This window comes from Mytilus galloprovincialis, chromosome 2 (genome assembly GCF_965363235.1).
Source record: "Mytilus galloprovincialis chromosome 2, xbMytGall1.hap1.1, whole genome shotgun sequence".
In the NCBI taxonomy this organism is placed as follows: Eukaryota; Metazoa; Mollusca; class Bivalvia; order Mytilida; family Mytilidae; genus Mytilus; species Mytilus galloprovincialis.
Genome location: NC_134839.1, coordinates 19900570 through 20136970, shown reverse-complemented (window position 1 = coordinate 20136970; position 236401 = coordinate 19900570). Strand labels below are relative to the sequence as shown.

The 236401-nt window shown below is 32.0% G+C and overlaps 6 protein-coding genes across 15 annotated transcripts; 2 read left to right on the top strand and 4 right to left on the bottom strand.

Annotated features, from left to right (window-relative positions):
- Positions 1–8751: 8751 nt before the first annotated feature.
- LOC143063073 (fibrinogen C domain-containing protein 1-B-like) lies at positions 8752–13009 on the top strand. Its single transcript, XM_076235004.1, has 6 exons — positions 8752–8903; positions 9219–9302; positions 9809–9945; positions 11743–11839; positions 12356–12520; positions 12727–13009. The coding sequence occupies exons 1-6, from the start codon at positions 8831–8833 to the stop codon at positions 12972–12974; spliced, it is 804 nt and encodes a 267-aa protein (XP_076091119.1). The 5' UTR covers positions 8752–8830; the 3' UTR covers positions 12975–13009.
- An 18039-nt stretch (positions 13010–31048) lies between these two features.
- On the bottom strand, positions 31049–182429 carry LOC143063079 (uncharacterized). Of its 3 annotated transcripts, XR_012974934.1 has the most exons (8): positions 182263–182407; positions 170728–171041; positions 169717–169873; positions 167438–167661; positions 166070–166284; positions 163659–164079; positions 155765–159299; positions 31049–31089 (listed from the first exon to the last, which is right to left on the bottom strand). XR_012974934.1 is itself a non-coding variant. In XM_076235015.1 (7 exons), exons 2-7 carry the CDS (start codon positions 171023–171025, stop codon positions 158818–158820), a joined length of 1797 nt encoding a protein of 598 aa, XP_076091130.1. In that variant the 5' UTR covers positions 171026–171041; positions 182329–182429; the 3' UTR covers positions 154452–158817. The 3 variants fall into 3 exon arrangements, 2 of the variants coding, with proteins under 2 accessions (XP_076091130.1, XP_076091129.1); XM_076235015.1 differs by lacking the exon at positions 31049–31089 and having other exon boundaries at positions 154452–159299; positions 182329–182429; XM_076235014.1 differs by lacking the exon at positions 31049–31089 and having other exon boundaries at positions 154452–159299.
- On the bottom strand, positions 52375–61640 carry LOC143063072 (L-proline trans-4-hydroxylase-like). Its single transcript, XM_076235003.1, has 10 exons — positions 61484–61640; positions 60080–60161; positions 59454–59535; positions 58073–58183; positions 57518–57609; positions 56871–56961; positions 56565–56694; positions 56012–56163; positions 55040–55154; positions 52375–52522 (listed from the first exon to the last, which is right to left on the bottom strand). The coding sequence occupies exons 1-10, from the start codon at positions 61494–61496 to the stop codon at positions 52515–52517; spliced, it is 876 nt and encodes a 291-aa protein (XP_076091118.1). The 5' UTR covers positions 61497–61640; the 3' UTR covers positions 52375–52514.
- Positions 65680–97670, bottom strand: LOC143063080 (band 7 protein AGAP004871-like). 5 transcript variants are annotated; one of them, XM_076235021.1, is made up of 8 exons: positions 97521–97670; positions 84348–84466; positions 82334–82406; positions 81263–81345; positions 79808–80011; positions 72193–72248; positions 70053–70131; positions 65680–69166 (listed from the first exon to the last, which is right to left on the bottom strand). In XM_076235021.1, exons 1-8 carry the CDS (start codon positions 97576–97578, stop codon positions 68942–68944), a joined length of 897 nt encoding a protein of 298 aa, XP_076091136.1. In that variant the 5' UTR covers positions 97579–97670; the 3' UTR covers positions 65680–68941. The 5 variants fall into 5 exon arrangements, with proteins under 5 accessions (XP_076091136.1, XP_076091135.1, XP_076091137.1 ...); XM_076235020.1 differs by lacking the exon at positions 97521–97670 and adding an exon at positions 95911–95982; XM_076235022.1 differs by lacking the exon at positions 97521–97670 and adding an exon at positions 93717–93814.
- Positions 100881–130750, top strand: LOC143063081 (band 7 protein AGAP004871-like). 4 transcript variants are annotated; one of them, XM_076235025.1, is made up of 8 exons: positions 100881–101006; positions 112452–112570; positions 114512–114584; positions 115573–115655; positions 116907–117110; positions 124670–124725; positions 126788–126866; positions 127753–130750. In XM_076235025.1, exons 1-8 carry the CDS (start codon positions 100928–100930, stop codon positions 127975–127977), a joined length of 918 nt encoding a protein of 305 aa, XP_076091140.1. In that variant the 5' UTR covers positions 100881–100927; the 3' UTR covers positions 127978–130750. The 4 variants fall into 4 exon arrangements, with proteins under 4 accessions (XP_076091140.1, XP_076091141.1, XP_076091139.1 ...); XM_076235026.1 differs by lacking the exon at positions 100881–101006 and adding an exon at positions 103094–103200; XM_076235024.1 differs by lacking the exons at positions 100881–101006; positions 124670–124725 and adding exons at positions 106795–107766; positions 120759–120814.
- Positions 182430–205141: 22712 nt separating the features above from the next.
- LOC143063067 (uncharacterized) lies at positions 205142–236072 on the bottom strand. Its single transcript, XM_076234995.1, has 7 exons — positions 235947–236072; positions 226730–227037; positions 222247–222382; positions 218604–218827; positions 209118–209416; positions 208410–208683; positions 205142–205503 (listed from the first exon to the last, which is right to left on the bottom strand). Exons 2-7 carry the CDS (start codon positions 227007–227009, stop codon positions 205241–205243), a joined length of 1476 nt encoding a protein of 491 aa, XP_076091110.1. The 5' UTR covers positions 227010–227037; positions 235947–236072; the 3' UTR covers positions 205142–205240.
- Positions 236073–236401: the final 329 nt, after the last annotated feature.

The window sequence follows — 236401 nt, the reverse complement described above, 5'->3', positions numbered from 1 at the left end:
TTGTTGACGATCAATTCATTTGGATAGGGATATCAGTTGGAACTGACCCTTTATCCTGGGTTAGGATTCCCTTTTAAAAATGGCTGAATATGTCTTAGCTAGTCAAGTCAGAACCGAAACACATCAGTGGCAGATCTAGCCATTTTGAAAGGGGGGTCCAACCATGTCCCCATTCAAATGCATTGATCACCCCACAAAAGGGGCGATTCCAACCGGGAACCCTCCTGCTGGATCCGCCACTGCACACTACTCGGACCTATGTTATTTTAGTGAGTGATGCGAAAAACTCAATTTACATTAGGTCCCCCTTTTTGAAAACTTACTAAATTCGCCTCTGCTTATCCTGGGTGAGGTCCCCCTTTTAAAAAATGGTTGGATCTGTCTCAGTTACTCTAATCTAAACTGAAACACATCAAGGGCGGATCCAGCCATTTTGTGAAAAGGGGGGTCCAACCATGTACCCATTCAAATGCATTGATCACCCCAAAAAGGGGGGTCCAACCATGTACCCATTTAAATGCATTGATCACCCCAAAAAGGGGCGGTTCCAACTGAAAACCCTCCCCTGGATCAGCCACTGCACATTACTTGGACCTATGTTAGTTCGTTGCATGTAATTACTTAAGTGATGTGAAAACAACTCAATTTACTACTAAACTCCCTTATTAATAAAAATCAACTTTATATAAAAGTAAACATGTTCATTATATTTTGCTGTGTGAAATTGCTTATGCGGGAAAGACCCATTACAACCCGACCATAGAGGAGACTACAGCTGAAGGCCACCAATGGATCTTCAATGCAGCGAGAAGCTCCCACACCCGGAGGCGTCACAACAAACCTGTTCTAGAAATAATTTGTGAATGAAATTGGTAAATACAGTTATTCTTGATCTTCATACAATTTAAGGGCATTTCCAAATGTTCCTAAATATAATGCTTTATGCATCTGAAAAGGGTTGAAAATAACACTGAAAAATCATCGTTTTTCCTCTAGCATAGTTTGTACGTGCAGTATAGGTGTATTTTAAAGGCACAACAGTAAAGCCGCCGTATAATACTTCAATCGAACCGATTTACTTTTTGAAGTTTAATTACTATACTATATATAAAAATATTAATTTTCGCGAACCATTTAGGTCACGGAAATTCCAAAATATGGCATCAGTAAGGAGAGTTGTACATATAATGTGAATACACAGAACCCCCATCCAATTCATCTTTCACTAAAAGTATTCATCATTTTCTATTTTATATGTACTAACAATTATCCATTTTTCTATAATTTGGATTAAAATGTGCAAAAATCTGAGTTAGAATAGGTCGAATGCCCCAAAAAAACATTCCCTGATTGGTTGAAGCACTGTGGCGTCGATGTAAAGCATAGCAAGCCTCGATGTAAAGCACACGCTTCACAGGAATAATTAAGGAGAGTTTTACAAATAATGTGAATACACAGACCCTCAATTCAATTTATGTATTGCTAAAAATAATCAAGTGTTCATCATTTTCTGTTTTGATTCTGCTAACAACATTCTATTTTTTCTATAATTCCATTTGAAATATGTGAAACCCGGCAATGAAAATAGATGGCCTCAATGATGTAAAAGCAACCCAAAAAATTTCCGTTAATATGTTAACATCTTGAACTTCGACCCTGGGTTCAAAGGGTTAATAAACCGATTCACAAATAGAGATATTCTTTCGCTCAAGTGAAGTATACAGGCAACTTCGTTTACAGAAATATATACAGACTTTATCAGTAATATATTGTCATGCTTCTGCATATCCACGTTTTTTTGTATGCTGAACTTCAGTCAAATTCAATTCTATACAAACTTTATTACGTAAAGCAATAGGAGTAAGAATATTTTTTGCGCCAATTTAACCGTGACCAGCATCAATGTCAATATCAAAATTGTTTATCGTAATCATTGTGAAATTTCACTGACATATATGGGTCATATATCATGTATATAGGGTTTATTAATATAGAGTAATTTTGGTTAGTATGGCTTATTTATGTTAAAGTTCTCCAGATGTGCTTCTCTAGACATCTTTGACGGTCAGTTTAATCCCATTTATCTCAATATTATCCCAGATGACAGAAATGTCAACCCGACCTATTCGTGTCAAAAGTGAAAATCTAATCTATTTGATGAACTAATTTCTTCTAAAACTGTACATGCATTATTTCTGTATTATTTGATAACCAATCACATTTGCTTTGCATGATAATGGGTACTGTTTGAGCGAACTGTCTAGTGTACTGCAAGATCGATGCAAATTGTGACGTCAGTGAGTGATCACGTGACATTATTATTTGTAAACAAACCAGCTCTTCATATAACACGTGTCTCAGTCTGAACTATACATTCAAAGTGCAATCAACATGATCAATCTTTCAATCGCTATTTTATGATATTTTTGTGTCTGTTTTTTGGTTTGCATATCAGTATTCGAAGTAAACTCAAGGTTATTATATAAAATTATTTGTCTCTTTTCGTCTGTAGTACATGCGTTTGAGGTCCGGTTTAATTTGTACGCATGAAATCTCTAGTCTAAGAAAAGCTGGTGATAGAACCTTAACCAGATAAGCAACTGTCTAGGGCCAAGTAAGGAAGGTGAAAAAAACAGTATTGGTACTATTACGCAGAACCATAAACAGATGCATAGACAGACCCAGGGGGTGGCAGTGGCAGATCCAGAACTTTTCATAAGGTTGGGCCCGCTCCAGTCATGCTTCAGTGATTCCCTATATAATCAACAAAATTTTTCCAACGAAAAGGGGGGAGGGGGTCTGCCCCCTAGAACCTCCTATTGGTGGGAAAAATTTAGTTGATTATATAGGAAATTGTCAAAGCTTGACAGGAGTGGGCAGCCCTTTGGAAAGTCAGAGGCCACCCCTTTATGAAAAGTGCTGAATTGCCACTGAGATTTGCAGGTTTTCTTTGTAAAGATACCTTAAAATATCAACAACTCTGACTGAGTACACAATTTGATTCATTTTAGCTCATTAGCTGGGCTCACTCGCTAAAAATATTCATTGCGGCTCACTAGCAAATATCTCACGATACTCATGTGTAGAAAAACTGATAATCTATACATGTGTGTGAGGAGTAGTTAGCTTAAATATAGCTAAATTTGGAAAATTTGAAAATGACTTGGGGAATGAAGATGTAGTAAAGACCGAATATGAGTTTTGGTCTTATATATGTGTACAAACATATCACTGTTTCAGTGGCAATGGTAAATAGACACTGAAAAGTCTTGGATAACATTTTATAGTTTTGAATGTTTCTTCATCAGTTGACTTAAATTAGGTGTAGCCAGGAGGTGTGTTCTTATTTCCAACAGAGGAGCGCTCAACCTATATCAATTTGTGCATGAAGCAAATTGATAGTTGCTAGATACTGAATGATTATACCACAAGAAAGTTTTAACCTGTGCATACTTAAAATACGATAAAAAAAAAACATGTCTTTTTCAGGACTTCTGATCCAACCATGTAGTATTGGATTTTATTGAGATATGGTTTTGGTCAATGGATGTTCATGAAGAACCTGCAGTACAAAGTATATCACTGGATTTAGCTCTTTGTCTAAGTGTATTATTAAAGTACTTTGCTTTGAGCTCAGTTCATTGTTATGCAATTCATTCTTTGTGAAATAAAGATTTGACAGACAACTCTCATGTACAAGGATTTGTCAAAGTAGTATCACCTCTTTCTTCAATGTAAGTAATAGGGAGATAAAAAGCATATATCGATTTGAACCAAACATTATATGTCCTTTGACCAAATTTTATAAAAAGAACAAATTTACCCGACAATGCTACTCCCGCTACTAGCAATATGATGCTAGGTTGTTTTAATACATCTGTACTGCCAACTGATGACTTGGTCCTGAGTGTAAATGGTCATTCGATTATGTTTAAAAAAAATTATAAGGCCTATCTGGCCTAATTGATTTCTAAAACTATGTTTCATTGTACATGTTCAACATTTTTTATTCAATTATTTATTTCTAATAAATTTGTGTGAATTAACATTATAACAGTACATGTTAATTACTACACTTTCATACCACAACAAATACTGTATTTGTGGTACATGTATCACTTATATTTGTATCTATATAACAAACAAAAATGAAAAGAGAATAATTTTGCAATACCTTTTGAATACTATAACTTTTTAGATATTTAGACATATTAAGACTAATTAAGTAGATGTTGATAATATCCACTTGACATGCTTGAGATTCTTTTAGATTACTTTTGGAGCAGTTTTGAGTCTTTGAAGCATGCTAAAAAAAGTTCTTTTGGTGAAATCATTTTCATATTTGTCAATTTTTTTTTGCCTCGACCAGCTTTGGAGGAAATATTATCAAAGGATTGATAAAAATCCGCACAGAAGTTTACTTCCTAGCTCATCTAGCCCCTATCATCTTGTCAGGCAGTGTCATTACTAAAAACCAATAAATGTATTCTAATCCGAGGAACAATTCGACCTTTTAACAATTTTGTTTACTAATGATACTGACGATTCTCCACAAAGTAATATAAATAGAACCATACAAATAGTAAGCAAATACATATAAAAAAAGATATGGTATGATTGCCAATGAGATAATTCTCCACAAGAGACCAAAATGACACAGAAATTAACAACTACAGGTCACTGTAAGGCCATCAACAATGAGCAAAGCCAATTCCGCATAATCATCTATAAAAGGCCCTGAAATGACATAAAAACTAGATAATAAATAAACAACACTCCTAATGCTCAGATTGTTTGTCATCGTTTAACACAACTAATAACACCATATAGGAAAAACATAGAACTCCTTTTGTCATAAGACACTGTCAAACATCCAAACATACTATCCACACTCATATGTGTCCACACTTGTTTAATATATAAAAATATATCAACCGAAAAGGGGGTTTCAACCCCGGAATCTCCTTCTGGGTCCGAAATTGAAACACTATTTGTTATTGTAATGTGACAATAAATTGCGCAACTTTTACAATACATAGGGAATGAATATTTGAACAAACTAACAGAATAAGGACATTACATATTGCGCATAGATATGTGGGATTTTGATAATAACCATCGATATGCTATCTACAATACATTTTTGTTAACAACGAGATGTCAGGATACAAACTGGAAGTAGCTAATTACACAGGCAATGCAGGTACATGTAATGTACATATGTATTTCATGATAATTTAAATAGAATATCATAATAATAATTATAACAACTATATGGATACTGAAAATCTAATTAACAATACAAAAAAAAAATATATTCAGCACGGATAAGGAATAATTATATTTTTGATTGAGATATTCAGCTTTGAAAATTGGGGGGGGGGGGGAATCGCTAATTGCGTGATACGAACAACATATTTGGAATGAGGAGTAAACGATACCCCTACCCAACCCAAATTTAAATGATCATTCCCTACATTAAAACACTACATTCTCGATTGTCCCAATTTGCTCTTTACTTTCATTTTTAAATGTATTAAACGAACTACATTATGGCCCTCAATGACCTTCTTATTTCTTTTTTTTTTATTTTCTTCGTTATTAACATTTAAACAGCAATTCTTTCCTATTGCTCACATATTGTAATCTTGTATATGTTCAAAAGAGGATAATAGTGATAATAATTGTAATTATAGTGTACACTACAATTTTTACCTGTAACGACCTTAACGTTATATTGTCAGTTAGAAAATATTCAGCAGGAATACGGTACAGGTTTGTATAATTACATAATATATTTTTTATTTTCTTCGTTATTAACATTTAAACAGCAATTCTTTTCTATTGCTCACATATTGAAATCTTGTATATGCTTTTTAAGGGGATAGTATTGATAATGATAGTAATACATATAGTGATCGCGACAATGTGTACTTCATTAACGTTATATTATCAGTTAAAACTATTCAACAGAAATACGGTATAGGTTTGTATAAATGCATAATATATTTGTTTGAAAATCATTTTTCAGACACCAACTAGGTAGTAAAGGTGGTACCAAACACTTTGACGAAAAGTAAGTTGGCTCGTTTTAATTTCATAAAATTTAAAATTATTACTTTGACCAACTCTAACGGAAAAAATTCATTGGATGTATTGCAGTTTGATAAATACTAATTTAAATAATTTGGAAGCTTAATACTTCCTTATCAATAGAACATAGTTAAAACATTCAGCTGACTTTTACAGAGTTATCTCCCTGTAATGTAATATACAAGCTATGGCATCAACATTTTATTTTATGCAGGTGATTCATTCGGTGTTCATAATGGATATAAATTTACTACAAGGGATAGAGATAATGATTCTTACCGCCATAACTGTGCTGAGATGTATAAGGGAGGATCGTGGTATAGTAAGTGTCATAGCTCGAATATTAACGGGAAGAACCTAAAGGGAAAACACAGTGATCATGCTATTGGTGTCAATTGGAGTCATTGGAAGGGATATAACTATTCATTGAAGGCAACACGTATGATGATTCGGAGCGCGAGGCATAGCAAAAATTAATCAATAAAAAAACTAATACAAATGTACCTTGATTTCAGTTTTTCACTAAAATAATGGCGAAATTTATTCTCTTAAAGAATAAAAGCTACACACTACGAACCCTATTTGTCTGGAGCACGTTCTGTCCAACACTTTTGTAATGGATATTTTTCGACTTCTACGGCTTTTTTATTTTTTGAATGGTTTTCATTTATCTTGCTGTTTGTTTTCGTACTCTTTTGATGATGCGACTGTCATACAAGTGACTAGTTTAGCTAGCTAGAAAACCAGGTTCAATTCACCATTTCCTACATGGGAAAAGGCCTGTACCAAGTCAGGAATATGACAGTTGTTATCCTTTCCTTTGAAGTGTTTGAGCTTTTGATTTTGCCATTTGGTCAGGGACTTTCCGTTTTGAATTTTCCTCGAAGTTCATTATTTTTGTGATTTTACTTTTTCCCCTCATGAATTTTATACGAGTCAAGTTTCTTGTAATTATAATGTAATCGACATTACTGAACCAATGCATACATGAATGTTAAACTAAACCCTGTAAGTTTGTTGCCGAATGCCACGGATCGTGATATTGACAAATAATCAAAAATTCACTTGCATACAAAAAAAAATGTGGTATGATTGCCAATAAGACACAAACAACTCTCCACATGTGACCAAACGAGACAGATATTAACAACTTAAGGTCAACGTACGCCTGCAACAAAATGTTAAACCATTACCGCATTGTCGGGGATAAAACTCACCGAATATGACTTTTTTTTTAAACAATTCAAACGAACGTTTCTAACGGCCTGATTTATTTACAAAACAATAAACCGAAAAAAAATATGATATACAGCAACAAACGACTACCAATTACAGGCTCTTTATTTGGACAGACAAATACAAAATGTGGTGAATTTAAATGATTTTGAAGGCGCTCCAGCCCTCCCCTAGCCTGTGACAATGGTGTAACAGTACTACATAAGAAGAAAAAATAAACATTACATGAAAATGGTTTAACTCATCAGATCGATACATAGCAGTACGTTTATACAGAATTTGGTTATACGAAGGATGATTTTCTAGAATTATTAAAATATTCACTCAAAAAAGGAGGGTCCTCAATATGTTAAAACTATGTCCGTTATAAAGATTGATATATAAAGGGCCCCAAAGGTCTTATATATATAAAATGAGAAACGAGTATCATCTGTTCAATACACCAACAAACGACAATCACTGAACAACAGGCTCCTGAATTAGAACATGTGCATACAATTACTTCAGATTTAAACGTAAAACTTTTAAGTCGAAAATAAAATGACAGCACCATAACAAGACCCAAAGACGAAAAACATTACACAAAACAATGTTATTAACATAGAAAACAAAAACCTGAACAACACAAAGCCACCAAAAGAGGGCCGACGGAGGGGTGATATCAATGGCTCTAAAAGAGAACAATATGGTGTTGATTTGAGTGAGCACAAGATGTGATAGTGCATTCCTAGTGGTTGCACCAATGGGTGCAAGCTTTCATAAACGTTGCCTGTTCGATTCACAGAAAATTACAACACAAAGATCTAATTTATGGGGTTAAAATCGACTGTAATCTTATCATTTATCAAACATAATTCAAACTGATAAGAATTGAATTTCAAGAACAAAAGACCATGCTTATTATCACATTACCGGGTTAATAAAAGGCGCAATTGTTTTTATTAAATAGAAAATTGTGTGGACTTTAATGGAGCTTATTTTGTAGACTTAAGCGGAAAGTTATTGGACTTTTAAATTAGCAGAAAATTGTTGTGAACTTTATCGGTGTTGTGGACCTTAGATGAATTGTCGACTTTAACGGTGCCACATGGATTATTTTCCTTTCGTACTTATTTTTTACTTACATTTGAAGTGCTAAAATACGAATAAATATTACAACCAATTTTGTTGAAGGTTATTTTGTTTTCGGATTTTTAGTCCGACTTTTCATTTCCAAACTCATCTTTTTTTCATTGGTACATGTATCGAATTAACCTAGTTCTATGAAGAGTCAATGACATGTAAAACATATAAGAATGTTTTAGAATGCCAAACCTGTTTTGAGAAAGACTGATTTCAGTCGATTTAATGATCAGGAAAACGATGCCTCTCGTATTACATACATCACGCAGCAACATTTGTAAAAGTCTATAATATAATTACATGGCAGTATATGTAGTCAAAATAGTAGTAGTGATATTCACATGTATTTGTTAAGTTTTGCAATCAATATCGGAATAGAATGCATATGGACTTATTGTTAACTGCCTTTCTTCTCTCTTTTGTTCAAAGCTATGGCAAGGAAATAAACAAAGGTAGGAAATTGCACTATAATGTTTGATTTGATGATCAAATTGATTTGAAATCAACGAACATATTTACAAAGAAAACAAAATTAAAAAAAGTACCAAGTTATTATTCCATATTCGTATATGATGTAAAAAACCATTACACATTCTAAAAAACACGTTTGAAATTTTATTTTTCTATGACAATTTTATTGAAAATTTTCTGCAACGAAAACATTGTTTTGCAGCTTTACATCAATATTGTTTAAAGTTTTCGAGTTCATTTCTAACATATCTATTTTGTTGAAATTGAAATAAGATGTCTTCATATATTTATTATAGAGAAATGTGTCAGGGACGTAGCCGACAAAGTTGCTAATCTTATCACAGAAACTACGAATCAGTGCTTAGTGTCTTCTTCCACAGGTAATGTACTACAATTAAAACGAATCTTGCACATGTGTTTATTTGGGTCGGTTCTGTCAAGGTTCTGTCAAACATTATAAAAAAAATATTCTTGCTTGAACCATAGGTATTAAAAAAAAGATAAATTGAACTTTACGGATAAAAAATGTTCTCCGTCTTCAAAAATAGTTTACTTTAAATCAACAGTTTTGGCAAGCTGTTAAAAAACAAAATTATTTGTCATTTGAAAATGAACTAAACGCATAATACATTTCGTGCCTCTAAATAGCTTTTTTTTTTCTTTCTTTTTTTTTCATCAGGAACCGGCGAACTTAAAAATTTGTTTCGTCAGGTAAGCGTAACTATATTATATGACCAATAAGGAAGTAAGCAGAATAACAAACTGCATTCATGTTCAACTTTGCTAGAGCGGATTGAAACCTTTGTTTCTTAATTATGAAATTGATAAAATATGACATATTTAAGAGTACTATCATCTTTATTTTTAATTTTTATATACTATATAGGTTTTGGCGCTCGACCTTCCGACTGTGGTGAATTGAGAAAGTCAGAAAATAAAAGTGGAGTATATAAAATATATCCAGATGGAACTTCCGGTTTCAATGTCTATTGTGATATGAAGAGTTTCGGGGGTGGTTGGACGGTTCGTAAATATATATATATATAGAAAGTTGTGCCGTATACGAAATTCCGTTTTAAAATTGAAAATATATTGATTATGTTTATGTTTATGTAATTAATTCAAAAAAATTATAGACTGTAATAGTTTTATCTTATTTAAACCAGAGATGTATAATAAAAAAATCCCGATATAAGTACAATTGTACGGTGATAACATGATTCATTTTAATATGCAACAACAATGCCATAGAATCGTGAAGAAAGAGAGAAAGAAGACAGCAATCCAAAAAATAAGAACTGCTTTGGATCATGTCACAAACATCCACATATTCAAAGGAAACAGACCATAAATTTATGAACTAAGCCTAAGATATTCATTAGCAAGCATAAGGGAAAGATATCTGGTGTTTTGAGAACACAGCCCTTCTCTGTCTCCTATTGTTTGTCTGTTTATCATTTAATTTTTAGCCATGGCGTTGTCAGTTTATTTTCGGTATCTTTCGTCCCTCTCTGAAGTTTTGATGAATGGTTTAGAAAGGATACAAAAGAAAATGAAAATTATTTCCGAAAATCATTAAATTAATTATATCAGTATGATATATGGCAATTGTTATCTACAGTTTGTTTCTATCAATGCGTTTGTTTCTGTTACAGTTCAGTGTTTCTATTGTTCCGTTGTTTCCCTCGGTTTTAGTTTGTTACCCAGATTTTTTTTTTATTTTGACTATTGAACAGCGGTAAACTACTGTTGCCCTTATGATAAACAACAACCAATGTCCGGGAACAGCGTACGATACAGTTTTGATTCGATGGTGATATTTTTCGATGATTTGCATACAAACAAGTTTCAAATGTTATTTTTTAAAGGGGGGTCAATGCAATCGTTTTTAATCTAATGATAAAAATTAGCCTTGAAGTGCATGTTCTCTAAAAAGTTTGACATCGCGAATAATTGAATGATGCATATACGTTAGCAACGTCTTTATCTTCCCTGTAACTATATTTTTAGCCCTTGATTCGTAAACAGAGTGTTTTGTGTGTAAAAATAATTTCATCAACACAAACACACTACGAGTTTGTTCAGCTGTTTTTAGACATGAAAGTAGAAGCATAATTTATTGTTGAACACACAGTAGATGTAACAAGTATCCCCTGAGTAATAGAACTTCTCTCATTCATTTAACGAAGACAAAGGAGTAGGTCCGGTAAGGGCCGATTTTGGCCTCAAATTTCAGGTTCATCTAACGAAAGTTTTTGGACACTTTTTAAACACTTAAGTGTCTATTTCAATTGATTCGATTAGTTTATGTGAAAGATTTTAAGTGATTTAGTCATTAAAAACGCTCTGATTCAAGCTTAAATATGAAAAATCTATCAAATATGCCAAAAAACGTCACTTTTCAGACGGTTTTTGTCAAAAATGAAGGTGGCCGCATCCGTGTTCATCCTCAACCTTTATATATGATTTGTATTATCATCAAATACAACTTACATTTCAATATTATGAATGAACACGAATGCGGCCACTTTCATTTTAGACGGAAACCGTCTAAAAATTAACCAAAATGCTAAAATTTTGAAGATTTCAGAAATCTATCATGACTTAATGATGCTAGAACGCGATATTTATCCATTGTATGTGGTAAAAACAGCTCATATTTATGTAGCAGAAGCATTTTACTTTCCAAAATATAGCTTAAAGATTACATTTTCACAATTTTCTAAAACTGCTATATTTTGGGACCAAAAAGGGGTCTTACTGAACCTACTCCTTTCATTCATTGCTGAAATAATATTTAAAAGGCATGCTCTTCCACAGTTATTCCAGCGAAGAACAAATGGTTTTGTTGGATTCTACAGAGACTGGCCGTCGTATAAAAATGGCTTTGGGAATTTAAAAGAAGATTTCTGGTTGGGTAAGCTTAATATAAATTGATGACAGCCTATTTGACAGAATAAAATATATAAAATTAATTTTCAGACATTTAAAACAAATCCAAAACCGCTTCAAAGATTCCAGGCTCATATTTGAGAACACCAAATGCACGTTTTGTCAACATGAGACCCATTAATTGGCGCTAAAATTAAAAAAAACAAATGTTAGCATTCCAAATCAGTTACAATGTTGAAACAAAATTGAAAAACAAAAATAAACTAAACTTAGCTCCGACTATTGTAATGTATGCATATAGAGGAAAACATCTAAGGGCTTCGAATGATTAAAATATTCTAAACTTCTTACACTTCTATAACAGTATTTTTCTTTCTTTTTAAAGATATGCGTAATAAGAGAGTGTGTGCGGTATATTTACACTGTTGCACTATTGTTATTAATAATTTATGAAAAACATGCATTTTTTTTCAAAAATACTGACACATGTTTTTTTTTATAATGGCAAATGTGATGGTTAGTTGTGCAATTAAAATTTTAGGGAATGAATATTTGAACAAACTGACAGAACAAGGATATTACAAATTGAGGATAGATATGTGGGACTTTGATAATAACCATCGATATGCCATCTATAATACATTTGTTGTTAAAAACGAGATGTCAGGATATAAGCTGGAGGTAACTGGTTACACCGGAAACGCAGGTAATGTACTTCATAATGAGTGTAGTAGAATATTATAATAATAATTATAACAACTATATAGATACCAAAATCTAATTAACAATACAAAATAATTTATAATTCATATATAAAATTATGCTCTTCCGACTTAAAGTATCAATTTTACATTCTTGATTTTTTTAATTTCGCCTAAGTACATCCTTAAAGCATACACATTTTTTTTGCAGGTGATTCATTCGGCGCTCATAATGGATATAGATTTAGTACAAGGGATAGAGATAATGATACTTATGGCCATAACTGTGCTGAGATGTATAAAGGCGGATGGTGGTATAGAAGATGTCATAGCTCAAATCTTAACGGGAAGTATCTAAAGGGAAAACACAGTGATTATGCTAATGGTGTCAATTGGAGTCATTGGAAGGGATATTACTATTCATTGAAGGCAACACGTATGATGATTCGGAGGGCCTAGCAAAAAATAATCAATAAAAAACTAATACAAATGTACCTTGATTTCAGTTTTTCACTAAAATAATGGCTGACTTTGTTTTCATAAAGAATTAAAGCTACACACAGGGGTTATCTTGTTCTTTCATAATACAAACATGTTTTTCGTGTTCTTTCGACCTTTTAATATGAATGCTGCAGTATATTTCCATTGAGCATCTAACTACCAACCCTAATTGTTTGGAGCACGTTTTGTCCAAAACGTTTGTTATAGATATTTTCGACTCCTATGGGTTTTTACTTTTGCATGTTTTTCACTGTTTGGTGTCTGATTTTATCGACATTACTGAACCAATGCATACGTGAATATTGAACTAAGCCCCGAATGCAAGTTTTATATATTTATTTCGAATATATAACGTATTATTAACAAATAATATTTTAAGCACTGATTTGTTGATTGAAAGCTAATCAACTTTTAAGTTTGTTGCCGAAGATTACCGGATCGCGACATTGAATAACAATCAAAACAATGCAAGTGGAACACTTGAAGAACAAGTGAAACGATACAGCCAATTGCAAGATGAACAAGATAGTTTCCATGCCTAATAATTCGGTATTTTTAAAAACTTTCCCATTCCTTACCTTTCCATAATTCTCTCCGCTCCAGAAGTCTCATAAGGCCTCCACGCTGCTATTTCCCCAATTTCTATCTGTTGCCGCTGTTCTTGCTACGTTCCAACTTGTCCATACTTGTTGGTTTCTTTCTTTCTCTGTTGTTCTTCTCCATGTAGTTTTTGGCTTCCCTCTAGTTATTTTCCCTTCTGGTGTCCATTGTAGTGCTACATAATTGTTCTTGTCTCTTTCAAGCCTTAATTTGTGTCCTATCCATGTCCACCGTCTTTTTCTTATTTCACAACTGATGTTTTCTGGTGTAAGCAATTGTTTCTGGTTTCTGTAAAAAGCTCTTTTTAACAGAGCTAGGTTGTTTGCCCAACGTCTAAGGTCCGCTCCGGTGGACCGGATTTTCTATCTAGATAGTCCTTCCCGTAGATTATTGCATTACCCTGCTAACGGTTACATCTGTCCGGATCTTTTTCTGGGTTGTCTTCCATAACATTTACTTCCACAGTCACCCACAAGGCAGTGGGGCTATTTACTTATAGCTGGGGATTTAGTTTCAGACACCAGGGTATATTCAATCACCGATGAGCCTAGCATGCCTTGCATCTAGGGGCCAAACCTCCTCCGAGACCTTGTGGTCTTGCCTTGGGCCTGTTAGGTGCCCAGTTTCCATTTATCCTCTCGTGGGGGATCTTATCTGGGCCATGTAGGTCTTACTGCATGAGAGGCTGTAACTGTCAGGAAAGACTGACGCACTCGGCTCTCCTTTCACAGCAAGCTACTAGCCAGTGATAAATGCTAAAAGCAAGAGTGATAAGCACAGACACAACAACACACATACAGGTGCGCATCACACAGTCATAACATTAGCTAAATGATATTTTGTAAAACACTTGTTCTCTAAAAATAAGTTGTTACTATTTACCTGGCAGTTCACTTTTATTTACATTTTTTCGTCACGATTTTTCTTACGATTTTTCTTTTGCACTTGCTCTATGTGTTGGCCGATTTCTCACTAGAGGTTTCGCCGTTAAGGTCACTGCATACGGGAAAATAACAGCAAATTAGTGTTCGGGAAGATAAAAAAAAATCACTTGCATACATAAAAGAAGATGTATGATTGTCAATGAGATTTACAGAGACAACACTCCCCATTTGAACAAATGAGACAGAAAAAAAATAAAGGCCGCTGTACGCCTTCAACAAAGAGTAAAACCGATAACGGAAAGTCAGTTATAACACTCCTTGAAATGACGATTTTTAAATAATTCAAACTAGAATTCTAACGGCCTGGTTTATTTAAAAAAATGAACCTAAAACAAATATGATATACAGCAACAAATGACAACCAATGAATTGCAGGTTCCTTATTAGAGACAGGCACATACAGAATGTGGTGGGTTGAAACAATTTTGAAAGCGCCAGCCCTCCCTCTCACATGGAACATTGATATAACAGTACAACATAAGACGACAATATAAAAATTAGATGAAAAGGGTTTAACTCATCAGATCGATACAAAGCAGAAATACAGTTAAAACAGTACATTTATACAGATTTTGGTAGTACGAAGGATTTTCTTGAATTATTTAAATACTGGTCCTAGATATGTTATATCCGTTATAAATATTGATATATAAAGAGCCCTTAAACAATTCAAACAGGTAAACCAACGGTCTAATCCATATAAAAATGAGAAAAGAGTATTACCTGTTAACTACACAAACACACGACAACCATTGAACAATAGGCTCCTGAATAGAACAGGTGCATACAAATGCAGCAGGTGAAACCGTTTAAAACTCATAAGTCGAAAAAAAAGTGACAACGCCATGGCAAATGAAAAAAAAAGACCAAAAGACGAACAACATTACACAAAACCTTATTGAAAAGTAAAGACACGAACCCCTCAAAAGGGGGCCGAGGGAGGGTGATATCAAGTGCTCTAAAAGGGAACACTTTGAAGTTAATTGAGTGAGCACGACATACGATTGGGCGATACCCTCTTTTGACCATCCCTAGTTTTTGCACCAATTGGGTTTTCAAAGAAAATAGTTTTTCAGTCTTTTCTTTTTTATGACAAATTTATGGAAACAGATTGTTCCTTTACAGTATTGTAAAAAAAAATACTACATGACATACTATCAACTGTTCTTCTGAAGTGGAGATTAACGCGTGTTTTTCGGTGTAAGAATGGTAGCAGTGATGGGAAGATATGAGGCGGTTAAATGAAACTTAAATTTCAAGTCAATGTGGCTTTGTGGAACCGTTAAAGTCTACAACACGGCTTATGTCTACAACTAATTTCTTCTTAAGTCCATAATGCCGCTGAAGTCCACAAACTGTCCACTAAAGTGCACAATCGGATTTCTGCTAAAGTCCACAAAAAAAAAACGGTTCAAAGTCCACACATTTTTTTTAATTAAAAAAATCAATTCGTCTTTTTTTTTTTTTTTATCCCGGTAGTCCAACAAAAAGCATGGTATTTTGTTCTGGGTTATATTTTTCTACCAGTTTTAATTATATGTTTAATAAATGAAAAGATAACAGTATCTGTAGGATATTTCGTTCCATTAATTTGATCTGTGAATCCTTATGACCAGATCCGTTAATCAAAAACATACTTAAAAGAGGGACGAAAGATACCAGAGTCAAACTCATAAATCGAAAATAAACTGACAACGCCTGAATAAAAAATGAAAGAAGACAAACAGACAAACAATATAAAACATGACACAACATAGAAAACTAAAGAATAAGCAACACGAACCCCACCAAAACCTAGGGGGTAATCTCTGGTGCTCCAGAAGGGTAAGCAGATCCTGCTCCACATGGGGAACCCTTCGTGTTGCTTATGTTATAACAAATCCGATAAATAGTCTAATTCGGTAGGTCACATTCATGAAAGGGAAGGGGATTGTAGTTACGACGTAAGGAACATATCCGATATCATTTGTGAAACGGTTATTCCATAACGGTCAACCAACCCATGATGGCGTATCTAAAATTTACGAAGGGATGATTTCAACTTTACCATTTGGAACTCTTCGTTTAATAGCTTCCTTGTGAGCAGCAACCCTCTATCAAGAAAATCATGATAGGAAATGCACGCATGAAAATATTGTCTCAATTGGGAGATATATACCCCGTATGCAGGTGCTGCTGGAATGTTGCTACTTAGAAAAGGAAAGTTCACAATTGGCAAGCTGAACTCATCTCTTATTGTAAATTTTAGTTTTCAACCGACCCTCAGAAACATACACAACAAAAGTATCGTGAAATGTTATTAATAATGTTTTAAAGTTGATGTTAAAAGACATGATTTGTGACATATGAAGAGATTTTTCTATCAAATATCCCCGCGAACCTACCCAGATGGTCGTCATTGCTGAAACAAGGACTTCTCGTCAAAAGATCATTTAAATATTATATGTTTCCTTTAAATCAGCAATGAGCTTATTTAGGTCAAGTGAGTGAAACAAGATTATCCTCTTGTTTAAATAATATTTAGATATGTAAATGTTGTAATATATTTCCTGTCATTTATTAAATTTTGATGTTCATTTTTTTACTTTTTGTGTATTATCAATTCCCATAAAACCTTAATAAAAACTAGAATAATGTTGACCGTCTTTCCCATCCTTGAATCAAACAAATCAATGGATATTGCTAAGACACGCGTGAGAGTAGCCATTTTATTTAGTCTTTCCTGAAATCAGGATTAAATGTTTAATTAAGTTTTTTCAGTAGAATAGTTTTGTCTACCAGTTACTGGGATCATTTTTCGATTTATTAGCCGCTTAGCCGGATGTACCGAAGTAAAGTTGGTGTTCAAAATTCCTGTGTATACAATGTAGTACTCTACAAATACATATTATCTCATCTCTATATTACTGAAAAATTGTTACATCAGCGTTTTCGATATCACAAACTAGTCAAAATATTTACTAAATTTTATAATCGGTACAAGGTATCTTAGGTATTTCACATCCCATCTTTTATGATAATATTTTGTACCAAGTCAGGAATATGTTAGTTGTTTTCCATCCGTTTGATGTGTTTTATCATTTGATTTTTTCCGTTTGATTAGGGACTTTCCGTTTTGAATTTTCTTCGAAGTTCAGTATTTTTATGATGATTTTTTTTAACATAGCAAAACAATTTCGGCATTCACCTACACCTCAAAAGTAACCAAACCTTTAAACAAACTAATTCAGAGGGAAATTCAATATAGTTACGATACTGTTGTCAAGTCAATAAAAATAGAATATTAAGGTATTGATATTGATTCACTCATAAGGTCTTTGCATAGTTAATAAACACATTTATTCTCAAATCAGTTGTTGACATGACACGAGTAGAGTAATTCTCACATATTGTATGATGGTACTATGATACTCAACCAAAAGCTGGAGGGATTGTGCCTAATTTTTATATTTTGACAACATAATCTTTAATTAGTTTAAATAAGGTCTGGAGCTGGCATGGAAGTAACTGATAGTAGTCCTTTTGTGCACCATTGTCATTTTGCTTTGTTTCTTTTTAGTTTAACTGTTTGGTTTTCTGTGTGTTTATTTATTCCACATTGGCGAATGGTATTAGGGGAAGGGGTGATATTTAAACTATCCTCTGGCCTTTGTTAGTCTCTTTTTTAATATTTAGTTCATTCATATAGGATTTGAGTTCAATGTGACGTCAATTTTTTTCTCTGAATATGTACATGTAAACATTTTTTTACATATTGGTCAGCTGAAGTCCGCCTCTGAGTGCAGGATATTCTTGCCGTGTTGAAGACCCATTGGTGACCTTTGGCAGTTTCTGTTCTGTGTGGTCGGGTTGTTGCCTTTTTGACACATTCCACATTTCCATTCTCAACTTTCTTGTATTATTTCTCATCTAAATCTTAAACATAGTTTATGCAAGTTCAACCAATTTCTGTTAGTAGTGTTTTGGTCAAGTTTGCATCTTCAACTTCTTTAGACATTGACCTTCAACATTTACGTTTAGCATTGTTGAAATGAAATCTTAAATACTAGTTCTCATCAGTGGTAAAACATTTCAGAGCAACATCTGCGTATATTTATTTTTTTCAATTCATCTTCAACATTCTGAAACAAATACCTTTTCCTTGTTGAAAACCAAACATACATGCAATCAAATGCGTGGTCGAAATCTGCCTAGCACCACAAATGATTGAGTGGAATTTTTTTTATTTATCAGTTTTTGATTTCATAGAAGAACATTATGATAAAAAGTCTATTTTTGAGATATATGGAAAAGTCTATTTTTGAGATATATGGAAAAGTCTATTTTTGAGATAGATGGAAAAGTATATTTAACAAAGCGAATTTGACCAACAGGTTGAACAACTGATGTTCTTAAACCTTGCTAACTGCAATTGGCGAATGCCAAATAAATGGATCATAAGTTGTAACAAGATTGATTTTAATATCAAACAGAGAACAAAAAAATTGCGGAAAAGATGGTATACCACAAACATGAGGTGCAAAATTCAGTACACCATATCCGGACTTAGACAATTAATGTGTCTTCAGTGATGTTAGGGATCGAAACAGTATTTGGAAGGCCATGCAATTTACATCAATTTATAACAGCCTCTTGTAAAGAGTCGAAATAGGATAAACGGATCATATAAACCCAACTGAAAACATAATACAGGCCCAATATATATATATATATATAATTGGATGCTTTTATCAGACATGCAAACAACGCCCACCAGTCAATTAAATTTACATATGAAATATCCGACTCTAAGATATCTTTCTTAGACACAACTACAACTATAAAGGACGGTGTCATATCAACAGTCCTCTACTGTAAACCTACAGATAAACATCAGTATCTTTCTTCCCAAAGCTGTCACCCCAAACACTGTACAAAAAGTATCCCGCACAGTCAAGCTCTCAGAGTAAAGCGGATTTGCTCCTCTGAGGAGGCTGTCCGCAGCGGTTACAGAAACTTCGCGGATTTTTTAAGAAATGTGACATAGATAAGGGGGTTTGCGCGTGCTAACAATAACAGCCGCAATGAACTGTTACAGTACAAAAAGAAGAGGCGCAGCAAAATAGTTCCATTTGTTTTAACATACAATCCCGCCTTTACTAACCTTTCACGTTTGATCCGTGCTAATTGGCAAAGTATCGCCAATCACCCAAAATTATCCAAAATCTTTCCCGATCCTCCATGACTTAAAATGAAAAAGACGAACAGACAAACAATAGTACACATGACACATAATATAAAACTAAAGCAACACGAATCCCACCAAAAACTGGGGGTGACCTCAGGTGCTCCAGGAGGGTAAGCAGATCCTGCTCCACATGTGCTCATGTTATAACAAAGCTGGTAAATAGTCTTCGGTATGTCACATTTATGAAAGGGAAGGGGATTGTAGTTACGAAGTAAGAAAAACATACGATACCATCTGTGAAACGGTTATTCCCTAACGGTCAACCAACTCGTTGTCTGAATTAAAATATCAAGGAGCCAGGGTTTTGTCAAAGAACGTATCGCCCGTTTTTCAAAAAACAAAGTTCATCGGAAAACACCAAGTCCAAATTGATAAATATTGTGTTTCTGCTTCACAAATAGTACAAGGTTCTTCCAAAAATGGGTTATTCTTTTTTTATAACTTTACTGTTTACATTTATTTGTCTTTGTGCTATCATATTTCTGTTGGTCTTATTATTTTTGAAGTGACTCGGTATTTGTACAACCCAAATTTGAATTTGAGAGATCCTTTTTCAGGTGGGTAATATTTGATTTGGACGCAAGATGATTTTACTATCAGTTCGGTACCGACATGATTTAAAACAAACCTTTCTTTAATTGTCTATTTAACGTTTAACTTTTTAAAGTTTAAACTTCCAGTGCTGAACACATTGTGCCACAAGCAGAGCTCGAACTCACAACATTGGTGAGAACATGATACATGTAGTAAGCACTTTAGATGTATCAATTCGATCCCCTGGTCCACAAAGTCTGCATCCCCTTTCCTCTTGACAATTATACTGTATTCTAATGTAAGATACTTATTTCATAATAAATTAGAACTTGGTATTCACTCAATTTATTTAATTTTAATATAATAATAATCAAATATTCTAAAAAAATACTGTTATTATAGAAATTAAAAAATAAGAATTGGTATAATACGATTTCCAATGATCAAAGGAAGGAAAAGCTAGTTCTCGTATGGTACAATTCCTTTTGTGGTCTTTCCTATTGTAATATTTCATCACCTGAAACATGGACTGATATGAGAAATTCAGTTGAGGGAAAACCTTGACAGGGACAAAGTATAGTTCTGAAACAAATAGTAATTGGGTTATTGTAATATCATATCCCATTGTAGGATATAACATCTGAATTAGTGCATTAATGGTCTTGCTTGTTAGTATTGCACTCTGCATTTGTTCATACAGAAAAGTAGATAACAAGCCAATTTGCAATAGAAATAAACAATATGATTGCCAGTGTAATGAATTCATTATATGTATTTTCAATAACTTGTTTTGCTACGCATCGAACACAGTCATTAAAGAGAATACCAACTTTATTTATATTTATAGATGGGATTTATTTTATTTGAATCCTATATCAAAGACAAAACAATCGAATTGAAGTCAAAAGAACGTGAAACAAATTAAAATTCTGAAAATTTTCATCAACATTATCAACATTATCAAATTCATGTGGTCTTTGAAAAATCTAAAAACAAACAATTTAGATATTTTTTACTATTTTAAGATTGATTTGATTTTTTGTGTTTTGACTTTTAAACACCGCATTTGAGTGGCAAGTTTGTATTGGTGGAGGAAGCCGTAGTGTCCGGAGAAAACCACCGACCTTTGATAGGAAAACTGACAATCCTAGTAAAGTAAGATTGAAGTCGAGTGCATCCGAATGAGTGGGGTTCGAACTCACAATCTCAGTGTTGACTGGCTAGTGATTACAGTAGTAACTACTTCGACCACTTGGCAATCGATGCCCCCACCATTTTAAGTTATTGTATTGTAATTTTTCAAAATGTTAAATATTATGTTTAGATATCTCATAATAAGATACGACAAGATTTTATTTGTTTCAATACATATGGTTTTTATGCATCTCTTAACTTCTATGTTCCAACGTACTTAATGGTTCTCTTTATCAAATCAAAAACTGTGCTTTTTTGAATTTTGAAAATCTTTGAATGTATTATTTTTTGTTGTTGTGACATGTACAATTCCAATAAAAAAAAATAAGCACCTTGATATTTTCAAGAGAAGAAGTCATGCTTAGTGCGGGAAAAACTACAGCAAGTATATTAAAGTAGAGGAAATAAGGCTAAATATAAACCTACATTGCATATAGCATGATTGTGCTATAAAGGGCACTTGCTTAAAACTAAATAATGCAATAGAGTATGTTTTTATTGCAAAAAAAATATTACTAGAAAATCTATCTACCTTTATATTTTTACATTCTTCTTTATAGTATTTTAAATTTAATGTATTGAGTTATATTCCCATGATGGTATATTAACCATAATGACTATTTTATAAATAAACTCATCATAGATACCAGGACTAAATTTAGTATATACGCCAGACTCGCGTTCCGTCCACAAAAGACCCATCAGTGACGCTCGAATCCAAAAGAGTTTAAAATGCCAAATAAAGTACGAAGTTGAAGAGCATTGAGAACCAAAATTCCTAAAAGTTTTGCCAAATACAGCTAAGGTAATCTATGCCTGAGGTAGAAAAGCCTTAGTATTTCAAAAAATTCAAAAACAGTTAATTTAATTTATGAATAAAACCATATCAATGACAATTCATGTCAGCACAATAAATGCTGACTACTGGGCTTGTGATACCCTCGGGGAAATAAATATCCACCAGCAGTGGCATCGACCCAGTGACTATTAATTAATAACCTAGTGTTTGTCAAAAAATTGTGATGAATAAAGAGGTTTCTTTATTTCTTTTTTGCAGTAAAATTATTTTTTAAGAGTTTTATCACTTTGACTTTTCAAGTGAATTTCCTCATCTCATGCAGAAGAAACAAATTATAAGGATAATTAATAATATATGACAAGTGGAATCTGATTTGCATTTAATATTTTATAACAATGGGATGTTTAACGACCTTGACTACCAATAATTGTCTCCAATAGTCGGTGATTTATTTTATCTTCATGACCTACATTGTACGTTAATGACATGGTTAACTATGCTGAGTTTGCATTTCGGTGGTTTTCCTTAAAAACCAAAGACCTCTTAAATAAAAGAAATCACCAATACAACAACTTGAATACGTAACATGCAGTTCAAGGTTGAGTGACTTTGGAAATACTTTAAAATGTATTTATTGTTGCTACTTAACTTGAAGAAAACTGTTCATCTTGTAATAAAGCTTATAAGATGAAATAGTGATGCGTCATAACTCATACCATACAAAAAATGGTTGAAAAAATATTTCCTTTAATTTGACAATAGTAGCAAATTAATTCTACTTTTCATTGCAGTAAAACTATTCTGAGTCAAAAACATGTATATCATATTTCAATGCACAACTCATTTTTTATTTCATGTATCTATGGAATATTTTGGATACTTAGGTTACATTGTTTACTAAAACTTGTACAAAGGAACAGAAAGGTGTGAAAATGTGGTTAACTTCCAGTGATTGTTATTATCTAATATACAATGTAATGTCATGTGAAATTTTATCTTTAATGATGGACAGGATAAAACTTTACTCATGCCATACAAGGATAAATTCTGCACCAAGTTTTAAAAAGTGCAAATGTAACAAAGACTAATAGCGAAAGAAAACATTTGTTGAATTACACCTTTTCAAATGTGTTTATCTTTTTTCAAATCAACTATGAATTTACTAAAAACTCTTCAGCTGTCTCAATTTTATATTGATCTTACAAAACACACTGTAATTTGGTAGTTGCTATATTGCGGTTAATGTGAGGTTTTAATTGATTGGTGAAGAACGCTAGAATTTTCAAGTCAAATTAAATTCAGATGATCACCTTTAAAAATTTGTAAAACTAGATCGGAAAAATGAAAAGTTTAGTTTAGCTTTGCAGTAAAATATCTTTTATATATTTCAAACAATTCTCTTTTTGGCAGAACATATGCGTTCTAGTGTGAATGTTTATTTAAAGATATCAAGTATGAGGATAATACAATTATATATGTGTTGCAACTGTCCCTGTACAAGTTATGTGTGTGTGGTGTTTAATAAAACGCGCTATCAGCATAGTGACAATACACCTGACAATAATAAACAGAAAATATAAAATAATTATGTCCAAGAATAATTTCACTATTTGTAAACGTTTACATCATGATATTTTGTATTTCCATCAGAGCCTGCATTTATGTAAGGAGGCAAAATGAAAATTATAACAAAAACAACATATTTCTGTTAAAAGCATGTCAGTACCATGTGAGGGTAGAATATTTAATTAAATTTCTTAACTATAGTTTAATAAAATAGTTACATATTTTCATGTTATTCATGTTTCTTTATCATTATGAGACTGACTTCATACAGAACTTCTTAGGAATTTTACGTAAATGATGTTCTTTCACTAAATAATACAAAATTTGGTGAATATGTTAAACGAATCTTTTGAAAATAAAATTATACGACAAAAGAGATTATTTCAACTTCCCAATTGTGAACTTTCCATTTCTATGTAGCAATATTCCAGCAGCGCCTCCATACGGAGTATCTATCTCCCAAATGATACAATATTCCAGGGCTTGTTTTTCTTAGCATGATTTTCTTGATAGATGATTGCTACTCATAAGGAAGCTATTAAACCAAGAGTTCAAAATAGTGAAGTTGAAATCATCCCTTCGTCATTTTAATGGACGTCATCACGAGTTGGTTGACCGTTATGGAATAACCGTTTCACAGATGATATCGGATATGTTACGTATGTCGTAACTATAATACCCTTCCCTTTTCACGAATGTGACCTACCAAATTAGAGTATTTACCGGATTTGTAATAACATTATCTACACGACGAGTGCCACATGTCGAGCAGGATCTGCTTATCCTTCCGGAGCACCTGAGATCACCCCAGTTTTTTGTAGGGGTTCGTATTGCTTAGTCTTTAGTTTTTTATGTTGTCTTCTGTACTATTATTTGTCTGTTTGTCTTTTTATTTTCAGCCATGGCGTTGTCAGTTTATTTTCAATCTATGAATTTGACTGTCCCTCTGCTATCATTTGTCCTTGTTTTATAGTGTATCTTAGTTCTTTTACTTTGTATTACACTTTGTTTACACTGTCTTCATTTGACAACACTATTCATAAGTGTACAATCAAACCACTTTGAGTAGGTAGTTTGACATTTGAATTCAACTGACATCATATTTGAGCCTAGAATAAACATACTTGAGTATTTACCGGATTTGTATAGTGATAATGCAAATGCATATTCTCATCCAAAATATCTGTTCATTTGCTTTCCATTTGCTATTTATTGCAAGAAAATCATATGCATGCATCAATATCAATTTCACATACGAAGTGAACAAAACAAACAGACATACTAGGTAAAAATGAAAAAAAAAGGATAAAGCGATAAACCTTGTGTTATAATCTTAACCGTTAAAATATATACGTCAACACAAGAAACGATACACAAGTTTGAACTAGCATACATTTGTTTTTCAAAACTGCTGTCTGTGCTATTGTCAATGAAGATTCAGTGATGGTGATTCTTTAATAACTTCCTCAAGTGACTAAATTTCTATTATCTTGATGACGCTAGTAGTGTTTATACATAGTTCCCCCCCCCCCCGAAATATGAGGCTTATTGTGAACGAACATTTATATCCAAACCAATGATCGTAATAAACTATTATGTGAAGCATAATAACAATGACAGTATGATGTTGCTTGTCGTCAATGAAGGCAACAGAAGTAAACCGCTGTTTAAAAGTAACAAATCGATTAACAGAAAATAATTTGGGTATAACAAACTGAACATAGGGAAACACATCAACTAGCAGAGAAATAAAACGAAGCAACACAAACACTCAGGTCAAAACTCATAAAGATTGATTAAATGTTTATTTTATCCTAAAATGAAAAGCTGTTATGATTGTTGTCAGTTTTATGTTTCATATTGGAGTCTATAGGTTGATTAGTACTTTCGTCAATAGTAATCAAAGGTACCAGGATTATAATTTAATACACCGTACCCGCGTTTCGTCTACATAAGACTCATCAGTGACCCTCGGATCCAAATAGTCATAAAGCCAAACAAGTACAAATTTGAAAAGCAAAAAAGTAAAATATTCTTTTAAAACCAATTCCATTTGAAAATCATAAAAGTGTGTTAAAAAAATCACAACGACCAATAAATATTTCATTTTAAACACTAGACATTCTGTAAGAATAAATCAACCAATGTATGCTATTCATTCAAATGCATCATAGGAAACTTGAATATGGTTGTCAAGATATCGATATTTATCTATTTACCTTATCAATCTTTCTTTATTGGCATTTAGGTGCTGCCGACATGTCTTCGATACAACATATAGTTTATTCAATTTTCCTTACGATTTCTGTATGTCATGGATACCCAGAAAACGAAAACAGAATGAATTTTAAAACGGACAATGGCAAAAGAATTGTACTAGGGGTATTATCAACTAACATCAGCACAGAATCTTATTTAGCATGCGCCAGTTTATGTTTATTGGATGAGGATTGTTGTTTGTCAAGTTACGATAAGACCTACAAACAATGCCGACTTGTAGCTGAATGCAACCCTGACACTGAAACATGGCAAAATGGAATTGTCACGAGAAAAATAGGTAAGTCTGAGACCTCTTCATAATTCTAAGTCGGATTATTGAAGTCTTCATAACTTCCACTTAATAGCTTTTTTAAGTTTTGACATTACTAGGTGTCCCTAAAATTGGGTATGTAAAATGCTTGATGAATGACTTTCTCATAGCCAATCATTCGTCGAATAGCCAGTGTTAAGTTATTTACATGTTTCAAATAATATATTGTTGATGTAAACTTTCGAAACACAAGTTATATGAATAGTCTTTAACTGAAGGTCAAACGGAAATCGTATTTTACGCCACTTTTCTTCGTCAAAAGATTTTAAAGTTTTGATGTCTAAAAATATTTTATGTATTTTATACAATCATTTGGTCTCGAGCGTAATGATATAGCTCAAAATATGAAACACTTTACTGACGGATCATTGACTATGTTTCCATTTTTGTGGAGTATTGGAACAGGGGTAATCATTTTGAGTATATATAATCATTTCATGAATATTTCAATCAAAAAAATGTATATTCCATTTTCACAGTGAAACGTAATGCAAGAAAAAACTTGATTATTTGAACTAACATTTCAAAGTTGTGATCATTTATTGGCATTTACTGATGTAATAGAAAATAAATGTTATTTCAATCGTGTAATAGAACTGGGTTGGATTGAAGTAAATTAATTTAATTGTTTCCTCATATACCGTATTATTCCGCGCTTCATGGGAAATTACCGTTCACAACTACAGGTCCGATTCATGCACTTGTAGTCCGACCCGTTGATGTGTATTATAGAAATAGGGACATGACCTTAGAGGAAATATTATTGTATACAGTTTTTGTTGCTTCAAACCCTCGAAATCAGGATATCGAAGTCGTTACATGTATTCTAATATGATTTCCATATCTATAAAAACTTGAAACGGATTGGTTAATTATAATTATTTTCTCTTGGTTTACAACTCGATAAACCATGTTTTCGAAACTACTTTAGTAACCGTCACTGTGATTTATTTAGACGCGATACTCATGCATGCAGGGATTTCGCGATTTTCACCAAAATTGAGATTGAAAAACAAAAATTTAACATTTGTTTCTATTTAATATAAATAAATTGAGAATGGAAATGGGGAATGTGTCAAAGATACAACAACCTGACCATAGAACAGACAACAGCAGAAAGTCACCAATAGGTCTTCAATGTAGCGAGAAATCCCGCACCTGGAGGCGTCCTTCATCTGGCCCCTAAAAATATATATATACTAGTTCAGTGATAATGGACGTCATACTAAACTACAAATTATACACAAGAAACTAAAATTGAAAATCACAATCATACAAGACTAACAAAGGCCAGAGGCTTCTGACTTAGGACAGGCGCAAAAATACGACAGGGTTTAACATGTCAAACTTCCCCCTATACCTCTAACCAATGACGAAAAGAAAAGTTGGTGAGATCCCAACCCTCCCCCTATACCTCTAACTAATGACGAAAAGAAAACGCATAACAATACGTACAGTAAAATTCAGTTCAAGAGAAGTCTGAGTCCGATGTCAGAAGAGGGAACAAAAGAAAATAAAAAAATTACAATAATTCATAAATGACAACAGGCTACTAGCAGTTACTGACATGCCAGCTCCAGACCTCAATTAAACTGATCGAAAGATTATGTCTTCATCATATGAATATCAGGGATAATCCCTCCCGTTAGGGGTTTATTATTATACCATCATAAATTATATGAGAAGAATATAACCCGTGTCATGCCAACAACTGGTTTTTGAATAAATGTGTTTAATTTCGATGCACAGACCCTATAAGGGAATCAATATTAAAGCCAATATATGCAATCTTTAATGACCTGACAATAGTATCGTAACTATATCCCTTCTAAATAAGTCTGTTTAAAGGTTTTGTTAGCTTCTGAGTTGAATATTTTTGTGCTTTGTAAAGAATATTACCATAAAAGATTGGATGTGAAATATCTGAACTTTTAGTTTGTATGTTGAGTTATATTTACGAATGATATCCTTGTACCGATGATAAAACTTAGTAAATGTTTTGACTAGTTTGTGATATGTAAAACCCTGGTGTAATAATTTTTCAGTGATACATAAATTTATTTCGTTAAAATCTAAAACATGTTACATACACAAGGGAATCGTACAAGTTATGATATATAAACACCGTAAGATGGTGACAAGGGAACATCACTATCTAAAAATAGATAATTAACGATAGCAAATGAAAAATCATGTCTTTTTGTATTAAGCTTCCCGTTAATGATATAGATATCACGATTGAGGAAAGGGCAGTGATCATTGTTAGTATTAGCTTTATTTAAAGTAAATTCAACAGGATAAATTTATTTAGTATACATACTGAAGTCGTCGTTATTGAGAGCCAATATATCATCCAAATATCTAAAATTATCATTATTTTTTTGTATCAGATGTTGTTTCGATTGGTCTTTGCTGATTTAAGTCATAAATTGTAACTCATAGCAATACAAAAACAGGTCCGCAATAAATGGTGCACAGTTAGTCCCTATTGGAGTTCCGATAACTTGACGATATACGGAATATCCAAAGCGAAGAAAAATGTTATCTAGTAAAAATTCAAGGGCAGATATAGTATCAAAGCATGTTTAATTGACATAGTTCTGTTGTATACATGTATAATAAAAAGAGATAATGCATTCTTTTGACCTATAATGGTTTACTTTTACAAATTGTGACTTGGATGGAGAATTGTCTCATTGGCTCCTATACCACTTCATCTTATATATATTTAAAGTTTGAAAATAAATGTATTAAATGAAAATTTATATAATATTCCGTGAAATTTCATGAAGGATATAACGAATTTACTATTAGTCCCCGAGGGTATCACCAGCTCAGTAGCCAGTACTTCGGTACTGGCATGAACATACGGATTTTTTGTGTTATTAAAATTTGCTGTTACAAAATATTAGAAATTATTATAAATTAAGGAATGTATCTCCCTCATGCAAAGCTCTGATTCCTTTCACGGATTTGGCTATACGTTTTGGACCTTTTGGATTATAGCTCTTCATCTTTTATATAAGCTTTGGATTTCAAATATTTTGGCCACGAGCATCACTGAAGAGACATGTATTGTCGAAATGCGCATCTGGTGCAAGAGAATTGGTACCGTTAATTTTATTACTACCACTGGGTCGATGCCTCTGCTGGTGGACTATTAGTCCCCGAGGGTATCACCAGCTCAGTAGCCAGTACTTCGGTACTGGCATGAACATACGGATTTTTTGTGTTATTAAAATTTGCTGTTACAAAATATTAGAAATTATTATAAATTAAGGAATGTATCTCCCTCATGCAAAGCTCTGATTCCTTTCACGGATTTGGCTATACTTTTTGGACCTTTTGGATTATATCTCTTCATCTTTTATATAAGCTTTGGATTTCAAATATTTTGGCCACGAGCATCACTGAAGAGACATGTATTGTCGAAATGCGCATCTGGTGCAAGAGAATTGGTACCGTTAATTTTATTACGTCATGACCAAACACGACGTCATACAAATGAAAATTTTCAAGCGAAAGATTATTCCGTTACTTTTACGCTTCAACTTAGGATAATATCTCATTAAAATGAAATTTTTAAGGTAGGAACTATTTCATTTAAGATTCTGTTGCGTTTATCGAACATTTGTGGATTTTAGAAAGCCATTATTGCTCTTACTCAATATCTTAACATTAAAATCCTGTGGACTTTTATTCAGTTTGTGAGTTAATCGCCCCGGTTTACACATAAATAACCTCTAGACAAAATGTGTTTAATGTACGTAGGTGAATATAAAAAAAAATATAAAGTGGATTTAAGCAAATCATCAATATGTATTCATTGATTATTCAGGTATAGACAAAAACAAAAGGACATAAGACTTAAGGATGTACGTGATGTATTTTAAATACCAAGAATTAAAAATTGATAAGATAAGTCGGAAGAGCGTCATTAAGGAAAATGTTTAAGGTAGCAATACACAGTTAGGAAAAAAACTTAAAATTGACACTCAAAATTTTTAAACACCCTCTTTCCCCTCCTGTCTAACAAAGAAGGCTTTATATGTGTGTTATGCATGTATATACTTATAGAAAGAGAATCTTCCATAGAATTGATTTCTAATGGTCATAAGGGTGAAATATAATCCCTCTTGGGTGTAACCATGGCAACAATCTGCATTTCTTAGATACAAAATATAGCAAAAAAGGGGGGTGAACATGTCACAAAAGTCTCCAAAATTTGGTCTAAAGGAAAATTTCAATTAATTACAGTGATACCTTTCCTGAATCCATAGGTTTATATCTATCAAGTGGTCCCAAAAAAATCATATGCTTATCTGCTCGTTTTTCCATAAAATTGAATTGAAAAGATCGAGCGCAAAATCTTTGTTGATAAACACTACAATAATGTATGGACCTGTGAACGGTACGGATAGGGAAAATACGGACTGTCAATCATATAAATGGCCTATAAAACATGTTAAAAACAATCTTAAAGTTCATATAAACCCACTAAGAAGGCTATATTATTCTTCAATTATCTTAAAATCAATTTTATTGTACAAAAACTTTCATATTTAAAAAATTCACAGGGGCCATAATGCGAAACTAAACTTCTAACTGTGTATTGCTACCTAAGTGTGTGATTATGTTTGTTTATAGAAACCCACTTGTGGTAAGTCAATGGCATTAGCCAGGCCGTTTTATTAGCGTCTGCAAATCTCATTTCCTAGATTATTTGGCCCCGCCTCTTCAGTCATACTTTTGCTTAATATGAATTGTTTTATAAAAAAAAGAAGATGTGGTATGATTGCCAACGAGACAGCTCTCCACAGGAGATCAAATACACATAAATTAAGAACTATAGGTCACCTTATGGCCTTCAACAATGAGCAAAGCCCATACCACATAGTCAACTATGATAGGCCCCGAAATGACAAATGTAAAACAATTCAAACGGGAAAACTAACGGCGTCATGTACAGAAAATGAACGAAAAACAAATATGTAACACATTAACAAACGACAACCACTGAACTGCAGGCTCCTGACTTGGGACAGACACATTCATACAAAATGTGGCGGGGTTAAACATTTAAGTGGGAATCCAACCCTACCCTAACCTTGGACAGTGGTATAACAGTACAACATAAGAACGAACTATACAAATCAGTTGAAAAAGGCTTTACTTACCTGATGGATACAAATAGAAATACATGGTTTTAGTTTGTAACTAGGCCAGTTTTTGAGGAACCACTGGTTCTAGAACAAAGATATTTGATATTTGATATGCAGTTGTATTAGCAATGGTTCATTTCAGTTCAATGGAGATTGTTTGACCGTGTATCTTCAGTCATGGTAATTGACTTTGAATATTTTGCATAGCTTGCATGTTAAAGTATTGCTATTTCAAATTCAGCATTGGCATTGTGATAACAAGTTACATAAAAGGCGAGACATGTTTCTGTATTAACAGTTTATGAAATAAATGTTCATGAAAAACAATGTTTTATATAGATTAGACCGTTGGTCTCCCAGTTTGAATGGTTTTACACTTATAATTTTTGGAGTCCTTTATAGCTTGCTGTTCAAAGTGAGCAAAGGCTCCGTGTTTAACGTCGTACCTTGACCTATAATGGTTTACTTTTATAAATTGTTACTTGGATGGAGAGTTTTCTCATTGGTACTCATACAACGTCATCCTATATCTGTTTATATTGAAATAGCTTTCGTAGACTAAATTATCTGGTTTTTTTTTTAACGCAACGGTTTTGGATATTTCAATTCTTGTTTCCCCGTAGTATAATATTTGACCTATTTTTCTTTAACGGTAAATATTGAATGTTTTGAATTTATAAAGGGATATCGTACTGTTATAAAAATGTAGGTACTTTAATCTGGGAGTATTTAACTCTTAATCACAGGAAATCAAAGCAAACTGTTTCGGTTGACCTATGTTAATGCGAGAAAAAGGAAAAACACCAATAGGTTTCATTGATATAAGTATATATAGATATAAGAAGATGGGGTATGCGTGCCAATGAAACAACTCTTCGTATGCATATTTTATATAATGACTTTACACACAATAAGACTAAGCTAAGCTAAATCATGCATACTCTGAAATGTGACTTTATTGGTATTTTATTTCAAATTTTTTACTCATTTTTGGTATCCGTTAATGCTTGATTGGAGTCTAATACCACTTGCAATACTATTGATCATGTCGTGGCCGTCAATTTGTAATGACTGAATAGCCGGATTGTCTGGAGGTGACTACCTACCAGCAATCTTTGTTCAATAAAATTGGAATCAAACGCACTTGCTACATTCGAGGTTTGAACTGAAGACCACTGTGCTGACAGGAGACTGAACCAGAATTTTAACTTGTAAAACCTCTTGGCCACTAAGTCATTAAGTTTGGTGACATGATTGTAGCATAATGTCTAGACTTCCAATATTTTTTTAAACCGATGATATAGTGGTATTGATAAAGGCACTGATACTGCTCGAGTGGTAGGAACGATCATGTTGATGTCACGCTGATTAGTTTTATGAAATGAAAACTTTACATTTAACATGTTTAAATTAATTTTATTTGAATCTCTACTACGTATATATAAGCACTGATACTAAACATAGGAGATGTGGTATTATTGGTAATTAGACAACTATCCACCAGAGATCAAGTGACTGAATCGTTATGAGACTGAAAACAAATTTACAGTTTTCTTAGAATTTGATAGATTTCTTTTTCTTGTGTATCTCCCGTATACATATGATTTTATATATTTTGACAAGTTAAGTTTATTTTTCAATTATTTGGAAAAATGATAAAACAGAGGTGTGGGGTCTATGTCAATGAAATTGCAAACCCACATCGCTTCTCGCTATAGCAACTTCAACAATGTCTTAATTTGAAAGATAAGACGATGTCAATTAAACAATGATAACTTCCAATCAACAAAGAAAATCATATATAATCTAATATTAAAGATAGTTAATAAATTTTGTTTGAAAATACAAGAAAAATCGAAGAATGTTAATTTAATTCCAAATTATGTATTTCAATCGATTCCGAAACTGATACCAAGGATAATTGAGAATTTATCAAGTGTAAAATTTATGGTAGTGTAACTTAAATCTAGTTATCTCATTCCGAATATTCTTTTATGTTTATCTGATGATATCGCATCGACTATTATATGAAACATATATTTACATGAATCCTCTTAAACGAATAGAACATATTATTATTTAACCATTAATGATTACACTTATCAAGTAATATACAATTAAATATGACATGTTTACTTCATTTAATATTGATGTACAATTATGATGAAGAAAGTTTTGTAAAATCGATATACTATTGTTGCCTGCACATAGTAATCAAATAAGTGCAATATCAAAATTATTTTGATAAATTTTCGTTCGTCAAATGGTATTTCTACATAAATTCTTCTGTCTAAAGTATTTTCGTTGATAAATTTGCGTTGACCGTGCTAGATTTAGCTTGATAGTAATGACTCCTCTAACTATCATTTAAATAAACTTATTCTAAAATGTAACCAATTCAACACTTTAGCTAAATATAAGATATGAACAGGCAGGTGACAATCATTAGTGAAAGGTAATGACTCCTCTAACTATCATTTAAATAAAGTTATTCTAAAATGTAAACAATTCAACACTGTAATTAGATATTTGAATATTGTGTTCATCGGAATGTATATTGTTTCAGGACTTTCAAACCCAACGTGATAATACTTTGTGATAAATTAATTTTGTTTACATACTGGCTCCCAGTAATGCTCTCTGTGTTCCATCTCACAGATACATAACTTGACAATATTACCAGTAAATAAACATGTGCATATTTTTTACATTGAAATCTGTGGTAAACTTTCATTCGAGGTAGGGGTAGTTAAAAAAAATAGTGTTAGTTTAAACTCTGAGAAGTTTAGGGCATATAAAGGTTGAAAATATGCCGCACAGCCCTATATTTTGACCTTTGAAAAAATTGTGGTGCATATGAACAGTCAATTCTAGGATAAGATTTTTTTCAAAACTTCATAGTAAAAGTGGTACAGTTTTAGCCGTAAAAGGAGTTCCTATGGAAAACTGCATTGTCAATATTTACAGAAATGCAACCTATAATGACTCCTCATTTAGCTTTACCTTATTAAGCTGGAAGTCAAATGTGTATTGTTTGATATTTAAGACAAAAAGACATGATTTTCTTATTAGTTGTTATTAGCATTAAACTAGCACACAGAAGCGTCGAGTATGCTCAGCTCTGATAACTGTGTCTTGTGTTTTTGAATGTTTTATTTGTGCTTTGCAACGATTTATGCGTTATGTTCTTTTCATCAGATTTTCATAAGATGTACGTTAAGAAGGCAGTTACACAAATGTCACAGTTGAGATGATGTTCTTTCACTAAATAATTCACAATTGGTGACTATGTCGAATGCATCTATCCCATTGAACTAGAGACAAAGGATACAACAGATACAGTTAAGTCGCCTCATATCTTGACTTACATCTAGAAATTGACAATAAGGGTCAATTGGAAACAAAACTTTGCGAAAAAAGAGATGATTTCAGCTTTCCAATTGTGAACTTTCCATTTCTAAGTAGCAACACTCCAGCAGCACCTGCATACGGTGTATATATCTCCCAATTGATGCGATATTCCTGTGCTTGCATTTCCTATCATGATTTTATCTTGATAGAGGGTTGTTGCTTACAAGGAAGTCATTAAATCAAGAGTTCAAAATGGTGAAGTTGAAATCATCTCTTCGAAAAATTTACGGACGCCATCACGAGTTGGTTGACCGTTATGGAATAACCGTTTCACAAATGATATCGGATATGTTCCTTAAGTCGTAACTACAGTCCCCTTCCCTTTCATAGATGTGACCTACCGAATTAGACTATTTACCGGATTTGTTATCTCATAAGCAACACGATGGGTGCCACATGTGGAGCAGGATCTGCTTACCCTTTCAGAGCACCTGCGATCACCCCTATTTTTTTCGTGTTGTTTATTCTTTAGTTTTCTATGCTGTGTTATGTGTACTATTGTTTGTCTGTTTGTCCTTTTCATTTTTAGCCATGGCGTTGTCAGTTTATTGTCGATTTATGAGTTTGACTGTCCCTCTGGTATCTTTCGTCCCTCTTTTAGATACAGAGTTGGTGCACCCGAAAATATGTTTAATCCCGTCATATTTTGTATGAGCCTGTCCCATGTCATGTTAGTGGTTGTAGATTGGGAATGTTTTTATGCCCCACCTACGATAGTAGAGGGGCATTATGTTTTCTGGTCTGTGCGTCCGTCCGTCTGTCCGTTTGTTCGTCCGTCCGTCCGTCCGTCTGTCCCGCTTCAGGTTAAAGTTTTTGGTCAAGGTAGTTTTTGATGAAGTTTAAGTCCAATCGACTTCAAACTTAGTACACATGTCCCCTATGATATGATCTTTCTAATTTTAATGCCAAATTAGAGTTTTTACCTCAATTTCACGGTCCACTGAACATGGAAAATGATAGTGCGAGTGGGGCATTCGTGTACTGAGGACACATTCTTGTTCATAATGATTTTTCATTTATCAGTCATTAAGTGAAAATAAGAATGTATTACATGTAGTTGAAATTATTGATTAATTCTGAAATAAATCATAGTCTAATGCAAAATGTATGCATATGAATAAAATCTTCGATTTTTTTCAACTGTATTTTATATAAAAATAATAAAAGTTAAGAATATCATTGTATCATAAATCTGAGAATTATAGAATAACTAATCGAAGAACTCAAACAGAGAAAAATATTCATCGAGTGAGCGAACCTCTGGACAACCCATGAGGGTGGTAAAGGGGGTTCTGAACACGGCAACACGTGAAATAAAATCGCATTAACATTGCACTGGGGGAAAATAAATATAAAAAAATCACGAGAAATTAAATCCTAAATATTAATGAAAATGTTCTACAAGTTGTGACTCAGCCATCCAAGGTTATCTGGAAGTCATTATTAATAGAAATGAAGACCCTGTGGTCACTTTGGAGCGTCTGTTAGTTGCATCTGATTCTTTAAAAAAATATTCAAAGTAATTTCTTGGATTCATGAACTTTATGTCATACCATACATATACAATATCCGGACAGACTTTGAATTAATCTGGTTAACTTTTGAATCAAATGCGGGACAAGCACGAGAATTAAAGAGTACCGACATGGATCACGAAAATAAATAAGGGGGAAAACGAAGCACACACATTGAACTAACACAAGAAAACGAGAAATAAACGTCAAAACGAGAAAACTCATGAAATAAAAAGGCCTAAAACGTTTGCACGAAAATAACCCTTTATCCCCCTAACCCTAGAGTGTATGAGGTAATCGTCAGTGTTCGGTCACGAGTTGAATATTTAGAAAAATTTATTGAAACTACTGATGAGAAAACACCTTTTTTTTTACTCACTCAAAGACCACTGTCGTGAAAAAAAACTTATTTATACAAATAATATTGAATATACTTAGATTCAACTCATAAAATATTACACACCAACTCAATGTCCTTTATTATTTATTCTATTTTCAAACTTGAAGTGTGCATGTTGTGAAAATTGTCAAGTCTCCTGATCGAACTATTTTCGAGGAAACTAATATGATGGGGTGAATTTAAATTTATTAAGACAAACACTCGATCTCAATATCTAGCTAATAGAATTTTTGATACGCAAACGTCAAGTTATTTTCAACAGGAAGCTGTGTTTTTTCGCCGATTTGTGCAAGTGGTTATCTCCCATTGATATCCCGAGTCAGAAATATATGAACCCAGCAAAAGGAATGAAAAGGATTTGACTTTGAAAAATCAGAGGAAAAACAAATGAAATTCGATTTACAACCATGTTATTATAGTATTAAGAAGAAATACTTCCCTTATTTTCAGAGAAGGATTAGATGTAAAAAATTGAATGAAAAATATAAGTAAAAATTAAGAAATGTAAAGTATTATTTTTTTAGCTATATTGATGTAAATAATATTAGATCTGGCTGATGAAATTTACTTTGAAATTTTTATATTTTATATTGGTATATGAGTCACTCCTTGTAGAATTTAAACACTTCTAATAATGTTCAATGCAATAAAACATATTTTATAGAATTTGAATAATCAATTTGAAAATAATTAATAAATAGTACTGATCATTTATATTTCATATTCTTATATAAAGTGGGACCAAGAGTCACATAATAAGTTTTTTCAAAGTAAAAAAGCCTTTAAACGGAAGCCCATGTTTCTTAATTAAACATTACAGTACTGCCTAGAAAATATCCTACAAAAAAAAGTTTACCAAAAATATTCATTTGACAGAAATTCTGTAAAAAATAATACTTAAAGTTATAAGTGAAAGTGACATAATTTTGAATTTTAAAATAATTGTCATTATAAAATTCAATAATGAGGATAGCTAGCACAGCTTGAACTAATAGCCCTTGCCTAATTTCTCATGGTATTTTATAGATTATGATTGAGAAAAATGGGGTTCTACTATTCAGGTTGCTGTATCGGCTGGTATACATATTTATAAACAAAGTATTGTATATTTTACCTTAATAATGGGATATTTAATATCAAAAATGAAAGTTGTTGGAACAAATCTTGTTCCTTTTACTTAATGATCAATTGATTGTTTAATTTAACAAGAATTTGTCATTTGAATAAATCAGATTTTGTAAGAAAACATCTCTAGATCTTTCAATTAATTTCTTGTTTGAGTTGATAAGCTAGGTTTTGCTCTTATTAATGTAGCTTACTCAGTTAAGAGATAATTAAATAAGAAAGGTTTTTCACTAATATTTAATTAACTGACCTTAATTATCTTTTTTCATATGTGTTCTCCTCCAGAAATTTTCTAAACAAGACATTTTCTCATGCTATTTTTATGCTTTTGTCCACCCATAAGCTAGAATTAATTTGTCGGATTTTATTCTGGTATGAACGAAATTGTCTATAGTTTCAAAAGCAATTAAGATGATCTTTCACTATGCACATGACCCTGACACATATTTTGTTAACGTTATATGACGTATGATGAATCAAGAAAACAATGTCACCGTCCATTTGTGTAGGGAATCAAAAAGGGGTTTAATTACTTTGAAATAGAGGTATCGTATGGAATAGTGAAAAACAACAATTTTCAATAACAATTTCAGTCATATCTTTATTAAAATCAGTATAGAGTACTTTGGAAACAGTTACAATGAAAAGAAGTTGAACTTCACTGTTTTGAACTATAAACGCAGCCAAAACCAGGTACAAATTGACTTGACTGGTGGTCACTCAAATTGATGTATTACAATAGGAAGTGATGGCTTCGTAATTGTGTAGTTATATGAAATAGGATACCCGGTTTCATTTTTTAAAATACTATTACCGTTCTTTTCCGTATTTGGATATGCAAACGTCAAGTTATTAAAGTTCTGAAAATATTCAGAACGGACAGTGTAAAGAAATAGCAAATAAAAGCTATTTTGGATATTGTGTGTATGTTGTTTTGAAACTATCTTGGTCGCAAAGCCTACAAATTGATAAAATCAATTGAAATAAAGGCATGACAAGTTGAAAAAAAGGATAAACGTCAATTTTATTTCTGATTGATTTGGCGGACTTTTTGAAGTCACGGACGACTGTAGCGCCAACTGATTAATTCCCCCTGTTATTGTTGCTGATAGAGCTTGACGACAATGGACGTTTCCAAGGACTTTTTTCAACTGTATATCTTTTTCTACGTATCCACAAATTGTTTTGATGCGACGATATCGACAGCGTCTTGACAATGTATTGTTGTATGACGTCAGAAGAGTGAAATATCCATGTTTACTGCACATGTGAAATTATCGGTTTTTATTCAACTAGGGTATCGATGTTATTCATAGAAACCATTCCCATAGCTTCAAAAATAAAAAATAAACATTTAAATTGAATTTCCGTTTGAAATAATAGTCAGTCGAATTACAAAAATGTAAACAAAAGAGTTTTTAACTTGTCTTTCGCTCTCTTACAGCCAACAAATTACTATATTTTATATTTTTGTATCACCGGCAACACATTCCCTATAGTCCCAGTGCCGGTAAAATAGCTATTTATATAGAAAAATGTTATTTTGCGGTCTTGAATTGAGATATTTTCATCAGAGCAAAATAGGCACTGCCTTTTTTTTTTATATTAAATAGTTGTTGAAGCGGAGGTGAAGCATTTTAACAATATGCAATACATCATAATGATATAATTATCCTTTCTGCTTATTAAACTACAATATTTGAAGTAGGGATATATTTTATGTGGACATCATTACATATATAGATTTATACCCAAGTTATTTAAGATGCCTAAATGAATAGAATAGAATAGAATAGAATAGAATATATATCTCCCCTAGTGACAAAAATGATGTGATGACTAACAAATTGATGGAGCGTTTTCTAGTGGGTATTGTTTATAACTTGTTGACACCTCATATCTATATGAATTTCGCATTGTTACACCATTTACATTGAGGTAGTTCTTTGATAATTTGATAAAGACAGACTTTATAACATCGTCAGCATAATATTTATACAAGAAGAGTGCTTTTGTTTAAAATATCACCAATGTAATACTAAGATGTTCTGCAACTTGTACAACGCGTAAACTGTATTTTGATCTCCCCTTTCAAAATCATTGAAGAAGATTAACTATATGAAACACGTACAGTCCTTTCGCAGAAGCATGAACAAATAATGTTATATTTATATTTAAAGCTATATCGACAATCTTAAATTGTATAAGTGTTTTTAAATATGTTAAATTAATCCTTACTTATTAAAAGATTCATGTGAATTGTTGAGACAAGTAAAAAAAATGTTAGATTGATTGGTTGATTGGTGTTAAACTTCGCTTGCAGCACTATTGTGTTATTTCAGGACTGTCAATTTTTATTGGTGGAGAAAGCCAGGATAGTAAACATAATCATGAACGTTCTTAAGGGTATTCGATACAGTAGTTACATTTTGATAAAAAAAAATCCATATAGACTATTTTTTACCTGATTAAATCAAATATGTAATAACAAATATACCTTCATGTGCTACTTTTTGAGTAAAATGAAGTTAGAACTTTTGTATATTTGCTCAAAATTCAGATTTGTTGTCGTATTTTCCCTTTCGAAAGAAAGACGTAACTTTTTTGTTTAAAAGATAAATTTGTTAAATAATTTGTAATTTCTATAATTTATAAGTATCCTAAATGTTTCTACATTTTTTATTCAGAAATAACTCTAGTTTATCAAATGTTCCTGTATGTAGAAAAAAAACATAATTTTTTGCTGTATATTTATCAAATTTAAAAAAATTGCACTATTTACGTTTTCATGAAAATTGGCACGAACAATCTTCTCGCGTAATCAAAGCAAATGGCATTTTAAAAAAGAGGGGTCCATTAACTCGTTTTCAAGTTGAATAAATTTGAATGATAAAAATCAGTCGAAAACTGAATCTTTTCCCGATAAGTCATAGTTTGACGTCGCGAAAATAACAATGTACGCTATCAACGTCATTACATCCCCTGTAACTGTATCGTATGCCCTTAAATATGACATAGTTCCCAATCCATGAACCTTTTCATCATCTATTATACAATGCATCCTGTTTCAATACAACGGTAAACAGAAGTTTTTCGATTATTGACGTCGATATCACGCTAAGATATCATTGTATACATATCACGTGCTGTCGAGATTTCTATCTAATTTTGTCGTGCAAAATTCGCATGGACGTCATTCACTTACAAATAGAAGATTTGTGTATGTTAGTTTAGTCTGAACAGCAATAAAATTGTTTGATGGTCTTCACAAAAATGGTATATTTTGTTATTCGATCTGACAGGGCTTGAAAACATTGTTTCATATTGCGACATTCTAAGAAGAGAAGAGACATTACTGTAAGTTTCTTAAGAAATAACTGACCCAATAACCAGTGCTTCGTTCGAACATGAAAGTACGAATATTGTTTTATTATTATTATAATTGCCGAAAGAAGCCTTTTGAAATCATTTAAAAAAAAGGAAATACATCGAAATAATTGGTGTCAAAGTTGACAGATAAATTATAACTGTAGATCGACTGTTAAGACCACTCGGACATTAATTTACAAACGTTAAACAAGCATTAATACGTATCAAAGGTACCAGGATTACCTTAATTTATAAAATTGACCAAATAAATGATATTCATGTTAACACTGAAATGCTGACTACTGGGCTGGTGATACCCTCGGGGACGAAACGTCCAACAGCAGTGGCATCGACACAATGGTGTAAATAGTTATCAAAGGTACCAGGATTATAATTTAAAACGCCAGACGCGCGTTTCGTCTACATAAGACTCATCAGTGACGCTCAGATCAAAATAGTAATAAAGCCAAACAAGTATAAAGATGAAGAGCTTCCAAAAAAATTGTGCCAAATACGTTTAATCAGTTTTTTTAAATCACAATTTAAGACATGATTTCGAAATGCAAACAGGTGTTTTCTACTTATAACATCGTCTAACGCGTCTTTTAGTTATTGATAGGATATGTTGGATGTTATACAGACTGTAATGCAGACAGGTTTTTTCTACTTATAACATCGTCTAATGCGTCTTTTATTTATTGATAGGATATGTTGGATGTTATAAAGACTGTAATGGCGAACGCACACTGGGTGACAAGAAAACAAAGTGGAATTATGATCTAACCGTAGAAAAATGTAACAGTCTGTGCCAAGGTTTCCGATATCATGGAGTTCAGGTCAGTTAGTATTTTAAGTACACTTTTTTGTACTTATTGTGAACGGAGGGATGAAAGAAACCAGAGGGATAGTCAAACTCATAAATCGAAAATAAACTGATAACGCCTGGCTAAAAATGAAAGAAGACAAACAAACAATAGACCACATGACACAACATAGAAAACTAACGAATAAGCAACACGAACCGCACCAAAAACTAGTAATTAACTCAGGTGCTCCGGAAGGGTAATCAGATCCTGCTCCACAATTGGCACCCGTAGTGTTACTTATGGTATAACAACCCCGGTAAATAGTCTAATTCGATGGGTCACATTCATGAAAGGGAGGGTGATTGTAGTTGCGACGTAAGGAACATATCCGACATCATTTGTGAAACGGTTATTCCATAACGGTCAACATACTCGTGGTGGCGTCCTTAAAATTTACGAAGGGATGATTTCAACTTCGTTATGGAACTCTTTGTGTAATAGCTTCCTTGTGAGCAACAACCCTCTATCAAGAAAATCATGATAGGAAATGCAAGCACGGGAATATCGTACCAATTAAAAGATATATACCCGTATGCAGGTGCTGCTGGAATGTTGCTCCTTAGAAATGGACAGTTCACAATTGGAAAGCTGAAATCATCTCTTTTGTCGTAAAGTTTTGTTTTTACCAACCCTTATTGTCAATTTCTAAATTTAATTCAAGACAGTAACAATCAAAACCAAAGAGTAAACAAAGACTCACAAATTCAAAAGACATTCACATCAACTTTTATAACAATAAATAGGAAACAACACGAACTCCATTAAAAACCGGGAGTGTAATCAGGTGCTCCGAAAGGGTAATCATTTCCTGCACCGTATACGGCACCCGTCGTGTTATTTCTTTGTTCAGTTCGATAATGATGGAAGGTTATTATGACTGAGGAAGAATATATGAGGCCGACTTAACTGTATCTGTTGTATCCTTTATCTCTAGTTCGATGGGATAAATGCGTTCAGCATAGTCACCAAATTTTGAATTAGTTAGTGAAAGAACGTCATCTATAAAGCGGAAAGTAGAATAAAAGAATATTGCTAACGTTTTATCGTAATTTCTAAGAAGTTCCTGTATGAAGTCAGCCTCATAATAATAAAGAAACAAGTCGGCAAGAAGAGTGGCACAATTGGTTCCCATTGGAATGTCGACAGTCTGTTGAAAAACGCGTCCTCCGAACGTAACAAATATGTTGTCAATAAAAAAATCAAGCATCTTGATGTCAGTTTCAGAGAATTTTTTGTTTGAATCAGAGTGATACAAAGTAGGATTTATCCCTCCCTAAGACAAGATACTTGTATTTACGTTGGCCATTCTTTTTAATGAAACAAAGCAATACCAACTCTTTCAATGGTCTTTAAGTTGCTAGGATGAACTAATTTTGTAGTCTCATCGATCGAAAAGTAACATCAATTAACCCCGATGTCTCTATATTGGAAAGTGAGAAATTATAAAAAAAGCCGACTTAATGAATAATTTCAAATCCAATGTTTTTCTACTCATTTCCATAAGTGTGATAAACATATTTCACCTGATATAGAAACGAAACAGATTCAAACAAGCCAAGCCGAGATTAAATGAATCATTTGAATTAAAATTCATGAATGGGAGTGATGGAAAAGATTTAGGCAATTATGACAAATTCCCAATAATTGAATGGAAAGCAGACGAACCTCACCGGTAATCTGTCAGGACTTATTTAGTTCCGAAAGTGATTCCATAATTTATAGTGACTTACCTTTTATTTGTAATTTTTTTTTTATCTTCGCTTGAGTTTTTTATAATCAAAATGGACAAATAATATGGAACCTTAATACAACAATTTAAGATTTTTACATCAGAAAAGACATGATGTTCAACATATTTAGCCAACACTAATCTTATGTCGTATTTCATGCATTTAAAATATATTATGACGTAGAATAAATCGAACCTCTGAAAAGTCGAATGCTTTTGTCCGGTTCCTTCGACATCAACTTAACGAGGTTCTAACTGTGTTTGGCAAGACTTTTAAAAAATTGGGTCCTCAATGCTCTTCAACTTCGAACTTTATATAGCCTTTTTGACTTTTTTGAATTCGATCGTCACTGACGATCCTTTTGTAGACGAGTCGCCCGTCTGACGTAAATATAAAATTTAATCCTGGTATCTATGATGAGTTTATTTACAACCACTGGGTCGATGCAACTGCTGGTGTCACCATCCCTGTTGTCAGGACTTTTGTGCTGACATGAGTTATCATTGATATGGTCATATTTATAAATTAACTGTTTACCAAATGTTTGAATTTTTGAAATGCTAAGGCTTTTCTGCCTCAGGAATAGATTGCCTTAGCTATGTTTGGCAAGACTTTCAGGAATTTTGGTCCTCAATACTCTTCAACTTCGTACTTTATATGGCCTTTTTGACTTTTTGGATTCGAGCGTCACCAATGAGTCTTTTGTAGACGAAAAGCGCGTCTGGCGTAAATACCAAATTTGATCCTGGTAACTGATGAGTTTATTTCTATTCTACTGGATATACAGAACTTGCACCAATAGGTTTCACTATTTGTCTTATCAATGACTAAGTGATGACTTATCTATGATGAATGTGTAAAGCATTTCTAGAATAAATTATTGATATTGGCTGCATTGTGTTTGTAAAGGGTCTAATTTATTGGACCGTTAAGTATTAGTTACTAGGAAAATCGACCACGTTATTAATGATATGTAATAATTTGCAAAAAAAAATTAGAAGAAACAAATACGCATCGTTGTAAAAATAACGAAATTTGATGCGACTATCATAAAAGTGAGAGGTTTAGCGCTATAAACCAGGTTCAATCCACCATTTTCTACATTTGAAAATGCATGTACCAAGTCAGGAATATGACAGTTGTCGTACATTTGTTTGATGTGTTTTATCCTTTGATTTTGTCATTTGATTAGGGAATTTCCCTTTTGAATTTTCTTCGGACTTCAGTATTTTTGTGATTTTACTTTCATAATAAAAAGATAGATATGTTATCGTTAACGCTAAGGATAAAATTCGAAAATCACGGACCAGGCTATGTGTAAATATCTACCACAAATCTATAGGTTCAATGAATTATTTCTTTAAAATCATTTCAATATTTAGGTTAACGCCTAACTTGCAAACATATGTCATGCATCGTTTTATATTTTTCTTTTGAACGTCACATTAAATTAAATAAGGAATACTGCCTGAAATGACATGATTTGCATTGTCAGTCTTAAATACAGGTACAGGGAACATCGAATGAATGTTATTTATACCGTGGCTAGAAATAAGTTAAAACATAGAGCAAAACATTCGAGTCATCATTTGTTAACTGCATTAAGTAAATAAATGAGACATTTACAAAAGAAACTACATACGAGTAAATACACAAACTGTAAAAAATATAAAGTATATATCCCTTGCGCAATCTATCTCAATGTCAATTTGTCCATATAAATATTTTCATGATGCACCAAATGCTCCTTGTGAGGACCCCAAGTTTTCAAATGATAGTATGATGGTTCTTTGGATTGACGTAACAAATGATGTAAAACTATGAACACATTTATCATGAACATAATTTATTAGTGATTGAGTCTTCTGTATGCATTATATTGTATTGCTAAAAGCACAAAATGTGGATGAATTACGATCATTCTATTCTGAATAAGATTTAGTTTCATTGAATAAAAGCTGGAATAGTTTGGAAAAATGACAAATACTAGGTTAGCCTTTTCAAATTATTTGCCCAGACCTCTCAGGATCGTGTGGTCGTTTGAATATGAATAAATGATAACTGCCAAAATGTCATGAAAAAGATACAGATTATCTCTTCTCAGCGATATACTAGTATATATAAAACATATGCACAATATGCATTTCATAAACTGACAAAATATTTTGTTAATTTTGGTAAAATTAATTCAACTCGTTAAACCAGGTATACATATTGAAGTGTAGTTAATTGGAATTGAAAATGGGTTCCCAAATTCCTTGCTTCTTCAGTGAAAGTGGATGCATTCATAAATATACGAAATAGAAGAAAAAATATTTGGTTGAATGATGTATAATTATTTGCTCAACGTTTCATTGCTAACATTTAGCGTTTACTTGACGGGAACAAATTCCCCGGAAAATGAAGGTTTTGGAATTTTGGATCCTCTATGCTCTTCAACTTTGTATTGTTTGGCTTTATAACTATTTTGATATGAGCGTCACTGATGAGTCTTATGTAGACGAAACGCGCGTCTGGCGTACTAAATTATAATCCTGGTACTTTTGATAACTATTTGGGATCAGGACAGAATTTTTTCTTGAAACCAGCAATTCACGGAACCTTTCAAATATTGCTGCAAGTGCACATTAACATACAGAGGGTGAGCCACTGTCATTGAACAATTAATCCATTGCATCGACAGTATGGAGCTGTGTACTTAAACATCGCGCACACATAAACTCACACCAAACATGAGCAATAGTTTATTGGTGAAACGGGAAGTTTAGGTGACAATATTGTTATTTCCCAGGGAATACTTAGAGTTAATAAACTTTAGTATAATACTATACGTGCAAAATATTCACAGAATATAAGGTTGTTCTGCGACTTTCACTTTTGTAATCGATTTGCAATAAATCTTTCAGATTGTATACTTTAAGAGAGAAAGAGATTTGTTCAAAAGAATTGGTCCTTTTTGCACCTGTCACAAACACAAAACAGACAAAAGAATAAGTATTTTAAACAAGGTTTAATCCACCATTTTCTACAAACGAAAATGTCTGTACCAAGTCAGAACTATGACAGTTGTTTTCCATTTGCTTGAGCTTTTGATTTTGCTATTTGATTAAAGACTTTCCGTTTGGAATTTTCCTTGAAGTTCAGCTTTTTTGGATTTTTTACTTTTTACACATTTACCCTTCCATTATACATATTTATTATTCACAACTAATAAAACTAAAATAAAATAAGTAAACTTTATGACATTTTGTGTATTCAGTAACATGTTTATTTACTTTTGGCGAATGCAAATTGCATCACATTTCAAACATATCATGCGGGTTTTTTTTTATGTAGAATAATCATGAATGCTTTTGTGGACACAAAATGAAAACATTAAAAAATCCCAGAGCACCAGAAAATGAATGCAACCGGGCATGTTGGGGAGATTACACCCAAATCTGTGGTGGAAGATGCAGAATATCAGTATACTATGTACACGCATGAAGGTATGGTTCTGAATATAATTAGTTACTTGTGTGGTCTAAAAAGATTTGAAATATAGTAGAAGGTTTTAGATTTCAGCACATATACATGTAGAATTGAACACACAAGAACAGCCAAAACTTTATTCAACAAAATTATTAAAAACCAAATGAACGTCATGTCCTGCTTCTTTATTCTCTAGTAATGATCTTGTTACATATCGTTTACGTGCCAGCAATTATTACATATTAAAGATATATCTCTCTTTTGGAGGTACTTACTAATGAATAAACAAGATGTCGTTAATCCCTAGTGTCTTCTATGTTCCGATTTAGGCAGAAATGTAATTAGTAGAATAGGTAAATGTGTCAAAACTTGTGAAAATGATAAGACACCGCACCTAAGTAAACGACTGATAAAACCAGATTCAAATTACTAACGCCTGATATAAAGATATTGACAAATATGATGCCTACCTATGTTTTTTAAGGGCGTAGAGCATGGAATGAAAGAATTATTTCTAAAACACAAAACTTAATTATCTTTTTCTTATCATAATATAAGCTTCATAATTTCATAATATGCATAAGCTTCTAGCTATAGCGCTTTCAGTAGTTTTAATATATTGCATTCATACCTATAGCCATTAATATATTTCATGCCTATTTACATATTGTTTTATCTATTATTTTTATTGTAGGATACGGTAAAGATACGTACTAACCAATGAACGTGGAATCTATGTGGAAAACGTATTCTCCCTTTGCTTTAAACTAAATTTAAGGAATGTTTTGTGGTAGTAAGAGAGCATATTTCACTGTATAAACCATAGTTATACTGATGAATAATTTTAACAAACTACAAACACTTTAATGGGCTTGGTCATTTTCAAAAGAAAAGATGACCTAAAGCTACTTATAGCTAATGAATCACATTGCTAAACTTTACACTTTCATGAATATCGCGTATTTATAAACCAACCTTCCTTAAAACATGTAATGTAACATTCATGATGAAACAAGCTTCCACATTAACGTGCACATGTAAATAATAGAAAATTTAATAGCAATCGTGTTTTCGTGATCCTAACAAAAATTGTAAATATAAGTACTGAGTTCTTCTTTAAGCAATTTTATAATGTTGTAAAAGCGTTGACCGTGCGTACATTTTTAGAATAAAGCGTTCTGCGCCTCAGACAAAGTGTACTTCGGTCAACGCTTTTAAACCCTAATAAATTTACAAAAGGAAGCATTTAGTTTTTTAAAATTATTTTTTGCATTATTTGGGATCACACGATTTGCTGTTGTTTTCCAGCAAAGTGTGAGAATTTTTTTTTCCATAATCTGATAGCTGTAACTATTGGGTTATGTTTGAATTTTCCATAGTAATACAAATTGATATTACATATCATTTTGTGGATAAGTACAATGTGACATATATCCACATATATCATCAGACAGTTTATGACAAAACACTGAGGACAAGAACACTTATGATGTTAGAACTTGTGTCTAATCCATTCTGCTGTTTTTTGCAAATAAAATAAGCTTAAACTAGACAATGGCAAATACGCTGAAACAACAAGTTTCATTTTAATACGGGAATAATACAATGTTGGGATTGTTTTAAATGATAGAATGATGTGTATATTGTAATTTTCGTCTCGGCTTAAACAGTTACTTTGGTTTAATTTTTTGTATGTAGGTTTATCTACGGGGTACTTCTCAATTGAGTGTTACGGTAATTCTTTTGTTTGTTTTTATAACGATTAAGATTATGACACAATGTTGACTGCTGTATTCCTACTTTTCACATTTTAGCTACTATGTTTGTTTTGGTCACGCATTGTTTTTTATGTACAAGACTGTTAGGTAGAGACATTTTGCTGGCTTTAAAAATCAAATATTATCTACCATTTTCTACATAAGGAAATGCCTGTAGTAAATCAGGAATATGAGAGTTGTTTTCCATTCGTTTGATGTGATTGGACTTTTGGATTTGCCATTTCATAAAGGACTTTCCAATTTGACTTTTCCTTCGAGTTTTATATATTGATATTTTACTTTTTTCGTGTTTTGCGCACATGTCATAAATGATATTAGAAATACTGTTTGCGAACTCGACTGTAGAGTTGGTATGTTTTTTTTTCAGTAGTTTAACTCATTTTTATCTAAAATGCAAAAAAATAGAATTCAAAAACAGTATTTAATGTATGATTATCAAAAAGATGAAAACTAATTACAACATACCAATTTCACAATTTCAATTAATAAGCTCTACTTGTTAAACTAGTCGTCAATCAACTACATTATTTATAGTTGACATTATTTAATTCACAAATAAGGTCGTTTGTTCAACTATTGATATGATTTGGTATGTAATCAGTAATTTATTTTGATTTTTTAAAGATTTATTAAAGAGTGTGTTTTGATCACATATTGTTGTTTTCCTTTTGTCTAATTTTCTGTAAACGTATTTTTGTTTTTGTTTTATTGTTGATTTTTTGTCTTTTACTTTTACATGTTTTAGTCCTATTTCGTAATAAAGCTTTTATACTGTTATTATACATTCTTGGCTTTCAAATATTCGGAATTGAACGTTCCTGATGCAGAAAAATCCAGGAAAGAGATTCGGGCGCATCAATGTTATACGTGTTTGTTTCATATTTCACAGCTACCTCTGCTGGTGGACTATCAGTGTCCGAGAGTATCATCAATTTAGTAGTCGGTACTGACATGATTTAACGAAAGAGGGACGAAAGATACCAAAGGGACAGTCAAACTCATAAATCTAAAACAAACTGACAAAGCCATGGCTAAAAATGAAAAAGACAAACAGAAAAACAATACTAGTAGTACACATGACACAACATAGAAAACTAAACACGAACCCCACCAAAAACTAGGGGTGATCTCAGGTGCTCCGGAAGGGTGAGCAGATCCTGCTCCACATGTGGCACCCGTCGTGTTGCTTATGTGATTACAAATCCGGGAAATAGTATAATTCGGTAGGTCACATTCATGAAAGGGAAGGGGATTGTAGTTACGACATAAGGAACATATCCGATATCATTTGTGAAACGGTTATTTCATAACGGTCAACGAACTCGTGATGGCGTCCGTAAAATTTACGAAGGGATGATTTCAACTTCACCATTTGGAACTCTTGGTTTAATAGCTTCCTTGTGAGCAGTAACCCTCTATCAAGAAAATCATGATAGGAAATGCAAGCACGGGAATATCGTATCAATTGGGAGATATATACCCCGTATGCAGGTGCTGCTGGAATGTTGCTACTTAGAAATGGAAAGTTCACAATTGGAAAGCTGAAATCATCTCTTTTGTCGTAAAGTTTTGTTTTCAACCGACCCTTATTGTCAATTTCTAGATGTAAGTCAAGATATGAAGCCGACTTAACTGTATCTGTAGTATTCTTTATCTCCAATTCGATGGGATAGATGCGTTCCACATAGTCACTAAATTTTGAATTGTTTAGTGAAAGAACGTCATCTATATAGCGGAAAGTAGAGTTAAAGGATATTGCTAACTTCTTAACTTTCTGCCTAAGAAGTTCCTGCATAAAGTCAGCCTCATAATAATAAAGAAACAAGTCGGCAAGTAGAGGGGCACAGTTTGTTCCCATTGGGATGCCGACAGTCTGTTGAAAAAACACGTCCTCCGAACGTTACAAATATGTTTCTAAATTGTCCGAAAACAAATTTTGAAATAAGAATAAAAAAAGTTTTAAACTACTTCAAGCCAAAAGTAAAATCACAAAAATACTGAACTAAAAAAAAATACAAAACGCATCAAAAACCAATTGACTTTCGATGGATTTTGCTATTTTTTTGATAACTTTAACTCTTTAACTCTTTCGGACCTAATGCATCCTTAATCTTGGAATATTTGACCTTGGAATATTTGGTTTTGAGTGTTCATGATTAAAGTAAATCCAGACAGAAAAGCATGAAATTCAAAACGTGTCGTTATTGTATAGTTTACAAAATATCTAACATAGTTTGTGTTATATCTTATATACTGTATAGTTTGAGATATCTTATATAGTTTATGAGATATCTTATATAGGTATGAGATATCTTATATCGTTTATGAGATATCCTTTAAACTTTATATTGTGTTATATCTTAAGATATCTTTATCTTGATCAAAAAATATTAATAGAGAATATCATATGGCTTTTTCAATATCGCACCCGTATCATCCCGAGACACCAATATAATCCCAAGAGCTCTGCTCGAGGGATTATATTGGTTGTGGGTTGATACGGTGTGTGATACTGAAAAAGCCATATCATATACACTTTATTATATACACTACCTCAAGTAGATGTTTTTTATGTGACATGACGTCATACAGATAAGGAGGTTTGAAATTACGTCATACAGATTATAGGTTTGACATGACGTCATACAGATTAGGGATTTGATAAAGCCTTCGCAACAGTGACTGCAATCGATAACGTGAAGTCATACAGATTAAAGGTGTGATAAAGCTTTTGCAACCGTGCTGATATCGATATCATCACGGGTGGCTGATACAGCACGCTTACCATTGATTGTATTACACATACAATTTATCTGTATTTACTACTAAGTATATAATAATGCAAGATATTTTATATATTATAACCTGATGTTCTGTAGTTGTCGTTTGATGATGTGGTTCATAAGTGTTTCTCGTTTCTCGTTTTCATAAAGATTATACCGTTTTCACGTTTGAATGGTTTTACATTAGTAATATTCTTATATCTATATATATACATAAGGTATGTCAGATATTAAGACCGTTTTCTATTCAGTTTCATTGTCCAAGTTACCAGCAAAGTTATAAGAAAGACCCAGTAGCTCAATGGAGAATCTTTGCACTTAAGTGTTTACAACCACTTTGATTGATTTCATTAATTTCTCCTTTTAAAATAAATCTGTCTCCTGCTCAATATCCGGCTCTTCGCATTTACTAATATACATGAATTTCTGTGTATGCTATGTTCCTGAAATATTAATGTGAGTGTGGCTAAGTTACGGTCTTTTTTAAGTACCAATCTCATGACATAATTGTTAATATGGTAAGCTAAAATAGTCGGTTTATAATTGTTGGAATATTTTTTAAACTCAGAAAAAAGTTTAAGCTAACAGTAAAAGTAGATTTATAGAAGTAGGCCATTAGTTTGTTACAGTTTCCGTTCGTACTATAGTAAATTTAATTTGTAAAAAAATACAGCCTATAATTCATAGTCTCATTCCTTGCTATGTTAAATTCTGCAATTTTGACGGCTATTACCAATGTTATTTCAACTGATCGGGCGGAGCCTACGTTTAAATTTGCATAAGGACAGTCTATTTGAAGATGTGTGCGATAAAGATGATTGCCGTTATAATTATAATTGATTTCTAATCACCTATCAGTGTCACCTAACTGATGTACAAATGCTATGGGACGAATAACTGGTCGCTTCATTTATGAGTTTATCCCGAAACACTTGTATATAGATGGACTGGTCTTAAATAAGCAAACCGGTTAAACTCCGCCCAGTCAAGTGAAATTAATCAAGTTTAATACTTTAATCAAATAAGATGGCAGTCATTTCATGTCAAAACTATACCATATCCTCACTTGTGCTTAATATTCAACATTGTATATAATAGCGCACTGGTTACCATAATTTTTGGAGTACAACTACAAGTACTTCTGATCTGAACAACAGGGCAAAGATATCTTCCTGCTATAATTTCAAATATGTAATTTGTTTTAAAATTAAAAACAACAACAATCTTTCAACAAAGTGTCTACAAGTTCTTAATGTTCTTAAGCTTTAATTTGATACAAAAAATACCCAAATAATTGACCTTTTGACAAAGTAACAGATTTTCGTAGAGACAATAATGTACCTCTTTTGTGTGTTCTGTCTGCACAAGCCCGACTTTTTGTGTGTTCATAAATAGAACTGTAAGATAAAGACTTGTTTACCCTTAAAGTAACCTACTCTTCTGAAAGTATTAAGTGGCTTGCTAGAGACTAAATGATAAAATAATAGTGACCTTGGTGTCTTAGGAATACTGGTAATTAAGTGTTATATATATTAAGTATTATGTAGAGACTAAATAATAAAATAATAGTGACCTTGGTGTCTTAGGAATACTGGTAATAAAGTGTTATATATATTAATTGTTATGTAATAATGAACTTCTTTATATTGGTTTGTAAGATGAGATACAGATAATACTAGCATTGTGAGTTTTTATAAGGTGAATGTTCACGTGTCTAGTTTTAACATATTTTATATGCTTAAGCACAAATTGTAAATACAGGCAACAGTAGTACATGTATACCGCTGTTCGAAATTCATCAATCGATTGAGATAAAAAAACAAAAACAAATTCGGGTTACAAACTAAAACTGAGGGAAACACATCAAAGTTAGAGGAGAACTACGACACAACAGAAACACATCATTAAAATGTAACACACACAGAAACGAACTATAATATAACAATGGCCTTTTTCCTGACTTGGTACAGGACATTTAAAGAAAAATACAAAAAGGACTACAATACAAATAAATGGGAGAACATATAGAACAGAAAAACAATAATAATAGCTATCAAATGGTAAAAGGTTTATAATTTAATACGCCAGACGCGCGTTTCGTCTACACAAGACAAATCAAAGACGCTCAGATAAAAAAAGTTCGAAAGCCAAAACAAGTACAAAGTTGAAGAGCATTTAGGCCAAAAATTCCATAAAAATTGTGCCTAATACGGCTAAGGTTATCTGCCTGGGATAAGAACATCCTTACTATTTAGAATAATTCATACTTTTGCAAATAGTAAATATATATAAAAATGACTATATAATAGATATACATGATAACACCTAATTGTAAAAGACACAACTGACTTGCGAGGTCTTCTCCAGTTAGCGTGTTTCACAAAACAATACATAAGAGCATTTATGTTATTTGGATGGAGAGTTGTCTCATTGGCACTCACACCACATCTTCCTATATATATGCATTCATGACGTACAATTAATTCCAATATTTGTATAAATTGGAGGGGAAAATTAAGAGTTTACTTCACCAGGCGCAAGTTTCCTCTACATAAAAATCACAAGTTGCGCTCGAATTAAAACTGATTTACGAATGATAATAAAATTTTATGATCAGTAAATCTACAAAGATGACGTATTAAGGATATTTTATGTCATCATAAAAGGGCTAACTTCATGGTTGGTGAAAACCTCCTGGATGAAATGTCCTCTTGCAATTAAACCGCCCCGTGGTTGTTAAATTCCATAAAAACCAGGTCCTTGTATAGAATAGAAAGGAAAAGAGGCTAACTCAACATTACTTTAAGTATGTGATATGCTATAAAGCAATTGTAATATACATGTATGAACAGACAAAAAAATCAAAACGTAATATTTTTCCTAAAACGTTATATACGAAATCACTATACGGTATATGACACATAACTACAAATCAAAATGTCAGATAACACTCAACTAACTAGATTTGTCTTTGTCTCCTGGTGTAGATTTAATGTTAACATCTTTTTCTGGGTCCATGAACTCTTTTCCTGAACAATCCAAACTGGTACATTCCCGAATTGCTGAATCTGGTACCTGTTAAAATCAAGAGAATTATAATAAGTACTGCTAAACAATATTATAATGGTCATAGAGACGCTAGAATTAAGGAGAAACATGTGTATATTTTGTATGTCCTCAGTATTGGTAACTACTGGAGGTTTTCTACTATAGTTATATTGATGTTTTACTGACTTACTGACTTGGAAACTTACCGCATACACTGGAGAGTTTGATGTTTTTCTTTCATCGAGGGTTGATGCTCACAAGGAAGATATTAAACCAAGAGTTCCAAGTTGCGAAATTGAACTCATTCCTTCATTAGATTACACACGTCATCATGAGTTGATTGACTGCTATGTAATATCCGTTTCACAGATGATGGCCTTGTTGCTCAGCCTTTAGTTTTATATGTTGTGTTTTGTGTACTATTGTTTGTCTATTTGTCTTTGCCTAGCTATGACGTTGATATTAATAAAGGCAACAGTAGTATACCGCTGTTCGAAATTCATAAAACGATTGAGAAAACAACAAATCCCGATTACAAACTAAAACTGAGGGAAACCCATCAAATGTAAGGGGAGAACTACGACACAACAGAAACACTAAAATGTAACACACACAGAAAAGAACTATAAAATAACAAGGGCCATTTTCCTGACTTGGTACAGAACATTTTAAGAAAAATATGGTGGGTTAAACCTGGTTTTGTAGCATGCCAATCTTCCCGCTTTTATGGCAATGTTAAATAAAACATTAAAATGACAACATTACATGCCAGGACTACAATACAAATAAATGGAAGAACATATACAACAGAGAAACACACGAATAATAGCTAACAAAAGGTAAAATGAATCATTTGTTCTTCTGTGTAACATTATCATCTTTACCTTTCTCAGTGGTGTATAACTTGGTAGACAGTGAGGTGTTACTGTGTCATTACTGGCTTTGCAGTAACATGAAAGTAATGTCCAACGTCGGAGATCACTGTTGTTAGCATTACTGGCATGTAATAAATTAGAGTGGAAAAATAAAGCATCACCTAAAAGGACAGATTTATTTTGCTTATTTAGACATAAAGCTTACCATTCACTTGTCTATAAAAACACCATTTTCTTAAGATATAGGATATTAGGAAGCTCAATATTTCAAATAAAAAAGAATGATTAGATTTTCTAGTTTGAAAATGAAGCTAACAATTACATTGTCTTTGCCAATCACATTTTTTTCTAATATGATATAAACTCAAAGTTTCCAATTTGTCTTATCCTTCTAAATGAATAACATCTTTCAATGCACTATTTCAACTTTAAGAATTTTTTATTCTAAATAAGTCATCGAAAAAATACCACTGAACACACTTTTTTTTCTAACAATGATGTTGAATGATTATTATCATAATAATATTATTTTCACGGCTAACAAGATATTTAAAATTCTAACCTGGATTCATTTCAACATGCTCAAGAGGAAATTTCTTTTTAATAAGCTCCACTCTCTCTATATCAGCACCAGTTTGACCTCCGACTTTTTTGTGTTCAATTCTGCCGCATTTGTGTGATCCTCTTATAATCTGAACATAGATAACAGTTTTGTCAATTTTTAGTTTGGAAATTTAATAAAAAATAGATATTTTTTTTGTCTTGTGAAATCATTAATCCGGAATGCATGGTGATATTAATGATACATAAAAGTTCCATTTCAAACTTTATCCTGTGATATGTTACAAAAATACTTTACAGGACTTACTTCTAGACAGCCATTTTCTTTAATACATTTATCTACTGCAATAAACACAGTCATCATATCAGGAGTCAGAAATCCATTATGATACCAGTATCTGCAGTAAAAACATTAGACAATCTTAGTAATAAACAAGGACGGTTATGTGTGTTTGTGTGTTCTTCGCACATTTTTGTACAACTATTCTTTGTTTATGTGTTACCATTGCTAAAACAAACACTATTGAAGAAAATATATTACACTAATTTGGCAAAAAGACATCTCAATAGTGGTTACAATAAAAATAAAAACCTCAACGTCAAGTATAGACAGAGCATTGAACAGAAAAAATAAATACCCAATTAAACCAGCAGTTATATTAGCTAAGGAAAGGTAAGTATATCCAAATTAATTTCTTGTTGTTTAAGTCTAAAGTCTTGTTATATAAAATAAAAAGAAAATACCAAAGGGGCATTCAACCTCTTTTGTCGAAAATAAACTGACAAATCAATGGCAAAAAGAAAATGATGAAAAAGACAAACTGTTAGTCAAAGACGTGGTATAATTTGTTCTGAAAAGAAGAAAATACTTTTCACCAATGATTTAATGACGTTTAAATTAGTTTGTTGTTGAAAAAATATGTAAAACGAAAAATACTCCAGTTGTGATATTACCCAGAGTCCTGATGCCAGATAAAACTTCCGCCAGAGAGAGGTTCTTTCATCATCAATTTAGTATGATAGTGGTATACTTCGCCACCTAAAAGCTAAAAAAAGAGATATGTTGTTACTTCTATCAATTAAATCAACGAGTATTTAAAGTAGATACTTTGACCATCAAATAGATGAGTATCTAGGATATTTTGATTGAGTCGAAGTCTTATTTTCCAAATTCCAAAAACAACCAATGCCATATTAGAATATTTTTCTCTCCATTTTATAATGTTTACTTCAATAGAAAACACAATTAAATATAATTATGCGTTACTAAAACAAGTGTCGTGTGCGAATACATCATCTTATTCATGTGAAAACCACATTTTAGTGATCTTACAAAATTCCCCAATGGAAAATCTCCATATTGCGTCTTACCATATCCGCGTTGTGTAAATAATGCTGTTTGCCCCTATTACCCACACGAATACGTTTCAAATCTTATTATTTAATATTCAAAAATGCTAACCAAATTTCTATACATATTTATAAACCAAACATTCAAACATATGTTACCTTTTCACATGTAGAGACTACTTTTTCACATCGCCCTAACATTCCCGTGACATCATTACCGGGGTGTTTCCATATAACAAGTTTGCTTGCTTTTCCGTTTTCATCGGCTACCTGTTTATATGATAACAACATTGTTTTCAATTTTTGTGTTTTACTTAATTTGTTGTGTGTCAAATAATGCTTAGAAGGACAAAAACTCTAGTAACAGATTTTGATCTTTAACAGTAATTTTGATCTGACTTATTAAGTCATTTACAGTCCTTCAGTCAATTTTCATATTTCTTCACTGCAGTTTATTCAGTCCTGTTAAGACAATTCGCTTGCCGCCAATTAAGATCTGGTAATCCTATGCTAAGAATGTTTGGTAGTTGTTATTTACTGTACACATTCAATGACCTGCTGAACTGTACTGAATTTTTCGTACAGTTCTGATTTTACCGTCGATAAGTCTGAAATTTTATCGTAATCTGAACTTTTTCATCTTATATAAATGTTGTTACGATCAAAATGACCATTGAAGACACGTTATGTTTCCCCATCGCACCAACTATATTGGTTACCTAATTTGTCAGAAAAATTCAGATTCATTGTTTATTTTGTCATAGCGTTTGTCAAAAGTGGATGGCCCAAAATATAACATTTTGTGAGTTTGATTGCCGATGAAAAAAGAATGTATATAGTAGTTAGAAAACGATCTAGAGCCAAAGGCAATGCAGCGTACACTACTTTCTAAAGATTATTTTTAAATGATAGGAGCTAAACATTATTTGTAAGGACTTTTATGATGACTGCATATTTCTACATTACAGCCACCTAAAACTGCATTGATTGTTCGCAGCTGGTTAATCCTAGACAAAATTCCAGTGGTCGAATATTTATATCGCATGGGTCTTACAACATAAAAACAAAACAGAGAAGGTTACCTTTAATAATTGAAAAAAAAACATCAAATGCAAAAAGAAAATGGATCACAGAAGATGTTTTGTTTTGTCAACCAGATAACATTACAAATTTTTTATATAGTAATGTATCATATGATCGATCACGGAATTTTGATACTTTCACATAAAGGTTAAGTTTTTTTCACATTGCATGTGTAATGAAAAGTATAGAGTTCAAATTTCAGTCGAATTTTCAGCATTCAGTTCAGGTTAGGAATTTAGGATATGTTTTTAAGTGAAGTAATTCGCCGTTGAAAAAGAAAAATTACTATATATTTTACCATATAGATTGTGAAAATAAATAATGCTGCATGTCCAAAATAAAGCAGTACAGATTTTGTTGTGAAGAATAATTTAAAAGATTATTTTTTTTTTTTATCTAAACAGCATAAAAGTAGATCTAGAATTACAATTGAAGTAAAACAATATCAATTATATACCCCGAATGCATTTTTCTGAAGATCTTCGCTGGTTTCTAAAGATTGTCTTATTTTGCTGACCTCTTCTTCGTCTAAAAGATTCCTGGTTTATATAATAGCAAATATTAGTACCATTTTTACAAAACCGTATTGAGAGTTTTTTTTAATGTAAGTTATTGTTTTGATTTATGTTGCTCCTTATTGTTGTTCAAAGTCTTATTTCTCTCTTTTTTCATGTTAGTCAGTTGATCGAGTATTGTTTATCGGTTATCATCTTACAAACCCACCCAGCACACTTCAAAACATAAAAACACAACAAAACAAAACAAAAATTATCTTAAAATTCCAAGACGATCCAACAGATACTATATACACTGTAGTATCTGCAATATATTATTTATGTTAGTGCATGACGAGTTCAACATGTTTCTGTTGTTTTGGTTTGACTAATTTCCTTTTATATTTAATTTATATTTAATTAAGTGTCATATGACTGTGATTTCATGGGTTAATTTGATATAGCATGCGTATTAACTTGTCCTTAGAATTTGTATTTCAAAGTGTGTTTAGATACCATCGAACAATTTGATCCCAATTAGGAACTCTGGAACGACGTCTTTTCTTAAGAATATATGAAATATAGTCACCTTATCATGATATATCCAGATTCCAAGAAGTCTTTCTTCATTCCTTCGTCAAAAACAAAGCCACTAGGGGAACAGCTATATTCTGTCATGAAATATAAAGTGAATGTTCGTGCAGTAATTGTATAGAAAGACCTAAAGACAGCGGATTTGTTCATTATGTCGTAACTATATATGTATTCTGTAACATATATATCACGTAGTGGGCATTAAAGTCATATGAAACCTCAAATTAAAAAAAATTAATGCATATGTTTTTTTATAACTAAATGGATAGTTTTCATTATGAAACTTACGTACATATACTTTTTTCTGAAGAAAATTCTTTAAAGTGTTCATATTTAGAAGAAGTTTACTTTATTTCAATTGCTTCCTGGAAAGGAAGCAATTCGCCGATATATTTTCAGTATGCAAAGTGACCTCAGCGTGACCCACTCGTAAAAATCCGGTGATCGCAATACGCATGGATCTGTCCTTAAAATAAACTATTATCTGATTGTACATGTTAAACACGTGCTCAATATCCACGTTTAATTGTTGATTGTTTCCTATAAGGTGTAAATCGGTAAACTTCGGCTTCTAAACACGACATTTAAGTAGCTGCCATATTTTCACTTCATAACAGACAGGAAGAGACAAAAATTGACGATTAAACGATATGGTTGCGTAAAAAATGATAAAATCGTGCACAGAAGACTAAGTTTATGATATATAGATATAGGAAGATGTGGTGTGAGTGCCAATGAGACAACTCTCCATGCATGTATACATGCATTGGTTCCAAGAATTGGATAAACATTATATTTTACCGGTAACTCGTTTCTTATGACTTTTAATAAGGAGGCTTTGTAAAAGGACAACTTACCGCCGCTTTAATTTTCTTATATTGTTAAAAGTGTGATTTATTAATACACTCTTGATTCATATCAGACTATTCTAAGCTTTTCAAAATTTTCTTTCACTGTTGATGGCTGCATTTTAGCACGTTTTCAAATAGTTACTGTCAAGTACTAGTATGTAATATTGACACTAATTCAACCATCTTGCACAGAAAATGTAAGAAGCATTATGTTTACATTTCGTATTTGTTTAAATGATTCAAATTGATTGTCTCTGGAAATTTTAAGTTTACCATTTCAAAAAGATTAGTTTCTGTTATGGTAAATGAAAGGAGCATTTGGTTTTAGTTAATGAGATACGATACAGAAATAATTTGGACTACTTTTAAAGAGGGAACTTTTGTAAAGAGGTTCACACTGGAGATGAGGAATTAATTATTATATTTAGTATTGAACTTTGATACTTACAAAATAAATGTATATTTAAGTAGTGGTTTTTGGTTTAGTGTCTTCGAAAAACCAATCAAGTTAAAACAAGACATTAGTTTTATAAAACAATTTATCTTACCACAAGAAGTCATAGTTGTAGCTGTCGTTGAGTGGTCTGTTGTAAATTGATGCACAATTGTACAACAAAATATATATAAATCTTTGTAAGGAAATTTCTCAATGAATAACAAAATAATCCTTTAACGAGGTTTATGAACTGTGTAAATATATCGTATATAACATTGTAGATATCGATTATCATCTGTGTTATCTATTTAGAGGGTCAACACTGTCCAAACCGGAAATAAGATTTAATGGCAAAGTAAGTCATGGCGTGTGTTACTAATAATTATGTTCGATAGATTTGACACAAGCATATGACGATTTTAGTTTTCGTATTACAATTTCAGAGTACATCCAATATAAGTATATCCTCTCTTGCAATAGTATAAAATGTATTTTAAACTTAAAGACAGATTAATTGAAAGAAATGGAATTAAAAAAATTAAAAATTCGTAAGGGTTCCACGGAACCCAGTGTCTCGCCTACTTTTGCTGTTAATCGCAGACTCAACAAAAATGAGGAAAAACATCAATAAAAATTTCCCTCTCGATACTGTCTTTTGATTGAAAGATGCTTCCAAGTTTGGTAAAAAATCCAGGATAGTTTATGGATCTAATAAATGTTTTATAAACTTTAACTGCAGACTGTATGTAATGTTAACTGGAAGAAAAACTAAGTCCATTTATATGTAAAATACGGAAAAAGTGAATTTTTTTTTACAAAATTTACTTCCGAATAATATCTTATGATCAGAAACAAGCTTTTGTCTAAGTTAGGTAGAAATCCAGGATAGTTTAAGAACATTATAAAAATTTTAAAAACTTAAACCACAGAGTGAATGTTTTGTTTCTGGCAAAAAAACTAAGTCCATTTATAAGTAAAATACGGAAAAGTGGAAATTTATTTTTACAAAATTTTCTTCTTGATACTATCTTATGATCATAAACAAGCTTCTGTCCAAGTTTGGTACAAATCAAGGATAGTTTATGAAAGTTATTAAAATTTTAAAAACTTTAACCACAGAGTGAATGTAATGTTTCCTCGCAGAAAAACTAAGTCCATTTAAAAGTAAAATACGGAAAAAATGGAATTTTATTTTTACAAAACTTACTTCTGGATACTTTCTTAAGATCATAAACAAGCTTCTGTTCAAGTTTGGTAGAAATTCAGTATAGTTTAAGAAAGTTATTAAAATTTCAAAAACTTTAACCAGAGTGAATATTTGTGGACGCCGCCGACGACGACGCCGACGACGACGGAATGTAGGATCGCTTAGTCTCGCTTTTTCGACTAAAGTCGAAGGCTCGACAAAAAGCAAAAGCTGATACAAATATCTGGTTTTAGAACAGAATAAATCATATCTTGCAAAAAGCTCTGATTAAAAAAATATATTATCAAAAACTTAAATCTGACATTTTGAATTTTGTAATTTTTTATCGACATATATTATTTATGTTTCGAGAACATATTTTTCAGCTGAAATCCGTATAACTATAAGAACCAATTGTTCCTTTTCTTGATGACTTGGTCCTTTATTTAGAGGAGACACGCTTAACACAAGAACTTCTAGGTACGAATAAAAATTCACTGAGGGCTATCAAATTGTGTCCTCTCACTAAATAATTCAAAGTTTTCTGACTGCTGAACGCATCTATTCCATTTAACTTGAAATAAAGGATATCACAAACACAGTTGAGTCCTTATCATAGCTTTACTTACATCTGGAAATTGACAATGATGATCGGTTGAGAAAAAAACTTTACAAGGTGATTTCAGTATTCCAGTTGCGAGCTTTACATTTTTAAATAGCAACATTCCAGCAGCGCCTATATGTATATAGAATTGATTTTCCAAAAACAAAGTTACTGCTAACAAGGAACCTATTCAACTAAAGGTTATATTGGTAAATTGGAAGTCATCCTTTCAAAAGGTAAATGGACGCCATCATAAGTTGGTTGACAATTAAAATAATATCTGTTCCACAGATGACATTTATTTAAGGTCATACAGATGTTTATAATTGCTTACATCCACTTCATATGAACTTTAGTGAATACTCGATTTGGCAATAATACCAGATTGCAAAGTTTTATATTGACTTTGTCCATCGTAGATATAATTTTATCTTCGTTTTCCAAAATGTGACTGGGTTCCAAATGTAGAGCTGAACAGGATCTGCTTACCCTTGTGTGAATGGATCTAGGATCATTCATTGAATTTTTTTAATTCGGTTCATTGTGATCCAGCCACATGTTTCTATGCCTTGTTTTGAAGACTTTCGAATTTTGATTTTCGTTTTTTTCCTTGCTTCGGTTATGATTTATGTTTGTTTCTTTAGTATCTTTTGCTGCTATTATTCAAATATTGTATTGATACTAAAGACTGTCGCCTTTTGAAATGGTATACTATACAACAAAACAGAGAATATCATGTTGATGAAATTCATATTGTGGTGTTCAAACATTTTTTGGAACAAACTCTTCAAAATTCTTAATTTAAGACATTGAACTGTTTTTTTACATTTTCTTTTCTACTAAACTATTAAACTCGTTACTATCAAGCTGTTGACCAAATATGAAATCTTTGTGATCAGTAGTACTTTAGAAAAATGTGACGAAACACCATGTTCATCTAACATATCGATAAATCATTCAATTATCAGCTATTAATATATGTAGGTGTCCAAAAGATACGAAATGTGCTCACAAGAAGATATTACTAGAAGTTTGGATTTCCTTTCATAAGGCGGATAATCCTAAAAATGAAAAGCCAGGGATGTTTTTGCCCTCTTAAAATTGATAACCAGATGCTCCGCAGGGCGCAGCTTTATACGACCGCAGAGGTTGAACCCTGAACAGTTGGGGCAAGTATGGACACAACATTTAAGCTTGATCAGCTCTGAATTTGGATTGTGATTAAATAGTTGACACAACATAGGTTTCTGACACAGAATGAATGTGGTCTAAGAACTTAAACTTAAAAACTTAAAAATTTTAAATTGGACATTTATTTATTATGGTCCAATATCCAAAATCTAAATACATGGTTAGATTCAGCATATCATAGAACCTCAAGAATTCAATTTTTGATGAAATCAAATAATGTTCAATTTTAGACCCTTTAGACCTCAATGTGGACCAAATTGAGAACCAAGCCCAAATATTAAAAATCTAAATACACGGTTGGATTCAGCATATTGAAGAACCCCATATATTCAATTTTTGTTGAAATCAAACAAAGTTTAATTTTGGACCTTAATTTAGACCAATTTGAAAACAGGACCAAAAATTAAGAATCTAAATACACGGTCAGATTTGGCATATCAAAGAACCCCAATAATTCATTTTTTGATGAAATCAAACAAAGTTTAATTTTGGACCCTGTTGGCCCCTTATTCCTAAACTGTTGGGACCAAAACTCCCAAAATCAATCCCAACCTTCCTTTTGTGGTCATAAACCTTGTGTTAAAATTTCATAGATTTCTATTCACTTTTACTAAAGTTATTGTGCAAAAACCAAGAAAAATGCTTATTTAGGACCTTTTTTTGGCCCCTAATTCCTAACCTGATGGGACCAAAACTCCCAAAATCAATCCTAACCTTCCTTTTGTGATCATGAACCTTATTTTAAAGTTTCATACATTTCTGTTTACTCATACTAAAGTTATTGTGCGAAAACCAAGAAAAATGCTTATTTGGGCCCTTTTTGACCCCTAATTCCTAAACTGTTGGGACCAAAACTCCTAAAATCAATCCCAACCTTCCTTTTATGGTCATAAACCTTGTGTTAAACTTTCATAGATTTCTATTTACTTATACTCAAGTTATAGTGTGAAAACCAAATGTCTTTGGACGACGATGACAACGACACCAACATCATACCAATACATGTATACGTACAAAACATTTTTCAATTTTTGCGGTCATATAAAAAGTAACGTATCAAATTTGAATCCCTAAAACTTTCAAAAAAAGGCAACAAGGTATTTTTAGGAATAGGAATCCAATATATGTCAACAGTGGTTTTATGCTGGAAATAATGGTAAAGACATTGGCTTTTCTGAAACAACACACAAATGTACAGAAGTAGCAAATATTAGTTTAAAAGTCATCTGTTTGACCAATTAGAAATAAAACCCACTACGTTCATCGCTTAAGGTCAGGCAAATGTGCTCCCAGAAGACATATTTGAAACATTAAAACAAAACGTAGATACAATACAATAATTTATATATAATACCATATAAACAAATACAAACAATAACAAAAATATGAATAAGGCATTTTGATGAAGTATCAAAATATGTTGATTATGCAATGCACTAAGAGTGATCCAGTGAAAAATCACTGTGGCTGGTGATCTTGAGTAAATAGTTAGACATATATTTTACTCATCAAGTTTGGTTAACCAGGTCATAAACTGAATATTGCTCTATAATTCCCCAAAATCACCATTTTACATGCAGGTTTTAATACAAATCATGAGACAACTGCAGTATAGTAATAGTTTAAATATAACCTTTCAACTGAGTAATTTTCTATAACATCCAAGCTTTTGATTTTACATTATACATGTCTGATTGCACAAGAAATTACACAGTTTATAAATGACAATACCTTACACATCTTTAGCCTATCCTGTATATAAACTGAACACTGCTTTAAGCACTATAAACCCTCTCACATATAAATAACAAGAATAACTGATGCAGAAACTAAGTTTTAATGAAATTATACTTTTGAACACATTGAGCTTAATTATTTTGATCTGACAAAAAAAATGACACTATTTTGATGATTCTGCAGTGAAATTTCTTTAAGTCTACTTAATTGTAAGATGATAAAATCAAATATTTATTGCATTTTTAATTATCATTTGACAAATCATCATAAAAAAAACACAGACAAAATTTATATTCCCAAATGAAGATAATGTAATATTTAAATGTTTTTAAGATGTCTTAGTTGTAAGATGATACAATAAAATATCTATTATGATTTCAATCATCAAGACCGAAAATAGGCATTGCAAATGAGGGTCAGTATTGGGTACTTCATTTCTTGCTCTTTATTTTTTTTAAAAATATCTTTTACCTTTCTATATTTGTTTCTTCCATTAATATCTTTCTTTTTTTATATATTTTTCACCCCATTATTCTCTATTCTTTAATACTTTTATGCATTTATCTCGTCTTTTTTTTTTAATTAATTCTGCATTATTTGTCTATAATTCCCTATTCTGTAAACCCCATCCAGACCCTAATATATTTCTTACTACTGAAATAAGATATAACTTTTCTTGTGGTATGAAATGTTTGCCCTAGTTCATCAAAATTTGCCCACCTTATTTGTGTCCACACTTGCTTTTCATGAAAAAAGTCTAAGAATGATATTTAAAATCCCAAGGTTGATCATTATTAATAAGTAGTTTATCATAATATAGGTGGACTTTCTGTACCAGCTTTTAAATATAAGTGTACACAAGTAAAAAAAAAGACATATCACCCTGTTCATAATCAAACTAACACATGTAAAAGAATTATTATCTACAAAATAATAGTATTTATATGTATATATATATATATCTATCTGATCACAGTTTTATGTAAACAATTATATTTAATCAAAATGTTCTTATTTTTATAAATGAAATATATAAATGAAAATTGAAGATGCTAAAATAAAAAATTTAAAATCCAGCTAATATATCATCAAAAAAGTGAAGATTACCTTAGCCGTATTTGGCCCAACTTTTTGGAATTTTGAATCATCAATGCTGTTCAACTTTGTACTTGTTTGGCTTTATAAATATTTTGATTTGAGCGTCATTGATGAGTTTTATGTAGACAAAACGCGCATCTGGCGTACTAAATTATAATCCTGGTACCGTTGATATCTATTAAGAAAAGACAATTGATTTGCAGTAGAAAAATCAAACTAATATTTTTGCAACCAATCTTAATGATAAATCTACATAATCAGCTGCAATAATTTTGTATTTCTTGTTCCATTTTTATGTTGATAAAAATCTGTGAATTCAGGGAAAATGTGATAACCGAAAAGGACAAAATAGGAAAAACATTTCAGTAATCTGTTTAAGAGGATGCCTGACATCAAATTTTTTAAATCTAATAATTAAAAAAAATATCTCAAACATTAACTGAAAAATTGTCATGATAACATTGTGACATATTTTCAGAAATATTAAAGACACTCTTCACTGATGCCACTGAACATGTAGCAAGATAAACATTTTAATTATTAGGACCTCCTATTCTTCTTTAGAACTTAACTATTCCTATTATATATTGTCCTTTTTTTTAAATAAAATATTGCACATAACATGAAAAGAATATCAGGCAGTTGACATTAAATAAGAGACAAAAAATAACTTTTCACATGTTTTATGATTGATGTAAGTATTGCAAATAATATGACACATGATTAAAAATGTTTAGTAGATGTTTTTGTTAATAAAAAAAATTATTATTGTCTTTGCAAAATTATAATATGTAACTTAATATCTGTACACCTTGAAACTGATTGGGAAATGCAATACAACTCTAATTTCCTTTTTCTAAGCTTCTCTTCTCAGATAGTTGCAGGTTATGGGATAGCTTTGTATTAATTTTTCACTACAATATTCTGACAAATTGAAGAACTTAACCATTTTTATGTTGATAACATGCATATTCTTGTTTTATTGATTCACAGTTTTCAAGTCAGGGATTTTAATAACTTACAATAAGGTATTTTTTTCATTGTAAAAAGCCATGCTGTGACTTATAATTGCTAATTTCCACTTTTTTTGAACGCTTGTGGATAGTTGTCTTATTGTCAATCATACCACATCTCTTAATTTTTATATTAACAACATGCATCAAGGATTTCTGATAAAAAAAAATCCTACATCATATATAAACATGAACATATATATAAATGTTAAATATTGCTAGTTATTTTCTTTCTATATATAACTGCATATATTTAAAGTAATATATGCAGTTATAGATATATATTAAAATGGCATGCTTAAAAAATCAATTCTTGAAAACTTCAATTGACTACATATTTTATAAAAGAGCTTCAGAATAATACTTTTAAAGAATAAATTGTATGAAAAAAATATTTGTTAGTTAAATAGGAGGAAGATGTTAACTATGTTTCTATCCTGATGTTTATCTTGTTGCTCCTTTCATAACAAAAACGTATAATAATTTATATTTATATTGATATTTTAACTTTTGTTATGGTGTATACCTTTCTGTCACCAATTATAAACATCAGATACAAAACTTCAATAAATCTTGGTTACCTATGGTTTTTTTTTAAATGTACAATATAAATTTAAACCATTAAATGTACAAATTAGTTTTCTCGCAAGTGTCCTATGTTGTCTACCTTGGACACTTATGGGTATCCCAAATCAACTGGCAAGTTGAAATAAAATTTAATTTTGTACATATTTAGTTTCTTTAGAAGTGAGCTTGGGTTGTCTCCTTTGCACCTCCAGTGTATCTCATAAAGCTTTGCATCAAATCAATAGGTAGAGGGAAAATAATGGTGGAGTTCTTTTCTGCCGAAATTGTATTGAGTGTCTGCAAGTATCTGAGTTGTATAGCAGCTGGAGACTCTGCCATAACATCTGCTGCTTCTTTCAGGGCACGAGAAGCTTTCTGTTCACCTTCGGCAGCAATCACCTAAAACATTAACACACAAATTATTAAATCAATAACTTTTTCATTTTTCCACATCATTACTAAAAGCCAACAGAATTTCTAATGTCATCACTTGATGTCTCTGTTTTGTACCATGTGTTACTTGATTGCTGTTTAAACTAATATGATTATCGTCTATAGCTAGTCCCCTTCAAGTTTGGGAATCACTGGACATTGAATAAACAACAATCAACTTTTGGTTTTTTGATTGGCCAGTATACTGTAAATTCAGAAATTATTGCGTGCATTTATTATTGCTATTTTGTTATTTTGGACTAAAATGTGCTTATAACTTTTGGCAGATTGAGGAAAATGTCATGATAATGAAGTATCGTACTTCAAATTAGAGTATCAATTTTCTTCAAACAAAACAAACATTTCATATAATACTTATTTTTACTATGGTCCCTTTAAGCAATGATAGAAGCATCAAATAAAAGGAGAATGTGTCCATGGGACACAGATGATGCTCCTGCTTCTAATGTTTTAAAGGTACATAACTAGAGAATTGTAAAAGTGATGCTACCCAAGTCCAAACTTAACTTGTGTTTTTATGGTAACAAGCATTGTGTATATGTTTCATAACGGTTTAAGCAAACTAAAGTTGGAGAACTGAAACCTGGAACATACGTTTGGACGGCAAAAAGTATGTTCTAAATAACTTTGTTCAATTTTTTCACAGAGTACATGTTTTTCCATATATTTGTAACTGAAACTAGTCCTCCTCAAATAAAGAAGAAAAATGGGTACAAGTTACAAATAGATATTTCTTTTTATCATGTTTATATTTTATCATGTTCATCTTGACCTTAATAGTGATGCATGTTACCACATATTTGACTGTATGTGTCTATGGTTACATCATTACCTTAGCTCTGGCTTCTCTTGCAGCTTCTGCTTCAGCAGCCATTGCTCTCTGTAACTGTACTGGCAGACGGACATCTTTACTATAAGTATAAAATTTAAGTTACATGACATGATCCGCAAGTGAACACTTTTAAGTTCTTTGCAGAAAAATACACTTGTGAGTTGTGAGCTTTTGTTAAAAAAAAAGAAGAAATGAAATTTTGCTTTTAAACAAAAAGCAGACAACATCAAACCTAGGTTTCTCCTGATGATAGCTGAAATATATAAATTTATAAAGTTTCTTAACAATTTAAACTTTGTATTCCAAGGATGAGAATTGCACTATATGCATATATGTAATTGAAAACTTCTATTTGTTCTAATTTGAACAATCTACTCTTCAAATCATACATGTTATTATGTTTATTTCCATCCAAACTATTTCAGATTTGTAGGTAAGGAAACATTAGATTAATACTGTCTTGAATTATTTTCTTTCACTTTCATCAAACCACATGCAAAATTCCACACAGGATCAGATATAAGTAACACATAATTATTTAAATCTAAATTTAGGAGACAGTCATTTTAAAGTTTTAAACTCAAAAGTTACCATATCTACACATATATTCCAATAACATATTAATCAATGAACCAAAAATGAATTCATGGTCTGACGAGGCCCTTTCATATCCACATCTCAACTTTCAATAATTCTATCAACAAAGTATAGTTGATCTATTTCTTAAGAGTTATAGGCAATATAGGAATGTTGTACATGTACTGACATGAGATCCCTTAACACATAAGCTCAAAATGGAGCTTTCATTAGTAGAAACCATATTAACTATGTGTATCATCAGGGCAAAATGTGAAAGCAAAAAAATATAGTATATGCCAATACACATTATTAACAGTTCCTGGTAATAAACCTGTTCATGTTTTTACAGATAAATGGTGGTATTTATTTTTAAGGGGCAAAACATTCTACAACTACAGCGAACCAGGTGCTCCGCAGGGCGCAGCTTTATATGACCCCAGTGGTTGAACCCTGAACAGTTGGGCAAATTTGGTCACAATATTCAAGCTTTATTCTGTCTGAATTTGGATTGTGATCAAATTTTTGACATTTATATAGTTTTTTGTCACAATATTAATGTGGTCAAAGATCTAACAAATCTATTGCACAATACTTTGCAACTGAAGATTTCTTCTTGAAACTTTTCAAAATTCGAAATTTGAAAAATTAAAAAAAAAAGAACCCCTTCAAAAAATGGTAAACAAACCCCCCCTCCCCCCCCCCAACTTTTTGAAACCCCCTTTGAGCAATAACCCTTAAACTCAATCCCATGCAGTATTGAACCTTGTAGTACAATTTCAGAGAGATCCATACACTTAAACACAAGTTATTGTCTTGATTGTTTGGAAACTAGAAACATGCTTCTTATTGGCCCTTTTTTGGCCCCTAATAATACCTACATATTTTGGGCAATTAACCCAAAACTTAATCCCAGCCTCCCCTTTGTTATATGGTACATTGTGGTACAATTTCAGAGAGATCCATACAATTACACATAAGTTATTGTCTTGAAACTAGAAAAATGCTTGTTTTGACCCCTTTTTGGCCCTTAATTCCTAAACTTTGACCCCATAACCCCTAAAATGAATCCAAACCTTCTACTTGTGGTTTTAAACATTGCGGTATGATTTTAGAGCAATTGAAATACTTCTACACATGTTATTATCCTGAAACTAGAAAAATGCTTGTTCTGGCCCCTTTTGGCCCCTAATTCCTAATCGGTTGGGACCATCATCCCTAAAATCAATCCCAACCTTCTTTTTGTGGTATTGAACCTGCAAGATCTATTCACTTAAACTAAAGTTATTATCCGGAAACCAATGTGTCTTCGGACGACGACGACGCAGACGACGACATCATACCATTACACGATCCCAAAATTTTTTTTAGGGTCGTATAAAAATCAAACGTTAACTGAAAACATTAAATGTAGATTGATTGATTGATGTTTAACACTTTATATGTTAATCAGTAGTTTCAATTATCTACAATTAAAGTGTCAAAACTGCATCTTAATTGATAATACTCTGTAACAAAATTATAATCAAGACAATAGTATTGTATATATTTTCCCTATACTCACACTTCAACACGTTCAACTCTCACACCCCAAGGATCAGTGGCTTCATCCAAAGAGGTCTAAAAAGGAACAAAAGAAACTAAAATATCACACGCACAACAAAAACCCATGCAATGGATTTAAAGCAAGGACAATTATTATTATTACCTACCTGTTCAGGAGTTCCCTTCCAATGATCTTCTACATGTATGTGTTTTTTTAAATAGACTTATACTTGTAAAAATATTTTTTCTTCTTAGAAAGGTTAGGGATCCAATTTAATCAATTTAAATTTCCAAAAAAGTTCCAAAACACCTTTTTCATTCAGATACTGTGCATCTATTTATCATTGGGACTACCAATTTACATGACTTTTTTTTATAATTGATTATAATTAATTTTCTAGTTCTAAATATTTCTTCATGAAAGACCATATAAAATTTGTATTTTCTTGAACTCTTTTATAGACAAATTCCCATAAAATGAGTAACCCACCAATAATTATGAATCCACAGATCTGGTAGCTAGGATTTACACATGTAAAAGATTCACTGTGTACATCTGTTTAAAGAAACTGAAACCATCAGAAAATAAAACAAAAGTATCATGCATGTTTAGTTATCCAATTCTCCATTCATGCACTCTACCTGCACCACATATGCCTTGGTTTAGGAGGTCAAAATCTTTATGACATCAAATCAGCTGAAAACACTGGTTTTTTCAACAAATTGGGACATTTACATGATTTACATTTTGAAATAGGAAAAAAAAACATTTTTTAATCAAAACTTGTTACATTTACATTGTGTAAGAATTACTTTCCATTGTCAACAGGTGGTTTGTTGTTTAACGTGACGGTACCCAAATTGCACCTATTTTGACAGTTTTTTCATCTACGTTTTTTTATGATGAAAACAAAAATGTCCATTCTGTGTTTATTTTGTAGCCCTATCCTTCTTTATTATAAAGGTACACCAATTTGATTTTTATTCCATATGGAATCATAGAAAAATTGGTCTAAACTGACCTCCAAACCATCAATGATTCTGAAATGAGGAGTACCCAAATTGCTTCCATGCTTAAATTCACATAGTCAAAAGTCTAATAACAGAGCTTTTGTTTAATTTCTTTTAATATTTTGAACAATTGGATATTAGTCCATGCTTACTCTTCATTATTTTTTAAATGGATACTTGTAACATATTGTATTTGCTCATTTTAAAAAGATGACGTTTTGATGACGTCGCATGGCGACGTTTCAGTACATTTTGCTTTTTCAGTAAATACTTCATCTGTTGATAGATACTGTGAACGTTTTGTGCATTTAAATAGTTTTACCTATGTTGAAAGATGTGCTTAGTATCAAATCATAAAAAAACAAATTGTTTAGTCTCTAGAAAATCTTGTAGGATTTTCGCTGCTAGTTTTGCTAAATAGGTGCAATTTGGGTACCGTTACGTTAATTGTCATTAGATTAGAAGAGTTGTTATTTCTTTTATAAAAATTGACTATAAAGGGCCATTACTCCTTAAGGGGTCAACTGACCATTTTGGTCATGTTGACTTATTTGTAGATCTTGCTTTGCTGAACATTATTGCTGTTTACAGTTTATCTCTATCTATAATAGTATTCAAGGTAAAAACCAAAAACGGCAATTTTTTTTTTAAATTACCAATTGGGGGCAGCAACCCAACAACCAGTTGTCCAATTCATCTGAAAATTTCACAGCAGATAGATATTGACTTTATAAACAATTTAACCCTTTGACAGACTTGCTTTAAATGCTTTGGATTCAGAGTTATAAGCCAAAATCAACATTTTCCCCCTATGTTCTTTTTTTGGCCATCTTGGTTGGTTGGCTGGGTCACCGCACACATTTTTAAAACTAAATACCCTAATTAAGATTGTCCCTAAGTTTGGTTAAATTTGGCCCAGCAGTTTCAGAAGAGAAGATTTTTGTAAAGATTACAAAAATTTACGAAAAATTGGTAAAAAATGACTATAAAGGTCAATAACTCCTTAAGGGGTCAACTGACCATTTTGGTCATGTTGACATATTTGTAGATCTTACTTTGCTGAACATTATTGCTGTTTACAGTTTATCTCTATCTATAATAATATTCAAGATAATAACCAAAAACAGCATAATTTCCAAAAAATTACCAATTCAGGGACAGCAACCCCACAAATAGTCTGAAAATTTATTTCTCCATGTTTTGTGTCTCATATAGCAAGTTGAGGGGTTAAATGACACTGCCAAAAAAATTGGGTCATAAATATTAATGTAAAGTAGTGCTTAGGCCCAGCTGAAAAAGGTACGAAATTAGCACTTTGGAAGCTGTCAAAAGATTTCAAGACCCCCTATACATAAAATTGTCCATATTTTGAGTTAGAGCTGATGAAGTTTTCTTTAATTTTGATATAATTTGTCCCAAAAGTAGTACAACACACTGTAAAAATATAATTGATAAAGCGCAGGTGGGATTTTTTTAATTTTCTTTAATTGTTTTAAAGAAATGCACTACGGAATAACTAGATAGATCTTCACTTAGTAAACAATTTTACCCCACATAAGATTTGCTCTAAATGCTTTGGTTTCAGAGTTATAAGCCAAAATCTACATTTTACCCCTATGTTCTATTTTAGCCATGGCAGCCATCTTGGTTGGTTGGTTTTAAACTAGATACCCCAATGATGATTGTGGCCAAGTTTGGTTAAATTTGGCCCAGTAGTTTCAGAGGAGAAGATTTTTGTAAAAGTTAATGACGATGACGGACAACGACAGACACCGGACGCCAAGCTCACTTTTAATTTTAGTATCTTGGGTACAATTTGGAGTTTAGTATGGCATTCATAATCACTGAACTAGTATATATATTTGTTTAGGGGCCACCTGAAGGACGCCTCCGGGTGCAAGAGTTTCTCGCTGCATTGAAGATCTGTTAGTGACCTTCTGCTGTTTTCTGTTCCATGCATGGTTGGGTTGTTGTCTCTTTGACACATTCCCCATTTCCATTCTCAATTTTATCACTTGGCCCTTTGGGCCAGGTGAGCTAAAAAATTTGTAAGGGCGTGGAACCCAGTGTCTCGCCTACTCTTTCTGTTAATCGCAGGCTCAACAAAAATGAGGAAATAAATCAATAGAATATTCCTGTTGATATTATCTTTAAATTGTAAGAAGCTTCTGTCCACGTTTGGTAAAAATCCAGGATAGTTTATGAATCTAATACTGTTTAAAAACTGCAGACTAAATGTAATGTTAACTGGAAGAAAACTAAATTTCCTTCTAGATACTAGCTTTTGATCATTAACAAGCTTCTGTTCAAGTTTGGTACAAATCCAAAATAGTATAAGAAAGTTATTTAAATTTTAAAAAGTTTAACCACAGAGTGAATGTGTTGTTTCCTGGCAGAAAATCTAAGTCCATTTAAAAGTAAAATACTGAAAAAACAGAATTTTATTTTTACAAAATATACTTCTGGATACTATCTTATGATCATAAACAAGCTTCTGTCCAAGTTTGGTACCAATCCAGGATAGTTTAAGAAAGTTGTTAAAAATTTTAAAACTTTAACCACAGAGTGAATATTTGTGGATGCCGCCGCTGCCGTCGACGGAATGTAGGATCGCTTAGTCTTTTTCGACTAAAGTCGAAGGCTCGACAAAAAAGGATGTAATTTATATGAGTTAAGAACTTGATATATTCTAATTTATGATTTGCATATTTCCAAACACCAAAATATAATGAAATTTTCTTAATTTTCATAATCCATGCCATAAAACTCTGAAAATGTTAAAAGATAAACACATCAAACTGTTAGATAAAAATCAGCTGTTTTCAGTATAATTAGAATTTGACCAACTACACAGAGACACACTTTATATATTACATATCTATTAGCAGAAAACACCCATTGCTTGTGTATTACACTTACATCTCAACTCGTTCAACACGGATACCCCATGGATCCGTGCATTCATCTAAATTACCCTGTAAAAACATTTCATTATACGCACATAAAAGGGACCCATGTTTTGTACATATGTGATATTTTACATAGAATATTAAACATTAAATCCTTAAAAATACTTACAAAGGAGTAGGTCCGGTAAGGGCAGATTTTGGCCTCAAATTTCAGGTTCATCTAACGATAGTTAAACACTTAAGTGTCTATTTCAATTGATTCGATTAGTGTATGTGAAAGATTTTAACTGATTTAGTCATTAAAATCGCTCTGATTCAATCTTAAATATGAAAAATCTATCAAATATGCCAAAAAACGTCACTTTTCAGATGGTTTTTGTCAAAAATGAAAGTGGCCGCATCCGTGTTCATCCTCAACCTTTATATATGTTTTGTATTTTCATCAAATACAACTTACATTTCAATATTATGAATGAACACGAATGCGGCCACTTTCATTTTAGACAGAAACCGTCTAAAAATTAACCAAAATGCTAAAATTACACTTAAGTGTCTATTTCAATTGATTCGATTAGTGTATGTGAAAGATTTTAACTGATTTAGTCATTAAAATTGCTCTGATTCAATCTTAAATATGAAAAATCTATCAAATATGCCAAAAAACGTCACTTTTCAGATGGTTTTTGTCAAAAATGAAAGTGGCCGCATCCGTGTTCATCCTCAACCTTTATATATGTTTTGTATTTTCATCAAATACAACTTACATTTCAATATTATGAATGAACACGAATGCGGCCACTTTCATTTTAGACAGAAACCGTCTAAAAATTAACTAAAATGCTAAAATTTTGAAGATTTCAGTCATTTAGCATGACTTAATGATGCTAGAACGCGATACTTGTGCATTGTATTGTCAAAAACAGCTCACATTTATGTAGCAGAAGCATTTTACTTTCCAAAATATAGCTTAAAGATTACATTTTCACAATTTTCTAAAACTGCTATATTTTGGGGCCAAAAAGGGGTCTTACTGAACCTTCTCCTTTCTGATAAAAGATCAAAATTTTCAAAACAAATATGAACTAGGATGTGAGAATACTGAGGAGTAAAAATATCTGGCTTAAAGGAATTAATATTCACTGTTAATTAAAAGAATTTCTATTTTACTTTACATGACATAAGGAAATTGATATATAACAAGAACACATCCACGAAATCGCGGGCATTTGAAGCAAGGTTGAAAGTATGTATTATAAACTGTTGTGGGATGAATTTTTATAAAAACATATTATGCCTGGGGAATTTTAGGAAAGGTATCAAAAGTTATTGGTACTTGGAGACAGGACAATTCTTATAACCCATATCTTTTTTTTTCATATCCGCAATTTTTTTCTATTATTTTTGTGTTTTTCTGTATAATATGAACAGACATATACTATAATCTCATAATATATGAGCATTGTATGCAAATAAAGCGAAAATAAATGTCCTGTCCCCAAGCCAAGTAATTTTAACAGTCCTAAACTAAAGTCGTGTCTATGACTAAAAATTCTGTCCGATGACAGAAACAATATCCAGACGCTTATTTTTGTTTTCCTCCCATAATAACCAAAACAGAATCAAAGCCTTAAAGCTGTAAAAGCAATTGCTGCCATGTTAATGTTTGGGGACTTTTATTTTTCATCCACATATATACAAGAATTAAACCTGACATGAGTGTTGTCTAGTTAAAAGTAAGAAGGTTTTAACTTTATATAAATAAAAGACTTTAGCAGAAAGTCATTTTTAATATGTTTTATATTTCACAAGGAGACAACACATTTACCAGGCTAAAGTTTGGGTCAAATATACATGTGCTGAAACATATAACTCAAAAAGAAATCATCATGGATTATCCCCTGGTAGTGTTTGTAACTTCCTTGGCAATAATTTCCTTTATTGATTTAATTTTAACAATTTTCATTATTAATTTATATTTAACCATTAACACAAATGATTAAGATCGATTAAGTTAAAACATTTCAACTTTCCAGACGCAAATGTTAAAAAACGGGAAAGAAATAAAATATCTTACAAGACATAAACATGTAAAGAATAAATGTATATTTCAGCTTAATAAAAATATTTTCATAATGTTACTTTGTCATCATTTTTAAAACTAAGTTCCAAACATTATTGCTCAGTTGATATGTGTCCTTCTGATGCGGTACGAGCACAGGCACTTGTTTCTATCCATAGGAAGGTCGATTATCCATATAAATAGTTTTATATGGATAGTCGACCTTCCTATGAATAGAAACAAGTGCATGTGGGTACGAGATAACTACAATTCTCATGCAATCCTGAAAAGGGGGGTCATCACAGACAAACATGACATTAAATCGTTATCACTGAACTAGTATATATATTGTATAGGGGCCAGCTGAAGGACGCCTCCGGGTGCGGTAATTTTTCCCTGCATTGAAGACCTGTTGGTGACCTTAATTCTGCTGTTGTATGTTTTTCTATGGTCGGGTTGTTGTCTCTTTGACAAATTCCCCATTTCCATTCTCAATTTTATTATACGAACAAGAACAAACAGCTCTATGTTGCTTTGATATTTATCAATTTTCAGGAAACATTGCGAAAAATGATCTTCAATATTTCGAAAACATGTGAAATAAAATTGCTAACACGGTGGACCGTCGAGTGTCAACAAACGTAGTAGACTTGTTCACTGAAAAGACGAGGATAATGGTTTCATCTGACATTTGTTATGCAAACCCAGTTTTGATCATGATATTTAAAAAGACGTACTTTTTTTCAATCTATGTATTAATAAACTATTAATTCCAAATTGTAAATATCTCTTCATCTGGACCGACTTGGCATCTACTACGTTTGGACGGGTCCATTTCATTAGTAAGGTGATCGATAAATATTACAGAGTTTTGACAGAAAAGGAAAACGAACTTATTGTTATGTGTTTTCAACAAGGGTTTCGTTCCGCTAAATTATTTGCGCAAATAAAGTTTGTCTATTTTTAGATTACAAGTAATAATTTGACACTACGCATTAACCTGTGTAGTGATTTTGATTTTACGATAAATGTATGAATGAACAAGAGCATCTGACCTCTTAAAGAAACACAAATTAAACATAAAAAACCGTATTTATTAGGAGATAATTCAGTTAAATTTTCAATACTAAATCAACAACTGAAATGAATCCATATTTTGTTGAAACATCGTACGAACGGCGGAAAACGGAATCGCATTTATAAAAATGTACTTTTTTTCACTCGGACTTCTATGTTATTTGATAGTCAAACGGTTGACCCTTTAAATACAAAAATACATCTACAAGAACATATTCTGAAACTTCTTAAATCCACTAACGTTTTTTTTAAAGTTTCAAGCTATGTATTGAATTAGAAAACATACATAGGTGTTAAAGAATGACTGACCAGGAGCCTGTTTAACAAAATACTATGGCTTGATCTGGGCGGAGTCTCTGATCTGGGTCACAAAGATGGCCATACGCGACGGCATAAAAGCAATTGCTTTAAAAATCATAAGTGAGGATGACAAATGTGACTATGCATTGTACCTACATGTATAGGACACAAAGACCTGATGATGAATTTATTGTGGAAGGAAGAGAAGTGACACACAAAATGAGGTCTTCTCATTAAATAGTATAGATGTATCCACATTTTGCTGTTGTATGTTTTACCTGCATAACGTGACTGATGGTTTCCCTGTCTGACAAAATTTCACTGAGATTCTTTGTTCCAAGAACATTTCTGAGGGTAGTAGCGGCAAGAAGACGAGTTGACCTGTTAGAATCCTCCACGTTTGTTATTGACATGGCGGCATTCTGTATCCTATAATACACAACAGCATCAACTGCCACTGTTACAGAATCTTTCGTCAAAATCTAAATAACAAAAATTTAAGCTTTAAAATTTAGTGTGTTATACATGTTTGATGAGCATGCAAATATTATACACTTAAATTATACATTAATTATTAAATATATTCTAGGGTTTTTACTGATTTTACAGTACCAGTTATTAAAACATTCCAATATCATATCTTTTTTTTTTACTAAATCATGCAAAAGGACAAAAAATTTAGAAATAATTTTTCTCCATAGACCATTGTTTTCAAGAATAGTAATAAAAAGAGTCTTGGGTCTTTGTTTTATTTTCTTTAAATCTTTAGACCTTTTTTTTTTTAATTCTTTATCTATTTGGCCCATTATTCTCTAATCTTCATATGACCCCATTATTGTCTATTCTATATCTTTTTTAACTATTTTTCTCTATTTTTAATTTTTGTTTTGCACATAAGTCTGTGTTTATTGCTAATTATTCTACATTTTTTGGCCATTATTTTCTATTTTGTAAATTCCATCCAACATGTCCAATCCTCAAAGATCATCTTGCCAAGTTCAATCAACTATTAGAAGGCACTTGAAGAGTTCTGACTAGGGCTGTATTTATCAGCCAACTTTAGTGATACATACTTTACTCACATTGTGCATAATACATGTAACATTGTGTAATACTATATAAGAAATCTTTCATTTCATTTTTTTTTTTTTAAATAATTGTACAGCGTCACAGTATTTATTTATTCTATTGAAGATATCTTTAAATTTACAAGTCTTACACTTAACCCTTACAATGCAGAGGCTGTAACTGACGTATACAAAATACCGTTATTTGGCTCCAATGGCTTTCCATACTTTTGGAAGACATTTATTTCGAAGTATATGCATGTTATCTCATTCTTACACCTTTTATTTGCATTTTTCTTTCTTTAAATGTTCACTTTGACAACATGGAACAAAGGGAAATAACTATTTACTTCTTCTTGATTGATGAAGAAATTGTATAATTTGTCAACATGTAGAAAAGGGAAATAACTCTTTGCTTTTTCTTGATTAACGATTGAATTAATCAAGTTGCCAACATCGAGCAAAGGGAAATAATTATAATTCTAAACACAGCAATAGCAAACTATTGAAATAATCTATCTTATTAAAGAAAGGACGTAAAACATTGAAAGACTGCAGTGTTTGAAACTATCCATAATGCAGACAATCCAATTTAATGCTGTTTATTGTTATATCATCAGGAAATTGTGGTGAGGAATGTAGTAGATCTTAATATTATAATGTTACCTCTTGTGGGGGGACATCAAAAGATACTGTCCTCATGTCCACCTTCGTATAGGAATCAATACAGGGTATGATAAAAAATAGACCTATAAAGATAAAATAATCAGATATTAAAATAGTATTCCCTTACATGGGAGAACAGCAATATACATTGTTAACAATTCCACCATGTTTTTTTATGAAACTAAAATTACCAAGTATGCTATGAGTAGGAAACTATTTTTTTCAAAATAGCACTGTAGTGTAGATGTAGCCCAACATAACAAGGTGTTAATATGAAAAATACTAAAAAGTAAATGATTTTTGTCTGTTTAAGAATAAAAGTCTAAGATATATTCTTACACAGACCATGAACTAGTGGGCAAGACCTCAAAATGGTTAACAAACTAAGATGTACAAACAGAAATATAATTATATAGAAAAATTTGTGGTCTTTTGTAAGTAGTTCCTGTCAAACTAACTTAAGAAAACTAACCACTGAAAATTTATATTTAATTGTGAGTGGCTTGACCATGACCTAGGTGGCAGGGCCTTGAAACAGTCCTCAAACTGATATAAACCAATAGTAATTAAAGCAACTTTTTAGAATATATCATTGATCTATCACAAATAGTTCTTAACAAACTGAATTGAAAAATACAATTAAATCAACATCTCCCTACTTATCTATAACCAGATACAAAAAACTCTCTACTCAAAACTTTAATTGTTCTTTTTCAATTAAAATTATATTCTAAATTGTCAATACACAAGCACTTAAATTAGTGATCAGTAGTTTTTTTTCCAAATATCCTGAACTATAACTCCATGGTGAAAACATTAAAAATTAATTATCTTATAGGCAAAACAATTTCTTTTTGGTGTGGGTTAAAATTTCAGTACAAATGATATCTACTTTATCACAGATGCTTTAAAAGTGAGCTAGAACAAAACACTACTTTTGTTTTTAAACTAAAGAATTTGTTGGAATAAAAATTCTAAAATTATCTTTTAATGTCTTTTCTGAGGAGTTTAATCTCCCCGACCCCTTTTTTGTGTCATATTGGCTCCATTGGCAGTGTATTTCTATTTTACCTGGTCCCTTAGCACCACCAGAAACAAGTCTACCAAGTCGGAATATCACTGCTCTTTCATATTCTTGAACAACCTGAAACAAAAAAAATGTATGTTATAAAAAGGCTAACACTGTAATTTATTTTTCTCTGTTCATATATCCATATGAAAATGTACATATATGCATGATATGTTAATATAAAATTGAGAATGGAAATGGGGAATGTGTCAAAGAGACAACAACTCAACCAAAGAGCAGAAAACAGCCCAAGGCCACCAATGGGTCTTCAACACAGAGAGAAAATCCTGCACTATAGAGACTGGCTTCAAATGTCTAAAGATGCTGTATCAGATATTTTTTTATCCAAAATAAATACCAGTGAACTGGTTTGCATTCTATATTGTAAAGAACACAGATCAGCTTACTGGCATACATGTTTGACCTAAAACATCTATGACATATTTATGGTGACATATCCTGAAAACTACTTTAAAGCTGACATTCTTAAATACTACCAAATATACATTAACCATCATATAATTTAAGTGAACAATGAATTTTTTTACACCTTAAGCTTCTTCAAATTCAAAAAGAAAAACAGAAAACTGAAGACAAAGCAATGTTTGAAATGTTGTTATCATTCCAAAAATGGCAATGAGATGTGATTTGCAAAATTTAAATTAATAATGTAAATTTTCTTTCTACAAATGTACTTAACCTTGTAACAAATCATTCTTTTTTTTTTTTGGCCTTATTTGCAAAATATTTCATTATATCCCAAATGTTGACACAATTCTTCATTTCTGATTATTTCTACCAGAATCAATACATTCCATATACAAATTAATTTGTTAAGAATAAATGCTAACTACCATCAGTCAGTGGACATTCATTTCACCTTTATATATTAAAGTACAATGTCATATTAATTCATCATAGATTAGCTTACTAAAATCAATAACATATACATTCAATACATGCCTTTATTATATCTGATAAACACTGTCAAAAATATTCTCAGCAAAATGCAATTTAATTGAAATTTGAATAAGTTAAGTCCATAATCAACATTTCAATATCCATAGTATACTAGAAATCTGATGATCAGTAGTACATGTAGTTGTTTGTTAATGTGGTTCATAAGTTTTTTTTCTATTCTTGTTTTTATATAGATTACGACCATTGGTTTTTCCTTTTGAATGGTCTAAAACTAGTCCTTTTTGAGGCCCTTTATAGCTTGCTATTTAGTGTGAGCCAAGGGTCCTTATTGAAGACTGTACTTGGACCTATAACGGTTTACTTTAGGAATTGTGACTTGAATGGAGAGTTGTCTCATTAGCACACAACCAACATATTCTTATATCTACTGTTCAGTAACATATGCTGCATTTGCTTAGCTTTTCGATTCCCCTACATATGTTTGATGTCAGTCCTATAAATCAACTAGACTAAAAACAATTAGCCAATAAACTACTAGCACAAAGGACTAGCCACATGTTTGATTGACATAGACTTAGATCTTTATACTTTAAGAATGTTTCCTTATCTAAAAACTTGGGACTAACATGTCAACAAAATAATTTTCAAACAATTAGTAGTCTATCAGATACTTAAATTAGTTAAGACTTCCAGATCTTATTTTGTTCTAAACAGACATGACAGAATCATGTATATCAATTGAGTAATGCATGTACTAGTATATCCCCTTTCATGCAAAAAGTAGGATTTCTTTTCAACAAAAATTGAATATTTTGATTATATTTTTCCCAAAAGGAAATAAATCACTGAGTAGATCTAAAGCAAACCAAAAAGTAATTTTGCTTCCAAAAAAAGGTTTCAAATTTCACACCAACATTTACACTTTTGATGTATAAGAGTGCCTACAAGTAGTTATACATCTTGGATAGCCAAACTGATGGCCCCTTGGTATGACACTTAATGCCAAAGAGAATTCAAAGAAAATCAATAACGATACCTCATTAAATCTTTAGGGTAGAGTGTTTGGGTATAGTTCCTTATTGTTGAAGTACATACCTTTATACTTAAACACATAGAGAATGGAAACGTACAAATGATAAGTAGGATGGACAGACACCATAAGATATATCCACAACAACCAACACTTCCTCCTTCTGATCTGTCTGCTGATCCCACTGTAAAATAAACAATTATATTATAATATATATATATAAAACGTCTGAATAGTAGTCAACCATTTTACCACCAGGGCGCTGGATAGTTACGAGTAACGATACATGTAAACAATATACATAAATTATATAAAGGCCTAAAAACTGTACAAAACAACACCAATAACAGAAACAGGGAACATTAAATGTAATTATCTATAAATATTTTGAAAAACAGATTACATTAGATTCATCATTATAGTTACAGAATCGTAAAGAAAGGCCACAATTGTAACACTGCAACATAATACAAAATCTATCGATTCTTATATATTACTTAATTGAGTTTTCAAGTAGATTTACAATTCTGGAAGAGGTACAAGAGGGCTAGATTTTACAGAAATACCAAAATGTTATACTTTTTTTATTCTGCCTGAAAAAGTTATTAGGAGATCGAGTGCAGGCAATGATCACAATGATGAGGTGGTAGTGGATATATGTATAGATTATCGGGTTTTCTACACATTGATATTGTAAAATATCAGCTACGAGCCACAATGTGAACCTTTTTGCCGAGTGAGTGCAACGAAGAAGCTCAAAAGTTTCACATTGTGTCGAGCAGCTGATATTTTACAATTAATCTATACAAAGAAGTCCTGATTTTCTGTTTATCGTTCTATTACTGGTCATTTCCCTTTCCCTAAGACGGTTTTACGCTTGACGAAAGCAAGCTTGATAACGTCTCCTCTCGCATTGTGACGTCTCTGATAACTTCTCTCACATTGTGACGTCACTGATAATGTCTGGTCTCGTTTTGAAGCCTTGATACTTAAGAATTATGGAGTGACATAGCAGGGTGATATAGGCATAGGTAAGGATGATAATGTAAGTTATTATGAATTAATCTTGACATATTTATGTTAAAGACAGGACATTGTACAATGTTGTATTACAGTCAGTGATATGAAAAATGTCAATATTGTGTTCCTGGTGATTTTTTGTGTACAGTAAATAATGACAATTATAGGGGATCCACTATAAAACTATATCTCTCTGTTTGTGTAATTGGGTCATCAACTGGAGGGATATCACTCTATATCATCAGCAATCACCCTGATCGGCAGTTAATCACCATCGGCAAACACACTGTTTAGTAGCAATTTACCATTTGGTAGTAATTCATTAACAGCCAACAGCACCCTGTTTGGTAGTAATTCACCACCAGCAATCAATCTGTTTGGGGTTCCAACCATATGCCCATTCAAATCCATTGATAGTCAAAATAAAAGGGGGGTCCAACATCCAGAACCTCCCTCTGGATCCGCCAATGTGTGAAATGTATATGGACTGGAGTTTTAGAAATAAAGGGAACAATTGATGAACCCCTTTCCACTCTTAAAATTAAACAAAAATTGCAAGCTTTAAAGAAATTAGGATGAAATATGGTTGCATTGTCTATCCTTTGAACCCTCATCAAGAAAATACTGTTCCTTTTAATTTTCATTCATAACCGTTTAACATTTCTTTGTACTAAATCATTATATCATAAAATTTTAATTTGGAAATGGAAATTTCTATACTCCTTCCCTATCTCTATATATATCATTAATGGACTGACATCAACACAAATCCCTAGTGACCACACAAATGATTGAAATAATATATCAATAACATGGCATCATGAGGAATTATCATCTATTAACTGAGAACCAATTTCTAGACAATCAAGATAAAACAAAGTCTATTGACAGAACCAATGTCATAAATGGATAGTTCCTTTTAGATAGAAATGTCCTACTTTGCAATGTGGATTAAATACATCTCTAAACAATATTTAACATGGAAATTCTTTTTCTATCATGTATCTACATGTATCTAATGTTTTGTACTTTTTGGAAATCATTTACTGTTTATAAATTATAAAATAAATAGGTCACAGTCTTCTTTTCAAAAGATTGATGTTTGAGTTAAAAAAAAATGTATGCTGATGAAACAAGCTACTGCTCACTATTGATACCCCACCCCCAAACTAAAACTATTCAGTTAACAGGAAGTTGTTGAGTGATGAATCTGAAAACACATCACACAGTAAAGCTGACTTAATTATAAACCTTGAAACTAAATAAAGAAATCCTTGTATTGTAGTTCCTAACAAAAAAGTGATAAAAATTTTCAACTTCGGCTATCATGTGTAAAATGATACAAGTGTTCAGTAAACAGGAAGTTGTTGAGTGATGAATCTGAAAATGCATCAAAGGTAAAGCTGACTTATATAAAACCTGAAACCAAATTTCAGAAATCCTTATGATGTAGTTCCTGAGAAAGATGCAACTAAAAAAATACAAAGGATGGACAGGCCTAACTGACCAATGGATAGATGTACTGACGAAAGGAAGTACATGTATAGATGGATGGATGGACTGACGGACAGACAGATGGATGAACGGACGGACAGACAGAGGTTAAACAGTATACCCCCATTTTCTTAAAGTAGGGGTATAATAAATAGGTCAAAGATTAATTTTAAGGAATGATTCTGATGACCAATATTGTCACGCAAAAAAAAACACTTTATACCTGAGCTTTGTGACCTTAATATAATGACATATTAAGGCATCTATGTATTTTTTTCAAAGACAGGTGCCTGTGATAAACATTTGTCAGTTCATTTAGTAAACAATAAATGACCTACACCTTGTAACTGGGATTAATTTTATTATCTATTTAACCTGGGTCTGAATGAATTTTTTAATGGAAATTATTTTTCTGTTTTCATCTTTCATTTTGTACTTTTTCAAATTTCATTTACTTAAATTATACTTCCAAAGTATTGATCGAAAGTCACACAAATGTAACTATAAACACACTTAAAAACACATGTAGAATAATTGAAACAGCTTAATTTTGTTAAAAATCTCATGAAATTAACCAGCTGTCAAAATATGCAGTTTTCGCCAAAATGAAAGCAAACAGGTTAACAATTGTATTCTAAGTTTTACCATGATAATATAACTTAAGAGATTATAACAGTATGAAACTGAAAAGAATTTAGAAAAGTGGCAATTAACAAATCATAAGTCTGAAAAGAACAGACAATATACATTTGTAATATCACGTGCACTGATAGAGAAAAAAAATACAAAAACTTGTCTACAGTACACAATATAGAAGACTATATATATAAACATTTGAGCAACAAAATCCATTAAAAAACCAGGAGTAAATCTATTTTCTTACACATCATGCACATAGAGATAGATTTTGCTCCAAGTCATTTGAATATTAATTATTTGAACTATTCTCAAAATATATGTTTTATTTAAAAGTAATCATTTAATTTCTATTTATATGATTTGTTGATACTACTCAATGTCTCTTCTAGGTGTCAAAAGAAACCTGACATTTTCAAATATCACATCAACAAAAGTAAATTTTTGTAATAATACTTCACAGATCTAGAGTATCACTTAAATTTATAAAATCTTGGAAAGTAAAAACTAAACAATGCCATAAAGTTTACAAGATCACATTTGTAAGATTTCATTCTCTGTTAACTCAATATCCTATATTTTTTTTTAATTCTAATTTAAATTTGTCTAAAAACAATACTCACTTGTTTATCTATGAAAAATTGACACAACAAATATTGTCCTAAATCTTATTTCATCATCTACTTGAACAGAAATCAATTTGCAATAAAACAACAAATAGTGATATGAAATGGCATGGGATCAATTAATTCATAGAACTGTTGATATAAAGAGGCTCTACATCTGGTCATAGACAACAAGATTAAACTTAAGGGGGTCAATATGGGGCCTCAGACAGCAAAATGTTTGATCTTTCAGAATCGGGCAACAAACAAAGACTTTAAAGTCCCTCTATAATGTCTATTTCACTGAAGTGAAATAAAAAAAAAAAACTAAACAAGAAAGCAACATGCAGTTCTTCTTTAAATCTTGCATTTTTGCATATAATTTTTGTAGTATACTACTATTAGACACTGACCATTCATCTTTAGTGATAAGGATGTTTTTTTTCAATAAATTGTTTGATTCTTAATCTCTGGGGGAAAAAGATGTGTTTCATTTAATTGAAAATGAGAAGAAGAAAAATAATACAACAAAATTAAGATACCGTATTCAAAATCTATTCTTGTTCCTGAATGATATAGAAAATATATGTTGTTTGTTCAGTGAACACCAATAAATCTGTCCAAGCCCCCCCCCCTATTGTGATGACATGATCATAGTCTATAATTAACTAATCACTCATGCATACAGCTTCTGTTCATCCATGATATCTTGTTTCAATTTCAATATTGTATTGCATCTATCAATAACATATTTCTTTAGTAATTGTGAAGTCATCCAGAATAAATCTATTCTGTTCAGAAAATCCACTGACAATCACTTTATATACTAAAAGATATTTTTCAGATATCTTTCAAATGATGATACATTTTCATGTAACAAAAAACTATTTGTTCAAAATTACTGGAGAGAAAAATCTGTAGACTTACAAATTGTTTATATAATTACCAGCAGTTATATCTTAATCTCAGTTCATGAAATGTGTAACAGTTAAATCTTAATGATAATTGTGACTTCATAGGAAGAGTGAAGTGAGTTAAGTTCCAAAAATGAGAAAAAAGAATTACAAACAACTTTTTTCGGCATTTCTTCAATACTGAGTCACAATAACCTACCAGTTGAATGAAAGCCATGAGTTTCAAATCTTTTCACACCAAATCTGTTCCTTAAGTTGTAAGCTGATTCCACTGTCACATCAGCTGTGTCTATAGGTAGTTTCTCTTGTTCAAAATAACCTTGACCTTGTGAATTAGGCTGTGTCAAATCAGCAGAAGACTCATCTTTAACAAATGGAAATCTATCACTATTTCTATATCTACTCTGGTCAGTAGGAGTTTCTTTTTTCAAATTAGTAGTCCCTAAGATGTCTTGTTCCAAATAACCTTGACCTTTCATGACAGATTGTGTCCAATCAGATGTTGACTGGTTTGTTACAGATGGAATACTTGGTTCAGTATAAAAGGTATCTTCCATCTGTCTTGGTTTACTTTGAATTTTGTAAGTTTCCAAAGAAGAACTTTCCTGTCCTAAGTTTTCATGATCATGCATGGGTTGCCATGTCCAGTTATTAGACGGGTCAACCTGTACTGGAACAGGGGGAACTTTCTGTTCACTATAAAATGTTTCCTCTCGTTGTCTTGGTCTAGTTTGATGGTATTCAGTTGTTCTAACAGGTATGTTTTCTGAAGCATTTGTGTCAAATATTTCCTTAGTGGAAAATTCATCATCTAAATCCTCCCAATTGTTTTCAAATTTATTCACATTTACATAGGTCACATAAGGGTTATCACCATGGTTACCATTATGTTCCTTTGGTATCCCCACACTTTGTAAACCCTGAACTAGCCCACTGCCTTCACGAAAAACTGGAAGGGTTGACCCATGACCAGAGCGAACATTCAAAGCCATGTTGAATTCAAACTAAAATCCTCATCCACAATCCACAACATCAAAACTTGTATCTTTTTTAATCCACCAAAAGAAATAGTTTTGATGTGGTTCACTTACTCATTAACACAGTTCACTCTTGTTTACAACATATTCAGGTCATTTTCTATAGACAATGTTAAATATCTCCAAATATAAATGAAATAAGATATTACTTAGAGAATTTAAAATACCACTACTTATTTAAAATGTCACACATTTTGAACTTGAATGTATTTAAATGCAACCATTCATGACTTGGATAAATTCAACAACGGTGTCTGAGAGAGGAATCAATTCAACATCCTAAGATTTGTCTAAACACTTTCTCTCACTTACAATTATTGGTTTTCTATCTTTTGTTAGATAACCCTACATGTAATTATTTACTGTTTTATCCATAATTAATTACCTTACATGGTTTATTTTACTATAAAAAGAATGATTGTCATGGGTGGCTAGTTTTGTTTATATTTTCCATATACACACTACAGTATGTATTTTGTATTCTAATTAAGAAAATAAGGTTTCCAATACCTAAATCATGCATCCTTTTCTGCTGAACATAATATTCCCTTACAAATTTGCATAATGACTAATTTGATAGAATACAAAATAGTATTTATAAACAATTTGGCTTTATTAGGTTCATTCAGGTATTGACAAAAAACAAATGGACATGTACAGAAAGCTTACACCCCAGTTCTATTGTTATACTTCATAGTTTCTATTTTTGAAACAAGTGTAGATCTTAGTGTTACGAATTACAATAGATTTTGACCACAGGGTGTGACGAGCAGGGTTCCTGGAAAACCCAGCTTCTACATCCCGCAAACAAAGTCCATTGTTATTCGTAACAATAGAAATTGATCATTCTTAAATAGCATGAACATAAAAAATTACTAATAACATTCACTACAAATTGTTTCAAGATATTAAAAAAAAAATTATTTTAGGAAATTCCAATAGCGAAAAAAACTAGAGGCTCTAAAGAGCCTCTGTCGCTCACCTTGGTCTGTGTGAATATTAAACAAAGGAAGCAGATGGATTCATGACAAAATTGTGTTTTGGTGATGGTGATGTGTTTGTACATCTTACTTTACTGAACATTCTTGCTGCTTACAATTATCTCTATTTATAGTGAACTTGGCCCAGTAGTTTCAGTGGAAAATGTTAGTAAAAATCTACAAATTTTATGAAAATTGTTAAAAATTGACTATAAAGGAAATAAATAACTCCTTAGGGGGTCAATTGACCATTTCGGTCATGTTGACTTATTTGTCAATCTTACTTTGCTGAACATTATTGCTGTTGACAGTTTATCTCTATCTATAATAATATTCAAGATAATAACCCAAAACAGCAAAATTTCCTTAAAATTACCAATTCAGGTGCAGCAACCCAACAACGGGTTGTGATTTATCTGAAAATTTCAGGGCAGATAGATCTTGACCTGATAAACAATTTTAACCCATGTCAGGTTTGCTCTTAATGCTTTGGTTTTTGAGTTATAAGCCAAAAACTGCATTTTACCCCTATGTTATATTTTTAGCTATGGCGGCCATCTTGGTTGGATGGCCAGGTCACCGGACAATTTTTTTAAAGAAGATACCCCAAAGATGATTGTGGCCAAGTTTGGATTAATTTGGCCCAGTAGTTTCAGAGGAGAAGATTTTTGTAAAAGATAACTAAGATTTACGAAAAATGGTTAAAAATTGACTATAAAGGGCAACAACTCCTAAAGGGGTCAACTGACCATTTCGGTCATGTTGACCTATTTGTAAATCTTACTTTGCTGAACATTATAGCTGTTTACAGTTTATCTCTATCTATAATAATATTCAAGATAATAACCAAAAACAGCAAAATTTCCTTAAAATTACCAATTCAGGTGCAGCAACCCAACAACAGGTTGTCCGATTCATCTGAAAATTTCAGGGCTGATAGATCTTGACCTGATAAACAATTTTACCCCAGTCAGATTTGCTCTAAATGCTTTGCTTTTTGAGTTATAAGCCAAAAACTGCATTTTACCCTATGTTCTATTTTTAGTTGTGGCGGCCATCTTGGTTGGATGGCAGGGTCACGCCACACATTTTTTAAACTAAATACCCCAAAGATGATTGTGGCCAAGTTTGGATTAATTTGGCCCAGTAGTTTCAGAGGAGAAGATTTTTGTAAAAGATAACTAAGATTTACGAAAAATGGTTAAAAATTGACTATAAAGGGCAATAACTCCTAAAGGGGTCAACTGACCATTTAGGTCATGATGACTTATTTGTAAATCTTACTTTGCTGAACATTACTGCTGTTTACAGTTTATCTCTATCTATAATAATATTCAAGATAATAACCAAAAACAGCAAAATTTCCTTAAAAATACCAATTAAGGGGCAGCAACCCAACAACAGTTTGTCAGATTCATCTGAAAATTTCAGGACGGATAGATCTTGACCTGATAAACACTTTTAATCATGTAAGATTTGCTCTAAATGCTTTGGTTTTTAAGTTATAAGCCAAAAACTGCATTTTACCCCTATGTTCTATTTTTAGCCATGGCGGCCATCTTGGTTGGTTGGCCGGGTCACGCCACACATTTTTTAAACTAGATACGCCAAAGATGATTGTGGCCAAGTTTGGATTAATTTGGCCCAGTAGTTTCAGAGGAGAAGATTTTTGTAAAAGATTTCTAAGATTTACGAAAAATGGTTAAAAATTGACTATAAAGGTCAATAACTCCTAAAGGGGTCAACTGACCATTTTGGTCCTGTTGACTTATTTGTATATCTAACTTTGCTGAACATTATTGCTGTTTATAGTTTATCTCTATCTATAATAATATTCAAGATAATAACCAAAAACAGCAAAAAATCCCTAAAATTACCAATTCAGGGGCAGCAACCCAACAACAGGTTGTCGGATTCATTTGAAAATTTGAGGGCAGAAAGATCTTGACCTGATAAACAATTTTACCCCACGTCAGATTTGCTCTAAATGCTTTGGTTTTTGAGTTATAAGCCAAAAACTGCATTTTACCCCTATGTTCTATTTTTAGCCATGGCGGCCATCTTGGTTGGTTGGCCGGGTCACGCCACACACTTTTTAAACTAGATACCCCAATGATGATTTTGGCCAAGTTTGGTTTAATTTGGCCCAGTAGTTTCGGAGGAGAAGATTTTTGTAAAAGTGAACGACGACAGACGACGACGACGACGGATGACGGACGCCAAGTGATGGGAAAAGCTCACTTGGCCCTTCGGACCAGGTGAGCTAAAAATAAGCATCTATTTTGAAGACAAAAATAATTCTTTAATTACTCCTTTCTTGAAAGTAATATTTTTATTCCAGTCATTTGTCTCTATTCTAAAGCATTGATCTATTTGTTTTAAAAAGGGGGATTCTAACTCTCTTTATTTTCTTAGGTACCAATTTCCATGGTTTGAGGAAAACTTGCAAATTCGTGGATATTTAATTTTGTGGTTTTGGCAGACTCTTAATTTTTTTTTTTAGAGATTTGTAATTCGTTTAACAATTAAATTTGTGTTTTTCCTGTACCCACGAAATCCACGAAAATTGGTATCCAACGAAAATTAATGAATCCACAGTAATTTAGAATAATTGTGCAAGAAATGGATGATTAAAGTGATGAACATTTATGACAACCTTTAAATTCACAACTCTTTAACAATATGAATATAAATCTTATATTAAAATCCAAATATATATTGAGAATAAAACTTCTATGGTTGACTTACTTCCTAAACTATCCCCTTTAAGGATTAGTTGTCTACTAGATGTTAATTCAGCCATTTCAATTTTTAAATGTTACTAATGTTTACATCTTGTGACTGTTCTATAAATAGATATACATGTTCATGTATTGTTGATAATCAATATTTACCTAAATAAAGGCTAGATATATGTTTATTTATAAATAAGAAAATTGGCCAAACAAAAATACAGAAATATTAATAAGCATAATATATAAATGCAGAATTAATCTTATCATTCATGAACAAATAACTAAACATTGCTTAAAATATTCAAACAATTAAAGGCCCGAAGAAAAGCCTGTTACCCTTACATTTATACATGTACATGTATATATATTAAACCCAAAATAAAAAAATCTAGCATGAATTTGAGCCTAACCTTGAAGTAATTGCAACAGAATATCTTTATGTTTTAATCTATAGCATTATACCCCAAGTATACACAGAAATAGTCCCATAAATCTGACTTGAAGACAACTAAAAATTCATGATTTTAAAATTCCTATGGAGATTTGCATTGATATGGGAGATAACTCTGCAAAAAAGGCAAAAATATCAATAAAAATTGATACAAAATTATAATTTTATACCGCTTCTTTTCTTGATATTTTAGCCGTCTTTATAGTATAACAAAGAACTATAAAGGTGGTTTCATATCTTTTAACAAGCTACAACCTAGACTTCATAATTTATTAGTTAAAACCATTTATTAAATTTTGCAGCATGTCAAGGTAAAGAATCTTAAATTGAATAAAACTAATTAAGCATATATTCTTCTTTTTGTGGTTAAAAGTTTCTTTAAACAAGGTAGATGCTGAACAAATATAATTTACAGATATAAACATTTCTAAATATTCACATTATTTTTCAAAATGGTCACTAAGCCATAAATTTGCAATTTCTTTACTGAAATATGTGCTAAAAAAATAAAAATACCCGTAACACTTCGGTTTGGTACATTTCATGAGCAGAAGATTATATAATATAGACAAATATGAACTTATAACCCAATCAAAGTATCACTATCATGTTTTACATGAATTTTAAGTAATATAAGATCAACCAAAATCTGATAAAAAAGACTCATTTTGGCAGAGTTATCTCCCTTTCCAATGTTAATTACCATAAGAAATTAAAAATGCAAAATTTGAGTTTTCCTCAAGTTATAGATTTTATGGGACTTTTTTCGATGTATTTTTGGGACTAATGCTATAGATTAAAACTAAAACATTTTCCGTTGCAATTAGTTTGGGGTTCAAATTAGTTTGACTGGACTTAAGTATGACTATAAACTTCTTAATCAACCCAAGTCAATATAAAATTGAAAATAATCAGATCAAATAGATATATTTCCCTTTGAATTCCCAAAAATTAGTTCTTCATTCCTGCAGTCAGTTAACCATAGTTTGAAAGTAGTCGGTCGATATGATATTCTTCCATTGAGTTAAAATTAGACAACTTTTTAAGTTGACCCTTGATGTCTTGAGAGCCTTTTTTTCAGCAAACATTTCATTGAATATAACTGTCACTGTGTCATTTCATAACCATGTTCTCATTGACAAGTATTAAGCATGTTTAACAGAAAAGGCAAGATTAGATAGCTTGCTTGGTGAAATTCAATATTAACAACAAAAGATATCTGCCTCACATTAATTAAATCTTCCATAAAGGACATCTTGTGGCAAAATATGTTAAAGGTGAGTCTTATTCAAAGAGGAAATCTCAAGGTACAAAATAGTTAAAGAAATTTTTGCTATTTTTTTTTTTCACGATATGAATTTTGAAAGAATTCATGTAATATCGAATATATACTATATTTGAAATATATAACAACTACAACCTTTAGATTATTTAAAAAAATAAAAATGGAAAATGGAAACACAACAAAATTCAAACTTTTCCATTTCTTCAAACAACGTGAGCTTACTAAATGAGTTCAATTAAATTATCAATCAAATTATTTGATAGCCTAATTATACATACATGTATATAAACAAAACAATATTGCTTTGGAAGAACTCTGCATGATTTATCTAAGCAAAGTTGCCAATTGTGTATTTTTTTTTTTAATTTCTTTAATTTTATAGAACTCGATCTGAATTGACAAATTGCAAATAAAAAAAAACATTAAAGTTCTGTGGTTTTCATTCACAATACATAAAACATGAAATATTACCTTTCAAATTCTCAATAACTGGATTGACATTAAATTCTCTAGCTTCTATAGGCTCAACAGTTGAAGCCATTTCTATCATGTTAAAATAAATTTATATACATTCACAAATATATATGTTTGTATATACCAATGATATTTCATAATGAAAAGACTCACTTTATAGTTGTGATAGCTATAGGTAATTATATATATACAAAAGATATTACCTTGGTAATAAGAAAATTCATAGAAAATCAATAAATTGGAAGACAGGTGCGGTTTTTATACATGATTATAATTTCACAAAAGGTTCTACTAATGATATACATGATATAGGGTAAACTAAAATTATTGGTGTACTTTCCTGCCAACTTATATGTCTGTTTATTAAATATGGTGCATGTATAATTAATTTGTCAAAAATTGAATGTATATCCTATAAGCTGTACTAATGCTTTTGAAATAAAGTATTATTATTATTATTATTATTATATACATATGTACCAGTACACAACAAAAAAATGTGGAGAGTTTCGCATTGGCAATCATATCAAATCTTCTCTTTTTATTTACCATGGACATTTTGGTTAGGCATTGTTAAACAATCATTTTTGACTATAGTCCAGAAATTGTTGGTTAAGGGCATACGATACAGTTACAGGGGAGGTAATGACATTGCTAAAGTAAAATGTTATTTTCAAGACATCAAACTGTGACATATCAGGGAAAATGCTTTTACGATTGATTTTTATGATTTATACAGATCTAACTTGAAAACAATAAAATGGCATTAGGTTTGATTACCTATGAAGATTATTTGTACCAATTTTAATTAAAAAGTCAACATTGCAATTTTTTTAAATTGGAAAAATACATGTATACCTAAAAAAAAAATGCTATTTTTTCCCTAAATTTCTGAAACCGTTAAAAATTTATTATTTTCAAAAAACTATTGTACATATTAAGAGCATATGTCTGCAAAGAAGATTTTTATAATGTATCTACAAAAATCCGCTTGTGTTTATCTGTTGAAATGAAAATAAAAGTTTGGCGTATCTACACATGTATATCCAAACTCCAAAGGATAAAAATGTCAAAAAAACTGAAATTTTAAGGAAATGTCTAAAATTTCGACCCCTTTTATACATGAAGGTATGTTTTTTAATTCATATTTGAATTGCTTAGGTGAAAAATAGCTTGTATTCAAATTTTCATTAAGAAAACATTTTGGGATTCAGAAACTGTACTTAAGCATGTTAAGCATTGCCAGGACTGAGGGTCTAGATAATTTCACAACATCTATGTAGTCTTTTGTTATTTATTAAAAACAAATATCATTCTACCTTACCTTACCTACCTACCCTTTTTTCTCGCTCAGGAGGCAGCGACATGTAGGAAACATAAGTATATATACATGTACATGTACATGTATATTCGATCTCAGTGTTCCAACAATCCTTCTATAACTGTCCATAGTAATTTTAATTTAATGCAATACATGTATATGCATTTTGGGATTTTTTCTTAGTACTTATCCTATAACTGTACAAGTACAGGCCCTTATAGAATAAACTCCCCCTTTTCAGAGATATATACCAGTATATGCAACAATTTTTTACACAAAAACTCACATGGTTGATAATCATCTATTTTTGTTTTTTTCCGAGTTGAACCATCAAAATCAGCCATGTTTTTTTCAAAGGTAAATCAGTCAATGATCAATGATGATAGCTAGACATATATAGATAAAGTAAACTGTACTATCCATGGTGAAGTACCTTTTATTTTACAAATTCTAGATCACATGAACACTTGGATATTTTAAAGGACGGTTGTTGTGTCCTATCATAGGATGTGGTCATATGAATATTAATATAGTGAATTATAGAATGTTAAATGATTTGCATACATTGTGTTATATCACTTATAATATTTGAACATGTATTGAACAGTCAGGGTAAGTGAAATGTTATTGTTTATGTACACTTATACAGTCAGGGGTGCTACTTAAACAAGTGATTTCAGTATCACCTATTTCAGTGATTTTTTATATTCAGTTATCACCTATTTAAGTGATTTTGGTGTTTTCTTTGATCTTCAAATGCTATTTTCATTGATTTTCCATATTTTCACAAACTTTTCTATAATTTTCCTACATAAATCAATTATCCCTTTATCTTTGGATATCAATTTCACCAGTGCGCTTGGGCAGTAAGTTAGTGCACTAAAGCTTTTAAAAGTACCCTTGGGAATTGTTCTGTTATCAAATATTCATTAACTACTCTTACTATCAGACAAAGGTCAACAATATTAGTTGACCTGATTGGTTTTCTTTAGAATTGGAATGATTTATTTTAAGGTTATGTCCTGATCTACAAATTATTTCAGTTTTTGCATATTCAAATAAACTGTAAAAACTGGCAGGCTTATCAAGCAAATGACAATTTCTGCATGTACATAGTTGTTTTTTCAATGGAATTCTGGTCTTTTTACCAATAAAAAAATCAAGCTTGTGGGAGAAATATCCAAAAAATGTTATAAACACTTATTGAAGTGCTTAAATTTTAACTTCTCAAATTACTTGTTTCAGTGATATTGAAAAGTCTGTGCGAAAATTTTTAGATATTTCACAGCCAAAATCACTCAAAGAAGTGATTTTGAAATCACTTGTTTAAGTACATGTACCACCCCTGACTGTTATATACTTATATCCTATTTTACAATTTTTCACCATCATTAAAGAAAAAAATATATGACATCAACATGTACAGCACAATCATGGATACATGTACAATGTATGCATGTCATTCATCAATTTCAACTATTCACAAATCTTTGAAATGTATCAACAACAACAAAAAAAAAAATGTAATTATTCCTTACAAAGCAAGCATATGATAATGCTACAACCATGACAACCTGTTTGTACTTTCTTCAATATTTACAATTTTCCTACATTATAAACATTGAAATTAAACATGTTTATTTCACTCTCAAAATTGTATTTAATTATTACTAAAAAATATTCCAAATCAATAATATACATTACAATTTATAACAGTTGCCTAGACTCAATTTCAACTATTGATCCATTTAAGCAAAACCCCTTTTTTACTAAAAAATTGTAATTAAAATTGAGAATGGAAATGGGGAATGTATCAAAGAGACAACAACCCGAACATAGAAAAAACAACAGCAGAAGGTCACTAACAGGTCTTCAATGTAGCGAGACATTCCCGCACCTGGAGGCGTCCTTCAGCTGGCCCCTAAACAAATATATACTATAGTTCAGTGATAATGAACGCCATACTAATTTCCGAATTGTACACAAGAAACTAAAATTAAAAAAATACAAAACTAACTAATTGTTAATTTAAATTTAAGCCTATCTATATGCTTTTACAAAATGTATAAACATGATAAAGTACACGGGTAACAGTTTCCTGCTTGAACAATTTTGAATATTTTCAAACATTATCTACAATGATCTATGTAGATTTGAATTTTGACTGAATGCATATTTTTAATAATTAAATATTAACAGCAAAATCATGTATTTACCAACTATTCATTACAGTCACTACATATACAATGTACATAAAATTGGTATTGAAATGGGGAATGAGTCAAAGAGACAACAACCCAACCAAAGAGAAAATACATGTATACATGTACATACTAAATACACAAATGTACCAATATAGATTCTTTGTGAGATAGGCTGACAGCAAATTAAAGATGTCCTACATGTCGCTGCCTCCTGAGCGAGAAAAAAGGGTAGGTAGGTAAGGTAAGGTAGAATGATATTTGTTTTTAATAAATAACAAAAGACTACATAGATGTTGTGAAATTATCTAGACCCTCAGTCCTGGCAATGCTTAACATGCTTAAGTACAGTTTCTGAATCCCAAAATGTTTTCTTAATGAAAATTTGAATACAAGCTATTTTTCACCTAAGCAATTCAAATATGAATTAAAAAACATACCTTCATGTATAAAAGGGGTCGAAATTTTAGACATTTCCTTAAAATTTCAGTTTTTTTGACATTTTTATCCTTTGGAGTTTGGATATACATGTGTAGATACGCCAAACTTTTATTTTCATTTCAACAGATAAACACAAGCGGATTTTTGTAGATACATTATAAAAATCTTCTTTGCAGACATATGCTCTTAATATGTACAATAGTTTTTTGAAAATAATAAATTTTTAACGGTTTCAGAAATTTAGGGAAAAAATAGCATTTTTTTTTTAGGTATACATGTATTTTTCCAATTTAAAAAAATTGCAATGTTGACTTTTTAATTAAAATTGGTACAAATAATCTTCATAGGTAATCAAACCTAATGCCATTTTATTGTTTTCAAGTTAGATCTGTATAAATCATAAAAATCAATCGTAAAAGCATTTTCCCTGATATGTCACAGTTTGATGTCTTGAAAATAACATTTTACTTTAGCAATGTCATTACCTCCCCTGTAACTGTATCGTATGCCCTTAACCAACAATTTCTGGACTATAGTCAAAAATGATTGTTTAACAATGCCTAACCAAAATGTCCATGGTAAATAAAAAGAGAAGATTTGATATGATTGCCAATGCGAAACTCTCCACATTTTTTTGTTGTGTACTGGTACATATGTATATAATAATAATAATAATAATAATACTTTATTTCAAAAGCATTAGTACAGCTTATAGGATATACATTCAATTTTTGACAAATTAATTATACATGCACCATATTTAATAAACAGACATATAAGTTGGCAGGAAAGTACACCAATAATTTTAGTTTACCCTATATCATGTATATCATTAGTAGAACCTTTTGTGAAATTATAATCATGTATAAAAACCGCACCTGTCTTCCAATTTATTGATTTTCTATGAATTTTCTTATTACCAAGGTAATATCTTTTGTATATATATAATTACCTATAGCTATCACAACTATAAAGTGAGTCTTTTCATTATGAAATATCATTGGTATATACAAACATATATATTTGTGAATGTATATAAATTTATTTTAACATGATAGAAATGGCTTCAACTGTTGAGCCTATAGAAGCTAGAGAATTTAATGTCAATCCAGTTATTGAGAATTTGAAAGGTAATATTTCATGTTTTATGTATTGTGAATGAAAACCACAGAACTTTAATGTTTTTTTTTATTTGCAATTTGTCAATTCAGATCGAGTTCTATAAAATTAAAGAAATTAAAAAAAAAAATACACAATTGGCAACTTTGCTTAGATAAATCATGCAGAGTTCTTCCAAAGCAATATTGTTTTGTTTATATACATGTATGTATAATTAGGCTATCAAATAATTTGATTGATAATTTAATTGAACTCATTTAGTAAGCTCACGTTGTTTGAAGAAATGGAAAAGTTTGAATTTTGTTGTGTTTCCATTTTCCATTTTTATTTTTTTAAATAATCTAAAGGTTGTAGTTGTTATATATTTCAAATATAGTATATATTCGATATTACATGAATTCTTTCAAAATTCATATCGTGAAAAAAAAAAATAGCAAAAATTTCTTTAACTATTTTGTACCTTGAGATTTCCTCTTTGAATAAGACTCACCTTTAACATATTTTGCCACAAGATGTCCTTTATGGAAGATTTAATTAATGTGAGGCAGATATCTTTTGTTGTTAATATTGAATTTCACCAAGCAAGCTATCTAATCTTGCCTTTTCTGTTAAACATGCTTAATACTTGTCAATGAGAACATGGTTATGAAATGACACAGTGACAGTTATATTCAATGAAATGTTTGCTGAAAAAAAGGCTCTCAAGACATCAAGGGTCAACTTAAAAAGTTGTCTAATTTTAACTCAATGGAAGAATATCATATCGACCGACTACTTTCAAACTATGGTTAACTGACTGCAGGAATGAAGAACTAATTTTTGGGAATTCAAAGGGAAATATATCTATTTGATCTGATTATTTTCAATTTTATATTGACTTGGGTTGATTAAGAAGTTTATAGTCATACTTAAGTCCAGTCAAACTAATTTGAACCCCAAACTAATTGCAACGGAAAATGTTTTAGTTTTAATCTATAGCATTAGTCCCAAAAATACATCGAAAAAAGTCCCATAAAATCTATAACTTGAGGAAAACTCAAATTTTGCATTTTTAATTTCTTATGGTAATTAACATTGGAAAGGGAGATAACTCTGCCAAAATGAGTCTTTTTTATCAGATTTTGGTTGATCTTATATTACTTAAAATTCATGTAAAACATGATAGTGATACTTTGATTGGGTTATAAGTTCATATTTGTCTATATTATATAATCTTCTGCTCATGAAATGTACCAAACCGAAGTGTTACGGGTATTTTTATTTTTTTAGCACATATTTCAGTAAAGAAATTGCAAATTTATGGCTTAGTGACCATTTTGAAAAATAATGTGAATATTTAGAAATGTTTATATCTGTAAATTATATTTGTTCAGCATCTACCTTGTTTAAAGAAACTTTTAACCACAAAAAGAAGAATATATGCTTAATTAGTTTTATTCAATTTAAGATTCTTTACCTTGACATGCTGCAAAATTTAATAAATGGTTTTAACTAATAAATTATGAAGTCTAGGTTGTAGCTTGTTAAAAGATATGAAACCACCTTTATAGTTCTTTGTTATACTATAAAGACGGCTAAAATATCAAGAAAAGAAGCGGTATAAAATTATAATTTTGTATCAATTTTTATTGATATTTTTGCCTTTTTTGCAGAGTTATCTCCCATATCAATGCAAATCTCCATAGGAATTTTAAAATCATGAATTTTTAGTTGTCTTCAAGTCAGATTTATGGGACTATTTCTGTGTATACTTGGGGTATAATGCTATAGATTAAAACATAAAGATATTCTGTTGCAATTACTTCAAGGTTAGGCTCAAATTCATGCTAGATTTTTTTATTTTGGGTTTAATATATATACATGTACATGTATAAATGTAAGGGTAACAGGCTTTTCTTCGGGCCTTTAATTGTTTGAATATTTTAAGCAATGTTTAGTTATTTGTTCATGAATGATAAGATTAATTCTGCATTTATATATTATGCTTATTAATATTTCTGTATTTTTGTTTGGCCAATTTTCTTATTTATAAATAAACATATATCTAGCCTTTATTTAGGTAAATATTGATTATCAACAATACATGAACATGTATATCTATTTATAGAACAGTCACAAGATGTAAACATTAGTAACATTTAAAAATTGAAATGGCTGAATTAACATCTAGTAGACAACTAATCCTTAAAGGGGATAGTTTAGGAAGTAAGTCAACCATAGAAGTTTTATTCTCAATATATATTTGGATTTTAATATAAGATTTATATTCATATTGTTAAAGAGTTGTGAATTTAAAGGTTGTCATAAATGTTCATCACTTTAATCATCCATTTCTTGCACAATTATTCTAAATTACTGTGGATTCATTAATTTTCGTTGGATACCAATTTTCGTGGATTTCGTGGGTACAGGAAAAACACAAATTTAATTGTTAAACGAATTACAAATCTCTAAAAAAAAAAATTAAGAGTCTGCCAAAACCACAAAATTAAATATCCACGAATTTGCAAGTTTTCCTCAAACCATGGAAATTGGTACCTAAGAAAATAAAGAGAGTTAGAATCCCCCTTTTTAAAACAAATAGATCAATGCTTTAGAATAGAGACAAATGACTGGAATAAAAATATTACTTTCAAGAAAGGAGTAATTAAAGAATTATTTTTGTCTTCAAAATAGATGCTTATTTTTAGCTCACCTGGTCCGAAGGGCCAAGTGAGCTTTTCCCATCACTTGGCGTCCGTCATCCGTCGTCGTCGTCGTCTGTCGTCGTTCACTTTTACAAAAATCTTCTCCTCCGAAACTACTGGGCCAAATTAAACCAAACTTGGCCAAAATCATCATTGGGGTATCTAGTTTAAAAAGTGTGTGGCGTGACCCGGCCAACCAACCAAGATGGCCGCCATGGCTAAAAATAGAACATAGGGGTAAAATGCAGTTTTTGGCTTATAACTCAAAAACCAAAGCATTTAGAGCAAATCTGACGTGGGGTAAAATTGTTTATCAGGTCAAGATCTTTCTGCCCTCAAATTTTCAAATGAATCCGACAACCTGTTGTTGGGTTGCTGCCCCTGAATTGGTAATTTTAGGGATTTTTTGCTGTTTTTGGTTATTATCTTGAATATTATTATAGATAGAGATAAACTATAAACAGCAATAATGTTCAGCAAAGTTAGATATACAAATAAGTCAACAGGACCAAAATGGTCAGTTGACCCCTTTAGGAGTTATTGACCTTTATAGTCAATTTTTAACCATTTTTCGTAAATCTTAGAAATCTTTTACAAAAATCTTCTCCTCTGAAACTACTGGGCCAAATTAATCCAAACTTGGCCACAATCATCTTTGGCGTATCTAGTTTAAAAAATGTGTGGCGTGACCCGGCCAACCAACCAAGATGGCCGCCATGGCTAAAAATAGAACATAGGGGTAAAATGCAGTTTTTGGCTTATAACTTAAAAACCAAAGCATTTAGAGCAAATCTTACATGATTAAAAGTGTTTATCAGGTCAAGATCTATCCGTCCTGAAATTTTCAGATGAATCTGACAAACTGTTGTTGGGTTGCTGCCCCTTAATTGGTATTTTTAAGGAAATTTTGCTGTTTTTGGTTATTATCTTGAATATTATTATAGATAGAGATAAACTGTAAACAGCAGTAATGTTCAGCAAAGTAAGATTTACAAATAAGTCATCATGACCTAAATGGTCAGTTGACCCCTTTAGGAGTTATTGCCCTTTATAGTCAATTTTTAACCATTTTTCGTAAATCTTAGTTATCTTTTACAAAAATCTTCTCCTCTGAAACTACTGGGCCAAATTAATCCAAACTTGGCCACAATCATCTTTGGGGTATTTAGTTTAAAAAATGTGTGGCGTGACCCTGCCATCCAACCAAGATGGCCGCCACAACTAAAAATAGAACATAGGGTAAAATGCAGTTTTTGGCTTATAACTCAAAAAGCAAAGCATTTAGAGCAAATCTGACTGGGGTAAAATTGTTTATCAGGTCAAGATCTATCAGCCCTGAAATTTTCAGATGAATCGGACAACCTGTTGTTGGGTTGCTGCACCTGAATTGGTAATTTTAAGGAAATTTTGCTGTTTTTGGTTATTATCTTGAATATTATTATAGATAGAGATAAACTGTAAACAGCTATAATGTTCAGCAAAGTAAGATTTACAAATAGGTCAACATGACCGAAATGGTCAGTTGACCCCTTTAGGAGTTGTTGCCCTTTATAGTCAATTTTTAACCATTTTTCGTAAATCTTAGTTATCTTTTACAAAAATCTTCTCCTCTGAAACTACTGGGCCAAATTAATCCAAACTTGGCCACAATCATCTTTGGGGTATCTTCTTTAAAAAAATTGTCCGGTGACCTGGCCATCCAACCAAGATGGCCGCCATAGCTAAAAATATAACATAGGGGTAAAATGCAGTTTTTGGCTTATAACTCAAAAACCAAAGCATTAAGAGCAAACCTGACATGGGTTAAAATTGTTTATCAGGTCAAGATCTATCTGCCCTGAAATTTTCAGATAAATCACAACCCGTTGTTGGGTTGCTGCACCTGAATTGGTAATTTTAAGGAAATTTTGCTGTTTTGGGTTATTATCTTGAATATTATTATAGATAGAGATAAACTGTCAACAGCAATAATGTTCAGCAAAGTAAGATTGACAAATAAGTCAACATGACCGAAATGGTCAATTGACCCCCTAAGGAGTTATTTATTTCCTTTATAGTCAATTTTTAACAATTTTCATAAAATTTGTAGATTTTTACTAACATTTTCCACTGAAACTACTGGGCCAAGTTCACTATAAATAGAGATAATTGTAAGCAGCAAGAATGTTCAGTAAAGTAAGATGTACAAACACATCACCATCACCAAAACACAATTTTGTCATGAATCCATCTGCTTCCTTTGTTTAATATTCACACAGACCAAGGTGAGCGACAGAGGCTCTTTAGAGCCTCTAGTTTTTTTCGCTATTGGAATTTCCTAAAATAATTTTTTTTTTAATATCTTGAAACAATTTGTAGTGAATGTTATTAGTAATTTTTTATGTTCATGCTATTTAAGAATGATCAATTTCTATTGTTACGAATAACAATGGACTTTGTTTGCGGGATGTAGAAGCTGGGTTTTCCAGGAACCCTGCTCGTCACACCCTGTGGTCAAAATCTATTGTAATTCGTAACACTAAGATCTACACTTGTTTCAAAAATAGAAACTATGAAGTATAACAATAGAACTGGGGTGTAAGCTTTCTGTACATGTCCATTTGTTTTTTGTCAATACCTGAATGAACCTAATAAAGCCAAATTGTTTATAAATACTATTTTGTATTCTATCAAATTAGTCATTATGCAAATTTGTAAGGGAATATTATGTTCAGCAGAAAAGGATGCATGATTTAGGTATTGGAAACCTTATTTTCTTAATTAGAATACAAAATACATACTGTAGTGTGTATATGGAAAATATAAACAAAACTAGCCACCCATGACAATCATTCTTTTTATAGTAAAATAAACCATGTAAGGTAATTAATTATGGATAAAACAGTAAATAATTACATGTAGGGTTATCTAACAAAAGATAGAAAACCAATAATTGTAAGTGAGAGAAAGTGTTTAGACAAATCTTAGGATGTTGAATTGATTCCTCTCTCAGACACCGTTGTTGAATTTATCCAAGTCATGAATGGTTGCATTTAAATACATTCAAGTTCAAAATGTGTGACATTTTAAATAAGTAGTGGTATTTTAAATTCTCTAAGTAATATCTTATTTCATTTATATTTGGAGATATTTAACATTGTCTATAGAAAATGACCTGAATATGTTGTAAACAAGAGTGAACTGTGTTAATGAGTAAGTGAACCACATCAAAACTATTTCTTTTGGTGGATTAAAAAAGATACAAGTTTTGATGTTGTGGATTGTGGATGAGGATTTTAGTTTGAATTCAACATGGCTTTGAATGTTCGCTCTGGTCATGGGTCAACCCTTCCAGTTTTTCGTGAAGGCAGTGGGCTAGTTCAGGGTTTACAAAGTGTGGGGATACCAAAGGAACATAATGGTAACCATGGTGATAACCCTTATGTGACCTATGTAAATGTGAATAAATTTGAAAACAATTGGGAGGATTTAGATGATGAATTTTCCACTAAGGAAATATTTGACACAAATGCTTCAGAAAACATACCTGTTAGAACAACTGAATACCATCAAACTAGACCAAGACAACGAGAGGAAACATTTTATAGTGAACAGAAAGTTCCCCCTGTTCCAGTACAGGTTGACCCGTCTAATAACTGGACATGGCAACCCATGCATGATCATGAAAACTTAGGACAGGAAAGTTCTTCTTTGGAAACTTACAAAATTCAAAGTAAACCAAGACAGATGGAAGATACCTTTTATACTGAACCAAGTATTCCATCTGTAACAAACCAGTCAACATCTGATTGGACACAATCTGTCATGAAAGGTCAAGGTTATTTGGAACAAGACATCTTAGGGACTACTAATTTGAAAAAAGAAACTCCTACTGACCAGAGTAGATATAGAAATAGTGATAGATTTCCATTTGTTAAAGATGAGTCTTCTGCTGATTTGACACAGCCTAATTCACAAGGTCAAGGTTATTTTGAACAAGAGAAACTACCTATAGACACAGCTGATGTGACAGTGGAATCAGCTTACAACTTAAGGAACAGATTTGGTGTGAAAAGATTTGAAACTCATGGCTTTCATTCAACTGGTAGGTTATTGTGACTCAGTATTGAAGAAATGCCGAAAAAAGTTGTTTGTAATTCTTTTTTCTCATTTTTGGAACTTAACTCACTTCACTCTTCCTATGAAGTCACAATTATCATTAAGATTTAACTGTTACACATTTCATGAACTGAGATTAAGATATAACTGCTGGTAATTATATAAACAATTTGTAAGTCTACAGATTTTTCTCTCCAGTAATTTTGAACAAATAGTTTTTTGTTACATGAAAATGTATCATCATTTGAAAGATATCTGAAAAATATCTTTTAGTATATAAAGTGATTGTCAGTGGATTTTCTGAACAGAATAGATTTATTCTGGATGACTTCACAATTACTAAAGAAATATGTTATTGATAGATGCAATACAATATTGAAATTGAAACAAGATATCATGGATGAACAGAAGCTGTATGCATGAGTGATTAGTTAATTATAGACTATGATCATGTCATCACAATAGGGGGGGGGGCTTGGACAGATTTATTGGTGTTCACTGAACAAACAACATATATTTTCTATATCATTCAGGAACAAGAATAGATTTTGAATACCGGTATCTTAATTTTGTTGTATTATTTTTCTTCTTCTCATTTTCAATTAAATGAAACACATCTTTTTCCCCCAGAGATTAAGAATCAAACAATTTATTGAAAAAAAACATCCTTATCACTAAAGATGAATGGTCAGTGTCTAATAGTAGTATACTACAAAAATTATATGCAAAAATGCAAGATTTAAAGAAGAACTGCATGTTGCTTTCTTGTTTAGTTTTTTTTTTTTATTTCACTTCAGTGAAATAGACATTATAGAGGGACTTTAAAGTCTTTGTTTGTTGCCCGATTCTGAAAGATCAAACATTTTGCTGTCTGAGGCCCCATATTGACCCCCTTAAGTTTAATCTTGTTGTCTATGACCAGATGTAGAGCCTCTTTATATCAACAGTTCTATGAATTAATTGATCCCATGCCATTTCATATCACTATTTGTTGTTTTATTGCAAATTGATTTCTGTTCAAGTAGATGATGAAATAAGATTTAGGACAATATTTGTTGTGTCAATTTTTCATAGATAAACAAGTGAGTATTGTTTTTAGACAAATTTAAATTAGAATTAAAAAAAAATATAGGATATTGAGTTAACAGAGAATGAAATCTTACAAATGTGATCTTGTAAACTTTATGGCATTGTTTAGTTTTTACTTTCCAAGATTTTATAAATTTAAGTGATACTCTAGATCTGTGAAGTATTATTACAAAAATTTACTTTTGTTGATGTGATATTTGAAAATGTCAGGTTTCTTTTGACACCTAGAAGAGACATTGAGTAGTATCAACAAATCATATAAATAGAAATTAAATGATTACTTTTAAATAAAACATATATTTTGAGAATAGTTCAAATAATTAATATTCAAATGACTTGGAGCAAAATCTATCTCTATGTGCATGATGTGTAAGAAAATAGATTTACTCCTGGTTTTTTAATGGATTTTGTTGCTCAAATGTTTATATATATAGTCTTCTATATTGTGTACTGTAGACAAGTTTTTGTATTTTTTTTCTCTATCAGTGCACGTGATATTACAAATGTATATTGTCTGTTCTTTTCAGACTTATGATTTGTTAATTGCCACTTTTCTAAATTCTTTTCAGTTTCATACTGTTATAATCTCTTAAGTTATATTATCATGGTAAAACTTAGAATACAATTGTTAACCTGTTTGCTTTCATTTTGGCGAAAACTGCATATTTTGACAGCTGGTTAATTTCATGAGATTTTTAACAAAATTAAGCTGTTTCAATTATTCTACATGTGTTTTTAAGTGTGTTTATAGTTACATTTGTGTGACTTTCGATCAATACTTTGGAAGTATAATTTAAGTAAATGAAATTTGAAAAAGTACAAAATGAAAGATGAAAACAGAAAAATAATTTCCATTAAAAAATTCATTCAGACCCAGGTTAAATAGATAATAAAATTAATCCCAGTTACAAGGTGTAGGTCATTTATTGTTTACTAAATGAACTGACAAATGTTTATCACAGGCACCTGTCTTTGAAAAAAATACATAGATGCCTTAATATGTCATTATATTAAGGTCACAAAGCTCAGGTATAAAGTGTTTTTTTTTGCGTGACAATATTGGTCATCAGAATCATTCCTTAAAATTAATCTTTGACCTATTTATTATACCCCTACTTTAAGAAAATGGGGGTATACTGTTTAACCTCTGTCTGTCCGTCCGTTCATCCATCTGTCTGTCCGTCAGTCCATCCATCCATCTATACATGTACTTCCTTTCGTCAGTACATCTATCCATTGGTCAGTTAGGCCTGTCCATCCTTTGTATTTTTTTAGTTGCATCTTTCTCAGGAACTACATCATAAGGATTTCTGAAATTTGGTTTCAGGTTTTATATAAGTCAGCTTTACCTTTGATGCATTTTCAGATTCATCACTCAACAACTTCCTGTTTACTGAACACTTGTATCATTTTACACATGATAGCCGAAGTTGAAAATTTTTATCACTTTTTTGTTAGGAACTACAATACAAGGATTTCTTTATTTAGTTTCAAGGTTTATAATTAAGTCAGCTTTACTGTGTGATGTGTTTTCAGATTCATCACTCAACAACTTCCTGTTAACTGAATAGTTTTAGTTTGGGGGTGGGGTATCAATAGTGAGCAGTAGCTTGTTTCATCAGCATACATTTTTTTTTAACTCAAACATCAATCTTTTGAAAAGAAGACTGTGACCTATTTATTTTATAATTTATAAACAGTAAATGATTTCCAAAAAGTACAAAACATTAGATACATGTAGATACATGATAGAAAAAGAATTTCCATGTTAAATATTGTTTAGAGATGTATTTAATCCACATTGCAAAGTAGGACATTTCTATCTAAAAGGAACTATCCATTTATGACATTGGTTCTGTCAATAGACTTTGTTTTATCTTGATTGTCTAGAAATTGGTTCTCAGTTAATAGATGATAATTCCTCATGATGCCATGTTATTGATATATTATTTCAATCATTTGTGTGGTCACTAGGGATTTGTGTTGATGTCAGTCCATTAATGATATATATAGAGATAGGGAAGGAGTATAGAAATTTCCATTTCCAAATTAAAATTTTATGATATAATGATTTAGTACAAAGAAATGTTAAACGGTTATGAATGAAAATTAAAAGGAACAGTATTTTCTTGATGAGGGTTCAAAGGATAGACAATGCAACCATATTTCATCCTAATTTCTTTAAAGCTTGCAATTTTTGTTTAATTTTAAGAGTGGAAAGGGGTTCATCAATTGTTCCCTTTATTTCTAAAACTCCAGTCCATATACATTTCACACATTGGCGGATCCAGAGGGAGGTTCTGGATGTTGGACCCCCCTTTTATTTTGACTATCAATGGATTTGAATGGGCATATGGTTGGAACCCCAAACAGATTGATTGCTGGTGGTGAATTACTACCAAACAGGGTGCTGTTGGCTGTTAATGAATTACTACCAAATGGTAAATTGCTACTAAACAGTGTGTTTGCCGATGGTGATTAACTGCCGATCAGGGTGATTGCTGATGATATAGAGTGATATCCCTCCAGTTGATGACCCAATTACACAAACAGAGAGATATAGTTTTATAGTGGATCCCCTATAATTGTCATTATTTACTGTACACAAAAAATCACCAGGAACACAATATTGACATTTTTCATATCACTGACTGTAATACAACATTGTACAATGTCCTGTCTTTAACATAAATATGTCAAGATTAATTCATAATAACTTACATTATCATCCTTACCTATGCCTATATCACCCTGCTATGTCACTCCATAATTCTTAAGTATCAAGGCTTCAAAACGAGACCAGACATTATCAGTGACGTCACAATGTGAGAGAAGTTATCAGAGACGTCACAATGCGAGAGGAGACGTTATCAAGCTTGCTTTCGTCAAGCGTAAAACCGTCTTAGGGAAAGGGAAATGACCAGTAATAGAACGATAAACAGAAAATCAGGACTTCTTTGTATAGATTAATTGTAAAATATCAGCTGCTCGACACAATGTGAAACTTTTGAGCTTCTTCGTTGCACTCACTCGGCAAAAAGGTTCACATTGTGGCTCGTAGCTGATATTTTACAATATCAATGTGTAGAAAACCCGATAATCTATACATATATCCACTACCACCTCATCATTGTGATCATTGCCTGCACTCGATCTCCTAATAACTTTTTCAGGCAGAATAAAAAAAGTATAACATTTTGGTATTTCTGTAAAATCTAGCCCTCTTGTACCTCTTCCAGAATTGTAAATCTACTTGAAAACTCAATTAAGTAATATATAAGAATCGATAGATTTTGTATTATGTTGCAGTGTTACAATTGTGGCCTTTCTTTACGATTCTGTAACTATAATGATGAATCTAATGTAATCTGTTTTTCAAAATATTTATAGATAATTACATTTAATGTTCCCTGTTTCTGTTATTGGTGTTGTTTTGTACAGTTTTTAGGCCTTTATATAATTTATGTATATTGTTTACATGTATCGTTACTCGTAACTATCCAGCGCCCTGGTGGTAAAATGGTTGACTACTATTCAGACGTTTTATATATATATATTATAATATAATTGTTTATTTTACAGTGGGATCAGCAGACAGATCAGAAGGAGGAAGTGTTGGTTGTTGTGGATATATCTTATGGTGTCTGTCCATCCTACTTATCATTTGTACGTTTCCATTCTCTATGTGTTTAAGTATAAAGGTATGTACTTCAACAATAAGGAACTATACCCAAACACTCTACCCTAAAGATTTAATGAGGTATCGTTATTGATTTTCTTTGAATTCTCTTTGGCATTAAGTGTCATACCAAGGGGCCATCAGTTTGGCTATCCAAGATGTATAACTACTTGTAGGCACTCTTATACATCAAAAGTGTAAATGTTGGTGTGAAATTTGAAACCTTTTTTTGGAAGCAAAATTACTTTTTGGTTTGCTTTAGATCTACTCAGTGATTTATTTCCTTTTGGGAAAAATATAATCAAAATATTCAATTTTTGTTGAAAAGAAATCCTACTTTTTGCATGAAAGGGGATATACTAGTACATGCATTACTCAATTGATATACATGATTCTGTCATGTCTGTTTAGAACAAAATAAGATCTGGAAGTCTTAACTAATTTAAGTATCTGATAGACTACTAATTGTTTGAAAATTATTTTGTTGACATGTTAGTCCCAAGTTTTTAGATAAGGAAACATTCTTAAAGTATAAAGATCTAAGTCTATGTCAATCAAACATGTGGCTAGTCCTTTGTGCTAGTAGTTTATTGGCTAATTGTTTTTAGTCTAGTTGATTTATAGGACTGACATCAAACATATGTAGGGGAATCGAAAAGCTAAGCAAATGCAGCATATGTTACTGAACAGTAGATATAAGAATATGTTGGTTGTGTGCTAATGAGACAACTCTCCATTCAAGTCACAATTCCTAAAGTAAACCGTTATAGGTCCAAGTACAGTCTTCAATAAGGACCCTTGGCTCACACTAAATAGCAAGCTATAAAGGGCCTCAAAAAGGACTAGTTTTAGACCATTCAAAAGGAAAAACCAATGGTCGTAATCTATATAAAAACAAGAATAGAAAAAAAACTTATGAACCACATTAACAAACAACTACATGTACTACTGATCATCAGATTTCTAGTATACTATGGATATTGAAATGTTGATTATGGACTTAACTTATTCAAATTTCAATTAAATTGCATTTTGCTGAGAATATTTTTGACAGTGTTTATCAGATATAATAAAGGCATGTATTGAATGTATATGTTATTGATTTTAGTAAGCTAATCTATGATGAATTAATATGACATTGTACTTTAATATATAAAGGTGAAATGAATGTCCACTGACTGATGGTAGTTAGCATTTATTCTTAACAAATTAATTTGTATATGGAATGTATTGATTCTGGTAGAAATAATCAGAAATGAAGAATTGTGTCAACATTTGGGATATAATGAAATATTTTGCAAATAAGGCCAAAAAAAAAAAAGAATGATTTGTTACAAGGTTAAGTACATTTGTAGAAAGAAAATTTACATTATTAATTTAAATTTTGCAAATCACATCTCATTGCCATTTTTGGAATGATAACAACATTTCAAACATTGCTTTGTCTTCAGTTTTCTGTTTTTCTTTTTGAATTTGAAGAAGCTTAAGGTGTAAAAAAATTCATTGTTCACTTAAATTATATGATGGTTAATGTATATTTGGTAGTATTTAAGAATGTCAGCTTTAAAGTAGTTTTCAGGATATGTCACCATAAATATGTCATAGATGTTTTAGGTCAAACATGTATGCCAGTAAGCTGATCTGTGTTCTTTACAATATAGAATGCAAACCAGTTCACTGGTATTTATTTTGGATAAAAAAATATCTGATACAGCATCTTTAGACATTTGAAGCCAGTCTCTATAGTGCAGGATTTTCTCTCTGTGTTGAAGACCCATTGGTGGCCTTGGGCTGTTTTCTGCTCTTTGGTTGAGTTGTTGTCTCTTTGACACATTCCCCATTTCCATTCTCAATTTTATATTAACATATCATGCATATATGTACATTTTCATATGGATATATGAACAGAGAAAAATAAATTACAGTGTTAGCCTTTTTATAACATACATTTTTTTTGTTTCAGGTTGTTCAAGAATATGAAAGAGCAGTGATATTCCGACTTGGTAGACTTGTTTCTGGTGGTGCTAAGGGACCAGGTAAAATAGAAATACACTGCCAATGGAGCCAATATGACACAAAAAAGGGGTCGGGGAGATTAAACTCCTCAGAAAAGACATTAAAAGATAATTTTAGAATTTTTATTCCAACAAATTCTTTAGTTTAAAAACAAAAGTAGTGTTTTGTTCTAGCTCACTTTTAAAGCATCTGTGATAAAGTAGATATCATTTGTACTGAAATTTTAACCCACACCAAAAAGAAATTGTTTTGCCTATAAGATAATTAATTTTTAATGTTTTCACCATGGAGTTATAGTTCAGGATATTTGGAAAAAAAACTACTGATCACTAATTTAAGTGCTTGTGTATTGACAATTTAGAATATAATTTTAATTGAAAAAGAACAATTAAAGTTTTGAGTAGAGAGTTTTTTGTATCTGGTTATAGATAAGTAGGGAGATGTTGATTTAATTGTATTTTTCAATTCAGTTTGTTAAGAACTATTTGTGATAGATCAATGATATATTCTAAAAAGTTGCTTTAATTACTATTGGTTTATATCAGTTTGAGGACTGTTTCAAGGCCCTGCCACCTAGGTCATGGTCAAGCCACTCACAATTAAATATAAATTTTCAGTGGTTAGTTTTCTTAAGTTAGTTTGACAGGAACTACTTACAAAAGACCACAAATTTTTCTATATAATTATATTTCTGTTTGTACATCTTAGTTTGTTAACCATTTTGAGGTCTTGCCCACTAGTTCATGGTCTGTGTAAGAATATATCTTAGACTTTTATTCTTAAACAGACAAAAATCATTTACTTTTTAGTATTTTTCATATTAACACCTTGTTATGTTGGGCTACATCTACACTACAGTGCTATTTTGAAAAAAATAGTTTCCTACTCATAGCATACTTGGTAATTTTAGTTTCATAAAAAAACATGGTGGAATTGTTAACAATGTATATTGCTGTTCTCCCATGTAAGGGAATACTATTTTAATATCTGATTATTTTATCTTTATAGGTCTATTTTTTATCATACCCTGTATTGATTCCTATACGAAGGTGGACATGAGGACAGTATCTTTTGATGTCCCCCCACAAGAGGTAACATTATAATATTAAGATCTACTACATTCCTCACCACAATTTCCTGATGATATAACAATAAACAGCATTAAATTGGATTGTCTGCATTATGGATAGTTTCAAACACTGCAGTCTTTCAATGTTTTACGTCCTTTCTTTAATAAGATAGATTATTTCAATAGTTTGCTATTGCTGTGTTTAGAATTATAATTATTTCCCTTTGCTCGATGTTGGCAACTTGATTAATTCAATCGTTAATCAAGAAAAAGCAAAGAGTTATTTCCCTTTTCTACATGTTGACAAATTATACAATTTCTTCATCAATCAAGAAGAAGTAAATAGTTATTTCCCTTTGTTCCATGTTGTCAAAGTGAACATTTAAAGAAAGAAAAATGCAAATAAAAGGTGTAAGAATGAGATAACATGCATATACTTCGAAATAAATGTCTTCCAAAAGTATGGAAAGCCATTGGAGCCAAATAACGGTATTTTGTATACGTCAGTTACAGCCTCTGCATTGTAAGGGTTAAGTGTAAGACTTGTAAATTTAAAGATATCTTCAATAGAATAAATAAATACTGTGACGCTGTACAATTATTTAAAAAAAAAAAAATGAAATGAAAGATTTCTTATATAGTATTACACAATGTTACATGTATTATGCACAATGTGAGTAAAGTATGTATCACTAAAGTTGGCTGATAAATACAGCCCTAGTCAGAACTCTTCAAGTGCCTTCTAATAGTTGATTGAACTTGGCAAGATGATCTTTGAGGATTGGACATGTTGGATGGAATTTACAAAATAGAAAATAATGGCCAAAAAATGTAGAATAATTAGCAATAAACACAGACTTATGTGCAAAACAAAAATTAAAAATAGAGAAAAATAGTTAAAAAAGATATAGAATAGACAATAATGGGGTCATATGAAGATTAGAGAATAATGGGCCAAATAGATAAAGAATTAAAAAAAAAAAGGTCTAAAGATTTAAAGAAAATAAAACAAAGACCCAAGACTCTTTTTATTACTATTCTTGAAAACAATGGTCTATGGAGAAAAATTATTTCTAAATTTTTTGTCCTTTTGCATGATTTAGTAAAAAAAAAAGATATGATATTGGAATGTTTTAATAACTGGTACTGTAAAATCAGTAAAAACCCTAGAATATATTTAATAATTAATGTATAATTTAAGTGTATAATATTTGCATGCTCATCAAACATGTATAACACACTAAATTTTAAAGCTTAAATTTTTGTTATTTAGATTTTGACGAAAGATTCTGTAACAGTGGCAGTTGATGCTGTTGTGTATTATAGGATACAGAATGCCGCCATGTCAATAACAAACGTGGAGGATTCTAACAGGTCAACTCGTCTTCTTGCCGCTACTACCCTCAGAAATGTTCTTGGAACAAAGAATCTCAGTGAAATTTTGTCAGACAGGGAAACCATCAGTCACGTTATGCAGGTAAAACATACAACAGCAAAATGTGGATACATCTATACTATTTAATGAGAAGACCTCATTTTGTGTGTCACTTCTCTTCCTTCCACAATAAATTCATCATCAGGTCTTTGTGTCCTATACATGTAGGTACAATGCATAGTCACATTTGTCATCCTCACTTATGATTTTTAAAGCAATTGCTTTTATGCCGTCGCGTATGGCCATCTTTGTGACCCAGATCAGAGACTCCGCCCAGATCAAGCCATAGTATTTTGTTAAACAGGCTCCTGGTCAGTCATTCTTTAACACCTATGTATGTTTTCTAATTCAATACATAGCTTGAAACTTTAAAAAAAACGTTAGTGGATTTAAGAAGTTTCAGAATATGTTCTTGTAGATGTATTTTTGTATTTAAAGGGTCAACCGTTTGACTATCAAATAACATAGAAGTCCGAGTGAAAAAAAGTACATTTTTATAAATGCGATTCCGTTTTCCGCCGTTCGTACGATGTTTCAACAAAATATGGATTCATTTCAGTTGTTGATTTAGTATTGAAAATTTAACTGAATTATCTCCTAATAAATACGGTTTTTTATGTTTAATTTGTGTTTCTTTAAGAGGTCAGATGCTCTTGTTCATTCATACATTTATCGTAAAATCAAAATCACTACACAGGTTAATGCGTAGTGTCAAATTATTACTTGTAATCTAAAAATAGACAAACTTTATTTGCGCAAATAATTTAGCGGAACGAAACCCTTGTTGAAAACACATAACAATAAGTTCGTTTTCCTTTTCTGTCAAAACTCTGTAATATTTATCGATCACCTTACTAATGAAATGGACCCGTCCAAACGTAGTAGATGCCAAGTCGGTCCAGATGAAGAGATATTTACAATTTGGAATTAATAGTTTATTAATACATAGATTGAAAAAAAGTACGTCTTTTTAAATATCATGATCAAAACTGGGTTTGCATAACAAATGTCAGATGAAACCATTATCCTCGTCTTTTCAGTGAACAAGTCTACTACGTTTGTTGACACTCGACGGTCCACCGTGTTAGCAATTTTATTTCACATGTTTTCGAAATATTGAAGATCATTTTTCGCAATGTTTCCTGAAAATTGATAAATATCAAAGCAACATAGAGCTGTTTGTTCTTGTTCGTATAATAAAATTGAGAATGGAAATGGGGAATTTGTCAAAGAGACAACAACCCGACCATAGAAAAACATACAACAGCAGAATTAAGGTCACCAACAGGTCTTCAATGCAGGGAAAAATTACCGCACCCGGAGGCGTCCTTCAGCTGGCCCCTATACAATATATATACTAGTTCAGTGATAACGATTTAATGTCATGTTTGTCTGTGATGACCCCCCTTTTCAGGATTGCATGAGAATTGTAGTTATCTCGTACCCACATGCACTTGTTTCTATTCATAGGAAGGTCGACTATCCATATAAAACTATTTATATGGATAATCGACCTTCCTATGGATAGAAACAAGTGCCTGTGCTCGTACCGCATCAGAAGGACACATATCAACTGAGCAATAATGTTTGGAACTTAGTTTTAAAAATGATGACAAAGTAACATTATGAAAATATTTTTATTAAGCTGAAATATACATTTATTCTTTACATGTTTATGTCTTGTAAGATATTTTATTTCTTTCCCGTTTTTTAACATTTGCGTCTGGAAAGTTGAAATGTTTTAACTTAATCGATCTTAATCATTTGTGTTAATGGTTAAATATAAATTAATAATGAAAATTGTTAAAATTAAATCAATAAAGGAAATTATTGCCAAGGAAGTTACAAACACTACCAGGGGATAATCCATGATGATTTCTTTTTGAGTTATATGTTTCAGCACATGTATATTTGACCCAAACTTTAGCCTGGTAAATGTGTTGTCTCCTTGTGAAATATAAAACATATTAAAAATGACTTTCTGCTAAAGTCTTTTATTTATATAAAGTTAAAACCTTCTTACTTTTAACTAGACAACACTCATGTCAGGTTTAATTCTTGTATATATGTGGATGAAAAATAAAAGTCCCCAAACATTAACATGGCAGCAATTGCTTTTACAGCTTTAAGGCTTTGATTCTGTTTTGGTTATTATGGGAGGAAAACAAAAATAAGCGTCTGGATATTGTTTCTGTCATCGAACAGAATTTTTAGTCATAGACACGACTTTAGTTTAGGACTGTTAAAATTACTTGGCTTGGGGACAGGACATTTATTTTCGCTTTATTTGCATACAATGCTCATATATTATGAGATTATAGTATATGTCTGTTCATATTATACAGAAAAACACAAAAATAATAGAAAAAAATTGCGGATATGAAAAAAAAAGATATGGGTTATAAGAATTGTCCTGTCTCCAAGTACCAATAACTTTTGATACCTTTCCTAAAATTCCCCAGGCATAATATGTTTTTATAAAAATTCATCCCACAACAGTTTATAATACATACTTTCAACCTTGCTTCAAATGCCCGCGATTTCGTGGATGTGTTCTTGTTATATATCAATTTCCTTATGTCATGTAAAGTAAAATAGAAATTCTTTTAATTAACAGTGAATATTAATTCCTTTAAGCCAGATATTTTTACTCCTCAGTATTCTCACATCCTAGTTCATATTTGTTTTGAAAATTTTGATCTTTTATCAGAAAGGAGAAGGTTCAGTAAGACCCCTTTTTGGCCCCAAAATATAGCAGTTTTAGAAAATTGTGAAAATGTAATCTTTAAGCTATATTTTGGAAAGTAAAATGCTTCTGCTACATAAATGTGAGCTGTTTTTGACAATACAATGCACAAGTATCGCGTTCTAGCATCATTAAGTCATGCTAAATGACTGAAATCTTCAAAATTTTAGCATTTTAGTTAATTTTTAGACGGTTTCTGTCTAAAATGAAAGTGGCCGCATTCGTGTTCATTCATAATATTGAAATGTAAGTTGTATTTGATGAAAATACAAAACATATATAAAGGTTGAGGATGAACACGGATGCGGCCACTTTCATTTTTGACAAAAACCATCTGAAAAGTGACGTTTTTTGGCATATTTGATAGATTTTTCATATTTAAGATTGAATCAGAGCAATTTTAATGACTAAATCAGTTAAAATCTTTCACATACACTAATCGAATCAATTGAAATAGACACTTAAGTGTAATTTTAGCATTTTGGTTAATTTTTAGACGGTTTCTGTCTAAAATGAAAGTGGCCGCATTCGTGTTCATTCATAATATTGAAATGTAAGTTGTATTTGATGAAAATACAAAACATATATAAAGGTTGAGGATGAACACGGATGCGGCCACTTTCATTTTTGACAAAAACCATCTGAAAAGTGACGTTTTTTGGCATATTTGATAGATTTTTCATATTTAAGATTGAATCAGAGCGATTTTAATGACTAAATCAGTTAAAATCTTTCACATACACTAATCGAATCAATTGAAATAGACACTTAAGTGTTTAACTATCGTTAGATGAACCTGAAATTTGAGGCCAAAATCTGCCCTTACCGGACCTACTCCTTTGTAAGTATTTTTAAGGATTTAATGTTTAATATTCTATGTAAAATATCACATATGTACAAAACATGGGTCCCTTTTATGTGCGTATAATGAAATGTTTTTACAGGGTAATTTAGATGAATGCACGGATCCATGGGGTATCCGTGTTGAACGAGTTGAGATGTAAGTGTAATACACAAGCAATGGGTGTTTTCTGCTAATAGATATGTAATATATAAAGTGTGTCTCTGTGTAGTTGGTCAAATTCTAATTATACTGAAAACAGCTGATTTTTATCTAACAGTTTGATGTGTTTATCTTTTAACATTTTCAGAGTTTTATGGCATGGATTATGAAAATTAAGAAAATTTCATTATATTTTGGTGTTTGGAAATATGCAAATCATAAATTAGAATATATCAAGTTCTTAACTCATATAAATTACATCCTTTTTTGTCGAGCCTTCGACTTTAGTCGAAAAAGACTAAGCGATCCTACATTCCGTCGACGGCAGCGGCGGCATCCACAAATATTCACTCTGTGGTTAAAGTTTTAAAATTTTTAACAACTTTCTTAAACTATCCTGGGTTGGTACCAAACTTGGACAGAAGCTTGTTTATGATCATAAGATAGTATCCAGAAGTATATTTTGTAAAAATAAAATTCTGTTTTTTCAGTATTTTACTTTTAAATGGACTTAGATTTTCTGCCAGGAAACAACACATTCACTCTGTGGTTAAACTTTTTAAAATTTAAATAACTTTCTTATACTATTTTGGATTTGTACCAAACTTGAACAGAAGCTTGTTAATGATCAAAAGCTAGTATCTAGAAGGAAATTTAGTTTTCTTCCAGTTAACATTACATTTAGTCTGCAGTTTTTAAACAGTATTAGATTCATAAACTATCCTGGATTTTTACCAAACGTGGACAGAAGCTTCTTACAATTTAAAGATAATATCAACAGGAATATTCTATTGATTTATTTCCTCATTTTTGTTGAGCCTGCGATTAACAGAAAGAGTAGGCGAGACACTGGGTTCCACGCCCTTACAAATTTTTTAGCTCACCTGGCCCAAAGGGCCAAGTGATAAAATTGAGAATGGAAATGGGGAATGTGTCAAAGAGACAACAACCCAACCATGCATGGAACAGAAAACAGCAGAAGGTCACTAACAGATCTTCAATGCAGCGAGAAACTCTTGCACCCGGAGGCGTCCTTCAGGTGGCCCCTAAACAAATATATATACTAGTTCAGTGATTATGAATGCCATACTAAACTCCAAATTGTACCCAAGATACTAAAATTAAAAGTGAGCTTGGCGTCCGGTGTCTGTCGTTGTCCGTCATCGTCATTAACTTTTACAAAAATCTTCTCCTCTGAAACTACTGGGCCAAATTTAACCAAACTTGGCCACAATCATCATTGGGGTATCTAGTTTAAAACCAACCAACCAAGATGGCTGCCATGGCTAAAATAGAACATAGGGGTAAAATGTAGATTTTGGCTTATAACTCTGAAACCAAAGCATTTAGAGCAAATCTTATGTGGGGTAAAATTGTTTACTAAGTGAAGATCTATCTAGTTATTCCGTAGTGCATTTCTTTAAAACAATTAAAGAAAATTAAAAAAATCCCACCTGCGCTTTATCAATTATATTTTTACAGTGTGTTGTACTACTTTTGGGACAAATTATATCAAAATTAAAGAAAACTTCATCAGCTCTAACTCAAAATATGGACAATTTTATGTATAGGGGGTCTTGAAATCTTTTGACAGCTTCCAAAGTGCTAATTTCGTACCTTTTTCAGCTGGGCCTAAGCACTACTTTACATTAATATTTATGACCCAATTTTTTTGGCAGTGTCATTTAACCCCTCAACTTGCTATATGAGACACAAAACATGGAGAAATAAATTTTCAGACTATTTGTGGGGTTGCTGTCCCTGAATTGGTAATTTTTTGGAAATTATGCTGTTTTTGGTTATTATCTTGAATATTATTATAGATAGAGATAAACTGTAAACAGCAATAATGTTCAGCAAAGTAAGATCTACAAATATGTCAACATGACCAAAATGGTCAGTTGACCCCTTAAGGAGTTATTGACCTTTATAGTCATTTTTTACCAATTTTTCGTAAATTTTTGTAATCTTTACAAAAATCTTCTCTTCTGAAACTGCTGGGCCAAATTTAACCAAACTTAGGGACAATCTTAATTAGGGTATTTAGTTTTAAAAATGTGTGCGGTGACCCAGCCAACCAACCAAGATGGCCAAAAAAAGAACATAGGGGGAAAATGTTGATTTTGGCTTATAACTCTGAATCCAAAGCATTTAAAGCAAGTCTGTCAAAGGGTTAAATTGTTTATAAAGTCAATATCTATCTGCTGTGAAATTTTCAGATGAATTGGACAACTGGTTGTTGGGTTGCTGCCCCCAATTGGTAATTTAAAAAAAAAATTGCCGTTTTTGGTTTTTACCTTGAATACTATTATAGATAGAGATAAACTGTAAACAGCAATAATGTTCAGCAAAGCAAGATCTACAAATAAGTCAACATGACCAAAATGGTCAGTTGACCCCTTAAGGAGTAATGGCCCTTTATAGTCAATTTTTATAAAAGAAATAACAACTCTTCTAATCTAATGACAATTAACGTAACGGTACCCAAATTGCACCTATTTAGCAAAACTAGCAGCGAAAATCCTACAAGATTTTCTAGAGACTAAACAATTTGTTTTTTTATGATTTGATACTAAGCACATCTTTCAACATAGGTAAAACTATTTAAATGCACAAAACGTTCACAGTATCTATCAACAGATGAAGTATTTACTGAAAAAGCAAAATGTACTGAAACGTCGCCATGCGACGTCATCAAAACGTCATCTTTTTAAAATGAGCAAATACAATATGTTACAAGTATCCATTTAAAAAATAATGAAGAGTAAGCATGGACTAATATCCAATTGTTCAAAATATTAAAAGAAATTAAACAAAAGCTCTGTTATTAGACTTTTGACTATGTGAATTTAAGCATGGAAGCAATTTGGGTACTCCTCATTTCAGAATCATTGATGGTTTGGAGGTCAGTTTAGACCAATTTTTCTATGATTCCATATGGAATAAAAATCAAATTGGTGTACCTTTATAATAAAGAAGGATAGGGCTACAAAATAAACACAGAATGGACATTTTTGTTTTCATCATAAAAAAACGTAGATGAAAAAACTGTCAAAATAGGTGCAATTTGGGTACCGTCACGTTAAACAACAAACCACCTGTTGACAATGGAAAGTAATTCTTACACAATGTAAATGTAACAAGTTTTGATTAAAAAATGTTTTTTTTTCCTATTTCAAAATGTAAATCATGTAAATGTCCCAATTTGTTGAAAAAACCAGTGTTTTCAGCTGATTTGATGTCATAAAGATTTTGACCTCCTAAACCAAGGCATATGTGGTGCAGGTAGAGTGCATGAATGGAGAATTGGATAACTAAACATGCATGATACTTTTGTTTTATTTTCTGATGGTTTCAGTTTCTTTAAACAGATGTACACAGTGAATCTTTTACATGTGTAAATCCTAGCTACCAGATCTGTGGATTCATAATTATTGGTGGGTTACTCATTTTATGGGAATTTGTCTATAAAAGAGTTCAAGAAAATACAAATTTTATATGGTCTTTCATGAAGAAATATTTAGAACTAGAAAATTAATTATAATCAATTATAAAAAAAAGTCATGTAAATTGGTAGTCCCAATGATAAATAGATGCACAGTATCTGAATGAAAAAGGTGTTTTGGAACTTTTTTGGAAATTTAAATTGATTAAATTGGATCCCTAACCTTTCTAAGAAGAAAAAATATTTTTACAAGTATAAGTCTATTTAAAAAAACACATACATGTAGAAGATCATTGGAAGGGAACTCCTGAACAGGTAGGTAATAATAATAATTGTCCTTGCTTTAAATCCATTGCATGGGTTTTTGTTGTGCGTGTGATATTTTAGTTTCTTTTGTTCCTTTTTAGACCTCTTTGGATGAAGCCACTGATCCTTGGGGTGTGAGAGTTGAACGTGTTGAAGTGTGAGTATAGGGAAAATATATACAATACTATTGTCTTGATTATAATTTTGTTACAGAGTATTATCAATTAAGATGCAGTTTTGACACTTTAATTGTAGATAATTGAAACTACTGATTAACATATAAAGTGTTAAACATCAATCAATCAATCTACATTTAATGTTTTCAGTTAACGTTTGATTTTTATACGACCCTAAAAAAAATTTTGGGATCGTGTAATGGTATGATGTCGTCGTCTGCGTCGTCGTCGTCCGAAGACACATTGGTTTCCGGATAATAACTTTAGTTTAAGTGAATAGATCTTGCAGGTTCAATACCACAAAAAGAAGGTTGGGATTGATTTTAGGGATGATGGTCCCAACCGATTAGGAATTAGGGGCCAAAAGGGGCCAGAACAAGCATTTTTCTAGTTTCAGGATAATAACATGTGTAGAAGTATTTCAATTGCTCTAAAATCATACCGCAATGTTTAAAACCACAAGTAGAAGGTTTGGATTCATTTTAGGGGTTATGGGGTCAAAGTTTAGGAATTAAGGGCCAAAAAGGGGTCAAAACAAGCATTTTTCTAGTTTCAAGACAATAACTTATGTGTAATTGTATGGATCTCTCTGAAATTGTACCACAATGTACCATATAACAAAGGGGAGGCTGGGATTAAGTTTTGGGTTAATTGCCCAAAATATGTAGGTATTATTAGGGGCCAAAAAAGGGCCAATAAGAAGCATGTTTCTAGTTTCCAAACAATCAAGACAATAACTTGTGTTTAAGTGTATGGATCTCTCTGAAATTGTACTACAAGGTTCAATACTGCATGGGATTGAGTTTAAGGGTTATTGCTCAAAGGGGGTTTCAAAAAGTTGGGGGGGGGGGAGGGGGGGTTTGTTTACCATTTTTTGAAGGGGTTCTTTTTTTTTTAATTTTTCAAATTTCGAATTTTGAAAAGTTTCAAGAAGAAATCTTCAGTTGCAAAGTATTGTGCAATAGATTTGTTAGATCTTTGACCACATTAATATTGTGACAAAAAACTATATAAATGTCAAAAATTTGATCACAATCCAAATTCAGACAGAATAAAGCTTGAATATTGTGACCAAATTTGCCCAACTGTTCAGGGTTCAACCACTGGGGTCATATAAAGCTGCGCCCTGCGGAGCACCTGGTTCGCTGTAGTTGTAGAATGTTTTGCCCCTTAAAAATAAATACCACCATTTATCTGTAAAAACATGAACAGGTTTATTACCAGGAACTGTTAATAATGTGTATTGGCATATACTATATTTTTTTGCTTTCACATTTTGCCCTGATGATACACATAGTTAATATGGTTTCTACTAATGAAAGCTCCATTTTGAGCTTATGTGTTAAGGGATCTCATGTCAGTACATGTACAACATTCCTATATTGCCTATAACTCTTAAGAAATAGATCAACTATACTTTGTTGATAGAATTATTGAAAGTTGAGATGTGGATATGAAAGGGCCTCGTCAGACCATGAATTCATTTTTGGTTCATTGATTAATATGTTATTGGAATATATGTGTAGATATGGTAACTTTTGAGTTTAAAACTTTAAAATGACTGTCTCCTAAATTTAGATTTAAATAATTATGTGTTACTTATATCTGATCCTGTGTGGAATTTTGCATGTGGTTTGATGAAAGTGAAAGAAAATAATTCAAGACAGTATTAATCTAATGTTTCCTTACCTACAAATCTGAAATAGTTTGGATGGAAATAAACATAATAACATGTATGATTTGAAGAGTAGATTGTTCAAATTAGAACAAATAGAAGTTTTCAATTACATATATGCATATAGTGCAATTCTCATCCTTGGAATACAAAGTTTAAATTGTTAAGAAACTTTATAAATTTATATATTTCAGCTATCATCAGGAGAAACCTAGGTTTGATGTTGTCTGCTTTTTGTTTAAAAGCAAAATTTCATTTCTTCTTTTTTTTTAACAAAAGCTCACAACTCACAAGTGTATTTTTCTGCAAAGAACTTAAAAGTGTTCACTTGCGGATCATGTCATGTAACTTAAATTTTATACTTATAGTAAAGATGTCCGTCTGCCAGTACAGTTACAGAGAGCAATGGCTGCTGAAGCAGAAGCTGCAAGAGAAGCCAGAGCTAAGGTAATGATGTAACCATAGACACATACAGTCAAATATGTGGTAACATGCATCACTATTAAGGTCAAGATGAACATGATAAAATATAAACATGATAAAAAGAAATATCTATTTGTAACTTGTACCCATTTTTCTTCTTTATTTGAGGAGGACTAGTTTCAGTTACAAATATATGGAAAAACATGTACTCTGTGAAAAAATTGAACAAAGTTATTTAGAACATACTTTTTGCCGTCCAAACGTATGTTCCAGGTTTCAGTTCTCCAACTTTAGTTTGCTTAAACCGTTATGAAACATATACACAATGCTTGTTACCATAAAAACACAAGTTAAGTTTGGACTTGGGTAGCATCACTTTTACAATTCTCTAGTTATGTACCTTTAAAACATTAGAAGCAGGAGCATCATCTGTGTCCCATGGACACATTCTCCTTTTATTTGATGCTTCTATCATTGCTTAAAGGGACCATAGTAAAAATAAGTATTATATGAAATGTTTGTTTTGTTTGAAGAAAATTGATACTCTAATTTGAAGTACGATACTTCATTATCATGACATTTTCCTCAATCTGCCAAAAGTTATAAGCACATTTTAGTCCAAAATAACAAAATAGCAATAATAAATGCACGCAATAATTTCTGAATTTACAGTATACTGGCCAATCAAAAAACCAAAAGTTGATTGTTGTTTATTCAATGTCCAGTGATTCCCAAACTTGAAGGGGACTAGCTATAGACGATAATCATATTAGTTTAAACAGCAATCAAGTAACACATGGTACAAAACAGAGACATCAAGTGATGACATTAGAAATTCTGTTGGCTTTTAGTAATGATGTGGAAAAATGAAAAAGTTATTGATTTAATAATTTGTGTGTTAATGTTTTAGGTGATTGCTGCCGAAGGTGAACAGAAAGCTTCTCGTGCCCTGAAAGAAGCAGCAGATGTTATGGCAGAGTCTCCAGCTGCTATACAACTCAGATACTTGCAGACACTCAATACAATTTCGGCAGAAAAGAACTCCACCATTATTTTCCCTCTACCTATTGATTTGATGCAAAGCTTTATGAGATACACTGGAGGTGCAAAGGAGACAACCCAAGCTCACTTCTAAAGAAACTAAATATGTACAAAATTAAATTTTATTTCAACTTGCCAGTTGATTTGGGATACCCATAAGTGTCCAAGGTAGACAACATAGGACACTTGCGAGAAAACTAATTTGTACATTTAATGGTTTAAATTTATATTGTACATTTAAAAAAAAACCATAGGTAACCAAGATTTATTGAAGTTTTGTATCTGATGTTTATAATTGGTGACAGAAAGGTATACACCATAACAAAAGTTAAAATATCAATATAAATATAAATTATTATACGTTTTTGTTATGAAAGGAGCAACAAGATAAACATCAGGATAGAAACATAGTTAACATCTTCCTCCTATTTAACTAACAAATATTTTTTTCATACAATTTATTCTTTAAAAGTATTATTCTGAAGCTCTTTTATAAAATATGTAGTCAATTGAAGTTTTCAAGAATTGATTTTTTAAGCATGCCATTTTAATATATATCTATAACTGCATATATTACTTTAAATATATGCAGTTATATATAGAAAGAAAATAACTAGCAATATTTAACATTTATATATATGTTCATGTTTATATATGATGTAGGATTTTTTTTTATCAGAAATCCTTGATGCATGTTGTTAATATAAAAATTAAGAGATGTGGTATGATTGACAATAAGACAACTATCCACAAGCGTTCAAAAAAAGTGGAAATTAGCAATTATAAGTCACAGCATGGCTTTTTACAATGAAAAAAATACCTTATTGTAAGTTATTAAAATCCCTGACTTGAAAACTGTGAATCAATAAAACAAGAATATGCATGTTATCAACATAAAAATGGTTAAGTTCTTCAATTTGTCAGAATATTGTAGTGAAAAATTAATACAAAGCTATCCCATAACCTGCAACTATCTGAGAAGAGAAGCTTAGAAAAAGGAAATTAGAGTTGTATTGCATTTCCCAATCAGTTTCAAGGTGTACAGATATTAAGTTACATATTATAATTTTGCAAAGACAATAATAATTTTTTTTATTAACAAAAACATCTACTAAACATTTTTAATCATGTGTCATATTATTTGCAATACTTACATCAATCATAAAACATGTGAAAAGTTATTTTTTGTCTCTTATTTAATGTCAACTGCCTGATATTCTTTTCATGTTATGTGCAATATTTTATTTAAAAAAAAGGACAATATATAATAGGAATAGTTAAGTTCTAAAGAAGAATAGGAGGTCCTAATAATTAAAATGTTTATCTTGCTACATGTTCAGTGGCATCAGTGAAGAGTGTCTTTAATATTTCTGAAAATATGTCACAATGTTATCATGACAATTTTTCAGTTAATGTTTGAGATATTTTTTTTAATTATTAGATTTAAAAAATTTGATGTCAGGCATCCTCTTAAACAGATTACTGAAATGTTTTTCCTATTTTGTCCTTTTCGGTTATCACATTTTCCCTGAATTCACAGATTTTTATCAACATAAAAATGGAACAAGAAATACAAAATTATTGCAGCTGATTATGTAGATTTATCATTAAGATTGGTTGCAAAAATATTAGTTTGATTTTTCTACTGCAAATCAATTGTCTTTTCTTAATAGATATCAACGGTACCAGGATTATAATTTAGTACGCCAGATGCGCGTTTTGTCTACATAAAACTCATCAATGACGCTCAAATCAAAATATTTATAAAGCCAAACAAGTACAAAGTTGAACAGCATTGATGATTCAAAATTCCAAAAAGTTGGGCCAAATACGGCTAAGGTAATCTTCACTTTTTTGATGATATATTAGCTGGATTTTAAATTTTTTATTTTAGCATCTTCAATTTTCATTTATATATTTCATTTATAAAAATAAGAACATTTTGATTAAATATAATTGTTTACATAAAACTGTGATCAGATAGATATATATATATATACATATAAATACTATTATTTTGTAGATAATAATTCTTTTACATGTGTTAGTTTGATTATGAACAGGGTGATATGTCTTTTTTTTTACTTGTGTACACTTATATTTAAAAGCTGGTACAGAAAGTCCACCTATATTATGATAAACTACTTATTAATAATGATCAACCTTGGGATTTTAAATATCATTCTTAGACTTTTTTCATGAAAAGCAAGTGTGGACACAAATAAGGTGGGCAAATTTTGATGAACTAGGGCAAACATTTCATACCACAAGAAAAGTTATATCTTATTTCAGTAGTAAGAAATATATTAGGGTCTGGATGGGGTTTACAGAATAGGGAATTATAGACAAATAATGCAGAATTAATTAAAAAAAAAAGACGAGATAAATGCATAAAAGTATTAAAGAATAGAGAATAATGGGGTGAAAAATATATAAAAAAAGAAAGATATTAATGGAAGAAACAAATATAGAAAGGTAAAAGATATTTTTAAAAAAAATAAAGAGCAAGAAATGAAGTACCCAATACTGACCCTCATTTGCAATGCCTATTTTCGGTCTTGATGATTGAAATCATAATAGATATTTTATTGTATCATCTTACAACTAAGACATCTTAAAAACATTTAAATATTACATTATCTTCATTTGGGAATATAAATTTTGTCTGTGTTTTTTTTATGATGATTTGTCAAATGATAATTAAAAATGCAATAAATATTTGATTTTATCATCTTACAATTAAGTAGACTTAAAGAAATTTCACTGCAGAATCATCAAAATAGTGTCATTTTTTTTGTCAGATCAAAATAATTAAGCTCAATGTGTTCAAAAGTATAATTTCATTAAAACTTAGTTTCTGCATCAGTTATTCTTGTTATTTATATGTGAGAGGGTTTATAGTGCTTAAAGCAGTGTTCAGTTTATATACAGGATAGGCTAAAGATGTGTAAGGTATTGTCATTTATAAACTGTGTAATTTCTTGTGCAATCAGACATGTATAATGTAAAATCAAAAGCTTGGATGTTATAGAAAATTACTCAGTTGAAAGGTTATATTTAAACTATTACTATACTGCAGTTGTCTCATGATTTGTATTAAAACCTGCATGTAAAATGGTGATTTTGGGGAATTATAGAGCAATATTCAGTTTATGACCTGGTTAACCAAACTTGATGAGTAAAATATATGTCTAACTATTTACTCAAGATCACCAGCCAATGGTGAAGTACCTTTTATTTTACAAATTCTAGATCACATGAACACTTGGATATTTTAAAGGACGGTTGTTGTGTCCTATCATAGGATGTGGTCATATGAATATTAATATAGTGAATTATAGAATGTTAAATGATTTGCATACATTGTGTTATATCACTTATAATATTTGAACATGTATTGAACAGTCAGGGTAAGTGAAATGTTATTGTTTATGTACACTTATACAGTCAGGGGTGCTACTTAAACAAGTGATTTCAGTATCACCTATTTCAGTGATTTTTTATATTCAGTTATCACCTATTTAAGTGATTTTGGTGTTTTCTTTGATCTTCAAATGCTATTTTCATTGATTTTCCATATTTTCACAAACTTTTCTATAATTTTCCTACATAAATCAATTATCCCTTTATCTTTGGATATCAATTTCACCAGTGCGCTTGGGCAGTAAGTTAGTGCACTAAAGCTTTTAAAAGTACCCTTGGGAATTGTTCTGTTATCAAATATTCATTAACTACTCTTACTATCAGACAAAGGTCAACAATATTAGTTGACCTGATTGGTTTTCTTTAGAATTGGAATGATTTATTTTAAGGTTATGTCCTGATCTACAAATTATTTCAGTTTTTGCATATTCAAATAAACTGTAAAAACTGGCAGGCTTATCAAGCAAATGACAATTTCTGCATGTACATAGTTGTTTTTTCAATGGAATTCTGGTCTTTTTACCAATAAAAAAATCAAGCTTGTGGGAGAAATATCCAAAAAATGTTATAAACACTTATTGAAGTGCTTAAATTTTAACTTCTCAAATTACTTGTTTCAGTGATATTGAAAAGTCTGTGCGAAAATTTTTAGATATTTCACAGCCAAAATCACTCAAAGAAGTGATTTTGAAATCACTTGTTTAAGTACATGTACCACCCCTGACTGTTATATACTTATATCCTATTTTACAATTTTTCACCATCATTAAAGAAAAAAATATATGACATCAACATGTACAGCACAATCATGGATACATGTACAATGTATGCATGTCATTCATCAATTTCAACTATTCACAAATCTTTGAAATGTATCAACAACAACAAAAAAAAAAATGTAATTATTCCTTACAAAGCAAGCATATGATAATGCTACAACCATGACAACCTGTTTGTACTTTCTTCAATATTTACAATTTTCCTACATTATAAACATTGAAATTAAACATGTTTATTTCACTCTCAAAATTGTATTTAATTATTACTAAAAAATATTCCAAATCAATAATATACATTACAATTTATAACAGTTGCCTAGACTCAATTTCAACTATTGATCCATTTAAGCAAAACCCCTTTTTTACTAAAAAATTGTAATTAAAATTGAGAATGGAAATGGGGAATGTATCAAAGAGACAACAACCCGAACATAGAAAAAACAACAGCAGAAGGTCACTAACAGGTCTTCAATGTAGCGAGACATTCCCGCACCTGGAGGCGTCCTTCAGCTGGCCCCTAAACAAATATATACTATAGTTCAGTGATAATGAACGCCATACTAATTTCCGAATTGTACACAAGAAACTAAAATTAAAAAAATACAAAACTAACTAATTGTTAATTTAAATTTAAGCCTATCTATATGCTTTTACAAAATGTATAAACATGATAAAGTACACGGGTAACAGTAACGACTTGCAAATATTTGTCGTCCGTTTGGCTGTGCAGGATGTATAAGTACGCAGTCACGTCTGGTCAGAATGGGGACTAAATCCGATGCTTAGTTGTAGAGAGAATGCAACTCTTTGAGGTCGTAGTTGGTCTACTGAAAGGCAAATTTTCTGCTCCTATCCAATAATCCCTCATTTTCCAATGCATGGCATTTTTAAATTTCCTGACCTTCGTCCTGGACGACACCTATTATAGGACCTAGCTCCAAATTGTATTTATTGGCAAAAAAAAAATTCAACGGTCCTGAACTTGCATATATATTTGACGCTGGTTGTAAAAAAATCAATCAATCAACTGGCTTCTAGTAATTTTGAGGACTCTCAAATCTGCGTTTAATGGTCACAATCAGTGGCTGATCCAGAAATTTTCATAAGTGGGGCCCACTGACTGACCTAAGAGGGGGCCTTCTCCAGTCACGCTTCAGTGATTCCCTATATAAGTAACCAAATTTTTTCCCAAAAAGGGGGGGCCGGGCCCCCTGCCCTCCCCCTAAATCCGCCTCTGACAATTATTCAAAATTCCTAAGCAGGTAGGGATTTTACAGTAGAGGATATAAAGAAATACGAATTTCTTGAATTTTGTTAGGCATCGACTATGTCTGTATGTGTTTGTGTGGCTAGGATGAAGGTTAAAGATTCAAAAGATTGGTGATTGATGTCTAGCCAAAAGGATAGTTCTATTATACAGTAGTATCATTGTTCACGTGCCTATTTTTTTTTTAAAGAAGGATCGTCAATATTTACTACTAGTATTAAATAAGTTAAACGTATATATCAATCAGAACGGAATAGATATGAAAATAGCAAACAGAGTGCACTGCTTAGTTTAAGGGATATGCTGATCTACGCTGGGCAATCAGGGGCGGATCCAGCCAATTTAAAAAGGGAGGTTCCCAACCCAGGACAAAAGGGGGGGGGGTCCAACCAAATGTCCCCATTCAAATGCATTGATCGGCCAAAAAAAGGGGGGTTCCAACCCCCGGAACCCCCCTCCCCCTGGATCTGCCAATGGCAATGCATATTGTATATTTTTATTATATATATATATTACGGATTGTACTGCGTTATTCAATTCACCAGTCAGATGAACATGGTACAATTCTTCGAGCTTTTCATCATGTATATTATAATTATTATGATTAAATAACCAGTAAATTTAATATTTTTGTACATAAAATTTTGCAGCTAAAACGCTGAAAACCGTTTTCCGTCGAGGGCTTCGACCCCTGAACCCCCTTCAAGGGCTCTGCCCTGGACCTGGTGGGGGCCTTTATCGGCCCCCAGACCCCCTGCCGATTGATGCCTACAGTTGACTGAATACCTAGCTACGCCCCTGGCAGAACGTAAACATCATTTTATAAGTTTCGTTTTTTTAAAATTGAATCTGAGAATCTAGAAAATTAAATCACCTCAATATTATTTTGACAATCGCAAAATCAATCTGTGCGGGTTTTACGAAAAGGATATTCTGCAACGATTATGTCGACGAAAGGGGACAATTTTAATTTGATGACTTCAAATGGAGACGGAGGAGGTAAGGTGCAAAAGAAAATACATTATGAAACGTTATAGGCGAGACTTAATTAATTACTGTGATTTTGACTATATTTGTCGTTTGACTTATAATTTTTATACCGATATTTTTTTTATTATGAAAAACATATAAATGGACAATTTAAAGAAGAGGATTCAAACGATGACATGCCTAACATCCCTAATTTCCATGAAAAAAACTTTAAAAAACATAGACAATTTTGTGCAATTTTGTCAAAATAAGGTCCTCATGGTCCTCTATCAGTCTACCGGTATCCTGATTTTCAGAAGACCCCCCCCCCTTTTTTTCCCCTTTTCTCCCCACATACAATAACACTCCTTGTAATATCAATTCCTGGATATGTGCTTTCTTTATGAGAAATCCATTTTGGATTTTGTGTCTAGATCTGGTCGAGAGCATATCATATAGTTCCTACAACTACACGTGCAACTACATATAAGAAGGTGTCACATCTCAAAATAAAGATTGTCTTTCAGGACATCATAATTATTTTGGCTTTTTAGATAAGAATACAATTTATGGCTATTAAGAAATCTGTACAGTCCCGCTTGTCCCGAAAATCTGTCCCACTTGAACTTTTAATGTCATAAAACAATGATCACCTCCATTGACTTTTCCAATGTGGAGTCAGATATTTACAGTTATTGTGTCAACATTTTACAGGAACTTTTGTGATGTCCAGTAATGGTGGACAAATAGCGATAATTTAAAAGGTGTATTGAGATGCCATGATGAAGGCGTCTCCATGCCCTAATTAGATTTCCTGTTCCCTGGTATTATATAGATAAAATTACAACCAAATTTTTTATTTAACTGTCAAAATATGGAGCATTGATGATCAACGAGAAAAACTTCTACTTCGCAGGAGCCTCCAGCCCCTCCCCTATCAAATCCTGTGTCCACATATTTATCAGGTATACAAACCTTTTTACACTCAAAAAATCCGACTTTCTTGATCATGACCATAAGTACAATCTGACTATTTTTGTGATCTTAAACTTTAGTGTACATGTATTTAATACATTGTAAGTACATGAATTATAAGTACTATTTGATCTCCATATTTTTGTCAAATAATGCCAATGATATAGAACTATAAACATATACATTGCAGTTCTAATCCCTTATATATATATTTATCATATATTTAGTACAAAATACAGCTATTTTGTATATCTAATAAAGGTGCGTTTTCCAGTCTGTATCACCTACCCTGTATCGCATACCCTGTATCGCAAAGCTAAACCCGTATCGCATACCCCGTATCGCATGGTAAAACCCGTATCGCATACCTTTTTTTTTTTTTTTTTTTTTTTAAGCATAAAGTCAGTTTTTTGTTTTTTTTGCTTCAGAAATTTTTTTCCTAAAAATAGGTCAATTTTTTGAATGACGTCATTGTTTGGTATGTAACTTCACAAACGTCAAGTTTTCAGATTGAATGTGACGTCACGAACATCAAGTTTTTACAACATATTTTTTGGCACACTAAATGCAACTATAAAAAATACAAAACACTCAAATAAATACAATAATAAACAAAATATTTTCAAAACAACAGATTGTAAGGTAACCTAGGTGCTTCGTAAAAATAATTGAGCAGTTATTTTAATGCTATGAAACAAGACAAAAGCAGAACTGAAGGTAACCCAGTGCTATGGATCAGAAAACAGTTCATATAATATATTATCATATACTTAGACTAAATAACATATAAATTTTACCGTATGATAATAGCATTAAATTGACGTAAATTCCATATTTTTCGAATTGGTGCTTAGCGGGCTGATATGAAAAGTTTATCACATGCTTCGATTGTTATCACATGCCTTTCCGTAACGTTATCACATGGCATTCCCGTAATGCTCGGCCAATTCCGGAAAATACACCTTTATGTTACGTTTTCAGTGAAAAACATTACAAAGTAGTGTACAAAATAATTTCTTGAATACTGGAAAGTATATTGTTTAAATTAATAAAAAAAAAAACAAAAAAAAAACAAACAAACAAATTATTTAATAAATGCATTTTTTAAGTTTTTCTGAAACATAATTTAGAAAATTTCTTTAAAAAGTTGACTTTTCCAAACAATGATCATTATGTATATTGTTGACTTATTTTTTTGTCGATTCGTCCATATTTATATGTTTTTTTTCTTTCTCTCTCTCTATTGAGGCATATAATAGAAAGATTTCAGATTGAATGTATCAAATTTTGGGTCCGACGGCCGTGAACTCATGTTTTTACTCTTTAAACTTCGTCGTCCTAAAGGCCCTCGGACTGATATTGATGTCTCGGGATGATACGACATATGATACGGATTTTGCCATGTATTATTCTCTATATATATACATCCTTGATCATGTCAAAAATGTTGACATAATTTCATGTTGATGTACTAAAAAAATTATGCATGATCTAAACCTTTTTTTTTGAAGTTTTTAAAAGCCATTGAAATTGGTGAATTTTATCTTATTTTATTTGTAGAAGCTAAATTTGCAACATTTTTGGCGTAACATTATTTAACTTGTTGTAGTAAAATTTTGTTTGAAATTAATAGGATTAAAGGAGCTCTGACTGATGATTATTGTTGAACTTTAATTACATTTATCATATTTATTGCCTGAATATTTGAATTAAATGTTACACCAAAGTTGGTGCAATAATCAATATTCATATTGGAGTATTGAGGGCTGGATTCCAAATTGGAAAGTGCATCAATTAGTTTTTATAACAGTAGATAACATACATGACATAGACAGAGATGATAGATAAAATTCTATTTTCACCAACAAAGATAAGAAAAATCGTTTAGAATTTGATTAAAAACTTTGGTAATCTCCCTTTCAATAGCAACAAAATGAAAATTTAATCATCTTGTATACATGTAGTGTATATTATACTTTTAAGTTTGAAAATGAAACTGTTTTTAGTGGAGAATTATAACAGACTCAATGCAGTTGTAGAATCTACATTGTATTTATGTATATGAACATGAATGACTTATGAAAAGGTACAATTTAGTTTATCTGACGTTCTCCCACTGATCAACCAACATAGCTGCAAGACTTGTCATGCCTGTAAATCTGTAAAAAAGCAAAATGGTGTTCTAATACCTTATAATGCATTTAATGTATTTATATATACCTATATATATAGGTATCTTGTATTTATTTACGGTGGTGATACAAAAATTTACAAATACAAGTAAAACTTGAGTTATCTAACTTTTTTAAATATGATAAGATAGAAATTCCCCTTCTTCCTGTCTGCATGTCCACTCCATTCTGTTCCATCAATTCCACTCCACCATTCACTGTATAGATTACTTCAGTTGTGCATGGTGAAAATGAAAATATAAATACTGGTTATCTTGAAGCCTTTGTACTTGTGAATTAATTAGTTGGAACAAGGATGTGTATATAGTTATAAATTTAACTTACTTGAACAAATCCTTGATTTGAATTTCTTTTGAATTTCTTTCATTTGACCTTGAATTGAATGTCAAAATGTGAAGACAAAGTGGAAAGATGGTTGAAAACTAACAACAACTAATTAAAAACTCATGTGTCTAAGTTTAGGTTCATTCAAGTTTTTCTTGGTAGAAGTGAAATGATCTGAACCAAAGTTCTAGTTTATAGTTTCAATATAAGGTAAAATCGTAATAACATTCAATTCTATCCAATATTCCATTCACTATAAGGACGAGAGACTAGTGTACACATGACATTCGATAATTAAAGAGTTTTGACAACTTCACCGGCTTTCATCTACAGATAAAGTTGTTTATTATTTTTTTTAACAAAAAAAAATATTTGTAAAAAAAATATGTGTAGGCACGTGCCTTAAGTACCTAACGGCAGCTACGCCCCTGTCTGCATTGCATTTATTGATGTTTTGGAGAACTTAAGCTCTTTAATAATACATATATACTGGGAACAGTCAATGATATGTTCCTGATATATAAGATACGGATAACTTTATTAGCACTATATAACACATTAAATTATAGTCATTAATGATCATATTAAAATGGTTACAGTGGCGGATCCAAGGGGGGGGGGGGGTCCGGGGGTTAGAACCCCCCTTTTTTTGGGCCGATCAATGCATTTGAATGGGAGCATATAGTTGGAACCCCCCCCCTTTACTCTGGGTTGAGAACCCCCCTTTTTAAAATGGCTGGATCCGCCACTGGGTTACTATTCACGGGCACTTGTCTCAGAAAACGGCACAAAAGGTATTTATATATGTAAGACTCAGATCGACGTCCGGTCTCTAATCGACGTCCGTTCCTAAAATCGACGTCCAAATCTGACGTCACAATGAAATAACATTCCAAATCGACCGCCAATTTTATGTCTATCTAATCGACGTCCATTTTTTTTGGCATTTTCTAATCGACGTACGATTTTGAGCTTCTCTAATCAACGTCCGTTTTTGACACAGAATACAAAACTGAAGTGAACCGATAGAAGCTGAAACATTTAAACCTTTAAACATATTAATTATGTGAGAAAAATAAAATCTATTTAAAAAGAAATGTGTGTTGTTTTTTTTCTTCCAAATTAATACATACTAGACTAAGGATGTAAAAAGGTTGTGATATCAACTTTTATATAAATTTTAGAGATTGGTATGATTTGCAGCGAGAATTTCGAAACTATACACAAGATTTCAAATAAAATGAAAGTGAGCAATTATTAACCATATGGCTTTCAACAATGATAAAAACCCATACAACAAAGGCTATTAAAGGCCACGACATAAATAATGTAAACAATTCAAAATAGAAAATTAACGGTCTTCTATATATAAAAAAATCCGAAAAACAAATATGACAGACATAAACCATCGAAAAACCAATGCACTGCAGGCCCATACAGAATATGTCGGGGTTAAACATGTGAGTGAGCACCGCATTTAATATAACACAGTGGTGTAACAGCAAAACATAATGCCAATTTCTTGCGTTTACGTTTCATTCCCCGTGTAAATTTCAAGAAATCTGTTTGAAAAAAAACTTACAGAGTCCGAATTATAATATTCTCAGAACAATTGGCTGTGTATCTTAACAATTTCTTGTCTATTGTTGAAAACTGAATAAAGATTCTAGATTTCGTTTGGTTTTCTTTGTCGTTGGGTTGCTTACTAATTGCCATACATTCACATGCATGCAATTTATTATTATGAATAGGAATCACACACTATAATGTGGATCAATTGTATTAACTTTTTATCAAGATAAACATTAATGTAGATAAAGGAAGATGTGGTATCAGTAACAATGAGACAACTCTCCATCCAAATAACAATTTATAAAAGTAAACCATTATGGTTCAATGTTACGCCTTCATCAAGGGAGCATGTATGTTCTCAGGTAACAGTTTGAAGAAATGTATATGGAAAGTATGTATAAATGTTTGAAAACTTAGTTGTCATAAGAAACCTACAAAACATGTATACGTATAAGTGTAAATCAAGTCCAGTATTTTATTATTTATTGATATTGAACATGAATTATAAAGACGACTACAATCAATCGGACGACGTTTTGGCAATACATTACGTCTGATTAGAGTATACAAATATTGGACGTCGATTTGAGAATGTGACGTCAGATTTGGACGTCGAATTAAGGAAGCTGGCTTGTCATGTTTTAGATTTTTTGTCAGATTTTCGGAATCCTCTGGTTTTATCCATTTGAATGCCTTGAAAAAAATTGCCCGGTGACCCCCATTTTTTTATTTGTAAATCTTTTACATGTATAATAATAAGCCATCTGGAAAAGTCTTATAAAATTTTAATTACTTTTTAACAGTTTTTTAGAACTTCAACCTGTTAATGATAAAGCTATGAAAAGTCAAGAGAGAATATTTTCCCGCCGAAATTTCAATTGCTTATATCTCGAAAACAATCACGGTGACCTATATATTTTTTTTGCTCTTTGAATCTCTTTACTTATTCCCTATCAATATAAACTAATGTTTTGAAAAGTTAATTACTCTAAAACTGATAAGCGAACTCCCTTAAGGAACGGACGTCGATTTGAGAAATGGACGTCGATTAGAGGCCGGACGTCGATCTGAGTCTTACATATATATATAGGTCATATAGGAAAAAATTTATGAGACCAGTGCCTGTGTTATATTAAGGTATATAGGGGATGGGACTATTATTAAAAAAGCATATCAAGATTATTTATAAAACCAAGGATTTGTATAGTACATGCATGTATGCCTTAGCCTACTATACAAATTATTGAAGAAACAAAGTTTTTGCCAAGGTAAAGGTAGTTTTTGATGAAGTTGAAGTCCAATCAACTTGAAACTTAGTACACATGTTCTCTATGAAATGATCTTTCTAACTTTTATGCCAAAAATAAGAGGTTTTACCCGAATTTCACGGTCCATTGATTGAACATAGAAAATGATAGTGCGAGTGGGGTATCGGCCGTGTACTGGGGGCACTGACATTCTTGGTTTTTTTTTTATTTTGCCGATTGATGCAAGTATCTTGCTTTTGAAAGGCTACATATTTGATTCTCTCTTGAATGTGTTTTAAATAAATTTTTCATAATAAAAGGATTTAGATTAATAAAATGAAATACAAGAATTGAAATAAGATTTTTCCATGAGGTAGTCAGCAAGACAAGAAATCTACCACAGTGGACGGTAGATTAATTTTTAATTTTAGTATAAGACAGGATAAGTTAAGGCAAAATTCGCGTCCCTAAACAATTTTTCACCATTGAAAGATACAAGGCGAAAGTTTTTGTTTTTCTTAATGCTCGGTGGCAAATATTTCATTGATATTTAATTCGAAATTGACAATAAATCCAGGTGGAAGAAAATTCAAGATTTGTCGACTGGGATGAAGATGGCAGTTGGTCTGCCACTGAAAAGATTTCTGATATGACTTATAAAACAGTACCGCTTGAACATGATACACTGCACTGTTGTTGTGGTTCTTTGTACATTGCACTTGTACAAAACTATTTATTTACAATGACGAGTTTGCTAAAACACTTATACATCGATCATGCATATACCTCGACAATAAATACAGTTGAAATCACAATTTCCATTCCTAAAATTTTACATGTCATGTTTCTTTGTTTTTTTCTCGAAATAAGTGCTATCAATTCTATAAACAGATTGAGTTTTATTTTTATGAATCTGTTTGTCATTTTAAATAAAGGAAGCTTTGCACCTGTTTTTCCCGTTGTGCTGAAGTTTAACTTTTAAAAAGATATTTATTATCTGTTTATACTGAAGTAAAGTACGTATATACATGACATATATATAATAGGAACAGGAGAAACCATTCTATATTACATATAATAAACTGTTATCACAGAGATAAGTCTAGCTTTTCTGTAATCTTGATTATGCAAATGTTAAAATAGCAATACTTAATTAACATGTAACATACCCGTAAGTTAGGCAAATATTCAGTCAATGAACCATGACTAAGGTACATTGCTTAACAACGAATTTCCATGTAAATGAGATGCGCCAAGACTAGTACAACTGCATTTCAAATACCATTTACTTATTATTTATAAGTCGTTCTCTTTAAACAAACATAAACACATATAACTTATATAAACTTTGTAGAAGTTTCAAAGTCAATGAACCATGAAGATGGGGTGGAGCTATATAATATCCACGGAAAAGATACGGGGCAGTGCCAAATAAACTCAATGGAAATGAGATGTGCCAATGCTAAAACAACTGCATATCAAATATGATGGACCTACAACTTGTGGTTCACCACAAACTAGACCTAATCAGAAACTAATACATTGCATGCATGTTGACGCCGCCACCCCCGCCGCCGGAAACAGCATACCTATATCACGCTTTTTGACTCCGTCAAGCCAGAAAAAGGGGGGGAAATACAAAAGTAGCAATCGAAAATCATAAGTCGACCTCGCAGAAGACTAGGTCCACGGTAGTCGAGTGGTCTAAAACATTGGACTACTGTATGATCCTGTATTAACAGCCTGTCGAAAACTGAGGTTGTAGGTTCGAGTCCTATACATGTGGCAGTTGCAATCGACTGCAGTCTTAATTGACTAGAAATGTTAGTTATCATACTGAAATTCTGTGGTCACAGTCTCTCCCGTCACTCCGGTTCCATCCACCAATATAAACTGACTATTGTTACTACAACGAATAAGTCCTATGGTGCTGCATGAACTGCAATAGCGTTAAGCTAGCTTTGAAGTATTGGTTTTGCTAATTGTTAAAGGGCGTAGGTACGTAACCTATAGTTGTAAAATGGTCTATGGCATTTGGTCTCTGGTAGGGAGTTGTCTCATAGGCAATCACATGACATCTTATTTTTAAATTAAGCACCAATCAATCAATCGATAGAAGAAGATATTAAGCAAATGCAACAAAAATGACAAGAAACATATAATTATCCACGAATCATTACAAGAAAAAGTAGATTTAGCAACAATAACCGCACCAAAAGAAAAACGGGAATCAAGCAGGGCATATGTAGGGTATGTTGTTCCTGCTGTACTGATGGTCCCAGCATGTCGCTCGTGGCAAGGAATATCCATTTACCATATAATTAGTGGTATATATTTTTGGGGATTTTCAAATATTTTGGCCTGGAGCATCACACAAATGCGCATCTATAATACAGTAAAGTTGGTACCGTTAATGTTACTGTTGATGTAATCACTGATAAACATGGAAAGGAGGACGGTATGACAAGTTAGCAATCTAAAGTCCAAATGAAAAGAATAGTCGGTCAATTGGAAATTACACCAATTAGATCTGTTAGTCATCATTATACACCAATGTTCCAAAATCTTTTCAATATTTTAGGTTGATTTAAAATACAAAAATAATTAAGTAATGAATGTCGTTATGCTTTTTGTGTTTCTTTTTTAAATATTTGTTTTTGTTCGATTGAGATTGTGACACGGTGATTACTGCTGTACCCCTATTTTGACAATTTTATGTCTGTTTTGTTCATGCATCGTTGTATTTTATGTAATGGAATTTGATGCGACTGTCATAAGTGAGAGTTTTAGCGGTTACACGCCATTATTCCGACAGCCCATTAGTCCGACAATCCATTAGTCCGACAACCTAATAGTCCGACAACCCATTGCTCCGACAGCCCGATACTCCGACAAACCATAAGTCCGACACTTATCAAGTCAAGTATCAGGGTATCAGGGTAAAATAAAATTTGTCTGTCTGTATTATTACGTTTATTTAATAACATATTTTAAGAAATAACTCCGTATACAGAGGCGGATTTAGGGGGGGGGGGCAGAGGACCCCCCCCCCCCCCTTTTGAGAAAAAAATTTGGTTGGCTATATAGAGAATCACTGAAGCGTGACGGAAGCAGGCCCCCTCTTATGCAGCCAGTGGGCCCCCACTTATGAAAATTTCTAGATCCGCCACTGGTATATATTACATAAGACTATAGGTAGTTCGAACACTTTCTATATACTCAATTCGAAATCTTTATATAGAATGATCAGAAAAGAATATTTCATTTTCCAAATTACAGGGTCTATATATAAAGAGCATATAAATGAAGACCAACCAGTGATGGTGCGAGCTAATGATGATACCCCCGACCAAATATTTCGGTAAACAGGAAGTTGTTGAGTTGTGAATCTGAAAAAGCATCACACGGTATAACTGACTTGTATAAACCTTGAAACAAAATTTCAGAAATCATTAGTAAATGTAGTTTCTGAGAAAAATATGACGAAAATTTTCAACTTTGCTCTCATGTGAAAAGTGTTCGGTAAACAGAAAGTTGTTGAGTTATGAATCTGAAACGTATCACACGATATAGCCGACTTCAATAAACCCTGAAACAAAATTTCAGAAATCCTTGTAATGTTGTTCATGAAAAAGATACAACGAACATATTCATGGGACGGACGGATGAACTGACGGACGGACTGACGGATGGACGGACGGTCAGACAGAGGTAAAACAGTATACTCCCCACTTTTTCGAAGCGGTGGTATAATGATTGGGTCAACATTAATAGTAAATACATAACAATACTAATATGATATAGTTATCTTTATTTCACCATAAGCCTCAGTCACAATCGGAGCCAAAACAAAGTAGGAAAAAAAGCAACTAACACATTGATATCAAACAACAGTCAGTATAACAAGACCTGTACTACATTATTCAAAAGAACTAACAATAAAATCATCATTTTCCCATAATAGTAAAGTTTTTTTGTGTTAACATCGAAGATTAATCATGTTTATCTATTTTTTTTTAAAGTTCTGACAAGTGCTAGAAATATGCTGAAAGAGTTCATCCCTCAAATTATTTATATGAAGGGAGTATTCGATTGAAAAATTACGCTCATCCCCAACTTTATCAGCTGTACAATACGATTTTTTTAGTATCTGGCATTTTCAATTCCTAAAGTAATGGGTGAGCACCGATTCTTAATTAACATGCATATGAACTGCCTTTCTTAAAATCAATAATATCTAAATATTTTTCTTCTTGAAACAATCTTTAAATGAAAAATAAGTGTCAAGTATGACACAAAACACATAATGTACTAGGTTTTTACAATTAGATCTAGATAATTTGACAAAGACACAAGCGGGACAAGAAAGTTACACATTGTCTTAGATTTTTTACTAGTTGTTATTGGCTTTTATACTTCACTCGTTCTATTTAAGCAGTCAAATTGCGTTGACTGTATATTTCTATGTCATATACAGTCACTGACCCCGTCACCCGATATCACTTTTCCTCATGAATATATTTAAATAGAAGTTGCCGAAATGTTCATGTCCGTCATATTTGTTTTTCGTAATAAGTTTTGTTGTAAATCATCAGTCCTGCACCTCCCCAACCATTATAAAAGAGGCATAATATTCTAGATTTTAAAATAAGCTCGGGATATAAAATTGGTATCCCTACAAATAATTATATTGAGTGTCATCTATCAGACTGATCGATTGCTATTGGAAGTGCTGTGTACGGTCTCCGTATTTCGTGGATTCACATACCGTATTCATTATTGGAATTGCTCATCTTTTCTGAGCACATATTTCGTCCTATTTGTCATCTTATTTTTTAGGATCTGGGTATGTATTTGTCTCTGTTTTTCTCATTTTGACTGACGCCACATTAGTCCCTAATTATTTCTGCGACAAAATCAATTTAAATAAATTTAAATTGATTTTGTCGCAGAAAATTTACCAATACACACAAGACAGATGCATTGTCGGAGTAATGGGCTGTCGGAGTAATGGGTTGTCGGATTACTGGGATGTCGGAGTAATGGGCTTTCAGAGTAATGGGCTGTCGGAATAATGGTTGTCGGAATAATGGGATGTCACCGTTTTAGCGCTATAAAACCAGGTTCAATTCAACATTTTCTACATTTGAAAATGCCTGTACCAAGTCAGCAATGATGACAGTTGTCCATTCGTTTGATGTGTTTTATCATTTGATTTTGCCATTTGACTTTCCGTTTCGAATTTTCTTCGGAGTTCAGTATTTTTGTGATTTTACTTTTATATGGACGGAAAGACATAGTTACCACCTTCTATGCTCTCAAAACTCAGCAATATAGGACATACAAGGGTAATTAACACCTACTTTGTTCTTTTTTTTAATTCATCAATTCTTTCCATTTGTCCTTGATTTAAAAATAAAAAATATTTGTTTAAAAGATGAATGATACCCGTGATGGATGTTTTTAACGTCTGAAGGTAATTTGTAATACAAATTCAAAGAACATGTTAATGTTATACTTCTTTGAATCCTCATTTGGACTAGACCCAGCCGACATGTCACCCTACAAAAAACAAATTCAAAGTCCATGCCCTGATTCATCTGCGCTAAGATATGGACTTCAAATGCATGTACTATCTCATATTTTAAAAACTCATTGTTTTTTTACAGTAGCACAGAAACCTAGTTTTGATTACTGATTGAAAACATAATCCTGCTTTTAGGGGAAAGAATACGGTGGAAAGATATAAAAATGTACATTTGTTTCTGTATTTTGTAGAAAGAAGGAGGTTCCATGTCTTCATTTTCTGTTGAAGTTCCAAAGAAAAACGAATCGATTGTCCAAGAGTTCCTCTTTATAAAGGACTTTGGTTTTTCAAACTAACCCCCTTATCAAGTAGTTTATTTTATATAATGTCATATGCAGGGGAACAGCATATTAGGAGTGTATACACAACTAGCTGTTTGACAAAAGTTTATAATAGATGTTAATAAATATCTTTTTGATCGACGCAAGAGGAATGTTCATAGAGCCATTACTGGTAGTTTTTTTTCTTGTTTCTGGGTTGTGTAAACGATCTCGGAAAACCCTAGTGCATGGCTACAAAGACAGTGTCTCATGTTTTATATCTACTATGATAGTCCAGTCAAAATTATTACGTGGACATGGTCATATTTATAAATGACCATGACAAAACTTGGAATCGTTCTCAATACTAAGAAACTTTTTCTACCACAGGAATATAATACCTTAACTGTATTTGGCAAACACTATTTTGGGAATTTTCGGTCCTCAATACTCTTCAACTTCATACTTTATCTTGTTATGATATTGTAATTATTATGTTTATTTATGTTGGCCTAATTTGTGTTGTATGGCCTGATAGTTGTTTACCAAATAATCTTATAACTGTGCAGTTTAGGAATCACTGGAACAATCACAGAATGATTGGAACTTTCTAGAATGATCCTTATAAAAGATGCGTAATTTAAACTTCTACGTTATTCCAGAAACTTCCGTTGTAACTTTCCAGGATTTTCCACAATGTTCCATTATAGAGTGTACTAGAATTTTCCATGACAACACTATATATACAGACACTAAAGTTAAACTCTCATAATTAAACTTGGACATAGACATTGATAGACATTAGTATTCACAGCATTTGGATTGACACTTTTATTCTACAAACAACATCATACTGGATTGTGACATTAGTAGTGAACGTAATATTCAAATTGGATTCCGAAAGATTTCCGGATACAGATAAAGATAACAGATTGGACTCATATTTTGACAGTTAAGTTAACAGTAATATTTGTGTAATACCTTTTGTAAACTTTTGTATATTAAATATTGTTAAATTTTACTATTGATTTGTGTCTTTTGTTGGCTACAATTTAAAGGCGATTTCTGGCCGTAACAGAAATTGGGGGCTCGTCCGGGATACTGAATTATATTATTCAAAATTTGTTTAGTAATTTTTATTATAACTAGCCAACAAAATTCTACAAAATGGCATTTGATGCCGGTAAATTTTTGAAAACGCCTGACCTGGAGGGGTTTGATAATTTAAAGAAAGAGGAATTAGTGTTGCTTGCTAAACATCTGAAATTAGATTTTAAAGTATCTATGAGAAAACAAATTATAAAAAAATTGGTTATAGACAAATTAGTTGACGCAGAAATTTTAGGTGAAGAGGCTCTTGAACTTAAGGTCGAAAATATTGACGCCTTTAAATTTAAACAGCTTGAATTAGAACATGAACTCAAATTAAAAGAACTTGAGATAAGAAAAGAAGATGAATTTAAATTAAAAGAAGATGAACTTAAATTAAAACAAGATGAATTAAAGTTAAAACAGGCAGAACTTGAAATGAGGGAAAGACTAGAGATGGAGAAACTAAAACTTGAAATGGTCAAAGAAGAAAGCAACACTAAAGTCCAGTCAAAATCAGAATATTTTGATGCAGCAAAAAATATACGTTTGGTTCCCAGATTTTGTGAAAAAACAGTCGATAAATATTTTCCACAGTTTGAGAAAATTGCTCATAATTTGAATTGGCCAAAGCCATATTGGACTACAATGCTACAAAGTGTTTTGGAGGGCAAGGCCGCTGAAATATACTCCGCACTTCCATCAGAAAAAAGTTCTGATTATGACACGGTGAAACAGGAAGTTTTGAAAGCTTATGAGCTAGTACCAGAAGCATATAGACAGAAATTTAGATCTTATAAAAAGTTTGATTCGCAAACCTATGTGGAATTTGCTCGGGAAAAAGAAGATCTATTTGATAAATGGCTTACTTCAAAGAAAACAGATAACAATTTTGATAACCTAAGACAATTGATGTTATTAGAAGAGTTCAAACAATGTGTTCATTTAGACTTAAAAACACATTTAGACGACAAAACTGTTGAGTCAATACATGATGCGGCGGTTATTTCAGATAATTATACTCTTTCACATAAAAGAAGTTTCAAGAGTCAAAATGTTAATACTTCCAGTGGAAATTACAAAAATCAAAGCACTGAGCGTACTGATAGTAAGCCTGTTCCACAGAATAAGAGTCAGTCCAGTTATAATATGTCTAGTCCAAAATTTGATACTTTTGAGAAGAAGTCACTGACTTGTGCTTATTGTAAGAAGGTTGGTCACCTGATGGCTGATTGTTTTAGACTCCAGAAGAAGAATGAACGAGATAATAAGCCGAAGACCAGTGCTTGTACGACACCTTATATTACCAGTACATTGGAATGTCCTGCGAGTCAGGCTTTTAAGTCCAGTTTTTGGGATTATATGGAGGAATATAAACCCTTTATGTCTGATGGGTTTGTTGCTATTGTTGATGATACCACTCTTCAGCCTATTAAAATTTTACGGGACACTGGAGCTTCTCAGTCTTTATTGTTAGAAGGTGTGTTGCCTTTGTCCGAGAAGACTTCTGTTGGTGCCTCCGTTTTGTTACAAGGTGTAGAGTTGGGTTGTATAGATGTTCCTCTCCATCGTATTTATCTGAAGTCAGATTTGATAACTGGACCAGTTGTTGTAGGTGTTCGTCCTAATCTCCCTGTTGAGGGTGTTACCTTATTGCTAGGAAATGATCTAGCTAGGAACAAAGTGGTTGCTGAACCAATTGTTACCAGTGAACCGGTGGTGGATGTTAAATCACCTGAAGATGATGCTGAATTGTATCCAGCTTGTGTTGTTACTAGGGCGATGGCTAGAAAACAACAAAATGAGAATTTGCAAGAAGACAAGTTTGATTACATGGACCTTTCTGACACTTTTATAGCTGATATTGAAGATCCTGGTAACTCAGAAAAGGCTATTATAAAACCACCTAGTGTTAACAAAAATGTTATTATGCCATGGCCAGATGTAAACAGCCATTCATTAGACCGAAATAATTTACTCGAAGAACAATATAAAGACCCTGAGGTTCTTCAGCTCAGCCAGAGGGCTCAACCACAGGAGGAAGCAGACAAAGTGGCCGAATGCTATTACCATCAGGACAGTATTTTAATGAGGAAGTGGAGGCCTCCTGATGCTACCCCAGAGGAGGAATGGAGAGTGCTATACCAAGTGGTGGTGCCTAAAGTTTATAGACAAGAAATTATTGGTCTTGCCCATGACACCCCCTTGGCTGGACACTTAGGTATAAGGAAGACTTGCCTTAAGATCTTGCAGCATTTTTACTGGCCTAAACTTAGAAATGATGTTGCAGAATACTGCAAATCATGTCATATATGCCAGGTTGTTGGTAAACCTAACCAGAAAATACCACCAGCACCACTTCTGCCTATTCCAGCCTTTGACGAACCTTTCAGCAGAGTTCTAATTGACTGTGTTGGACCTTTACCAAAGACCAAGACTGGAAATGCATATTTATTGACAATCATGTGTACATCTACCCGCTTTCCTGAAGCTATTCCGCTCAGAAATATCAAGACACCTACTATCGTCAAAGCTTTGATCAAATTTTTCACATTAGTAGGACTTCCTAAGTCTATACAGTCCGACCAGGGATCAAATTTCATGTCAGGTTTATTTCAGCAAGTCGTATACCAGTTAGGGATTGCTCAGTACAGATCAAGTGCTTATCATCCAGAATCTCAAGGTGCCTTAGAACGTTTTCATCAAACATTGAAGAACATGATTAGAACTTTTTGTCTTCAATTTGACCGAGACTGGGATGATGGAGTTCACTTTCTACTTTTTGCGGTTCGAGAGGCTGTTCAAGAATCCCTTGGATTTAGTCCCTTTGAGTTGGTATTTGGTCATACTGTAAGGGGACCGTTAAAATTGATTAAGGAAAAGTGGCTTACTGAACATACTGACTTGAATCTTTTAGACTATGTATCTAGATTTAAAGAAAAATTGTATACTGCTTGTCAAATTGCTCAGAAAAACTTAAAAAATGTACAGAACAAGATGAAAATATGGTATGATAAAGATGCCAGGGACAGAGTTTTTGAGCCTGGTGATAGCGTACTTGTATTTCTGCCTGTCCCTGGACATCCTTTATAGGCTAAATATTGTGGTCCTTATACAATAGAGAGTAAAATTAATGATTTGAATTATATTGTAAAAACTCCAGGTCGGCGCAAACAAAATAGAGTGTGTCATATTAATATGTTAAAACCATATTTTGAGCGTACTAATGTACTATGTGATAGTAAACCAGTTGCCACTTTAGGCATGGTTAAATTTGAGAACAATCATGACAAACCAGATGTAATTGAACCAACTTTTAGTTGTAAAACTATGGAAGAGACAGTTAGATTGAAAAATTCTGAAATTTTGTCAAATTTAGATTCAAAACTTGCACATCTGTCTTTTGATCGTAGAGAAGAAATAAAAACTTTGGTATTTTCTTTTAAAAATCTTTTTCCAGATGTGCCAAACAAAACCACTGCTGTTTGTCATGATGTTGATGTAGGAGATGCTTCTCCAATTAAGCAACATCCTTATCGGCTCAATCCACTCAAACTTGAAGTTATGAGAAAAGAAATTAAATATATGCTTGACAATGATATTATTGAGCCGAGTAACAGTGAATGGAGCTCTCCTTGTCTCCTTGTGCCAAAACCAGATAAAACCTTTCGTTTCGTGACTGATTTCAGAAAAGTAAATTCAGTCTCAAAATCTGATTCCTATCCGATTCCAAGGATAGACGATTGTATTGACAACATTGGTCAAGCAAAATTTGTGAGCAAATTTGATTTGTTGAAAGGTTATTGGCAAGTTCCACTGACACAGAGAGCTCGTGAAATATCAGCTTTTGTTACACCAGATGGCTTATTTCAATATACTGTAATGCCATTTGGCATGAAAAGTGCTCCAGCTACATTTCAAAGAATGATCAATAATGTTATAAAAGATTTAGACTGTTGTTATGCTTATATTGATGATCTTATTGTATGTAGTGATAGCTGGGAACAGCATTTAACACATTTGTATGATACTTTTGATAGATTGTCATATTCAAATTTGACTGTTAATCTTGGTAAAAGTGAATTTTGTCAGGCCACTGTTGATTATTTAGGGCATACAGTTGGCCAAGGTCAAGTAAAACCTATTATGGCTAAAGTGGAAGCTATTTCCAAATTTCCTCCTCCTACAAATAGAAAACAACTTATGAGATATTTAGGCATGATTGGATTTTACAGAAAATTTTGTTCAAATTTTGCTACTGTGGTTCAACCATTGACTCATCTTTTACGAAAAGATTCTAAATTTATCTGGAGTGAAAATTGTCAAAAAGCTTTTGAAAATAGCAAATCACTTTTAATTAATAGTCCAGTTCTGATTACTCCAGACTTTGAAAAACAATTTAAACTTGCCGTTGATGCAAGCGATGTAGGAATAGGAGCTGTTTTATATCAAGAGACAGATGATAATGTTGAAAAACCTATATCATATTTTTCTAAGAAATTAGATAAACATCAGAAAAATTATTCAACTATTGAAAAAGAGTGTTTTGCAATGTTGTCAGCACTTCAACATTTTGATGTATATTTGAATCCCACTGTATATCCTATTCTTGTTTATACTGATCATAATCCTCTCACCTTCATGCATAAAATGAGAAACAAGAATCAGAGGTTGACTAGGTGGAGTTTATTGTTACAGGAATATGATGTAATTGTAAAACATATTAAGGGTAAAGATAATGTAATAGCTGATGCTTTATCTAGAGCTTATTAAATCACTTTGTATATATAATGTATTTTTGTTCATATTATTCATGATAAGTTTTTGTTACACTAAAACTTCTTTTAAGGGGGGAGGTGTTATGATATTGTAATTATTATGTTTATTTATGTTGGCCTAATTTGTGTTGTATGGCCTGATAGTTGTTTACCAAATAATCTTATAACTGTGCAGTTTAGGAATCACTGGAACAATCACAGAATGATTGGAACTTTCTAGAATGATCCTTATAAAAGATGCGTAATTTAAACTTCTACGTTATTCCAGAAACTTCCGTTGTAACTTTCCAGGATTTTCCACAATGTTCCATTATAAAGTGTACTAGAATTTTCCATGACAACACTATATATACAGACACTAAAGTTAAACTCTCATAATTAAACTTGGACATAGACATTGATAGACATTAGTATTCACAGCATTTGGATTGACACTTTTATTCTACAAACAACATCATACTGGATTGTGACATTAGTAGTGAACGTAATATTCAAATTGGATTCCGAAAGATTTCCGGATACAGATAAAGATAACAGATTGGACTCATATTTTGACAGTTAAGTTAACAGTAATATTTGTGTAATACCTTTTGTAAACTTTTGTATATTAAATATTGTTAAATTTTACTATTGATTTGTGTCTTTTGTTGGCTACAATTTAAAGGCGATTTCTGGCCGTAACAATCTGGCCTTTTAATGCGTTTGGTTCTAGTATCACTGAGTGATGAGTTTTTTGTAGGCCATACATACGTCTTTAAACACTATTTTTTCTCTGTAAACATATATATTACTCTATTTACTTTATTTGTTTTCTCCTACTTTTATTAATTTTATCTGTTTTTATTTATTTATCTATTTTGGTTTAATATATTTTTTTATTTTATATTACTGTATCACATCTAATATTTTGTATGCATGCTTTTAACTTCTCTGACACCTTTGTACTTGCATGGTTTTATGAGAATAAAAGTATCTACCTATCTATCTGGCATTCAGAATTATAAGTTTGGTATCTTTGGTGAGTTTTTTGTTTTACATCTATCATACATACTTCTTCATGACAGTACTTATTCAATAAACTTGACATTTGACAATGTAAAAATTCCAATTGCTTATATCCCATCAATCTGAAGTAAATGGTTGATAATACTATATATGTTTTCTGTTTTACCAAATGAATACATGTTGCATGAACAAACCTTATCAGCTAGCTTTAAAACCCGGTTTACTCCACCATTTTCTACATAAGAAAATGCCTGTACCAAATCAGGAATATGACAGTTGACTTTATCCTTCTGTTTGAAGGGTTTGAGCATTTGATTTTGCCATTTGATTAGGGTTTCCTTTTTGAATTTTTCTTAGTTCAGTATTTTTGTGACTTACTTTCTGACATTCAAGTTTGAAGCCACTAGATGGTTGGTTATTAACACTACGAAAATGACATGAATATATGCTGGTGCATATTTAAACCAAATGTCAATGGTTTACCTAATTGAAAACCAAGGATGTACTAAACTTGAATACTTGAGGAGCTCAATTACCAAATGTGAAATATGTAAAAATCAAATACTGGCATGACTGTTGGTCATATATTCATTTTTCATAACGTGAGATAATGATGTCATCTTGATATTGGAGTTAGCAAGGAATTCAACCAAGTGGATGAAAACAAACTTATGTAAGGCAAAAACTTGTTGGCATACATTATCTTTGATATTGCCATATTTGGGAATTTTCAAAATTTAAATTGTTTGAAATGCTAAGGATTTTCTATCCCAGATAATAGATAAACTTAGCTATTTTTGGCAAAACCTTTTTTAACTTGTTGCCCTCAATGCCCTCCAACTTCATATTTATGTAGCTGTTGAACTTTTTTGAATCAAGTGTCACTGACAAAACAGGTGTCTGGCATACACAGTTATAAACCTGGTATCTTTGTTGAGTATATCTTTAAAAGAAGGGCGAAAGATACCAAAGGCAAGAGGGACATTCAAAATCATAGATAAAAAAAAACTTACAACGTCATTGCTAAAAATCAAAGACACACAAATAGTACACAACACACAACATAGAAAAGAGGACTCTAACAATAACAACACTTGAATTCTTCAATATATGAAAAATGATTTATTGGTTGTAAATAATGAAATGTGTTGTTATACAAATTATTCAGGATTATTTCTATTTTATAGAAGATTATTAAATAAAATGTATAAGGAATATAAAAATTAATTACCAATATATATAAAATGACACATAAAGTGATAAACTGACCAACAGAAATTGTCATAGTTTAATGCTGTTGCAAAAGTGTTTTATACATACTGAGTAATATGCCTTACAAATAAAGCTAAAGCCTTGGAGCCATTAAATAGTCTGGGAGAGAAAGATTTGAAAATAATTGAGTCCCCAATATTATGTTTTTGTGCAGAAAAATTGTGTTTTGACCAAATGTTTTTAAACACAATTTCTGAATACTACTCTCAAATAGCTATTTTTTTTATACTTGATTTCAGATGTTCTTTGGCAACAGACAGCATAGGCTAACATGAACAATTACTATAAACTATTCTAAGTGAAATTTTCATTCCATAATTGAAAACCAGTATGCATATGACGTATATATATATATTAACCTCCTAAATACAATGAAATATTGAGTACACAGATAAATAAAAACAATTAAAACAAGAAAGAACTGAGAAAAATACAGTATAATTGAGCTAACAAACAGATAAATGTATATATATATATAATGTTTAATGAAGGGATATTTAATAAATTACACCTGTACCGACTGACCATACTGACATAGTTTCTTCATTTGACACCTGAGAATTAAAAGTCTGGCCTGGAAATGATTTTTAATATACAGTGTCTCAGGTATCCATTTTATGCAATTAATCATATAGAATTGCTTTTACTAGTAATCATACATTTCAAGCACTTTTAATGCACATCACATAATTATTTTCAAAATACAATGGAATTAATCGCATAAAATTGCATTTACTAGTTATCATACATTTCATGCACTTTTAATGCACATCACATATTTTTTTCAAAAAACAATGGAATTAATCGCATAAAATTGCATTTACTAGTTATCATACATTTCATGCACTTTTAATGCACATCACATATTTTTTTCAAAAAACAATATCACACACTTTTTAATTCATAATTATGTCAAATGAATGTTTACAAATCTTGCTAAACTAATTATTAAAGTCGACATAATGAACCACAAGCCATACAGCCTTCATTAATAAAACTTTCAAAACAAGATGCCACACAAGATATTATGATTAAAAGAAACTCATTGAAAGACTGATTTCCTGCTTGTTACCAAGTCACTTTTTTAGGAAGACTGGATTACATTTTTTTATTTGAGCAATATGTCTTTTGCAACACAACACATTACCTGAGACAATCCCTTTCATGAGGCTGTATTTCTTCAAAGTAACAAAATAACTCAAAACAATATTTGTTGATAGACTCCCTAAGATAGGGCTTTGTCACTTAAAAATATTGAGATTATTCAAATATATTAAAAAAAAATAGGGACCTACTGTAATGTTATGTTTGGGACCCTGTTTTAATATGTACACTTTCTTTATACAAAATTTACCCTCCAAAAATGTAAGAATTGGAAATCGGTTTTGAAATGTTCAGAAAATCCCCCAACCCCCCCACCCCAAAAAAATAAAAACAAGAATGTGTCCACAGTACACGGATGCCCCACTTGCACTATCATTTTCTATGTTTAGTGGACTGTGAAATTGGAATAAATTCTCTAATTTGGCATTAAAATTAGAATGATCTTATCAAAGGGAACATGTATACTAAGTTTCAAGTTGATTGGACTTCTACTTTATCAAAAACTACCTTGACCAAAAACTTTAACCTGAAATTTGAACTATCATTCTATGTTCAGTGAACAATAAAATTAGGGTCAAAACTCTAATATGGCATTTAAATTAGAAAGATCATATCATAGAGCACATGTATACTAAGTTTCAAGTTGATTTGACTTCAACTTCATCAAAAACTACCTTGACCAAAAACTTTAACCTGAAGCGGGACAGACGGACGGACGAACGGACGAACAGACGAACGAACAGACGGACGGGCAGACGGACGAACGGAGGCACAGACCAGAAAACATAATGCCCCTCTACTATCGTAGATGGGGCATAAAAATAATTAAAATAAATATATAGACATAATTCAACAACTAATCTGTTAAATAATTGTACAACACCCTACAATACTATTAGTATAGTGCTGCTTTTATGTATACATTTACATAATCATACACTCCAAAAAATATCTTGAGGAATGAAAATATTCAAATCTGAGATCATCATATGATATAAATCACTTTTTCTATAAACATATATGTTTGATTATCTCCCCTTTAACATTTTGGACAGTGATCATATCCTTTATAATATGCAAATCATTAGAAAATTCTACAATTGTGTAAAATGCATTTGACATCTGTTCCGCCATATAAGGAGTTACCTTGACAAGACACACGGACAGACATTATGACTACCATAAACAAAAAGGTTTGCACAGGGTATATAGAAAAAGTGTCAATAATACATAAATTTATGAATGTTTGCATTTTCTTAGGAGTTCTGTACTTTTTACTATTCAACTTTTCCCCACATCTTAACCTAATTCCAAGTCAGAGTAATATTTTCTGAAAACAAATATTGGAGAAAAAATATGCAAATTAACATTATATCATGTTTCTTATAAAAAAAAATCACAAATTATAATGACACCATTGTTAATGCATGTATCATGAAATAATTAATTACTATATTTTATGATTTCTGATGTTAAGTTATGTATAATTTCCTTGTTATTTTAAATAAAACAATGTAAAACAAAACAAAAAAACATAAATTTTCTGGGCAAGATTACAAACCTTAATGTATTAACCCTTACCCTTTGTACAAATATTTGTCAGTACACAAATTATGCCTTTTTCCTTAACTTATGATCTACAATAGTCTTAAATTAAAACTAAGAAATCTTCACAATTAATTATACAAATGGAAATTCCTTTTCATTCATACATTTACTGTTGCTCCCATTTCCATTGCCTAACAAAAAAGGTATCACAAATCAATGAGATCAATACAAAATGTGTACACTTACCGTAAATACTACTGTGCATTATAAATCTTTACCAAAGATCACAGGAGTAAAATTATAATCAAAACTAAAAGCCTAGTTGTCCTGAAGTTGAACCCTAATGAAAAAATTCAGACACACATAAAAAAAGAGTTGCATAATTAGCACATGATATTTTAAAACTTATTATTTGGCCAATCTAATTAAAATAAGTTCTCCACACTTGCTCCTTGTTGTTTATATGTCCCATACACTGAGGAGCAAGTGTGGAGAACTAATTTTAATTAGATTGTTATTTGGCTAGGTGCAAAGAAACTTGTACATGTATTATAATTTTAATACAACAGATTTCCTAATTCTCTTAGTGTCAAGTATAGAGTAATCAACAACAAACTCATTTTAAACACACCTTATAAGTACAATGTGCAAATCAACTTCCCTTTTAAAAAAAAATGATACATGTAGATCACTGTAATAAGGCCTAAAATAAAATATTGTTTGTTTCCCCAATCCTGATCGACCCTGGAAAAAAAGGTACTACTCATAAAATTTTATTGTCAAAACTAAGTCAAATATCATTTTATTCATTTTGGATTTTTCAGGCTCGCATGATTGTCCGATAATGTTCAAGCTTTTGGGAAAATATTTTTTTCCCCCCACCTACCTACCCACACCTGGCTTGGCAGGGTCAGGATTGGGGAAACAAACAATATATTAATTTAGGCCTAAGCATGTTTAAAAAAGGGTATCTTGTCATTATTTGTATTAAGTACTAAAGGAAATTTATAGTTGACTTATAGTATGATGAGTTTAAAAAAGATGGAAAGTCATTAAACGAGACAAATATAATCATGGTAACGCATGACCTCTGCTATTGTTTGTCAACACTTTATTCAACACCTTGTTTATTGCAACTATTTTGACAGAATCTTTTTGGGCAATTGTGACAGTAGCAATTATAAACAAAATCTAACCTTTGGGTATATCAAAAAAAGAGGGATATCAAAAGAAGAAGGAACTTGTCCCTGTCCCTTACAAAGAATCTGAGTTCTCCTGTTTTTAGTGATATTCAAATCCAATTTCCCTTTTAATTCCTAGTGAACTGTTGTCTTTTAATGTGTTCTTTGGCCATGTTAATTGAACTTTTATGAATTGCAATTTTTTTGGGTCCTTTAGATAACCTTTTCCTTTTTTTAGGGACTTATTATGTAAATTCATGTTTTTAGGGGTTTATTATGTAAATTCATGATCAGGGACAATTAGCAGGGGGTGCTATGATCTAAGAAAACTATATCAGTTGAAGATTCAAATATTGTCATAATCATTTTATCGATGTCTTAAGTAGGGTCATATCTTCATCTTGAAAAGCCAAATTGTGAAAAAAACATGACTGTGCTTTAAGTACTACTAGCCCAACAATCTTCTCAACACTGGCTGTGACCCCAACAATTTCTTCTTTTAATTCTTCAAAATTAGATTCCATCTTTTGTTCAAGATTCTCTCCAAGGTGGTCAATTTTTTTCCTGAGTTCATTAAGATCATCTAATGATTTTTTACCATAATTTTCCGTCATAAGTTCCCTATCAAGCTCATCTTTTAATATACACAAATAGGACCTACAACTTTCAATGCTATTAAGAGGGGTAAATTTATATTTCTCGCTTATGTCCCTATTAATGTCTCTAAGTATGTCTAGTATATGTACTGTGTCTCCTCCCTGGTATTTTTCTAAGGTAGAATGTAATGCTCTTATCATCCAGCCTCCAGCCATTGGATCATGTAACTTACTGTAGGCATATTTTCCTGAAGAAAAAAAAAATATATGAAGAAAGATGCGAAATGTGTATGATGCATTTACAAAAATTCAAAAATAGAAAATAAAAGGCTGTGTGTTATAAGACACTATATATGTCCAGGACAAACAATTAATTCATATTATCATACTCTTGATTAGCAAAATTAGGGTTAAAGTCTAATTTGGCATATATTTTACTATGACATGAGGGTAAGTGTTGCTCTCCTCCTATTGCAGCTCATTGAAAACTCTGACCCAATTGCAATGTACATTATCAAACCAAACTGTTCACATGTTCAGATATTTTAACCAACTGCAACCAAAGTCGTCAAGTCATTAAAGTACAAGGAGAAAACATATTAACAATCCTATAAGAATGCTGTTAGACAAATGTACCCAAAATGTTTTATACAGATTGTTCTTTTAAAGAGTCATTTGAAAAGTAAGTGGTAGTTATTTTTGAAATGTACAATTTTTTTTTATTTACAATCATCCTGATTATATTTAATGAGACCAGACATGACAGATAATAATGCAAGTTTTATACCCAATCAGAAATATTGGGAATCAAAAATAGGCTGTGGTGTAATGTATTCCATGTTTCACTGAAAATGACTAATAATACGTTCAAAGTCTAAATTTTAAACTAGAGGCTCTAAAGAGCCTGTGTCGCTCACTTTGGTCTATGTGCCTATTAAACAAAGGACACAGATGGATTCATGACATAATTGTGTTTTGGTGATGGTGATGTGGTTTTAGATCTTACTTTACTGAATATTCTTGCTGCTTACAATTGTCTCTATCTATAATGAATTTGGTCCTTTCGTTACAGAGGAAAATATTTTGTATAAATTTACAAAAATTTACAAAATTTATGAAAGTTGTTAAAAATTAACTATAAAGGACAATAACTCCTTAAGGGTCATGTTGACTTATTTGTAGATCTTACTTTGCTGTACATTATTGCTGTTTACAGTTTATCTCTATCTATAATAATTTTCAAGATTATAACCAAAAAGCTGCAAACTTTTCTTAAAATTACCAATCTGATTGGTCTGCAAATTGCAGGGCAGAGAGATCTTGACCTAATGAACAATTTTACCAAGTGTCAATTTGCTCTAAATTCTTTGGTTTCAGAGTTATGAGCCTTTTTACCCTATGTACTATTTTTAGGCATGTCGACCATCTTGGTTCTTGGGCTGGGTCAATAGACACATTTTTAAAACTAGATACCCTAATGATGATTGTGAACAAGTTTGGTTAAATTTGTCTCAGTAGTTTCAGAGAAGAAGAATTCATAAAAGATTACAAAAATTGATGAAAAATTGATGAAAATTGACTATAAAGGGCAATAACACCTTAAGGGGTCAACTGATCTTTTTGGTCATTCAACTTATTTGTAGATCTTACTTTGCTTAATATTATTGCTGTTTACAGTTTATCTCTATCTATAATAATATTCAAGATAATAACTAATAAATTGCTTTGTTAAAGGCAGCCTGATACAACTGCAGAGGTTGAACCCTGAACAGTTCAGGCAAATCTGACACAAAACAAATGTTGAAATCTTGCAAATTTATCTATTGCGCAATAATGTGCAAATAAATATTTCTTCTTGAAACGTTAACTTTTCAAAAATTTGAAATTTGAAATATTTTGAAGAAAAAAAATTTAACCCCTTAAAAAAGCTTGACCCCCCATACTTTTTGAACCCACCCCATTGGAGTAATTACCACCACACTTGATTCCAGCCTTCCTTTGTAGTATGGAACCTTGTAGTACAATTTCAGAGAGATCCATACACTAAAACACAAGTTATTGTCTGGAAACTAGAAAAAGGCTTGTTTTTGGCCCCTAAATCCTGCTAGAATGGGACAATAACCCCCAAACTCAATTTAAGCCTTCCTTTCCTGATATAGAACTATGTGGTACAATGTCAGAGAGATCGATAAACTAAAACACAAGTTATGAGGGGGGGATAGGACCTTTATTGGGACTCCAGGATTGGGTGTTTATAATCTCTGGATTTCAGGATTGACCCTTTCGGGATCAGGGAATTCTTTTTTTCGAATTTCGGGATGTCAGCTGGATTTAATTTATTTAAATTCAGGACCTCAGGATTTCGTGTTTTTAAGCCCCGGATTTTGGTATCAGGACCCCTCCTGCCCCCCTCAGTTATTGTCCAGAAACTACAAAAATCCTTGTTTGGTCCCTTTTTGGCCCTTAATTCCTACACTGTTGGCATCATAACCCCCAAAATGAATCCAAACCTTCTCTTTGTGGTATTAGAATTTGTGGTATAATTCCAGAGCAATTGAAATACTTATACATGTTATACACAAGTTATTATCCTGAAGTAGAAAAATGCTTGTTTTGGGCCCCTTATTCCAAAATAAACAGTTGGGACCATCATCCCCAAAATCAATCCCAACCTTCCTTTAGTGGTATTGAACCTTATTAATGACTAATTAACTTGTAGTTGGCTTTGATTCAATGTGTTTTGCTGTTGCTAAGCAACACTTGTGTTGCTATGCTCAATACAGAATTGTTGGAAAAAAAAGATGTATATGAAAGAATATTGGAATGAAACACCATATGGAAAGAAAAATCTTCAAACAACTGCTTAATTCATACTTTAGAGGGGACAAGCATCTATTTTTTAACCGTTATTAGGCAACATTTCTTTTGCTAAGGTTGTTTTTAGTCATATAGTAAACGAAATCAAAGGGACTTTGTGACTTCAAGTTCTTCTTGGACAAACAATGTTATTAGTAAATATTTAAATGTGTACTGTTAAAGCAATTAATATGTGATAATTTTCATTCTTAATAAAAACCGTTGCTAGGCAACCTTCCTTTTACCGGAACACAATAAAATCATTATTTTTTCAAGTGTCTACATCAATGATATCAATATAAACTTATTTAGAGAGGGGGCCAAAAACAGCCCTAATGGTACCTTCATTCATTCACATAAACTTAAAGTTATTGTCCAAAAACCAAATGTGTCTTCGGATGACAATGCAGACGACAAGGTCGCAGACAACAACAACGCAGACGACATCATAAACATTATAAAATCCCAAAAAATTTTTTGCGGTCGTAAAAAAACGCAACATTTCCATAAAATAACCAATGCAGGGACAGCAACCCAACAAAGGGTAGTCCAATTCACCTGAAAATATTTCAGGGCAGATAGATCCTGACCTGATAAACAATTTTACCCCTGCCAGATTTGCTCTAAATGCTTTGGTTTCAGAGATATAAGCCAAAATTTATATTGTACCCCTATGTTCTATTTTTTAGCCATAGCAGCCATCATGGTTGGTTCAAGTTGGTTGGCCGGGTAACCGGACACATTTTTAAAACTAGAAACCCCAACGACGATTGTGGCCAAGTTTGGTAAAATTTGGCCTAGTAGTTTCAGAGGAGAATATTTTTGTAAACGATAACAATGCCAGACGCCAAGTGTTGAGAAAAGTTCACTTGCCCCTTTGGGTCAGGTGAGCTAAAAAAGGAAATGAAGTTCAAGATACCATATTTCTCTCGAACAAATATAAATATCATTGGTATCTATTCTGCAAACATCAGAACCAAAATTGTGTTCTCCAATTGGAGAAACTTTCTTGCAAGAAGTTAGAAATCATCCTCAGACAATTTGTGTCAATAAAAAAAAAAACTTTTTATATAATGCATGATTATGTGTGTTATGCATGTAACATTTGGGGTAGGGTAAGTTAATAAGTCTATTATTTGTCATGGTCATAATGTTCACCTTTATCTAATTTGAGATGCTTTAAAAGAAAAGCTTGACAAAAAGGTTCTGTTTTACTCTCTTGTGTGTTTGTCAACAACTTCAACCATTTTTATCATGAAACAATGAACTTCATATATATATATATATTGGGGCAAAATATGGCCCTTACCAAACATACTCCTTTATATCATTTCAAAAAGATTTTTTTTTTTACAAGCAGTCAATTGAGGTTTTTGGGCATCTTTTAATATCTTGTATTATTGATATAGTATCTTTTCTGTCGTTCTAATATAGTTCTCAAATTAAGAGAATAAACAGAAGTTAAAAATCTTAATTCAAGGACAACTCCTACAGGGAGTCACCTGGTAATTCTTCTACAAATTCTGACAAATAATTGACTTCTACCCTTTTTATATAACATGAAATTTAATGAAATAACTGTTTACAAAGGATAGATGGATAGAACACTTATATGATGAATAGGTTTTACTAATCATAATCTTTTTATTTATAACAAAAGCCATTAAAATGCTTTTGAATTGCAATGTGGTGATCATTTTAAAGGTACTTTTGTTTTATTTATTGCTATTCACTAATCCTTTTTAACTTACCTGCCATAGAAGCAAATACCACTACACAATCTTCACAATGAGGAATTCCTTCGGTAGGTGGAACCTGTATTGTGTCGTTTTTCTTTACATCATTATCTTCATTCTTCATCTCTGGTTGTTGTATCTCATCATCATCCTCCTCAGGAGGAGGCATATAGCCTTTAGCATCAGCAACATCAATACTTCTTGAGTTTATTGTCAGTTTCTCAAGCTGACGATGAACTTCCTCATTTTCAACAATCGTTATTGAAGAAAATTCTTCATCTTTTTCTGATGATGTCATGTGACCTTTAGCATCTGCTACATCAGTACTCTCACTTTGTTGTTTTGATATTTGAGTGACTATTCTTGATGTCATTTTCACAGTATATCCAGCGTCTTGATTATCTGATTCTGTGTTAGTTGCTCTACTCCTACATGCCTGAAACAGATTTGAGTCAAATTAGTGAACATGAATTTGACAGCTAGTGCCCCTTAAATTCAAATCGTTCATTATTTATAACAAACATAATGTAAGACTATCTTTTTTGTCTACCCATGTGTTACAATTCTGGTTCCCAAAACCAGTTGAAAATTGCCCTTTTTATAAAATGTGGGCAAATACTAACATTTATGCTAATTATGACATGGGTGTCACACACACGTAATTGATACCAATTACCTATGCTGATGGTCATAAATAATTTGTCTACTTTGAAGTTATTTTAAAAATAATTTGAGTTACTTCCCCTTTTTTGTCACCTTTTTACAATACATTTATATGGCACAAGAACATAGTAATTTTGAAGTGCATTTCTTTCAGACAATACATGAAAATTTAAAAATCAGACCTGCACTTTTTCAATTATATTTTTAGGACAAATTATATTAAAATCAAAGAAAACTTTATCAGCTCTAACTAGCTCTAACTGAAAATATGGACAATTTTATGTTTAGACGGTCTTGAAATCTTTTAGCAGGTTCCAAAATTGCTAATTTTTAGCCTTTTTCAGGTGGACCGAATCACTACTTCATTATAAAATTCATGACTCAATTTTATTTACAATGTCATTTCTGTCTTTGTAAAAGCTAATATTTATTTTGTAATTGCCATTTGATCGTAATCTTATAATTAAAATAAATGGGGAATATTTTCAGTGGTTACAGATGATGCACCTACTTGCATTTAACATTATAAAGGGACATGTAAAAGTGACTCTACCCAAAATCATACTTGAAATGATTTTGTGGTTAAAGCACTATGTACAATATCATTACATTTGGCTGCCCGAAACTTAAAGTAGAAAACAATTCAGCAATTTTTCCATTTGTAAAGAGGCATAACTCTATAACAGTAAATGAGATGCCACAAACCTAATTTTGGTTTTGTGGTTATTAGCATTGTGTATAAGATTCATGATATTTGGTTGAGATGGACTAAAGTTAAAAAAACAGAAAAGGAAAAATCAGCAATTTTTCCATTTGTAAAGGGGTATAACTGGTTACTCTAGACAAGAGGCTGTCAGAGCGACAGCAAACTGGATTTTTTACATTTGTTTGTGTCCTGGCTGTTTTTAATATCACAAGAACCATAACAATGAAAATCATCAATATCAAACTTGACCCCCAATTTGTTATCAGTTACAGTAACAACATATTAAAATTTGAAAAGTTTTAGTTGAATGGTTCATGAGTTAAAGCATGGACATGACTGGAAAGACCTTTCAATCTTTCAAGAACCTTAACTTCTGCACGTTGAAAGTGAAAATCGTTAATTTCAAACTAGACCTCCATTTTGTCATCAGTAACAACATACTAAATTTTGAAAAGCTTTCGTTAAACAGTTCATGAGTTACAGCAAGGACATGACTGGAAACACCATTTTTCAAATTTTTAAGAACTGAACGGTGAAAGTGAAAATCGTAAATATCAAATTTGACTTCCATTTTGTCATTTTGGTTGAACGGTTCATGAGTAAATGAACGGACAACATTTGGCTGCCACCCACCCAACCACCCCCATACTAAATCAATAACGACATTTTCGTCGAAAATCCTTTTAAAAACCAATGAATCATGAAAATAAAGTTAATGTCAGATGAGCTCTGCCGATGACATGTATACCTGTATCTAAGAAAAAGACTTAATTCTGCTTAATCATACATGAAACAAGGTTAATTATGTCATGTATGTATACATATCATGAAATCTTTAGATATAAGAAGATGTGGTATGAGTACCAATGAGAAAAAGTAAAAGTAACCATTATAGGTCAAAGTATGGTCTTCAACACAGAGCCTTGGCTCACACCAAACAGCAAGCTATAAAGGGCCCCAAAAATGACTAGTGTAAAACCATAGTGTAACATCACAACATAGAAAGACACACTATAAAATATCTATTGAAATGGCTTAATTCAATCAAAATCATTACCTGTATAAAAAACAACTTCATTCTCTTATCTATTTTTTCTATTTCATTCATCTTTGTCATAAGATCTTGAGTTTTCACCTGGCCATCTTTTGTGTAAAAGTAATGTTGATAATGCAGATAGCCATCTTCTTCTTTTTCTGGTCTTTCATCTCCATGGGTACTCAAAACAAATACAAAGTACTTTACAGATGGCATCTTCATTAACTTTTCTTGAACTAAAATAAGTGAATATGATATCTGTTGTATGAAATTTGCTCTGCATTTCAAAGGTGCCAAGATTTAAAATCAGCACATTTAAACTAATTTGGATTTGCTTTTATATTACTTTGGGTTTTTTTTGTGCTGAATTTTAGTTTTGCTTTGCTTATTTCTCATTCTGGATATGGGTTTTATACATTTATGCAGCCTTTATTGTGACCTGTAATTGATGACATCTCTGTCCATCCAAAGAGGTGGTATAATTGACAATGAGATTGATAAGCACCAATAACAAAATTATGTGGGTAGTTGTCAGCAAATATAGGTAATCATGCAGCCTTTGACAATTAACAAAAACCATACTACATAGTCCGCTTAAAAGGCCAAGACATTACTTGGGTTAGACTTGGGACAGGCAGATATAAAATAATCTGAGATCATCGTGGTTTTTTTGTTTGGTTCATGGTGCTCTGTCTTTAGTTTTCGATGTTGTTTTTTTGTATTCTGTTTTTTTTGTTTAATGTTGTTTGCCTTTTATTGTTTGTTTCTGCCATCCCTTTTTCAGTTTATTGGGTAGATCTCTTTTTAGGTTTAAAAAGTTCATAGCAATGCTTTTTCAATAAATCTCACCACGAGTCCACGAGTGATTATTGCTCTTTGACAATAACATAATATAATACAAACCAAATATAAGTGGTGCTTTCAAGGATATAGCGCTTTAGGGTTATTAGAGAAAAATAACATAGTTTTGTTATTGTGGACTAAAAAAACATATTTATGTTAAATTTTAGAAAAAAAAGAGTAGACAACACATGAAAGTAATAACACATGTATGATATTTTTTTCGAATAACCCTATAGAGTTATACCCTTGACTGACAAAAGCACAAATGACAAAGAGGTTACTGAACATCTACAATGATCTTATTCTATTTTAATAAAATTAGTGACAAATATTTTGGTAAGAGATTCAATTTAAAGAATTTGAAGGCCAGACAGTGACTTACAGTGGCTAACCTTCTACTTTCTTTTGGCCTCTGGTTATTAGCTGATGGATTGTTTTCTCATTGACAATTACACCACATCTTCTTATTTTTATAATAACCATGTTAATAGTGGAAATAATTTCACTTGCCAAGTACAATTCAATATCGTAATATGCAGGACTTACTCCTCATTTCTAATTCTGTATTGTAAAAGTTGCTTGTTTTATTTACAAATGTCAGAACTTCACAGTCATCATATAACTTCCAAATTTCCTCCATGGTTTCTTTATCCGTATGGCCACTTGGTCTTTCAGTCAGATTCACTGGGTTCTGTTTAAAAGAAGTATGTGTGCAGATTACTGCTAATCCTCTCCCTTTACTTTCATTTAGAATAGCTTCTTCAGATTTACTGCAATAAATATTTTCTTCAATGTAAACAATGATTACAATTATTCTTATTCTCTATTTCATTTATTTGCTATCATTTTTTTATCTTATGTTTATAAATATATTCCTATTTCTATATGTTCTATGTAGATGCAGATTAGCTTTTTTCCTGTGACATATTATGTTCTGACTGCATGTGAAACTTAAAGAAAACAAAGGAGTAGGTCCAGTAAGTGCCGATTTTGGCCTCAACTTTCAGATTCATCTGACAAAAGATTTGATTCAATTAGTTTAAGTAAAAGATTGAAGTGATTTAGTAATTAAAAACACTCCATTGAATTCAAGCTCAAATATGAAAAATCTATCAAATATGCCAAAAAATGTCACTTTTTAGATGGTTTTTGTCAAAAATGAAAGTGGCTGCAATAGTGTTCATCCTCAACCTTTATGTACGTTATGTATTATCATCAATTACAAATTAAATTTCAATATGAAGAATGAACACAAATGCGGCCACTTTTAATTTAGACAGAAACCGTCTAAAATTTAACTAAAATGCTAAAATTGTGAAGATTTCAGTAATTTAGCATGACTTAATGATGCTAGTACCCAATATATGTGCATTGTATTGTCAAAAATAGCCCATATTTCTGCAGCAGAAGCATTCTTATTTCCAATAAATAACTAAAAGTTTACATTTTAACAGTTTTGTAAAACTGACATATTTTGGGGCCAAAAAGGGGTCTTACTGGACCTACTCCTTTAATTTCAATGAGACATCATTGAGATGGGGGTCATCTGTGTAGGCCCTGCTACAAATAATTGGTTTAAATACATGTTAAGTATAAACGTTGAAATCTTAACATATAGAGCGGACATGATCTTTACCATAGGACATGGGGTAGTCAACTGAAACCAGTTTTTAACCTTTCACCTAGGAAGTTGTACATACATTATGACACACCCTCTGGTGTTGATTGATATACATGGCAAGTATAAAGTTGAAATAGTCACGGTTCTCAAGATGTAGAGTGGACATGATCTGTACCATAGGACATGGGGTTGTCAAATGAAACAAAACTGAAAAGTTTTTGACCTTGAACTTTGACCTAAAAATTTGCAACATTATGACACACCTTCTGGTGTTTAAAATGGTGTTGGTTAAAAATAAAATACATGCCAAGTGTAAAGTATGAAATTATCATAATTATAATGGTTCTCTAGATACAGAGGGGACACAATTTGTAATTGACAGACTTGCAGATGGACAGACAGACTGATCACTATAGGGCGATTCGCCACTAGGCTGGGCCCTAATTATTTTATCTAAACTTGGCAGTATTGGCATGATAGTAGAGACAAAAGATACCAAAGGGACATCCAAACTCATTTGTCAAAAGCAAACTGACAACGCCACAGCAGCACCTTTCAATCTCTCACACCAGCCTGCCACTTTCAAAGTGAAATGTTTTTTTATTTTGTAATAACTAGTAACATTTAGATATATTAAAAATTTCTTTCAGAAATCAAATGCACATTGCAAATTAACGTGCAGAAACTTTACATATATCACAACATTCAAGGAAACAAGTTGCTATCAAAACTGTCCATGAGACACATATCCCCCTGCCTATAAAATATATTTTTAACTATATTTATAATGTAGATAGACAGGACAAAATTGAAATTGGTTAGTTTATCAAAATCTGTGACATAGCACATTTACTGTAACTTAACTTTAACATCATTTATAAACTGCTGTGATTAGTATTAGGAAGGAAACTTGAGATATATACCTCATAACTTCATGAATTCGGGATACACAGCCAGATTTTGCTCATGTGAATTTCATGTTAATCATATTACATGAATCAACATTTCACGTGAAATTTCCATAAATTTAAAATGAATTTAACATATAGGTAGATAACATGGAATCCACATGATTTTTTTAACATTAACATGTTAATTTCACATGAACAAAATTTGCCTGTGTATATTCTGTGTATCTCACTTCCTCAAGGTAAATTTTCTTGCTTGCTAGACAAAGTAGATCAAATACATCTTCTAAACTTACACATCTTCTTTATGCAATGTATCTTCTATAACTTCTTTCCTTGAATCATCTTTGTTGAGTTTGAGCTCAGTTTCCACTTCAATATTACCCTCAGGATGTTTTGAACTTTCTATTACTTTAAACTGTTTCTGTTTACTGCTTTGACCACCATCTAATTCTACAAAAGTTCAGATAATTAACTTAATATTGTTCTCTAAAATTCTTATCAATCACAAAAATCACCTTTAACAAAAACTAAAAACCCTTTCTTCTAAAAACAAGTTTTGGATAGAACTAGAGACTCCAATGAGCAGATATACTCACCTATTGTGTTTTCATGACAGGGTGTAATCTGAGTTCAATTTGACAAGGATATAACATACATGTAATGTACGCAAGACACAAGCTTCAAAATAATGAAAATTGGATATAATTTTGAGAACAGATCTCTTCTCTAGAGATGAATAAGGTTAGTATGTACTTAACTAACAATGATCGCTTAGTTTAGGCCAAATATGCCCCACAGTTGGTCATCAGGTGCAAAATATTAGTTTTGAGGATTTTTCGTCCCATTCATTGACCTAGAGACCCGAGGGATGCTGTGGTCTACATGGAGTGGACCCCAGTGAACACATTTATCACAACAGTTCTTTGGTCAGAGGGAAACCGGTTTTGGTACAGCAGCCTACAGAAGGTCATCTTGACCCAAAAAAATTAATTTCTCGCTTTTTTTTCAATTTTTAACTTCAACTGAGACTTGGTAATTACTTGGAAGCTAGAGCAGAACCTCATGACATGCTCTGATCATTATTTCTTACAATAAATTATAAAACATTTTGATTAAGCATGATATACATCCGAGGAAAAGGCTTTTAATTTATGGAGAGAAGCTGTATGTTATCCCACCATTTTTTAAGCCTATAATAACGACATGTATGTTATTTTTTTCTAATAACTTCTTTAAGTTTATACCCTTGACTGATAAAATTAAAATATAATGTAAATCAATATTCACACTAAATTAAAGATTACCATCTTTCTCTGAACTGTCCTCAACATTAGCACTTTTTCCACAAACACCACAAAACTTTGAGGTTGGTGACAAAATATTTTTACATCGGCCCTTGTCTGTCTCAGCAAGGCAAAGATTTTTATTGTCTATCTCACATCCACATTCTGTGCAAAACTTTTGTGCCAGTTTCTGAAGTGAATCACAACAAGGACATCTTTTTATCTTGTCTTCATGATCATCTATTTCAACCATCTGACCACATGCTCCACAGAAATTATCACTAGGGGCCACATCTGCACCACAGTTTGTACATTTCATTTTAAAAACTCAAGACCTACAAAAAATATTCATAGAAGATGTATATATGCATCATGTACATGTATTAATGCAAAAACATGCACTGGTATGCAATTTTGATGTACCAATAAAATTAATAAAGAATGATAGAAGATTAGTTCATGTACAACCATACACAGTATCGCTATTTGTCTACAATTACCATGATAACTTGACATTACAGAGATTCTCCTATAATTTTGATGACATAATAAAAGATATATTAAGCCACAATGGAAAAGTGATTATTGTATGATGTCAATACTTCAAAAAAAGCAAATTCTCTGGTCAAGTGGCACAGATTTCAAAATAGAGATTATAAGGTCTTTTGTCATTGTTTGTGGTAGTTTCACTTTGAAAAAATTACTTTATACATTATTTATTCATGCAGGTATTATATTACACAGTTATAAAAAAAAGTATATAATAAATACAGGCGGAGTTAGTATTCCATTTTAAAACCTGTACATTTGTATTTGTTATTTTTATTTGAATCACCTTGTACATGTTGTATAAATCAAAGTGCTCATGATCACTGAAGGGTAACGATGGCTTTCATTTGGCAATTTTGGGGATTTTTTAAATTAAATATTAAATTTTACTAGGCTAGGCAAATAAAATATTTGAGTTGGAATAGAACCAATTGATTTTATAAGAGCATGAAGAGATTCATGAGGCAGCAACCATTTGATTTTCTGGGGGGGGGGCTATGGTTTTTTTTTCTGTGCAAACTTTTTTTTTTCGCCTGTGGCGAAAAACAATCTATTTTTTTCGCGACAAGTCGAAAACAATTTTTTTCTTTCAATTTTAGCATTACATATAGTGGCAGCTGAGGGTGAAACAAACAATTTTTTTTTCTCAGAATCAAAAACAAATTATTTTTTCTCCAAAAACTGGAAACAAACTTTTTTTTCCAAAAAAACCCATAGCCCCCCCCCCCAGAAAATCAAATGGTTGCTGCCTTACTTACAATGTATGTTAAATTTCTAACCAAACAAGAATGTATCCCCAGTACACGAATGCCCCACTCGCACTATCATTTTCTATGTTCAGTGGACCGTGAAATTGGGGTAAACCCTCTAATTTGGCATTAAAATTTAAAAGATCATATCATAGGGAACATGTATACTAAGTTTGAAGTCGATTGGACTTCAACTTCATCAAAAACTACCTCGACCAAAAACTTTAACCTGAAGCAGGACAGACGGACAAACGGACGAACGAACGAACGAACGAACGGACGGACGGACGAACCGACGCACAGACCAGAAAACATAATGCCCCTCTACTATCGTAGGTGGGGCATAAAAAATGTTTTTACCATTATTGTAATCCACATACATGTACACAGGCGTATGACATTTGCGCTGATTTCTAAAAGGTTCAATATTTCATTTGCGTCGATTTGATTCTTTCATTCACGCCGATTGTTCACAGGTAAACATGGTAAAATACATTGTAACAGGTGAATGATTTTTTTTTGTATTTATCAACATACATTGTAAACTCTTCGGTTAGCCAGTTTTACATGTAACAGGCTATTATTTGAACTTGGAATTATTTTTAATAATGGAATTTGCATAATTTCTTGTGTTTAAAATTTTTTAATAAATTCCATGTTTATTTGGTATTATAATCTTTTGAGCGGTTTTAAATAACACTTTCCATACAATGTATTTTGGTTAGATAGTGTTGTGCGCGGCACAGTACATTCTATTGAAAATATACTATTTTCTTTGTAATAGAAAGTGTTGTGCGCAGCACAGAACATTTCAGTACAGAATAAACATGGAAGTTATTAAAAATTTCAATAACAAGAAATCAAGCAAATTCCATAATTAAAAATAATTCAAAGTTAAAATAATACCCTGTTATATGTTACCAATTGTCAATAGATCAGAGGTTCAAATTAACATTTGGTGCTAGAAGGTCCAAAACCTTTGACACTCCAAACTGAAAGGTCATGAAGGTCCACCACTTAAACTCAAGGTCCTACTTGAAATATTTCATAACACAGTAAGACACAAAATTACTGTGCTTTTGGTGTTAGGTTAGCTTGTTTCATCGTCAGTGTAACTGTTGTATATTATGTTCAATAATAGATGTAATTGTCTTGTATATTATGAATTCAACCAATATTTTTTTTGTGTTTTGGGAGGGTGTCACTGTGGGTGGGTGTGTTGTCTCAACGATTGGTAATTAATGACTAATTATATACCATTATCTTGCTACAATGTTTTGGTTTTTACCATGATATAAACATGATAAAGGGCAATATGTATCTCTTTTTTTTTAATATTGTTATATTCATCATGTTCATACTGGAGTATACAATTAAAGTAACAGTTCAATTACAAAGCTGTTTAAGTGTACCATATCTACAATTTTTTTTGTACCTTCATGACCAATATTGGTAAGAGATCTTGACAAATGATGTTAACGGTAATTTTTGGTGGACGACGATAAAATGTACACTTCCTTTTAGATGATAAAAACATCGACTGATTTTGAGGAATCACTAAAAAAAATTCCAAAAATGACGGTAACAATAATTATTTGAGAACTCTAAGGATATTTTGAAGAATCACAGTAAAATTTTAACCAATTTGACGCTATAAACGGTAGCCGATATGACTGTTTGACGCCTGACATTATTAAAGGGCATAGTAATTTACTATCATCGTGTTATGTGTTTTTGTACTAATTACAATTTTCACTTCTTACGGATTACACTGTTGAGTTTTTATTTAAGTGTGTACTCAAATTTTCAAAGCATATTCTGTCGAATGTTTTTATGTATCTAGATTTTTTTGTCAAGGCTTACTACGCTTTTTTACTGTTTCCGATTATTTTGCGATTTTCGTATGTCAAAAAACAGGTTCATATGTATTAGTATGAAGTAAAAACTGAATCAGTACACGGACAGGAAATGACTATAAAATCCGGAAATGAGTACTTTTTACAGTCGTGGTTCTGGTAATTGCTTGGATTATAAAAAAAGGTTATCTAAAATCCTTTAAGTACTAAAACTTACTAGTAAATAGTAATTGGTTGATGTTTCATGTGCTGAAATCTAACATTTTGATTTTTTATTTCAGATTGACACTGGGTTTCTGCAAAAGACCTTATTTTTTTAGTTCAAAATGCAGTTTTCAAAAAATCTGTGATCAAATGTCAATAGCTAAGACTGTTTTCATCTTTATCATGTTTATGTATTAAGGTAGTATAAAAAGAATTGTCAATAGAATGTTGAATGAATGGAGTTTGAACGAATCCAGGTCTGTTCGCGCCCATTCACGTTTTCACCCATTCACGTTCGCACCTCAAGTCCGTTCACACCCTACACTTTCGCGCCCCATTTTTTATTGGTTTAGTGTTTAATGACCTTGTAATCAACTTTTGGCAAGTGTATTCCTTTAAGTATAATTTGTTGTCATTATCTCAAAATAAATTGAGACAATGTTTTTTGTGTTGAATAAATCTTAATGTCTCAAAATAAATTGAGACAATGTTTTTTTTGTGTTGAATAAATCTTAATCATGTTTTGGATTGTGTATTGTTAAAAAAAATTAATCAGTTTCTAAATAAAGGGAGATTCTGTCAACGTTATTTTTTTTTGTGTTGAATAGTTCTTAGTCGTGTTTTGGTTAGTGTATTGCTATAACTTTATTTCATTGTTTCAAAATAAAGTGAGATTCTGATAACGTTTTTTTTTAAGCTGTCACAGTAAAAACAATTACATGTATCTTCTGTGTTTTTCACTTAAAATTTTCAATTTTTTAATCATACCAAGCTTAATATATGCACTATTTCCATCAAAGCAATTTAATTTTTTAATTATTCAACTAGAATTTGCTTTAAAATTGGGTGTGAACGATGGGAACGTTTTTTTGGTGCGAATGTGCGAACGTGTAGGGTGCGAACGGACTTTGAGTGCGAATGTGCGAAGTGCTTACGTGTAGGGTGCAAAAGTGTATTGGGCGCGAACGGACCTGATTCCAGTTTGAACAACCATTTAATATACATGTAAGAACCCAGTTAACTTTAACTCGTTAGTTAGAAATAAAAACTACCTAACCAACACATGACAGTCACATGTCTTGAAGATCTGGTGTCTGAAAGACAAACAACATAGCTGTACTTCATGTAACCCTTCATACTTTTTCTCAACAACTATTCTAGTGATGCCTATTTTTGACATGAAAAAAAATGGCTAAAACAGGTCAGTTATATTAAATTTGTTCTAACATCTTTTAAAGCGATTTTGAATATGTTTTGAAATTGTCAAGTTGTAGTGTGGTTGTTGTTCCAAATACAGAAACCGAAAAACACGTCAAAATATACACATGTGCAATCGAAACCGATGAAATATGGATGATACGAAAACATATGACACAAGGATATGTGCTCATTTGAACTTAATCATAATCATATAATGTAAATTTTTAATCATGTTAATAGTATACAAAAAAAAATTATTTATCACTTGAAATGTACCCCTCATATAAAAATGGAGAGTCATTACATCGGGGGTTATCCTTTTTTTTGAGGGGTTGATCCCAAACTGATGATATTTAGCTAGTTCAGTAGTTGAAAGTTTACCTTAATGTGTTCTCAACCAAAATTTGTAATTCTCATATGCTTAAAGAGAATTTTTTGACAATTTTTGAATTTTTAAGGTAAAATTATGTTGTATTCTACTAAATTTTTCAATGTCCAGAGAAAATGTTACGGCCATGTTCCATATTCGGAATATTTCTACTATATTGCATTTGTTTAAGTATCAACATATGCTCATTTTACCAAAAATCATACTGATTCATTTATTTCTATGAATAGTAGATGCTACATAATGAATTTTATTGGGTCTTAAAGATTATGGATGCTCTCTCGATTATATTAATAACTTTTGTATTTGTGAAATTGTTTTGTATAAAAAGCACTTCTTATTTCTGTACATAGCATATTTCAAAAAAGTGTCTGCGGATAATGAAGAAAAAGATTAAAATTGCATCTTCACCTTTGATAGATGCTGATGTAATTCTTTTAATTTCATATTGAATACCTCAACGTTTGGATGCTGGCTTCCAATTATTTATAGATTCTGGCATCCCAACATATCAGGAAACTGACATCCCAACATATCTGGATGCTGGCATCCCAATATATCTGGTTACTGGCATCCCAATATATCTGGATGCTGGCATCCCAAAATATTCGGATTCTGGCATCCCAAAATATCCGGATGCTGGCATCCCAATATATCTGGATGCTGGCATCCCAAAATATCCGGATGCTGACTTCCCAAAATATCCGGATGCTGGCATCCCAAAATATCGGGATGCTGGCATCTCAATATATCTGGATGCTGGCATCCCAAAATATCTGGATGCTGGCATCTCAATATATCTGGATGCTGGCATCCCAAAATATCTGGATGCTGGCATCCCAAAATATCCGGATGCTGGCATCCCAATATATCCGGATGCTGGCATCCCAAAATATCCGGATGCTGGCACCCCAAAATATCGGGATGCTGGCATCTCAATATATCTGGATGCTGACATACCAAAATATCCGGATGCTGGCTTCCCAAAATATAGGGATTCTGGTATCACAACCTTGCAGACATGTACCATTTTTAACCGGATTTTTGTGACAAAAATGTCGGTTATTGATTTGGGGATGTACGGCGGGCGGGCGGTCGGGCGGGCGGGCGGTCGGGCGGGCGGTCGGGCGGGCGGCAATCAAATGTTGTCCGTGCATTAACTCATGAACCGTTCAACCAAAGCTTTTAAAATTTTAATATGTTGTTACTGACAACTAAATGAAGGTCAAGTTCAATAATGGCGATTTTGACTTTTACCGTTCAGGAGTTATGGTTCTTGAAAGATTGAAAAATGGAGTTTCCAGTCGTTTTCGTGCATTTACGCATGAACTGTTCTACCTAAGCTTCCCAAATTTTAATATGTTGTTACTGATGACAAAATGGAGGTCAAGTTCAATAATGGCGATTTTGACTTTTACCGTTCAGGAGTTATGGTTCTTGAAAGATTGAAAAATGGAGTTTCCAGTCGTGTCCGTGCATTTACGCATGAACTGTTCTACCTAAGCTTCCCAAATTTTAACATGTTGTTACTGATGACAAAATGGAGGTCAAGTTCAATAATGACGATTTTGACTTTAACCGTTCAGGAGTTATGGTTCTTGAAAGATTGAAAAATGGTGTTTCCAGTCGTGTCCATGCATTTACGCATGAACTGTTTTACCAAAGCTTCCCAAATTTTAATATGTTGTTACTGATGACAAAATAGAAGTCAAGTTCAATAATGACGATTTTGACTTTTACCGTTCAGGAGTTATGGTTCTTGAAAGATTGAAAAATGGTGTTTCCAGTCGTGTCCGTGCATTTTCTCATGAACCATTCAACCAAAGCTTTTGAAATTTTTATATGTTGTTACTGATGGCAAATTAGAGGTCAAGTTCAATAATGATGATTTTGACTTTTACCGTTCAGGAGTTGTGGTTCTTGAAAGATTGTGAAATGGCGTTTCCATTCACGTTGTAAGCTTTTCAAATTTTAAGATGTTGATACTGATGACAAAATGGAGGTCAAATTTGATATTGACGATTTTCACTTTCACCATTCATCAGTAATGGTTCTTGTGATATTGCCAGGACACAAATAAATATTAATAAATCCGGTTTGCTGTCGTTGTGACAGCCTCTTGTTCATTATGACATACGAATTTAAATGCTGCTTCCTACTTAATTGGATTTTAGTATTAATCCACCAATATAACACCTAGTACATTTCCAGTTTAATGCATATTGAGAATGTGACATCATAGGTAAGAGTGTGAAATGTATAATTGACCAACAAACTGAGTCTGAATTGTAAAGTGCTAGTTGACCATGTGAATGCTGATGTCAACAATTTGATATTTATAAAACTATGTCAATGTACTACCGGTAAGTTTCCAATAATTAGCCAATTTTAATGTTATTTTTCTGAATTTGATTACCATTATGTAAGACATGATGTATACATGTTATTGACTATTGTGGTCTCGAGACAATACATTTATATATGATGACATCAGGACTATAATTTTCAAATCTGATATGCTCATGTTTCGAGTGTTCATAGAATTTTTTTTTAAATAAGCTTAATGCAATTGCCAGCTGAAATCATATCAAGTTTAGTAGTTCCCAAGGCTTTCAGAAATCAACTGGACAAAATTTTTAAAAAATGCTGCTCATTTTGTATGGCATTTTATCAATCAAATAAATTTGCCCAATGACCATCAACCTTGGGAATGTCTGATTAACTAAGTCATCCAGGACAAACACTGACTCTACAAAACGGATTTGTGACTGTACCTTTATCAAAATGCTAAATATGAGGTGCATTATATTTAAACCTGCATAATAATTTTTGTTTTGTGTCTATGAGAAACCCCATTGGCATCCAATGTATAAATTATGAGATTTGTTTCCCGCAATTGCCTGTATACAATAAAACGTGTACCACAATGCAATATTTAAAAATAATCTATTATTGATACTAGTGCACAGTGTCTATGATCTGTACGTACTGGATATTGTCAGTATCTCTGGACTTGCTGTATACATCTTCCAATGAGTCAGTACATTTCATTTTATTAACAAAACTTACATTTTCTTTATTACAATCATTATTAAACTTGTATCTTTTTTCTGTATTTTAATATTTCAATATTTGTTAATCATTTAATCAAATCAGTTACACGAACTGGAACTTTCTATTATCATGTATTGCTAGTAATCTGAAATCAGCTGGAATCACAAATGATCTGGTGCTGTTTGGATGAATCGTCGTCCGAGTTTAACCTGTCCAATAACTATAGAGTGTTGCGATACATTAATACACAACACATGAATAGTAACCAGAAAGGTGAAGCCACTTCTTTACAAATGCTGAAAAGAGAAATAATAATTATTATATACATGTATGAAAGATTTTCAACAATAAATTTTCGTTGTACAATCACAACACTAGGGAACGAGAAAACGCATTATTATTCGAAGAAAACCTTCATTTAAACTTCTTTTAAATTAAGTTTTCCACACCAATATATGCCTGTTGTTAATATTCAAAACACATACATTTGACATATGAACCACTAGTTCAATTGATTTTTTTTATAGAACAACATCCAGGTCTATACTGTACATTATCAAAGGGAGAAAAGATTATTTTTTTTAGAAATACATCCTACATGTATTTAGCGACTTTCGTGAAATTTAATTCCCATCCAAGGGTGTATTCGGTTAACACCTTTTTTAAATTTGTGTGGTTTTTTATTTTTATTTTAGCCTAGTCCTGGAACACAAAACTCTTGTAGCGATATTTACATTTTCCTTAATTTTCGTATATTCTTTTCATTCATTTTGCAAATTTGCTATATATATGCATTGCTTTTATTATCAAGCTTCCACCGAGCTTCGTTTAAAAAAAAAGAAGAAATAATCACGAAAATATCAGCTTAAAAAAGATGACTCCGAGGCATATTTGTAAGACTAGCTTGACCCATAAAACTATACATGTAACCTATTATTATTAATTCTTGCCAGTAAGCTAACTCAAGTACAAAATGTATATATATTAGAGTAAATTTATTTTGAAATCGGTAAATCTGTTATGTATGATAAGCGTTTCTTTCTTTTAAAACATAGTATTTCAAATTTTACATTCAATCTGATTCATATATGACTATGCAGTATGAGTTTTGTTCATTGTTGCAGGCCATATGCTGACATTTAATTGTAAACTGCTTAGTCATATTAGTGCTATATTATTTGGTCTCAGTCCGGTGGAGAGTTGTCTCATTAGCAATCATACCATTACTCAGATATTACTCGGACTTCAAACGGCTGTTTTGCAAGACAAGCTAGGCCCATGAGCGTAGGAAGCCAAGACTCAGAGTAATCTCGGACGGGCACAAGTAAACTGGTTTTAGACCCTTGCAAAAAAAGGCAATCAACACGTCAATTTTCTAGACCGAAAATTAATCTGAAATTAAGTTTTTCATACTTTATTTTTCTTGAACTCAAAGGACTCTTACCAGTGATGCATTTTAATGGTTTTCTTATAGGTTGTCTAGAGGTAAACAAATTAATTTTGCGGACCCAATATTTTTACTGGCCATGGCCATATTGATGGTGGTTAATCGTCTCGGTGGGGTTATGTCGATCATATTTTTGTCAAAACTATTCATAACTTCATGAAAAAGTACATATTTCCATAAGGCAAAATAAAAAATATATAGCCTATGTGTATTTCCTATTTCCATACCTACCCTAATATAGAAATAGTGTTCCTTCAAGTTTTTTGGTAATTTGGCACTAAGTACTGTTACAGTCATAATTTCTCTCTCATAGACTCGATGTAAAAAAAAGGTAAAAACTCTCATAGTCATATTAAAGTATGTCTGTCTTGGAGGCTCTTCGCTACCATAGGCGGATCCAGCCCCCCTCCTTTTTCGTGAGAAAAAATTTGGTTTATTATACAGGTAAACACTAAAAGATGACTTTAGCGGGTCCCTTTGTTGCCTAACCATTTAAGCCTGTTATTTTCCCTCTGGAAGTAATCAGAATTATATTATCCGGCTGGCGTATCAAGTCACTGAAATGCGTCCGATATTGCTCGGACTTCAAACAGCTGTTTTGCAAGACAAGCTACATGTATTAAAAAAAAAATAGGCCCATGAGCGTAGGACGTCAGAGTAATCTCGGACGGGCACAAGTCAAATCGTCTCCTATAGAAAAATTCGACATCTGATAATATATATATATATGAAACCATTACAGACATACAGTTGTCGAGTTGAGTAGGATATTCCTTATGAATGGCTAAATCTGAGAAATCTCGGACTACGAAGTGCATGTAAAATATAAGCAAATCTACTTTGTCTTACCTGTATGAGTAGCGTTCTATTGCGTATATGTTTCTGTTATATCAAAATGATAATAAATTGCGGCATACTGGCCAAAGAAGTGTTTTTCGTCCTTCCCCTTGCGTCCATTTCGCCGATTTTAAACATTCTTTTTACATGACGTCATGCGGGTGGGATTTGCCGCAATTAGCGTAGAAAAATAGTGCAAGCGCTTTCAGTATTAAACATAAGAAAAACTAATAAATAATAGAATATTAAAAGGGTTACCTGTTTTAATTACTTTTCAAAAAATATTTACATCGGTATAAGTGATTCTTGAGATTTGATTTCTTATCATGTTTACTGTCTCTGCATGAATCTCTACGCATGATGGTAAAACACCTGTTACGTCATAATATCCCTGACGTCATTAGATAAAGTGTTGGGAGGAAAACAACAAACGGATTTTTGTTGTTGTTTTATTTTTTGCATTACACAAAATTATGCATTGGAGTACATCTATAGAAATTCGGCCAACAGTATATCAAACAGAACTTGTAGGATTACTGCATTCGGATATTTTGCGATGTCTGCACTCCTACAGTTTTGGATGCCAGCATCCAGCTTTTTCGGGATGCCAGCATCCCAATAAAACGGGATGCCAGCATCCCAATATAACGGGATGCCAGCATCTCAATATAACGGGATGCCAGCATCCCAATATGACTGGATGCCAGCATCCCAATAAAACGGGATGCCAGCATCCCAAAATAACGGGATGCCAGCATCTCAGTAAAACGGGATGCCAGCATCCCAATATGACTGGATGCCAGCATCCCAATAAAACGGGATGCCAGCATCCCAATATGACTGGATGCCAGCATTTCAATAAATAGGAAATCCAGCATCCCCAAAAAATAAAAAAATATTTAAAAAAAAATATATGCAAAACTAGCATCCTAGTAAAAGTAAGATGCTCCAGTACATTATTATTTTAACAGCAGCATCTACATCAAATTTTAATGCTGGAAGCATATAAAATCAAACAGACAGCATATGTACTATAAAAAGATGCTACCTTATACAAAATATGAAAGCAATTAAAAAATTGAGAAATACTTTGACAAATTATTCAAAATTAGCATCTTTTCATTGACATATGCTATTTCCTAGTTATTTCACGGAATGTATGACAAAAACTGTACATGAGAATTTGAAATTTTAGTTGAGAACGCATTACTTGAAGCCCAGTAGTACCATTATGACCTAAGAAGTGTCAACCACTTAAACGCACTTAAATACCTGTAATAATTCAAACTAAGACTCTCCTGTCATCCTGTTTGTTGCGTATATAAGAAATATACGTACACAACAATGACGGAGTTAATACAATTTTTGGAGCTTCCAGGAACACTTTAAATAGCCGCTTACATCATTGTGGAAAATACCACGGCTTACTTGTTTCTCAACACAGACGGACTGCACAGGTCATGTGACCGGCGAGACCTGGGTTGAGTTCAACTTATATCGTAGCAGCTACGTAGCTGCTATCAATATCTATGTAGCAACTAGTATATAGCTACACGTACACGCTACGTAGCAGCTACGATATTAATCGCAACCCAGCGCTAATATTCTTTCGCTTAGCGAAATCAACATAATTTGCTCATGTTAACTAGTTAATTACCAGTACTTTTTTTTCATTTTTGTATGGAAATATTCTTCAGAAAGCACAAAAAATGTCAGTATTTACCTCAGAAGCTAACAAAACCTTTCAATAGAAGGGATATATTCACGATGATACTGTTGTCAGGTCATGAAAGATTGCATATTTTGGCGTTAATATTGATTCACTTATACCTGGTCTTAAATTGCATCGGAACTAAACACATTTATTGAAAAACCAGTTGTTGGCATGACACGGGTTATGTTCTTCTCATATATGTTATGATGGTATGATACTAAACCCATAACGGGAGGGATTGTGCCTGATATTCATATGATGAAGACATAATCTTTCAGAGGCGGATTTGGGGGGGGGGGAGCAGGGGGCCTGGGCCCCCCCTTTTTGGGAAAAAATTTGGTTGCTTATATAGGGAATCACTGAAGAGTGACTGGAGCGGGCCCCCTCTTAGGTCAGTCAGTGGGCCCCCACTTATGAAAATTCCTGGATCCGCCACTGTCTTTCAATCAGTTTATTTGAAGTCTGGAGCTGGCATGTCAGTTAACTGACTGAATGTGTGTGCGCATGCGCGAAGGAAACATCTACCTTGAAGAGCTCCGAGAAAAATTGCATCAAAAACAGATTTTGAAGTGTAACAAAACCACAAAACTCATCAGACCTTACATATTTATAACATGTATAATTTATATATATTTATTCGTTTGAAAATTCCAACAATGTTCTTTTAAACGTCAAAACACAGTGGGGTTGGTTGCCAGGTAATCGTAAACAAAACAAAAGATGGCGGCAATCTTGAAAATCGTAATCGTCTCTATATGTTTATCAGTCTTCAAAATTAATGAATTGAACTCTCAACATTCCTATCCATTTGTGAGATATTCCTTACGAACACAATGTTCAACACTTATGATCAGCTATGTCCTCAAACAAAACTCCAATCTAAATCATGGTATTGAAATGTTACCTAAATCACCGTCTTCTGCGTGGACAAACTTTACACTTATATGTATCCTACTTGCGGGAGATGTCCAATTAAACCCAGGCCCGTCTATATATCCATGTGGATATTGTGAAGTGCCAGTTACTTGGGAACACAAACATGCAATATGTTGTGATGAGTGTAGCATTTGGTATCACTCAGACTGTCTGGAACTTAGTGCCTCCAAGGCCGTAGCTAGGGTCTTTTAAATAGTGAGGCAAGATCCTTTCGCGGAGAGGAGCAAGGCGAAAAAAATTTGGCAGGGGGTCTGGGGGCCGCACAAGGTCCCCAGAAGCTCTGGGGTAAATGGTGCAGAATCCTGCTATCTGGGCGTTTCCTGGGCCTATATTAGGGATATCGATCATATGGGTTTCATGTGCCATAAAAGTGATAAAACATTTTTTTTTCTTGGGGGGGGGGGGGGGGTTACTTATGTGTAAAATGAATAAATTGGAACCTCTTTATCTGGTAAATTATAAATGTGGTACTGTTTTCAAATGCACGGTTATGTGCATTTTTATGTCATATGTAGATATTATCGGCGATTATGGCAAATAAAAACCAGATGCTCCGCAGGGCGCAGCTTTATACGACCGCAGAGGTTGAAACCTGAACGGTTGGGCAATTAAATAGTTGACACAGCATAGGTTTCTGACACAGAATGAATGTGGTCTAATGAACTTAAAATATTTTTTTTGCCTTTGAGCAATTCACTATGCTGTTGAAAAAATGTTTGAAGAAATTTTCTTTTTATTTATGAAATCTGAAATAAGAAAAATTTACCCCCCCCCCCCCCCCATTTTTTTTCTTCACATACCCCCTTTCCCTTTTTCTAAAACTGATCTCAATTCAAATTTCTAATGGAGTTTGCAACAATAACTACTCATTTAAACACATCATAAAATATTAAAATGTAAAATAAAGTGCTTGTTATCACTGAATGGTAAAGATTGTTTTAATTTATCAGTTGGTAGTAAAAGTGAATATACATTGTATATTGTATAAAACAATGATTTAAGTTGATTCAACTACTCTTCTGGACAAAGAAAGATAACTCCAATTGAAAATTTCTTGCTATTGCACAATATTGTGCAATTAGATATTTCATGATATTGCCCAATACTGTGCAATTGAAAATATTTGCTATTGCACAATACTGTGCAATTGAAGATTTCTTGCTATTGCGCAATAGTGGCAATTGAAAATTTCTTGCTATTGCACAATACTGTGCAATTGAAGATTTCTTGCTATTGCTGAATACTGTGCAATTGAAAATTTCTTGCTATTGCACAATACTTTATATAATAATTTTGGATCCTGATTTGAACCAACTTGAAAACTGGGCCTATAATCAAAAATCTAAGTACATGTTTAGATTCAGCATATCAAAAAAGCCCAAAAATTCAATTTTTGTTAAAATCAAACTTAGTTTAATATTGGACCCTTTGGACTTTAATGTAGACCAATTTGAAAACGGGACCAAAAATTAAGAATCTACATACACAGTTAGATTTGGCATATCAAAGAACCCCAATTATTCAATTTTTGATGAAATCAAACAAAGTTTAATTTTGGACCCCGATTTGGACCAACTTGAAAACTCAATAATCAAAAATCTAAGTACATTTTTAGATTCAGCATATCAAAGAATCCCAAGGATTCAATTTTTGTTGAAATCAAAGCTTAATTTTGGACCCTTTGGACCTTAATGTAGACCAATTTGAAAACGGGACCAAAAATTAAGAATCTACATACAGTTAGATTCGGCATATCAAAGAACCCCAATTATTCAATTTTTGATGAAATTAAACAAAGTTCAATTTTGGACCCTTTGGACCCCTTATTCCTAAACTGTTGGGACCAAAACTCCCAAAATCAAAGCCAACCTTCTTTTTATGGTCATAAACCTTGTGTTTAAATTTCATAGATTTCTATTTACTTATACTAAAGTTATGGTGCGAAAACCAAGAATAATGCTTATTTGGGCCCCTTTTTGGCCCCTAATTCCTAAACTGTTGGGACCTCAACTCCCAAAATCAATCTCAACCTTCCTTTTGTGGTCATAAACCTTGTGTTTAAATTTCATTGATTTCTATTTACTTATACTAAAGTTATTGTGCGAAAACCAAGAATAATGCTTATTTGGGCCCTTTTTTGGCCCCTAATTCCTAAACTGTTGGAACCAAAACTCCCAAAATCAATCCAAACCTTTCCTTTTGTGGTCATAAACCTTGTGTCGAAATTTCATAGATTTCTATTTACTTAAACTAAAGTTATAGTGCGAAAACCAAGAAAATGCTTATTTGGGCCCTTTTTGGCCCCTAATTCCTAAAATGTTGGGACCAAAACTCCCAAAATCAATCCCAACCTTCCTTTTGTGGTCATAAACCTTGTGTTTAAATTTCATAGATTTCTATTCACTTTTACTAAAGTTAGAGTGCGAAAACTAAAAGTATTCGGACGACGACGACGACGCCAACGTCATACCAATATACGACCAAAACATTTTCAATTTTTGCGGTCGTATAAAAACTGTCAGAGAAAAAAGATAAATAAAATAAAGACAAGACTTGTGGTCATTAAACTGTTTCTTCCAAAAATCAAAATTTCACACATTTATAAGGGCTATATTTCATTTAAGTGAAATCTTCTAGTCAAATGTCAGCTTTCCAATCCGTCTGTGTCCAGTTCTATTGAATCTTAGTAGAATATCCTCCCGTGAAAAATCCTTGTCCTTGTGAGTGTGAAGCATTGCCAGACCACAAAGGCGTTCCTCACTCATTGTGGACCTTTCCCACGTCTTCAGTCTACTGAGTCCTGGAAAGGATCTTTCACAACAAACGCTCATCGGGTGACAGGCATTGTCAACAGTAGCACAAATATCCGTCTGATATTTGGATAAAAGTCTTGATGTGTCTGTTTCAAAGAAGATTTGAGTGTTCCTGGTAATTTGGCTTTCGGGATGTCAGAAAATTTAACCTTCCACTTTGTTTACTTCTTGTTCCCATGTATTTACATCTGGCAGATCCGGGGAATAAACTTGAAACGTCTTGTATGGTATCATTAAGATTTGCCAATTTTGATGGAACCAAGTTTTGGTCTAACATCATCTGACGTTGGTCATGTGGAAAACGTCTCTCCATCTCGGTACAAACATGGTCTAAGGACGCAAAGTAGATAGTTGTCCATCCACGTCTTTTAGGATTAGTTTTGGTCATCACTCATTATTTGGATATATAAATGAATTTTTTTAAACATCAATACCATACTTGGTCATTTTTTTAGTGAGGCATTTGCCTCACTTGCCTCAATGGATGCTACGGCCTTGGCCTCTAAACTATGTAACATACAAAATATTAATGTGTCTTGGATATGCTGTAAATGTAGTACCCAAAATGTGGGGAGCTTCACATACCATTCTTATGAACTAGAAACATCAAATCAATTTAGCATACTCAGTTCAGTATCATCATTACTGTCCACAGACTCTATGTCAACAATACCACCAATTGACTCTTCATTCAGTCCATCAGTATTTAGTAGTCCAAAACCAAGAATACTTAGTAGCACATCTGAAGAATCACCATCAAGAGCCTCAAAATCAAAATCAATCAGTGGCCTAGAACATAAACAACAAAACCTCAGAATCCTTATGATAAACTGTCAAAGCATCAGAAATAAACGATCAGAACTAAACGAAAGCGTTGAATACATAAAACCTGATGTCATCATAGGGTGCGAATCTTGGTTAGCAAACGAACACCGAACTGCAGAAATCTTTCCAAATGGGTACAACAAAAATGTTTTTCGCAAGGACAGAAATAAAAACGGGGGAGGTGTATTCATTGCAGTCCATGATAAATTCACTACTTCCGCAGTTGAAAACAGTGAAAACGATTGTGAACTACAATGGGCAGAAATACAAACAAAGACCAAATCAGTCATAATTGGTTCCTACTACCGTCCACCAAATGCAAGCATAGACGCACTGCATAACCTCAAAACATCAGTACTAAATGTGAGTGAAAACAGCAAAGATAAACCTATTATACTTGCAGGAGACTTTAATCTTCCGCATATTGACTGGAACAACAACACAGTCAAAACTGGAAAAGCACAAGTAAAACATCACCAAGAACTACTTGAATTTATTGAAGAGTTTGGTATGGAACAACTACAACTAAAACCAAGCCGGGAAAACAACATCCTTGACCTATTTCTCACAAACCATCCAAGTCTTGTAAAGTCATGTAACACACTACCTGGAATATCAGACCACAACATGATTGTTCTTGATACTGACCTAAAACCGCAGTATAATAAACCAAAACCAAGAGAAATATATGTTTATAAGAAAGCAAAATGGGAGGAGATCAAAGCTGACATTATAAAATTTGGCGCTGACATCATCAATAGTAACACCTCTGTTGAAGATAAGTGGACCAACCTTAAAAACGGTATAGAAACAACACTCAACCTTAATGTACCAAGGAAAATAACAAATAAGAGACATAGTCTACCTTGGCTATCAAACAGCGTAAAAAAGAAAATTAGGAGAAAACACAAACTATTTCAGAAAGCTAAACACACAGGAAAGCCAGACGACTGGGCAAAATTCAAACAACATAAAAGAGCTACACAAAAAGCTGTACGACAAGCTCACTGGCAGTATGTCAACACAATCCTAGATGCAGCTTTGGCGGAAGGCAATAGTAAACCTTTTTGGCGATACATAAAGTCCAAAAGTACTGACAATATAGGTGTAGCTGGAATTAAAAAAAATGGAATTTTACATCAGGACAGCAAATCCAAGGCAGAATTACTAAACGACCAATTTAAGTCGGTCTTCACCAAGGAAAACGCATCAGATCAACTACCACAGACCCATGAATCAAAATACCCAAGTATGAAAAACATCAACATCGAAGTACAAGGAGTAGAAAAACTATTGAGAAACTTAAACATCAGCAAAGCTAGTGGACCAGACGGCATCGCAAATAAAGTATTAAAACTGTGCTCAATTGAATTAGCACCAGTAATGAGTCACATATTCCAGCTCAGTCTAGACTCAGGTACTCTTCCATCTGACTGGAGAAACGCTAACATCAGTCCAATATTTAAAAAAGGAGATAGACATACAGCGGCAAATTACCGACCTGTATCACTTAACTGTGTTTTCTGCAAACTCCTTGAACACATAGTTTGCAAGCACATCCTGAAACACCTGGAAGCACACAATATACTTACCTCACTTCAACATGGATTCCGTAGTGGCCATTCCTGCGAAAGTCAACTTCTAATTACTATGCATGACATCATGAAATCCTTTGATGCCAAGAAGCAAATTGATTTAACCATACTGGACTTTAGTAAGGCATTTGACACTGTGCCTCATCGAAAACTCCTACACAAATTAAAGAAATATGGAATTGATGGTAATACAAATGCATGGATTAAATCATTCCTAATGCAACGCCAACAGCGAGTTATCGTCGAAGAAGAATTTTCTTCATCTTGTTCCGTCGACTCAGGGGTGCCCCAAGGAACTGTCCTCGGTCCCCTTCTTTTTCTATGTCATATTAATGACTTGCCGCTATGTGTAAAATCACAAGTACGTCTGTTTGCCGACGACTGTCTTCTGTATAATACCATTGAGACACCACAGGACCAACTCCAAATACAGAAAGATCTAGATTCACTTGACAACTGGGCAAAGGACTGGGGTATGCGTTTTAATGCCAGTAAATGCTATGTCATGTCAATTCACCGTAGCAGGTCCCCGCTCACATACAGTTATACACTAAGTAACCACATATTAGAGCAGGTCAATGAAAATCCATACTTAGGTGTAATTATTAGCGATAATTTGAAATGGTCATCACACATAAACAAATTCTGCAACAAAGCAAATTCTACACTTGGATTCATCAGACGGAACCTTAAACACTGCAACAAACATTTTAAGGAAACTGCCTACATCTCGCTAGTTCGATCAGTCTTAGATTACTCAGGCACTGTATAGGACCCATACCTACAAAAAGACATAAATCGCATAGAGAACATACAAAGAAGAGCAGCTAGATTTGTTTTCAAAGACTATAGACGTACTAGTAGTGTCACCTCCATGATGAAAGACCTTGGTTGGAAACCTCTTGTGGAACGAAGACGAGAACAACGACTGGTACTACTGTATAAAATAGTGAACGACCTGGTAGCCATCCCCACTGAACATCACATAGAATTTAATACTAGACCATCCAGAACTTCTAACGTCAAACAAATAAAACTTTTATCAGCAAATACTGACATTTATAAACATTCTTTTTTTCCACAAACTATCATTGATTGGAACTTACTACCAAATGCTGCCGTGAACTGTAAAACTGTGGAAAGTTTTAAGGCAGTTATATCGCGCGACTAGACATCAGTGGCGCACACACATTTCCTGGATAAGTTTTACTCAGTATTTTGAGTTCATTTCCAGTATTATACAAATACAGATACAGACAGAACTGCTAGAAATCTGTTGTTATTTATGTATTATTGTCATTTTGTTTATTTTGTTTGGTTGCATCTTCTGACATCAGACTCGGACTTCTCTTGAACTGAATTTTAATGTGCGTATTGTTATGCGTTTACTTTTCTACATTGGCTAGAGGTATAGGGGGAGGGTTGAGATCTCATAAACATCCCAGATAGCAAACATGTGTTGGGCCAATATTGGCATTCTGTTGGCAACATTGTTGGGCCAATGTTGGAAAACTATGTTGGGCCAACGTCATTTTGCTCATCGGCCCTCAGTTGGCCCAACATGTTGGGTCTTTGTTGGCCCAACATCAGTATGCCAACAAGGTTAACTATTTGCCAACAATCTGCCAACAATGTCAACTATTTGCCAACAGTCTACCAACGTCGTCTAGTTTTAAGATTATGTTGGACCAATGTTGGTCGAACAGCAGTATGCCAACGATGGCTTCAGTCTGTCAAACATGTCTTTCATGCATTTCATGTTATGTATTAAGAAATGTTTATCTCTAGTATATAATGTATATTATATTGGCAGGTCCATCTCGGCTGTCATGTGGAGAGTGTGATATTACACTCGTGTCAAATGAGCAGCTGAGTTTAGTTGATTAGTTTAACAACTTGCAGAAATAATATTCAAATTTTATTTGTTTTTTTGGGCTGGTTTTAAGTATTTTTTGTTTGTGCATGAAATTATTCAATCATTAAGATAAATACATTTAAATGGCTACACAGATTTGAAAATATTAGATAAAGAGAATGAAGAGCATATTTTTTGGTTTGCACTTTGAAATAATATCAATATTGCGTTTGTGCAATACACTATGCTGTTGAATATTTACCCCCCAAATAATATTTGAAGAAATTTTCTTTTGATTTATGAAATCTGAAATGAGAAAAATTGTCCCCCTCCAATATTTTTCACCTCCCCTTTACCCTTATTCCACAAAAAAAATAATTCTTTCCTTCAAGATATGGTCAGTATCTTAATTCAAATTTCTAATAGAGTTTGCAACCATAATTACTCAATTAGATACATCATAAAAGTTTAAAATATGAAATGACATACTGTAGTCATGGTTAAAATTAATATTAGTTTATAGAAACGACTAAAAACAAAATGACAGCTAATCACCTCAAGACAATTATCATTTCATTTCTTAATACATAATTTACAAGCAGTGTTGTAAGGGAGGTAATCAAACTGTTCTTTTAATTGATTTGGATTACCTCCCTTACATTGCTTTTAAATTGTCTCAATTGTCCTTTAACCAGAAGATCCCTTGTTTCCCCCCTTTTTTACCCTTATTCCTAAATGGTTTGAGCCATAACCTCCCCACCCCAAGTCAATTCTAACCATCCCTTTGTAGAATGGAAATTTGTGGTATAATTTCAGAGAGATTCATACACTTTAACACAAGTTATTGTCTTGAAACCACAAAAATGCTCATTTGGGCCCCTTTTTTGTCCCTAATTCATAAACAGTTGGGACTATAACCCCCAAACTCAATCTCAACTTTCCTTTAGTGGTTATAAACTTTGTGTTAAAATTTTGATTTCTATTTACTTATACTAAAGTTATTATCCGGAAACCATCTGTCTTCGGATGACGCTGATGAAGACGACGACAACGTGATACCAATATATGACCATTTTTTTTTTTAATTTTTGTGGTCGTATAACAATGCTTGGTGTAATATGAACCTTTGTTTTCTCAGTAATAAAATCTATATAAGATCAACTATGCTTGGTGGAGTATGAACCTTTGTTTTCACAGTAATAAAATCTATTTAAGATCAACTATGCTTGGTGGAGTATGAACCTTTGTTTTCACAGTAATAAAATCTATTTATGATCAACTATGCTTGGTGGAGTATAAACCTTTGTTTTCACAGTAATAAAATCTATTTATGATCAACTATGCTTGGTGGAGTATGAACCTTTGTTTTCACAGTAATAAAATCTATACAAGATCACCTATACTTGGTGTAATATGAACCTTTGTTTTCTCAGTAATAAAATCTATATAAGATCAACTATGCTTGGTGGAGTATGAACCTTTGTTTTCACAGTAATAAAATCTATTTAAGATCAACTATGCTTGGTGGAGTATGAACCTTTGTTTTCACAGTAATAAAATCTATTTATGATCAACTATGCTTGGTGGAGTATAAACCTTTGTTTTTACAGTAATAACTGAGAAAACATACCAAACCACAACACCTTATCATTGACAAATAAACCATGAAAATGAGTTGAAGGTTAATGAACCTGACAGACTGACATGTACACTATAAAACCATTAAATGCAAAAAAACATAGTTGACTTAATTGTATCTAGTTCATGTTATATTTAATAGAAACAGATAAAACATAAATTCACATTGACCAATGACCGGATCGGTAAAAATGATGTCAAGGTCAGTTAAACCTACCAGACAGACATGTTCACATCACAACCATTCAATACACCAAAGCATGGCGGACTTCTGCATACAGTCATGATCTGAGAAACGGACATAATCATTCACGTTACTTTAACCTTACATGATCACTGATCCATGAATGCGGTTGAGGTTAGATGGAACAAAACCACACTCGAACATTTTAAAAATATATATTATCTTATTTGGAATATACATGTACATGCCAATGCATTGATTTTCATCGTTTATTGACGAATAGCTAGTTGTACTGACAATTTATATTAATATGTTTATCTTTGTTGCATATTTCATTTTTAAAAACTACTGGAGAAAATATATTCATAACACATTTGTTTTTATAGCACGTTTCTCGCAGCATGGTAGATTTTTTTCTGCTAAAATCAACCTTTATAAATAAACATGTATTACTTTTTGTAAGTTTTGAAGTATATCATTCATCATTGACACAAAAGACTTCCAATATGAATAATTATCAATGTAATTAAAATATAGGTCTCGAATTTCGCCCGTTTAAAAAGAATAAGCGAATTCGATAGATCTGAATTGTAATAACATTTTTAAGGAAAACAAAAAGATTTAAACATTATTGTCGAGCCTGCAACTTTTGTTGCAGAAAGCTCGACATAGGGATAGTGATCCGGCGGCGGCGTAAGCTCACTTCTTAAAAGCTTTATATTTTAGAAGGTGGAAGACCTGAATGCTTCATACTTTGTATATAGATGCTTCATGTTACGAAGTTTTCGTCAGTCACATGTTCAATGTCCATAACCTCATTTTCATGGTTCAGTGACCACTTGAAAAAAAAGTTCAAATTTTTTGTAATGTTGAATTCTCTCTTAATATAAGTAATAGGATAACTATATTTGATATGTGCGTACCTTGCAAGGTCCTCGTGTCTGTCAGACAGTTTTCACTTGACCTCGACCTCATTTCATGGATCAGTGAACAAGGTTAAGTTTTGGTGGTCAAGTCCATATCTCAGATCATACTATAAGCAATAGGGCTAGTATATTCGGTTTATGGAAGGACTGTAAGGTGTACATGTCCAACTGGCAGGTGTCATCTGACCTTGACCTCATTTTTATGGTTCAGTGGTTATAGTTAAATTTTTGTGTTTTGGTCTGTTTTTCTCATACCATATGCAATAGGTCTACTATATTTGTTGTATGGAAATATTTTATGATCTTTGTCAGTCGAGCAGGTTTTATTTATAACCGTGACCTCATTTTCACGGTTCATTGCACAGTGTTAAGTTTTTGTGTTTTGGTCTATTTTTCTTAAACTATAAGTAATGTGTCAACTATATATGTTGTATAGAAGCAATGTTAGCTGTACCTGTCTGCCTGGCATGGTTCATCTGACAGTCACCTGGACCTCTTTTTCAAGGTTCATTGGTCTTTGTTTAGTTATCTTGGTTAATGTTAAGTTTATGTGACAGTTGTAATAAAGCTTAGCTTTATACTTAGAACTATCAACATAATATCAATGATTAGTATAGAAGGCGAGACATTTCAGCGTGTGCACTCTTGTTTATGTATTATCAAAGGTATTTATGTTCTTAAAGGGGCACTTAGACTAAGCTGTCAAATTCATGTTCACCGATTTAATTCAAAATCTCATATTTTATTATAACAATGTGAAACATTAATCCAAGCTATTAAAAGTCTAAAATAAATAATAAACAGGGCACGAGCATGACGTAGCTTCGTTTCGTGTGTATTTTAGTACTGATTCGATCCACCAATAAACATTCTAATACAGATAAAAACGATGATAAACATTTATTTTTTATCTGTAATATGAAAATAAATAGACCTAGAATAATTCAACAGCACGTGTTTGCTTAATCTATTTATATCTATATTTATGTTTACATCGCTTATATGGTCATCGGGATGACTATAGAGGTCAACGGTCAACTCGATAAATAATTAGATGGCCGGTTTCTAAGACTCAAATACACACGAAACGAATCTACTTCTTTTCATGCCAGTGCCTTGTTTATTGTTTTATTTATACTTTTAATGGTTTGGATAAATGTTTTACATTGTTAAAAATCAAATATGAGAATTTGATTAGAATAGGTGAACATGAATTTGACAGCTAGTGCCCCTTTAAAGAACCATCTTTTGTTCATGCATGCGCAGTCTTCTCGGTGTATTTGCATTAAATGATCAGTCACTTGGTCAAAAACGCTCCAACCCAATATTTATGAAGGCAAGTATGTGTAACTACTGGAATATGCGAGGAGCTTATGACCGAAAGAAAAATAGAATATAGTAAAAGGTAATATATTAAGATCAACTATGCTTGGTTTGGGTATGAACCTTAAAGTTTATTTTCTCATCAATAAAATCTATATAAATTCAATAAATTGCTTCGCTGAGTGCATCTGGATACGACCGCAGTTCCTAACCCTTAAAAGTTGGGTCCAAAATGGACACAATATTACGCTTGTAATTTACCCTGTTTTTTTTGCGTTTGTGAAATACACTATGCTGTTGAATATTAACCCCCAAATAATATTTGAAGAAATTTTCTTTTGATTTATGAAATCTGAAATGAGAAAAATTGTCCACCCTCCAATTTTTTCACCTCCCCCTTACCCTTATTCCAAAAAAAAAAATTAATTCTTTCCTTCAAGATATGGTCAGTATTTTAATTCAAATTTCTAATAGAGTTTGCAACCATAATTACCCATTTAAATACATCATAAAAGTTTAAAATATGAAATGACATACTATAGTCATGGTTAAAATTAATATTAATTTATAGAAACGACTAAAAACAAAATGACAGCTAATCAACTCAAGACAATTATCATTTCTTAATAAATACATAATTTACAAGCAGTGTAAGGGAGGTAATCAAACAGTTTTCTTTAAATTGATTTGGATTACCTCCCTTACATTGCTTTTAAATTGTCTCAATTGTCCTTTAACCAGAAAAAAACCCTTGTTTTCCTCCCTTTTTTACCCTTATTCCTAATTGGTTTAAGCCATAACCCCCCCCCCCCCCCTAAAGTCAATTTTAACCATTCCTTTGTAGAATGGAAACTTGTGGTATAATTTCAGAGATATTCATACACTTTAACACAAGTTATTGTCTTGAAACAACAAAAATACTCATTTGGGCCCCTTTTTTTGCCCCTAATTCCTAAACAGTTGGGACTATAACCCCCAAACTCAATCACAAGTTTCCTTTAGTGGTTATAAACTTTGTGTTAAAATTTTGATTTCTTTTCACTTATACTAAAGTTATTATCCGGAAAACATCTGTCTTCGGACGACGCTGATGAGGACGACGACAACGTGATACCAATTTACGACCAATTTTTTTTAATTTTTGTGGTCGTATAACAATGCTTGGTGTAATATGAACCTTTGTTTTCTCAGTTATAAAATCTATATAAGATCAACCATGCTTGGTGGATTATGAATCTTTGTGTTCACAGTGATAAAATTTATATAAGATCAACTATGCTTGGTGGAGTATGAACCTTTCTTTCCTCAGTAATATTTATTTGCATAAGAGGAGCGTTTGCAAATAACTCCTCCTACAGTTTGAATGCTATGATGAAAATTTTACAATCATTTCATACCCAATATAAAAATCTTACAATCATTCCATACCAAATATATACATGATATAGTGTTCCCATCACTAACATGGGAAACACACCAATAAACAAAATTTTACCATTGACAAATAAACCACGAAAATAAGGTGAAGGTCATATGAACCCTGCAAGTTGGACATTTTTACATAGAAAATCATTCCCTACACCAAATACAATTTACATTTAGTATTTGATACTGACAAAACAATGAAGAATTAACATTGACATAACCAATGAACCATGAATATGAGGCCAAGGTCATATGAAACATGCCAAACAGACATGTACACCCTTCAATCATTCCTACACAAACTAAAGTGGCCCTATTACTTATAGTATCTATGAAATAGATCAACCCACAAAAACTAAACATTGTTCACTGGACCATAAAAATGAGACCTAGGTCAGACGAATGCAGCCAGTCAGACACGTACACCTTTAAATCATTACATACACCAAATATATATTGTGTATAGTATCTGAGAAATAGACTAAACTAAACATTGATAACCGAATCATGAAAATGAGGTCAAGGTAATTTGAAACCTGCCAGTTGGACATGCATACCTTATAATTATTCCATATATATACCAAATAAAGTTGAGCTAGCCTATTGCTTATAGTATCTGAGATAAGGACTTGACCGCATAAACTTAACCTTGGTCTCTGATACAAAAACAGTCCAGGTCAGATGAGCCATCTCTGACAGACATGTAGATTTCACAAGATAACCATATACCAAATATAGTCATCCTAATACTCAAAAGTGAAAAATTCACATAAAAAATGTTTTCAAGCAGTCGCTAACCCATGAAAATGAAGTCAAGGTCGGTGGAAAAATGAAAGAGGGAAACTTTGTAACACATGGATGAAGCCTACATGTCTTATAACTTCAGAATTATAAAGATTTATACAAAAAATTTACACCGTTGACGAAGTCGCAGAGATATAATCCTTAAGTCTAAGTTTTTGGTAAAAATCACCATTAAAGAGAAAAAGTCTACTGATTTGCGATTTTGAATTATTTTTTTGGCTCTTGTTTTGCTGATTAATTTTGCTATTTAAAGTGTCTGTCTCTCAATCATAGTTTTCAAGATAATAGGCATCACACTAAAAATCGTTATTTAAAATAGCAATAAATCCAATAAGGAGTTAAAAAATAATTTCAACTATTTGACTTTTTTGTAGAATTTGTCTTCTTGATAATGTTTGCTTATATAAGTTAGGGTTGACATCAAAAGATCGATGTAGGATAAAAAACTTAAATCAAATAGTTTGGGGGTGGGGGTGGGGGGGGGGATGTGGGGGGGGGGTCAACATTGCTGCAAGTTTTGTTTATCTAAAATCGATTTTACATATATCCCTATTGGTCAATCAATTTTTCCTAAATTAAGTTAAGAGGAGGGTGTGGGGGTCAGTGAAAAAACTATGTGAATTAAGTTTTTTATCCTTCATTGAACTTTTGATGTCGTCCCTTAACTATGTATGTATTGTAGTTTTTAGAAGAAACTAGACAAAAACGTAAACAATAGGCAGTCGAGTGACAGAAAACTGGATTTTCCTGCAGACAATGAACCCTGAACAGTTGAGCAAGTATGGACACAACATTGGATTGTGATTCAGAATATTTAAAATAGATATTTTCTAATTAGTAATAAAAACGATATTTGAAAATCTGAACCCTAAACAGGATCATGTAAAAATAAAAACACAACAAAAATAAGATACCACGTATTATAAACAACTGTGACATCGACATTCATAACACACATGACTTAAAAAAATAGTTATAAAGAATGTTTGATGTTATCATTACTGGTTCATGGAACAAGTTTGAGTTATTTCCCTATGACCAAAATTATAGTTGAACACAGTACTCTTAATCTTTAATAGATATGATTTACTGTTAAAAATAGTTCTTTAAAATTAGATGTGATATAACACAAAGTATATCTATTTTCAAAATATAGTCAAATATAGTACAGTTATATTCTTATTGTGTCTGGATAATTGTTTCTCAAGTTTATATCAAGATTAATCAGTGAGTTTTATTTCATATTATAAATGTTGCAAACATTTTTTTCTTTCATTTGTAACCAAGATAGATTAGAAATTCATGAAAAACTACAGAGAGGTTATATTTATAGATAGAAACCAGTAATTAACCAAAGTTTCATGATAACTGCTCAAAACATTGTTAAACAAGTGGCTGTCACAACGATAGCAAACCGGAATTATTAATATTTATTTGTATCCTGCCAATATCACAAGAACCATTTTGAAAGCTTTGGTTGAAGAGTTCATGAGTAAATGCACAGACACGACTGGAAATGCCATTTTTCAATCTTTCAAGAACCATAACTCCTGAACGGTAAAAGTCAAAATCATCATTATTGAACTTGACCTTCATTTTGTTGTCTGTAACAACATATTAAAATTTGAAAAGCTTTGGTTGAACGGTTAATGAGTAAATGCACGGACAACATTTAGATACCGCCCGCCCGCCCGCCCGCTGTACATCCCCAAATCAATAACCGACATTTTTGTCACAAAAATCCAGTTAAAAATTGGAAACTCCCCACTTTTTTTTATGAATAAAATCACATTACTCTGATACAAAAAATCTAAAATTTATAAAAATCAAAAGGAGCTCATGTCAATAGATATAAACAATTCACTAAAGTTTCTTTCAAATTTGTTGAATTTTTTTTTAGTTATTGTCCGAAACTGAAAAATCCCCCTTTTTTCACTGAAAAATCTAAACATTTTAAAACCAGGTGCTCCGCAGGGCGCAGCTTTATACGACCGCAGAGGTCGAACCCTGAACAGTTGGGGCAAGTATGGACAAAACATTCAAGCATGATACAGCTCTGAATTTGGATTGTGATCAAATTTTTGACATTACATGGTTTTTTTTTACACAAAACAAATGCCAAGATTTTACAAATCAATTAAAGATTTCTTCTTCAACTTTTTAAATCTAAAATTAAATAGTTGACACAGCATAGGTTTCTGACACAGAATGAATGTGGTCTAATGAACTTAAAAGGTTTTTTTTGCCTTTGAGCAAATCACTATGCTGTTGAATATTAATCCTCTCAAAAAAATGTTTGAAGAAATTTTCTTTTTATTTATGAAATCTGAAATGAGAAAAATTTAACCCCCCCCCCCCCTTTTTTTTTCACATCCCCGTTTCCCTTTTTCAAAACTGATATCAATTCAAATTTCTAATGGAGTTTGCAACAATAACTACTCATTTAAATACATCATAAAATATTAAGATGTAAAAAAACTGCTTGTTATCACTGAATGGTAAAGATTATTTAAATTTATCAGTTGGTAGTAAAAAGTGTATATACATTGTATATTGTATATAACAAAGATTTAAGTTGATTCTGGACAAAGAAAGATAACTCCAATTAAAAAAAATTCTTGCTATTGCACAAATAGGATATTTCTTGCTTACTATTCTGGACAAAGAAAGATAACTCTAATTAAAAAAAAATTTGCTATTTCACAATATTGTGCAATTAGATATTTCTTGCCATTGCACAATACTGTGCAATTGAAAAGACTTGCTATTGCACAATACTTAATATAATAATTTTAGATCCTGATTTGGACCAACTTGAAAACTGGGCCCATAATCAAAAATCTAAGTACATGTTTAGATTCAGCATATCAAAGAGGCCCAAGAATTCAATTTTTGTTAAAATCAAACTTAGTTTAATTTTGGACCCTTTGGACTTTAATGTAGAATTTGAAATTTGAAAACAGGACCAAAAATGAAGAATCTACATACACAGTTAGATTTGGCATATCAAAGAACCCCTAGGATTCAATTTTTGATGAAATTCAAGTTTAATTTTGGACCCTTTGGACCTTAATGTAGACCAATTTGAAAACTGGACCAAAAAAACTTCAATAATCAAGAATCTAAGTACATTTTTAGATTCAACATATCAAAGAACCCAACCGATTCATTTTTTGTCAAAATCAAACTAAGTTTAATTTTGGACCCTTTGGACCTTAATGTAGACCAATTTGAAAACGGGACCAAAAGTTGAGAATCTACATATACAGTTAGATTCGGCATATCAAAGAACCCCAATTATTCAATTTTGATGAAATCAAACAAAGTTTAATTTTGGACCCTTTGGGCCCCTTTTTCCTAAACTGTTGGGACCAAAACTCCCAAAATCAATACCAACCTTCCTTTTATGGTCATAAGCCTTGTGTTTTAAATTTCATAGATTTGTATTTACTTATACTAACATTATAGTGCGAAAACCAAGAAAAATGCTTATTTGGGTCCCTTTTTGGCCCCTAATTCCTAATCTGTTGGGTCCTAAACTCCCAAAATAAATACCAACCTTCCTTTTGTGGTCATAAACATTGTGTTTAAATTTCATAGATTTCCATTTACTTAACCTAAGGTTATTGTGCAAAAACCAAGAAAAATGCTTATTTGGGCCCTTTATTGGCCCCTTATTCCTAAACTATTGAAACCAAAACTCCCAAAATCAAACCCAATCTTTCTTTTGTGGTCATAAACCTTGTGTCAAAATTTCATAGATTTCTATTAACTTAAACTAAAGTTATGGTGCGAAAACCAAGAAAATGCTTATTTGGGCCCTTTTTGGCCCCTTATTCCTAAAATGTTGGGACCAAAACTCCCAAAATCAATACCAATCTTCCTTTTATGGTCATAAACCTTGTGTTAAAATTTCATAGATTTCTATTCACTTTTACTAAAGTTAGAGTGCGAAAACTAAAAGTATTCGGACGCCGGACGACGACGACGACGACGACGACGACGACGACGACGACGACGACGACGACGCAGACGCCAACGTGATAGCAATATACGACGAAAATTTTTTCAAAATTTGCGGTCGTATAAAAAACAAAAAGGAAGCTCCAATCAATAGATATTAACAAGCCACCAAAGTTTCATGCAAATTGTATCAAGTGTTTTTGAGTTATTGTCTGCTGTTTTGAAGAAGGATGGATGGATGGACAGATTGACGGACAACGGTATACACCTGAATTTTATTTCTCCTTATGTTACATTCTTCTGCCTGACAAGACATCTTTACATCTACTATTAGCCTTGCATAAACATTAAGAGGCAGCAACTCAAAATAACAAACATTCAAGTTATGAAAAATAATGAATTTATTAATTGTAAAAATATGATGTATAAAAATATTCATTTATAAATTATTAATAACAAGTGAAACTGCGAGCTACTGCTCACTGATGATACCCCCGCCGCAAGTGGATAATATTAATAGTGTAAAAATATGCAAGTGTTCGGTAAACAGGAAGTTGTCGAGTGATGAATCTAAAAACGCATCACACGGTATAGCTGACTTATATAAATCCTGAAACCAAATTTCAGAAATTCTTGTATTGTAGTTCCTGAGAAAAATGTGACGAAAATTTTCAACTTGGCTATCATGTGTAAAATCATACAAGTGTTCGGTAAACAGGAAGTTGTCGAGTGATGAATCTGAAAACGCATCACACGGTATAGCTGACTTATATAAATCCTGAAACCAAATTACAGAAATCCTTGTATTGTAGTTCCTGAGAAAAATGTGACGAAAATTTTCAACTTGGCTATCATGTGTAAAATCATACAAGTGTTCGGTAAACAGGAAGTTGTCAAGTGATGAATCTGAAAATGCATCACACGGTATGGCTGACATATATAAATGTTGATACCAAATTACAGAAAGGGTGGATGTGTAGTTCCTGAGAAAAATGTGACGAAGTTTCGTGGGACGGACTGACTGACGGACTGACGGACTGATGGATGGACGGACGGACTGACAGACAGAGGTAAAACAGTATACCCCCCTTTTTTAAAGCGGGGGTATAAATATGCAACAATACAATATTTTCTTGATTATCTTCATTAAAAAAAAAGATTCTAAAATAACCATACTAATATGAACATAACTTAACATATAGACATACTCATCAAAATTGTTTTACATATGGTAGTGGAACAATGTAACTTAAACATATAAATTACAAGCATTCTGTGAGTATTGCATGGAAATACATAGTCTCCTACCAGTTAAAAATTCGTTGTAATGGAACGAAATTCAAACTTAAAGTCATAAGAAACCTCAAATTAAAAAAAATTATGCATATGTTTTTTATAACTAAATGGATAGTTTTCATTATACAACTTATGTACATATAATTTTTTCTGAGAAAAATTCTTTAATTTGTCCACATTTAGAAGAAGTTTACTTATTTTTAATTGCATGCTTCCAGGAAGCAATTCGCTGACATATTTTCTGTATGCAAAGTGACCTGAGCGTAACCCTCCTCGTAAAAATCCGGTGATTGCGATATGCATGGATCTGTCATTGAAATAAACAATTATCTGATTGTACATGTTAAACACGTGCTCAATACCCATGCTTTTTTGTTATTTGTTTACTATAAGGTGACAATTGGTAAACTTCAGCTTCGAAACACGGCATTTAATGAGCAGCCATATTTGTTAAATCATAACAGACAGAGAGAAAAAAAATTGACGATTATACAATATATTTATCACTTAATTCTTCAAACAATTTGCTGAAGAAAAGAAAAAAACATCCAAAATGTCATTTATCTTAATACAAATGTCTTTTACAAATCTTTAAAAAAAAATGAGTCTTGTAATTTATAAGTATTTCATCAAAAATTTAATTCTAGGTAAAGTTAAAACATGAGTTATTCCCCTTTGAACAGAAATCTAGTAATTAATAAGTATTTCATTGAAACAATAATTCTAGGGAAAGGGCATTAACTGAACAAGGAGAAAAGCTAAAATCGTAAAAATCGAACTTGACCTGTAACTTGTCATGATAAAATAATAGGTGCTGGACAACCCATTTACTAAGTTTGCTATCAATTCTGGAATAAGTAAACCAACAGTTTTCTTAAAATCTGAAAGAGAGTTTATTTTTTAAACAATCTTGTGAAGTGTGCATAACCTAGTGTCAACATTTTTTCTACAATATAGTGACATAGCAAATATGTTGTTTCCTAAGAAGGAATTTTGGATACTTCTTTTTAGATTATGACATGCATGGAATTTACAACCCCTATGTCTTGTATTCTGCAACTTTCATTGCGGTCAGACAAAAAAGAAATAACAACATAATACGTCTTAATAAAAGATTAAAAAAAGAATGAAAAAACTTACAATGTACTTTATTTTATTATTATTATACCTTTTTTCCACAAATATAAAATTGAGAATGGAAATGGGGAATGTGTCAAAGAGACAACAACAGAAGGTCACCAATAGGTCTTCAATGCAGCGAGAAATTCCCTCACCTGGAGGCGTGCAGCTTTTCCATACTTTTTACCTTTTCATATACTTATAAGGAAATGATTTTTGGCAGCCGTTTATCTCCTGACATTTTTTTTTATATACTGAAATTTTAATGATGCTGCTAAGAAAATAGACTCAAATCTGAAGTAACTGACACAAAGTCAATATAAAACTTTCTTTGAAATAGTATTGTGTCTGGGAGACACAAATGATGCCTCGGCAGATGGAAAGTGTCATTTCAAAATACAACAATGTTTAACTATCTCTTAAAAGAGTAAATATTAACAACAAGAGGCTGTCAGAGAGACAGCTAACCAGATTTTCATGCAGTTGAGCAAGTATAGACACAACATTTAAACTTAAAACAGCTCTGAATTTGGATTGTGATTAAATATTTGACACAGCATAGGTTTGTGATACAAATTATATATCTATTTATAGTAACCTAACTCAGGTATAAAGATATGATTTTTTTTCTGAGACAAGTGCATGTGACCATCCACCAGAACTTGCGGTCATCCTATGTTCAGTACTTCAGTACTTGACATTTTTTAATGTTTGGACAGAGCTCAAAACTAGTTTAAGTGACTATTAAGAATGAATATGATATGTATATAAAGATAGATATCAGGGTGTCACTTGAGCAGTAAAATCTTCCAAAGAATAATGATATCAAGCATAACCATATTGTTAAGCTATATTGGGCCATTATACGAATTGCTATAAAAATATTCTTAAAATAAAACAAGGATCAACAGATATATTTTAAATGATAAAAAAACAACAAATATCTCATCAGAGGAAAAATCCAAATTATACATAACTTAATATAGTGTATAATATGCAATTTTACATAAACAAAAAATCAATGGCTCCTAGCTATACAGGACCACTCACTTGACATTGATTTTGCAGATGTATCTTATAATGGACAAGGAACTACAGCAACTCCAATATATTATAATGATACATGTATTTTTGACAATGTATATATTACAAAACAAAAAAACAGTTAACAATATGATGGAAATACATATCCTGTGTCTACAGATAGTTTACAAAGGTCTTTTAAGTCCCCATTCTGTTCTGATAATTTAACATCAAACCATGTAATTTGAATTACTCAAAGGATACATCAATAACATTAAACCCATTGATTCCAAAAGGTATCCACAACAGATGGTAAATTTATTAATATTTCTTATTTAATAAAATAATTGTATTTACTTTCTTTGTGTAATAAGAAGTAATTCGGTTCTAGACCTTTATATAATTATTTTGGTGCCTTTTTCTAATTATCAAGAAAACACCAAAGCGAGTTCTACAGTTATATTTAGATATTATTTATTACAAAGTTTTTGTATGGAAATTTATTTTTTTTGTGTTCTAATTCATATTATTTATATTTGTAGATTGTGTGATTCCAGAATTGCGTCGATAATTTGGACTTTGAAATAATTTAATACAATTTGGACTAATATATTGAATATGAATGAAATATTTTGTTGAAAAAGTTTATTAAAACTGCTTTGGTGCATCTCTCAATTCACAAAGGTCTTTAGTTGTCTTTGAAGTAATCCAGGTGATTTTAAAAAATGTTTTGGAACAGACTCTTTATAATAACTAAGTAAAACTTAATGAACATAAGTTTCAGAATTCAGATAAATAAATATTTACACATCTATGGTTTATGTTTATCTACTGGGTGCTGATATTTAAATTGCAATTGTTCATCACTAAAAGTCAAATTGTGGAGAAAACAAGATTGTGATTTTTTCTCATTATTTGTTTCTTTATCACTAACTTCTCTATTGACTCCTGTTAGTATATCTAGTATATGAACATTGTCTTCCAGTTTGGTATGCTCAATCATCACAGTATGCAAGGCTCTTATCAACCAACTTCCCTGATTTGGATCATTCTCTTTACGGTAAGCATATTTTCCTAAAAAATATGTTAATATAATAAATAATTGATAATCTGTGAATTCATAACATTTGTGGAATACTAATTTGTTTTGAAGAAATATTTGATAAACATATACATAGGAATAAATATTCAATACCTTGACAAGTTTGTTAAAAATAACTCATTAATATTTAATTTATCAAACACATGGAGTTTTCAAAAAAAGTTAGTTTTAAGGAAAATTTTCAACCGTATCATTGCTCAATCTTTTATCGTCATAGCTTCTTAAAATTTGTGGCTTTTGAACAAAAGCAGTTTGTTTCAATAATATATCAATCCAAATTCCACAAAAATGAAAAATAAAAAAATTGGTTGACATTAGTTGAGGCAATCATATGAAATAGAAGTGCAGGCAGACAGACAGAGAGACAGACTAGACCAGACCGAAAGCAAATTTACAGATCTAACATTGTTGGGCTGATGTTCAGACAAATTATATATACAGAATGTTTTGTTAGCCTTGTATCACCATCACTGCCGGTGATTCGATGGAAACAATCTGTTGTAGAGTCGCCATTGGTTCAGACATACATGTATATATATATATATATATATATATATATATATATATATATATATATATATATATATATATATATATATAAGGTACTTGAAATAAAAAATTGAATTATAATTTTCTCTCAATATGCACATCTACATAGTCTGTCTGTATTACCTTCAAAGTTTCATGAAATTCTGTTGTAAGGTTACAGAGGAGTTATGAAGACAAGAACAGGACTGAAGAACTGATGGAAGTATCAAAACCATTATACACAATGGAACTTTGTACCTTGAGCTAATTTAAAAAACTCAGCAATAAAGTATAGTTTCCAGTAAATTGAAAGGGTCTTAGTTCATCCATCTATCATGTTGTGTTAAAATGACATGATTATTGGTTTTGGTGTTCAGTTATAAAAAAAAATTGTCATTGCATCCAAAACCTTCTATATCAAGGACATTAACAATTTGTTTTAAAATACTGTTCATACAAAATATACATTGAAACATTGGTGGTGTTCTGTGGTCTTTGGTGCTAAAAAAAAGCATCCTTAGATACCCTATTTTTACATGAGCTGGCAACAAATTTATACACCTCACACACGCAAAAACATATATTTTACTTTAGCCAGACAACAAGAGACGTTTAAGTACTATGAGAGTACTTTTGATCATGGGCATTGATTTTGGTGGTTTAACAAATAGTACTTCTCTTGACCATTCAGCAGTGGCAGATCCAGAGGGGGGCGTAGAGGGCCCCTTTGATTGGATTTTTTTTTTTGTGAAATGATATATCAGACTAGACTCTCTGAACTTTGCCATTTCCGGTGTACTCTAGTTTTTATTTTTTTGCTTATAAAGATATTTTTCGCTGGAACTTACTATTGTCAAAGTCATGGGATTCGCTATGGTGGAGTTGACCAGTGCGTCGAACAAACGTTACTCAGTCATTTTGAAATTCAAATTACAGTAATACATTGCTTAGGCTGGGGATGACAATCATAACACCTTCAAAGCGACAAAGGATTGAGCAAGAATGATTGACTTTTATTTCACTATTCAACCAAACAGAAAGTAATACTCTTATAGACTATTACACTTTCATAGAAAAAAAAGTTCTACAGCAATACTATTTACCTACGAAAACATGTTTAACCTCAAATGCCCCAGCCTATTTTAAAATAACATAGCTGAATGATCCCAAGTCTGTATAAAGCTCTAGATATATTTAAAATCTAAGGTACGAACCATTTGATTTGAGGAGGCAGTCATTTATATTTGAGAGAAAAAAAATGACTCTGATTTTTGCCTTAAACAAGTTCTGGCCGGAACTGGATTGAAAACAATAATCTTGTCCACTTATTTGCTATTAGAAACAAAATTTCAACAGATTATTTAGCATTACATGAAAATGATGAATAAAAACGGGCGTATTTTTTGTGGCTGGGGTTTGCATGTCTGACTGGAATGTCTATTTCGCCGAACTGATATATAACAACTACATTTTTCAAGACCAGACTGCAACCTGCCTGCTGGGTGTGGCCTTTATGTCTCCATTTGTTGACCGTCATTCATAAGTTCGTTGTCCTAAGACTCATTCGTAGCCTTTGGTTGATTTGGAACCCTTCACTTCCATCAATTTTGTTGGGTGAAACAAATCAACCAAACATTGGGATAAAAATTGCTTGTTTGTATTTTTTAACTCTTGTCGGTGGTATTGTAAATTCCACGGAATAGTCAGGCGTAAATCTTGTTTACAACAAGATATCTGTGAGTTTATGATAACTTAACTTACAACATGTACAAACCGGCAAGAATTTTCCTTGTCTTTTTTTACCAGAGAAAATTTGATAATTTCGCAAAAATCCCAATTTCAGAAAAGTTGAAAATATGCATTTTTCCGCAAATTTTTTCAAAAAAATTACAAATTTGGTTGACATGCAATCTTCACTAAAATGAAGTTTAAACCAAGTTGTATAAATGTTACATATGAACATTAATGAAAAATGCATGATTCTATTCATAATCAGGCTTTGAATTGTGGTGATTTAGCTGATTTTTGAAAGATTTTACATGCTTAACAACCAAAACATAGTGTGTCCATTACCATGGCAACCACTCATAATTTCCCACTCAAAACTATTTTTTGAGCAGTATTTATTTACTGCTTCTACTAGGCCAATTATAGATAAAACCTGAAACCTTCATGTATCACACTCTGCCTGGTTCTTACAAAGAGCTGTACTTAAATTCATAGTTCACCAGTACTCACGAAATCTAGGAAAATTTGTATCATACGAATAATAATGAATCTAAAAGTATTTTTAAAGTACCATATACCTATAACAAAGTCATTCTTGTTAACCTGCTAACATGATGTTTACCTGACATAGAAGCAAACGCAACCACACTATCATTACAATGAAGTTCTGCTACTGCAGTAGGAATCTCTTCCAAATTGTCAGGATGTGTACATTTTTCCTCCTCTGGCATATAGCCCTTGGCATCTTCCTTATCTACACCCTCAGTCTTAGGCTTTGACAGTTTTATTTGATCATCTTCAGTAGGTACTGCATCAGGGGGATTAATTATTCTCTTCACGACTGCAATATCATGACCATGATCTTGATTCTCTGTGTTAAACCTTGCTCTACAAGCCTAAGTGATATACAAGAACTGCTGAATAGATTTATCTGTCTATGGGGCCAAAATGCAAATTATATGAATACTTTCAAAAGATCAATAAAACACTAATTTAACCAGTTATCATATTGATAAGTCTGTTATAAGTAAGAAATCTCATTAGTTTCTATTTTTTTTTATAAATATATCTTTTAGTCTTTTGTCCATTATGAACTTAAGCGGTGACAGTAGTAGCCTCTAATGAATTACTCAAAACTTTTTTACACTCAAGAGGATTTGTCAATTATTGAAGACTGTAGTTGACTTCTAGATGTCTTTTTTTGTTTTATTGACTTGTTGAATGGCTGTATCACTGATTGACACCAAGCATAGTTTTTTCATCTTGAGCACCAAATGTCCCTTTTCACTTCACAAATTTTTGCTACTTAATATTATTAATATGTACAAACCTGTATAAAGAACATTTTAAGTTTTCCTTCTAAACCCTTTATGTTTCCTATTGCATCTATGAGGACCTGGGTTTTATAGCGATCATCCTTTGAATAAAAGTAATGGACATACTCATGAAACAGAGGTTTCTTTTTTTCCTCAATATTGACTTCACCACTTTTTTCTCCATCTGTGACTAAACCCTCATGACTTTCATCTCCATCAGTGTTCACTAAACCCTCAATACTTTCATCTCCATGGGTGCTCAAAACAAAAACAAAGTAATCAATACTTTTCATATCTTTCAATTTGTCTTCAACTGAAAGAAGATGAATACTTACAATAAAAATGTCGATCAGAATATTATATTCTATTCAGTTGAAAAGAAAGAAGTCATAAGATGCATCAATTTAGGACTTAAAATCAAAACACATAAGCCTGACAAAAATCCAAAGCAAAGATACCTGAGTAATTTTATTTCAAAAATGTCAAAAGGCAATAAGTAGAAACTGTCATCTCACTACAATTTCAAGATGGCTCTTAGCTAAATGGCTATATATATCATTATATATCAGGGTTAAAAACTGAAGATGTAGATTACACAAAATTGGTATTCTCTTTTCAAGCATATCCTTCACCAGACAATTAACCTTTTTCAGTTCATACAGCTTCCAAAAACAAATTGGTAAAGAAGTCTAATAATTCTGAAGTTAATTTTTTTTTTAGAAATTATGGAACAAGAGTGCACACACTGAAATATCTCGCCTTCTTTACTTATCATTGATATTATGCTGACAGTCCTAAATATGAAGCTTTATTACAACTGTCACATAAACTTAACATTAACCAAGAAAACTAAACATTGACCAATGAACCATGAAAATGAGGTCAAGGTCAGGCAGGCAGGTATGTACAGCTAACAATTCTTCCATACAACAAATATAGTTAACCTATTGCTTATAGTTTAAGAAAAACAGACCAAAACACAAAAACTTAAAGGGATAATTCGCGATTTTTCACTTTTCATCTTATTATGTTCATAATACCATAAAAAACATATTCACCAAGTTTTATTTTGATATGAAAAGTAATAAAGAAGAAAATTTGGAATTATTAATTTTATTTCTTCAAACTTCCTGACTTATGTGACGTAGTTTAAGTCTTGTTGCATGCCGGGAGTGAAATTAATCTCATTTAAATCTTGTTCGTTAATTATCTAATAACGCTGTTTAAACCGCATCAACGACTTTTGGTGTACCTATATTAACCAACGAAAAGTAAGTGATAGCCATGCAACTTTTAAAATTAGATTGTAGGATTTATGTGTGGATTTTTTTTTTTATGAATTTTAGTAATACAAGAGAACATTTTTATGATTTTTTTCTACAAATACTTTAAACAAACATATGAAACTGACATGATCGATAGTGTATTAGAAAATACATGTTTGTATTCTGAACTTTTTGCTTCATTCCAGCAAACATTTTCACTTGCTTGTACTGTGGAAATAAAATGTGTATTAATTTGTGACACTTAGTGAATGTTGAATGCGTAGTTAAACTCAAGGTAATTAAAAGATTAGCATTATGTAATTCTAATCTTTTGATCTTCATTCAGTGACATATAGGCGTCACGGTTCACCATTTCAGGTGTGAATGATATACGGGAGTCAGTTATAGTTTTAGACACAGAAATGTAAGAAAAAGAATTAAAATTAATTTACGGGAGTAACAAGGTCACACAATAACTGGATAGCTGTTGTATATTTTTATATATTTTGCATAAGCTCACTTTTAAATGAATTATGACTTCTGAATACTTTTGTAACGACAAAATACTGAATTATTTTAATTGAATAAATTTATAAATAACAAGAAGTAATTGTAACAGGATGCTGTTACGAAGTCTCCCAAACAAAGCTCCGATAACTCCCCATTCATATGGTCCCATGTTCATTTGATATGATTTTTTGTCCCATACAAGAATATATATGGCTTACGAGTAGGTATCTCCACCATTTACAATTTTTCAAACAGGAGGGGGTGGTGGTGACCCCCAGGGACTTTACCTACATTTCATTTGATTTGTTTTATTGTCCCCTACAAGAAAATATATGGTTTAGGGGTGGGGATCTGGACCGTTTACAAGATAATAGTACATACTCAAATTGAACGGGGTGGGGGTGACCCCCAGGAACTTCCGTCTAATTTGATGTGATTCGTTTTATTGTCCCATACAAGAATATATATGGTTTAGGGGTGGGGATCTGGACCGTTTTCAAACAAGAGGGGTTGGGGTAACCCCCTAGGGACTTCCCTTTTATTTCATTTGATTTGTTTTATTGTCCCCTACAAGAATATATATGGTTTAGGGGTGGGGATCTGGACTGTTTACAAGATAATAGGACATTCTCAAATTGAACGGGGTGGGGGTGACCCCCAGGAACTTCCATCTAATTACATGTGATTTGTTTCATTGTCCCATACAAGAATATATATGGTTTAGGGGTGGGGATCTGGACCGTTTACAAGTTTTCAAACAAGAGGGGGTGGGGTGACCCCCTAGGGACTTCCCTTTTATTTCATTTGATTTGTTTTATTGTCCCCTACAAGAATATATATGGTTTAGGGGTGGGGATCTGGACCGTTTACAAGATAATAGCACATTCTCAAATTGAAGGGGGTGGGGATGACCCCCCAGGGCATCCCCCTATATTTCATGTGATTTATTTTATTGTCCTATAATCATTTCTGAAGACTGCATGTATCTATCACTTATAGTTTTCAAGTTATATTCATTTAAAAAATTTTGAAAATAAAATCCCATAGGGTTCTATAGTAAAACCCTCCCTGCTTTCTACCCCCCAAAACACCCCTTAATAGACCCCAATGCACAAACGAAAGATTGATGGCTCACCTAGACATATTAGTCTACCATTTTATGAAATCCTAAGTCAATCTGACAAGCGGTTTTGGAGAAACGCTGCGGACAAGTTCATTTTTTAAAGCGGCGGAAGAAGAAGAAGAAGAATAATAAAAACTAGAATTGCCATTGCAAGCAATAGCGGATGTCACCCTTCCCCTATTGCCACTAACCGGCAGCCATTTCAAAATGGTTTAACAGTGAATGCACATATATGTATGGCAATACATCTTTCTGTAATTTTCAATACATTCAGAGCATTTTAAAAAAAATCACATTTCTGCTGTTTCCATGGCAACGGCAGCCATTTTGAAAATTTCAAAGTCAAAAGTCTCATCTGTACTTACCGGTTAACAATAATATCAAGTTTCATTAAGTTCAAAGCATTTTGAGAAATTTTGACTTTTTTGCAGTTTCCATGGCAACGGTGGCCATTTTGGAAATTCCAAAGTCAGAAGTCTCATCCAGACTTGCCAGTCAACTATCATATTAAGTTTCATCAATTTTGGAGCATTTTCAAATTTTTGAGATATTTGATCCTGTATCCATGGTAACAGAGTAGTTCCAATGATTGTCAAAATCAATCAAAACCTGTATATAGTGGATAACTATATTGTGTAAAAATTTTATGATTTCAAGTTCAAGCATACCAAAATTATTCACCAAACCCTGAAGTTTTTAGAGCATTTTGACACTTATGCACTGTTTCCATGGTAACGGCAGACATTTTGGAAATTCCAACGCCAAATTCCACATCTACCAAAGTTGCTCATCGTTATGCTTAAGTTTCAAAAAAATTGGAGCATTTTCATATTTTTGAAATTTTTGGTTTAGTTTCCATGGCAACATAGTAGTTCCAATGATTGCCAAAATCATCCCAAACCAGTGTATAGTGGGCACCTACATTGTATTAAAATCTAAAGATTTTAAGCTTAAGCATTCTCTAACAAATCACATAACTCTAAAATTATATTTTTTCACTATTTTTCGGTTTCCATGGTGATGGCAGCCATTTTTTAGTTCCAAAGTTGCACTGCAACTGGAAAGTATCCATGGTAACATAGTAGTTCCAATGATTGTCAAAATCATTCAAAACCTGTATATAGTGGACAACTACATTGCATAACAATTTGATGATTGTAAGTTCAAGCATACCAAAGTTATTCATCAAACCCGGAAGTTTTTGGAGGATTTTGACCTTTTTGCATTGTTACCATGGAAACGGCAGACATTTTGGAAATTCCAACGCCAAATTCCACATCTACCAAAGTTGCTCATCGTTATGCTTAAGTTTCAAAAAAATTGGAGCATTTTCATATTTTTGAAATTTTTGGTTTAGTTTCCATGGCAACATAGTAGTTCCAATGATTGCCAAAATCATCCCAAAGCAGTGTATAGTGGGCACCTACATTGTATTAAAATCTAAAGATTTTAAGCTTAAGCATTCTCTAACAAATCACATAACTCTAAAATTATATTTTTTCACTATTTTTCGGTTTCCATGGTGATGGCAGCCATTTTTTAGTTCCAAAGTTGCACTGCAACTGGAAAGTCAGGGTTCCTTGTTATAGTGCACCATCATTCAGATTGGTTCCTTTGGCTCTGAGAAAACTGCCGGACAAAATTAGGTGGAAGAAAAATAATAATAATAATACGGAAAAAGAAACAGAGGAAAAGCAATATGTCACCCGACATTGTCGATCGGGTGACATAATAACAAAGAAACATAAGAAAAGCAATATGTCACCCGACATTGTCGATCGGGTGACATAATAATAAGAACTGAGCAAAAACAATAAGTCTCCAAACTTTGTTTGGGAGACTTAAAAATAGCCTCCTAAACACGAGTGTATGAACTAAAAATTGTACTTTTTAAAATTAGAATCGGCAACCTTTAATATTTCAAACAGATAATTAACAATTGCAATTATATAATTTAGTCATTCCAAAGCGGTCTTTATTTACCTATTTAGGAATTAATGTTCTCATCAAAATATTTGAAATCTCACAACGCATGAATACTTCAGCTATTTGAAAAAAAAAAGATGTTTTAAAAAATTTACAGGAAATTTAGGCCACGGTTTTTTTATTTGTTGGTTTACGGATCCGCCGACCCGATTTTGCCGGTTTTCAGAATAAAAATAAAAATGACTTTTCATGCTTTTTTATTCCCGCCGACACTTATCAATGCATTATCCCTGAAAAATAATTAAAATTTTCTTTTTTATAAAATGAAATGCATTAATCATTAACAAAGTTGATAACACTTTCTGTTGTGAAAAATAAAACTTCCAATTTACGTTTCTAAAAATAGACAAATCAATTATAACTGACCTTGAAATGTCTTTTGCGCAAATAGTTTTGCGGAACAAAACCTGTGTTTAAAACCATTTACAAAATAAGTTCGTTTCTCTTATTTGTCATCAGTCCGTAAGATGCATCATCTCAGAGAAATAGACTTGTCCAAATGTGGACAGGTGGAAATTACATCAAAGTACTGAATATTAACAAATCATTTGAAATTTTCTTGTTTCATAGATAATAAAAAATATCGATCATTGGGATAAGATAAAAACCGGATTGCATGGCAACTGATTAACCCGATATTGTCGTTTTTCCAGTGGACGAGTCTATTACGTTTTTCGACACGTGTGTTGTCTGTTGAAACTTATTTTTGTAGAGTGGGGCGCTCATATTCGCCGTGGACACAATTTCGCCGTTTTATGATTTTGAGGTGTAAAAACTTCAAAGGATGGTTAAAATGGAAGAAACATGCCGTTAAATTATATTTTTATAACAAATATGATTATTTTTTAAAATGAGACTAAATTTCGGCACTTACGGCAAAGGACCGAAAAATGGACAACGATTTTCAGCCAATTTCCTGAATGACAAAAACGATTTCAAAATAGCATTCCGTAGTAATTCTTTGACTGATTGCCCTAAATTTCAGTTTTTTACACCTTTCAAATGTCTGCTATTCGTTTAAAATGAAATCTATTTGATAAATATTGTTTAAAGCTGCAGTTATTTGGTTTTAAATAGATATGTAAAAACGGCGAATATGTGTCCCCCGTTGACAAAAAATTAGGAAATTTCAAACACCCTTTAATCCAACTTTTCAGATGATTTTACTAAAAAAAAACACGTTTTCAAGCTAAGAATATTTTGCATTTGAAGTTATCTTCATATAGAAATATCAGTATACTTCAAAAACATAAAGACTTGAACATAAACTGAAGAAAACATGAAAAGATATGGCGGAAATGAGCACCCCACTCTACGACGTTTTTACATTTTTTTTCTTTATCAGTTTTTGTGATTGAAGATCATTATTTACCAAGTTTTCTGGAATTGATTGAGAGCTACGCGAATCTGTCTTTCTTGTTTGTGAAATGACCATTTAATTTCGTATTTGTCCGTGCAACCCCCCTTTTTTACAGGAAGTTATTAAACGATGTCATGCGATGTTCATGATCACTGATCAATAATATTTTATCGAACTAAATGTTAAGAAATGATGACAAAACAGCATATAAGACAAACATTTTGTTAGTAAGGTGAAATATATATTTATTTTGCCTATTTTTATGTTTTGAAAGATATTTTTTTTCTTTTTTTTTCCGACCGACCGACCCGACTTTTTTATGGGAAAAATCCGTAAACCAACAAATTAAAAAAACGTGGCCTTAAGGATCTTCTTGAAATGGAATCGAAAAATTACGAATAGATATTCTTTAGTGTGAAAAACGTCAACCAAATTTATTCATAATTGGGAACGTCCTTATTAAAATAGTCTTCGTCTCACAACGTATAATACTTTAGCTATTTGACCAACGATGTTTAAAAACAAATGACAACGAATTTAATGTCATCTTTCCCTATTTTTTAATGTAATTATAAGTCTGTTCAACTGGCAAGAATACCCCTAAAGCGGACAAGCAGTTTATTCTTTAAATTGCTGTCATTGAATATCAAGAAAGAAAATAAATCCCAAAATTGATTTGAAACTTTAATACTCAATAGTTTTCCTAGAAAATATTCACATCCCTTGGGGATTATTAGTGTTCGTCCAGTTGCATATATATTACATATTACGGAACAATTGTGATGATGACGAATTTCTTTCTTTAATCGACAACAATCTAATTGATATATAAATCTGTGATTTTACTATGTTCATAACTTCGATGAACCAAAGCGAGTTATATATCGACCTGTATTTAAATCAAATTGGTTCTCTTTTTCTTCATCTTCTTTTGGTATACAATAGTCTATCGAATTCGTTGATTACATACTGTTGGCATACGTCAACTAGAATTACAAAACTTTTACTCCAATTTACATAAAATGTATGTTTCTTTCTTATGTTCAATGTATAAATGAATTTATTTTAAATTGCGCTATAGTTCCGTAACTTTCTATCCAAGCGTATAAACGAATCGTCGACAAGTGAGTACATTTTTTAAATCAATATTTCTGGTATGTTCCAATCTGTCCTTTACTATTGACAACGAGTGTATATTACATTTTCCCAAATTAACCCTTGGAAAAAATATGTAAATAGATTTTTATTTCTTCAAATCTTTTTTTTTTGTTGGTATTATTTATATTTTTATATTCTTTACACCAGAAATGTTATTTATAAACAAGCGTATGAGTTAAGTAATGACTAGTATATTACATCACTTTCGGACACGCAAGACAGAGATGTATATTATACACCTGATAGTTCAAAATGGAAAGTTATAAGTTATCTGCCGTGTACACTGATCAATACCTACAGAAGTGAAATGATGTATGAACTTGCAAGCCCGACAGGAAATCGCTTGAATACCTGGACGTGTCACCTCACACCCCTCACAATACCTTTGGGAGTAATACCTTTAGCCATGCTGGTGTTTAGATGAGGGAATATCCGAATTTATTTGAATAAAGTTTATTACTTTAAATAATTATGAACGAATTAGATTTTCGAAAACAATTTTCACAAAACACCTATTTATGATTTGAAATTTGACTTTTTAACTAATTCCAATATTAACAGTTTAAAAATAACAGACTACGGTTATTTAAAAAAAATAAGAACATTTTCCGTATCAAGTTAGTTAGTCAGATAAAACAACCTTACGATTGACAAGATATCGACACGCAATTACAACTACATCGGTTACTGTAGTTTTGGTTCTTTGTGGTTTATAGACATATCATGATTTTTAATCTGAGAAGATGACAAAATGGCGGAACGCAGAGAATTGATACTCAAAATTTAAAATCAATGGTGATCTCTTATCTAGCGGAATAAAACTCTAAAAAAAAAAAATCTATAAATTTGAGCATTTTTATACAAAAGAGACATAATATCAATTTTTGATTTTTTTGAGGGGTTTCCCTTTAACACTGAGCAATGAACTGTGAAAATGAGGTCAAGGTAAAATAAAACCTGTGCAACTGACATATAGATCATAAAATATTTCCATACACCAAATATAGTTGACCTATTGCATATAGTACTAGGAAAAAAAACAAAAAATCAAAACTAAACTTTGACCACTGAACCATGAAAATGCGTAATGAGGTCAAGGTCAGATGACACCTGCCAGCTAGACATGTACACCTTACAATCATTACATACACCAAATACAGTAGACCTATTGCATACAGTATAAGAAAAACAGACCAAAATGCAAAATCTTACCTATAACCACTGAACCATGAAAATGAGGTCAAGGTCAGATGTTACCTACCAGTTGGTATAGTCCTTCCATACACCGGATATACTGGACCTATTTCTTATAGTATCTGAGATATGGACTTGACCACCAAAACTTAACCTTGTTCACTGATCCATGAAATGAGGTTGAGGTCAAGTGAAAACTGTTGACGGGCATCAGGACCTTGCAAGGTACGCACATACCAACTATAGTTATCCTATTACTTATAACAAGAGAGAATTTAACATTACAAAAAATCTTAACTTTTTTTCTAGTAGTCACTGAACCATATAAATGAGGTCAAGGACATTGGACATGTGACTGGCGTAAACTTCATATTATGAGGCATCCATATACAAAGTATGAAGCATCCAGGTCTTCCACCTTCTAAAATATAAAGCTTTAAAGAAGTTAGCTAACGCTGCCGCCGCCGGATCACTATCCCTATGTTGAGCTTTCTGCGACAAAAGTCGCAGGCTTGACAACAAAACTGGTTTTCATATTAAGTGGTCTTCAAAAATTTTCTTTTTAAATGTCTGTCACAGCCTTTAAAGGGATACAAGATTCTGGTCTTTACCTTGTGCAGATCTAGATAAACAATCAGTAAACGTTCAGGGCAATGGTAGCACATTGTCAGGTGTTTTAATTTGAAGTCCCTGTATTATCAACCAAAATTTGTTCTAGCTCTCTACTAAAACATTTTACCGTATTTTGCATTATAACTGGGAAAAACATTGTTCTAGGTTTCAAGGAACATTTTTAGTATTAAATCTTAAGGAAATAATCTTTATGAAATATATATTGGTAATTGACCTATCTGTTATGTCTATCATAAGCAGTTTTTACAGTGTAAAAATTGTCCATCCTTACTTTCAGATGTTAATTCCTCTATATAAAATTTGTTTGTTTTTTCCTTAAAGCTTAGAATTTCACATCCATATGACTTCCATGCACCAACCATTAGACTATTATCAATTTCAGCAATACTTCTTTTTGACAACTTGTAAATTGTTGAAGTGTAACTATAATGTGTACATATAACAGCTAGTCCTCGAGTTGCACATTTCTTGGTAGGATCCTCTCCTCCTGATTCCCTGTTAAATATACCACAAATATTTTTTAGTTATAGAGACAATAATAGTATATTGACCTGACATATCACCTATATAAGGAAGAGGCTTAGAAACAGGGAAATGCAAGGCTGTGCTGATCTTTTTCCCCGTTTTGGGTCGAATCCTTATATCGTTGATATATGTCAATTCAATACACTATTATTGTTTTCGTACTGCAATCTAGAAAAAAACATTTTCAGTTGTTATTTATTGTGTTAGTATTGTTTTTTATTTATTTTAAATATTGGGGAAAATCCCCCTTTAAAAGGCCTCATTTCAGGCGGAGAAATATACAACACAATGAAATGTACATTACCTCAATCTATGGTGAATGAATTTGTTTAAGTATGGGCTAAGATATCAACAATAAACATAAAATATAATGATTTGAAGGTTTTAAACAAAAAATATTAACAAATGAAATAGGTTTTCAAACAATTGTAAAAGAAAAAATAAGTTTGAGTTTTGTAACACTTCATTGTATACATTGGAAACAGGTTGAAGAGGTCGGCAGGAATAATTAAAAATAGTTCTGGCTCTACTATTTAAATATTCATAAGGAAAAGTGATAGAAATATACAGTCAATGCATATTGACTGCTCATATAGAACGTGTGCAATATAAATCAAAATATTCTAAATAATCTAATAATTTAACCATGTTAAAACATTACTAATCAAAAACATGCATATACACATTTATATCATGTATATTTAAGTCATGAACAAAACAGTAAAACATGGTAAATGTGAACCATCTTTTGCAAAGTTTAAATTTTTTGATAGCATTAAATAAACCAGGTGCTCCGCAGGGCACAGCTTTATACAACCCCAAAGGTCGAAAACCCTGAACAGTTAGGGCAAGTATGGACAAAACATTCAAGCTTGATACAGCTCTGAATTTGGATTGTGATCAAATTTTTGACATTATGTGGGTTTCTAACACAAAACAAATGTCAAGATCTAATAAATTCTAAACCAATAAAATATTGAACAATATTGTGCAATTAAAGATTTCTTCTTCAAACTTTTAAAAATTTGAAATTTGAGAAATTTGGAAAAAAAAAAGGAAAAATACTACGGTGAGTACCACCCTCCTTTTTTTGGCAATTGGTCCAAAACCTGACATTTCTTTATACATAATTTACAAATAGTGTAAGGGAGGTAAATCTGAACATACCCAACATTGTATGTTAAATGTTTTTAAATTACCTCCCTTACACTGCTTTTAAATTGTCTCAATTGTCTATTGACCAGGAAATAAAATTGAGAATGGAAATGGGGAATGTGCCAAAGAGACAACAACCCGACCATAGAAAAAAACAACAGCAGAAGGTCACCAACAGGTCTTCAATGTAGCGAGAAATTCCCGCACCCGGAGGCGTCCTTCAACTGGCCCCTAAACAAATATGTACTAGTTCAGTGATAATGAACGCCATACTAATTTCCAAATTGTACACAAGAAACTAAAATTAAAATAATACAAGACTAACAAAGGCCAGAGGCTCCTGACTTGGGACAGGCGCAAAAATGCAGCGGGGTTAAACATGTTTGTGAGATCTCAACCCTCCCCCTATACCTCTAGCCAATGTAGAAAAGTAAACGCATAACAATACGCACATTAAAATTCAGTTCAAGAGAAGTCCGAGTCTGATGTCAGAAGATGTAACCAAAGAAAATAAACAAAATGATAATAATACATAAATAACAACCGACTACTAGCAGTTAACTGACATGCCAGCTCCAGACTTCAATTAAACTGACTGAAAGATTATGATTTCATCATATGAACATCAGGCACAATCCTTCCCGTTAGGGGTTTAGTATCATACCATCATGCCAACAACTGGTTTTTGAATAAATGTGTTTAGTTCCGATGCAAAGACCCTATAAGTGAATCAATATTAACGCCAAAATATGCAATCTTTAATGACCTGACAACAGTATCGTAACTATATCCCTTCTTAATAAGTCTATTCAAAGGTTTTGTTAGTTTTTGAGGTGAATACTGACACCTTTGTGCTTTATAAAGAATATTTCCATAAAAAATTGGATGTGAAATACCTGAAGGTATAAGAAGTCTGCATGTTGAGCTATATTTACGAATGATGTCCTTATAAGGATGATAAAATTTAGTAAATGTTTTGACTAGTTTGTGATATCGAAAACCCTGGTGTAATAATTTTTCAGTAATACATAAATTTCTCTCGTTAAAATCTAAAACATTGTTACATACACGAGCGAATCGTACAAGTTGAGATATATAAACCTAGTTTTTCCCCTTTTTTTGCCCATAATTCCAAACATTTAGAGCCAAAAACCCCAAAAGTCATTACTTACTATCCCTTCATGGTATGGAAACTCTTGGTAAAATTTCAGAGTGATTCATTCACTTAAACACAAGTTATTGTTTGAAACCTACAAAAATGCTTATTTTGGGCCCCCTTTTTGGCCCCTTATTCCTAAATTATTGGGACCATAACCCCCAAAGTCAATACTAACTATCCCTTCATGGTCAATGATGGTATAGAAACTCATGGTAAAATTTCAGAGAGATTCATTCACTTAAACTCAAGTTATTGTTTGAAAACTACAATAATGCTTATTTTGGGCCCCCTTTTTGGTTCATAATTCCTGAACTATTTGAACCATAACCCCCAAAAATCAATAATAACTATCCCTTCATGGTATGGAAATATGTGGTATAATTTGAGAGAGATTCATACACTTAAACACTAGTTATTGCTTAAAAACTACAAAAATGCTTATTTTGGGCCCCTTTTTGGCCACTAATTCCAAAACTATTGGGACCATAATCCCCAAAATCAATACAAACCATCCCTTCATGATATTGAAATATGTGGTATAATTTGAAAGAGATTCATACACTTAAACACTAGTTATTGCTTAAAAACTACAAAAATGCTTATTTTGGGCCCCCTTTTTGGTCCCTAATTTCCAAAACAGTTGGAACCATAACCCCCAACCTTCCTTTAGTGGTATTGAACCTTCTGGTAAAAATTTATAAAGATCCATTCACTAAAACTAAAGTTATTGTCAGGAAACTAAATGCGTCTTCGGACGACGACAAGGCAGACGACGACGCAAACGACATGATAGCATTTTACGATGCAATATTTTTTTTGCGGTCGAATAAAAACAAATAGATGTGGGTAAACATCATTGAGACTGCAATTAAATGACACAATGAATGATCTGAGTGAGAAGTAATTCCTAACAGTTTGGGCCATATTATAACCCTCAACTTTTTTTTGCGGTCGTATCACCAGTGATAAAAAATTGGTAATTGCTGCTTCTCCACTTAGCATACACGATTCAGGTATGCACATGTTCAATAATTACAATTTTTTTTAAACTAATTTTTAATTAATAAATTTGTACCTTGAATCAATTTCTTCTTTGACTTTAGTACCATCAGCAACATCTCCTGATTCAGTCTTTTTTTCTTTAGGTGACCCTGTGAGTCCTGCAGTTACTAAAGGTTGTGTAACTTGTGTTTGTGTTCTGCTGTCTACTTCTACAAAAGTTGCATACATGTCAAATATCATACTCATAGCTCTACTAACATGACTAACAATGATTTACATTATAGTACTAAAAATTATGACTGATGATATACTTTATATATACCCCTCTCTTCCATTTTTATAAAGTTTGTACAGAACAAGAAGCTCCAAGGAGTACATTTCCCCAATAAAGCTCAATAGAATGGCTTCAATGCATGGTTTCAATCTGACTCACCAGCATTCAATATAAAAATAAAAGAACAGAGTTCCAATGTCCCCTGCTTTGCACTTTTTTAATATCATCAAGGGTGTCCGGACATATCTCTTTAAAAAAACCACCTGTGCCATGATCGCAAGATAAGCCTGTCGTCTTGTGTGTAAGTTTTATTCAATAATCATAAATAGTGTCTGAGATACAGCGCCACATGTGAAAACACCCCTTTTTTAACAAAAAAATCAATAACACTACAATAAAATTTTGAATCATCACAAAAAGTAAACAGACCTTTACAAAGTTTTAAGCAATAGTCATAAATTTGTAGAGATACGGCGCGACATGTGAAACCCTCCCCTCCCCTTTTTTTTTTTTAACAAAAAACTCAATATCTCTAAAATAAAATTTCAAATCAAAATCAAAAAAATATGCAGATTTTTATACAAATATAACAAAGAAGTCTGTAAAGTTTTAAGCAATAATCATAAATAGTTTTTGAGATACAGCCTGATATGTAAAAAAAACCTCCCCCTTTTTTTACAAAATACTCAATAACTCAAAAATAAAATTTTGAATCATCACCAAAAAGTATACAGATCTTAAGATTAATATAACTAAGAAGTGTTTAAAGTTTTAAGCAATAATCATAAATTGTTTTTGAAAAAAAACACCCTTGTTTTAGTTACAAAGTCCTGTAACTCAAAAAGTTTTAATCTTATTTTCACCAAAAGTATACAGATCGTTTGACCATCATAAGAAACAACTCTATTAAGTTCCATGAAATTTAGATGAGTTGTTCTCAAGTTAAGGTGCGATATGTTTACGCCGGACAAACAGATGGACAGACGGACGAACAGAGAGAGACAAACGGACAGACGGACCATCATCATGGACAACCGCTATTTCATGTCCCCACAACAAGTTCAGCGGAGGACAACAAGGAGATGTGGTATGATAGCCAATGGGACAATTAGTCCAGAAATTCTAGCATAAGTTTTACCTTAACCTTAAAGTAATTGCAACAGAAGATTTTTCAAGTTTTACCAGTAATCTTTAGCATTATACACCAGATAAACACAGAAAAAAGTCCAACGAAATCTAATTTGAGGAAGACTAAAAAATCATAATTTAAAAATTCCTATGGAGATTTGCATTGAAAATGAGAGATAATTCTGCAAAAAAGGCAGAAATATCAATAAAAATTTATACAAAATTATAACTTTACCGCTTCTATTCAGCAGAATGTATTGATTCTTGATAGTTTAGCCATCTTTAGAGTATAACAAAAAAATTTTAAGGTTTTTCCATATTTTCTATCAAGTTACATCCTAGATTTCATAATTCATTAGTTTACCATTTATTAAATTTTTACAACATCAATATGATCAATGAACTTTTCTAGGTAAAAAAATCACAAATTCAATAACAAATAATTAAGCATATATTCTTGTGGTTTAAAATTTCTTTAAACAAGGTAGTTGATGAACAAATATAATCTACAGATATAAACAATACCAAATTTTCACATTATATTTTCAAAATGGTCACAAAGCCACAAATTTGCAATATCTTTTATGAAAAATGCGCAAAAAAATTAAAAAATACCCATAACACTTCGGTTTTGTACATTTCATGGGCAGAAGATTATATAATATAGTCAAATAGGAACTTAACATATCCAAAAGTTTAAATAAAGTGGATGTTCATGTAGGCAAGTAAAGGCAATTGTAGGGCCATCATCTATTCGTTTATTTTTTTATTTTTGTGTTTGTTCTGTTTTCTTTGAGTGGGGAAGGTGCTCAAAATTATCAAATATTCATAAAATTGTTGTTTTAAGCCATTTGCATTTATGATCTAAATTGGCATTACCTATGTATAAAGACTGCCTGACTGTAGTGATGTTTTTACAGTCATGCCAGTCTTCATTAGAGGGCTGATACTGGCATTGTACTGTACAATAATTATTTAGCTTATTTATCCATTATGGAAATAGGCATTGATGGTGATTCTTTGATACTTTTCTTAAATTTATTCACTGTGTGCCAAGGCTTAAGCAATTATATATATGAGCTTGACAAATTGATAAGACTAGTATTTTGTTGAAGATGGCTCTAAATGTTTTTGTCTAATATGTTGATCACACTTTGATATACAGAGCTCCAGATAAGCTGATCACACCATACAAATAATTTAAAACCCAATGCAATTGCCTATAGCAGGGTTCATAAACCCAATTCATCCAAAGGAAAACCCAATTATATGCGAAAACCATGAGTTCTTAACGCTTTTATTCGCTATCATTTGCGTTATCTACCCATAGCTGATTACAGTCGTCGCGTAAATCTATTTTTATAATATTTATAATTGGAAATGTCCTTTCGTTCTAAAAATAGAGCGTTGTGCATCAAGTAGCTGAAATGGGTCCCTGTTGGAATTTTCCGTTGCATAAAAGGTACATGTGTTTATAAAAACATTTCGATCTTCTCGGCGTTTATCGAATTAGCGATTGTCATGTCATATTTTTTTTCGAATTGCTCAGGATTTATCATAACATACAATTAATTAAAACAAAAGTAAATGTCCGGTAAAAATATTGAATAAAAGCATTTTTTTATCTTCTTTTTCATAGCTGAGGGAAAGTTATGATGCTAACAAGACTCAGCTAGTGTTTTTAGGAAACTGTCAATCGAACGCACGGGCGTGTTTGCGTACCTTCAGTGGGTTTAAAGAGCTCTAAAGACATGAAAGAGCTCATGTTCATTGTTATTATGTATATATATGCAACCCGGCTTTAAATAAAGATTACTTTAACGATAAACCTGGGGTTTTGTCGAGAATGAAATCAGTTGGAAAAACTGAGAGGCCAAATCAATTATGACATGATTTGTAGTTGGAAAGCATCGGTAACCAAAAGTTCTAATAAGGAACAACTTAACCCAGATTTATGTAAATTAAATTAATCAACATTCAAGTATAATTTCAGTTAATAATTATTTTTTTTAATTTTAATTAATGAGTGAATATACATATCTGTTTTTTTACGTCAATGCAGCTTGACACTATCTTTGTTTTGGTCTAATTGTTCTGTATGCTTAAGATAGTTGTCTTATTCATTGTTATTGGCAAATGCATAACATTGTCATTAATGTATTTGATGCTCGATATGTGTTGTTGCAGAATTGTTTGAAAATTGAAGTTGAATGTGGTCTGCGTCATTCGAGCCATCATTAAACCAAACTATAAACCTGGTCAAGGTTTTTAGGGTATATTTTAAATCTGGGAACTACTTATTATTTTTATTAAAAAGAAGATCTGTCAAATACGTGAAAGGACTGGCGAAACTTTCTTACATCACCTAAATTTCACATATTTTACATAAAAATCTAAACACTTAGCCACACCTACCCCAACTTAACTGTAGAGTGATCATAAGGGATCTAGAAAGGTAATTAGTTACTACAGGTCCAACTAGTGACACCAGCTGCAGTTTATATAAGTTGTGAAAAAATTTTAAAAAATGGCAGAACGTTTAAAACGGGATACAAATTGAACATACAATTGTTCGTCAGTGAATAAACCAAATAGAACAGCTATCACATATACAACATGTACAAAGAAAGAAACATATTTAAGATGGAAAAACATCTGGGGTTGATAATGTGATTATAACATGCCTAAATATTCAGTATTGTGTTGATGAAAAAACCCAATACATTAAGGAGCTTGGTGGTGAAAAACCCAATTTGATATTTGCATGAGGGATGAATTGGAATTGATAAGCAATTAAAATACTTTATCACCCAATTACATAAAAAAATGGGGGGTAAAAACCCCAATTTGTAAATTCTTACCTGGAGCTCTGGATATAGATACCCAACATGTCCTCTGGTTCATATGAACAAGATCACTGGTGTACCTTATTAAGAGATTACATTTTTGTATTTATATATATAACAATATCATGTATATATCGTGTATATGTGTGTTTTCAAAAATGACATTGACATCTCTAAATGATATCTTGTATTATCTTATTATAGAAATACATGCCCAGTCTGTACGCCTGTACATAAAAGTATATCATGGTATATATTGTCATTCTGCTGCCATTTTGTTTTTTATTGAAAACTTGTATAAATCTTACCATCTCCATCATGTGCATCCCTTTGAACTTTATTCCCACATCCTTTACAACAGTTCTGTTTTTCTGCTATAAAAGCCTCACATTTACTGCCATCTTCTTTCTTTTCTTTGCAAATTATGAGCCCTTTTTTACAACTTGTACAAGACCGTACATCTGCTTTCTGGAAATCTTTACAACTTGGACATTTTTTCATTTCATGTACTAACACAATTTCTTTACCACACTCTTCACAATACCCTTCTGATTCCTCAACATCATGAGAACAGTTTTTGCTTTTCATACTGTAAAATTATTGTATTGTCTTTGGTCTAGAATATAAATATAAAATAATCAACACTATTATATCAATCATGTCAATATAAACAGCTGGAACATTCTACATTCAAATTTTAAACATATCATGTCGATGAAATTGTTGAGAAAAACCTTAGCATGGTTAACTAAGAATACAAAAGGATTGCAATATCACATTGAACATGTTGGAGTGTTAAGGATCTACCAAATAATACTTCAACACTAAAAAGAAAATAACTACTATAAATTCAGAAAATGGAAATATTCACGCTTTTCAAGTACTCGTAAAAAAAAAGAAAATCGGTGACCATTATATTTTTGTACATACATGACATATTCATTAACTAGTTTGAACAGAATTGTTATACTTTAGAATAAATACGTTTAAGTTAAAAAAAAAAGTTATCAGTCAACAAAAATATTGATGTACACATCACATGATCACAAAAATTGATCAAAATCGAATTCCTGTTTAGTTTCTTGTCAAAACAATGTCAATGGTATTGAATCTTCTAGGCAAAACAATGTGTTTGGGACTCAGCAGATACATGTACAATGAGTATGTGTCCAAAAGACTCTTGGGTTTTAAAAATGACGTGTCCAGCTTGATTTTCATGCATCCAGGACTCGTATGCACGTCTTAACGAGAACCCTGCTGGTGTGATTAAAAAATATTGCAAAAGAAAAATACCTCATTTTTCCTTGGTGATACATGTATCGATAACATTTCGGTCTCTATCTGACATGTCTATGTTTTGAATTTTGTAAATAAGGTTTTTTGTGTGGTCATTGAATACAAATTCTATAGTATAAATGCTGTTTTAGGGATTAGATATGTCCTATTTTCTATGCAAAATGAATATTTAACTTTTCCCCTATATGAATGAAACCTGTATTACCTGTAAAATGGCGCAAATGAAATATAATCTTGTGGTGCAAATGCAAGATTGGATTTTTAAAAAATTGGCACAAATGCAATTCACAAGAAGTTTAGAAGAAGAATTATTAAATAAGAAGAATTATTAAATGCATAGTTATCCACTGTATGACTTTACTTTACATTTGTATTTTAAATTTATATTTATATGCATGTAATATTCTATTTGTATATGTCTCTATACAATTGTACTTTTGTTTACAAGAATAAAGATATACATATATTTTTATGTATATTGAAGCTGTCCAGTGCCTAGCGTTAGACCAGAGACATTTATACACATTATAATTATAATGTTTAATTGTTGATTGACCTAGAATAAAATTATTTATGGAACCTTTGCATAAATTTCCTAAATGAAAGTACATTATAGTGCTGTCGAAATCACTATTTTTCCTGCCATGAAATATTGTATATTAATCTGTCATTATTTGTAATTTTTTTAAGACTTAATATCACAGACTCTGATTAAAAACAATTTGTATCATAAGTACAGTAAAATGCTCTGCTGGACTGTAGAATTTTAATGTTTTGTTTCATAGACCACCAGAGTACTGCAACATTCTTATCTTTACTCTTTCCTATCGGGTAGTGAAACTTTAGTTTGAATTAGAAAGATTTAAAATTGTGCACAAGTTTTATCTGATCTTTTGTGGGTTTAAGTTGTTCAAGATAATTTTCGGTGCAGTGCTATGTGGGCTCTAGCTGTTATTTTCTATTCATTTGTTATTTTTTCCTCTGTGTTACACGACCTTGTGCTTTTTGTATTGCCCTTTGACATCTCCTGCTTCTGTTTAAACCTTAACCACTAATATCTTAAGTTTTAAATAAAATAGTCTCATTCCCGGAGTTTGTCATACAGGAATTCATTTTAATATCAGTTTTTTTATAAGCATATAAACTGCTTGGTCTCATCACACAACTTATGTTTAGGATGGAATGCATCAATAGGTACATACATGTACCAGCTCATGGGTATATAAGTACAAGTTATGTGCTTTTGACCTCCACGAGAATTCTTAAACATTCATAGATGTGCAAATAATATTTTTGTCTTTTAGTTGTTGTCTCATTCAGTCAGGGGACTTACTTAAATGAGTGATTTTCTAAATCACTGATTCAAGTAACATTATTTCTATAAAGGTTGGAAGTAGGAGTTGTCTTTCTTTAATAATCACCTATTTAAGTAGTATAAATAAATCACTAGAAGAAGTGATTTAATTTTATTGTAGCTTTAAATATAGAATACTAATGATCCAGGGACTAATTATGTTTCTAAAATTATCAGAACCAACATCTGTGTTGATAGGATGATCAGGTCATTTCAGGTGATGAATTTGTACTGAATCGAGGATAATGACATAAAAATCACTTGTTTAAGATTCATACCTCAATTTCCTTCCCAAAAATCACTTCTTTAAGTCATGTAAGTATCATTATTTTAATAACCCCCACTAATTTCAACTACCCCAAACAGTGAAATTTTTAAGGCAAACAGTAGAATTTTATTACATTATCTGAAAGGCGAAACCTTGAACTTTACAGGAAAAATACTCCTACTGCTTGGAAAAATCTTTTAAGAAAGTATCAGTTCATTATGTAAACCATTATTATAGCATTTTTTCAACTAAAATAGAATTTGCAGCTAAATGATAGCATCAAAGGCATAAACCTTGCTAGATTTGTACTTAAAAGAAGCAAAAAGTTCATTTTTTTTCAATTTTACTAATAAAAAAGATATTATTTAAACCTATGTTTTTAATTTTTTTATAAAACTACAAAATCACAATTTGTGACAAAACTTTGAATTTGCTTTTCAAATAAGTGATAATTTAATAAGTCCCCTGACTGTTGACAATCACATATACCTCACATTTCTGTTTAGTCTGTGCCTTGTCAATTTATTACAGAAAATATTAGCATACACATTTTTTTCAAAACAGGAGAGGTGAAATAGTGATCACAGAATGAGGACATGTAAAACTGAAACAACACATTGCAACACAACACAACCGATAAATATAAACAAGCACCATTGTTAAAGGACTGAAACAAACATAGATGGTGACCAATGTGAGCGACTAGTGTACAGTATTAGAGTGAACATTTCTTGCTTCTTTTTCTACTCATTTGGTCATTTCATGTAAACAATTAAATATGTTACTTTCCATGGAGAGGAAGGAATTTGTGAAACAAAATATTTTGCTATTTAGTACTGTCAAAATATATATTCACAGGGGTGTTGTTGGATAAACATGATAAATGAACAGTTTCTCTTTTTTTACATTATGCTACCTTTATGCTACAAGGGTAGCATTGTCCATTCCCATGATGTACAAAGATATTATAGAGTGGCCTTCCAATGATAGTAATACATGTAAATCATTGTCTCATTGATACATCATCATATTGTTATACATGTACATGTATGTAAAAACTATGTACATGTATACTTTGTAAACATAAAGAAGACATATGAAGTTGAACACAAGATATTTATTTGCTTTTTTATCCATCTGCACAACTGCCACTGTATCACTTCTGCTTCAAATTCAATAGATTGAATGCAGAGTCTTGTATTTGTTTTTAGTTCAGTGGTCTCACCATCAATTGCAGAAAAATAGCATACACATGTACATCAAGTTTGGCATATGATCTACAATAATATGGTGTTTTCACAGTCAGGATAAGCACATGTAATTTTCTCTCTTACAAAACCATTGTTAAGTATCACATTGATAGGAATAGTTATCAGTCCACTACATGACAGTGCCGTCACATGGAAAAAGTCATCACTAATAGTTGTTCCTGTCTGCCTCTACCAGGGAGTCTTATTTTCAATCAGAAAGACTTGGGAGTCCTACATTCAGCACATGTATGATATTATATCTATTGTATGCTGCACTGTTAGGTAAATTTAATCAACATCTTTGTTCTTTATAACATGCAGGATCCTGTTAAAAAAAAAATGTTGTCAGATACTGAATGTGAATATATATAAAATTGTAAATGTCATCAAAGTGGTGGAAATATTGAAAAAAAACAATTTATATACACAAAACCAGTATGTTTTGGGAAAGTAAATCATGTGGTGGGTACATTTTTTCTCTAAAGATGGACAAGTTTTATATAAACAGTAGCCATGGACAGGGGTCTGTCGTGATATTGAAGAAAATCAATAAGCTGACAGCTATAATACTGATTTTTTTATTGTAAATTACATCAAAGTGGGTGAAAATATGAAAAAAACTTATATACACAAATCCAGTATGTCTTGGGAAATTAAATCATGTGATGGGTACAATTTTTCTCTAAAGAAGGATAAGTTTATAAACTGTAGCCATGGACAGGGGTCTGTCTTGATATTGAAGAAAAACAACATGGCTGAGACCTATAATACTGATTTTTAATTGTAAATTGCATCAACGTTAGTGAAAATATGATAAAAACAACTTCTATACACAAATCCAGTATGTCATAGGAAAGTACATTTTGTAATTCATGTGCTGGGAACAATTATTCTCTGAAAATGGACAAGTTTATAAACTGTAGCCATGGACAGGGGTCTTTCTTGATATTGAAGAAAAACAACATGGCTGACAGCAATAATACTGATTTTTAATTGTAAATTGCATCAACATTGGTGAAAATATGATAAAAACAACTTTTATACACAAATCCAGTATGTCATAGGAAAGTACATTTTGTAATTCATGTGCTGGGAACAATTATTCTCTGAAGATGGACAAGTTTATAAACTGTAGCCACGGACAGGGGTCTTTCTTGATATTGAAGAAAAACAACATGGCCGACAGCTATAATACTTATTTTTAATTGTAAATTGCGTCAAAATGGGTGAAAATATGGAAAAAACAAGTTGAATACACAAATCCAGTATGTCATAGGAAAGTAATTTATGTGCTGTGAACAATTATTCTCTAAAGATAGACAAGTTTTTTTATTGTAGCCATGGACAGGGGCCTGTCTTTATATTGAAGAAAATGAACATGGCCGACAGCTAGAATACTTAATTTTAATTGTTAATTGCATCAAAGTGGGTGAAAATATGAAAAATTCAAATTAATTCACAAAAACCAATATATGTCTTGGGGAAAGTAATTCATTTCATAAATGGTTTTATTCCTTTTCAAATTAAAAGGTTTTGATAAAAATTACGACCTTGTTAAAAATTATCATGTCGGCCAAGCTTTCCCTTTATTACATGTATTATATACTGCAATAAAACGTTAATCGTCACAATATTTTAACTAATAATTACTACAATGTACAAACTGACAATGACTGAATAAAACAAGGTAATTAATATATACAAACTTGAAATATATACTTACATTATACTGTAACGTGTTTTGAAATGCTTGATGTAAAATAAAAATCGAAGAGAGGTGGTTTACTTGTCGTGGAAGAAACAAATGGTGATCTTGTTAAAGTCTCGTGGAAGCGCGTGTTTTTAATTCCATTTCGCTGAACCTAGTACTGTTACAGTTGCCAATCTCTGTGTATATATGTCTCTGGTTAGACACAATGCAAATACGAATTTACAGTATAATTTGAACATGTTGTACTTAAAAGAAAATTGTTTCTGATTGAAATTTACATTTGTGTCATTTGTCTTTTGGTCATTTGCATTTAAACTGAAATATTATATTCAATATTTGAAATTTATCATTGTGTCCTTGTGTAGTGACACAAAATGCATGTCAACTATATTTAGCACCGGAACCTTGCCACTAATATTAGGGATTGGCCATTTAACTTCAATCAAAGAGCTGAATAGCTCAGAGGGGAAAGACGGCCCTTGTTTCTATTTTTTTTTTTTTTTTTTTTTTTTTTTGGAAGGGGGGGGGGGGTATCTTTTGATAGTCTTCATATAAAAAATGAAGAAAAAAAAAGAACAGCTAGAACATATTGAAAGGTTGACAATATTGAAATCAATTGTTGTTAAATGTAATTTCGTTTCCTTATTCAATTTGGACCAATGGTAGAGATCTGCATCTTCCAAATCTAAACATTCGATTATAGTTGATAGCTAATTATCTAAAGTTCCACTGAATTCTGTCATTTAACATCAACTTCAATATTTTTTGAAATCTTAATAGTGTATGACTGAACTGCAGGCTAGGGCCATTTCCCATTTTTTGTGACAGTAAAAAAAAAAAATTTTTTTCTGAAGAAAGTAATGAAAGTTAGGACTGAAAAATCTATTCAGTTTTAAATTTCCATTGATAAAGTTCCCAGTTACAACACTCAAAACTCATCACAGGGATACAGGTCCTAATAAAAAAACAATATGATTGATGTAAACTATGTGAAGCTTGTTTCCAAATCCTACATTTGGAAATATTTTTAAATTTCATGAATAAATAGGTTTAAACTACAAAATGCAACATTTGTAATTTTTTTGTTGTTGTTTATACCATTACCATGATTACAATGATTATGTTGGTACACAAAATTTAGTTTTAATGGAAGACTACTAATCATGTTCTAAATGTCACATTTTAAGTGCTTATTTTAGTGGATAATTACTCATCAATTGAGGTGCTCCTGAATTGGAGGAAGATTCTCTAAACAGAGTTTTACAGAAAAAAATGAAAAAAAACGTTTCTCTCCCCAATCTCATGTTTCCCCACGGACTTTGTTTACTTTGAAAGTTGTTGACCTACAAATTAAAGTATTGCATGTTGATGTTTGAATCATCTACAGCAAACATAATTATGCTTAAATTTAACAAATACCATTTTTTAATTAGTGCACGATCTTTGAGAATGATTTAAATAACCAGTGAATGATATCCCTGCTTCTGCGTAGTGTGGCATTCCAACAATGATGTCACTATAACATATAATGTAGGTTGGATATATTTAGAATATATCGTCATTATGATTTTTCCTGATTGTAAAAGAAACGTAAATACATGTAGTGTAAAGGAGAGCTCAAGATACGATAATTTCGCGAGAAACAGACGGGAAATGTGTAAAAAAGTGTTTAAAGTCAATCTATTCATTTGTGTGTCTCCTTCTCACCAATCTCAGTAAGATTTGTTCAGGGGTTTTTCACACTATAAAAACAAAATGAATGATGTGAGGGAATGTCTCTCTGGTCAACCCAATAGGGGATTGATGGCTTGAAGCAATCTTTCCCCAAAAAGGGGGTGGGTGGTTATGGTTTTTTCCTGAAAAAAATATTGTGATCCTCAAATTGATGAAAAGTTATTGTGGCCAAGCAGATGTCTGATGACAAAAAAAAATTCTGAGTGCCTTATAGAATTTAATTTTTAGAAAAATAATTTAATTATATATCATTTATATAGCATCGAAAAACTAGGAAAGAATATGTTCACACCTTACTCGAAACAAATATTTCTGACTTGGACAAAAACCATCTTCGCTAGCCAAGGGTTACGATCCACTCCCGTTCTCTTCACCCTTGGCGGATTGAGATTAAATTTCGCAGACACACAGTAAGGATTTTTATTGGTTGCAGTCAAAACTCGCTGCATCCAATCAAAAAGCCCCTATAACATGATCACGTGTAAATGTAGAAAGTCTTTGTAAACAATTGCCACATGTTTATTGTGCAACAAGTCTTTACTTCTATAAACATACGACTATATTTAGTGACAACTTGAATGTTTTTAATCAATTAGTAGAAGTTCCTGTGTATATTTCATGCACAAATGCATGAATATTGACGTGTATTATCGTATCCGGCTTTATCAAGTGTGTAGAATCTAGCCGCTACCATGTTTTTACCTCCAAGTTCAAGTGCTACCATTGGTCAAGAATAATGTATTCGGAATGGGCGTGACTTTAATCTTCCGATATATGGCGCAACATTGTTTTCACAAATGTTGGCTGAATCTGCCACGGGTGAAGAGAACGGGAGTGGATCATAACCCTTAGCTAACGTAGATGGACAAAAATAACCATATCCCCCCTTTTGAAGTTAGATGGAACCTTGCTCCCATATGACAAAAAATCCATACTATAAAATATTGTACAAGTTATATTAAAGTGAATTTTTGTCAAATTTTTGTACAAATTATAATACAATCTGTACAGAGTAATAATACAAATAATAATTTGTACAAAAAAATTGTAATTTGATAACATTTCATCTTGTACACAACATATATATATACAGATATATATATCAAAATATCATTTTTTTAAATGAAATATTTTTTTTGGTGATTAGATGATATATTATCCCTAGTTTTTGGTTGGGTTCGTCTTGCTTATTCTTTAGTTTTCTATGTTGTGTCATGTGTACTATTGTTTGTCTGTTTGTCTTTTTCATTTTTAGCCATGACGTTGACAGTTTATTTTCGATTTATGAGTTTGACTGTCCCTCTGGTATCTTTTGTCCCTCTTTTACATGAAGTAATCAGTATCAATTACTGGTAATTGTGATTTATTTAAGATTACTGTTTAAATTGATATTAACACAGCAAATTTGGTATTATTGTTATATGTGTTTCATGTAAAACAAAATGCAAGTTAGCTTGGTAGGAGTAAAAACAATAATCATGATAATACATTACTTACGTTTTAAGGGTGGAAAAAAAAGATAAGTTATTTTGACACATGCAATTGTTTTCTATCCATGGCAAGATTTACTATCCCTATATGCTATCTTGCCATGGATAGAAAACAAGTGCCTCGTAATATATATGGATAGCAGATCTTGCCATGGATAGAAAACATGTGCCTGTGTATTTTGATCAGTTTAATATGTGACCAGTTTGATAGCCATTTGGAATTTTCTGCCTTTCTTTTACAAGTCTTAGAAACGAATATCTTAGTCTTTCGTCATCATAACATTGACAATATTTTATCTGTTCATTGTCTATTTGCTACGATCTGGGACTATTATACTAGTCGAACTAAGATTTACAAACTCCTGTCACCTGTGGGTGCGAATGAACTAGTAAGTTTAAAAATCTTAACTACTTAAATTTACCAATAGTTTCTGTAACTTGTCCTAATAATATTCTGCCATTCTGTCATGGCCAATTGCATAGTATTTCCTGGAAAACAATTTGACAATTTTCAACTTTCGGTTCCAGGAAAACTTTTTTAATTAGACGCTTACATCATTGCAAAAATATTGATGGTCTAGCAAGATTCTTCCTTTGACGAACCATGTAAATTATCACTAAGTACCGAGTAATCTGGAAAAAAAATACAGCACCACGTACTTAAAAAAAATTAAAGTTGTCACATATTTCTTCTTACCTTGTCAAAATTTATTGTTTATTATGGGTTTTGTAAAAGTAGTCCTAATATAAAAATCTTCACTTTCGTCTAATGCTTGTAGTCCGTTTCTGTGTGTGTTACATTTTAATGTTGTGTCGTTGTTCTCCTCTTATATATTTAATGCGTTTCCCTCAGTTTTAGTTTGTTACCCGGATTTTG

What these genes read in the sequence shown, in the direction of transcription:
- LOC143063079 (XM_076235015.1), bottom strand. Translation starts at nt 171,025, where the DNA reads ATGAAATGTACAAACTGTGGTGCAGATGTGGCCCCTAGTGATAATTTC. An exon ending in GGACAGTTCAGAGAAAGATG is followed by an intron (nt 169,874 to 170,727) that starts GTAATCTTTAAT and finishes GAACTTTTGTAG; the next exon opens with AATTAGATGGTGGTCAAAGC. An exon ending in ACATTGCATAAAGAAGATGT is followed by an intron (nt 167,662 to 169,716) that starts GTAAGTTTAGAA and finishes TATTTATTGCAG; the next exon opens with TAAATCTGAAGAAGCTATTC.
- LOC143063080 (XM_076235019.1), bottom strand. Translation starts at nt 89,943, where the DNA reads ATGGCTTTGAATGTTCGCTCTGGTCATGGGTCAACCCTTCCAGTTTTT. An exon ending in TGGTGGTGCTAAGGGACCAG is followed by an intron (nt 81,346 to 82,333) that starts GTAAAATAGAAA and finishes TTATCTTTATAG; the next exon opens with GTCTATTTTTTATCATACCC. An exon ending in CGTGTTGAACGAGTTGAGAT is followed by an intron (nt 70,132 to 76,103) that starts GTAAGTGTAATA and finishes TTATACTTATAG; the next exon opens with TAAAGATGTCCGTCTGCCAG.
- LOC143063073 (XM_076235004.1), top strand. Translation starts at nt 8,831, where the DNA reads ATGCATATGGACTTATTGTTAACTGCCTTTCTTCTCTCTTTTGTTCAA. An exon ending in GTTTCGGGGGTGGTTGGACG is followed by an intron (nt 9,946 to 11,742) that starts GTTCGTAAATAT and finishes GCTCTTCCACAG; the next exon opens with TTATTCCAGCGAAGAACAAA. An exon ending in TGGTTACACCGGAAACGCAG is followed by an intron (nt 12,521 to 12,726) that starts GTAATGTACTTC and finishes TTTTTTTTGCAG; the next exon opens with GTGATTCATTCGGCGCTCAT.
- LOC143063067 (XM_076234995.1), bottom strand. Translation starts at nt 227,009, where the DNA reads ATGAAAAGCAAAAACTGTTCTCATGATGTTGAGGAATCAGAAGGGTAT. An exon ending in GGATGCACATGATGGAGATG is followed by an intron (nt 222,383 to 226,729) that starts GTAAGATTTATA and finishes CAACTTTTGTAG; the next exon opens with AAGTAGACAGCAGAACACAA. An exon ending in AGAGGAATTAACATCTGAAA is followed by an intron (nt 209,417 to 218,603) that starts GTAAGGATGGAC and finishes ATCTTCTTTCAG; the next exon opens with TTGAAGACAAATTGAAAGAT.
- LOC143063072 (XM_076235003.1), bottom strand. An exon ending in TAGTCTCTACATGTGAAAAG is followed by an intron (nt 57,610 to 58,072) that starts GTAACATATGTT and finishes CTCTTTTTTTAG; the next exon opens with CTTTTAGGTGGCGAAGTATA. An exon ending in AAGAAAATGGCTGTCTAGAA is followed by an intron (nt 56,695 to 56,870) that starts GTAAGTCCTGTA and finishes ATCTATGTTCAG; the next exon opens with ATTATAAGAGGATCACACAA.
- LOC143063081 (XM_076235024.1), top strand. Translation starts at nt 106,974, where the DNA reads ATGGCTTTGAATGTTCGCTCTGGTCATGGGTCAACCCTTCCAGTTTTT. An exon ending in CCATCAGTCACGTTATGCAG is followed by an intron (nt 117,111 to 120,758) that starts GTAAAACATACA and finishes ATGTTTTTACAG; the next exon opens with GGTAATTTAGATGAATGCAC. An exon ending in CAAGAGAAGCCAGAGCTAAG is followed by an intron (nt 126,867 to 127,752) that starts GTAATGATGTAA and finishes TTAATGTTTTAG; the next exon opens with GTGATTGCTGCCGAAGGTGA.